The sequence below is a fragment of the Cervus elaphus genome, chromosome 7, assembly GCF_910594005.1.
Source record: "Cervus elaphus chromosome 7, mCerEla1.1, whole genome shotgun sequence".
NCBI classification, from domain to species: Eukaryota; Metazoa; Chordata; class Mammalia; order Artiodactyla; family Cervidae; genus Cervus; species Cervus elaphus.
The window spans coordinates 15,396,843-15,684,310 of record NC_057821.1 but is presented as its reverse complement, the minus strand read 5'-3'; the positions used below and the strand labels follow the sequence as shown (position 1 = coordinate 15,684,310).

Below are 287,468 nucleotides of genomic sequence, written 5' to 3'. Positions count from 1 at the left end.
GGACCCCTCAAACGAGCACTTGTTCTAACTGCCTCTAACAGTTCCTCTGCCTCCCTCCCTATCCCCAGCATTAGCTGCTGCAATGTTGGATGTAACACTTGGGGGCCACCCACTAAGTCTACACCCTTCTCCTGCCATCACAGACATGCGCTTCCTGTCTCCTCCACCAGGGGGAGCTCTTTGAGGGCAGGCGCAGCCACTTGCCTCGTTTGTATTAATATCACTGAGTACCTAGCCCTTTGCAACTGACACTCGACTACAGGCTCTGGATGGAGTAGAAGTATGCCCAGACTCCAGGGAGAAGGACTAGAAGCATCCCACTGGCGGTGATGCTTACCTCGGTGTGGATGATTGGCTGTTATTTTCAGCCTAACTCATGACCCTAACACCACCAAGCATTTCAGTTTACTAAACTAGGAAATGCAGAGACGGAGCAGTCTAGAAGCTAAGAGGACCATAATCTGCTATTCAGGTATTTCCAGCCTGTACCTGGAGAAGAGGCATGCGGGGCACTTACAGGTGAGCATTTCCACTGGCCTGGACTTGGGTGAAGGTCCCAGTTCATCCTCCTCCACTTATTCCAGCCCCACCCCCCACCCTAGTCCAGATGAGGATCTTGGATGAGAGAATGTAAGGAGGAGTGTGACTACTGCGTGTGACTCACGAGTGATTTCCCTAAATGAGAGAGAAGGGTGCTGAGAGCAGGGGGCCTTGGTCTTAGGAGTCACAAGTTGGAGGCTATGGGACCCCCTCCCCTCCTCTTTCCTAGGTTTGATAAAGCCCCTGAGGAGGTGGATACACAAAGCAAGTCTTCAGTAAATGGCATTTGGAGCTGGTGAGGTCCTGCAACCTTTCAGGACCAACAAGGAAAGACCCACAGCTATTCCACCCAAGCAGAGTGGCAGAGACTGCCGCCCACCCCGCCCCCTGCCTCCCTCCCCAGATCAGCAGGTCTGGATGGTGGTTCCGGGTTGGCGCCCAGTTTGCTGAGCCCTGCAGTTTTGACAGGCAGCCCCAGGAGCCCAGAGGCTCTGCGTGGAAGGCACCTAATTAATCAAGGCGGCAATGGTCCCGGCAGCAGCAGCCCCACCGTGCCAGCTCTGTGTGGATCGCCCTGCAGCTGTTCACTCTCGGGACAGCCCAACAAGCCCCTGCACGCTTACCCTGCCGCCTGCACCCGGGCTGCCTGCCTGACACGGGCAAGAGCAGACCTGGGAAGACCCAGGACCAGTTCTTCTGACTTCCAGAGACAGGACACAGGCAATCCCTGAGGGACCTCTCCCCTGGGTCTTCCTCCTGGGGCATCTTTGTTTCTGAGCTCTTCTTCAGCTGAGAACCCGATGCAGGGAAGAATCTCACACAGGACAGCGAGCCCCAAGGAAGAGCTAGGAGACCATGGCGGTAGGGTCTTAGCTGCCTCTATGAGCTGTATGCCCAGGGTAAGCCTCTTCACTGTTGGAAGCCTCAGTTTCCTTATCTGTGTAATGGGGACAGTAGAGCCCATCCTGACTAGTGCATAGGACTGAAGAATTTTGCTGAATGAACATAAATCATGTTAGGTGCTGCAGCAACAAAACTTGCCTGGAGGTATCAACTCACCTCACAGGAGGTCCCTCCCTGCACAATGCAGAGAGCCCAGGCGCCCTCTGGCTCGTCCTTGTGGACCTCGCTGAGCAGCACAGCACCCCAGCTGTGCCCAGGTTATCTTGGGGCTGGATCTGGGGTAGGGGGACGCTGTAGATGCAGAGATGGAAACCCAGTCTGTGTTAGCCGCTTGTCAGGAAGGACAGGATGCTCTGAGCCTTGGACCTGTTCTCAAGACTCAGCATCTGACTTCCCCACCCCTCCCCCAAGCTGACCTGAGCCCTGGGGGCGGAGCTCGTTTTGAGGACAGAGAGGAGACGACATGATCCAGGAGACCTTGTGCTAGGCTTTGGGCCCTTCCAGTTTGGCTGGGGGATGTGGCCCACCCTCTGAACCTGCCAGGCCAGGTGGACAGGCTTGCAGAAAGTCCAGTGAAAAAGCAGGACTAGAGGCACCTACCGCCTGGAAAGTGAAATTGCTCAGTCGTGTCTGGCTCCTTACCACCCTAGGGACTATACGGTCCATACAGTTCTCCAGGCCAGAACACTCTAGTGGGTAGCCTTTTCCTTCTCCAGGGGATCTTCCCAACCCAGGGATCAAACCCAGGTCTCCCGCATTGCAGGGGGATTCTTTACCACTTGAGCTGCAAGGGAAGCCCAAGAATACTGGAGCGGGTAGCCTGTCCCTTCTCCAGGAGATCTTCCCAATCCAGGAATCGAACTGGGGTCTCCTGCATTCCAGGCGGATTCTTTACCAACTGAGCTATCAGGGAAGCCCGGGGTTGAGGGCAATGACCCTTTAGGAGAAAGGAACGTGGGAAGACCTGTAATCTTACCCCATGAGTCCCTCTTGAGGGAACCTGCTCCTACACTCACTTCCTGCGTGGACATAAACAGGGCATGCTCCCTGGATGTGAGTAGATGGGGGTCAAGGGACACCCATTACCCTGCTCACTCCCTTCCCTACCTCTTCAACTCAGTTCATCCCTTTGGGACACTCTGTTTCCCCTGAAATGGTCTTTTCAATCTCTCCAGTTCTTGGTTCTTCTTATTGAGAAATGGAAGGGGCCTCTTTGGTCTTCCTTTATCCCAAGAACAGAAAGCTTGAATATCTGCAATGGTGATCGATATAATAAGATCTCTTTCTACAATGGTACCAGGAAACAGAGTCAATTCCATCTTTTAGCAGGGATAACTAACATTTATATAGCATTGATATCTGTCAGGTTCTGTCCTAACAGCTTTATATATGTATATACACACACATATATATAATTTTATTTGTTTATTATGACTGTGCTAGGTTTTCCTTGCTGCGTGGGCTTGCTCTAGTTGTGGAGAGCAGGGGCTACTCTCTAGTGGTGGCACATGGGCTTCTGATTGAAGTGGCTTCTCTTGATGCGGAGCACAAGGCCTTGAGCACAGCCTCAACATGGGCTTAGTTGCTCCATGGCATGTGGGATCTTCCTGGGCCAGGAATCGATCCCGTGTCTCCTGCATTAGCAGGTAGATTCTTTACATTAAGCCACCAGGGAAGCCCCAGCTCTTCATATATCAACTCATATTAATCCTATGAGGTAAATATTATTATAGATGGGGAAATTGTGGCCCAGAAAAGTTGAGTCATGCCCAAAGTCCCACTATGAACAGAGTAGCAGCTGGCGTTCAAACCCAGACAGTCTGACTCCAGGATCCGAGCGCCGAGCCTCCATCCACCCCGTTTCTTGCACCACCCCTTCTGTGTCCTGCTCACACACCTGGCTGTGAGCCCAGGAGGCCGGAACCGGGCTCACTCCCTCTTTGTCCCCCTCACTCCACCCAGGCCCCTTGGGCACATGCCAGATGCCCAGGAACTATTTGTTAGCTAAATGAATAAATAAATGAGTGAGTGAGAGGCATGGTGTCAGATGACATTGCATGGTATTTGGAGTCTAGAGCAAATACCTGGCGGTCTGGCAGCAATAGGACAGCAGGAAAGCCCTGTGAAGACTCACTCTTAACACCATGTTTGGACACAAGCTCCTTGTAGCTGGGAGAAGTCTGCAGAGTGAACCTCAGCTGATGGCATTTTTGTGCGTTTAGAACTTTCACCACCCCACCCCACCCCCGAACACCACCACTGCGGAAAGTGAAGTGAGTGAAATTTGCTCAGCAGTGTCCAACTCTTTGAGACCCCATGGGCTGTACAGTCCATGGAATTCTCTAGGCCAGAATGTTGGAGTGGGTAGCCTTTCCCTTCTCCAGGGGATCTTCCCAACCCAGGGATCGAACCCAGGTCTTCTGCATTGCAAGCGGATTCTTTACCAGTTGAGCCACAAGGGAAGCCCTTGTGGAAGTACATCGCAGCAATGTCTTTAGAATCAAGGAGGGCTCAATGCGGGCTTCCCTGGTGGCTCAGATGGTGAAGAATCCTCCTGCAATGCAGAAGACCTCGGTTCAGTTCCTGGGTCAGAAAGATCCCCTGGAGGAGGGCATGGTAACCCACTCCACTATTCTTGCCTGGAGAATCCCCATGGGCAGAGGAGCCTGGTGGGCTACAGTCCATGGGGTCGTAAAGAGTCAGACATGACTGAGCGACTAAGCGCGCATGCACAGGGCTCAAGGCACTGCTCGGTCCCCACCACATCCCCACCCCAGTAGCAGCCGGTATTCTGAAACCCACTCTAGCTTGTACTGATCACTAGCATGATTCCCCAACTGAATTCCTTCCCCAGGAGGAAGTCGGCTTCACGTGCTGAGGCTGGAACGCTAAGTGTTCTGGAAGGAACTAGAAATAATCCTGAGACCAGGCAGTGGGGGGTGTATGTGGCTCACGGCAGATGGGGGAGAAGGAGACTCCTGCTCCCTGAGAAATTCTCCTTTTCACAAAGTCCTAGGCTGAGCGTGAGGCTTGGAGATGGGGGTTGTCCATCTGGGGTAGCAGTGTTGGGGGGGCAGACGGGGAGGGTGCAGGTGGGAGGAGGGGGGCCCTGGCTTGGCCTGCCTGCCTCTCTGCAGGTTGTGAGAGGAAGGGGATAAATATCCAAGGTGGTGTGTGGGGGGTGGGGAGATGGGCAGGCCTGTGGTGTAAGAAAGAGCGAGTTAAAAGAATCATTCAGTGAGTACAGAGAAATATCAGAAATCAAATTGCAGGGAAGATTTCAAGTAATCATAAAGGGTTTTTCAAATATATTCACTGCTAAGAGCTACAGATGTCAGGAGAGAAAATTGGTTCACTTACCAATAATAGTCGTGGAGGCTGGGGGAGCAGGATGCAGACAGGAAAGTACTTAACCAGGCATCCCCACCTCCTTCTCTCCTGGGATGCGTCGGGGCTGGGGAGGAGAGGCTGGAGCCCCTCGAAAGTGGGCAAATGGCCAGGCCAGAGCAGGCTGGGTGGGAGGACAGCTCGGAGGGGAGAGAGGAGGACCAGGTGGCCCCAGTGGCCCCCCCACTTTCCCTCCAGACCCTTGCACAGGTTATGTGGTGAAAGGACTGCATTTGGCACTGAGCAGGAGGCTTGTCGCTCTTGTCACCGAGAATTTATTGATGGTTTATGATGAGCAGAGCCAGCTGTGTGACAGATCGGAGACACTCAGACATGTGGTACCTGCCCTGGGCTCACAACCTGGTTAGGGAGACAAAAGACACACCCTGGGGAGAATGAGAGAGACCTTGGCCCCTCTCTGGGAGCCAGGGACTAACTGTGATTGGGGGTGAGAGGAGTCACGGTCCTCAGGGCAGAGCAGTCAGGGAGGGCTTCAGGGTGCTCAGACAGTGGTCCGGTCCCCTGCTTTTGACCACAATGCTTGCTGTTTAGTTACTAAGTCGTGTCTGGCTCTTTTGCAACCCCTTTGACTGTAGCCCACCAGGCTTTCTGTCCATGGGATTTCCCAGGCAAGAATACTGGAGTGAGTTGCCATTTCTTTCTCCATTCCTGACCCAGGGATGGAACTCGTGTCTGCTGCTTCCTTCTTTTAGAAGCCCTCCTGATGTGCTAACTACAGGTGACTCGACCTGGACCTGCCGGGAGGAAGTCAGGACAACTCTATCAACAACAATGACGGTCCTGGGCTGTGCCTTGAAGCTGACTTATGTGTCTCTGAGGGCAGAGGTGGTGTTATTGATAATTTTCACTAGCATGGGGGTGAAGGGCAAGTCTCATCCTACCTCATCTAGTATAATTCTCACACCAGTTTCGGGAGCCCCGGTTCTCACAGGGTGATGTAAAGAGGACTGGATGAGATCTGCCCACGTGATGGGTAATGTTATAGGAGGGGAATGTGAGCTCAGGAAGTCGAATCGTTCATAATGGACAGGATGCCTGTCCTTTGCTCCAGAGGAGATAATAATTTTACTAAACTGGACAGAAAATATGCCTCCCTCCAGGGCAGCAGGGACACAACCTCTAGCTTCCAAGGCTGTTTGCTGCACAAACATCCTTGAAAGAAAAATCCAGAACAAGAAACAATTAGTTTCTTACTTACAAGATGTGTAGAAACATAAGACCCAGGACTATTTATTTTCCTACACGAACAAACTGTGTAATGGACTTCTTTATTGAGCTTATAGTTATATCTGTTTCCTGCTGGAGTGGTCACTCCTTGAGGACCAGAATCGGGGATTCTTTTGTTCACTGATGTATCATCATAACCTGAGACAGTGCCAGGCACACAACAGGTGCTCAAAAAGTGTTGGCCAATTGAATACATGATTGCCTGAGGAAGACGAAAGTCCTTGCTTGGCATCTCCTATTCAGAAGTTTCCTTGTCAAATTGCCAGCCTTCTGTGGGGAGAAGGAAACTCACATTCTAAAAAAAAGGGAGCTTTTTCTGTGTACCTTGAATCGCCATAGGTCACACGTCACCCGACATGTTCCCAGTACCTCTCTGTTGCTAGAAGCCACCAGCATCCTGAGACAGGGAAGGTGTTCAGAGAAGAGCCAGCTGGTTTTGACTTTATCCCTGCAGCAGGCAACGAGTGTGCATCGTCAGGCCCCAGGCGTCTCTCCTGGGCCTCCTCGCCTCTTCCCTGTCTTTCTCAGGCTGGTAATTAAAAGTATCAAAGCAAAGTAGGGCTGTCTCATTACATGTCCTGTTTATGTGACTCTAATGTGCTTTGAGAAGATTTGAAGGACTGGGGAATCAGCAGCAGAGCTTGCTTCACGTCCAGCCCGGAGCTGGCAACCCTGAGATAAGGGAATCAAGACCGGGCTGTGAATTAGTTTTAAAGCAAACCAATAATGCATTAATGTGGGCGAGGAATTAAAAATAACAGAGATGCTGCACATTTCTCTGATTAATTAGCTGTTCTAGTTAATTTTTCTGCTTGTAGAGACAAAGCATGGGTCTTAATAGTGGAGCAATTTCCCATCGGTCACTGTGGTGCTGAAATGGGGCAGCGCCGCATCTTAGCCCCTTCCCGGGCCAGCAGGGACCACAAACAGCGGGGTGCCATTGAGGAGGCTACCATGGCCCTTGGGAACTTTACTTCTAGGCTCTCCCCTCCACTCAGGAGGGGTCTACAGAGTCAAGGAAAGGGGGAGGGGGATTGGAACCAGCAGGCCCAGAACCCCCGTTCAGGAATCTTTGGTAATTCCTAAGAACAGGAACCTATGAGTGGAAGGGGAGCTTTTGTGACTGTGCCATCCTTCTGAGGGCTTCCCAGGTGGCGCAGTGGTAAAGAACCCACCTGCCAATGCAGGAGATGCAGGAGACGTGAGTTTGATCCCTGGATCAGGAAGATTCCCCTGGAGTAGGAAATGGCAACCCACTCCAGTATTCTTGTCTGGAAAATTCCAGGGAGAGAGGAGCCTGGTGGGCTACAGTCCAGGGGGTCGCAAAGAGTCAAACACGACTGAGCTCATCTGCAGGCAATGCCTGCATCCATCTGAGGCTTATTGCACAGGCCCTGAACTCACGTTGTTTCTTTCATTCATTTACTCGTTAGCTCATCCACTCATCAATTCATCAATGTTCATTTGACCTCTTCCACATACTAGGCTCTTCAGGAGCTGGGGATGACAGACTGAAAGAATTACAACTTTGTAGCTCTTCGAGAAGGGACTCCTCGCCTGGGACTGAAATACAGCAGCTCTCACTGTGAGCTGGCCTCTGTCCTTGTCACAGCTTAGGGTTCAGAGAGCGAGCAGGTGGCCAGTCTTTACAGGGATGCCACCCATGCAACTTTCTGTCCACATTCTCCTACCACTGCCTGGATTTGGACACAGTGGGTGGGGCTGGTTTTGTTTCTGTTTTCATTTTTTTGTTTCAGGAGAAAAGAAAAACTCTGTCTCTTCTGAGGAAAGTTTTTCTACCAAAACCTTCTCTTCCAAAGACTCAGGAGCTTGGGTCACCAGGCTGGGGCTCAGGACTCCAGACTCCAGGTCTGTTCTGCCACAGACTTGCTGGTGGCCCAGAAGCCCCTGCTCCAGTCCCAGACCTGTTCCCCACCTCGCTTTTGCTTCTAGATATAATTCCCTGTCTGAAAAAGTTCCCACCCCATGGCTTAGCCAGAGAGTAGGACTCTGATTGGTTCTAGATGGTGTGTAAGGGGCTCATATGGAGAAGGCAGGGTGAGGAGGATTCCTCCGGATTTGAGTGTGGACAGTGAGAACCTGCCCCAGGAACTCAAGCCCAGAGTCACTGGTACCAGGGAGGAATATAGAGTGAAAGGGGCTCAGTGGAGACTGTGATGAACAGAAGGAGCTGGGTTCTAGCAGAAAAGGGCAGCTGTTACTCAGCTTCTTCCAATGTCACCAGGCTGAACTGCAGTTTCAGAAGAAATCACCATTCAAATTTTTATGTGAAAAAAAATCTTGGTTTTAACATGTGGGACTCAAATTTAAAACATATGAACATTGGTGTGTAGGCAAAGGAAATATGCCTGGGGACTAGTTTCAGTCCACGGATGTGTCAATTAGAATTAGGTTTAGTCTGTAGTAACAGAAAATGAACAAATGAACAAAATATCAGTGGCTTAAATAAGAGAGATTTATTTCTCTCTCACGGCTACAAAAGCCAGCGATAGTCACTCCTAAACTCAAAGTGTGACATGGTATCCAGGCTCCTTCTACCTTGTTTCCCCACCATTCATGGCCTCTAGACCCACATTACCTCATGGTCTATGATGGCTGCTGGAGCCACATCTGTTACGTCTACATTCCAGCCAGCAAGGCAAAAGAAGGGAAGAAGTGCATACTCCCTTCCTTTTAATGACATTCTCCAGAAGTTGCACTCTTTATTTTTTTCTCACATCCCATTCGTCAAAAGTTGGTCATATTAAAAAAAAAAAAAAAGTTGGTCATATAGTCCATGAAAGTGAAAGTGTTAGTTGCTCAGTTGTGTCTGACTCTTTGTGACTCCACGGACTGTAGCCTGCCAGGCTCTTCTGTCTATGGGAGTCTCCAGGCAAGAAGTGCGTGCTGGAGTGCATAGCCTTTCCCTTCTCCAGGGCATCTTCCCGACCCAGGGATGGAACCCTGGTGTCCTGAATTGCAGGCAGATTCTTTACCGTCTGAGCCACCAGGGAAGCCCAATACTGAGTTGCGATTAAGGTCAAGAAAGATTGTCTTTATGCTAAACTTATGATAATCCTGTCCCCAACTAAACAGCAGACATCCTAATAGAAAGGGAAGAGGAGAGAGAATGGATTTTAAATAACAGCCAGCAGTCTTGGCCCCAGTTTGCCTTTGGTCTGAGACCTGGCTGGCCCATTCTGTTCTTTATGGTGGGAGACGGAGAAGGGGGCATGGCATCTGGCCACTTGGAGACTGCTCACCAAAAGGGCGGGGCTGCTTGGAGAAGGATCTGCTTTCAGGTGGGGGACCCGGGCAGGTCAGGCTCTACATGAATGATTTGACCTCTCAGGAAGTGTGGCTCCAGTACCTTTAAGGGTTATTCGGTCCTTGATATCTTGCAGAAGCAGGAGGTCTCCTTTCCCCACAAGCATCTCTTGGTTACTGACAATCAACACCGAGCAATGCCACAAGCACCCCCAGCCACATCTTGCAGGGCAGGGGTGATACCTCCCCTCAGTCCCTGCATCAGCAGAAAAAGGTGAGGTGTCACTAGTTTGTTCCCGTGGACAGAGCAGGAGGGGTGAAGAAACTTCATTGCAGTGAGAGTGGTTTGGGTAAAGAAACCAAGATCTCTTAACTAAGTCATGAAAGAGAAAACAGTTACTATAAGAAAGGGTGGAATTTCTTTTCTTGTGATGATGAGGTTCTGGGAGAGATCTGTCTGGGATGGGGTCTGACATCCATCCAGCAAACGTGCTTTGTGTACCCATTGTGTGCTGGTTACCAGGTTCAGCTGAGGTTGGGGCTGGGAGGAACCAAGAGGAAGGAGACATACAGCATGTCCTCGGGAGTCCCATCAAAACAACTGGGCCTGGGATGAAAGCATAGACCCCTCAAAGCTGCCATGGCTGGGCGTCACTGATCCCCACAAAGGGTCTTCATCATTGCTATGTCATCCTCACCACCAGCACCACCACCATCACTGTGAAAACTGGCCGTCATCGTCACTGAAGCCACTCCTTATGTCATCATCACAGTCCTCACCATTGTTGTTACTGTTTAGTCACTCAGTCCTGTCTGACTCTTTGCAACCCCATGGACTGCAGCCCATCAGGCTGCTCTGTCCATGGGATTCCCCAGGCAAGAATACTGGAGTGAGTTGCCATTTCCTTCTCCAGGGGATCTTCCCAACCCAGGGATCAAAGCCAGGTCTCCTGCACTGCAAGTAGATTCATTACCACTGGGAAAGCCTGTTATCACCATTACCACCCAAAATTACACACATGCTTTTGAAAGGGGTTAAACAGGAAGAGTGACCCAGCTGCTATCTATGGGATGACTATCATAACATGTAAATAACATTTGTTGAGCGTTTACCATATGCTGGGGACGGTTCTAATCACTTTACTTATATTAGCTTTTATAGTCTTTGAGCAATCCATGATATGGGTGCTCTTATAAGATCTATTTTAGAGATAAGGAAATGGAGGCACAGATCAGGAGACCCAAAAAGAATGGCATGGAATGAATGAACCCAGAGGAAAGGCAGAAGTAAATTTGGAGATAAGGTCCAGGTTTCTGGTGGGCGCACCAGCCTGCTCTGTGATGGGGAAGGTGGGGGAACATGTGAGGGGCATCTTCTTTCACCCAAAATAGGAGCTGGGGGCTAACAACATGTCCCTAGTGACTGGTCCAGAGTGACTTGGAGAGCTTTGCTGTCCTGACCCACCTTCAGGGCCCAGAATCTGCACAGGGGACCTAAGCTCCTCTCTCTCCCATGATGGAGAGTCCAGCTCCCCAGGTCTCCCAGCCCAGCATCCTTCTCAGGGCCCACAGGGAGAAGGTGGTCCTTGTCCCTGGTCTTGGTGACACAGGGGACCACCTAATGCTTCCTCCAGTTGGTGAGGCAGTTTCTTCTAGTTCCTCCTGGAAATGCCAGCTTACACATCACTTCCTCAGGACCCCCTCCCCCATCTCCATCCCAGGTGTCTCCCCTCATGGCTGTCCTGCAGCGCCCTGAAGTTCTCCACGTGTGGAACACTCAATGTCCTTGTGGTCACCTGTCTATAAACCTGTCTGTCACTCCAAACTGTTGCTTTGGGAGGGCAAGACCCAGGGCCTTGGGTCAGTGCTTTCTGCCTGGGGTCTGGCACAGTACCTGGAATGACAAGGTGTATTTGCCGAGTGAATGAGTAGATGCTAAAAGTCTGTGCTGACTCTGACACTGCTACCTACAAGTCTTAGCTCTTCCGGGTGAACCTCTTCAGTTTCCCCTCTGCAAAATGGGAACAAGATTCCAGACGCTGCTGTGAAAATTTAAAACAAACATAACCTCAGCAGAATGTCCTCTCACCAGGTAGGTGCACACCAGTGCAAGGTGATTCACCCTGCAACCAGGGTGGGGTGGACATGGGATGTGGATTTGTCTCCAGCGTGCAGATGAGGAGAGAGGACTCTGAGAGGAGATGTGCCTTACCAAGGAGTCCGGTCTCTTTCCAGCTCCTTACAAATTCCAGCCTCAGAGTCCTGTCCAAATGGACATATGACCCCTCCCCACACCTGCTTCAGGAGGGCAGAGGCCCTGGGAGCTCCGGGGACCAAGTCAGAAGAGGAGGCATGTGGAGGAAAGGGTGGAACCCGACACCTCCCCGGGGATGAGCGGGAATTCTGCTTTTCCTCACCAGCTCCACTGTGACTCTCACCATTCTCCAGAAATCCACGAGGACCTTCTACCCACTTGACTGGCCCTCCCATGGAAATGTCCCTCAGACAGCCTTGGGCTGTGCAGCTCGTAGGGTCTGGGTTCTAACCCTGGCTCAGCTGTGCGTTCCATGCACAGGATCTGTCGTTGCCATATCACTGATTCTAATGATGCCAGGGGGTTGCCATGGTGTGGGTGGAGGTCTGGAGGAGGAAAGTGGTCTCCGAGGTTATTTCCAGGGCTGGGAGTAAAACCCCATTCCCAGTCCAGTGTCTTTCCAGTCCATGAGGATTGAAACCCTGATCTGTAGACATAGAAAAGTTTTAATTCATTTTATTTATGGGACTTTCCTCATAGCCCAGTGGTCCAACACAAGGGGCCTGAGTTCCATCCCTGGCCAAGGAACTAGATCTCACATGCCTCAACTAAGACCTGGTGCAGCCAAATTAATTAATTAATTAATTAATTAAAAGACATTGGTAGAGATGCCCTCCATATTCCAAAGCAAGCTATGAAGCCAAGTATCATCCAATGTAATGAAGAGATCAAGAAGCTATGATCAATGAATGCAGAAAGAACCAGAAAAATCCCTGAAGTTAAGTGACTCTGAGCTTTTCATCAAACTGAGAGATCTCGGAGAGCAAGGCTATGTCTCCCCTCAGACTGGGGCTCCCTGAAGGCAGGACTGGGGCTCCCTGAAGGCAGAGTTGTGTCTCCCCTCAGACTGGGGCTCCCTGAAGGCAGGATTGGGGCTCCCTGAAGGCAGAGTTGTGTCTCCCCTCAGACTGGGGCTCCCTGAAGGCAGGATTGGGGCTCCCTGAAGGCAGAGTTGTGTCTCCCCTCAGACTGGGGCTCCCTGAAGGCAGGATTGGGGCTCCCTGAAGGCAGGGTTGTGTCTCCCCTCAGACTGGGGCTCCCTGAAGGCAGGGTTGGGGCTCCCTGAAGGCAGGGTTGTGTCTCCCCTCAGACTGGGGCTCCCTGAAGGCAGGTTTGGGGTTCCCTGAAGGCAGGGTTGTGTCTCCCCTCAGACTGGGGCTCCCTGAAGGCAGGGTTGGGGCTCCCTGAAGGCAGGGTTGTGTCTCCCCTCAGACTGGGGCTCCCTGAAGGCAGGTTTGGGGTTCCCTGAAGGCAGGGTTGTGTCTCCCCTCAGACTGGGGCTCCCTGAAGGCAGGGTTGGGGCTCCCTGAAGGCAGAGTTGGGGCTCCCCTCAGACTGGGGCTCCCCTGATAGAGGGGCTCCCTGATGGCCTCCCTCTGCTTGAGATGCCCACTGGGGTAGGTCTCCTCTTTTATAGAAGTTGCCTGAAGCAGAACTCTTTGTGCACTTGAAAGTGAAACTGTTTCTTCTGCAAATTACAAACCTGCCCTGAACTTCAACTTCCTTTTCTATATATTGAGACAACAATGGATAAGTTGCTGGATTTTTATGAATGACTGTGATTTTAAAGCACATCTGAAACCCTTGGCACTTCTCCCTTCAAGACTTTCACGTCCCCCTCTTGACTGAGGACTGAACTCAATGACCTGCTTCTAGTGGAAAGAATATGCTGGAAATGAAGCTGCTTGATTCTCAAGGCTGGGTCATAAAAAGCAACAGGACTTCCACCAAACTCTCTCTGTCTGTGTGTCAGTCTCTTTGCTGTGAGGAAGCCACGTGTGGGCATTTTTTCCTCCCCCAGCTGAGGTTAGGTGACAGCCAGCATCCACTGTCTGGTGAGTGAGATGCCTTTACTCCATCTGACCAGCACTTATCGGGGGCAAACCCTGAGTGAGAATGACTCAGCTGAGCCCGGTCAACCCCTAGATTCATGAGAAAAATAAGTAACTGGTATTATTTTATGTCACAGTTTCAGGGTATTTGTAGGCAGCAACAGAAAACCAGAACAGTATTACATGAAACAGCTCCTTATCTAACGCCTGGTACCATGCCGGACACACGGTTAGTTTTCCATAAAACATAGCTGTCCTGTGTTTTACGCCAAGTTCAGGGCTGTGCACAGCGGGCTGGGGATGTGTACACTCTCAGGGATCCCCGACTGTCTTAAAGATGCTGTGGGAGAAGATGGCTCGAGAAGGCTGGAGAATAAACCTGGGAAGGATATCAAAGAAAAGAAAATCAAACAAAAGCTCACTTTGGCGGAGAACCTGCAAAGGTGGTACTGGGCATCCTACAATGTCATTCTCACCACCAAGCTTGAGGATAGGTTTCACCCCATTTTGCAGGTGAGAAAACTGAGGCGCAGAGTGGTGCTTTGGTGTCTTGCCCACAGTCTCCCGAGCCAATAAGGGCAGGTGCTGAGCAGTGAGCTATCTGCCTGTGCCCTCCCCCTGCCACACCTCATTTTTCATCCATCCTGTGATGCTTCCCTTTTGCTCTTGGCCAATCAATAAACAAGTAATTATCTCCAGCCCCCATGGTGCTTATCAGCTCTGGGGTGCCCGGAAGTGCTTCCTGACGCCTGCGTCTGTCTCCACTGTTGCAGTTTCCTTATTTTCTTTGGAGACCAGGAAGGTCAGCTCCTTTTCCTTCCTGTAAGAGATCTCCAGAGGCCTAATCATTCTGGCTGGACCCCTTTTCCTGCTCCCTTTGCCTCTTGTTCTCTGGGTCCTAACTTCCCTGGTGAGAGAACAGGCCCGCCTCTGACCTCCCCTTAAAAGGGCTGAAGGCTTTCTCTCCTGGGGCCCGCTGAAACAGAGCAGCAACATTTCAATCAGGGAAAGATTGGCCCCCGGAATCACAGGCTGGTTCTGTCCAGGGAGGAAGAGGAATCATCTCAGTTATTACAATGGCTCGTGGCCCCCAGGGATATAGGGTAAATCTGTAGCATTAATTACTGTTTGTCTATGGTAGGTCCCCAGGGTGATAATAGAGAAAAGTTTGTAAAACACTGATCTAGATTTCTTACCCTATAAGGTTTGAAGGCCATTAGTTCTTTCTTGGGTAAAGGAGGAAGACGTCAGGAGCCAGGGGCTCTCCTGGAGTGGGGTGAGGGTCCCATGCCTCCAATTCCCTGCTCCCACCCTGGTCTCTGGGGAGGGACCAGGTGGCACTCAAAGGCCAGCTAGAGGCAGGGACTCAAGCGGTTTCCTTCTCCAGAACTCCAGCCCCCAGCACTTGCTTCTTGTGCCAGAGCGCACAAAGCAGTGTTTTATTTAGAAAATCAATACTGATTGATTATTTATTCTGCTGGAAATAAATAGATCTCGTCACCAGGGTCAGCAATTAACCGAAGGTCTGGGAGGTTGCTGGGAGGTGGGACATCTGTGTTTTAGACTCTCCGCCTCTCTCACGGTTCCACCCCATCTTGGGCACCAGAGCCGGCGTGGGTCAGGGGGTGACGGGTCCTCCTAGACTGGAGAGAAGGCCACCACTCAACTCTCAACCACAGCCTGTACCCCAACAGGCAGAGACGACAGTAGGGGACCTCTCCTGGCCTCTGCACGTGCAGTGAGTGTGGTGTGTAAGGGCCGAGTGTGTGCTACGAGCCAGCCTTCCCTGTGCTGTGTTTGTGAGTCCGTGCTGTGTCAGATGGCACGGGCTGGTCTCTGCGTGCATTTTCTCACGTGTCTGTCTGTCTGTCTGTGTGAGCTCCTTCTCTGGTCACTACGCCAATCTGACTGTGGCAAAGTACCAAGCGAGGCAGTCTGCATGCCAGGTATGGGCTACCCTGTTACCTTACAAGAGTGAGACTTAGGTTTTATGGGAGCAAATTATCTCATTTTTAAAGGTGTTTAAAAATGCTTACACTCTTAGCTTCTTCAAACTAAAATTTCGGGCTGTGAGAAGGTGCTGCTGCCAGGTCTGTCTCTAGCGTGGGGGTGGGGGGCAGGGTGGGTGGAGTTGGAGGCAGATACAACTTGAAGTCGAGGTATCAGTAAAGTGGGCAGAGAAGATGGAAGGGGGTACGTGGGGCCAGGGAGAGAGCCGAGGGTTGAAGGAGGGAGACGGTTGGGGTTGGAAATGGAAACGCAGCTCTACCACCGAGCCCTCTGGGCCGGCGGCATCATTCCCAGAGCGAGGAAATCACAGCTGCCTGGGAAAGAGCAGGAAAAGGCACATAGCGAGTGGGGGACAGGGCTTAGTCCACAGGAGGCCTTTGGTGGGAGGGCGCTGGGGAAATAAACAGACAGGCTAGGGTCTCAAAAGTAGGTCCTGCCTAGGTTCTGAGACCTGGCACCTGCCCTTCTCGATCCCCAGGTGAGACGGGTGGCCTGACCCTTTCCTGTGCTGCGGCTCTGTCCAGGCACCTGGCCTGGTGCCCCGGCCCCACCACAGAGCCACAGTCGTAGCACAGACAGCCATGAGACATTCTGCACATGTTGTGCATTTGAGATCCTCACAACAGTTCCAGGAGGCATATCTCTGAGCCCTGCTTTCCTCTTCTACGAAGTAGGTTGTGCTAGGAAACCTGCCTATGTGATGTGTAAACAGCTCGGAGGGCAACACCTGGCTTGTGGTAGGCACCAAATCAACATCACCTATTAATGTCATTCCCGTTTCACAGATAACAAAATTTAGGCCTGGAGAGAGTGAGTAACTTGCCAAGGGTGCACGTGTAGTAGGTGGCAGCCCCAGGATTTGACCCTGGCCCTCTGGCTCCAGGAACTTCCCTGGTAGCTCAGATGGTAAAGAATCTGCCTGCAACGCAGGAGACTGGGTTCGATCCCTGGGTCAGGAAGATCTCCTGGAGAAGGGAATGGCAATTCCACTCCAGTATTCTTGCCTGGAGAATCCCATGGAGAGAGGAGCTTGGTGGGCTACAGTCCATGGGGTTGCAAAGAGTTGGACACGACTGAGCGACTAACACTTTCACTTTCTCCAGCTCCTGAGCCTGAAGCCTCCCTCCAACTAATGCTTGCCTTGCCTTTTCTTGCCAGTAACTGACCCAGAGGCCAGAAATCTACTGTTTTACTCCGACCAATGGGTTGCACCTTCCCCCTGCTGAGCTGAACCATCAGCCTGCCTGCTCACCTATATTCCCCAGTTGCTTACGTATCCTGGTCCCCCACATGGTTCTCTTCCTGCCTATTGACCTCATCATCTATCCTAGAGGAATCCCTGCTGCCTGGCATATTCCTATCACAGAGACACAAAGTCAGAAGCAGCTGAGACGATTAGCTCTTCCTCATTGTCCCCCAAACTGCTGTGGCCTGGGAAGGCAAGGGTGACAACCTACGGTCAAGGGCAACCAAAGTCCAGAGAACCGAGCCTCCCTCCAATTCAGTGGTTACTCAAGACCTGACTTTTGCTTATCACTTGCCATCACTGGTTTTTCTGTCTTGCCTGTTTAATTGTTTCATTTCTTTTTGCTTCTATGTGTTATTCTTTGGCTTCCATTGTGCTGGTTCTTCAAACTTGCTGAGGAGGAGTTTTATTATTGTGGGGAAGATGACCAAGCTCCGTCCTCTGGGTTTTCTTTTGGATTTGTCCTTTGTTTAATTACCAAGAACCATCCTCTTAGATCCTTTCCCAGAAATGCAGACGGGGTGCACCCTCTGTTTCAAGCTTCAGAACTTTTGGCTTTTCTTCATGACTTGATGGTGTGTTTTCCATTTGCACTGAAGGGTGGAGGGTGCAGGCCATGTCCCTGCTCCCAGCCACAGCATCCCAGCCCTCAGACCCCCTGACTTGGGAGGCACACTTGTGCCAGCACACTACAGGGCATACACACACGTATCCACGCATGGTGGATTTTCAGCCAATAAATGCTTACTGAATGATCTAGGCAGTTTTCTAGGTGCCAGGATGTGCTCATCAAAAAGGCAGCACTTTTTGGACACCGCTCCCATGGATATTATACACACGTACATACACACACATACATGAGTGTGGGGACACCTACATGTGCATATGCATATACATACCACACACAGACACACACACACACACAAAACCACTCACACATATAGCCACCCCCCTTCACCAAAACCACCCCTCTCTGTATGTCCTTCTCTTGGGGTAACATTTCTGGATACTTTGATCATGGTCTGATCTTGGATGCCCCTGCCACTGGGCAAAGTGTCTCCTGTCATGTAGAGTTTCGAGGTTCTCAACTAGTAGGTCTCTGTGGCATCACCTCACTTGTTCCACTTAACCGGCTTGCAGAAGTGGCTGGGCACACACCTGACCCAACCACTCCCCTCCTGGGCGTGTACCCGGGATCTCGCTCATGTGCGCACAAGGAGATATGAACTCAGATGCTCATTAAGCTTTGTTTGCAATAGCGGCAATTGGAGAAAACCAAAACGGCCATCTACATGACAGAGAAATGATTGGATCAGAGCTGCTGATTCAGCATGGATAAACCTCAAATGTCACATTTTGTAAAGAAAAAGCACATACAATTAACAATATGCGTGCATGTGTGCTGAGTCACTTCAGTCGTGTCTGACTCTGCACAACCCTATGGACTGTAGCCCACCAGGCTCTTCTGTCCATGGGATTTTCCATGCAAGAATACTGGAGTGGGTTGCCATATAATATGATTTGTATAAAGCTGAAAAACATATAAACCAGCGCTATGTGTTGTTTACGGATACATATATCGTGGTAACAGCACAGAAGCCCGTTCAGGAATGGACATGACAGACACACACCAGATCGGGGGTGTGGGAGCCCTGGGCACACGAACACAGATCAGTACTGGGCAGAGTTTAATAAGAGCTTCAATTGAAACTGTAATGTTTATTTCATAAAGCGGTGCTGGATACATGATGTTCATTGTGTTATTCATTATATATTTTATGTCTAAAATATCTTATTTTAGAAGATATAATATCAAAAGAGAAACCTAAGATGTGTGTTTATCTAGAATTCCTCTGGGGCCAGAGTTAGAATTATATTAGGGCCTTTATTTCATTTGATTTGCCTTCAAGTTGCATGTAAAGCTTTTTTCAGATAAGAATCTTCCATTTAAAGAAAATGACTAGAGTTTCTCGTGAAAGATGGCAATGACTGTCTGCAAGGCGGCTGGATGATTTTTACTCCCGTTTGGTTTTTCGTTTGCTTTATGTTGCTCACCCAGCACTGAAGGCAACTGCAGCCCCCGTTTTCTTGTCCTGTTGAAGTGTGTGGGATGGGTGGAGTATGAGGCTGAGTGATGTGGGAGAAAACTTGCCTTGTGGTTTCTTGGCTGGTGAGAAGGGTGGAGTCAGCCCTCTTGGAAACCAAAGCTACAAAGATCTTTTCCAAGTCCGAGAGCCCCTCTCCATCATATAGAGTTGCAAAAGCCTGCAACATGATCTGGGTCCCAACCGGCTCCACTGTGTGAACCCCTCTTTCCCATGCCCCTCCTTTATCAAAGCTAACCAGTTCAGCGTCCTGCTCCATCAGTGTCCTGCTTGTTGCCAGGTAACCTGGTAAACTGACCCTAGGTCTTACGATGATTCCTTCCAAAGACCCAATGTGGCCTCAAAGGAAGTTCAGCAGCCAGACCCAAAGGAGTCACCTCCCTTCCTCTTCCAAGGTGATCCCCCAGGTTGAAGATTATATTTACCTGTCAGCTGGGCATACCCTGGCAGGATGGGTGAAAGCCAGGGCTGGTGAAGGAGAAACACATCAAAATGGGGACTCCCATCAGAACAAAGTCTGTTCTGCTCTGCCCCAGGCCCAGTGGTTCACCGACACCATCTCGTCCCACTGCCAACAGCAGTAATCTATCTCAAGCGGCTGCCCGTGTTTGTGTTATCAGCGAGAATCAAATCTGGCAAAATGGCAGGAAAAGTGCTTGCATGGGGCTTTTCAGCAAAACTCATTAAAGTGGGGAATTGGACTTGAAAATGAGCCACTTTGCTCACTCCTCAACTCAGAACATTTTCTCCCTTCCCCCACACACTGGGCTCTTCCAGAGGGTAGCCCAGGCCTGGGATGCCCGCAGACGTCAGGAAGAAGGGCCCTGGCACCAGTCACTAAGAGCTGGCATCTCTATCAAATCCCACCTACTCCTGTGATGGAGGGGCTATGAGTTCCATCTTCCAAATGGGACACCTGAGGCGTGTACCAGTTAAGCACACTTGCCCAGGTAGCACAGCCAGCCAAGGGCAGAGCTGAAATAAAGCCTCCAGTGCCTCTGGCTATAAAACACAACCTACTACTCCATGCTCCCTTGAGGAATGTCCATCCTGATCCTCGAGGATCTCACCCCATGGAGCCCTAAGCTTACTCCTGCTGGTCCAAGGATCCAAGCAAGGCAGCTGCAGACTCAGGTCCATGGCAAGGTCTGCCCCCCAAAAGCACAGAGGGGTTTCCCTGGATGGCTAGTGCTGCCCAGAGCCCCCAGCGCTCAGCCTGGATGCCTCAGCGGGTGGATATAGCTAGTCCCCTCCCTTTTGGTGACCGCTGCCTGCTCCCCCGTGGGGATTTGTAGTTCTGCTGGAGATCACCTTAACCAAAGCCTCAGTGGCATCTGAGTACTAACAGTAGCTGCAATTTCCCTAACCTCTTCCAAGCACCTTTCATTCTCACAACAAATCTAGGTGATATCACCATCCTCTTGAGTATATGAAGCTCAGAAAAGTGAAGTTAAATGTCCAGGGTCACACAAATAATGTACATCAGGAGTTGAAAACCCACCTCTATCAGTCTTGGAGCCCCTGATCAGTCTCCTGCCTTCTATTCCTACCACCAGGCTTTTGGGGGGCTGCCCACTTCCCGGGGAGTCAGCTCATGGTCTGTGCATCCTTTATAAGGCAGCCTCCCAGGTATAAAATGCCATTCCTTCCACATACCCCAACATCACAGACTCGAGGGCCCTGCAGGGGAGGTTTCTTAAAGTTCCATCTGTTATTATCTCCATTTGGAACGAAAGAAAAGAAAGCAAGTGTCAATCTGCGTATGGGGGAGTTTTCTATAGGATATTATTGGAATTTCATCTCCCTGGAAAAAGTCATATGACGGTATTTCAGGTTAGATAGTGAATATATTTTGACTTGACATATGCGGTGAGTCACAGTTAATTGTGTGTTGGTCATTGAGACCTGGCCTGAAAAACGCTTTCGTTCCTCAGGTGTCCCCAAGGGTGGCCGTTCTGAGCGTGGGAATATGGTTGCCTCAGTGCTGGTTGGATTCCCTGCCTCATGGGGTTTAGGAAGAAATAAAGCAGTGAGAGTTGTTTTGGGTAAATCGCTCAGGCAGCAAGTAATCAAATATCTGGCCAAGGGTTTCAGCTGTAGGGGTCTATTCAGGTCACATAACCAGAGGCCCACAGGAGGTTTCCAGGTTTGGGGCAGTGCAGAGACGTCACCAGACCCCAGGATTTTTTTGCCCGTCCACTCTGCCTGGGGCCACGCTGTCCCTTAAGGTTGTAAGATGTCTGCCCAGCTCCCAAGCAGCGGAGAGGGTAGGGCATCCCTCCTTGTGGGTGGGGGGGGGACGGAAATATTTCCCAGGTCCCGCCCCCTCCAGGCTTCTTTGTCATCTCATTGGCCAGAGCAGGATTACATGTCGAGTCCTAAACCAATCACTGGCGAGAGGGAATGGGATTCTCAGGACTGAGACTAAACAGGATTCATCCCCTGGGGCTTGGGACTTGTTGCTTAGTCACTAAGTCCTGTCTGACTCTTTTGTGACCCCCTGGACTGCAACCAACCAGGCTTCTCTGTCCATGGGGTTTCCCAGGCAAGAATACTGGGATGGGTTGCCATTCCGCCATCCAAAATAGGTGTGTCAGAAGGGAGAAGGAAGCGGCAGCAGCGCGGTGACGCTCCAGATTTAAGTGTCCACTTCTGCAGCAAGGAGATCAAACCAGTCAGTCCTAAAGGAGATCAGTTCTGGCTATTCATTGGAAAGACTGATGCTGAAGCTCCAATACTTTGGCCACCTGATGTGAAGAACTGACTCACTGGAAAAGGCCCTGATGCTGGGGAAGATTGAGGGCAGGAGGAGAAGGGGATGACAGAGAATGAGATGGTTAGATGGCATCATCGACTCGATGGACATGAGTCTGAGCAAGCTCCGGGAGTTGGTGATGGACAGGGAAGCCTAGCATGCTGCAGTCCATGGGGTCTCAAAGAGTCCCACAGGACTGAGCTACAGAACTGAACTGAACTTCTACAGTAACCAGTAAAGAGGTGGTCTTAAATGATAGACAGGTGCTGGGGGTGGGGCTGGGGAAGCAGAGGTGGGGGTGGAAGAGAGCTGGTTACAGCAGGGGCTGATGTCTTTAACAGGGAGAGCCACTGCAGGAGGCAGGAGCCAGGCTATAAAAGAAGCCAAAGCCTAAAGAATTTAAGTCTCTGGCTCAAGGGCTGGACTTGGAATCAGGTAGAAATCCAATTCAAGTTCTCTGAGTCCAATAATAACTATAAAAATAATAGCAAGTCATAGTTACATACTATTCACTATATATCAGACACTGTTCTATTATCTCATTTTATCCCCTCAGCAAACCTAGGAGGTAGGTTGCTATTATTAGCCCCATTTTATAGTCGAGGAAACTGAGGCACAGAGAGGTTAAATGGATGCCCAGGGTTGCAGAGCTTGTTGGTTCTGTAGCCAGGACTCAAATATAGGCCATCTGATGTCAGAGATGGAGTGCTTAACTGCCATGATCCCATCCAAGCCTGGAATCCCTGTTTCTCCAACTCACAGGGGGTCCAATTCTTTGTTACCAGCCTCTTAATCACTAACTCCAGGAACAAAGGTGCCCTTCCCCCTAGGCTACTGTGAGTGGCCAGTTATTCACAAGTCTGTCCACTCCCATTCCGATCTTTGATGAGTGATGTCTTCTATGAAAGAGGTGACCAGAGATATGGTCAATCTGACCCAGGCCAGTGTGCTACTAAGAAATCATTTCCTGAAGCCCCAGCCTTGCCTCAGCTCAGACTGAGGCCTCAGAACAACCACCATCGTTAGAAATGTTTAGGAAATCCCCATCACCTTTGGTTTGGCCCCAGGGGATCCCCACAGCCCCACCCTTGACCTCAGCCAGAAGGGTGTCCAGAGTGCTTTGGCCTCATCCCAGTGGCTTGACTGCTGATCTCTGCTCACTAAACCCTGGGAATGGGATGTGTTGACACTGTGTCCAGTCTGTCTGCAGGGCAGGGATCTGCTTCTCCCCCTGGCAGTCCAGGAGGGAGACACTATGAGGTGTCTGATCTTAGCAGGGTCTGATGTCTCTAACATGTTATTGACACTCTGTTCAGATGACGCTCAGGTCGAATCCTATTCCCTGAGATAGGAGAGGTAGGGACCTTGCAGAGAAGGTCCAGGGAAGGGAGGTGGTTAGACACCAGATGAGACCTCCCTTCTGCCTCTGCCCAGACGCTGGACACGCTCTCGGTCACCCCTGCCAGCAAGCCCTGTGTGCCTTCCCTCGTTCTGGAACACACAGCCCTCAGCTCAGGGGATGAACACATCGCAGGAAATCCGAGCCAGCCTCTACTCTTCAAGGTCAGCCTGAAAGGCGAGCTGAGTGAGCAGGGGAGGATGAAGGGGGTCTCTCCCAGCCCCCAAGGCACTCCATCTTCCCCCGAGCAGCCTGGTTTGGACTGACGCCTACCCTCTCCAGCCTTACAGCTTGTTGAGAAGAATGGGCTGCTTGAAGGACACTTTACCTGTCCATAAATAATCACAATGTGGAACACACAAGGTGGGAGTCTAGCCCTTCGAGTGGTTGGAGGGGGCTGGGCGTTGGCTGGGCTTCTCATCCCAGGGCCCATTGTCCTGGCTCCGTTTCCTCCGAGGAGCTGCTTTTAGCTGGGCCTCAGTGATGTCAGCACCTCCTCCCGCCCCTGGGTAATTTTTTTCTCCTGGGGGGCGGAAGCAAACAAACCGCAGAGCTGTTGCTGCCCAATGAGAGCCGAGGTCCGGGCGGAGTGGGGAAGCAGCCGCTTTAGAGAGTTTTTCTGCAGACGCAGAGATGGACGCCCAGGAATCGATCCTTTCTGAAGATGAATCATGGCAAGATGCACAAAGAAAACCCCTTCGGTCTGAACAGGCAGATAATGTTCTGACAGGCCCTCCGCTCCAAGTCAATTTGTTGTGATTGGTGGGAGAGGCAGGGGAGGGGAGGAGGGAGAGAGATGGAGTGGGGAGAGAAGGAGAGAATCGTGTAGCGTTTGATGGCTAGGCAGATTAAGTTTGGATTTATCTTTTCCTTTAGAGTTAGCAATGCTTGCCTGTATCCGTTCAGGTAATTAAGAGGTAACCTGGGGGAATTAATAGCGTGCTCTGCACATCCTCAATGCACCACACGATCAGACTTTTTCCTGATCATGATCTTAGGGAATCTTAGAACTTGGTTCATCAGAGTTGGGCAGAAACGAAGGATGTTCTCCAGTTTTGCTCTTTTCATTGTGTAGATGGAAGGACAGAGGCAGGGAGGGACCTGATCAAGGTCAAGGGTGCCCATGTAGACACAGCCTCCCAGGTGCCTTCTGCTTTTACCTGCACAAGGGATCTGATGGAAGTACCCGCGTCTCCAGGGGTGGACGGTCCCCATGCCTGGATGCAGAGATGGATTGTCTGCTTTGCCTGGTCAGCATCCTTCTCTCTGACTCTGCCTCTCATTGACCAACACTATAGCTTCTTAATCTCTAGTCTCTACCAGCCTTTGTAGGACTGTCTGGAGAGTGGGCCCAGCGGTAGAATAAAAATATCCGTCTTTGATGTTTACACCAACTGTCTCCTCCTTGGTGCTTCTGGAAATGCACCGTCAGATATGGGACAGGGTAGGGGTTACCCATGGAGGCCAACTTGTGAGGCGTGTCCCCCAGACACCCAAGAAGGTAGAGTGACCATTGCTGAAAACTCATTCCAGGAAGCAGATGGCCCCGACAGCAGCAGTTCTCCATGAAGGGGGAGCAATTTTGGTAATATCTGGAGACCTTTCTGGTTGTCCCCCGTGGGGGTTCTCCTGGCGTCCAGTGGGAAGGGGCAAAGGATGAGACTAGACATCCTATAATACAGGGTCAGCCCCCTAGTAAGACGATCATCCTGCCCAAAATGTCAATAGCATTGAGGTTGAGAAACCTTCCCCTAGAGAGAGTGACTTTGTTCACCTTCCGTCTACACAACTTATACCAAGTGTGGAAATGTTCATTGTTTTGCTGTGTAGACATAGGTTGTGCTCCTACCGGGCCAGAGGGTAATGTCCCTGGGGGTGAGGTGAGAGACATCCGGATGAGCTGGATCGTGCAGCTGATTGTGGAAAGGGATCGTGTCTGGTTGGATGTCCCCTCCCTCCCTCTCTGCTCATCTGACCGGATGACATTTCCAAAAGAGGACTAATCTTTCAAGGGCATTGACGGTGCCAGCATGCCTGCCGGAACCTCACACTTGCTCTCCAAGGTGATTTGTGGAGACATGTCCACAATATTGGTGGTTCTCAGTAAGGACTCTCCGTTTTTACTGGAGCTGGGGAAGGAGGAGAGAAAGACAACCTAGACCTGCTGTCCTCTTTACTCTTTCCTTTCCACCCTTATCTTTTAGTCTTACCCTTTTTCCTCTCCTTTATCCATCTTCTGTTCCAACACCTTCTGGCCTAGGCCCTTGCCAAGTGTCCTCTGGTTTTTTGATGCCTCTTTCCTGCCCCAGACTGAATATTGTACAGACCAAAGTAAAGATGTCATTCTTTCTCCTTGGAACCTAGACACCACATAGACAATTACCACCAGCCTGACTCCCAGCATGTTGGTGTATCATGTCAAGGTGCTAAGATCCTACTGACATTTGCTGATGGCCCAGGGTTCCGAGTATAGGCCCAGGGTGGCTACATGGTGCCAACCCTTCTCCTGGTCACTCCACCTGTTGACAAAGAAACGGATCCAAGGAACTGCCTAAGGAGTCTGGTAGAACAGCAGCTCTAAACGTGAGATGTGTGGATCAATGTTTGTACTATTTACTGGCGTGTGTGTGACTCAGGCAGTGAGAACATGAGCATTTGTCACATGGAGTGCCAAAGGGCCAGCTGGAGGGGGCATTTTCCTTCCATCTTTGTGAATTACCAAGCCCTCTTCCCCCAAAAGTAAGCTTGGGTGGAGAAGCTGGAAGAATTGGGATTCACATAGCTGCCAGCCTAGACACTCAGTCTTGCTCATGGTTCATTCTGATGGGGGCAATGATTCCACAGAGGAAGTAAAGAATATCCAAAAAAGGAAATGGGAAGGGGATACTTCCAGGAGTCCTTTTACACAATCCAGGCAGTAATGAATCTCTTCTAACCCAGTAATGGATATTCAAGTGAGAGAACCTAGGGGCAGGAACAGAAGAATCCCCCTTGTCCCTTCCTCTCCTGTCTCCTCCACCCCGTCCTTCCTGCCTCCCTGTGAGGTGTACCACTCTTTCTTCTTCACCTGTTCCACTTTTGGAGCTTCAATTGTGTGTGTGTAAAAACAAAGGGTCCCCTGGAAGAGAAACCGGCTTTTTCCCCAAGACATGCCTGCGAGTGCAAACCTCACCATATCCATGAGGGCTGTGAGGGAGATAATGACATTTAACTAAATGGAACACAATGTTGCTAAATTATAGCATGTAGATGCCATATTGGCTGACAAAATACCTTCTTGTGTAATCACCAAAACATTCTGTCAAGTATCCTTGTTAGCCTTGAATTACACCTAAAAAAACTGAGGATCAAGTAAGATAAGCCACTTGCTTGAGGGTCCACCACTGGTGATAGAGGTTTTTTGTTTTTGTTTTTTCTGACTACAAAGCAGAATTTCTTTCTGCTACACACAGAGTGGGCAAGAGTAGAGAACGTTTGTCCGAACATCTGGGACCAGAAAGTTACTGCAAGTGAGGCAGGAATGTAGCTCTGGGGTTCCCGAGAGACCAGACCAATAGCTTGAGAAGACGGGGAGGGATGGGGACAGATAAAGAGGGTGGAGGAGCAGGGGTAGCTGTGGGGAGGTGGGTGTGAGGAGTGCAGGGTCTTCAGGAGCAAAGGTTTGCTGGCCCAAGGGAGCTGATGGGCAAGAGTGTCACGGATGGACAAGGGCCAGAGCGATGCTTTCCTACACCCTTCTTGGGCCTCTCTCTCCCTCTGTCTCTGCCTCCATTTCTTGGCATCTGTGCCTCCCAGAGCTTTTTCTGAGGACTTCCCACTCCTAATACACACACTTTAGGAGGTTTTCTAGGGAGCCAGGGAGCTGCCAAGGAACCTGAAAATACCTGGTCAAAGGCTCTGGCTCCAGAGTTCACTCTTCCTCCCATCACTCACCCCTACTCCTCTGGACACCAGCCCCACTGTGATGTGACCACTGAAGACCTCATTGGCAAGGAGTGCAGAATCCTATGGGTCATCTGGTCAACCCTTAGGACCCAGCAGAGGAAACTGAGACCCAGCGAGGGGATGTGGTTTGCCCAAAGAGTTGGGGAGAGGTGCTGGCATACTAGTCTCTTGACCTAGGCCAGACTCTTCCCTCAGTGCAAATGCAGGGCCAGGAGGCCACTGCTACTGCCAAGATGTGTCCAGCTGGCCTGCAGCCTGAGACACGGCTTTCCTCTTCCAGAGTCAGTCCCGGGCACTCAGTCTCCAGGGGCTTGCCTTCCCTCCCTGGTTTACCGTTTAGAGTTGTTAGAGCACATGTCAGTTCAGTGCTTTTGCTACAGTAAGTATCTAATCATCATTTCAGACTCTACTACTTGCCTCACAAAATAGTGCCTGGGAATGGTGCTTATTTAGCTTTGTGCTGAGAAAGATTCGAAGAGGTCTACAAGTGACTGTCATATTTCAAGTGCTGTTGACTGTGGTCTGGAGAGGAGGGTGGCCCACTGACCAGCACTGGGGACTAATCCTTATTCTAGCTGTGGGGATACTGGTGTTTTTTTTAAACCTGGTTCAGTGAGCCTGTCCTTCACATAAGCTACCAAGATAATGTATGTGCATGTATGTGTGTGCATGTGTGAGAGAGAGAGAGGAAATTAAATATTTACAGATTAAAGCACACCTTTGAGGATTAATATAAAAAGGTATATGTCATCTGACACCTTGCCAGTGAGCATGTATGTGCATATACATACATGTGTTCAATCATGAGAGTGGGTCCGTGGTTTTAATAGTCCCCAGAATGGTCCCCACAAAGGAGAGCACAGCTGAAATGACAGATCGTAATGATCCCATTAGGTTTACCATTTACAAATTGCTCTCATATCATTACCTCTGCTGATCCTTACTACCGAGCTATTTTCATGCCCGTTTTCCAAACGAGCGTACTGGGTCCCAGAGAGCCCAGAGCTTGAACTGAAGTTCAAATACTGCAAAGTGTCTGGCTTGAGTTCCTAACTCTATAAAGCATAGAGGCTAAAGACACCAGATTCAGAAACATGAGTGGTGGTGGCAGATTTGAATCCGGCTCCCGCACTTACTGGCTGCGAGGTTTTTGGTAGAGAATTATTTTGCTGAATTCATGATTTTCTCCCTAGGAATTGTCTCCCTGCCTATCTCATATGGAGGTGGTAAAGGATAAGTGGTTGATGTGAGAATGATACAGGTAACCAGTGTGAACTTTCCACACCATGCCTGGCCAACTGCAGGCACCTGTAAATGTTTCATTATCACCGGCTGATCCAGTTTCTATCACCTTGTTTGCTGATCCAACAATAAGAGAGCCCCTCTCTTCTCCTTGGGTCAACCATGGTGTCTCTCAATCAGCATTGCTACAACATTTTGCTCACAGGACCCCTTTATACTGTTAAGTATTACTGAGGACTCCAAAGGACTTTCATGTATATGAGTTATATCTATTTTTATCTACTGAGAAATTTTTAAAAAATACTGTTATAAAATAATAACAAACCCATGACAAATTAACATAAATAATGCTTTTAGGTAAAATAACTATTTCACCAAACAAATTTTGAATGATTGGCCTTCTTTCACATGTTTTAAAATCTAAAAGTCTGCTTTATTTGAAGACAGCTGGATTCTCTTACCTGTTTCTGCACTCAATCTGCTGCGATATCACACATCAGGCAGCCTCTGGAAAACTCCACTGCACATTCATGAGAAAGGAAAAGTGAAAATGGCAGTTAACATTCTAGTATTATTATAAAAATAATTCTGGCCTCTTGTCCCCAGACTATGCTTTGAGAGCCTCTGCACGAAAGGAACATTGAGCTCCCTCCCCGCATGGGCAGGACGTGATTCTCTTTATCTCTGTGACTATGTCTGAAAAATGAAGATTGACTAAGACAAAGCAACCAATTACTGCCTCAGATTTCTCTCTAGGGACATATGCTCATAGACTTAATATTGATAAAATAAGGTTTGGCTACTTCTAAACTGAGCCATCAATAGTTACCAGCCTCTTCAATGACATCTACCATTGGTCTTAGACTGAGAGCCTGTTGATTGATTTATACCATATGTTGTGTCACTGAGAATGCATTTTGATGTAAGAAACAAAAAACCAAGATCAAAAATGATTCCAACCATCAGTGAATTTATTATTTAACATAACAAGAAGCCCTAAGATTGAGAAGATACAGCATTGGTTGTTTCAGAGACTCAACAATAATCATCAATGGCCCACATTCTTTCGATTTCTTTACTCTAAAGCTGACAATATCAGCCTTGTTTCTCTTGTTCACAAGATGGCTGCAGCAGTTCCCACCATCACATGCAGGAAAAAAACCAATGTCATTATCAGATAAATCATTATTTCTTTTGGGTCTCTTTGTATTAGTGGGAAACATCTCTCTCAGACAACTTTCCTTTGAATGTTATTGGCCAGAAGGAGGTCACATGGTGTATTAGCTCCTAAGGCTGCTGCAACAAAGTGCCACAAACAGGGTGATTCAGAACAATAGAAATCTACTCTCTCATGGTTCCAGAGGCTGAAAGTCAGGAATCAAGGTTTCAGCAGAGTTAAGCTCCCCCTGAAACCTACTGGGGAAGGATCCTTCCTTGCTCTTCTAGCTTCTGGTTGCCCCAGAAGAATCCTTCTTGGCTTGTGGAGCATCACTCCACTTTTCACATGGTGTTCACCCCAGATGTCTTTACACTGTCTTCCTCTGAGCATATGTGTGCCTGCTCTGAGTGCTTCACATACATTAACTTGGTTCCCCTCATAACCTTCTTGTGAGGAGCATCAAGTGTTACAACCCATTTTACAGATGAGGAAGCTGAGGAACAGGGAAATTAAGTAACTTGCCCAAGATCATATCATCAGCGGCAGAGGTGGCCTGAACCCAGGCTGTCTGCTCCCAGTAGTGAGCAGCTTCTAGAATTTGGGGACTCAGAAGTGACTCCTACCACCTGTCCAGCACCCTGACTGTGATCCCTTTCCCTTGTTCCAAGCAGTTAGCATCTTTGCTCACAGTATAATCTTCCTTTGTTTGTAATAAACTGTGGAAAATTCTGAAAGAGATGGGAATACCAGACCACCTGACCTGCCTCTTGAGATACCTATATGCAGGTCAGGAAGCAACAGTTAGAACTGGACATGGAACAACAGACTGGTTCCAAATAGGAAAAGGAGTACATCAAGGCTGTATTCTGTCACCCTGCTTATTTAACTTACATGCAGAGTACATCATGAGAAATGCTGGGCTGGAAGAAGTACAAGCTGGAATCAAGATTACCGGGAGAAATATCAATAACCTCAGATATGCAGATGACACCACCCTTATGGCAGAAAGTGAAGAGGAACTAAAAAGCCTCTTGATGAAAGTGAAAGAGGAGAGTGAAAAAGTTGGCTTAAAGCTCAACATTTAGAAAACTAAGATCATGGCATCTGGTCCCATCACTTCATGGGAAATAGATGGGGAAACAGTGGAAACAGTGTCAGACTTTATTTTTTGGGGCTCCAAAATCACTGCAGATGGTGATTGCAGCCATGAAATTAAAAGATGCTTACTCCTTGGATGGAAAGTTATGACCAACCTAGATAGCATATTAAAAAGCAGAGACATTACTTTTCCAACAAAGGTCCGTCTGGTCAAGGCTATGGTTTTTTCAGCAGTCATGTATGGCTGTGAGAATTGGACTGTGAAGAAAGCTGAGTGCTGAAGAATTGATGCTTTTGAACTGTGGTGTTGGAGAAGACTCTTGAGAGTCCCTTGGACTGCAAGGAGATCCAACCAGTTCATCCTAAAGGAGATCAGTCCTGGGTGTTCATTGGAAGGACGGATGCTGAAGCTGAAACTCCAGTACTTTGGCCACTTCATGCGAAGAGTTAACTCATTGGAAAAGACCCTGATGCTGGGAGGGATTGGGGGCAGGAGGAGAAGGGGACGACAGAAGATGAGATGGTTGGATGGCATTACTGACTCAATGGACATGAGTTTGAGTAAATTCTGGGAGTTGGTAATGGACAGGGAGGCCTGGCATGCTGTGATTCATGGGGTCGCAAAGAGTCGGACACGACTGAGCGACAGAACTGAACTGAACTGAGTCACAGTGGACTAGGTTCCACCCTAAGAACTCATCTGAGTTTGAGCATTTGCAAAGACTCTTTCTGGGTGTCACATTCACAGGTACTGGGAGTTAAGACTTTAACATATCTTTTGGGGGGTGTAGAAAGTGTTAGTCATTCAGTCGTGTCTGACCCTTTGTGACTCCATGGACTGTGACCTGTCAGGCTCCTCTGTCCTTGGAATTCTCCAGGCAAGAATACTGGAGTGGGCAGCCATTCCCTTCTCCAGGGTATCTTCCCAACCCAGGAATCGAACTTGGGTTTCCTGCATTGCAGGCAGATTCTTTACCATCTGAGCCACCAGGGAAGCCCTTTAAGGGGGTAGAGGGGGGATACAGTTCAACCCGTTGCACCTGCTTTTCTTGAGTCACTGGCAAGAGAAATGAAGTCATTGCTGTTGGCTGCCCGTGGTCCTCAACCAGAGTGTAATGGTTTCACTGGGGGGCATTTGGACACGTGGGGAAGAGTTTATAGAAGTCCTAACATATGGGGGTCCGTCTGAGCACATTGTTCCTGAGGGTGGTGGAGAAATGCAATATCCATCGTATAATTGAATGCCAATAATGCCCCATTGAGAAACACTGGGGACTGATCCAGGGTATGAGACACCTGCTCTGCACATGTGGCCTCTGAGAGGAGGGTGAACAGAACCAAACCAGAGTTCTGGCAGAGACACAAAGAGGCGAACAGATTTGAGAAGGCCATTAGCAAATCTGCTCACTGTTGCTCTGATGGTATTGTGTGTGTTATTCCAGGGGCCTCTGATCCATACCCAGAGCAACAATTATCTTCCTCTCTTCCCCTCGATGGCAGTGAAAAGGAATGACTGGAATGGTTTCCTTATTTGTTTGAAATACTGTTCTCTTTCCCCCTAGGCCCATGCCCACCCTGCACCCTCAGTTTTAGTAATGCAAATGCTTTAGGAAGATGAAAAGAGGAGAAAAGTAAAAGAAATCACTCACAGCCTAAAAAACACAGACATTATTACTTTCTTTTTTTTTTATTTTATTTTTCAGACGTTTTGCCATGTGTGTTTTATTTACCGAATTGGGATCCTTTTTGTATTCAAAACCAGGCATACTGCTGTTCAGAGAGCAATGCCTATTGTAATGATAAAATTGAAGGGATGCAGAAAATTGTATATAAAAGTTACCCAGATCTAATTCCCCAGTAACAACCACTGTTATCCCTCTGTTGGATCTGTCCAGTTTCATTTTCCTCCCTAACCATTCTAAAATAAAATATTTTAGGTTAAACTCCTATATGTACAGTTTTGTTTTAACTTTGAGTCACCAGTAACATTTACAAGTTCTACACAAAGATACTATAAAGAGTGACTTGGTGACACATAATATCTGCCACTAGATTGTCCTAATTTAAAAAGTATAATGATTCAGAACATTAGTGCTCCGGTTGCTAGAAGCAACGGGGCCACTTTATCCGGGCAGAGTGGACTGAGTGAAAATGCGGGCATCTCTTTTGCACCCTGTGACTCTGATGGGATTGTGGGAAAGACCTCGGGCCTAGGTGGAGTAAGGTGCTTCCTTCTCCAGGGTCGGCTCTGTTATCATGGTCTCTTCCAGTCCCCTCCTGTGAGGCCTCTAGGACAGAAGGAACAGATCCAGGAAGACCCTCACCAATGGTCCTCAGAGCCCACCTCATCCATCGTCCACCTCCTTGCCAGGTTCCCCTGGCTCAGCCCCCAGCAGGCAGTAGATCCCACCCATAGTGGGAGAGAAACTGACCTGGGAGGGTTCCTTCCCTGCACTGGACTGCTTCCCCCTCCATAGAGGGAGGAGGGCAGACGGCTGCTTTGTTTTCCAAGGTCCTCTGCAGCCTTGTCAACTGACACTCTTCTCTGCCCCCAGCTGAAGGTAAAGGACCCTCAGCATCGCCCTTGCTGTGGGCCCAGCTCAGCTCTGAAGGCCCCTGACCGCATGCCTTCACAACCCTCCTGAGCATGTGCAGAGCCAGGCTTTAGGGTCTCCAGACCCCCTGCAGGATCACCCCTCTCATCTATCCCTCAGGGCAAGAGAGGGCAAGGCTTAGATCCAAGGGGGACATCCATGGCCCTGGGGCTCCTTGGATCATGTCATGGAGACAAGCCCCGGCCTTGCCACACCAGCTGGATGTCCGCCTCCCTTATCTTCCAACCTCAGTCCACCATTCTTCTCCTCCTGTTCCTTCCACGCTCCCTCCCTGCCCCTGGGCTTGCTCCCCCTCCCGCTGACTCTCCTCAGTCCTGCTCACCCCCCCCCACACCCGCCAGGCCCCTCCTCCCCACCCCAGTCTGCACCCCCTCCATCCCTGTGTGAAGGGAAAGGTTAAGTGCAGCCACGCTCCCCCTGTCTGTTGCGATAGAGACGCAGCAACTTTCTCCTCTAATCAATCTGTCAGGCATGATTAGACTGCTCCCAGGCCAGCCAGCCCGACAGTCTGACAGCTTCCAGCATGCCGGGACAGGTGCACGGCACACAGACACTGAAGCACAGACGGACACTCAGGCACTTGTACACATGCACACACATGCACACACATTTGCAGACATGTACACAGATGTGCACACACACACTCATGTACACACAATCTTCTGAGTCTGGGTCTGGGACCTCCCTGGGTGACTGGATCCCCTCCTTGGGTGACCATCTCCACCTCCAATGCCAATCATTTCTTCATTCATTCCACAGGCTTCTACAGTGGCTCCTATGTGACAAATCCAGTTCCAGGATCCCGGAAGTGCCTGCCCTCAGGGAGATTTGTGGGCTGGCAGGGAACACGGAAGGTCAGGGGTAAATAATAAACAAAGGAAAATTATATCATGAACAAAGATGCCACTTGTTTGGAAGAAGTAAAAGGGAACACAGTTGGGGGGTTGGGCAGGTTGCAGGAACTGCTTTGAGCCCCCAAGTTCTGGGAGGTGCTCGCCACCAGGAGCAGACAGCCTGGGATTAAACCACCTTTGCCGCTGATGCTGTGACCTTGGGCAAGTCATTGGATTTCCCCGCTCCTCAGTTTCCCCATCTGTAAAATGGGTTATAACATTAGCTGCTCCTCATAAGGAGCTTATGAGGGGAACCAAGTTAATGTATGTGACCCTCTCAGAGCAGACCCTGGTGGAAGGGAAGTGCCAGTGCCTCCGGGATTGATCAGGGGCTGTCCTCACAAGGGGGTTGTCATCTGGAGGACCCAGGATTAGCATAAAGTGGCAGAGGTGAAGAGAGTAGGGTCCTGAGGTCAGGGACACAAGGCAAGCAGGTTGAGAAGCAGGACATGAAAGAGCTCAGCCAGGTGGAAACCTGCGAGACGGAAGGCTTAGCGAGGTAAGGTCTGCAGCCGCAAACTTGTCTTACCTGGTTCTGATTTGGGCCAGGCCAGGCCTCCAGGCAGAAATGAATTTCATCCTCCAGGAATATATCCTGAACCAAAATCTCTGAAAAAATAGTATGTGAAATAGCACAGGTTGGCCCATATAATTTCTTGTGGGAGTCTGGGAGCTCGGGGTCCAGGGCCTGTCCCCCTTACTGACTCTGCCCTGAAATGCCCTCTTATTTCCACCTGTCACCCCTCACTCCTCTTGCTTCCCCACCCTGTGCCCCCACCTCATCCAGCACAGAGATCCCTAAAGCTGGCAGGCCTACTGCCAGTAAACTCACTCAGTGGGGACACCTATAAATAAGTCAAGTGGAAAGTTACACAAACAAAATTAGGACAACCTCCGTTAACGCGAGCTCTATGCTCCATGGCAGTCCAGGTCAGGATCCCTACTGCTAGTTCCCATACCTGCTCAAAGAGCCCTGGACCTGATCTGGGAATTCCCAACTTAAGGGTTTTTGCAACACTTTTTCCACATTTAGGACCACTGTTGAAACTGGTGGGAATAAGAGACCCACACGGTCCTGCCTCAAGGAGCCCCAGTCTGAAGCAGAGAATTTAGACAAATAAACAAACACAGGACTAAGACCTTGGAGAAGAGGATAAGGATTCCTGGAATAGAAGAATTTCCTGTGGCTGGGACTCCAAAGTTGCTTCTTGAAGGATCTCGCTCGTCCTGGATGGACTCATAAGTGCTGAGAACAGCTGCCCGGGAGAACTCCGTCCGCTCATCCTTCAACCTTCACTTTGACTCTGAGCTTCATACTCTCTAAAAGCTTTCTGTGCCTTTTATGTTGTTGGAGCCTAAAACCCCTCATTTTACAGTAGCTTTCCAAGCCCTGTGAGGCAGGCAGACAGGGAGTGTCATCCTCACCATGAAAGGAGGGGAAATAGGCTTAGGAGTCACACAGGTATCCCAGTATCCTGAGCTGCTTTCCCAGACCTGGAACTGGGACCCTAGATTTTTATCAAAGGTCTCCCCTTGTGCCAGAGTCCTGCTCTAGTGCCTGTTTTCTCCTTCTCAGTTCAGTTCAGTCGCTCAGTCGTGTCCGACTCTTCGCAACCCCATGGACTGCAGCACACCAGGCCTCCCTGACCATCACCAACTCCCGAAGTTTACTCAAACTCATGTCCATTGAGTCAGTGATGCCATCCAACCATCTCATCCTCTGTTGTCCCCTTCTCCTCCTGCCTTCAATCTTTCCCAGCATCAGGGTCTTTTCAAATGAGTCAGTTCTTCACATCAGGTGGCCAAAGTACTGGAGTTTCAGCTTCATCATCGTCCTTCCAATTCACAGTGGAGGTAAGCTTCCCAGGTGGTGCTAGTGGTAAAGAACCTGCCTACCAATGCAAGAGACAGGGGAGATGAGGATTCAGTCCCTGGGTCAGGAAGATCCCCTGGAGAAGAACATGGCGACCCACTCCAGTACTCTTGCCTGGAGAATCCCATGGACAGAGGAGCTTGGTGGACTACAGTCCATGGGGTTGCAGAGAGTCGGACCCAACTGAAGCGACTTAGCATGCATGCACACACACATTGAGGCACTGCAGTTTAAGAGGGGCCAGGCACACCATGAGGCCTCAATCTTCTGCTACTACTCTACTACTAATGATAATAATTACCATTCTTATTATGTTTATTGGGGGCTGCCTCCAAAGCAGACCCTGAGATGTGGATTTGTATGCAAGTAGTTTATTTGGTCTTTAAGTCATGTCTGACTCTTTTTGCATTCCCACGGAGTTTAGCCCACCAGGCTCCTCTGTCCACGGCAGTGTCCAGGCAAAAATACTGAAATGGGCTTCCATTTCCTTCTCCAAGGGATCTTCCCGATCCAGGGATTGAACCTGAGTCTGCTCCATTGGCAGGCAAGTAGTTTGTTTGGGATGTGAGCCCTGGAAGCACCCACAGGGATGTGGGGAAGTAAGGTGGGGAGGGAAAGGGAGCCACCCTTGGTTGTGTTACTGAGCAGCTCCCACTGTGGAGAAGTGGTCCCCATCCCACTGGGGACCTCCTGGTTGCTGCGTTAGAGCAGCATCTTGGTTGTGCCACCCGAAGGCGAGGCTGCCAGGACGTTCATCTTCCAGGTTCAGCACATCCCTGGACACTGCTGGGCCCATTAGCCCCCCTGGAAGTTGGGGTCCTTCTGTGCATGGGGAGGAGAAAGCCCTGAGCCGGGTCACAGGTGCTTGAATGGGGCCCCACAGGCATGAGCTGGGACAGTGCCTGGGGGGAACACTGACCACACCTGCCCTCACGGAGATGCACTCCTGCTTACTGGATACCTCCGTACTCAGGACAGAATCCTATAAGAACTTCAGCCGGAAGCTCTGAAAGAGAGGATTCCATCCATTTGGGCCACTGTGGCCTTTCAAGTGCCCAGCACCTTGCTCTGCACACAGGAGGTGCTCAAGAAGCATCTTTTGAATCGTGAAGGCCCTGTAATAACTTTTAATGGCATATCTGTGCTTCTCATCTGTGCCCCCCTGTGCACGTTCACACGATCTAGAGCAGGCCCAGGATGGTGCAGCCCTCGTTTCGGGCACCGTGCCAGGGCGTTCTCGGAATTCAGGGCATAATAGAGCTCTACAATCAGTAAGGAGTAGAAACCAGAAGCTGGACCACTCCATGAGCACAGAGGCTGGAGTGGGGAGCAGGCAAGCTGTGGAAGGCTGTCCAGAGAAGGCTGATGGATAAAGATTAAAAGTGTCGAAGGCACGCGGGGAAAAGGCAGGAGATAATGTCTCATTGCCTCAGCAAATTGGCTGGCCGGCGGGATTTCCAAGGAGCTGGCCTCTAGCTTAAGAAAGCTTCTTTGGAACCATGTGACACAAGGAGATGAATTTTTAAGGAAAATAGGTCCAGAGAGAAGGCTTTGTGAGCCACAGAGGAGGCAGTCCCACCAGGGACTGTGCAGCCTTGGCTGTAATAAGGAGTCTGCAAAGAGCAGATGCAGCAGAGGGACTGAACGACATGAGAGGAGTCAGAGGTGAAGGGCGGAGGGGCTCCTGCAGCCTCCGTCAGCCTAGTGGGTGATCGAGGAGGGGCAAAGAAGATGGGAGGAGAGCGACCACAGGGGCAGGGAGGCCCCCGTGGAAGCCCTTTCTCTAGTTCCATTTCCTCCAGACTAGGCCAACCTCACAAGAGTGGCTAACTCCTAGCAAGATATGATTTTAGAAGTCTATCAGTCAGTCACGGTTACAAGAATACTGTGTAACAAGTCACCCCAAAAGTTAGTTGTCTGGAGCAACATTATTTTCAAATTTATTTTTTGACAACTCCCCATCAAGATGTGGATAGACTCTGAAATGGTCTATCTCTAGATTTTTGTTCAGTCAGTTCAGTTCAGTCGCTCAGTGTCCAACTCTTTGCAACCCCATGAATCACAGCATGCCTGTCGGGCCTCCCTGTCCATGACCAACTCCCAGAGTTTACTCAAACTCATGCCCATCAAATTGGTGATGCCATCCAGCCATCTCATCCTCTGTTGTCCCCTTCTCCTCCTGCCCCCAATCACTCCCAGCATCAGAGTCTTTTCCAGTGAGTCAACTCTTGGCATGAGGTGGCCAAAGTATTGGAGTTTCAGCTTCAGCATCAGTCCTTCCAATGAACACACAGGGCTGATCTCCTTTAGGATGGACTGGTTGGATCTCCTTGCAGTCCAAGGGACTCTCAAGAGTCTTCACCAACACCACAGTTCAAAAGCATCAATTCTTCAGCTCTCGGCTTTCTTCACAGTCCAACTCTCACATTCATACATGACCACTTGAAAAACCATAGCCTTGACCAGACGGACCTTTTTTGGCAAAGTAATGTCTCTGCTTTTTAATATGCTATCTAGGTTGGTCATAACTTTCCTTCCAAGGAGTAAGCGTTTTTTAATTTCATGGCTGCAATCACCATTTGCAGTGATTTTGGAGCCCCCCAAAATACAGTCTAACACTGCTTCCACTGTTTCCCCATCTATTTCCCATGAAGTGATGGGACCAGATGCCATGATCTTAGTTTTCTGAATGTTGAGATTTTTGTTAGATAGATAATAAATATTGTTTTCATTAGATACTCTGTTACTGACAGCTCAAAGCATCTTAACGGATGCAAAGGTCCTTCAAGTCACTCCCAACACCAGTGAGAGATTTTTAGCCACTAGTGGTCTCTTTCGCTCAGGGCCCCACGTGCCTTCACAGGCTAAACTGTGATCTAGTAGAAATAGTTCTCTTCTGTCACTATCAGTCCTTAAGTGACTCCCCTCTCCGTGACTCCATTTCCATCTCCAACCAACTTGAATAGCCTCAGGTCCTCTCTCACTTTGGCTTGCATGTCTGTCCCCACCCTGGAGACCTGCAGTTCCACCAGTGTCCCCTCTCCCAAATCCTACAGGGCTGTGTGATTCAGACACTCCGGGAGGACCATGATTCTGCTCACTAGCCCTCAGGAAACCCACCAACCAGTTGGCCCTGATGATCTGCTTCCCTTCCACAGGTGAGCTTACAGCCATGTACGTCAGGTCCTACAGTAAGAAGCCTCAATTTCAGCCAAATGGGTTTACATGAAGAATACACAGGGGTTTGGGGGATTACTCATCACAGTGTAGTTATGGACACAGGGGCCTGGAGCAAGGAGAAGGAGAGGTTAAAGTGTCTGGATCATTGGATTCTGCAAGGGAGGCAGCCAGGGGACCTCTAGTGCTGGAGGGGAAGAGGTGACAAAAACAAGACTCGTCCGCTTACCTGTGGTGTCAATGGATCTTCTATCCTTCTCCGTGGATTTACATCTTACTCTGTGGTCCTGAGTATTCATTGGAAGGACTAATGCTGAAGCTGCAACTCCAATATTTTGGTCACCTGATGTGAAGAACTGACTCATTTGATAAGACCCTGATGCTGGGAATGATTGAAGGTGGGAGGAGAAGGGGATGACAGAGGATGAGATGGTTGGATGGCATCACCGACTCGATGGACATGAGTTTGAGTGAGCTACGGGAGTTGGTGATGGACAGGGAGGCCTGGCATGCTATAGTCATTGGGGTTGCAAAGAGTCGGACACGACTGAGCGCCGAACTGAACTGAACTGTGGGCATGGAAGACCATCCCTCTCTCTCTGCTTCTAGGTGCCTGTCTCTCTCTGTGTTCACCTCTGTGTGTATCTGTCTGTCTGTCCATCTTTCCCTCAGTGGTTGTCACTGTGCGTGTCTGTCTCTGTTCCCCGTGTCCTTCTTAGTCTTTCTTCTTCCCCACGTGCGTAGAAAGCCCAGCAAATATGCACGAGTCTTTGCTGATGTTCTAGGAGTACACACTGGTCTTTACCAGGTCTTCCTAAAGTCCTCCTTCAGTTTTTAACTGCAAACATTTTAGGTCCGGGGGTGATAAACAACTGCAAATGGCATTTGAAGCAGATGGAATTTTCGCCTCACATCTGATAAGTACTTCAGCTCCACTGGCCGTGGCAAAACACACATCCCCTTCTCTCTCAGAGGAACGCTTCAGTTGTGGCAGAGGCTGACTTGTGTGATGTCGCCTTGCTTAACTTCCACTAAATATATATTTGCTTGTGTGGGCTGTGTGAGGACTTTTGGTTAACTATGCATTTCTTGGTCACTAAAGGGCATACTCAACCTCCACTCCACGACCCTCCCCAGCCCTGGGGCCGCTAAGCTTGGGGCAAGTGCTGAGGTGAAGGCCCCCGCCTACGCTTCCTGAGAAGAGGCAAATGAGGAAGGGCTCACCTCCTCAGACAGCCGCCCCATCGCCTGATTGGCAGTCGTCCCCCACATCCTTTTTGCCTCCACTTCCCCATCTGGGAGCCCAGCTGTCATCTTCTTAAACATTCAGATGACTAATGTGGGAACAGAATTCTCAGTGAACTCAGAGGAGGAGCAGGAAACTTTGGAGCTTGGCCCCTTCCCCGTACCCTGCTCAGGGGATGACATTTTCTCGAGGTGGCAGAGCTTGCCAACATCTGCATCCTGGCTTTCCTTGGCTCCCTGCTGCTTGCTTTATCAAACTGGAGTATTTCAGCCGAACTGGTGGGGTTCTAGACTCTGTACCCGGGGACAGTCCTCAACCCCCAGATATGGGTGGGAAGTGAAGAAAGCACACTTCTCCCTGGCTGGCAGAGCAAATCCAGAATTAAAGGTCTTTGGGATTCGGCTGGAGATGCTAAAGAGTTAGGAATATCGAACGTTGAGAAAGCTCCCTGGACAAATGGGAAAGCTGACAACTCCTCCCTTATTTTTCTTTACCCCCACCCCCACCCCCTTTTCTCATGAAAGCAAGTTGGAAACGGACAAGTGGGGAAGTTGTGATTATAAAACCAGTGGAAGCTCACTTCTCTCTCAGTGGTGGAAGTGGGGGGCACTATTTGGCCTTCATGTAGCAGAGTCCTTCAGAGTCAAGGGACCCACTGTGCTTCCACCCGTCAAAATGGTCTGTGTTGATGTACAAGACGTACAGGGCTCCCAGCCACAGGGAGGGGGCAAGGGGACAAGCCAAAGGAGGTGAGTCCCCATAGCTGTCATTGTTTCTCCCCGGTGGCATCTTCTCAGTGTAATTGGGTCCTTTGTCCAGCCCTCTCATGTCACCTCAGGGGAAACAGACCTGAAGATAAAAGAAGAACTAGATCCAGAGAGACTCAGTAACTTACACAAGCAAGTTCATGGGAGAACTAGTCTTCTAGGCTTCTTGCCTCTGACTCCAAACACCCACTCTCTAAACCCAGGTTCTCAGCTCTGGCTACACTTCAGAATGTGTTAGTCGCTCAGTCGTGTCCCACTCTTTGGGACTCCATGGACTGTAGCCCACCAGACTCCTCTTTCCATGGAACTCTCCAGGCAAGAATACTGGAGTGGGTTGCCATTCCCTTCTCCAAGGGATCTTCCCGACCCAAGGATCGAACCTGGGTCTCCTGCACTGTAGGCAGATTCTTTACCATCTGAGCCACCAGGGAAGACCAAGGCTACACTTCGGTAGAACTTAAAAATACCCATGCCAGGGCTGAGTCCCAGACTAATCAAGTCAGAATCTCTGAAGGTAGAGTCTGGGTATTAGTAAGTTTTTAAGTCTATTAATTGAAACATAACATTCTTCTAGAAGAGTGAGCAAATCCTAAATGCACATATTTGATGAATGTTCCCAAACTGAATACACACATGTTCAAGTCAAGAAACAGACCTCTGCTGGCCACTGGCAATCCCCCTTGCACCCCTCCCAGTCTCTCCCTAAAGTAAACCAACATCCCCACTTTTGACATTTTGGGTTAGTTTTGCCTGTCTGCGAACTTCATACAAATGGAATTTTGATATTATCTACTTTTGTGATTCTGGCTTCATTTATGCATATTCTATTTGTGGGAGCCATTCCAGTTGTGGCTTGTAATGCTATCTGTTCATTCTCAATGTGCTCTGGAATCTCATTGTATAAATATGCCACCCTTTATTTCTCAGTTCTCTGGTTGATGAGCATATGAAACCCTTATGGTTTGGTTTACTATGAGGAACGCTACTAGGGGTGGGTTTAGATAACTATGTGTATGCCTTTCTGTGTATACACACCTAGGAAAGTGTTGGACCAAAGTGGGGCGGGGTATGTGTTTATTTAGTTTCAGTTCAGTTCAGTTCAGTTGCTCAGTCGTGTCCGACTGTTTGTGACCTTATGAATCACAGCACACCTGTCAGGCCTCCCTGTCCATCACCAACTCCCAGAATTTACTCAAACTCATGTCCATTGAGTCGGTGATGCCATCCAGCCATCTCATCCTCTGTCGTCCCCTTCTCCTCCTGCCCCCAATCCCTCCCAGCATCAGGGTCTTTTCCAATGAATCAACTCTTCGCATGAGGTGGCCAAAGTACTGGAGTTTCAGCTTCAGCATCCGTCCTTCCAATGAACACCCAGGACTGATCTCCTGAGGATGGACTGGTTGCATCTCCTTGCAGTCCAAGGGACTCTCAAGAGTCTTCTCCAACACCACAGTTCAAAAGCATCAGTTCTTCAGCACTCAGCTTTCTTCACAGTCCAACTCTCACATCCATACATGCCTACTGGAAAAACCATAGCCTTGACTAGATGGACCTTTGTTGGCAAAGTAATGTCTCTGCTTTTTAATATGCTATCTAGGTTGGTCATAACTTTCCTTCCAAGGAGTATACGTCTTTTAATTTCATGGCTGCAGTCACCATCTGCAGTGATTTTGGAGCCCAAAAAAATAAAGTCTGACACTGTTTCCACTGTCTCCCCATCTATTTCCCATGAGGTGATGGGACCAGATGCCATGATCTCAGTTTTCTGAATGTTAAGCTTTAAGCCAACTTTGTCACTCTCCTCTTTCACTTTCATCAAGAGGCTTTTTAGTTCCTCTTCACTTTCTGCCATAAGGGTGGTGTCATCTGCATATCTGAGGTTATTGCTATTTCTCCCGGCAATCTTGATTCCAGCTTGTGCTTCTTCCAGCCCAGCGTTTCTCATGATGTACTCTGCATGTAAGTTAAATAAGCAGGGTGACAATATACAGCCTTGACGTACTCCTTTTCCTATTTGGAACCAGTCTGTTGTTATTCAGTTCAGATGCTTCCAAACACTCTTCTGCTGTGTAACTGTGCATGTTAAACGCACACCGGTGGTGTATGGGCACTCTGGTTGCTCCACAGCCCAGGCAGAACTTGGTATCATCTGTTTCATTTTAGCCAACCTGCGGGGTGTGCAGTAGGGTCTCACTGTGCCTGGCTCTGCATCTCCCGGATGACCAGTGAAGCTGAGCATCTGGATGTGTTTATTGGCCACTTAGGTAGCCTCTTTTGTGAAGTGCCTAGGATACTTTCTCCAGGCATCTGTGTTTTTTAAAGCTCCCTGGGTGATACTAGTACATGACATGGGTTGAGAACTTCTGTGGCTTAGCCCTGACAGCAGGCAGCTTCTGGCTTTGGGATACAGATATGGGGAAGCCAGGATGGACTATGTGTATGTGCTTGCATGTGTGCATGTGCCAAGTGGCAACAAGGGCACCTACAACGGCCCTCATAACCCTGGAGCCCAGGGTGCCCCCTGGGAGCAGCCAAACCAGAACCTTCTGAAAGGCACACCTACTAAGAGAAAGTGAGAAACTCCCGTGAAGGAAGCACCACATCACAGCCACAGGAACATGCTGCAGCAGTGGCCAGAGACCCGCGGCGCTGACCCCAGGAGCTGCCTGCTGTCTGAAAGGGCTCCCTCTGATTTAATGCTCCTTGAATTTCATAGGGCTCACCACAGGCCCAGCCCCCCGGAGCTGTCTTTATTAGGAACAAAATAAGGGAAGGTCACGAAGCCACATAAACCAGAAAAAGTGACATCAGATATCGACTGTAAGAGAGGGGGATTAATGATGGTTCGTTGACAGAAAGGCAGAAGCTGGCCCCAACCACCACCACCCCCCTACCCCCAGTGGAGATCTGGGAGCAGACATTTCATTTTGACACCTGCCAGGAGAGCCCAGATAATCAGATTTCTCTGGGAGGATGAGGCAGAGGCATCAATAAAAGAGGGCAGATTTATCCTCCCTGCCTCCTGAGCTCAGCATGGGTGGGGCTGGTCCTCCAATCACAGCAAGACCCAGAGATTGTCACCGTCACCTTCCCTGTCCGTAGTGCTCCCTGGGGTTGTTCAGCACAGTGGGCTGAGTGGCACCTCCCCAGTCCCCTGACCTCCTTGGCTCACCCGGGCACTTGAGGTGGGAAGCATCATCACCAGAGTGATGGCTTCTCAAGGCCATCTGTCTCTACTCATGCACCCTAGGGACCCTCATGCTAAGACTCTCATGAGTAAGCAACCATTAAAGGACAAACTCCAGGCCTGGTGGCAGTTGCCAGTTGAGAGACAGATCCTTAACCCATTGTCAAAGGCACCTAAGGGCTCCCTAGACAGCCTTCTCTTTCTGGACCTCATAGAAAGTCTGCCTTTTCTCTCTAGTCTCTCACTGTAGCCAAACTACAGGAAAAGAAGAGGATGTCTTTACCTTGGCCATTTTAAAGGCAGTTGTAGTATCTGGTTTTTTTAGCTGCTGCTGCTCAGTTCCTCAGTTGTGTCTGACTCTTTGTGACCTCTTGGACTGTAGCCCACCAGGCTCCTCTATCCATGGAATTTCCCAAGCTAAAATACTGGAGCGAGTTGCCATTTCCTTCTCCAGTGGATCATCCTGACCCAGGGATCAAACCTGTGTCTCTTGCACCACCTGCCTTGGCAGGCGAGTTCTTTACCACTATCACAACCTGGGAGAAATGACCATCTTGTTCTTCCTTCTCATTTTATATCGTTGTCATCATCATCATCCCATTTATTGAGAACTTACTATGTGCCAGTTGCTGTTGTGAGTGTGCTCCACATTTGAGCTGATTTTATTCTCACAACAACCAATGAAATAGGTGGTGTCATCACTACCCTTATGTAGGTAAGGAAACTAAGGCAGAGAGAGAGATTATGGAATTTTCCCATGGTCACACTTTATTTATTATTAAAAAATTAAGACTCAGAAAAGTAAAGCAATATTCCCAGCATAATTTATTCAGTAGTCATGTATGGATGAGACAGTTGGACTATAAAGAAAGCTGAGTGCCAAAGAATTGATGATTTTGAACTGTGGTGTTGGAGAAGACTCTAGAGAGTCCTTTGGACTGCAAAGAGATCCAACCAGTCCATCCTAAAGGAAATCAGTCCTGAATATTCATTGGAAGGACTGATGTTGAAGCTGACACTCCAATACTTTGGCCACCTGAAGCGAAGAGCTGACTCATTTGAAAAGACCCTGATGCTGGGAAAGATTGAAGGCAGGAGGAGAAGGGGATGACAGAGGATGAGATGGCTGGAAGGCATCACTGACTCAATGGAGATGAGTTTGAGTAAACTCTGGGAGTTGGTGATGGATGGAGGCCTGGCGTGCTGTGGTCCATGGGGTCGTGAAGAGTTGGACACGACTGAGGGACTGAACTGATCTGAACCGAATTTATTCAGTGTACATGTTGTGTCAGCAACTTTACGTATTTTACTCTTTGTTGTTCGGTCACTAAGTTGTGTCTAACTCTTTGGGAGCCCATGGACTGCAGCACGCCAGGCTTCCCTGTCCTTCACTATCTCCTGGAATTTGCTCAAACTCATGCCCATTGAGTCAGTGATGCTGTCTAACCACCTCATCCTCTGCTGCCCCCTTCTCCTCTTGCTTTCAATCTTCCCCAGCACAGGGTCTTTTCCAATGAGTTGGCTCTTCACATCTCCTCACATCAGGTGGCCGAAGTCTTAGAACATAACCCCTGTCAAGTGGTGTATCACTCTGCTAGGGCTGTTGTATCAAAGTACCACAAACTGGATGGCTTGGAAAAAGCAACAAAAGTGGCTAGTCTCACAGCTCTGGAGGCCAGAAGTCTGAGATCAAGATGTTGGCAGGGCCATGCTCCCTCTGAAGGGGCTAGAAGGAACTGGTCCAGGCCTCTCTCCTAGCATCCGGTGCTTCCTTAGCTGATGGAAGGATAACTTCTGTCTTCACATGACGTCCTCCCTGTGTGCAGTTCTCTGTGTCCAGATTTCCTCTTTTTACAAGGACACCCATGATCCTGGATTAGGGCTCACCTTAATGACCTCATCTTAATTTGATCACATCTACAAAGACCTCATCAAAATAACAGTCACATTCCAACCTAGAGAGGTGGGATGGGGAGGGAGGTAGGAGGGGGTTCAGGAGCAATGAGACATATATATACACCTATGGCTGATTCATGTTGATATAGAGTGAAAACCATCACAATATTGTAAAGTAATTATCCTTTAACTTAAAAAAAAGAAGAGAAAAATAATGGTCACATTCACAGGTACTCAGGTCAAAAGCTTCAGCATCTTCCTGGGCACCCAGGTGGGTGTTCTCTTTTCCCAATGAGGAAAGCAAGACTCGGAGAAGTTAAGTGACTTGGCATTATGTCTGGGAAGTAGAACCAGTCTGGATAGTAGAGCCAGAGGAAGGCAGTTTTTCTTATTCCAGGGAAGGTGGTACGGCCAATGATACATCTTGTGAAGAATAAGCTTTATTCACCCATATATTTGTCAGCATATTTATTAACCCCTGCTGAGAGATAGGCATTGAGTCAGATGCCAGACATTTGATAGTGCATGCATGCGTGCACACTCGGTGGCTAAGTCATGTCCAACTCTTTGTGATCCCATAGACTATAGCCTGCCAGGCTCCTCTGTCCATGGTATTCTCCAGGCGAGAATACTAGAGTGTGTTGCCATTTCCTTCTCCAGGGAATCTTCCCAGACCAAGGATTGAACCCAAGTCTCCTGCACTGGCAAGCAGATTCTTTACCATTGAGCCATCAGTTCAGTTCAGTTCAGTTCAGTCGCTCAGTCATGTCCGACTCTTTGAAACCCCATGGGCTGCAGCATGCCAGGCCTCCCTGTCCATCACCAACTCCCAGAATTTACTCAAACTCATGTCCATCGAATTGATGATGCCATCCAACTATCTCATCCTCTGTTGTCTTCTTCTCCTCCTGCCTTCAATCTTTTCCCGCATCAGGGTCTTTTCAAATGAGTCAGGTCTTTGCATCAGGTGGCCAAAGTATTGGAGTTTCAGCTTCAGCCTCAGTCTTTCCAATGAATATTCAGGACTGATTTCCTCTAGGATGGACTGGTTGGATCTCCTTGCAGTCCAAGGATCTCTCAAAGAGTCTTTTCCAACACCACAGTTCAAAAGCATCAATTCCTCGACAATCGGCTTTCTTTATAGTCCAACTCTCACATCCATACATGCCTACTGGAAAAACCATAGCCTTGACTAGATGGACCTTTGTTGGCAAAGTAATGTCTCTGCTTTTTAATATGCTATCTAGGTTGGTCATAACTTTCCTTCTAAGGAGTAAGCCTCTTTTAATTTCATGGCTGCAATCACCATCTGCAGTGATTTTGGAGCCCCCCAAAATAAAGTCTCTCACTGTTTCCCCATCTATTTCCCATGAAGTGATGGGACCAGATGCCATGATCTTAGTTTTCTGAATGTTGAGCTTTAAGCCAACTTTTTCATTCTCATCTTTCACTTTCACCAAGAGGCTCTTTAGTTCTTCAGTTTCTGCCATAAGGGATGTGTCATCTGCATATCTGAGGTTATTGCTGTTTCTCCCGGCAATCTTGATTCCAGCTTGTGCTTCCTCCAGCCCAGTGTTTCTCATGATGTACTCTGCATAGAAGTTAAATAAGCAGGGTGACAATATACAGCCTTGACGTACTCCTTTTCCTATTTGGAACCAGTCTGTTGGTCCACGTCCAGTTCTAATTGTTGCTTCCTGACCTGCATACAAATATTTCAAGAGGCAGGTCAGGTGGCCTGGTATTCCCATCTCTTACAGAATCTTCCACATTTTGTTGTTCATTCATGTTTAGAATCAAACCCCATTCCCGCCAGAGATGGGACGAGTTCAGAGGGCTCGAACAAACCTTGTGTACACTGGGACCCAGGGACCCCACAGAAGCTGAGACAGAACTGTGTTTGAGCAGCTCCTGTGGAAGTACAGGTCAGCCACTGCTGACAGGGCTCTGGATGCAGCAGACTTGGGCATGGCATAAGCCTTCTTGGAGGAAGTTGCCATTAATCCCATCAGAGAGCTGCCAGAACTTACCCAGGACTGGGAAATAGACTCTTGGAGGGCACAAACAGCCTTGTGAGCACCAGAACCCAGGAGAAAGGAGCAGTGACCCCACAAGAGACTGACCCAGACTTGCCTGTGAGTGTCCAGGAGTCTCCAGCAGAGGCGTGGGTCGGTGGTGGCCTGCCGCAGGGTTGGGGGCTCTGAGTGTAGCAGTACATGCATGGGATCTTCTGAAGGAGGTCACCATTGTCTTCATTGTCTCCACCATAGTTTGGCCCCAGGTAAATAGCAGGGAGGGAACACAGCTCCACCCATCAACAGAAAATTGGATTAAAGATTTACTGAGCATGGCCTTGCCCATCAGAACAAGACCCAGTTTCCCCTTAATCTCTCCCATCAAGAAGCTTCCATAAACCTCTGATCCTTCTCCCTCAGAGGGCAGACAGACTGAAAATCACAATCACAGAAAACTAACCAATCTAATCATGTGGACCTCAGCCTTGTCTCATTCAATGAAACTGTGAGCCATGCTGTGCAGGGCCACCCAAGACGCTCAGATCATGGTGGAGAGTTCTGACAAAATGTGGCCCATGGGAGAAGGGAATGGCAAACCACTGCAGTATTCTTGCCTTGAGAACCCCATGAGCCACCGGGGAAGCCCATAAAATAAATACTTAGGACATTTGATAGTAAACAAGGCAAATATTGCTCCTGGTCATATAAAGATGAGAGTCTGCCCAACTGGGATCTAAAGGCAAAATCAGTATGGCAAACAAGTTTCAAGTGAAACACTGATCCATTGGCCGAGGTTCCCTGGACATCTGAGTTGGGAAAGCTTCAGTACTGGTCAGAATTTAGGTTAGACTATTGTAATAAAGAGACCCCAAAATATAGTGGCTTAAATAAGATTGGACTTTACTCTTACTTAAAAATCTTATTGTAACTCATCCAGTGTAGGCAGAACTGTCTTGGGTTCCATGCTCCCAAGGTTCCCAGGGATTCAAATTTCTTCTGTCTTGATACTTCAAGATGTCAGATCAGCAGTACCCTCTCTGCATTCCAGCTGGTGACAGTGTAAGGGGAGGACATGCACACTCACTATAAGAGCATAACAAGAAAGTTGTGCACACACCACTTTTCTTCACTTCCCATTGGGCAGACCTGAGTTCCACGGCCACACCTTCTTGCAAAAGGTGTTGGGAAGTGATGCCATTGTCTGAGTGGCCTTGTGTCCAGTTAAAATGTGGGGGATTCATTTTAACAATGGGTCAAACAGTGGATTCATATAGGAAGGAGGGGAGAATGGCTATGGGGGACCACCAGCAGCCTTACCCATAGATTCTGAGAGGAATGAAGTGCTGTGACCATTTGTGTGAGGTCTGTCATGGAAAGAAGATATGAAAATGAAGGAAACCGTGGCACCTCTGAGGCTGTCTGGCCCAGGTTTCTAACAGATCCTCTACCAAAGTACTTTCTAAAGCAGCCAAGAGATAACATAGAATCACTTATCAAAGAACTGCGGGGTCAGATTCTGACGACTGGGGTGAAGGCGCAGGGACCAGTAAGAGCGCACCTGTCTTGAATCTCTGTTGGCTCATTAAATTCACCCTGGACGATCATCAGACCCCAGGGAGAGGCTGACATAGAGGAAGAGAGAAGTAACTGGCATTTTCAGCATTGCCTATACCAAGTGTTTTACATATATTTGCATACTTATTTAATGCTTGCAGAGGCTCAAATTCTTGTTTTGGTTTTCAATTCCTTAATTCTAAGGCAAGTAAACCAGAAGCAAAAATTGGAATCAGGATTTGAACAACAGTACCAGTTACCTTGACCCAATTTGTATTTATAGAATGCTATATCCAACAGCTGTAGAATATGTCTGTATGTTCTACAAGATAGACCATGTGCTGGGCCATAAAACAAATCTTGTACATTTAAAAGTGTGGAAAATACATATATTTTCTTTCCAATCACTATGAAATCTAATTAGAAACCAATAACAATAAAATATCTGCAGAACTACAAAGATTTGGAAATGGAACACTTTTCTAAAGAACCATGAATTAAAGAAGAAATCATAAAAGGAATTCAAACATACTCCTAAGTGAAAGATAATGAAAAATACACCACATAAAAATCTGTGGGAGGTAGCTAAAGCAGTGCTGAGAGGGGAATTTATAGCTTTAAATGTTTATGTTTGAAAGGAGAAATGTCTGAAGTCAATTTTTTAAGTTTTCACCTTATTAAGTTTAAGAAACACAGTGACACAAACTCAAAGTAAGAGAAAGGAAGGAAAGAATAAAGCTAAGTGCAGAAAGCAATGGAGCTGAAAACAGATAAACAATAAAAAAAAAAAATTACCCATCAAAAGCAACACGAGGTCTCCGGATCTCTTTAAGAAAAAAAGGAGAAAATACAGAAATGACTAATGTCAGGAATGAAGACAGGACATCACTATAGAACTTAAAGACACTCAAAAAGATGATAAGGAAATATAAATAACTTTATTCCAGTAAACTTGACAACTTAGATTAAATGGAAAAATTCCTTGAAAGAAGCAAATTACCACAACTGACTCAAGAAGAAATAGAAAAGTATTAATAGCTTTCAAGCTATTAAAGAAATTGAATTCATAATTAAACATTTCCACAAAGAAAACTCCAAGCTCAGGTGGCTTCACGAATGAATATTATCGAAGATTTAAGAAAGAAATAATACCAGTTCTACTCAAACTCCGCTTTGGACTGACTTTGGTCCTCCTCCCACCAAATTCATATGCTGAAGCCCTGACCCCCAATGTGATGGTATTTGGTGTTGGGGTCTTTAGGAGATAGTTAGGTTGGATGAGGTCATGGGAATCAGGTCATCGTGATGGGATTAGAATCCTTATAAAAAGAAACATTATGGAGCTCTAGGACCCTTTTTGTCTTTATCTCTCTGTCCCCCTCTCTCTACGATGTAAGGACACAGGGAGAAGGCAGCTATCTGCAAGCCAGGAAGATATAGCTCTTACCAGAAGCTGACCTTGCTGGCACCTTGGTCTTGGACTTCCTGCCTCTAAAAGTGTAAGAAAATAAATTTCTGTTCTTTGACCCACCCAGTTCATGGTATTTTGTTACAGCAGCCTAAACTGATGAACACAAACTCTTCCATAATATAAAGGAGATGAAAAAAGCTCTCTAACCCATTTTATGAGGTCAGCATTACCCTAATACCCAAACCAGACAAAGACAGTACAAAAAAATAAAAGCTGCAGACCAATATCCCTCATGAACATAGATTCTTTAACAAAAAAAGAACAAGATTCATAATGAAATGTTAGTGAAATGAATACAGCAATGCATATATATTTACATAGCATCATGACTAAGGAAGCTTTATTCTAGTAATGCCAAATTGATTTAACACTCAAAAATCAGTCTATGCAATTCACTATATTAATAGAATAAAGGAGAAAAAATGATCATATTGGCAAATGCAGATAAAGCATTTGACAAAAAGCAATGGCCAATTACATTAAAAACTCTTAGTGAATTAACGATAGAGTGAAACTTGCTCAACTTGACTAAAATTGTCTACAAAAATCCTATAGCAAACATAATACTTAATGATTGAAGATTTAATGTTCTTTCTTATTAAGAAATATGAAGAATCTGAATTTTACCCTACTTGCAAGCTAACAAGTTAGCCTGCCACAGCTTCATGGATATTATATTTGTAGACTCAGGCTGCCATAGAAAAATACAGATTGGTATTTTATTCATAAATAAACAGAAAGTTATTTTCTTATACTGCTGAAGGCTGGAAAGTTCAAGCTGAAGTTTCCAGCAGGATTCAGTTTCTGGGGAAAGTTGTCTTCCTGGATTATAGACAACGCTTTGTCCTTACATGGCCTTTCTTCTGAGCATGGCAGAGAAATAGAGATAGAGAGACAGGGAGAAAAGGAGGGAGATACTCAGAGAGAGAGAGACAGAGAAAAAGGGAGAGACGGAGAAAGAGAGCGGGCTCTCTGGTGTCTCTTCGTATAAAGACACCAATTCTACTGGATCAGATCCCTATCCTTACGATCTCACTTACTCTTGATTATCTCCTTATGGGCTCTATCTCTAAATATAGTCATATCGGTGGGTTAGTGCTTCAGCAGATGAATCTGGCGGCGGCGGGGCGGGGGAGGCGGGGGGATGACACTATTCAGTACATAGTAGATGCTGACAGGGGACATGAGACTCCTGGGTCGGAGACAGAAGACTCACTTACTCAAAGCCCAGCAGGTAGCACAAGCTTCATGTTCTCATCTTTCCTCCCCAGGTCCCATTGGGCTTAAATGGATGCTCACAACAAGTGAGTTTGTGTCACAGAGGAGGAACCCCAAGCCTAGGGTACCTCGATCTTTCATCATAAGGGACTGTAAGAAATCATGCTCAGCCTTTGCCCTGGGATGACTAACAAGCAAATTGGACAGCAAATAAATTAGCCTTCTTCTCCAGAGTGATACATTATCTCTGACTTCCTAGACTGTTTGTTGTACCAACACTCTGGAAAAGATGATCCAGAGGCTAGTGCCACTGCCATAAGCATCTCTCTTACTGAAGAGAAGTCTCTTGCACATATATGAGAGATTCATGCAGAATTACTCCCTAACACTTCTCAGATGGAGAACAAGGCACAGATGTCCACCCTTACCACTTTAATTCAACAATGTGCTAGACATGACAGCCAATACAGTGGGGCAATAAATGCAAAGATTGGTAAAGAAGTAAAATGTTGTAGATGAGCTGATTGTTTACACAGAACATGCTAAGGAATTAGGGCTTTTGTAACAAAACAACTATAAGAATTAATGTGTGAATTTAGAAAGATCATAAGATACAAGGTCAAATACTAAAAACAATTGGATGTCTACATACCAGTAACAAACTATCCTTAAAATTCTACTTACAGTAGAAACACATCATAAAATACTTATGAATAAATTTAAGAAAATAAATGCAAGACTAAAAATACAAAATAAAGATCTAAATAACTGGAATGATAGCCCATGTTCATAAATTAGAAGACTCCAAACTGGTATGGTGACAAGTCGCCCTAAATTAGATTCTCCTCTTCGATTCATTGAATCCGATCATAATCCCAACAGATTTTTTTAAAAGAAATTGTCATGCTAATTTTGAATTTTATATGGAAATAAAAAAGACTTAGAATAGTCAAAGAAACTCTATTAAAAAGAATAAAGTTGAGGGCTTATACTACTTGTCTCCAACATTTATTATAAAAGTTACATTAATCCAAACTGCGTGGACTGATGTAAGGATCCCTCAATAGATCAGTGGGGCAGAATAGAGTCTGTTATAGACTCATATGTCAACAAACATTTGATTTTAACCAAAGGCACCAAGTTATTGTAATGGAGAAAAGTCTTTCCAGCAAACGGCACTGGAAGAACTGGATACTAATATGGAAAACTGAATTTAGGCCCTTGCCTAACACATATTAAAAAAATTAATTTGATATGGATCATATGTTCTAGAAGCCTCTAGAAGAAACTGGGAAAATATCTATGTGACTCAAGGTTAGCCAGGGTTTCCTAGACTGAATTGAGGCAAATAATAACCATAAAAGAAAACATGGTTAAATCAGATTCCATAAAAGTTAAAAACTTCTGCTCATCAAAAGGCACTACTGGGAGAACAAACAGGCAAAAAGTCACAGATTAAGGGAAGCGTTCACAAGACATGCATCTGACGAAGGACGAGTGTCCAGAGTATGCATATCACTCCTGCCACTCAATAATGAAAAGACAAACAATTCAATAAATATGGGCCAAGATCTGCACAGACATTTCACAAAGAAAGATTAATGAATGGCCAATAATGTTATGAAAAAAGATGCTCAACATCATCAGTCATCAGGGAAACGTAAATCAAAACTGGATGATATACTACGGCACACCCATTTGGATGGCTAAAATTAAAATGCCTGACTGCACCGCTCTTGATGAGGATGCGGAACTGGGATTCTCAGATGTTGTTGATAGGACTGTGACAAGGTACAATTGGTTTGGAAAGTTCTGGCAGCTTTTCTATAAAACTAAATATACACCTGGGCTTTCCTGGTGGCTCAGCGGTTAAGAATCTGCCTGCAATGCAGGAGACCCGGGCTCGATCCCTGGGTCGGGAAGATCCCCTGGAGGAGGGCATGGCAACTCAGCCCAGTATTCTTGCCTGGAGAATCCCCATGGACTGAAGAGCCTAGTAGGCTACAGTCTATAGAGTTGCAAAGAGTCGGACACTACTGAAGCGACTGAGCACGCACGCAGAAACATACATCTAACCCACAACTCAGTAATTTCATCCCTAGATATTTACCCAAATGAAAGCATATGTTCACAAGAAGTATTGTATAGAATGTTCATACCATCTTTGTTAATAAGTTTCCAAAACTGAAAACAATCTAGGTGTCCATTAGCAGGACAATGGAATATAAAACCCTGAGCTCTCCATTCAATGAATTCAGCCGTAAAAAGGAATAATTTACTGACCTACATGGCATGGACTAAGCTTTAAAACAAGCTATGGGAAAGAAGTCTTAAGCAAAAGAGTATGTACTGTTTATATCAAAGAGTATGTACATTTATATAAAATTCTAGAACTGGCAAGCTATTCTATGCATTTTCTGTGGGGTGTTTTTTTTTTTTTTTTTTTTTGCCAGGCAGAATCTTATTTCCCGGGCCAACGATCTAAAATCAGACCCTTGGCAGTGAAAGTTCTGAATTCTAACCACTGGACCACCAGGGAATTCCCTATTCTATGGTTAAAAAAAAAAATCAAAGATAAGCACAACACAGTGCTTATCTTTGCAAAGAATGAGGGTGATGCAGAGATTGACTGGAAGAGATATGAGGGGACTTTCTGGAGGGATGATTTGGGTTTACAGACAGGTGCATCTGCCAATAACTCCTCAAATGGTATATTTAAGATCGATGTATTCACTATACGCAAATTTCACAGAAAAAGAACTGTAAACTAATATTAAATTCTAGTTAATGTTATGAATACTGAAGTATTTAAAAGTGAATTTTACTGACATCTATAATACATTTTGAAATGTATCAGAAGTAAGACTTATTAATGGATGATAGATATATGATAAAGCAAATATTCTAAAATACTGATTGTAGAATATAGGTGTAAGTATATGGTCCATCCATGCTAAGACTCTCAGTCATGTCTGACTCTTTGAGACACTATGAACTGTACCCCACCATGCTCTTCTGTCCAGGAGACTTTCCAGATAAGAATACTGGAGAGGGTCCCCATTCCCTTCTCCAGGGGAGCTTCCCGACTCAGGGAAAGAACCCAGGTCTCCCACATTGCAGGCGGATTCTTTACCGTCTGAGCCACCAGAGACGCCCATCTGGGAAACCCCAAGTATATCATAGTCATGGACAAGCTACTTTCTCGTTTCAGTCTGCTTGAAATTTTTCCTTAAGAATGCTTGGAAAATATGAGGGAAATATTGTTGGAAAGTATTTGTATACACCCCCAAGTTTATGGGAAATAAGAGTTTCCCTTATCCTGATAGATACCAGCATGCTTAGCTTTTAAGTGACAGATTTGCAGCAAAAGGCTACCCCAAAGAACAGAGGTGCCATGCATTAATTAAAGAATTTTCCTATGAACATATAACCCCAAGGCTAAGCTTTTTAGTGTTTAGTATGATGTTCTGCCTTCATCAGAGTCATTAGTGGGATTGAGAATATGATTATGCCCTGACACGTCTGTTTGCATTTCAAGCTGCTAGGCAGGCTCAGTCAACACTTCCATGTGCTGATAATCATAATCAACCCATTTGTTCATTTAAGACAAACAAATGATTACTCTTTGGGGAAGAAAGACCTTGAGTCCTAATTGGCAATTTATTCCTTCTTATGAACGTTAGCCAGTTATTCTGTGTTTCTCCCCAAACATATAGAACCTCAGAGCTACTTTTTCCCTTCCCTGGAAGATTGGTCTGGGAACTTTCTTCTATTCCTCTTCTGGCTTGTAAATGCCCAATTAAAAGAAATACGTAATGGGCATTTCACACACAAACACCACACACACATATGCACACATGGTAATGGGAAGCAAGGAGGCATTTTACTTTAGTGCAAACATTACTGTTTAAATTGCAGTGCAAGGCCTTTAAATGTACATTAAAAATCACAATATGCAGGCTACGGCCATGCCAACTGGCGAAAGTGATGCCCAATTACACTTGAGGATTTGACGCATCCATTCAGCTGCGCCTAGGCCCCATCCTGAGGAACTCTGTCCTTCCAAGTTCAGATTAGAAGACACAAACCTTTCATCAATTTTGGTGGAATGCGGCCCCTTAATCAAAGATCTTGCCAGATCTTTGCATCTTTGCATCCTGAGAAACTCTGTCCTTCCAAGTTCAGATTAGAAGACACAAACCTTTCACCAATTTTGGAACTGGAACGCGGCCCCTTAATCAAAGATCTTTTCAGATCTTTGCATCTTACCAGATGTGGAATCAAGACTAGTGGAAACTCACAGCAGTCCCTTCACTCGGCAGACTTCCTGGAAGAAGTAAGCTCTGAGATTAGCTGAGAACCACAGGAGAACCAACAAAGCAAGACGGCGAGTGTTCCAGGGGCTTTGGTGAACAAGAGTGGAGGGAGAGGGCACAGCTTGCTGGGTTCCATGCCCATGGGGGCGATGGCTCACCTGGCCATACCAGCCCCTGAAAGCCCTCAATTCTGGGGCACCACTCCCCATTCCCACCCAGGCCTTCATGTTGAGGTCCTCTGAGACGAGCAGTGCACAACCTTTGCAAAGCTGTGTGGTCAAGGCCACAGGGGCCAGCCCCATGCTCAGAGCACCTGCTTCTCTGGAAGACAGCCAGCTTCCTCTCTTTTGCATTATACCTCTCTCACGGGTGCTCTGCAAGCCAGCATTTCTGTTTCAATGTTCACGGGCTATGGCTTTGGGGATAGTATCTACTTGCCCATTTCTCTAATGTGCTCACTTTGTCCTCAAAGCCGGGATAAATGCTGAACAAGGAACTTTTAATCCAGAGGGATTCAATCCAGAACAAGAAGGAAGAAGGGGACCAGGAGCCTGGGGCCCATAGTGGGCAGGAAAAGACAGTCTTTTAGGGTTACCCGCTCATCCTGGTTTGCCTAGGTCTTGTCAGTGTTAGCCCTGAAAGTGCCACACCCCAGGAACTTGCCTCCCACACCTCAGGCCCAGGCAAATTGGGGTAATTGGTTACCTTACAGCTTTCCTGGTCCTTCAGGGGCCTAGGGCATTACTGACCCCCTACTTCTGGGGAAGGCAGATGGGCCCCCAAACTGGGGGATCCCAGGGGAAGCAGAGGTGGTAAAGCTGATGTTCTCAAACTCAGGGTGGGCAGGAGCCTGTCTGAAGGAGTTAGAAGTCTCTAGCTAAGAGTGGCTTCTCTCCCTACTCCCTCCCCACCCCATGGGCTGTTCTGGAGACTGAGGAAGAGATGTGATGGGCACAGGCCTCTCTCTGCTAGCCCTTCAGCAGAGAGATCTGAAAAGCCACAGTGTCATCCAAGGCCAGGTTGTTCATTTTTTCTGGGCAACTGTTTAGAGAAAGGAGGCTGCCAACCCTGTCATCCTAACACCCGCCCTAACTGCATGGCAGCCAGCCTCAGAGCTCCTCAGGGTCCCTGGCAGAAGGGTGACTCTCTTGTTAGCTCCATGTCAGGCCTGCCTCTCTGACTTCCACCCTGACCACTGCAGTGGCCTGGATCAGAGCAGCAAGGCACAGCCCACCTGGTGGGGGGCCTGCGGGGGGCGGGTGGGGGGAGGGTGGAGTGGGCTGCACACTCATGGGGGCAGCCTGGCAGGAGGGAGGGGACCCCAGTCCTTTCCATCACAGCTTCCATCACCTCCAGATACCTACAATGTTTCTGTTTTCTTTCTTCCTTTTTTTTTTTTCTTTTCGATCGTGCCATGATGCTTGTGGATCTTAGTTCCCCAACCAGGGATCAAACCCATGGAAGCTCAGAGTCCTAACCACTGGACTGCCAGGGAATTCCCTCACTGTGTTTCTCAGTGTAGATCAGTGGATGATCTGAGCCAGTGTCCTAGGCTTTCCTTGTGCCAGTGACACCATCTGGAAAATGGATCTGTAACCTCATAATAAAAAGTTCGAGAAATGAGCTCATTGAGGGGAAATTTGGGCTGTGGGAGTTGGCTGTTAAGCTGTTTAAGAAGCCCAGGAAGACTGTGTTGGCTGATTGTTCTGGGTAGGTTTACAAATTGTAACGTCTTGGTTACAGATTTGGTTACAGGTGTCTGCTCAACTGACATCCCAGTAATGGAGTCCCTAGAACATGCAGCCAATCTGGGTTAGGTGTGAGAATGTCAAGAAGTGGAATTTACCTTTGGCAATCAACACAGAAATTCCCAGGAAGGGGAAGGGATCTAAAATCAAGGGGTTGAGATTGAGATTTTATTAAGCAACCAGTCCAGTGCCTGGCATGGAGTGGGCCTACTACAGAAGGATGCTACTACTGTGACTCTAGAGAGAGTCTGAGAGTCAGAGATTGAACTGAGAGTCACAGGGGTGAGGAAGAAAGAGAGGCTGGCAGGAATGGCCACAAAGGCAGAGATCATGAGGAGTCATCGTCCTGCCCACAGGCATGTTCGAGGGTGTGACAATTAAATGTTTCCATGGACTTTCTCTGGGATGCAAGTTGCTAGGAAAAGAAGAGAGGCCCCAGTTTACAGATGAAGAATCAGCTGTGCTTGCAGTTGGGATTTATGATATTTTACTATCAGCATCACCCCATGCCTCAAAGACCATGTGCTTGCTTTCTCTTTCTATTGCATCACCCTTATAGTATTTTTCAAGTAGTGGGGGGAGTCAACTGAATTCCTTGAGGAGGGGGTTGTGTTGATACCATAAGATTGGAAGCTCTGAGATTATGGACTTAAGTGGCTTCATCAAACTGGGAATCCCTGAGGCCAGGAATGGGGTTTATCTATCCCTCAGACGGGGAGGCCTCAGAACATGGCAGCTTGTTACATTTTGGGTGAAAAGCAGGGCTGGCTGGCCCTGCCATGAGAATCACCCTTGAGCTGGGCTCAGGCTCTTTGAAGCCTCTTTGTATAACAATGGTGGAGATTGTCCTAGGGCCCTAGCGAAGCAATGGGACCCAGCCACATCCCAAGAGGAGGGCCCAAGAGTGATGGGCAGAGGACAGGTGCCAGGTCACAGTCCTGTCAAGCCTGCTGTTTGCATGCCCCTTGGGCCATTTCCTGCATCTTGTACCCCATGCTCTCACTGCTCTGGGAGCAGACATTGATGTGGGAGAAGCCCCAAAGAGCTCCACGAAGACTATAAATAAGTGTGTTGTGCTCCTTGCTAATGCCTGAATTATTGCTTTCCCTTCTCCTCAAATGAAAGGAGCACTTTATTGGCTTGGGTTTAGGAACAACACATAAAAAGTGACTTGTTTTTTTGTTCTAACATCGCGAAGTAAGGCCGGAGAGAGAAGTGCTGGGGGAGAATGAGGAGGGATGGAGGTGAGAAGTGGGAGGCAGGATGGGGGTGTGAGTGGGGAGGGTTCAGACAGAAGGAGGAGGAAACAGTGGAACAAGGGGGTGAGTAAAGGTCTGAGGAGCAGGGTAGAGGAAGACGGTGTCTGAAGAGGGAGGCAGGAGTGAATGCTGCTTAGTGAGACATTACAGTCATCTCCCAAGAGCTACCTGCCCATGGGAAGGTGCTAAGAGCCAAAGGCAGCAGTCAATTTCAACTAGAAAAGCGTCGACTCTCTGGAGACGCTGTCCAGTCTCAGATGCCAGGGGTGCAGAGTGCGGTTTGAAGGCCAAACAAACGGCCGGGGTTTCCTTGAGTTTTTCTGGCCCCAGGCTGCCACCATCCAGATTCCCACATGTTACTTTTTTTAACCCCTGAATCTGAAGGTTGAGGTTTTCAAGGGAAAGAACTTGATGCTTCTCTCATGTGGGGAAGGAGCAGCGAGAGGCCTTAATTTAGGGTGCCTTGATCTGGTTCTTCTCCTTCAGGGTGAAGGGTTCTTCACCCTTCAGGAGCCATTTCCCATTGGGAGTGGAGATGGAGTGATACAGAAGGGACAGGACTCCATCGTACACCAGGAGCCACCCCCCCACCTCAGCGAGCCTTTCCTTTGTCTCTACACTCCTTCTGCTGAGGGCCATCTACTGCTTGATGCTCTGTCAGCTATGGGTCACCCTTTATGTTTTGACTCAAATTTACTTGCTTTCTGGAGTATATCCTGACACTCCCAGTCTATGTTCCCACATCACCCTGTATTTATCTTTATTATTGTTTGTGTCATGCTGAATTTTGATGGTCAAAGTTATCCATGGAGCATTAACTGGGGGGTTCTTGAGGGCAAGAATAGAGTCTTACCTTTGTATGTTTAGACAAGGTCAGAAATATGGTTAAGCAGAATTTCCCTGGTGGTCCAGTGCTTAAGACTTTGCACTCCCAATGCAGGGGGCCCAGGTTTGATTCCTGGTCAGGGAACTAGATCCCACATGCTGCAACTAAGAGTTCACATGCTGCAACTAAAAATCCTGCATGTCTCAACTAAGACCTGGTGCAGCCAGATAAATATATATTAAAAGAAAGAAGGGCTTCCCTGGTGGCTCAGTGGTAAAGAATCTGCCTGCCAATGCACCAGATGTGGGTTCTATCTTGGGTTGGAAAGATCTCCTGGAGGAGGAACCCACTCCAGTATTCTTGCCTGGAGAATCCCATGGACAGAGGAGCCTGGAGGGATACAGTCTATGGGGTTGCAAAAGAGTCAGACATGATTTAGCAACTAACCAACAACAAAAGAAAGAAAGGTGGTTAAATATCCAATGGTGCTCAAGGAAGGAGGAGAGGAAGGAACTGCAGAGAGGTGTCCAATGCAGTGGAAGATGCATGGACCTTGAGACAGCCAAAGTTACATATCTCTTCTCTGTTACTTCCAAGCTATGTGGCCTTGAGAGATTACTTTTCAAGGTTACCATAAGGACTGAAGTAGCATATACAAACTGCTTATCACACACCCTGGCATGTAGTAGGTATTCAGTAGATTGTAGTGATTATACACCAGGCCTCTGGAGTGATAGGGTCAATCCTTACCTATGGGTCCCCTTTACTCTGCTGTCAGTTTTATCCACAGAATCTCTGGACCATTTTTTTCAGGAGGCAGACATAGATTTTTTTCATGGGCGGAAACAGTCTTCTTGCTTCTTTGCCAGAGTTGTCAGCATGTCTGCCACAGGACTGTTGATAGGAGGTGCAAATGTATTTCCTAATTTGAGACGATGATGTTTGGAATGCCTGGCACTGGGCTATATTTAGCTCTGAATTCCCCAAATAGCAACAGGGAGGAAGAGCCTCCCAGCCAAATATCTCCCATCCAGCTGGAAAATATAGCGGTCATAATGATTATTTTTATTATTGCTATTATTATTTGTTGGCTAAATGAATTAATGGAACTTGAGTATCCATTGGCACCTAGAATGTCTTAGAATATCCCATCAGAGCCCTTTGAATGCTAGGCAGTCAAATATAACCTATCCTGCAAACAAGGAAACTGATACTGAAAGAGGAGCTGTGACTTATACACCCAACATCAAAGCCTGGACGGGAACCCAGTTCTTTGGACTCTAGATTTGATACTCTTTGTTCTTAAGTTCTAAGGGACTTCACACAAGGGTGCCGAGCTGGCTTTAACCAAGAAGCTGGTCATTCTCTGGTTCATTCCTATGTCTGCCTCTGCCTTTCAAGGTCTTCACTCAGGGGGCCATGTGGAGCATGGGATCAGGAGTTAGAAGCCCTGCCTTTTAGTCTCAGCTCTGCCCAACACCAACTGTGTGAGCTTGGGTAGGTTGTTTCACTTTCTGGGGTTCTTTTTCTTCATTCAATGCCCATTATTTATCTATCCATAAATAGATATGGATAGATAAATATCTATATAGATAGATATCCATAATAGATATCTATCCATAAATGGATATTTATCTATCCATTTATTCATCCACCCATCCATCCAACAAGTGTAGATAGAAAATCCACTTCCAGAGGGGAAGTACTATCATTCCTGCCCTTTAGGGTTTATATAACAACCACTGGGAGGTAGTGGAGATCTACTTGACATGTCCATGGAGGAGAGTTATGAAGAGCTGGCCACATATAGGAAGGGTACAGAGGCATGGAGAACCCAAAGTCATAAACATTCTATGACTCTTTCTCTCTGGTATTAAGAGGGAATGAGAGTTGGCCAGTGGGCTCCTGCTTGCCCAAGACACTCATGTGAAAACACACACACACACACACACACACACACACACACTCCTGACTGTACTCAGTTCCCCTCAAGGAGCTCTCCAAAAATGATCCTGAGAAAATCTGGGGAAGAAAGGGCCAAGGTCACAGCTAACCAGGAGCAGGTGTGCTGCGGGTCACAGAAAGTTGAGGGTGCAGGCTGTTGGGAGAGATGTATTCATTGTTATTCAGGTATAATATCCCAGGAAGGCAGACACTGTATCTAAGGACACCTTGTAAGTTCCCAGACCAGCAGGCACAGTCTAGGACCTGTTACTATGTGTCAGTAATTGATTGGATGTGACTGGGTTTCCTTGAGTAAGTTCATTTCCTTCCTGAGCCTCCATTTCCGCATCAGTAAGATAATGAAGGGATGTGAGAATAGATGCCACTTAAGTTCATTTTCAATCTTAAAATCTGTTGTTTTATGAAAGAATGATCCTCAAAGACCTTCCCTCTGACCCTTAATCTCATTTTCCTTCTTATATTCCATCCTCATATTCTAAAATTTGATGTTCCAGCCATCTGATTCTTCCTTGTTCTTTCACTGTCCCTCCATCATTGTCCCTATCCTAATTTTCTAACCCCCCAATTCTGCTACATCTAGTCCTCTTCTAATATCCTGGAATCTGTTAGTCAAACTAGAAGTCCTCAACTTATGGTTAGGGGGGCTGCTGTGGCCCTTCCCTCTGTGCTATGTGTATATAAACATCTAGTCCCGTCGCTCCTCTGTGCAATGTGCACACATACACCTAGACCTTTCTGCAAAATGCAATGAGCCAAGAGTCCCAAGAGGAATTCCAGCTCTTGTCCAAGTTAATAGGAGAGAGGATGAGAAGAGAAGGCCTGAATTTCAATCACAATGTGATTATTGGCCTTTTTGAAGTTTTGCTGATGTTTTTTTAACCTGGTTGGCTTGATATTACTAACCAAATGCTTGTCTCACAAATCGGCTTTGGCTGCAATTCAAATTTAATTACATTCTAGCTAAGTAAAAGCAAGAAAGAGAGCAAGAGAGAAAGAGAGAGAGAGGAGGAAAAATATAGCTATGTTTATAGACCAGACAACTCTGTCCTAAATCTTTAAATCTCCCCAGGTGCAAAAGCCAATGGGATCCAGACACAGATGGGTCAGGCTTGAGATAGATGTGAAGCAATAACAAGCTTCTTATAAATTGAAGCTAGTGAACACTGCACGCTGAGGCTGAGAGAAAATTGAGAAGTTGGCAGAGTTGACTCACGTGCTCCAGCCACCTTGGGTTGTTTCCATTTGGTACTTTCTAAGGCCCTCAGGCTTTCTTCCTGTGTTCCTTTCATATTCTCCTATCAGAAAACTTAATGACACTAAAGTATAGATGACGAATGATAATTTGCATTTTTCATGTCTAGAATTGTTCTTACTAAAAATAAAGCAAGGACAGATACATACACAGACAAGCACCTAAAAATCAAATGAAAATGTTTAACTGGCAAATAAACAAGTGTGTGTTGAATGCCCTTAAGACTAGGTATGGGTAACTACAGATGTGTAATGTATGGAATACTAGTATAGGAAGATGAGGAAGGTGGGGAATGGAGTTGGTGACTCAAGGTCTTTGCTATAGAAAATAAGAGAAAAAACTACTTGTGGGGAAAGGGTGATAATTTCTGCAGAGCATAGGATGAGTTTGATGTGCTTGTGAGCACCCAGTGAAGGTGGATATTCGTGCCTGGTTTAGAGGACAGGGCTAGGCTGGGCCATGCATTTGGGAGAAATGAACTCATGGGAGAGAAGCCCAGGAGCGTGGTTGGGCTTCCTCAGGGAGAATAAATAAAGTGAGAAGAGGAGAGGATCAAGTGCAGGATCCTGGCGAATACCAAAATCTTTAAGGAGTGCTCAAGAAACTGAGGAGTGATCTAAGAGGGGAAAAACCACCATGGTCACAAATACCAAGGAGGAAGAATGATTTTTAAGGTGCTCAAAACTGTGAAGTGGTAGGGAAAATGAACTAAGAAGTGGATTGCAGGTGAGGAGTCTAAGTGGACTTCGCAATTAGGAGGTCACTGGTGTCCTAAACAAATGTGGTATCAGTGAAGTGATTTAACTAATACCATTGTGCAGTGGACTGAGGGATGAATGGGGGTGAGAGAAATGTATGCTGCTTTTTAAAGAAAATCTGGTTTTTCAAGGAAGGTGAAAAAGGAGATGATTAGTTAGAAAGAGACTTTATAAAATGACAAAGACTTGAAACTGCTTCTGTGCTGAGAGGTAAGAGTCAGTGGAAGGGAGAGGTAGATGGGAAGAGAGTGCCTTATTGATGGAAAGATTTCCTTGGCGAGATAGGAGAAAGGCTCTACATCACAGATAGAGGGGTTTTCCTTGGGCAGAAGAACATTTCCTTCTTTATGAAAGAACAAAAGAAGGAATGGATAATTGTGAGAGCAGATGGACTTTTAATGGAGTTGAGGGAATCCATGCCTAATAGCCCAATTGTTCATTGTTAACAGGGAACGGTTGTCATCTACGGAGAGGAAATGGGAAGTTAAAGATCTTCAGAAAAGTTGAAGGAGCTTCCCTGGTGGCCCACTGGTTAAGAATCTACTTTGCAATGTAGGGGATGCCAGTTCTATCCCCGGTCCGGGAGGATCCCACATGTCGCAGGGCAGCTAAGGCCATGCATCACAACTAGACTTATGCTCTGGAGCCTGTTAGCTGTCACTGCTGAGACCACAGCAGCAACTGCTGAAACCTGAGCATCCTACAGCCTATGTTGCTCAAGAGAAGCTGACACAATGAGAAGCTTGTGCACTGCAAGTAGAGAGAAGCCGCTACTCTCTGCAACTGGAGAAAGCCTGCATGCAGCAACCGAGACCTAGGGCAGCCAAAAATAAATAAATATTTCAAAAAAGGAAAAGCAAAGTTGAGGAAGGTTAGGACTGCCATAGCAGACAGCGAGAAAGGTAGATCATACATGCTTGGTTGCTTCAGTTATGTCTGACTCTTTGTGACCCCACGAACTGTAGCCCACCAGGCTTCTCTGTCCATGGAAGTTTCAAGGCAAGAATACTGGAGTGAGTTGCCATTTCCTTCTCCAGAAAAAGGTAGATCATCTAAGCCCAAGTCCCAAGGAGGATAGGGTCTAGATTGAGGCACGAGATTCAAACTCTGGTCACAGTTCATAAGTGCTAAGTTGCTTCAGTTATGTCCGACTCTTTGTGACTCTATGGACTGTAGCCCACCAGGCTCCTCTGTCCATGGGATTCTTCAGGCAAGAATACTGGATGGAGTGGCTTGCCATGCTCTCTTCCAGGGGATCTTCCCCACTCAGGGATCGAACCTTCAGTATGCATCTTTTCTTCCAAGGGCTCAGCAGCAGAGGTATAGGGGAAGATGTTTGGATGGACCAAAGATGAAAGACTTCAGAATGCATGTGGTAGACTGACAAGGTGAGGAGTATGCTGGAGATTCTGGAAAGAGGTGGCAGATAAGATGCTCTTAAAACCATGTTGTGTGTGTATGTGTGTGTGTGTGCATGTGTATGTGGGGCAATGTTGTAAGGCCTGGTGAAGGATATATGTTTGTACTTGTGGAATGGCTTGTAGTTACCCTCTTGTAGCCCGTCCACAGGGCACCCTTAATCATAGGCTGGCTACTCCTGTCTTTTCCCTACCATCTCCATCTTTCTGTCTCTTGCCTCATTCAGTAAGGCTCAACGTGATTACAAAAGTACACCTGCAACCCCTGCTCCCCCAAATGGCTTTGAGTCTATACTCAAAATAGAAATTATTTTGTATTACATGCTATTTAGAATTCTATGAGCTTCCTCTTCCCCTCCATTGACAGAGGTAATCAAAGCCAAGTTATATTTGATCTTCCTAAATAGCAGGTATAATCATGCCATTGGAGAACTCCCATCTTTCCTCTGGGTCTCACATCTCCTCCTGTACAAGGGAGGTAATATATGTGATTACAAAGCTCCTGTTCAGCTGTGAAGATGTTCTGAATCTCTAACCTCCAGCAGCCCAGTCCAGCTCAACCCAGGCCAACCCAGCTTCCAGCACCAAGGCCAGCGTTCAGCAGTACCAGTGGCTGCTTGAGACAGCATACAGCAGCTTGCCAGGACACAAGCACAGAGTTTGTTTTAATCTCTCTGTTTCTAAAGTCTCAGAAGAACTGTGCAATTAACCCGGGTCGAGGCTGCAGATTCCTGCAGCCCATAGCTGGCCAGAGAGGCAGAATGGTATGACTTGTTGACAGACAAAGTACAGGGGTGAATCATAATGAGATTTATGGACTGCAGGTTTTTCTACTCTCATTCCCTCTTTCTCTACCATCTTCATTCCACTTTCCAACCAGTTCCACCTGTTCCTGGTGGTGCATTCCCAGTGATATATGACTTCTGGGGATGTGGTTGCCAGGGGTTATAGGAGGGCACCCCCAAATGGAGTGGGAGCTGGACTAAATGTTGGAGACATCTGTGGCTCCGGTCCATCTCTGCCTGGCATGTGGCTGCCAGGTATGCAGGTCTCCTCTCTCTCTGGGACTTAATTCAGTTATGAGATGGCTAAACCAGAGGACCTCTAAGATTCCAAGTCTTATCCTGGCTTCTCCGAGAAGCAGACACTGAACCTAGGATTCAAGCACAAGTAGTTTATGTAAGACATGAGTCCAGGAAGTACCAGCAGCAGAATCAGGAAGTTGGATGGGGAAAGAAGCCAATACAAGGTCTGTACGAACAATGACTGTGAATGACTGGGATTCAGTCCCACTGGGAACTTATGGGAGATGGTCTAGGACACATGCTCCAGAGGTGTCCTCATGAGGGGGTGACAAGGTAATTCATCACAAAATTCCAATTTGTCATTGATTGGATGCTTCTCTCGGGGTGTTAACTCCCTAGCATTTGCAGTGTTCTCTGTGGGCTGAGGGAGGGGGTGCACGTTCTTACTGCTAGAGAAAGCCCTCAGGCAGGGAGATGCAGGTGCTTGCAATAAGAGACTTTCAGCAGGCACAGAACCAGTGACTGCTAACGGGATGTGGGCAGGACACCGATGGCATTTGCCATGCATATTTCATGTCCTTAAAATTCTATGACTTCCTATGGCCAAACTAAGAATGAGAAGAGCCATCCATCTTGGAGGCACTCATAGGAAAAGAGTTCTTCTTTTCACCCTAAAGCTAAAAGCTCATGTAGTCTGAGACTCTTTCCTGGATGAAGAAGGCTGATAGCCTGGGTTACAGTCACAGGCTTACTGTTTTCTACGGGCAAATAGCAGGGAAGACACCCTGGAGGAGGGCATGGCTAACCCACTCCAGTATTCTTGCCTGGAGAAACTCATGGACAGAAGAGCCTGGAAGGCTATAGTCTATGGGGTCACAAAGAATCAAACATGACTGAAGCAACATAGCAGCAGCAGCATGGGCAGATTATTCAACCCCTGTGAGCTTCAGCTTCTACCCATAAAGAAAGAACACTAATAAGTTGATGAGTTGTCATGATAATTAAATATAGGGGCCAGGGGGCAAGAGAAGGGCTGGGTTGGGCTGGAGCTGAGGGAACTGATGGGAACATGTCCAGTTCCCTCTGTTGAGTGTCCATTCATTAGTCCATGTTACAGCAGAAGGAGGAGCTAGGAAACTGCAGTCAGATCTGAACTGGCTTCCACATCCAAGGAGGCCAATGTGATGGTGGGTTGCCACAGTGGGTGTTTGTGGTCATGGGAGTACGCTGAGTTCTGTGGGGGTGGGGCATACCCTTGGCTTTAGATGAGATTTCTGCTCTGCGGCATCAGCCATTAGCCTGATAGGCTGACACAAGAAACAAGGCTTAGATTCAGGGAGAAAGAACCACTCAAGTTGGGAAGCATGTTCCAGGACAGTCTCAGCAAGAAAGCCAAACATAAGAAATGGTCTAGGGGGAAAAATTGGGGAATCCTGATGCTATGTGTGTATGGCACACATCAGAAACTTTGCTTAGAGCTGAAGCAGACAACAGAAATATCATTCCAAACCTTACCTGTTGCAAACAGGAATGTGGCATTAAAAATATGGCCATCATTGGTGAAAACTGGCATGGCTTAGAAATCAGGTTCATTCAAGGGAGTATTACTATGACTTTGAAAAAAAAAACTGTCAGAATAGGGATAAGGGGTTCTGGCACTTTCTAATCATATGTGTGGACTTGTATGAAGTTTGAGAAACTTGTGGTTTACATGGAAGGACCTAGAAGAGAGTCTCCATCAGAATGATGTCCTGGATGAAAGGGAAAGGTTTGGATATTCAGAAATGGATATGTCTATAGAGTACACAGTAACGATAATGATCTCCAAAGCATCAGGTCCATGAGAAGAGAGAAGAGATGAGCAGTAATGGGATACCAAGTAGTAGGTTAGCAAAAGACAGCATGCAAGACAAGCAATAGGGTGAACGATTCTCTCTGCCAAGGAGAAAGGTGCTGCTGAGCACCGAAGAATTGATGCTTTTGAACTATGATGTTGGAGAAGACTCTTGAGAGCCCCTTGGGTTGTAAGGAGATCCAACCAGTCCATCCTAAAGGAAATAAGTCCTGAATATTCATTGGAAAGACTGATGTTGAAGCTGAAACTACAATACTTTGGCCACCTGATGTGAAGAACTGACTCATGTGAAAAGACTCTGATGCTGGGAAAGATTGAAGGCAGGAGGAGAAAGGGATGACAGAGAATGAGATGGTTGGATGGCATCATTGACTCAATGGACATGAGTTTGAGTAAGCTCCGGGAGTTGGTGATGGACAAGGAGGCCTGGTGTGCTGCAGTCCATGGGGTCTCAAAGAGTCAGATATGACTGAGCGACTGAACTGAGCTGAACTGAAGGAGAAAGGAGTCTTGTGCATAGACCTCTGGGCAAGAGGGAAATATGATCAATGCTGAGCCAGTTTGGTTGCAGTTACTTCTAAGGTCTTTGATTGCTACCTGGATCCTGCTTTGCTAATTCTATCTCCTTAGCACCAAGCTAGCCAAAGTGTCACTGTGCTGAAGCTAAACCTCGTTCCATTCTCACCATAATGTTGTGATGAACAATCCAACTTCCTCTCTTCAAGGACCTCTCTCATTAGCAGCAACTACAAAACCACCCTCAGCACAGATGGTATCTGGCAGCTTGGGACAAGGAATGGAGTTAGGGGGGGAAAAGACACTCATTGTTGGGAGTTGAGGATGTCAAAGTAGAGACATGTAAATAAGAAGGGAGAGAATGAGAAGCTTGGAAAAAGAGGAAGACAAAAGGATACATGGGAAGACAAAAGGATACATGGGAAGACAGTGATGCAGAAGACTAGATGGAGGAAGCTCTTTCAGCAAGTCAGGTGTCCCCTGAGATGCCATGATGAATGAGCAAAGCAATTATCACTCTACTTGGTGGGGTGCTATGCACCACACAGATGGAGAGCTATCCACGACACGGAGGAAACTGTATGAAAGAGTCATGCAGCAGGCCTGGGAGAGTGACACCCTGCCCAAGGGCGACAGCCACCCGCCCCACTGAGCACACAGCAGAAGCCTGCACATCTGGGCTATGCCGCACTCAGCTACACACACTGTTGAGGGTGCCTTTGTTGCTCTGTATCACAGTTAGCTGTCTGCCTGTCTTCCCTGTGATACTAGGACATCTTGAGGGAAAATGCTTTGTCTTGTAGATGGTTTATCTTCTTTGAGAAAACTAAGGTTTCACTGGAACATAATGAGTACGTTCAAAGTTTGGGGACTAAATATGTTATTTGTGCATGGGGAAGCCTGAGTGTGTGTGTGTGTGTGTGTGTGTGTGTGTGTGTGTGTGTGTGTGCGCTGCACAGAGGGTAGGGGATATGAGGGCAGAGAAGTCATGGTGGAGAGATCAGAAAATCAAAACATCAGAAAGATATGCCAAATGCAATATTTCTCAGACTTCTCTGAACTGGTGCCTGGGAAAAGGCAATCAAGATGCATGTTAAAAATGCACATTGCTAGTCCTATCCTAAGCCTACAGAATCGGAACTCCACACTTAGGCCTGAAAATAGGGATTTTATCTCCCACCACAGGTAGTACTGATGGCTAGCCAGATCTGAGAGCCACTGTCCTACGGGCATCTATTGAGTTTACAGGCAACTGATTCATGGCCGACCAGGACACTGAAGGTCCTGTCACAGCATCTGGAACAAATTCTCGTTTTGCGAATGAAAAAAGTTGAGGCCCGGCAAGGAGGCGGGCCTTACTCAGTTCCACGCTGCGACCTGGTACTTGTGCTGGGGAGACGTCTATCACCCGGGCTTTCCCCATTGCACGTACCCGCTTCATGGTCCAGGTGATGCTCTTCTTTCTATTCCTCAGAGACTTCCTTAGGCCGAGGGCGCAGTGCGCTGTCCAGCACCGCGTGCTCCTGAAGCACGCCGGCCCGCAGCTGGGCAAACTCCCGCGTCCCGCACTGCGGCGAATTAAGCGACGGTGGGCGGCCCGCAGTGCAGTCTGCAGCGCTGCCCGCCTGCCGTGCCCCCCGCCCCGCCCTCTGCACCCGGCAGCGCGCCGATCCTGCTGCAGCCGCAGCGCGGGGCTTTCTCCCGCGCGGCGCTTCATCCAATTCAGGCTAGTTATAAATTGTTTTTGCGCAGAGATGGTGACCCGGTCCCTGGTATGTTAGTCCGCAGATCGCCAATCTATTCCCATGTTAAAGGACCGCACAAGCAGAGGAAGTAGATTAAAATATAATGTATTGCATTGAAATTTAACACAATGCTATACTTAATAGTCAGCCGGATTTGCATATTCATGTTTCCCTCCCTCAATTTCTCTTGTAGAGTCCCATCAGGCCTTCCTTGTTAAGCTTCTATCACTGCCGGACAAAGAAATTTAATGACTTGAGGGGCTGGAAGGGACTTCCAAATGTCATCTAACTCAGTTCCTTGTTTCTGGCGCAGGTAATATTGGAATCCTGAATTCTGACCTTAAACTCGGTAAAGAGGGACGAATGGTGGCTGATATAGACCTGTTGGGTGGTTTCCGTTTCACCTTCGGCCCGCTCCATTGTGTCTTCTGCGCAGCCTCTCATTCTCAAATCTTCTTCTCTGAGCTAGGAGAAACGGTCTTTCACTGCTGCCCCTCAGATCTCCAACGGAGCACCTGATCTCAGAAACAAGGCCCACTCTTCTGTTTCTATTAGCATCCCTCTCACTTGATCGGGAGCCAAGCTTATAGGGGATAATGTTAGATAAATGCCGAGTCTCTAGAGGCTTCAGATGGTGGTAGGGCAGGTACTGGAGAAAAGTACTCAGCGTGTTGAAAAGAATGACAGCCAAAGAATCCCATTTAATTTGACGGCGCAATGAATATTTAAAGTTTTATAAAGAAATACAGGAAAGCAATCAGGCTTATTCAGGCGTGTGCTCCGGGGAACAGAGTACACTCCCCATGTGTTGGCAATATGGGAACGGGAGATGAGGATGAGGTTGGGGGTGGGGGACACACACATAAATAGTTCCTATTCTTCCTATTCTTTGTATTAAGGTGAAAAAGAGCTTACAAGTGCAGTTCAAGGAGAAGCAGTGTCGGGGGTGGGGGGGGCGATCCTCCCAGATAATTATCATAACGTGCTGACACCCTAAACAGTTCCTTTTAAAAACTGAATTTCTAATATCATCGCTTTGGAGATTAAAATATTGAGACCTGAATCCCTCGGCAAATGATTCAGGAACCATACAGGCTGTGATAAAGGCACCTGCCACAGAAACAGGAGGGGTCATAAATCTCCTACTGCATGAGTGGAATGTCTGATGGTGTCGCCCCTCTGGCAGAGTGAGGTTCTCAGAAACCTCCAGACAGCCACTCTGAGGGCAGTTCATTCATTACAAACATGTACCAGATATTTCCACTTTGTATCAGTCATTATGTCAGGTTCCAGTATCACAGAATTAGGGTGAGATACAACCCCTGCCTTCAAAGAGCTTCGAGTTCTCCTGAAGAGACAGACATGCGTGCACAAGATACTTTAGTGCTAGTCCAGTACAGAGCCCAGAGGACAAGCTAAGGGCCCGTGGGGCAAGGACTGGGGATTTTATCAATGATGACTGTGGGAATAGGGGAAAGGCTTCGTATTAGTCACTGGGGCAGTTGCTGTCATTGCTCTGCTGTTATCTCTTGAGCATTCATCTTTATACAACTAACTTGATACTATAAACACCTAAGACTTCATGCCAGAGGGTTTTTCCTGGCCAAGGGAGCCAGTTGTGCTGGAGAGTTAATGTCCCTGGAAGCCCTCAGTCAATGATAGATGGCAACCAGGTAGATAAATCCTCCACTCCTTCATCCCTGGAGGGGACAATTCAGAGTGCCTCACACTGTATCTCAGAGACCCCCAGTAGAATGAGCTCCAGCTGAAAATACTTGCTTTATTGGATAATCCCCCTTTCTTTCTTCACTTCTCACCTACCTTACCCCACTCCCCAATGACATTTCCAGGTCACCTCCCAAACTTGTTCTGAAATTCCTTCTAATGGTCTGTTTCTGGAGGAACCCAAACTAGCTCAGTTCCAATTCCTGGACTATTAGCCCACCAGCCTCCTCTGTCCATGGAATTCTCCAAGCAAGAGAGGCAAGAAAGGCAAGGCAGGGAGTGGGTGTCAATCCCTTCTTCAGGGGATCTTCCCAACCTTAAGGAACAAACCCAGGTCTCCTCCATTGCAGCCAAATTCTTTACCATCTGAGCCACCAGGGAAGCCCCAATTCCAATAGCTGACTTTTATTAAAAGTCACCCATGCCCAGCACTGTGCTGACTTTTTTTTTTTAACTGTGCTGACTTTTATACTATTTCTAATCCTTATAATAATCCTGAAGGGTAGGAATTATTGCTTCCATTTTACAGATGAAAAAACTGAATCCTAGAAAATGAAAATGGATTTTTTAAGATCACAGGAAAAAGTTAGAGATCTTGAGCAAATTAAGTTCTGGACATTCATCAGTGATTGTTCTTTTTCTTCCTAGAACCACACCCAATGTGAAGGGAACAAGGATCCCTTTGAAACTGTGATAAATATTATATCCTCTCTCTCAGTTAAAGAAAAAAAAAAGCACATGCACATACATGTGAAATTACCTGTGCAAATTCTAACCCTTAGAATCTCCATGGGCTCCAGATTAAGAAATTATTTTGAGGAAGAATACTGTCAAAAACAGGAGACAAAATATATTCCTAGAGATTTGGGGAGGTGGGAAAACTATAAAGTGGACATAGTTTAGGAGGGAGTAACAGGGATAATGGATAATACACATATCACTGTTTGATCAGTCAGTGGGACCCATGAGGTACAGAAGATAACATTAACTTGGGGAGGTGGGGTAAGAACAGTGCTCTGGCTGGGTGAAAGCTGGGAAGGAATGTTTGAGGGGAGAGCCCTTGATCCCAATAGAATTCAGAGCCCCGAGGAGGGGGTGAGAGTCTCTAGCTTCAGCTATGAATTGTGCAGAGCTGTTCACTCCCTGATCTCTCAATTATTTGACCTCAGAAATCCCCATCCCAAGCCCTTCATCTCCTCTTTATTTCAGCCATCCATATCATATGCCCAGTCACAACCTGGGCTTTCTAACAGGTAAAACTGTCTCATCGGGAAAGAAGAAACCATCCTAGGTATTTCAAACAGAGGGGATTTAATATAGGGAATACGTAGCAAAGGGGTTGGTTGGATTTTAAAAGCAAAGAAGAGAAGATGCAACTCCCCAGAGACTGATACTTCACATAGCCATTACTGCTCATAGAGCTGAAAGAGTGAAAAGGGGCAAGGGTCCAGATCCCAGGATCCTGCCCTCTGAGACACGAGTGGAACCGCTGCTGACACCAGCCAGAGACCCAGGAGCCCACATCCCTGCTAATGCTGCTGCCTCACGCAGAAAACAGTTTCAACCTTCTGCATGCCTTCTAGTCTTACTGGAGTGCCTCCTCCGAGTGGGTCTTATGCAGAATCTAGCTGTCAAGGGAGTCTTGGAAATGAATTTTTCACATCTCGGTGGTACAGGCGGTGGTGCAATGCTCAGTCGTGTCTGACTCTTTGTGACCCCATGAACTGTAGCCCACCAGGCTCCCCTGTTCATGGAATTTTTCAGGCATGCATACTGGAGTGAGTGGCCATTTCCTATTCCAGGGGATCTTCCTAACCCAGGGATCGAACCTGCATCTCTTGCATCTCCTGTATTGGCAGGCAGATTCTTTACCACTGCACCCCCTGGGAAGCCCTGTGGTACTGGGGAGAGTATGAAGGAGCAAGTGTGGGTCTCCTACCAACAGGCAACACTCAGCACCAGACTCCAAACCTGGAACTTTATCTTCGTATTTGCTCTTGGCCACATGTTCTTATCCATCTCCCACTATACATCTCCCACTATACAGCCCCGCTTCAGAGAAAGTCCACTCCCCATCAGTAACCCTTGCCCATCCTCACTAGCCTGCGTACCTCAGATCCCACAGTCCATCTTTCACAAGGACTCCAAGTTCACTGCACACTCAGTATGTCCCCACTTGCTCCAGACTACCCGAAATCCTAGAGCACATACATACTGGTTCTTTCTGTCATTCTCAGGGTGACAAATGGCAGGACAAAGTCCCAGGACCTCTCTGAGTTTCCACCACCATATACTGAAAACAGTGGGCCTCATTTCTGCCTGAAACACACACATATATTTCCTGGAAAACCGCCCGTCTCATCCTCAGGAAGTGGTTCCAACCTTCCTCTCCCCTCAAATCCCACTTCCTCTTTCTGTACCACTCAACTTGCAAGATCCAGACCACAGAGCACTTCCCTCCACCTCGAAATGCCTGTCATCTCCTTTTTCTTTGTTCATTTCCTCTGGTGTCTGTAGAAGGACCCCACCTTCCAGGGTCCCTGTCTGAACACTTCCTGCCCCTCCCTTACCCTCCCTTGGAAGATCTCTTCTTGTTTTCTTTCTATGCTGGATGCTTCGCTCTGGCTCACACCCAAGTGCTTCCCACTCCCAAGAAAGCCTTTCCTCCACTCTGATTTCTCCTGAGCTCCCATCCCACCTTCCACCCTCCTTTCACAGCTAAACTTCTCGAAAAAGTATTATACGTTCACCGCCTCTACTTCCTCACCTCCCACTCAGTTCCAACCACTAGCAATCTGGTTTCCACATCCATATCACTGCAGAAATTGCTCTCTTGAAGGCCATCAATGACCTCCGAATCACCAAGCCTGATAGTTCTGCTTTACAACCACCATCCCTCCAGCCTACTCCTCTGCCGGGTCAAATACACTGTGTAACCAACTTCTGAGCCAGCAGTCCCAGCTGGTGTGCCAGGGCACACGGATGTGCTAAAAGTTGGCCACAGGCAGGCCTGGGATGCAGCATTCAGCCATATGGGTGATGAAAATAGAGAAATATTTTCAATCCAGTGCCAGAGTCCCCCATGTGTCCCTTTTTACCACCTGGTTCCCTAAGCCCCTGCTCTAGGACCCCAAGATGGACCTCTTCATTGTGTAACAAAATGATGTTTGGTGTTGTAGGGGGTTTCTGCTCTTATTGGTGGGTACCTGGGTATACCAGTTGTTATATCGTCTCAGTGTCAGTGTGTGTGTGTGTTAATTGTTCAGTTATGTCCAACTCTTTGCGATCCCATGGACTGTAGCCTGCTAGGCTCCTCTGTCCATGGAATTCTCCAGGCAAGAATACTAGAGTGGGTAGCTGTTCCCTTCTCCAGGGGATCTTCCTGACTCAAGGATCGAACCCAGGTCTCCTACACTGCAGGCAGATTCTTTACCATCTGAGCCACCAGGGAAGCTTAATGCTGTGGTGAGATATTGATTATTTCAGGACTGTGACTAGCCACATAGAGTCAGGGGAATCTGGAGGGCAAATCACCCCTTGAAGATCAGCCTCTTTACTGACCCGCCACGTGCCACACAAATATTTTCTATGTGTGTCCTGGTATGGAGACATTGGATAGCAAAACTCTAAGTCCTCTTCCCTTCTTTGAATCCCTTGATAAAGGGCCTGTTTTTCTACTCTTCTGTGGGATGTTTCTCTGTCTCCTTGTCTGGCTTCTCTAACAAAGTGATCTTGGAGAAGCTACTTAGTCTTGTTGAGTCTCAGCCTCCTTATCCATAAAATGGGACCAACCAATTTCTGCTTTGCAGGGAGGCTCATGCATAACGTGTAAAGTGGCCAGTGCAAGACCACTGGTGGAGTAAATTCCTTTAAGCGGAGGTTTCTAACCTCTACCTCCTGCTCTCTCACTCTGGGTTTTCTCCCTTGGGGATTTTCCTTCATTCCCTTGAGCTTCCACCTTCCCTATATTCCTGACTATTTCTTCATGACCCACTTATTAAATTACATCCTGAACAAGAAGATCTGGGTGTCCCCGCATTCTCAAACTCCAGACATTTAATGTGGAACTCATCATTCCCCATTTTTCCCTCCCACTTTCTGTCATCTTTCCAGCATCTCTCAGGGACACCAACCATCCTTCCCACCAAGTAGACTCCCTAACGTAAAGTGGGCATTGGCCACAATCATCTTTGCCCTCAGACCTCACACCTAGGCACCTCTGAGGTCTGGTCCACTCTGCTTCTCACATCCACCCTCTTTTATGGTCACTATTATACCCTTCAATGTGATAGTCCCCACCCTCCCCACTCCCAACTCCTCAACCTGGATGATTTCAATACACTTGTGCTTATCTTTTCAGATACTTCTCCTAGCAATCTGACCACCAAACCCCTACATAGGTCTGCTCAAAGCACTTCAGTGCTGCCTGCTGATCTGCATAAAGGGATCTGGTCCTTACCTTCCAGGTGTGGGCATGCTCCATTGTGCCACCTTCAGGCTGCTGCTGCTGCTGCCGCTAAGTCACTTCAGTCGTGTCTGACTCTTAGCGACCCCATGGACCGCAGCCTACCAGGCTCCTCCATCCATGGGATTTTCCAGGCAAGAGTACTGGAGTGGGGTGTCATTGCCTTCTCCGACCTTCAGGCTAGTGCCAACCTATTCAGCTCTCTCATTTCCCACTCTGCTCTTGAATAATAACAACAGTAATAACATCTAACATTTCTTGAAAATTTACTATATGCCACTTTATCTAATATTCTAAAGTTATTTATGTCACTTAATCCTCTCATGCAGGCTATATTATGTCATTATTATTATTCTCACTTTATTGGTGAAGAGAAGAAAGTGCAGAGAGACTCAGCAACTAGCTTAAGGTAACTTCCCTTGGAGGTGGGGACTTGAATTTAAACAGAGTCTGTATCCAAAGCCCATTTCTAGCCTCCACGCCTTCTTCTGCACTTGCTTTGGTGGCACCCATCTGCACCCACCACCCCCCCTGCACACGTCCCGCCTCTGCGCCCTCACCCATACTCTTACCCCCACCTGGCCTGCCAGGTTCTCTCATCTCTTCACCCTCTTCCAAATGCTATTCATTCTTCAAGTGTCATTCACATTTTAATGCCTCCTTGAAGTCTTGTCTGATTTCCTTTCTTGGAAGCGATTCTATCCTGTAAATACATTTTCCCAAAGTTTTTATTTTTACCTCGTTTCCTTATATTGCAATCATTTGCTCGACCAGCATGTGAGATGGGACCACAGCTGATTTTCCCCTTAATCCTTCTCTGTATTTTTTCACATGAAGCTTACAAAAGCAGTTTTATGAGAGGAAGTTGAATTATTGTCCTGCTTGGGATCGAGAATGGGTTCTGCTCCGCTCTCTAAGTCCCTCTGAAAGAAAAGCCAAGGGCTTGATTAAGGAATGGAAAGAATTTTGTAGTCAGTCAATTCCTGCTGTGATAAATCTCTGGGGTGAAGGATGGTAAGGCAGGGACATAAATGACGATAGCTGTGCTCCCCGAGTCGGTTGGATTATAAAACAAACCGCATACTTATGACTGTATGTTCCAAACAATACATAACAGAAGGCAGGGAGAGGTGAAGGGAGGCGCTGAGAGCCGGTGTGAGAGAGGGGGAACTGGCCGGTCCATTCTGAGAGTGGCAAAATGAATGAATGACAAAATGAATCCTTACCTTGATTCAGAGAGAGGGGGAACTGGCCGGTCCATTCTGAGAGTGACAAAATGAATGAATGATAAAATGAATCCTTACCTTGATTCTCCTTAAACAAGGTGATTTCACAACCAGTCACTGTGAGCACTCCAGCTTCGGAGTTAAGAGTGCCAGGGTGAGAATCCTAGTTCTGCTACTCACCAACTCTCTGACCTAGGAAGCCACTCAGCCTCTGCTTGCACCAGTTTCCACATCTGTAAAGTAAAGACAGTAATAGTACATGCCTCAGAGGGTTTTGTGGGGATTAAATAAAATGACTTTTGATCAGCATGCAAAGGAGTGGCTGGCATATCTATGCCCTGAATGTAGCCTAGCACCCTTACTGGGATGTATCTGGTGGCAAGAGAAGAGCCTGGGACTGGCCGGGAGATCTGGTGAAGCACTGGGAGTGCTGGGCCAGAGCTTGGAGCTGTAGTCCTTCCCAGATCTTCCTCCTGGACATCGGCCCCAGCCCACAGTGTTTTCTGTTTCAATACCATCCTGAAGGTTTGGAGATTCCGCAGTGGTGGTGGTAGTGGTTTAGTTGCTATGTCATGTCTATCTCTTGCGACCCCATGGACTGTAGCCCACCAGGCTCCTCTGTCCATGGGATTCTCCAAGCAAGAATACTGGAGTGAGTTGCCATTTCCTTCTCCAGGGGATCTTCCTGACCCAGGGATTGAACCCAGGTCTCCTGCATTGCAGGCAGATTCTTTACTGACTGAGCCACCCTGGCAGGAGGCGAAAGCCAGGGAAGTCAACAACATCTGTTGCCTCAAGTCCTGCTCCAGATGACTGTTTCCTTTATTGCTCTTCTCTGGATCTTAGAGACCATTTTGCTCCAACACTTCTGTTTTAGAGATGGAGACGCAAAGGTCCAGAAAGAGGAAGAGTTGCCCAAGGTCACGTTAAAGAACCAGAATCCAGATCGTCTGTCTTCCCCTCTGGTGTTCTTTCAACCACACTACCTCAAATCCCAGGGTCTCCTAACACTGTGCATTTGTCAGGGTGGTTCTCTTGGGCTGCAAAACACCCACCAAGTTGGCCCTAGTTGCTTCGGCCTTCTCTTTGCTGGATGGCTACTGCACTTCAGGTGCACTTGGTAATTTACCACTTACTGGCACCCTGGCTAGTATTAGAGAGGTTGCCTTGTACACAGGAAGGAGTCTTGGGCTGTGGAGTCAGAAGATTGAAATCCAGTGCCATCCAAGAGCTCCAAACTCTTGGAGCTACCATGTTACCTTTATAAACAAAGGACTTAGTCTCTTTGTTTATAAAATGGGGTAATGATCGATTGCCTGGGACTGGAATGGCGAACTAGTGAGACAGCATTTACGAATGCTCTTCACAGACAGCAGGACGCTGCGCCAGTGTCAGTTTGTGTCCTTTCTCTCCAGAAAGAGACTGCCTTCTTCCTCCCCGTCTTCTCCCCTGTGGTATGGAGCAGAGCGCCAGGCAGTGTATAAAAGGCACACAGTCAAGACTTCCGTGTTGATTGAATGTGATCTTTCAGGATTGTCTGACCCTTTGATGAATTAGGAACCCAACCCCAGACCTGGTATTAGGGCAAGAGAGTGAGGCTGTGGAGGGAGCCCCTGAGGCCTGGGGGAGGGGGAGAGATAAACAGAGGGCTTGATGATGAAAAGTAAACTGGATTTAGAAAACAAACTCCAGCTAATGGCTGTAGGTGGTGTTAGTCATTCTGTTAAGGAATTTGGGAATACATATGCATACTAATAGGAATTTATTTTGGCTGCTTCTTACTCCAGCATTTGGGAAGGGAGGAGGGGTAGAGGGCACCGCAGGATTAAAAGACATGGCACCTGAATCTCTATCAGGTGCGCTCCAGGGCTAGGCCTCGGCTCCAGAGGAAACATGGCAAGATCTACAAGGCCTGTGGGATAAACTAGGATCAGGCTGGCTGTTGGTCCTGGTGGAAGCAGAGAGAATGGGCCTGAGGATTTAGGAATGGCTCCTAAGTTCTAGCCATGCAATCTACTGAGTGGAGGGAGGTCCCAAGGCCTCACGAGACTGTGTCCCAGGATCTCTCTGATTCCTCTGGCCCACAAAATTTGTCTTCAGTCCACGATGTGCCAAGGGGCACTCTAAGAAGCATCTAGCAAATTCCTGGGATTACAGACTGCTCTTCTTTATGGAGCAGACTCAACAGTCCTCACTCTGTGATTCCATATGTTCAGGCACCTGGCTGTGTCCTGTCATCTACCCGAATCCCTCACTGCTTTTTTTTAATAATTTTTATTGATTGATTATTTGTTTATTTTTGGCTGCGCTGGGCCTTGGTTGCTGGGTAAGGGCTTTCTCTAGTTGCAGCAGTCAGGGGCTACTCTCCAGTTGCTGTGTGCTGGCTTCTCATTGCTACCGAGCGTGGGCTTTAGGGCTTGCAGGCTTCAGTAGTTCTGGCTCACAGGCTTAGTTTCATGTGGGATCTTTCCAGAGCAGGAATCAAACTGATGTCCCCTGCATTGGCAGGCAGATTCTTAACCAGCGAACCACCAGGGAAGTCCCCCTCACTGCTTTTTATGCCATTTCCCTCTCTTCTCCATACTGGGTAGATATAGAGAGGCTTCTCCTTGTCTTTTGCACAGGAGTCCTTCTGCCAGTTATGAAGGCCCAGGCCAACTTGACCTTCTCCTCCTCAGACTGACGGCCTCTCAACCTCCAGCCCCTCCCAAGAACTCCTCTCATTACGCACTGAGATCCCATTAAGCAAGCAGGATTGGGAGTCACCACCTGCCCAGAAGTGCATAGTGGGGATCAGTACCTATAGCCAACCGGAAAGCCAGGGGATGCAGACAACAGGGTGAAGCTGGTCAGGAGTGCTCAGGAACATGTAAATTATCATATGTGAAATGAATCGCCAGTCCAGGTTCGATGCATGATACAGGATGCTTGGGGCTGGTGCACTGGGATGACCCAGAGGGATGGGATGGGGAGGGAGGCGGGAGGGGGGTTCAGGATGGGGAACACATGCACACCCATGGCGGATTCAAGTCAACGTATGGCAAAACCAATACAATGGTGTAAAGTAAAATAAATAAATTAATTAATTAAAAAAATAAATAAAAAATAAAAACTGAAAGGAGTGCTCAGGAGCGCAGGGGAGGATGGTTCATGACAGGGGCCAGGGGAGCTTGAGCTTTCTCCGTGTTGGGACATAGAGTTATCTTAGGGGAGACGGCACTGCTCTGATGTGCGGTGGGAAGCACAAGGCCCCCTCACTCTCTACCACATAGAGACATGAAAAGGTGGATGAAAACATTCTTAAACACCTGCTGGGAGCTCTCTGGGAAATCATTTATCTGCCCTGCACTTCAGTGCCTTGGCTGTAAAACTGAAACAAAGAAGTATGTATTACACAGAGAGCCCTGCAAATGTTTGTACCCTTCTGCCCAGTGATCCTACTTCAGGGACTCTAACCCAAGCAGAGAAGCGAGAAGGTGGGCAAAGACTTAGGTACAAAGATGTTCACTGTAGGGTTATTTAGAAAAGTGAAAAGTGTAGAAGAATTGCACTGCCCAGCCTTAGACTGGATGGTATGCGAGCTTTCATCTCCTCCCTGGACCTCTCTCTCCCTCTGCCCCCACTCCCACCTCTCTTTCACAGGATGACCATAGCACCCCTTTTGGGAAGCCTTGGTCCAGCTCTGCGGTCAGCAATCAGTAAAAGCAGCCAGGTAGCTTGCACAACAGTGCCCCTACCCAAGCCCTCTGGGCTTGCTCAGGGAAACAAGAAACCCACCATCCCTATCTCTCCATTACTGAAGTGTAGATTATCTTCTGGGGACTTTCAACCATGAATGGTGACAGCAGACTGGCTTTCTCTTGGCCTCCTGAGAAGCATCTGGGTCCCCAGCCTGCTCCATCTGCCAAGGTTGCCCATGGGTTCCTAGAGCTGGGCAGGCCCTTAGCCAGCACACAGGTCAGCCCTTTTGAGGGGATGGAGATTGTCAACATTGCTTGTTAGTGCAGAGGCATATTGAACATCCAGGCCACCTGACTCCTAGCCCAGAGCTGAGGGCTCAGGTGAGGCGAATATTATTGAAAAAATAAGCCAGTTGTCCTCAGAATTATCCAAAGTACAAGAAATGACCCAGGTCCTGGCTCTTTATGGGATAGTCATCCCCTTCTCTGAGCTGGGACAACTTTTTTCTTTCTTTCTTTTTGGTTGCACTGGTATTCGTAGCTGTGCACAGGCTTTCTCTAGCTGCTGTGAGCAGGGGCTCCTCTTCATTGCGGTGGCTTCTCTTGTGACAGAGCATAGGCAAGAGCTTGGGCTTCAGTAGTTGCAGCACATGGGCTCAGTAGCTGCAGGCTTAGTTGCTCCGAAGCGTGTGGGATTTTCTTGGCCCAGGGGTCGAGCCCGTGTCCCCTGCATTGGCAGGCAGATTCTTATCCACTGTGTGTGTGTGGCTCAGTCGTGTCCGACCCTTTGCGATCCCATGGATTGTAGCCCACCAGGCTCCTCGGTCCATGGAAATCTCCAGGCAAGAATACTGGAGTGGGTAGCCATTCCCTTCTCCAGGGGATCTTCTTGACCCAGGGATCAAGCCCAGGTCTTCCTTATTGCAGGTGGATTCTTTACCGTCTGAGCAGCCAGGGAAGTCCTTCTTATCCACTGAACCATCAGGGAAGTCCTGGGACAACTTCCTGATGGCATATTGGGTTCCCTTTGGAGCAAGAATTGGGCTACCCCCAGCATCCCTGGCCTTCATGCCATCCTAATGTCTTATTGGTTTCTGAGTGCAGCTTCATTTCTGCTCTGGTCCCAGTCTCATCTTATCCCTGCCACTAGATTCCAGTCCTCTCCTGGGTGACCTTGGTGTAAGGAGATAATCTAGCCTGATGCCCTTGACCCTTGGAGGGGAATTCAGAGACTGGAATCTAAGCTAAAGCTCCTCCTTCCACTCTTAACTCCTCCTCTTGGAATTCCCACCTATGGAATGCAAAACCAAAGGTAAACAAGGAAGAAAACCTCCCTGCTGATTCCCGCCTTCATTCCTTCCCCCACCACTTCCCCGGGGGAGTCCCCCTGTTTCTGCCCCCACTTCTTCTACTCAACCTCTCCTTCCTCCTTGCTTCCCTCATTTATCTTCCCTTCCCTGGTGGCCCAGATGGTAAAGAATCTGCCTGCAAGGTGGGAGACCTGGGTTCGATTCCTGGGTTGGGAAGACCCCCTTGAAGAGGGCACAGCAACCCACTCCACTATTCTTCCCTGGAGAAACTCCACAGACAGAGGATCCTGGCGGGCTACAGTCCATGGGGTCACAAAGAGTCAGATACGACAGAGCCGCTAAGCAGAGCGCACACCTCTATCCCCACCCCGTTTCTACCTCTCTTTTCTTGCCCACTCTGATGTATCTTGAGTTTCATCCTGGCCATGCCCTTTTCCCCTTAGGCTTTCTAGAATCCCCCCAAGGAAGAGCCTGTCTTCCAGGGTCCGCAGAACTCTGATTTGGCAGTTTCCCTGAGTGCCCATGGGAGTACAGCACAGGGGAGTCTAGGTGCCTGGGCTTGGGCAGATTTTCATCCAGCTCACAGTGCACAGTCAGAGAGGAGGCAGGGTTTCAGATTACAGATTTAAGCAGCTGAGCCAATCCTGAGCTGCAGAGCCACATCCACATGCCACATGTGCCTCCCTGTGGGTATCTGGGACAGGTGCACGGGAGGTGTTTAGGAGAGCAGAGAGGGATTGAGACATTCTCCCTGGATTTAGCAGCTGGAGTACAAGCAGGCATCTCAAATTTTCAGTTCTTTCTGTGAGAAAGGTACCTGAACCTCTTGGAAAGACCAGTAAGGCAGAGCCTGGTCCTACCTTTCTGGAAACTGGTTGCTGATCCCAGCGGACAGAGAGGATAAATAACCAAAGTTAGATGAGACCCCAGCCAGACCCAGACCTTCTGATGTTAAGCCCACGGGGATTTCATGACACGCCACGGGCCTCGGACAGGTCGCTTTACTGTTCCGGGCCTCATTTTCCTCCAATGTCAAATGAGGGTTGGTGGGAGGATCAAACAAGGGAAGGCGCTGTGCAAACAGTTGGCGCCACTGCACACTTTACAGATTCTGACAGTATTCCGAGGTCTAAAGGTGCGTGTCCGACTCTTTGCGACCCTATGGACTGCATAGTCCTGGCCTGAATTCTCCAGGCCCGCCTGCACCGGGCTCTCATCTGTCCTGGGTCGCCCCGCTAGGGTGTGGGGATCAGAACCCCGCCAGAGCTGGGTGGGCGCGATCGTCCCAGCCCCCACCCTCTGCCCAGGGCCGGCGCGGCGGGGTTCTCCTCCGGCAGGCGGCGGGCTGAAGGCTGCACGGCGCTCTCCGCACGTGAGGCGGCAGCACCGGCTCCGGCCGCAGCGCGCAACCCAGGCCGCCCGGCACGCTTGGCGCAGGGTCTGCCCGTGCCGCCGGGCCGCCCATCCCGTCCTGCCGGCTCCTGGGCGCGAGGCCCGCCCGCCGCCCTCCCCGGACCCCCGCCGCCCTTCCGGGCGAGCACCGCTAGCCAGCAGCTGCCCTCGCGCCACCCCGGCGGGGACCGCGAGCCCTCCAGTTCCGGCGGCCGTGTGGGAAGGAAAGGGGTGCGCCGCGCGGCGGGCCCGAGGCCGGCTCCCGGCTCCTGCAGCTCCGCCGGCCGCCGCTGGGGGCGGCCTCGCTTGGGGGCTCGGCGGGGACGGCGCGCACGGGCCCGGGTTCCGGGCGCCTCCGGCCGCTGGGCTCTCTCCGCCGCCGCCTCTCGGCGGCCGCCGCAGCCCGCCGGCTCCCTCCTTGCTCCATGCGTGCGATCGCCGTGCGTGTGTGTGTATGTGTGACGGGGGCGCGCGTGTGTGAGCGCGCGCGTGGGGGGGCAGTGTGCATGCGGGGCGTGCGGGGGAGTGTGTTTGTGTGCGTGTGGGTGTGAGTGCCTGGCTCGTTCTCTCTGAGACACACACACACACACACACACACACTCTCACACGCACAACCGGCTGGCTCGTCTGAACTTGAAGACGCCCCGCATTCCAAGATGCCCGAGGTTCCTGGGGATGCCCGGGGTTCTTCGATTTGGAAAATCCTGCCGCCGTCCTCCTAGGGAGAGATTATGTTATTATTATTTTTTTAATCTGGAAGAGAACAAGTTGTGCTTTTTCTTTCTTTCTTCGTGCTAAATGCCGTGGATATAACTGAATAAGCCTCTCAGGGCTCTCCCCGCGTGGACATCCGAGGCCACCATCTGCCTGTGTTCGCCGGAGCCGGAGGGCTTAGCTCGAGCCTGTCTCGGGCGGGGAAGGATGCGTGGCCGAGCCGGGGAGCCCGGGCGCCCCGCGGAACCGGCCTCGGTGCCTCCCAGCCGGAGGTAGATGCTGCCTCGCCCAGGTGAGTGGTCGCCACGGCCTCCCGCGTCTCAGCGATCGGGTGTCTGCGGGAGCTTGGCGCGGGGCTGAACGCGCCCGGGGGAGCTGGGAACTTTGCATCCCTTTCTCTTTTCACTTGAGGGCTCTCTCACCCGAGCAGCCCTGCGGATACTCCCTTCTCTTTTCGCCCGTCGTTATCGCGGGAGGTTTCCTTTTCATTTCTTTCTTTCTTTTTGATCGTGGAGGTGAAACTCTGGCGAGGAGCGGGGAGAGCGAGTTCCGTTTGAGGCCAGAGAGCAGGAGGGAGAGACAGGAGCTGCAGGTAGACAGAAACGTTGAAACAGCAGGAGAACTTTGCCGCCAGACCACTCTGTTGCATCTCCCCACAGGCGAAGCCTGGCTGGAGCGGTTGCTGGGGGCTGGGTCGGACGCCAGGGCTCCCTGCGCTCTGGGGGCTGGGTGGGGTGGGTAAAGCCGGGTGTGGAGGAGTTGACTCAGTGCTGATGGAGGGAAGGAAGGCTTCATTGCAGTTCAGGGAGGCAGGCATGTAGGGCAACCCCAGGGACCCTCTCCTGTCTTCAGGTAGAAGGCAGGGAGATTGGGGAGATGGTGTGTGTGCAGCTTGGGGCATCAGAATGGCATGATGAAGCAATATGGAAAGTGGTATTAGCTGTGCCTGGTTGATAGGTCTGTCTCCCGCCAGCCCTGCCCTGGTTCTAGGATTCTAAGGTTGGCCTGGGCAGGGAGGAGGGAGAGTAGTGGGCAGTCAGTGCCAGCAGTGCCTCGCTCTGCACAGACCCGAGGGGACGGCAGGGAGGTGTCCTACCCATCTTTGCATCACCCCAGTACAAAGGACATAGGCAGTGAGTTCCAGGGAGACAGAGCTCCTGAAAGCCAGAACCTGAAAGGGAAACAGGAGGGAGCCTGAGCGGGGATCGCAGGGGGACTGATCCAGGCCAGCACCAAGTGCCTGCTGAGATGCCACAGACAGGCAGATACCTGCGGGTAGCGGGAGCTTGGCGGAGCCTGCACCGTGAGCTGGTGTTACAGGCATGGCTGTAGATGCTGACCCTCTGCCTTCACGACAGTGAAGTGTGTGTGTGTGTGTGTGTGTGTATGTGTGTGCATGCGTGTGTCAGGGAGGGGGTCCTCTGTGGCTGCAAAGGGCTGATTGGCCTTGAGGGGCCGTGGGAGCAGGGCGGCTTCAAGAAATTGACCCCCCCCCCGCACCAGCCCCATGGCTGGGGAGGAGCAGAGCTAGGCAGGAGACTGCCTGTCTCTGAGCTGTGAAGTTCCCTGGGACCAGGCTGAGAGGTTCTTGTTGGGCTGTTGTATGAGGGTGGGGGCCGTCTTGGAACTCAGGGCTTGTGGGGAGACTGGGAGCACAGATGGGGGGATTGTGGGGAGACTGGGAGCTCAGATCCCGGGTCTTAGGGTTGTGTCCTGGGCTGATCGCTCTCCTCTGCGAAGAGCTTTACTCAGCCACGTACAGCAGAGCCCAGCCAGCTGTGGCCTCGCTTGTGCAGTACTTTGGAGGCTGAAGGGGGTCAGGGTCCTGCAGAGAGGATGGGGAAGCTCGAGAGGGCCTGCCGGCAGCCTCCGCAGACCACACCAGCTGCCTGGGCCCATCTGCTGACGCTGGGATGTCGTCTCTCCCTTCTGACTCGGGCTAGGGGTGCCGAGTTCCGTCTCTGTCCTCCAGCTCCTCCCCTGCTTCTGCTCAAGCCCTCTGCCCAGTCCTCAATTTAGAGTTTCTGGTCTAATTCCTGTTCAGGAATGTAATTACGTATCTTCCTACCCTGGCCCTGGGGGATACAAACAGCTAACTTGGCATTTCGGTTTCAGCCTCTGGCGATGCTTCTCTGGGAGGTCGGCTCCCAGCTTCATCCCCTGTCGGGTTGGACTGGGTGCCCGCCGCCGCCTTCTCTGAGGTGCCACTTTCTTTCCCAGGCCCTGAAATCTGAGACGCTGGGGAGTCCTGGCCTGAGAGAGGGTGAGCAGGAAGCTTTCGGGAGGTGAGACAGAGGAGGAGAGACCTAGGAGGAGAGGGAGGGTGGAAAGGGTGGGAAATGCAGATAAGGTGGGTGGGGCCACTGGGAGAAGCCAGCAGCCTTTTGGCCACCCAGGCCCTGGGTTGGCTACAGTGAAAATCGCCTTTGTGTCTTGGCTGCCGTTCTGAAATAAAATCAAGGATCCAGGGGGTTCTGGCCTCTGGTGTCAGGTACGTCAAGTCAAGTCTGTCCAGCCTGTGAGATGGAGCAGTTCTCCTTCAGAAAGTCCCCTGTCCCAGGCTGGAGATGAGCACAGTACTGGCATCTGGGGCCTGGTTCCCCATTCTGATGGGGAAGGCTTCTAGACTGACAGCAGAGACACAGAGCAGAAACCAAGCAGAGACAGCCAAATGTAACAGGACCCTGGACAGAAGCAAGAAGTATTGGGGTGTCTTGCAATTTTATTTTGAGCATAGTTGGAACCTTAGCACAGTTTCTGAGCAGTTTATTTGAAGTTCAGTTGTAGTTTTTGAGCACAGTTTATTTGAAGGGATAGAGTTGTCATACGCAGGCATACCTTGGAGATATTGCAATCCTGTTCCAAACCACTACAATAAAGCAAATATCGTAATAAAGTGAGTCATGAATTTTTGGCTTCCCAGTGCATATCAAAGTTATATTTACATGATACAGTAGTCTATGAAGTGCATAAGAGCATTATATCTAAAAAAAAGCAGACCAATGTAATACCTTAATTTAAAAGGACTTTATTGCTAAAAACTCTAACCATTTTGTAAGCTTTCAGAAAGTCATAGTAGTAACATCAAAGAACTGATTACAGATCACTGATCACAGATCACCAGTCACCATAGCAAACACAATAAAAATGAAAATGTTTGAAATACTGCAAGAATTACCAAAGTATGACACAGAGACATGAAGTGGGCAAATGCTGTCGGTAAAATGGCCCCAATATACTTGCTCGATGCAAGGTTGTTGCCGCAAACCTTCAATTTGTAAAGAAACACAATATCTATGAAGGACAATCAAATGAAGCACAGTAAAGCAAGATGTGCCTGGAGTGGAATGGAACCTGCGCTTGGAAGGCCTGGGTTGGAATTCTAGCTCTGCCACATCTGTGTTAACCGCTGGAGCCTCTGTGCTCTCGTCTGCTGACTGGAAATAACAGCATGTGCCTTGCCGTTGTGTATGGCCCCATGTTTGTCCCAATGCTCCCCAACCCCCTTACAGATCTGGGGGAGTGTTTGGTTGGAGGGGGAAGTTTCAGAGAGGGGGAGGGGCCCTCAAAGACCTGGAGGAGCGTGTCCCCAGCCTCCCCTGCATACAACTGCCAGGAGGGTTTGATGCCATCGTACATAAGCGGGTCATTAAAAGACTCCAGGAAACCCTCCAAGAAAACTTGGAGAATTGATACTCGAGGAGCAGATTTCACCTCTGGGGCTGTGGCACCTGCTTCTCTCCCTGCCTCTTGTTTGCTGTGGGTTTTTACAGCCATGCACATTTGCTCAGGATGCTCCAACTCTGTGTTTTACAAGTATCATCTGTCACGCCTTCCTATCTCAAGCTGGAGTGTGAAATCTCTCCCAGAATTCGGCCTCTGCCCTTCCTTCCCTGGCTCCAACTCTTGCTGCCCCAAGAGTGGCCTCACAGGGCTGGTGTCTAAGTGAATGGACATAGCTCTGCTGGGGCCTCTACAGGGCCTGTGATTGGACCTGGGTCCCATTTGTGGAGTTGGGTGGTCCACCCAGTCAGGAAGAGGGGCTCGGGCCCAGACATGTATTTAGTAGGATCTGACTAATGAGTTACCAGAACAGGGTTGGAGGACTAGTCTAACCATCATGGCTGGGCCTAAGGAAAGGTATATTCAGGGAGCAGGAAGTCAGGTCTGGAGATGAGGACCAAGGGAAAGAGCCGTGTTGGGTATGCTCAGGGCGAGGGCAATCAAGAGGGCTTCTTGGAGGAGATGAAGATTTATGGGCAAAAGCCCATTAAACTTCATAGAAGTTAGATTTTGTCTTATAAATTCTCAGAGGTCACTGGGAATTTGGGAGTTTCAGGTGTGGAAAGTAGAATGGATATTCTGAGAATTTCTTAGGCTATCAAGACCAGCTCCTTCGAACAATTTCCTGTTTGTTTATTATGTACCAGGCACAGTGCTAAGAGCTTCACATTTTTTCTCATTGAATTCTCCCAATCCTGTGAAATGATCACTGTTGGTACCTCCACTTTATAGACGGGGAAACAGAGGTTCAGAGAAGCTGGGTGCCTGCCAATTAGTTGGTCAGTGGCAGAGCTGTCACTGAGTTCTCACGTCTGTCTGGATCAACACCCACACCCTTAACCCCTCTGTACTGCCTCTGTCCCCAGGGGAGGATCAGTAGGCTCAGCATGGATCGGTCCCTGTGTGTGCTCTGCTGGCCTCCTGGCCTGGCTGGTGAGGTGACTTCAGAGCCTTCATCACAGAGCCCTCGGGGGCTCAGTCTTCTTGGGGGCTTCCCTGCCTGCCATTCTGACTCATACACATCTGTTCAAAAATTCCCATCAGATAGTCTGCATTGTCCTTCTGGACCGGATGGAAGATGGTAGGCTGAACACTGGACTGTGAGTTAGGGGTCCAGACCCTACCTTGTGTGTGACTTGGGTGGGGCCCCCCTGAGGCCTGGTTCCTTTACTGATCCCGTCAGGATGCTGGTGTTGACTTCCTAAGGAGGATGTAAGGTCAGGCCCGTGTGAATGTGCTTCAGCCTTGAGCAAGCCCTTTAGCACTCAGGATTATATTTGTGACCCCTTCCTGATTTTAGATCAAGTAACTAAACTCTCAAAGGCAGTACTGCCCAGGTATGAGGGCACTGGGGCTTCCCAGGTGGTGCTAGTGGTAAAGAGCCCACCTGCCAATGCAGGTGACTTAAGAGATGTGGGTTCGATCCCTGGGTTGGGAAGATCCCCTGGAGGAGGGCATGGCAACCCACTCCAGTATTCTTGCCTGGAGAATCCTCATGGACAGAGGAGCCTGGTGGGCTACAGTCCACGGGGTCTCAAAGAGTCAGACACGACTGAAGAGACTTAGCACACACACACGCGTGAGGGCATTACAGGTAGGCTTTAATGTATCTGTTTCGTGTGGGACTGGAGTTCCCCAATAATATAATAGGTGAGGCAGGCGGACACTGTTCCTTCTGGGAAAAGGGATGCAGAACCTGCAGAAGAAGAGCCTTTGGTCCAGACAGCTCGGGGGGATCGGGGCAGGCAGCAGGGAAGGGACACACTGATGTCATTTCATATCATGTCATATCATTTACTTTTGCAACTAGGTGCCATTATTGGAGCTTTGGCACCAGAGAGGGTGAAGGGAGTTAGCCTTCAGCCCGTGTGTCTCAACTTTTCTTTAATTATTGCCCTCTTGATGAAAACTTTTAAGACACTATTTCTTATAATTTCACTCCCATAAAATTTTAATATATACTATATATCTGTTTATGTACTGTATTAGGTATCGCTGTGCTTTGTATACAAAAAGAGTAAGCTGCTCCCAATAACAAATTTTTGCCCCCTTGGGGGCGCTGTTGCCACCACTGAGAATGCATGTTTTAGGACTAACCGGCTAGGATTAGAAAAGGAGGTAGATTTGAGGCAAGGAGAATCCAGGAGATGGTGAGGACAGATCCACACTGGCAAGTCACTGCCTGGAGTGTGGTCCATGGACCAGGAGCATCAGCATCACCCAGAAGCAGGCTGGGTGGATGCAAAATCCCAAACCTCCTGAACAGGAATCTCCATTTTATTGAAATGGGGGGTAAGGGCAGGCTTGATCCTGGAAAACAAGGCAAGTCTGTGAACAGAAGGTCAAAGGAAAAGGAGTGAGAAGCCAGAGGCAACTATGTGCTGGGTCAAATGGCTTGTTAAGCTGAGTCCTAATGCACCAAGCACGTTTAAACAATGACACTGTTTGCCTGTGTTGTAACCCATCACTCCTGGTTTTTTTCTCCGCGATTCCTTGCACTGTGGTTGCACGGTGTGTAGAAGGTGTGGGGGTCCCGTGGAGGAGATGCAAGGCTGTGTGTGGCTTTGCTCCTGAGCAACAGAAGGCCATGCGCCTGATTTGGACAGATCTAGGTCTGCTTTCTTGAATATCCCCAAGGGCCAAGGTTAATGGGCACCAGACCAACCCAAGAGGCAGACTGGAACTGTAGGCACAAGGCTTAGGTGTTAAACAGGGTCAAACTGGGTTAAAGAGCAAAACTGAGCTCTTGTAATTATCAGTATGCTTGGAGTTGTCTGCATAGAGCCTGGGACTCCTTGTCACAGTCCTATGTATACAGGGTAATCCTGAAACATGAGAGACTGCAAAATCCCAAAGTTGGACTCTTTAGTACTCAATGCATTTACAATCGACCCTCCTTATCTGTGGGTTCTTTATCTGTGGATGCAATCAAAAGTTTTCAGAAAAAGACAAATCCCAGAAAGTTCTAAAAAGCAACACTTGAATTTGCCATGTACTGGCAACTATTTATGTAGCATTTACATTGATTTACATAGCATTTACATTGTAGTCAGTATTATAAGTAATCTAGGGAAGATTTTGAAGTATGTGGGAGGCACAGATTTAGAGAATGAATTTATGGTTGTGGGGGGGAACAGGGGGAAGGATGGGGGAGAAGGGTAGTTATGGAGTTTGGGATGGACATGTACACACAACTATATTTAAAATGGATAACCAACAAGGACCTACTGCATAGCATATGGAATTCTGCTCAGTGTTATGTGGCAGCCTGGATGAGCGGGGAGTTTGGAGGAGAATGGATAAGTGAATATGTATGGCTGAGTCTCTTCCCTATTCACCTGAAACTATCACAACATTGTTAATCGGCTCTCAGTTCAATTCAGTTCAGTTGCTCAGTCGTGTCCGACTCTTTGTGACCCCATGAATCACAGCACGCCAGGCCTCCCTGTCCATCACCAACTCCCAGAGTTTACTCAAACTCATGTGCATCGAATTGGTGATGCCATCCAGCCATCTCATCCTCTGTCATCCCCTTCTCCTCCTGCCCCCAATCCTTCCCAGCATCAGGGTCTTTTCCAGTGAGTCAGCTCTTCGCATGAGGTGGCCAAAGTATTGGAGTTTCAGCTTCAGCATCAGTCCTTCCAATGAACACCCAGGACTGATCTCCTGAGGATGGACTGGTTGGATCTCCTTGCAGTCCAAGGGACTCTCAAGAGTCTTCTCCAACACCACAGTTCAAAAGCATCAATTCTTCAGCACTCAGCTTTCTTCACAGTCCAACTCTCACATCCATACATGCCTACTGGAAAAACCATAGCCTTGACTAGATGGACCTTTGTTGGCAAAGTAATGTCTCTGCTTTTTAATATGCTATCTAGGTTGGTCATAACTTTCCTTCCAAGGAGTAAATGTCTTTTAATTTCATGGCTGCAATCACCATCTGCAGTGATTTTGGAGCCCCCCAAAATAAAGTGTCTCACTGTTTCCACTGTTTCCCCATCTATTTGCCACGAAGTGATGGGACCAGATGCCATGATCTTAGTTTTCTGAATGTTGAGCTTTAAGCCAACTTTTTCACTCTCCTCTTTAACTTTCATCAAGAGGCTATACTCCAGTACAAAATAAAAAAAGTTAAAAAAGTAAAGTATATGGGAAGATGTGTACAGGTTATGTGCAAGTACTATGCCATTTTATAAAGAGATTAGAGCCTCTGGATTTTAGCATCTGTGGGAGTCCTGGATACTAGAACAACTGTATTATGGGCAAACCCTGCATTAACTCATTCACAGTAGACACAACAAGAAAAGTGAGATGCTATGTCTGTCTTAACCCCTTTTCCCTCTGTATTTCCCTCCTGGGTCATCTCCCCTAAACACCCTCTTCTTCTGTCTAAGGCCAACACGGGAAGGTCTTCCCTTTCGTCTTAACTTAGGTCTCTGATACACTTCACAGAAATGCAAAAATCTGTTTGGTTCTTCCACCTTCCCTCCCTAAGACTCACTTTCTACTCCTTTTCCCTAAAGCTAGCCCCATCTTTCCTAGTTACCCTTCCTGATCTGTTCCGCTATCAAGGCAGCTTTAGTCAAAATAGCTGGGGGTGGGGATTTACTATGATCCCCAACTAATATTGGGAGTCTGTGCAGACTCCTACTTCAGACTAGTTGTAAACTAGGTCTTGCTGTTACATGACTCCCTCTGGTCCCCCAAATGACTGACATAGGGTCACTCAGCCTGCAGGACTTGGAGGAGATTGGGTGCGAAGCAAGGTTTAGGCTCCAGCTTGCATCTCAGTAGCTGATGAGGCAATAGCAACCCACTCCAGTACTCTTGCCTGGTAAATCACATGGACGGAGCAGCCTGGTAGGCTGCGGTCCATGGGGTCGCTGAGTCGGACATGACTAAGAGACTTCACTTTCACTTTTCACTTTCATGCATTGGAGAAGGAAATGGCAACCCACTCCAGTGTTCTTGCCTGGAGAATCCCAGGGACGGCGGAGCCTGGTGGGCTGCCGTCTATGGGGTCGCACAGAGTCGGACACGACTGAAGCGATTTAGTAGCAGCAGCAGTAGCTGATGAGAAAGAGATGTGGGGGCCCCCTGGAGGACAACAATGGAGGTGTAGGCATGCTTGACCTGAGCTCCTGGAAAGCCCTGGAAATGCCCAATAAGGGCCATAAGATGAGGCCTAGTCAATCTAAAAAGGTATTGAGGATTCCTGGGTGGGCAAGTTGATCCTTCCCTTCAGTTTCCCTTCCCCTGCCCCATTGAAGCCTCTGTAATACCCAGATAAGTCCTCTTGGGGCAGAAGGGAGGAAAGATGGATGACCCGGAGACACGGAAATCAAAGGTTAGAGGTTAGAGGTCCTCATACAGCGCCAGACACCAAGTTGCAGGGGACTCTCTGGGGTGCTGGGGGACCTGGTCAGGAACTTACCGATGGGTCACCCTGGGTGAGGGAGCCACACTGGAGCCCTGTCTCTGCCAGGGCACATGTGCAACCTGCATGTGCTCTTGTGTGGCTGTTTGGTGATCTGTCAGTCTGCTCTCCGGAGCTTTGATTCATATCACACCTCCCACAACTGAGAAATCCCATGCTAGGTCAGTCCCCTGCACGTTCCCCTGCGCGTTCTAGCCCCGCTTCTGCCTCATTTCCACCGAGATAGAGTGTGGGAGAGGATTGGGCGGTGTCTGTCCTCATGCTGTAGAGGAAGCCTTCTCGCAGCCGTTTCTCATGACGCTTCTTAAGGGTCAAGGTATGGGAGTCATGATTTGCTGGAACCACTTTCATGGTCTCAGTGCACCCCACCTCTTGAGCAAAGTTCTGTACTTTGCTGCCAGTGTGACAGTGAGGTTTCCTTTGACTTGTTCTAAAGTGCCCCCTCCATCCCATGCATGCTAAGTCGTCTCAGTAGCGTCCGACTCTTTGTGACCCCATGGAGTCCTCCAGGCTCCTCTGTCCATGGGATTCTCCAGGCAAGTATACTGGAGTGGGTTGCCATGCCCTCCTCCGGGGGATCTTCCGAACTCAGGGATCGAACTCACGTCTCTTGCATCTCCTGCATTGCAGATGGGTTCTTACGAGCACCACCTGGAAAGCCCTCAAGCCCATCGAGCTTTAAAGTCAGGAGAGCCTGAGTGTTCAGGATGCTCCCTAGACCTTCCCTTTCATGACTGATTGGTCAGCGGCCCTCATTGATTCAGTTTAATTTAACGTGCAGTTATTGAGCACCTACTGTGCACCGCCCCCAGCCAGACACCACATGCAGCCCTCCACCACCCCCATTGTTTGATTTCCCCTTCTGTACTTTTTCCAGCCCTGCCTGTGGACTCTAGGACTTGGAGGGGGTTGGGGCTGGGATGGCGGTGGGGGTGCCCAGCTCTGACTTGTGCCTACTGCCTTCCCTCACCTGTGATCCCGTGCATGCGTGTGTCTGTGCGTGTGCATGTGCTCAGGACTCAGCTGAAGGTCATGCACGATTAACCACATGATGTAAAGCTGACAACAGCAGTGGCCATGCTGGAGGTGGAGGGGTGATGTGGACCACTTGAGAAATGCACTCTCAAGCTGCTTTCCCAGATCCCTCCCTGCCCCACTGCTTAACTGGCATCTCACCCTCTCACCCAAATGTGAACTGACTGGATGAAGAGATTTGGGGGCTGTGGTCCCTGTTTAGGGGCAGCTGACCCTAAAGGAACCACTTAATCTTCCTCCCAGCCCGGGCATGTGCGTCACAGAGGCTGAGCTGGGAGAAGGGGAACTGAGGGGAGACCCTAGAATAGACATAAATCCCGGGCCCGCTGTCTGGTCACAGCTTCTAAGCACATGAGAAATGAGGGCCATCGCACTGGGGGCAGGATGATTTCCCAGTCCTTAAATGGGCAAGAGTCTGGGCAGAGAGCTGCTGGCAGGGGGAGGGGGAACACAGGGAGGTTGCAAGTGGGCAAGGCGGGCTCCTTACTGTTGAGAAGCCGTCCTCGGGTGGGGAAAGGCCCATTTTTCGTCCTTGGGAAGTTTAGGTCTAAGAGGAGGGTGGAGCAGAGAAACATACACATTATCCCAGAATGCTTAGGTACTAAAATATGTGGACACAGTTCTTATGTAGGGAGCCTGGGTGCACTGGGGCCCCCATTCCTAGGGCTTACACTGTGTTCTCTTTTCCTGATCATGTGGACTCAGGCAGATTACTCTCTCTGGGCCTCAGTTTCCTCATCTGCAAAATGGAGACAATAAGAGTACCCACGGCATAGGGCTGTTAGGAGAACCTGATGAATTGCTGTATGTGAGGGGCTGGAGCAATGCCCGGCATGTGCTGAATGCTGTGGGGTGTGTGTGTGTGTGTGTGTGTGCACGCACGCCAAGTTGCTTAGTCACGTCCAGCTCTCTGCCACCCCATGGACTATAGCTCGCCAGGCTCCTCTGTCCATGGGCTTCTCCAGGCAAGAATATTGGAGTGGGTTGCCATCCCTTCTCCAGGGGATCTTCCTGATCCAGGGATGGAACCCAGATCCTGCAGGTGGATTCCTTACTGTCTGGGCTACCAGGGAAGCCCCCTGTGTGGTATACACTACTATTATTCATGGTAGATAGACTAGGGGCATTTTTCCTAAGCGAGGAGGGGAGCAACTGTGGATCAGTTTAATGGATGCTCCTCTCCAACAACCACCCACTAAATCATCCAGCACCTTAGGGAATTTCATAATACTCTCTATGTGATCTCGTTTGACCCTACAGAAGTTCCTACCAGGCAAGCAAGAAGGACAGATGCTATGATTACACCCATTATACGTGAGAGGACACTGAGGCAGAGGTCACTGAGTGGTTCCTGATGCAGTTGGGTTTCTTATTATACCTTGTAACCACACTGCGTTTGGCTTAGGGGCTGGGGAAGTTTGTGGAGGAGGGATTTGTCTGAAGGTGGCTAGTGGATTCAGAACTGGACTTCACACCTGGACCGCCTTCGTTTTGGGGTCAGATTATGGGGCAATCAAGCCACATTGTGGGAGGAAGTTACAGGTCTACAGGCTCAGGCAGTGTCTACAGGACACGCCACGTGGGCGAGCACAACACAGGATCTCAGGGGATGGGAGTCGGTGGCAGGGCCGCAGAACATGCTGCTTTGGGACCTTTCAGAACCACTGTGCATTCACTGGATGGGGGTGGGAAGGCACTGGGGCTTCTAATGGGGATGTGGAACCTGGATTGAGGAACTTTTTATCAAGGAAGGAGGCATCTGATTCAGCCTGGTCTCTTTCATGGAGAGAAGGCCAGAGAGCAACATCTCCCTGGGCCATGATTCCTGCCCCCACCCCCACCCCCGTACCCGTTCCCCGGGGCTGAGCCAGGTGGGGGGAAGATATTTTGGTCTGAAGAAGCTGGAAAAGCCTATGGGGGTCAAGAAAATAGGCCTTGGAGCAGGGCACAGAAGAAGGCATGAGCCCCCCAGCAGGAGAAGCCAGATTTAGAGGCATGCTTGTGGGGGCGGGGTTTCAGGAACTGGGAGGGTCAGGTGTAGGATGGATTACGGGATCTGTGTCTCAGGTGTGACGTGGGGTGATGATGGGGGGATGGGTGTGTCACTGTGGGGAGGGGACAGAATTCTGGCAGTGAAGCCACAAGAGAAGAGCTGTGATGGGAGCCCCCAGTTCACCCCCAGCACAAAGCCAGGCTGCTGGGAACCCAAGCCCCCTCCCAAGTCCCTTTCTCTCGAGGGGAGAAGTCCAGGCCCCAGGCTCATTTCCAGGACTTCATGGTCAGCCGGTTCCATAGATCTCGGGCCGTGTGACTATGGCACATAACCAGGAGGCCCCGCAGGTGCCTGCGGCCCTAGGGTAGCACGTAGGTGCAGGGACACAGCAGTGGCCCATGAGTTAGAGGGGAGGCCGGCGGGGAGCCGGGGGGCTGGCCCAGCTGGGGCTGTGAGTTATCTCTGGCAGGGCCACCCTGCCGTGCCGCTGCTCTGCGGCGCCGGGCCGATATTTACTGTATATCGGTTTTTAAATTACAGTACGGCATTGATTCCCTGCTCTCCAAGTTCAGCCCTCACCCGCCGTCCCTGTCTCACTTGGCCTTTCTCTGCCTCTCCTCCTCTTTCTCCATCTGTCTTCTCTCTCTCACGGTTCAGTTTTTAACGCAGAGTATTATCTTACATTGGCTCATGTTACCCCGTAGTCCTATGTTTCTATTACCTTATGTTTATTAGAGGACGCGTTCTTTTCATCCCTTTCACATATACGGCTCTTGATGGTTTTTAAAGCGTAACTCACAACCACGTTTATCTACTTTGGATCCCGTGACAGTGAGGAAGTAGGGGTGAGCGGAGTAGTCTCCATTTAAAGGTAAGGAAATGGGCTCAAAGAGGCTAATGGAATGACCAGGTCATGCTTGGATTGAATTACATTATATTAAATCATCAGAATAACGGCTCCTGGGTATTGCCTGCTTCGAGTGGGCCCGGCGCTGTTCTAATGTAAGCTTTATATACTGATTTTATCCCCACATTAGCTCTGTGGCGTGGGTGCTGATTAGTTCATTTTTACAGGTGAGGAAACAGGCCCAGAGAAGTTAAGTCACTTGCCTGAGGTCACACAGCTAGTCAGAGGGCAGAGCTTGGATGTGAACCCCGGGCAGCCCGGCTCCTGAGTCCACACTCTTATCTGCAATGCAAGTTGTCACATGTTGTGATATGTGTAAGGGTGAGAGATGGGAATCGAGGTGGAGCTTCCCGGTGTATGAGAGGCTTTCTTTTTTTTTCTGTCTGGAAGGTAATTGCTTTACAATGTTGTGCTGGTTTCTGACGTATAACATCATGAATCAGTCATAACTATATATGTATGTATATATATGTATACATGCATATATCTCCTCTTCCTCAAAGAGACTTTCTTATTCTTGCACACCTTCAACGTCTGTAATAGTTTCCTGGCACCCAAGGGGAAGGCCTGGGGAACCTCATGACAGCTAGATGTGCCCCCAGAGTGGGATTTCAACTCAGATCACAGGCAGAGCTGCTTAGGGCTGGACCTGGCTCCCAGGGGCCCGGCAGGCCAGTGTTGCCATCAAATGAGGAGCTGGAAGAGCCTGGGGTCCCATAGGCTGTGCTGGGTGCAGCCCCTTCCCTCCCTGGGGAACCCCTGCTGAGCACTGCCTCCCCGCCTCCGGGTCGTGGTGAGGATGAAGTGAGTGAACATCTATGAAAGAGCCGCCATGGCTGGCGTAATTGACACATGTTCTCTCATTTCGTTCCCCTACAACCTTCACAAAGTAGGTGTTACCTCCCTTTGTGCTGAGGTGTAAGCTGTAGCTCAGAATAGCAGTGGGATTTTCTTTGGGTCTAAGGTGACCAACTGACCCTGTTTGGGACCCAGGGGACTCTGGAATGCAAGACTTTCTGTTATGAAACCGGAGAAGTCCCAGGCCAACTGGGAGGCGTCCCAGGTCACATGGACACTGTGCGCCGAGCCAGGACTTGACCCTAGTTGTGTCTGATTCCTGCTCCGTGCCCTCACCCACTGCTCTCGATTCCCTCGGGGTGGTGCCTCTTCTGTAGCTGCCCGCGTTTGCTGAGCCCTGGCTGGCTTTAGGGATGCTAAGCTATTTCATCCTGTTCAACCTTGGGAACTAGACATTAAGAGTTTCCTGGAGAGGAAGCAGAGAGGTGAAGGTACCTCGCTCAGGTCCCCCAGTCAGGAGGTGGGGATCCGGCACTTGCACTCCTGGCCACTCTGTGACAGCTCCCGTTGTAGCTCCTCCCAGTCCTCTCCACCCTCATGGTCATCCTTCCTCATCCTGGTAGCTTGTGGAGTAGACAGGGCAAGGCACATTTAGCCAGTGTTCAGGTCAGAACGTGGGAGCGCAGAGAGGCCAAGTTACTGAGCCGGTGACACGGCCGGTAAGTGATACAAGCAGGAGAGCTTCCTCAGGAGCTTCCAGCTGGTGCTTCCCTCTGTGCTTTCCTTGTTCTGTAACTCGGAGGGGGTCCCGAGCCCAACCCAGCCCGGCCCAGTCCTGTTCAAATTCCTGGAGGTCTGAGGCCCGAGGTCTCGGTCATCACGGGGTCCTTTATGCAGAAGCCTGGTTCCTATACTTGGCTCCAGGTTGTCTTCCTCTGCCCTGACCTCGGCAGGTAGAGGGGGCACCTGGCTGCCGTGGACAGGCCTGCTGGCCTCTCAGCTCCTCTCTTCCCACCAGCTGGGGACTGAAGGCAGGGTGGGCTGCATTTCCCTGGGAGGGCAGCAGAGGCTGTGTTAACACCAGGCTTCCTTCTAAGGCAAAAAAAAAAAAAAGAGTTGGGAAGGACAGTGACAAGTGTCTATAAATTCTGAATGATGTTCAGGAAAGTAGCCTAGCCCCCAGGGCTCATAAAACCCAGGCAGCCTGCTGGGTCGAGGGTGAATTATGGGGCCCTGCGTTTGCCACAGGGTCACCTGCCCATCAGGCCTCCCACTTGTTAGGTTCTTTCTATTTAACCTCTGAACTCTTTTCAGGATTCTTGGCATTTCGTGGTTGTCCTCCAGCCACTCATAGAGATGAATGACTCCCTATTTAAAAGGTGGAGAAACCGAGGCATACAGTGGGTTGGTAAATAGCTCAGGCTCACCTAAGGGCCTGAGTCTCTCGAGTCTGTCCTGGGAAATTCTCACTCACATTTATTGGACACATTTTACTGATCAAGCACTTACTACCTGCCAGGAACCATTCTAAGCATTTTACACCTGTTAACTCATTTAATCTTACCACAACCCTAGGACATAGGATTACTATGGTCACTCATCTCCATTCTGTAGTGAAGAGACTTTGCAGAGAGAGTTGAAGTCACTGGCCCAGGACCACAGAGTTGGGAAGTTGCAGGACTGTGCTATGAAACTTACATGCTTAACCATCATGCTGTTAGCATGACCTCAAAGCAGAATGGCCCGTGATAGTGAGCAGGGGCCCCTGCCATCCCTGGGGCACCCGGCTGGCTGCTTCTTCCCAGGAGACAGGCAGACTCCTCTGTTCTGGGTGCTCTCTGCCCTGCGTGGCTTCAGCACACAGATCGAGACATTGCTAAAGGAGTGTTGAGCGGAGGCAGGGGCGAGAAGGCCAGTGGAAAAGTGGCCAGTGGAGAAACCTCTGGGCTGGGGTCTGGAAACCTGAGTCCTGGCCAGCTTTGCCACCAACGGGTCATGCGACCTGGGTGATCCCTCTGATCTTCCTGCCTCTTGGCCTCTGCCCTCCTCTGATTTGAGAGAGATGGGGCATCCCTTGGTTTGGGGGGCCCAGCTGGTGACGGCAGTGGCAGCAGAAGGACCACAGAGGCTCCAGCATCAGGCCTGGCCCTGCCTTCACCATCAGGAATCCAGAGCTGCTGTAGATATTCGCCAAGCACCTAATATTGGTCAGCGGCTGGGCTACAGAGGCCAGTTAGATTGGTTCCTGCCCTCAAGGTGCTCCCAGTCTAGGAGGGGAGGCTGGGAGGTAAATAGGCAATTACAACACACTGCGTGCTAAGTTGCTTCGTTTGTGTCCGACTCTCTGACCCCGCCAGGCTCCTCTGTCCATGGGGTCCTCCAGGCAAGAATACTGGAGTGGATTGCCATTCCCTTCTCCAGGGATCTTCCTGACCCAAGGATCGAACTGGAGTCTCTTATGTTTCTTGCGCTGGCAGGCAGGTGGTTTATCACTCACGCCACCTGGGAAGCCCATAACACACTGTGATGGTGCAGTGATGGAGGTGAGGAACCGAGAGAGCTTCCTGGAGGAGGCAGGTCTGTCTAGCTCCCGGAAGTGCCTCTGGCTAAGTGGCTGCATTGGGCACCTCCGGCCCACCCTGAGGTGGACACCGTGTGCCCTGCTGATTGCTCTCATTAGGTGGCCTCCAGAGGCATTGCCCTGTCGCCGTCTTTACTTGTCTCTGCCCTATCGCCAGCCCCCACTGGACCTCCACAGTTCCTAGCACATGTCATGTTCACTGGCACCCCGCCTGGAACCCCGTTTCCCACACTCTGCTTGGCTGGGTCCTTCTCATCCTTCAGGACTCAGATTAAATACCGCTCCTGGGGATGGCCTGGCCACCCAAAGTCAGCCCCTTGCTGCTCACTCAGGCAGCTTCCCCCTGCCCATATCCCTCTTTCTACTCTATTCATTCGTTGTTTATGGCTTCACTCTTACAACCTGTGAATGGCAGGGGGGCAGGAATTTAAAGCCCAGATGGATGCTCAGACTGCCTGCTTGCAAGCCCTGCAACAATGCTCACCAGCTCTGTTACCCTGGGCAGGTCACTTCCCCTCTCTGTATCCCAGATTTCCCATATATAAAATGGGGGAAATAATAGTACCTACCCCATCAAGGTGTTGTTCCAGTTTAATGAGTTAACATATGTAAAGCACTTGGGACACGGTCTGGCATGTGACAGATGCTTAATAAATATTAGTAATCATTATTATTTTTATACCTCATGCTTAGAATAGTGCTGCCCAACGAAGAAATAGTTGACGATTAAATAAGACACATGGGCTGAATCTTGAAGGGACTAGGTTGGGGTTGATTAAAGAAAACAGTGGTTCTCGGGCCTAGATGCACATTGAAATCACCTGAGGGGTTTTAAAAACCAGTGATGCTTGGACCCCTATTCCAAGAGAGTCTGATTTAATTGTTCTGGGTGTGGCTGGGGCGCTGGAGTTTTTTTCTTTTTTTAAAGCTCTCCTGGGATTCTGATTCTAGGGTTGAGAACCATGGAGATGGGGAAAGGCAGGTGCTCACAACATCAAGAACATTCTGCAGCTGGAAGGCCTTGCTGGAGGACCTCCTGGAGGAGGGAGCAGAGAGAAAGAGTCTAAGGCAGGGAAATTGAAGGGTGGCACAGGAAGGCAGGGCCAAGCTGGAAGGGTCCCTATGTGCCACGCTAAGGAGCTTAGGCTTGGTGGGGAAGCTGGTGGGGAGCCTGGAAGCCTTTTAAGGCAGAAATGATATGGTCTGATTTGCCTTTGAGGAAATTGGCCTGGGTAGATGCGTAGAGGATGGTTTACTGTGAGTGAAATCGAAGGCTCGGAAGTCAGAGGACAGAAGCCCTTCTGCCATCACAAGAGCCGTTCAGGGCCTGGTTCATACAGAGAAGGGGAATTGTTTGCTCTCTGTTTAATTACTTAATCCTCCTTGGCATGTCTGATCAGTGAAACTTGGACAGAGCAGCATCCTTCCTTCCACGCTGCCCGACAGCTACATTAGAAACTTCTGTCATGCTTGTTGCTCAGTCTTTCAAGTCATATCAATAAAATGGTCAAGTTGCCCCCCTTGGACTCTTTAAAGTCTGTGGTCAAGGGATTTCTTCTTTCTTCTTTTAACCAAGATGGCATCCACCAAAACTCCTTTCTCGTTCACCGTAATTCCATTCTGCTGGAGGGGAGCCAGTTGTGGCCACTGTTTTGTTTTCTTCTTTCAGCTGTGAAGGATCAGTAGAGCCCAGAGAAAGCACATCTTGTTCTGTCCTTGTTGGGGCCCAAGGATGATCATCCCGGCAGCAGGAGGCTGATCCCTCCCTAAGGGGCTCGCTCCCCTCTGTACTTCCTTTTCTCAAGGAAGCCAGATGGGCTAAAGGGACAGAGTCTCAGTCTGACTGGGATCCTGGCTGTCCCAGGGACTTGCAGTATGACTAGGGGGGTCTCCTCTCCAGCTGTCTTCTGTTGTTATTTTTGTTCAGTTGTTAAGTTGTGTTAGATACTTTGAGACCCCATGGACTGTAGCACGCCAGGCTTCCCTGTCCTTCACCATCTCCCTGAGTTTGCTCAAACTCATATCCATTGAGTCAGTGACGCTATCTAACCGTCTCACCCTCTGCCTACCCCTTCTCCTCCTGCCCTCAATCTTTCCCAGAATCAGAGTCTTTTCCAATGAGTTGGCTCTTTGCATCAGGTGGTCAAAGTATTGGAGCTTCAGCATCAGTCCTTCCAATCAATATTCAGGGTTGATTTCCTTTAGGATTGACTGGTTTGATCAAGGGGCTCTCAATAGTCTTCTCCAACACCACAGTTCGAAAGCATCAATTCTTTGGCACTCAGCCTTCTTTATGGTCCAACTTTCACATCTGTTTATGACTACAGGAAAAAAGCCTTAGCTTTGATTATATGGACCTTTGTCATCAAAGTGATGTCTCTGCTTTTTAATATGTTGTCTAGGCTTGTCATAACTTTTCTTCCAAGGAGCAAGCGTCTTTTAACTTAGCTGCAGTCACTGTCTGCAGTGATTTTGGAGCCCAAGAAAATAAAAGCTGTCACTATTGCCATTTTCTCCCTCTATTTGCCATGAAGTAATGGGAAATCTGTTTCCTCATCTTTAACATTGGGAGACAGAAGAGTTACAGACATAATATCCTAAGGACTCTAAGGAAACGAGCCCGCCTCTTTCTGCTTTAAATCCACTCTTTGTGTTTCTCTTTAAGGCTGCTCTCAAAGGTCATTGTCCCAAGATTTGGCTGGAATATAAATGTTAGGGGTCCTATAGTGATTGATCTTCAGGTCCCAGTCCTCTTACAGATGATCCTGGCTATTATACACCCTGCCTCAAGGCAGGAAGAGCAGAGTGCCTTCTACTATGGGCTGAGAACTTTTCTTAGAGATATGGGACGGCTAGGAATTCCACATCAGTCTTCAGGCTTTTATTTGAACAGACAGGTGCCATGATGATGTGTTTCTGAGTCTTTGTCTCAAGTCATCAGAGCTTTGATGGCAGAGCTGTTTGCCTCCAACATTGCACATAGCTCAGGCATACATGTGGAAAGGATGCTTTATGAAGATTCAGGCTTCTGGGATGTTGAGGACTGCAGTGGTGGAGGGCTTGTGGTGGGGGAGGTTGGAGTGATTGTGCAGATGAAGGGCATGACTACTGAGATGTTGGAGATGGTTGTTGAGGTCATGGTGTAGGGAAAGGCTGGAGAGATAGGGCATCACAAGTAGTTAAGAAGTATTTTTGCTAGGGACAATGGAAAGGCATTGAACGACTACTATTATTTTTATCAAAGCATAGTTGATTTACAATGTTGTGTTAATTTCTGCTATACAGCAAAGTGATTCAATTATATATATATATACATATACATACACACATATATATACACACATTCTTTTTAAATATTCTTTCCCATTATGGTTTATCATTGGATTTTGAATATAGTTCTCTATGCTGTACAGTAGGACCTTGTTTATCAGTTCTATATGTAATAGGAAGGATATATATTGAAGGATTATAATTTAAAGGAAGGGGAGCCAGATTTACTTTTAGAAAAGCTTATTTTAATTGCATGGTGGGAAACTCCTTGGCAGATGGCAAGAGTGAATGAATGTAGACCAGTTAAGAGGCCACTGGAGTGGTCCAGGAGAGGGACAATGGTGGCTTGGATGGGGTGATGGAGGTGGGATGGAGAGAAGTGGGCAGGTGCTGGAGCTAGTTAGGTGGGTAAATCAATGGGACTTGGTGATGATTGAATAATACCTTGATCAGAGAAGACTGAGAAGAGTTCACCTTATTAAAGATGAATGAACCTTGTGTTTCTGGCTTGGGAAACTGGACGGATCATTAGACTGTAAGCTGCAGGGCAGAGGCTTTGTTGTGTCCGCCTGTACTCCTAGGCCCTCAAGCAGCAGCTGGCACATGTTGACCCTCAGTGTACGTTGGTTGGATGACTATTGCTGTTGGCCCATGGTTCTGATCATAACAGGCCCTGTATATTACAGTGTATATTTTTGGTCTCCCACAGGACAGCAAACACTCTGGGAGCTGGCCCACAAACGGTTAATATTTGAATGGTTAAGAGCTGAACTTCAGACTCAGATGAACCTGAATTTAAATCCCAAAACCTTCCTTTACTGGCTGAGTGATTTGGGGAAAGTTACTTGACTTCCCTGAGCCTCAGTGTATTCATCTCTAGCATGTTAGTCACTCAGTCATGTCTGACTCTTTGCGACCCCATGGACTGTAGCCCACCAGGCTCCTTTGTCCATGGGATTCTCCAGGCAAGAATACCGGAGTGGGTTGTGGGTTGCCATTCCTTTCACCAGAGGATCATCCCAACTGAGGGATCGAATCTGGGCCTCCAGTATTGCAGGCAGATTCTTTACCATCTGAGCCACCAGGGAAGCCATAACATTCACCTCTAAGATGGGGATGAAAAAGGGTGCTCATTTGACAGGCTTGTTGCACCAGTGACAGGAGGTAATATAATGGGATAATGTTGTAGAGTACTAAGCCCAGTTCCTGGACCGCAGTTGTTAGCGGTAGTCATTTAACAAAAATTAATCATCCGTGTCTTGCATCCAGCACTGTGTCAGCATGCAGAGGGTGTGTCTGTGGGATGACGGGGAGGAAATAAGTGGAGGCGGCGGAGCTGTTGAAGACTTTGGTGACAGGGCTGGACGTACCGGGAGACTGGTGCGCCTTCCACATTCTTCGCGTCGCTTCGCTTCCGCTCTGATCTCTATTCTCGCTGCTCAGCAGTCCAGGAGGTGAGACTGTGACACCGCCCCCGAGGCTCATGGTAGGCCCTGAGCGCCGACGGGGAGGGCACAACGTCTGGGGACTCCGCTGTTCCCGTCCCTACCTTTGCTTCTGCTGAATTCCAGCCGAGTCACAAAGAAGTCCGTTTTAAAAATAGCAACAGGTGATGTTCATCCAGACAGAAGCCCCTCAAACCCACCGCTCCCTGATGGTCTTGGCTCCGTGACGAGTGGTGTGGGTTGACACGGAGCCCTGGCAGCCTCTCCTCTCTGTGCCTCTCCTCCCTTTGATGGGAAAGTGAGGACTCTGTGAGGCTGAGGACCCCCGAGGGCCTCCCAGAGGAGAAGGCAAGGGAGCTCCCTGTCCCAGCCGCTGCCCCTGCCCTCTCACGTCCACACTGGAGAGAAGGGGAGATGAACGTCCCAGACATTGAGGTATTGATTGGATGCAGGGAGGCAGTTAGAGCAGGGCAGAGAGAGGTGCCATCCACACCTGAGTCATCTGTGGGTACCACATGGGGTGCAGGGAGGGGTCTCTGCACGTGGTGCCCCTTGAGCCCTCCATCAGCTTCGAGTCAACGCTCAGGAAGACATGGGTGGGGCCAGAAGCCAAGCTGGGTCACAATCTGGACTTGGGCCTTGGGGAGACCCCCACGTGATGCACACTCCTACACAGACAGAGGCCTGGTCCTGACCCTCACGTCCTCCGTGGCCAGCCCCGCCCTCAGGCTCACCGGTGGTCCCTTGAGGGGCACAGCCATGGGCAAGCCCCACATCGGACCTCTCGGGAATAATTGTGTGTGTGTGTGTGTGTGTGTGTGTGTACACCCACGCACGCAAGTGCCTTTACACGTACAATGGAACCTCAACAGTCAGTTTCTAGGGAAGTCTTCATTTCCAAGTGGTGACAGAAATAGACCGAGTTTCTTTTGAATGCTTTCTCTTTCTGGTTGATATGCGTGTGATGGCAGAACCAGGAGGCCGCTTTCCTGCTGCTCCTCCAGGGACTAAGGCCCTTCAGCTTGGGGGCTGTAGGGGGAGACTCTAACAAGCTCTGCCTCTGGCTGGAGCCACAGGGTCCTGGCAAAGTGGCCCCCTCCCCAGGTGGACCCTGTTTCCCCTTGGGGATGTGAAATTGGAAATCTTGTCCTTTTCAGGCCCTTTCCTCCTCCTCGCTTTGTGCCTTTTCCTTGGCATCCCCTGGGCCAGTTCCTAGTCGTTTCTGCTCATCCAAGCCCAGGAGGCTCCCCAGCACCTTCCAGGTCTGAACATGAGATCGACACCCCTCCTCTGTCCCCTTGGGTGCCCTATACTTCTCCTCATGCTCTCTTCTGCTGGCCTGTAACCCCCACCTCCAGGAAGTCTCCTGTGGTTGCTCCAGCCCAGCCTTGCCCATAACACCCACCTCATTCCTCCTCTGCACCCACCTCCACCTCTCCTCATATGTTGATTTTTAAATGCTCTTTCTCTTTTTCACTGTCCTCATGCCCTAGCTGGACTTCATCTTCATTCATTCATTCATTCCTCAAAACTCATTGAATTTCCTGTCTGCTATGAGCTAGATCCTGGACTGGGCCCTGGGGCTATGGATGTGAAGGAGACTAATGCTTTTCGGCTTTGGGGTTTCTTGACTCCAGGTCAGCAGATGGAGGGGGGATGCCCCAGGATTCCCTGAAGCCTGAGGTTGGAGAGTAGGGTGGGGGACCTAAATGGGGGGAGTCTTCATGGAGCCCAGGAAAGTGAGCAGCCTGGGTGAACCTCCCAGGCCTGCTGCAGCCCATCCCCTGCCTCCAGCCACTCTGGAACTTATCGTCATTGGCATTCTCTCCTCATCCCAACTTTCCCATCAGAGCTAAGTGTGGGAAAGCTAGGGCTCTTGTTTTTCTAGTATCTGAAATGGCTGTGCCTCCCTTTGCTTCATTTCTGAGCAATTTCCTGTCAAATCCTTGAGCAAAGGTGCCTTCCTGTGGACAGTGGATCCAGCTGCTCCCGGAAGCCCCCTGAGCTGGCAGGGTCTATAGCAGCCAGCTCCCCGCTCCCAGCACGGGAGAGGGCACCATCACTGTGGCCTGCCTATGGCACAGTATGCCAGTCCCCGGGGCAGGCCTGGGCAGCAGTGGAGTTGTGCTCATGGGAAGTTGTAGGAGACGTGGGTTCTACTCCAGGCAGCCCCAGCCACTGGCCTCCCTCTTCAGGGGCCTCAGGTTCCCCAACTACAAAATGAGGGTCGCCGCAAAAGCTGCCTGGGGTCTCCTGCAGCCACACAAAGCCTGTCCTTTACTTTCTGTTTCTCTGGATGCAGGGAAGCGGCAAAGAGCTTCAAGCGGGTTGTCCCAGTTGCCTTTCCCCTGGGGCCCCAGCTCACGGCGCTGCCTCATGGCCTGGTAACTGTATGTGGAACACACATCCATGCTGAACATGCCCAGTTAGGACCCCAGGGAGAGGACAGCTCCAGGCAGTCAGTCAGTCAGTTCAGTCACTCAGTCGTGTCCGACTCTTTGTGACCCCATGGACTGCAGCACGCCAGGCCTCCCTGTTCATCACCAACTCCCAGAGTTTACTCAAACTCATGTCCATTGAGTCAGCAATGCCATCCAACCATCTCATCCTCTGTCGTCCCCTTCTCTTCCCGCCTTCAATCTTTCCCAGCATCAGGGTCTTTTCCAGTGAGTTGCTTATTTGCATCAGGTGGCCAAAGTATTGGAGTTTCGGCTTCAGCATCAGTCCTTCCAATGAATATTCAGGGCTGATTTCCTTTAGGATGGACTGGTTGGAGCTCCACAAAGTCAAATCAGGTATACCGCGATAAAATTTTTAAAAAAAAAAATGTTATTTGTAAAAATTAGAATGGAAATACCCAAGAATAGGGGGAATAGTGTATTATAGATGGAAACAAGATAGAAGGCTATTAAAATATTTTAAAAAAAAAGAGTCTGTTCAAAATATCACTAACGCAGATGGACATGCTACTTCATGGCTGAATCAAATCATAAGGAGGGGGCACAATTCAGGTAGATTTGGTAGATTTGTGGGCAATCTAGGTCACCATGGGCTTTCATACTTTTTTTTTGACTGGAACCCCAGAGTAAGAAATATATTTTACATCACAACCTAGTAGGTACATTTGACACATACAAAACCCGTGTGTATAGTAGAAATTATAATGGAAACAAAGATTTTGTGAACTCATATTCTTACTAAGTACAATGCCCTATGCTATTCTATTCTGTTCTATTCCATCTAATCCTACCTTACTCTGTTTTGTTTTGTTATATTAAGCACATTGGTCATGATCTATTGCATTGATTCCATCACCAATCAGTGGGTCCTGAACTGCAATTTGATGAACACTGACCTGGAGTGATTGGGCAGATCTGCTGGGATGGTCTGTCTGTTCCAATGTGTGTTAGTGAGGACAGCTTTCCTCCTGGACCATCCTGACCAATCCCGACAGAGAACTTCCACTCAGCAGTGTGCCAGCAACCGCAGACCCTTTCTCTGCGGGAGGAAGGCATGCCCTCCACCCGCCATCCCCACCCCTGTATTTCTGTGGTGCTGCCCAGGTATTTCTGAACACGTGAGGGTTCCTGGCCTCACAAGGGCTCCCCCACCCAGGGACACATCACAGCCTCCTGGCCTGGTCACAGGAAGAGCCCCAAGAGCCTGGAGTATGTGATTTCTGAAAGGTGCCAGGTGGCGGCAACTGGAGCCTTGTCCCAGACTCAGTGGGAGGGGGCTCCTGGCCTGGATTCAGCCCACAGACACTCATCTCACATTTCCTGTGGCCCCCACACTGTGGTTCCCTCGTGGCTCAGCTGATAAATAATCTGCCTGCAATGTGGGAGATCTGGGTTCAACCTCTGAGTTGGGAAGATCCCCTGAAGAAGGGAAAGGCAACCCACTCCAGTATTCTGGCTTGGAGAATTCTCTGGACTGTATAGACCATGGGGTTGCAAAGAGTCGGACACAACTGAGCGACTTTCCCACACTGTGATACATTAAGGCCACAGGAATGAAGAGATCTCTCAATGAATGTTCACTGAGCTTCCTCTGAGCGCTCGGCCCAGGGCTAATCAAGACAAGGCAGAGATGAAGGAGACGTCGTCCTGCTCTCCAGGAGCTGGTGTCCGGGGAGGCTGGGGTGTGTGTGTGGACAGCTGCTTAAAGCTGTCCTTGGCTTTGGGATGGCCGAGTCAGGACAGAGTCTGCAAAATGGAAGAGGGAGAAAGACCGGCCCGTGTGCACTGGCTGCTCTCGCATGAGTGGGATTGGGGAGAGCGGCAGAGGAGTGAGGACTGTGAACAGCCTGGGGGAGACTGACCAGGATGGGGAGGAGGGGGTCTGCAGGGTGGGAGAGGGGGTCAGTGCAGCCCAGTTTGCAAGGATGCTAGGCCGGGGAGGATGGGCAGGCTTGAGTCACATCCCTCCACAGGCCGGGCTTCACCCTGACCCTGAACTGTGTGGGGCACAGAGGGTGCCAGCCGCACGTGCCCAGGGGAGTGCCAGCATCAGAGAAGGAGCCTGCAGGAGTGATTTCTGAGGACAATGAGGATGAATGGGGGGACTTGGCAAGGAGCTATGTTGGGGTGCAGATCCCAGAAGGGAAGTGTGTTGGATCTCTGATCCCTCACTAATCTCAAGTCTCACTTCTCAGGGTCAAAAAAGTGGGTAATTAACAGAAGGGACTAAGTAACCCCTCGGGTTCTCTCCTCTCCCCGCTCTCCCCCAGAGAGTGCCAGGCTCCCCTGACAGTCCCAGACAGCCTCCCCGACTCGGGCCTGGGACAATCTCAGCTGGACCAGGGATGCCCAGGGTGCAGGGGCATTGCATTCGCTGCCTGTTGTGTTCTGGCAGGCCTTACAGAGGCCAGAGTCATAAACTAAACTCCAGTTGCGACTCAAACAGTGGCATCGGGCAATAGACTGAGCACTTTGCTTAGGCAGCCCCTGCTCTTTGCTGGGGGAGCATTTAGAGGCTGACCCCTCCCCACCACCCCCCTCCCAACCCCATTCTGCACAGGACACCCCCTCGAGAACAGGGCAGCCCTGCCTCACCCACCCCCACCCCATCACAGTCAGCAGCTTCATCTCACCATCCCGACACGCTTCGCTGCTGGGACCCGCACCCCAACACAGCTCCTTGCCGAGCCCCCCCATTCATCCTCATTGTCCTCAGAAAGCAGCCCAGTGGCCGGCTTCCCCAAAGCTGGCCCTCCCCTGGGTGCGGACAGCTCACAGCCTCTGTCTATGGCACAGTCCAGGGTCACGGTGAAGCCCGGCCTGTGGACCCTGAGCTGCCTCTGGCCGCTGTGGACCTTGGACGGGTTCCGTAGCTTCCCACTGCCTCCTTCTACTCACCTGTATGATGACATCGCCCACCTCCCAGTGCGCTTTGTAGGGATTAAATGACAGGATGCAAGGAAAGTGCTTGGAGGAGCAGAGGAGGAGCTCTGGGTAATATGAGTAGGAGCTGATAATACAAATAATAATACTTATTATTGAATGATTCTAATGTAAGTATAGCCGTCACCTTTCCCCACTAGATCCCAAACTCCAGAAGTCAGGAACCATCTTCCCTATCAGATGGAGGGCGTCTCCTCCCACGGTGCCCCCATTGCTCGCCTTCTTGTGACCCACCGATCTCTCATGCTTGGCTCACTGACCGTCTAAGCCCCGTGGGAGCCACGTGGCCACAGCCTTTTCCCACCCCCGCTGCAGAGCCGTCCGTGCTGACCCTGGCCGTGGGGCTGGAGAGCAGAACGGCAGGTCCTTCTCAGAGAGCGCTGGCCCAGGCCTTCAGCCATCCAGGGAAAGGAAGTCCTGGCTGCTTCTCTAGTGGCCATGAGCCAGTGGCCAGGAGAGAAGCCACGCGTTGTCCACTTGGAAGCACTGAGGGTGTAGGATGTGAGTTTCCTCCTGTTCTCAGGCCCCGGATGGGCTGCTCCTGCCTAGATCCGTGGGCGAGCTGGGCCAAAGGAGCCGTGGTGTTGGAGGATCGATCCCCTGGGGTGATCAAGACGGCTTCCCTGCAGACTTCGGCTTACTGAGGCCCCGGAGCCCCAGAAAGCACCATCAACCAGCAGGCACCTTTTCTACCCCCCTCTCCCCTTCTCGAGGGGAGCCAGCAGGAACGGGGCACCCCTGCAGGGAGCTCCACCGCTCAGTCCTGGAATCTGTGACTTAGCACGTAAATGGGCAAACAAATCCTTACCCAAGTCTAGAAACCAGGTAACAGCAAACCGGCTGGGGATTCAGTTAGAAAAGGCTTCCATGCAATGAAATAACATCATTGTCATCCACACCAATAATAATTATCACTTGTGGAGCACTTTGTACATGCCAGGTACTGTCATAACACTGTAAATACTCATTTACATCTCTCAGGGATCTAATGAAGTAGGTGCTGCTCTAATTCCAGTTTTATAGATGGGGCACAGAAAGGGTGAGGAACTAGCCCGAGGTCACACAGCAGAGCCAGGATCTGCATCCTTAGTCACAGGTGTGCAGGGGCATCTCTGATGCAATGGTCTGTAGCACCTCTGCCACCCCAGTTTCTTTCCCCTGTGAGCACACCTCACTCTCATCTTTACTTGTCGATGTCCTGCTGGGCCTTCAAAGCCGAGTCTGGCCCTTGAACCCAAGGCCTCCATGGACCCTTGCCTGGGGATCTTGTCTCTTTGTGGCTCTCTGGGCTGGAGGCCAGGAGTGGCAGCCTTGGCCCCACGATCATCTCCACCATTCTTGTCCCTTCTCTGAACCCCTGCACCTCTGCTTTCTGACCTTTTCCTCCCTTTCTGTATCAGTTCTGTGAGACAGTCAGGACGTCACTTCTGCTGGCCACCTGTCAGTGCTTTGAGGGCAGGCTTATATCTTCTGAAGGTCAGACACGTGCTGCACCTGTGAGGGCCTTGCCCCTGAGTGAAGGAGGCACTGATGCACCATGGGGCATCCTCTGTTGTGAGCTCAAAGCCACCCCATCCCAAACCCTTCCGGGATGTTAGGCTGGGGTGGGGGGCTGCAGAGCATGAAGTGAGCCCCTGATGGAGAAAGGCTGGGAGGCATGCCAATGGGGAAGGAGTGCCCAGGGGCACACGGGGCAGTTGGGTGTGGACTGTGATCCTGGGTATTATCACGCCTCCTGTCTTTGGAGCTCTCCATCAATAGTGACATAGATCACGGCAAACTGAAGAGTTCCTTGAGCTGGATTTGTATCTTAGATGCTCTGAGTGCTGGTGGCCATGGCCTCAGGAATTCTGGACTGGGCCAGACTTGGGATGACTTAGACAGGGAGACAGGAGTCCAAGAAATCAGCCATTCAGAAGAGGGCCTAGGACATTAGTATGGGAGTGTGTGTGTGTGTGTGTGTGTGTAAGAGAGCGACTGAGTCTTAGCTACCCATCACTGACCAGCTGGGTGACCTTGTGCCCACCACCTGCATGCCGTCCTGAGGATAAGTGGCTTTCTGAGGCTGTAGTGGTGGGATGTCCTGCAGGGCCAGGGCGTCCTAGGAGAATGATCACACTCCAGGTGTCTCTCTCCTCCCCTCCCCTTGCCCTTTTAGGACAGCATAGCACGTGGCCTCTCTCCTCCCTACTGCTCTGTCCCTTCAGAGCAGCTTCAGGTTACATTCATCCTTTTGGGCAGAGGGGCTCTTGTCCTGGGGTCAGAGGGGCCTGCACAGCAACCCACTCCAGTTTTCTTGCCTGGTGAATCCCATGGACAGCGGAACCTGGCAGGCTGCAGTCCATGGGATCACACAGAGTCAGATACAACTGAAGTGACTTAGCACGCACACACGCCAGGGTGTCAGGGTTCAGACTAGGACCAGAAGAGCTGGTTTCCTGTAGGCTGCAGAATCGTGAGACTGGAGAGCTGGCCCCGAAGCCTGGGCCGACGCCTGGGAGGGGGCCTCAGAGGACACTCTGATGGCCATGGCTCCTCCCAGGCTCTCCAGACCCCAAGACAGTTTTAGACCCACCAGCTGGTGGGGCCCTTCCCAGGGGGCTCAGGTGGGTGGGGTGGGTGGAGCTTGAGGAGGGCAGGTCTGCTAACAGTGAGGGTCATGGTGCCTGGAACATGCTTAGTGCAGAGCCAGGAACAGAGTACATTCTCAAGGTATTATTATTATTGCTAAGGTTATCTATTTTTAATACATATCTTGTTGTTAGGGAGCTCCCAGTCTGAGATGACACAGATGTAGGCATAAAAAGAAAGACATGGCACAATGAAACCACCCGTAGTTTTTAGTAGGAAACTCTCTGGGCAGGATGCATGTCAGGGACATGTGTAGGTGGGGTGGTGGGGTGGGTGCTCCGTGGTGGGGTTCCCGGTCAGGGTAGAGAGGGCTGGACCAGAACCCACACCACCTCTCATCTGTTCCAGGCGAGAAGATTTCCTGATTGGGAAGCCTGGTTCTGTAGCTCTTTCGGAGGATGGGAGGGAAACAGGCTGGGAAAAAAGAGGGAGTACAGGGTATGGGGCTAACAATAAGGGATGTGTCTCAGAAGGCCAGGAGCTGCAGACTCCACCCCTGCCCCCTGGAGCAGGGCCTGTGAGGAGGGCGTTCTGCACGCAGTTCTCACCTCCCGGATGGGGCCCCGACAGACCGCGCAGCATCCCGTTGGCAGCCACCCGTACCTCTGTGATCAATACTCTGAAAAAGGTTTCCTGCATCCTGCCGGCTCAGCTTCATGTGCACGCGGAGGGGAAAGAAAGAGCCAGGAGGGTCTCCTCTCCTAACCAGCGCTGAGCTCATCTCCGCCTGCCTCCCCTCACCCACCACCCCCGTGGAGGAGCCAGCAGGAGGGGCCCCCAGCAGAGTGCCTTCATTGTCCTGGTCTTTCCAAGGCTGGCAAAGACAATGCCTTACATTTTCAGGGAAAAGAGAAGGGGGGTAGGTTATTTAATCAACCGTAAAGAGAAGGACGGAGCTGTGTTAGATGTCAGGAAGAACTTTGCACCAGCCTGCAAGGAAAAGGCCTTTCTTACACGTTATAATTAATTATACATTATTGAAAATGGCTTTGTTAGAAGTAGAATGTCGGTCTCACCTCCTGCTTCTGCTGTGGAAACCACTGTGCTGGTAGGTTGATTTACTGTGGGGTGACTTTGAACCGGGAAACTGGCTGGGGGCAGAGATAAAAGATAGATGGAAGATATGCAGGTGAAAGGATAAGAGTGATTTTTTTTCAGAGACAAGTGGGGAGGGAGGGAGAAGAAGGAAGAGAGGGTGAGTCGGGGGAGAAAGAGAGATTGAGAGATTGGAAGATGAAAGCATGAAAAATAAATAGTGTTTGAGACTTCAGGCCAATCATTGGACCTCCTTGGACGTCAGTTTGCTCATTTGTAAAAGGGAGCCCCATTTTAGCTTAGCCTGTGGTTCTATGGAGCTGTGATTATGATTTGACATCCAATTTTTGGGTCCTCTTTACCTTGAATTAATCATTGCTCTTGGAAAACAGACAACGAAAAGAGTACAGATAACTACCTATTTCTTTGGGACCTTCCTGCTTTCTGTCAGTTTGTCCATCCAAGCTACCTTCTATCAACTTGTCTCTCCACCCATCCACCTCTGTATCGCTCCATCCATTCACACCCTCCCTCTGTCCCATTCATCCACCCACCTATCCATCTATCTCATTCATCTCTCTATCAGTCTTGAATTCTAGCTTACTCTTTGGTGGAACCAAGGTAGGGAAGACAGCATTTTGGAAGGCCCAAGAAGAAAGACCCTGAGGAGGCTCTGAGGTTAGTGCATTTAGGCAGAAGCCTCCAGAAGTGAGGTGGATCTCATAAACTGAATCCCAGCTTCACTCACATGTTCCTACAACCCAGACCTGTGGGCAGCCTCTGGGCAGCTTGCTCTTCCACAAACTGTCCCCTTTGCTTTCATGTATCACACAGACCATTCTTCTCCCTCCTAGGAGAGGATAGGGATACAGGGAAGGAATCTGTACACAGTAAGGAGACCGTTATTCTCAGATGATGGAGATGAAGGGACCAGTCAGTGCAGGGACCCAAGTGAGTAGGTAGGAGGGAAGAAGAGGGAAGTTGAGGGCAGTTCCTTCTCTGAAGACTTTGAAAGATCAGCTGAGGGAGGGGAGGTCTCCCATGCTTGAAGCCATGGGAGACACAAAGGACCCCTGTATCCTTGAAAAACACTATCCAGGAGGATGGACCTCCATGGCCCAGAGAATTAACTAACTTGTTGAATAACTGAGTATATTAACAGACTGATTAAGGGGTTTTACTGATTAAGATAAATGAGAATTGGATAAGAGCACTCCAATACAGAATTATTCTAGTTGAGAAGACTCCATAGTACATGATCAGAGCTGGTTTTTATTTTTTTTATGGATATGTATGAACAAAGATTGGAAGGATTATGCAAATATAAAAAAATAGTTGCTTGGGTGATTAGAGTATGAGTGTTTTTCTTCCTTTCCTTTCTAAAAGCCTTTTACTGATATTGCTTCTATAATGAAAGTTTTTTTTTTAAGTGAGAAAGACAAGAAAAATAGGTTTTGGGACTTTAGTGGCCTACGTTTTATATTTGAATTATCTAATGTCTTTAGCTATAAATAGATCTTCTTTTACATGGTGTAGTACTTCTCTGGGATTTTACTTTTCTTTTAAGTCCCCGTGATTGTGTCTGCTCAGCTACGTTGGTGAGAAGTTCTAATTTGCACAAGTGATGGGGAGCAGATGCAAGATAATGCTTTAATACAGAGAGTTTTGCTATTTAAACTGTGGTTGGTTCACAGAGCATTGGTATCAGCTGGGAGCTAGTTAGAAATGACAGTTCTTGGGTCCTACCCCAGACCTGCTAAATTTGAACTGGCATTTTAACAAGATCCTCAGGTAATTTGTATGCCCCTTCAGGTTTGAGAACCACTGTTCTAGAAGAGTGGTTCTCAGGCTTGAGCATACACCTGGAGAGCTGGGCAAGACTAGGATTGTGGGGCTCACTTCAGAGCTTCTGATTCAGTATGTCTGGGGTGGAACCCAAGAGAACCTGCCTTTCTTCTGAGTTCCCTGGTGAGGCTGCTGCTGCACTTAGAGATCAGACTTTGAGAACCACTCTTCTCTGGATGGAGTGAAATGCCCTGGTCCCCAAGGAGGGAGCTGTGTGGCACTGGATGTGCCCTTCACATGTGTAAATGGATTGTCATATCTGTGGGACTCGGGTGGGTCTTGTCTTCTCATTTGGCTTCAACTTCCTCTTCAGTTAAGTGGGTGAATTGGACGGGAGAGATTAAAATCTTCCATCTGCCTCTGATCTTTCTTAATATTTGATTCTGTCACATTTGCATGTCAAAGCTGATCAGAGTAATTGTTTTTCTAAGATGTCCTGGGGCTTCCCTGGTGGCTTGGATGGAAAAGAATACGCATGCCTTTCAGGAGGCCCAGGTCCAATCCCTGGGTTGGGAAGATGCCATGGAGAAGGAAATGGCAATCCACTCCAGTATTTTTGCCTGAAGAACCCCATGGACAGATGAACCTGACAGGCTACAGTCCATGGGGTTGCAAACAGTCAGACACGACTGAACAACTAAGCATGCTGTCTGTATGGAGAATGCCCTGTTCATTCTTCAGCCACCCTCCTGAATTGCTAGGTTGACTGCTCACTAAGACAGCATCATAGCTTTTATAGGCCTCTACAGTTCTGCCTTGGGGTAAGCCCTCAATAGCCATGCCTCCTCCCATGTTTAATGGTTGTCATATTTATTGACTCATTCAGCATATATTTATCAATCATGATCTAGGCTCCTGCCAGTGGGTCAGGTGCTCTGATGAAATCCAGAGAAGTGGATTAAGCTTGAGAGATTCATACACAGCATATCTTTGAATGTAAGTAATGGAAAACCCAACTCAAAGCTAGAGCCGTCAGGAGTAATTTCGGTTCACGTGCTTGAAAATTTGGGCAATAACATGGGCTTCAGGAGCAGCCTGGGCAGCCGCAGGCTCCTTTTCTCACTGACTCTTTATGTCTTGTCCTCTGTGCGCTGGCCTTGTCTTCCTCCGCTGACTTCCTTCCTGGTCTCACATCTGTATCCCGTGGTTTCTTGCAGAATGTGAGTTTCCGGAGGGCAAAGACCACGCCTCTGTTGTTCACTGTAGGATCCGCCATTGCCTCGAACAGTGCCTGGGATGCAGATGGCCTCTGTAATCACTTATTGCTGAGTACTGTGTCCCTGAGAGTCACTCTAAAGGGACAAATTTGGCCCACAGTTTCCTCAGGAAATAGTCATGAGCAGTCACTATCTGTCCTTGTGTCATGAACATGCTCCATGTACATGGAGCTAGAGGTTGAAGCAGTTTCCCCAGCCTGACCCGTGGGAGGTCCTATAGAATTTGTGTGCTTCAGTGATGGATCTTTGGAAGGCAACCACAGATGTCCATTGCAGTCCACCTCTTTGGTTGCAACACATACTCTTGTACTACCTGTACATGTTACGGAACACTCACTTGCATACAATGGACTCACCTCATGTCGAGAGCAAGGTATGAGATTTCACCCAGCTGCTTCTTACGGCTCCTAGTCCAGCATCTTTCAGTGCTCCAAATTCTCTTCATCCAACCCAGATGAAACTGCTGATGTTTTAGGCCTTGATTTGTTAAATGATAAGCTATCTATGTCTCTACGCACATATGGAGAAAGAATATGAGAATTGCAAAAAACAAATCAAGCAAACAAAAACATACTCCTTCTGTTGGGAAAACAATAAAACTGGAAAGTCACATGGCTGTCACTGCTGTGTGGTCCGCTGCGTCTTCTCGTGGCAGTGTGCACATTCCTCGGTTAGCCAGTCATGGTGGGAGGCCATTGTCCCCTTAAGACCCGTCTAGGGTGGATGTGGCAGAGAGCTTCTCTTTTCTACTATGTTAGCAGTTAGAACTTGGGCATTGCCTTAGGTTGGAGTAATCAAAGGTCGTTGTCAGCCAGACTTGACAATGTAACTCTCTCTAAAGACCTTAGATTTCCAGTCTGTTTACTTCCCAGTCAATACCATGTGCCAATAACAGCAGCCAAGAGATATTGCTGAGTAAGTCTTAAGTCTGAGGATTGTCTCCTAGCAACAGACCTCCTTGCTCTGCTTATTCCCTAGCCCTTAATTTCATAGCTTCTGCCTCCACACTCTACCTCCTGGGGTCTGTTCTTTGGGCAAGATAGACCCCACTGATCTGCCCTTTGCTCACTGCCTACACCTCGGCTGCATCCTTACAACAGAAGAGATTGTCCTCCTTTACAGGAAGGGAGTTTATTTCAAGAGATGTTTGTGTGTGGTCCAAGGATTCAGACCGCCTATGGATCTCAATCTTATATGCCACTATGGTACCTACACTTACCTTTGCTCACACACCACAGCATCACTTGTCCATCCCTGCCAGGCTCCAGATTACCATAATCTCAAGGAATTTTGGATTATAAACCACAGGTGGCAATGACAGCTTCTCATAGCAGAGCCATATTTTCTTTTTTCTTCTGCTCTCAAAGGGCCGCCTTGAACCATAGGCTGTCTGTGTACTGTGGGACCCCACTTCTTATTGAAGGCCACAAGAAGCAGTCCGTATATTCCAGAATCCTAAATTTTTCTTACCTGCCATACCCTTATTGGGCACACAGGTCTGTGACCCCAGGAGACTGGGGAAACACTTTAACCACCCTCCTTGCTGTTATATACAAGTGCTGACACTTTGCCAGATTGGGTAATGATAGCCCGCTGCTTCCCCAGTTGACATCACTGTGCCAATTTTTAAAAAGCCTCCCCTTCTTCAAGTCATTCTACTGCCATTTGCAAGAAAGATGTCTTATGAAGCTACAGGTCTCTGATGGCTATGAAGGTTCGATGAACATGCCCTGGGATTGTGTAGGGCATTGTCCACGGTGGCCCTAGATGGCAGCATCTTTGTTTTCTGCCAGCACATCTCTTTGGCATGTTGTAAACACTTTGCCTGATGTTTAGGGTCAATTATGTCAACATTCCATTTCTGGTAACAAAGTCTCCATCCACTAGATGCAATTTAAGACAAGTAGACAAAAACCCAATTTAACCTGACTTCTAAAAATGAACATTATTGGTTTGTGTATCAAGAAAGCAGTGTGAACTTCAGGCTGGATTCACCAGAGTCTGGCTCCATTTCCCCAACCTCTGTGAGTTGGTTCTATCCTCAGGATGCTTTCCTTGGGGATAGTGAGATGGCTGTAGCAGGTGTGAGCTGCATGTCCACAGATCAGGTCATCTAGAAGGAGAGAGAATACATTTTACCAACAGTCTTGGGAAGAGTTCTGAGTCCCACTCTGATTGGACCTGCTGGAGCCATATTTTCCTCTCATAACCAATCACCTTGGCCTCTGGAATTAAATGTACCAATTGCTGCTGGGAGTGGGTGGAATCTACTTCATAGAACCACATAACTCCCTAAGCTAAAGTCAAGGACCTGGCGGAAGATAGCCATATTATACTCCTGATATATCAAACACTAATAATGCTGATAGCTGTTATTTATTGTCCTTCTGTGCTCATTGGCTCAAAATAACCTATGAAGTAGGCACTATTTTTTACCCTCAATTTTATTCCCATGTGAAAAGAGATGAGAAAACTGAAGTTCTCACATGACTGGTGAGTATTAAAACAAGATTTGACCCAAAGCCTGCCAAACTTCAGTGAAAAAGATGTTTTCAGGCTTCATCTAGTTGATGCTGTCCATGGGTCAGGCCCTATTGGGAGACAGATGACGCACTCAAATGAGTTATTTGAAAGGGTCAAAGGAACTGTTTCCAAAGGTGTAGGTATGGCATTGGGAAGAAGCTACAGGGATGGTGAAACATCATAGGGCTAGGTAGAGTAACTAAAGCAGATCAGTCCTGGGTGTTCATTGGAAGGACTGATGCTGAAGCTGAAACTCCAATACTTTGGTCACCTCATGTGAAGAGTTGACTCACTGGAAAAGACCCTGATGCTGGGAGGGACTGGGGGCAGGAGGAGAAGGGGACGACAGAGGATGAGATGGCTGGATGGCATCACTGACTCGATGGACATAAGTTTGAGTAAACTCCGGGAGTTAGTGATGGACAGGGAGGCCTGGCATGCTGCGATTCATGGGGTCACAAAGAGTCAGACATGACTGAGCGACTGAACTGAACTGAACTGAGGTAGAGTGAGGGGTTGTTAGTACTCCTAAACGTGAAGGGATGAAAGGAGGGGGAAGTTCCTAAAACCCAGAGACTGTGACCTTTGCTTGACGGTCACAGCGAGACTCACAGGGAGGCATTGGGGCAGGGATGAATAACCCCATCCACTCTCCTTTCCCTCTTCCCTCTCTTGCTCCTCCCTGTCTGTCCTGTCGCAAGCAGAAACAGAGAGCATGATGGCCATTGATTTTGGACACACGGACTAGCCTCCTGGGCAGTGACGTGGGTGGAGAAGGCTGGACGGTGGATCTGGAGGGGAAACAGAAGATTCTCCGCAAGGGGTGGCACTAAGACATAATCATCTGAATAATGTACTAGAGAGAAGAGGTTTTATGGGGCAGAAGAGCAACCATGGTTTGGGGTCATTTACTGACATGAATCAAGATATACTTTATTGCCATTTTTACAACAGAAATACACTCTTAAATCAGTAAAATATAACAGGTGCTGTTTCTTGAACACATACTTTCCCAAGTACTTTATATAATGTTATTTCAAATCTTCTCAGTAACTCTAAAAAGAAGATATTGTGATGAGCCTTGTTTGACAAAAAAGGAAACAAAGTCTCGGAGAGGTTACACAGCTGTCATGGAAGGTGAGAGCCAGGGCTGGGGACGCTGACTGCTTGAGTTCAGATCCTAACTTTACCACTCATTCTTGTGACTCTGCCTCAGTTTTCTCATCCGAAAAATGGGATAGCAGTAGTATCTGCCACACAGGGTGGTGAACATACATGCAAAACACCTGGAACAGTGCCTGGAACAGAGTAAATTCTCCAGAAACACGAGTTTATACTATTTGCCAAGTGCCTTGAGTCGTATGGCTTGGAAGCTGCAGAGCTGCAGTTTGAATTCAGATTCCAAAGCCAGTGAGTGGTCCCATATCACAGAGTTGGCCAAGCCAGTGAGGGAGGGCCTGTCATCATGTTGCAGGAAGGGGGACCCCTTCCAGGGCCTGAAACTGGGCTCTTGTCTAACACTCGGAAATGAATTGTCCGAGGAGACACATGCTGACAAAGCAAGAGATTTTATCGGAAAGGGCACCCGGGTGGAGAGCAGTAGGTAAGGGAACCCAGGAGAACTGCTCTGCTGCGTGGCTCGCAGTCTTGGGTTTTATGGTGATGGGATTAGTTTCCGGGTGGTCTTTGGCCAAGCATTCTAATTCAGAGTCTTTCCTGGTGGCGCACGCATCGCTCAGCCAAGATGGATGCTAGTGAGAGGGATTCTGGGAAGTGGACGGACAGGCAGGGTCTCCTCTCGACCTTTCCCGAACTCTTCCGGCTGGTGGTGGCTTACTAGTTTCCTATTCCTTATCAGGATCTCCTGTCATAAAACAACTCATGCAAATGGTTACTATGGTGCCTGGCCAGGGTGGGCGGTTTCAATCAGTGTGCTTCCCCTAACAATCAGGGGCTCTCCTGGGCTTCCCACCAGCACAGCCAGGAGGTGGTTAGTGTCCTTGGACCTGGCTACTCACTTCTGTTCCTATTGAATCGTGGTCTAGCAGTTGGGGGGTTTACAGAGGCTGCAAGGAGACTCGGGGTCAGTATCAGCAGGTCATTGGAGTTGATGACGCCACCTTCTTTCCAGAAAGGAAGAGTTGCAGTGCACAGGATTTGGCATCAAAACCTTTGGGACACGTTCTCACTTCAATACCTGATCCGCATTTTCCGCTGTGTTCCAGGTCGTCTCCGCGCTCTCTCCTGCGCCGCCCACCAGCAAAACCGCTTGTCCACCGTCCGGGGGCTGCTGTGCTGAGCTCTCTTTACCACAGCCCCCTGACTCAGCCAAGCTTAGAGCCTCAAAATCAGCCACTGGGGTTCTCTGAGGCCCCCACCCATCTCTCCCTGAGCTCGGGGCAGAAGCTGGGGGGCTGCAGACTGTTGGTTGATAGCCTGCATGGATATATTCTCATTCCACAAGTCGTGATTGTATGTTTCCCTGGACAGGCATGAGCCTAGGGCCTGAAGATACCACACTCAGCAAAGAGTTAAAAAAGAAACAGTTAAAAATAGTCCCTGCCCTCATGGAGCTTCCTTTTCAAATTCCTTTCTACTCACAGGCCAAGGGATGTCTGCAGCCTTTGGAATTGTGCCGTAGTTACCACTTCAGCTCGATGTCCTTTCAGCTCACGACATCCACATCCAATCCTGAGCCTCACTGCAGCCCCCTTGCCCTCTGCTCCTTCCGGCATCCTTCCCTTCCCCACCCCCGCCTCTTCCCCTCCCCCTTCTTCTTTTCCACCTCCTCCCTTTCCTCCCCCTCCCTTCTCTCCCACCCCTTCCTCCTCTCCTCACCTCCGGCCTCCTGTGCCTCCCTCTCTCCTCCCCCTACCTCCTGCCTCCACCAGGAGGTGCAGTCACCCACTTAACACGCTCCAGGGGTGGCCCCAGTGCCTGAGTGTGGGAGCTGGGGGAATGCAAATCATTCGGTCAATTTGTGTTCAACACGGGCGGCTCCTGCTCTCCCCCTTGTTGACCAGCAGCGCGCGGTCACAGCCGGTGAGCCCGGCTCTGCAGCAGGAGTGAGTGAGCGGTCCTGCAGGGGCCGCAGCCCTCCGGTGTCCCCTGCTGCCCAGTGACCTCGCCTTCATCCGTGTTCCCACACCTCCAGGGCTCCGTCGTGCATTGTTCTCCAGAACTGGAGGACTGGGTCTCTTGTTATCTGGTTCATTTTCCAAGAGGAGAAAATAATAATACCATGTGTTAAGCACCCGCAGTGTACCTTGCTCTGTGCTGAGCATTTTGCATGAACCAGCTCATTGGATCCCACAGTTCCATCAGGTGGGCTTTCGTGACCCCCGATTTCAGTGTAGAAACCCTGGCTCAGTGAAGAGGAGTGACTGATCCTGGCTCATCCGCTCCCTCACTGGGAGAACTGGATTTGAGTTCGGGACAATGTGCTTCCAATGTGGGGTAGCACTTGTTCCGTTAACGTGTCCTAACTCATCACAGCTGCAAAGGATGTTGCCACCTACTTGCTCTATCCTCCTCCTTAGAAAGATGTGGGTTTAGGGTCAAAGGAGAGGAAACACTTTGCTTGAGGTCACGCATGGGGCCAGTACTGAGCAAGGACTTGCTGTTTCTGGCCAGGACTGTAAACATGCAGGCTACCCTTGGTTCTGTAGGAACTGGGGTGCTGGGCCATCCCTGGAGCTGCTGGGCTGTTTTGTGAAGGGTAGGGAGGGCTGGTGGTTGTTGCTCATCCTCCTTTGGGCTTGGGTGGTTTTCTTCCTGCTCCTCCATCACTGGAGGGCATTGGAGCCAGCGACTCCATGGCGCTCTCCAGCTCACACGTTCTGAGTCAGGGGTTTGAGACAGGGAGGTCTGGGCTCCCAGATCCTTGGGCGGGGGGCAGGGGGGTGGGCAGGGCATGTGGCCCTGCAGGAAACCCTGGATTATTCATGGCTGCTTACTTAAATCCAGGTGGAAATGCTCAGCTGCAGGACCGCCAGGCCTGGGGTTTTTAACAGCAGCTTCAAGTTGATGCTGAAAGTTTGTGTTAAAAAAAAAACCAAGAGATTTGAAAACCTGAGCCTCAGGTGGGACTTTCAAGTCTGGCATTAGTGGAGGCGGATGAGACACTCTGAAGACTTTGTGGGTTGGACAGGTCGCTGCGCTTGCAAGGAAGGAAGGAGAATTTGAGCTCAGAGCGAGGGCTGCTGTTCCCTCTCTCTCTCTTTTTCTCTTTCCTTCTCCCAGCTGGCCAGGTTGGAAAAGCAGTTCTGAGACTTGGGTAGGACTGGTGAATAGCGCCCCACTGTGAGAGTCTCTGGATAGCCCAGAATCTCGGGGTGGGGATGATGGTGGTGGGTGGGGATGGTCCATGCCAGTCCCGTAAGGAAGTTGGGGGCCACTGGGGCTAGAACATGGTGAGCGTGCCAGGCCCAGGGTCCTCTGCGGCTGATGAGCTGGGTATTTCATACCTGGCTGTAGGCATTTGCTTCACCAAGAACAAGTTCAGGAGATGACGGCATTTGACGAGGGCAAGAAATGGGAGAGAATGGGAAGAGGCAAGAACCCTGGTCACGTCCCTTTCAGCCTGCCTCTAGGATGCCTGGCTCTTTGCTAATACAAAAGATGCCCGAGCAAGGGGAGCCCCCAGCGCCTGCAGCTGCTCCCTGCTCAGGACTTGACCCGTAATTATAATCCCTTTCCTTTGATTTTTCTCTGCGAAAACAGCAACATTCCAGCTAGGCTTTGAGCTGCTAAAAAAAAGAAAAAAAGAAAGCTCCGTGCAGAGCTTAAGAGATTTATAAACACGGTGAAAAATCAGTCTTGTTTTCTCACAGCTGGTTTCCCTAGGTGCATGGAGGAAGGAGGGGAGAGGGGACACAGACAGGGATGAAGGGAGTCACAAGTAGGAGTAGGCAGGATACAGATATGCAAGACACCTGGGTGTGCATGGACCAGAGCTGAACGGAAGCCAAGAATATGACTCAGCTGCCAAAAGCCTAGCTCACTGTCTCTGGCAGCAATGAGAAAGGTACATACGTACACACAGAGGTGTCACATGCAGGTGCCCCAGGCTCGCGTCTAAAGGCTCTATGGGACTGGTAGAAACAGAGAAGCCAGAAGGAGAGGGATGAGCCTCCTCTGGGCTTCACGCCAAAGGAGGGACCGAATAAGCCAGGCAGACGTCCGTCAGTGTGCCTGGAGGTGTCAAAGTTCCACCGGTCAAGGTCAATTCAGAGTCCCCCAGCTTTGGGGGCTGGCAGGGCCTCCCGAAGTCATCAGGCCCAACCCCTTACTCTGGAAAAATGGTTTGTGGCCCGTTTTGCAGAGAAGTCGTTTGGGTGGCAGGATGGGGGAGCAGGAGTTAGCACTCTGATCCGTTGCCCCTGTTCACCTTGGAACACTGCCTTTGTCTATGGAGTGCTTTGATGTTAGATATCTTGGGGGAAATGTAGATGGGTGGCTTTGGGGACTCAGAGCTCCTGCTGCATCCAGAGGCCTGGAGGACTCCTCCCAGGAGGAGAGGGCAGCTGGGGGTGCCCAGCCCTCTGGGTGCAGGCTCAAGGTAGGTGCCTGAGGGACTTGCGTTCTGGCTGGAGCTAGGAGGTCCAGGGGGACCAAGGTGAGTATTGCCTCTGGGAAGAGGCAAGGTGTGGTCACTGCTGGGGGCAGGGCTGGATACCGAGCAAATGAGGAAGAGGGTTATTTTAGCATCTTACTTCTCTGAGCTCAGCCAGGCTCAGAGGCCAGGTGGTGCAGGTGTCCTGGGCAGAGATGCAGAAGGCTGTGGCTGAGGCTGGGGTGTGGGGGGGCAGGGGCTCAACTCTCTGTACCTGTGGGCAGAGCCTCTGAAGGTCTCTCTGGGGCTGCTGGGCTGTGCTGCAGGGCCTCCCACCCACCCACCCATCCACCTCCCGCTCCGGTTCCTTCCTCCTCCCACCAGCACTGCCTGAGCTGCATCCTTAATGACACCCCGCTGCCCCTGAGCCTCTCAGGGCTCAGGTTTCCTAATTGGAAAACTCACAGCCTGCAACCCTGGAAAAGGCAATCATCCAGGGGCCTAGGAGGCTCAAGGTGGAGTATGTGGGCTTCCTCCGGCCACGGTGTTCTCGCTCTTTCTGTTAGAACTGATGGGAGCACGCCTTGCAGCAAGCATCCAGGCCAAAGTAGCAGCCCACATGGAAACAGAGTGTGTGTGTGTGTGTGTGTGTGTGTGTGTGGTGTGTGTGTGTGTGTGTGTGTACATGCATGCATGCGGGTGTTTGAATGACCACGTCTCTCTTGAATGACTGAGTGTGTGTGTGGCGAAGTCCCTGCAGGTGTCTGGGTGGACAGGCATGGTGGCGTGTACCTGCATGTGGTACTGCGTTGTGTGTGCACGCGTCTGGGCACGCGGGCATCCTCAGCTGTGTGTGTGTGTGTCTATAGATGTATGTGCATGTGTTCCATGTACAGGAGGGGGTGAACTTCTGGGTGCCCATGTGACAACGCATACCGCTATGGTGTCTGATGGGTGCGCACGTTTGAGGAACATGATGAGCATCTCTCAATGGGCTGGAAGTCCACTGTCAGTTGTGTATCTATGGGGGAAGTGAGGCTGGGGGGCTGGGGGGCTGTGGTTGCCCCGGCCGTGGTCCCTGTCCAGCCGAGCCGTGCCTTACAGCATCCTCTGCATGTGAGACCTGTCACCGACACCTGTGGTCAGCGTGTCGGGGATTTGTCAGGGAGCTCAGGGTCTCCCTGGGCTCTGCTGCCCACCCACCGCCACCCTGAGCTTTCTCTATGTCAGCTTCACTCTCTGGTTGGGCAGAGAAGGCTCCCGCGGGCACCCCTATGCCATCAGCACCGCGATTTCTGCCTCTGTCACTGCCCTGCCCCCACCACATTCCATCCTGGATCTCAGGGACCCTATCCATTCTTGACACCTCAGTGAAAGCGGGGGGGGGGGTGGGTTATGGTGAACAAAGACCTCGGGGGTCCCCATCTGTCCCCAAGGGACACGTTCTGCCTCCAGGCTCAGTTACGTGTTCCTTGGGGGCTGGGCCTGGCTCAGACAGGTCCTTTGGGGGAACGTGAGGTTAAATGAATGAATGGACAGGTGTGCCAGACACATGCACTTCCCCTGTGGCTCAGTTGTTGAGAAGCTGCCTGCAATGCAAGAGTTTCAGGAGGCGTAGCGTCGATGCCTAGGTTGGGAAGAGCCCCTGGAGGAGGGCATAGCAACCCACTTCAGTATTCTTATCTGGAGAGTCCCACGGAAAAGCCTCATTCCCATAGAATAGCCTCAGTTCAGTTTAGTTCAGTCGCTCAGTTGTGTCCGACTCTGCGACTTCCATGGGCTGCAGAGTCTGGTGGGCTACAATCCATAAAGTAGCAAAGAGTCAGACATGACCGAAGTGACTAAGCACGCATGCATGCCAGACACATACACATGTGCAGAGAGGTGCCATCTGGCACGGTTTGAGCGGGGAGGTTACTGGGGGTGCAGCAGCATTAATGGGGAGAGTCCAGGCCAGGCAGAAACATCCCAGGCTGAAGTGGCCACTCATCACAGGAAGCTTGATACTTGCTGCTGGCCACCCAGGCAAGGGTCAGGAGCTGATGATACCTCTTCCAGCGGGGTGCCCATGGCAGAGTTAGGGCACATGTACCTTATGTCTACTGGCTCTGGGTACTCACAGTCCTGCTGCTGCAAGATGAGGGGGTGAAGTGAGCCTAGAGGACACATCTTGGGTACAAGGCTCTAAAGTATCCCCCCTCCTTTCCCAGGGAGAAATCTCTTTCTCTCTTTCCCAGGGGCCTCCTGCACCCTTCAGGCAGGCTCCTTCCAGCCCCAAGAAGCAGCTGGAGAAGGACTTCACTTGCCAGCTGCCCTCTACCATCAAGGAGAGCTTTGCCTCTCCGGGTAATGCAGGCCCCTACTCCACCCCTCGGGCCTCTGTGGGTCCAGTTGTCTCTGGGTCCCCAGGCCTGCAGGCTGTCTCCACCACCGGGCCAAGCTGCCCTCCAGGAAGGGAGGAAAGAAACACATGTCTCTGCAGAAGGCTCAACCCCGCTCCGAGCTTCCCTTTCATAATGAAAATACCATTTTGTTTTCTGCTCTCAGTAATATCTCAGCAGAGGCAGCCAGCCGCCCCTTGGGCGACATCTTCCTTCCCCATGCTGCCAGTCACAGCAGATCCACAAAGACAACTGCAGCATCCCTGACCGCTCTGGCTGTCTCCTCCTCCCTGGCCACGGCACCTAGAGAGGCTCCAGGCCTCTGTGCCATCAGAGATGGGGTGTAGGCAGACCCCAACTAAGAGTCTAGGGCTGGCGATTCAGAGGGAAGATGCTTTACCAAAGTTTGGAGTCCAGAGGGGAGCTTAGGTCCAACCTGCTCATTCACCAGGTGGAACATCTGCATACCAGAAGAGGCATGGGCTGGCCCAAGGTCTCCCAGCAAGCTCATGATCATCCACTTGTCCACAGCACTTGCTAAGTGCCAGAGACTATTCTGAATATTTTATTTATAGTAACACTATCAGGCGTGGGGGTAGTGTTTTTTCCCATGCACTCAATGAGGAAACTGAGGCACAGAGCCCTTCCCAAGCTCTGGGACTTGGTGGGCTGGAGCTGCTATTGAACCAAGTCAAATTCAGCATCTGTTCACTCATTTGCCAGTGCTCCATGATCTGTGCCCAGGCCTCTCCAGTGGTACTGGTGGTAAAGAACCCACTTGCCAATGCAGGTAGACATAAGAGATGCGGTTTCGATCCCTGGGTTGGGAGGATCTCCTGGAGGAGGGCCTGGCAACCCACTCCAGTGTTCTTGCCTGGAGAATCCCCATGGACAGAGGAGCCTGGCAGGCTACACTCCATGGGGTCACAAGGCGACTTAGCATGCATGCATGGTCTGTGGCCACACCAGGAACATGCTCCTGACTCTGGGTCTAGCACTCTTTCTGCACCGGGGGAGATTTGCAAGATTTCAAACATCACAGTGCCTGTCCTCTCCTGGTATCTCACAGCATCCCAGAGAGGTGATGGAGAAGGGAGAGGGGGAGTGAGGATTAGCCTGTTCTGGTCACAGGTGGTGAAACTGAGTCAGGAATTGCCATACCTACAGTGGGTAAGGCAGGTGCCATGATCGAAAACTAAGACCCCAGCTTCCTACCTGTGTAAGCTTTTCTACCCTACATAGGGGCTTAGAGCTGTCTTTATTCTTTGCTCAAGACACAGAGACACTCCATGGATCCTCCTAGGCGCCTCAGCATCACAGGGCCCGTGAATCCAGTCCTGGTGCAGGCAGGTGTGGTCTGTGAGTGGGGCGTCTGTGCCGGTGGGGCTATGCCTCCCCCTGGGAACCCAGAACGGAAGCTCTGAGGGCAGCGGGTCTGTTTCATTCCCTGCTGTATCCGCGGCTCCTCAAACTGCACCTGCCACATAATGGGTGTGCCCACGATGTGCTGATTGAACAAATGAACGAATGGAACTGGAAGCCGCTCAGAGCTGCCCAGAGTGGCTGCCGCCTCCATCGGTGAGAACTCCTTGGCTTTATTTATTCCTCGGTTCACCAAACTGTTAGTGTTGGTTTCCACCGAACCCTTGTCAGTGGCTGTCGGGGAAGAAACATCGAAATGATTGAAGTTGGGGAAGTAGTACCTCTGGGGCAGTGTGGACAGGATGGGGGGTGGTCAGTGACCCCCAAAAGGGAAGGCAGCCCCAGCTCTGTTGAAGAAGGTTTGAGATACATGTGCTAGCAGGTGCCTCCAGCTTCTGCCCTCTGTTCCTCAGGCGTGGCCCTGGGACGGGGGAAGATGGAGGGAAAGATGGAAGGGAAGGGGTCTCATTCGACAGGAAGGGTGATGGGCTTGAGGCTGGGGAGGGGGAAAGGGTAGGGTGAGTATCAGGCTGCTGATAGTAGTGTCAGCTGCCCTGTGTCATTAGAGATGGAGGAGACTGGAGAGGGTCCCAGACTCCCCCCAGCCGCAGGGAACACGTGTCGGGCAGGAACAGGGCGAGGTGCCCGGCTTGGCTGCAAAATTTAAGTGGATGCTACAGGCAGTTGAGTTGAAGAACTGTTTAATGCGATATTTCTTTAAAAAAAAAACAACATGCAGACAACTGTGACAAAAACAAAAAGACAGGATGTGATACTGTGCTTACAGGACAGACCCCACCTGCCCCACTAACCCCTTGTCCTGGGCCTGGTGAAGAATGGGTGTCAGAGGATGGGGGGGCCAGGATGGAGGTGGAGCTGTCGTGAGGAGATGCCCTGGGTCAGAGAGGATGAGTGTGGATGGGGGTGATTGGGGATGGGGCAGGATGTGTCTTGGGAGGTGTCAGTAGAGAGCTGTGATTTGGGCAAGAGGTGATTGGGTGTGCTCAGGAGAGGCTGTGAGCTGTGAGGAGAGTACAGTGGCCAATTTTCCTGGCGCTGGAAGGGAGGGAAGAGGGCTGTGGGTGTGAATGTCTCCCTTAAACCAGCCAATCTCTAATTGGGCCCATTGTGTTTATGGTAACTCACACTGGCGTTGGGGTGCCGGAATCTGGAGCTGGGCCTTCTCTGGAATGAGCTGTCAGCAGGGAAGGTGTGGGCGGTGGGCGGCTGGGGGCCCTGCAGAGGGGAGAGTGCAAGGCGGAGCAGAGACCTGGCTGCTGGGGTGTCGTTGGACCTGTGGCTTCCCATCACCCCACTCAGCCCCAGACCCTTCCCTTCTTTCCATGGGGCAGCCCCTCACTTTCAGCCCCTCCCAAGAGCACTGAATGCCCAGGACTCAAGTAATTGTTTCTCCTGCAACCCTTTCTCATAACAGCAAAGAGGGAAGCCAAGAGGCAGCTCCTCCCCTTAGCACCCAGAGAGACAGGTGGTGGGAGGAGGCTCCAGGGCTTCCCTCTCTTTCAGATCCTCAAGCCCGAGCACGGTGAAGTTGAAGCCCCAGGGGAAATGGCGAGGCACAAGAGAGGGGGCTCCCTGGGTCATCCAGGGCCCCATCAGGTTCTGGGAGGTCCTAGGGTCTCATATTTGCAGCTGGAGCACTGAAGGAGTTGGGGAGGGTAACGTGCCCCAGCTGCTACCTGTGACCTCGATGGCCGTCCATCTTTTTTTTTTTTTTTAATTTTTATTTAGTTATTTGGCTGTGCCAGGTCTTAGGTGTGGCATACGGGATTGTCAATCTTCACTGAGGCACCTGGGAGCTTTAGTTGCAGCATGTGGAATCGAGTTCCCTGACTAAAGATAGAATGCGAGCCCCCTGCACTGGGAGCTCCGAGTCAGCCAGTGGACCACCAGGAAAGTCCCAGCCCTCCATCTTTAACACCAAGGGGGGCCCCCTGTTCCTAACTCTATGCCAAGGCACTGAGGGCCCGGATGGCACATGATGCCAAGTCTCTGCCCCCTGCTTTGGAGCTTGTGGGTCAGTGGGAAAGTGTGGTCCCCCACACAGACAGGAACCAACCCCATCAGGCGTGGCTCAGAACCAGGGGAGAGGTGAAGACAGTGGGAGTCTGAAGGAGGGGGTCAGTGGGAGCAGTCAGGGATGCTTCCTGGAGGAGGGGGCACTTGAGATGGGCCTTGCTTTCAGCTCAGCCTTTCAGTTCCTATGGTGCTTGCTCCTTGGGAGTTTCCTTGTTTGGGTGTCCGTTCCTGGGGCTCTTTCTGGCCACACTGAGTGTGGGGCTCTGCTGGAACCTGTGGCTGCGCCCTGGGTGTGGCCCGGGAGTGATGGGATGTAGCCCTAGAGGATGTTTCTACTGGAAGAGATTCACTTCACAACTATTCCTGAGGACACGTACCAGACATTCTTCTCAGTGCTTAGGTCACTGTCCTATTGGACCTTCTATGTTTAGGGTGATAAGCCTCTGCTCTCTGCTTCAGATTATTCTAGAAGGTACCCTAACAAAAGCAGCAGTCTTCCAGGTAGTTAGCTCCTAGTTCCTGGAAGCAAGCAAGCAAGAAATGGATAGCCACATTGTAGATCCCCTGGGTCCAAATTCCTGCTATGTTATGTTCTAGCTGCTAAACCCTCGGTGCTAACTTACATTCTTTGTGCCCCAGTTTCCTCACCTGAAGAACAGGGATAATACCTACCTCGTAATGTTGTTTAAGAAAGCTTATACACGGAAGGTCATGAAAATGGTGCCGGATATAGGTTAAGTACTCAATAAATGGTGCTTTATGCTAATAGTGGTAATTACTGGTGTGATTATCCTCTGGGGTTTTCTCTTTGCCTGGGGACAGGAGATGAGATTCAAGGCCTCAGCGGCTCCACCAGATCTGAGTTTCTGGCTCCTTAGCTGCCCTCTATCTGTCCTCCATCCAGGAACCTGCCCTCTGAGAAGATGGGCTTCCAGTTCTGTTGTGGAGGCTGTATCCTGCACAGAGCCCCTCCAGGCCAGCCCTCCTTCTGCTCTGCCAGACGGGGCTGGGTTTCCCCGGCTATTTCCTACCTCCTAGTGGCTCCCAGCTGGGAAAAGGCTCCTCTTCAATGTTCCCCGTACCCCCGTTTATCTAAACAGACACAGACCCTTCAGTTTCATCACTCTGGTTCTTTTCATTTGCATAATTCAGTGAAGCTGAGGAAAAAATCCAGGTACCAATCTCATCATTCTATTTAGTTCTGAATACACCGTGAGTCACATCCTGACCTCGGGGTGTTGTTAATACTATGTAAATTCCCTGAGCATCACTTTGGGAAAGGCAAGACTTTTAACTTTTTCACACCAGAAGCTTTATGCAAGTAGAGGTTATTTCTTCTCCTACAAACGACATCTCCCTGAGAGCAGGGCTCTGTCTCCCATCACTGTGAGAGCTCTCCTAGGTTCTGACTGCCTTCTAGGCTATTTTTCATCCTTCTCCCCTCCCCCTATGATCCTTCCCCATCTCTTTTCTCTGCTGCGTCTGCCTGAAGAGTTGTCTGGTGACTGGTCACACGCAGCTGGCACCTGACCTCAGCCTCTTTTTATTTCCATCTCTCACCTGACTCCCCGATTCTGGGCCTGTACAGAATCTTTCTAACATCCCAACTCGGGTCAGACCATCTGCCTGTACATCGCTGAGCCAGCTGCAAAACCAGGTCACCCTCCCTCTCCTTGTCTTTCTTGTCCCCTTTCCCTAATCGAATTATTTTTCCTCTGCATTGTGCACGTCAGACGAAGCATCAACAGACGCAGGTTCTCTGCACTCTCTGGAAACCCTGAGCGCAGCGATGAGATGGGTATAATGAGAGCCTTGATGTATAATCAGCAAAGCACCGGCCCTTCGCACCTTCCTGTCCCCCCTCCCCCCTGCACCACCGCCACTGCTTGTGGGGCTGCAGGCAAGCTGCGGTGGGGTGCTGGCTCCCAGTCCTGCCACTGGCTGGTGGGGTGAGCGGATTGGGGAGGACAGATCCAGGTGGTTAGGAGATGCCCGTCAAAGCTGGTGTCTCAGTGGCCAGAGCGGGGATGTCTCCCAACCCCAAGCGGTTCCTGTCCATCCCCGGGATACCAAGGCAGTAGCAGGGATGGTCCAAGCCCTGCTCCTCCCTCCTCTTTGGAGCTCTGGTTCAGGTCACAGCCTGGCTTTCTGGCTGCCCTAAGCTCTCCCGAGCATCCAGGACCCAGCTGTCCATCTGCTTACTCAGGGTGAACCATCGTAATCATCCTGATAATGACACTAATCATGCAGCCTTGTTGTAAATGCTCCGATGCCCGCCAAAGGGCACTCCCTGCCATTATCGCGTCTGACAGGCAGGGTGGCTGAGACGCAGTGATATCGAGAGGATTTTTTTTTGATCACACAGCATGGCGGAACCAAGGCCCCTCTCCCTTCGGCCCCTTTCTGCTTTCTGGAGTGACAGAGACCTGAGGCCTGACCCTTGGCTGCCCCAGGGAGGTGATTCGAAGCCTGGGCTTTGGAGTCAGACATATGTGCTAAGTCGCTTCAGTCATATCTGACTCTTTGCGACCCTATAGACTGTAACCTGTCAAGTTCCTCTGTCCAGGCAAGAATACTGGAGTGGGTTGCCATTTCCTTCTCCAGGGAATCTTCCTGACCCAGGAATTGAACCCTCCTCTCTTATGCCTCCTGCATTGCCAGTCAAGTTCTTTATCACTAGTGCCATCTGGGAATACTGGAGTCAGACAGGCCTCAGTCCAAATCCCAGCCCTGCTGTTCTCCATGTGGGCCTTGGGCAAGTTGCTGCATCATGCTGAGCCTCTGGTACCTCATCTGTGAAATGGAGTAGTGGCCTCTTGCCCAGGGCGCCTGGCACTTGGTAGTGCTCAGTAAGTGGCATCCTTCTTGGTCTGGTCTTGTCTGACAGCCCACTGCCCCTTCCTCTTCCTCCCAGCAAGGTGGCCCATAGCCTGCGTCCAGGGTCCCAAGGAGGGTGACCAGAGAGGGGAGGCAGAGAATGACTTCAGACGATATTAATAGCAATTCCCAGCGCATATCAGCCTCTTATTCCATGCCAGGCAACGCCCTAAGTTCTTTACAGGCAGATTCTCAGTAAATTCTCAGAAAGTCTTTTTGAAGTATCTATTATTGTGAAGCTCACTTCCAGGTGGGGAAACTGAGGCACAGGGAAGCTACACAGTCGGCTTCAAAGCCTGCCCATCTCGCAGTGCCTTATCCAGGGTCCACACGACAAAGTGACAAAGCTAATACTGGGCCTTGGGGCTCCCAGTCCCCTCAAATGTTTAGAAAGTGGTTCAGACTCTGCAGCTCAGACTGCCTGGCCTGTGCTGTTTACCAGCTGTGTGACCATAGGCAAGCTCCTTCGTCCCTGTGTGCCTCAGTTTTCTCATCTGGAAAATGGGGATGATAGTTATAAGACTACTTGTGACATAAGAATTAAATGAGCTAGTGCTTGGAAATAAGTTAAAACAGTGCCTGATGGAGTCTAAGTGCTCAGTGAACTTGGCTATTCATCATATTAGTGTAATAACATTAGCACATTGGTGCTGTTCGATTCTGCATCTACCTTGCCTTCTCACTTTTTCTTCAGTTCAGGTTATGCTGAGGTCTACACCCTTGGCTTCCAAATCCTCTTTCCTCCACAACATGCTTCTTATGATTTAGCAACCCCGCTTTCCATAGGGACTTCCCATGTGGCTCAACTGGTAAAGAATCTGCCTGCAATGCGGGAGACCTGGGTTCAATCCCTGGGTTGGGAAGATCCCCTGGAGATGGGAAAGGCTACCCACCCAAGTATTCTGGCCTGGAGAATTCCATGAACTGTATAGTCCATGGGGTCGCAAAGAGCTGGACACGACTGAGCGACTTTCACTTTCCACAGGTGCAGTGCTCGTCTCCTTCATCAGGACATCGGGTCCGTACACCCAGGGCATGCATCCATCTTTTATTTTTTGTTCAAAGAAGGGATGTTCTGTCCTCTGCTCCTGGGGCATTTGGTGCTGGCTGGATGACCTGATGCCATCTAGGAAGCTGTACCTTAGTTTGGTTGGGGTGATGGACAGAGTGCTTTTTTTTCCCCTGTCAGTTGTCAGTAATTGACAGAGAAGATGACTTGAGCATCCCTTAAAGGAAGTCTTGGGGGTGTGTGTGTGTGTGTGTGTGTGTGTGTGTGTGTGTGTGTTGAGCAAGAGAGCAGTAAAGTAGAAAACAGCCCACTCAGATACTTTTTTAGAGCAGGGAACAGAAAAAAATTCAGTTGGTACAACAAGTAACAGAAAATGTATTTTGATTCTGTTTTTCGTCCAGTTAAGGGAAGGAGAAAGAAAAGACAAGGAGACAGAGAAAGGGAGAAAGAGGAAGGAGGAGAGAGAGAGCAAAGCAAAATAGAGACCCATGAGTGAACCAAGAGGATCTAAAAATCCCTGAGAAACATCCTCCTCCTGTGGGAGATTAAGACCCTGCCACTAAGACCTTTAATAGTTCTGTTGCATTTTTACAACATAGGCAACCTGTCACCTTTCAGTACTTGACCTGTGGTCCAGGTGAATTAATCTGAGAACTTGATTAAGCCTGAAGGCTGGAGGCCTTCCTAACTGTCTTGCTGATATTATTCTTGTGTTGTGCTCAATACCCACCTGCTGGGCTCAAGGTACAAAATTGACAGGGTTCTGCCCTTAATGAGCTCCCAGCCCCAGTTGGGGAGGCAGACACGTAAATAATGATTATCATAAAAGTCAGGCTACTGTAATTACTATAATAAAAGTTCAGATAAAGTGCACAGAGGAGAGATGAGTTAATTCTGACTGGGAAATCCGGAACTGCTTTGTAGGGAATATGTGATGAGGCCTCTGGGACGAAGATCAGGGTTTCTGTAGGCCAGGCAGAGGTGCTGGGGGTGGGCTGGATTTTGTATCCAACAACTTGGATTTAATCTCTGTGCCACTTTGGGGCCGGTGACTTAACCTCTCTGCGCCTGTCTCTTCATTTAGGAAGTGAGAGTAACGGAGTCTCCTAAGGCTATTGTTTTTGTTTTGTTGTTGTTCAATAACTAAGTCATGTCCAACTCTTTGTGACCTCGTGGACTGCAGCACACCAGGCTCCTCTTTCCTCTACTATCTCCCGGAGTTTGCTCAAGTTCAAGTCCATTGAGTCGGTGATGCTGTCTAACCAGTTCTTCCTCTGCTGCCCCCTTCTCTTTTTGCCTTCAGTCTTTCCCAGCATCCAAGGTCTTTTCCAATGAGTCAGCTCTGCGCGTCAGGTGGCCAAAGTATTGGAGTTCCAGTTTCAGCATCAAGCCTTCCAATGAATATTCAGGGTTGATTTCCCTTAGGATGGACTGGTTTGATCTCCTGGCTGTCCAAGGAACTCTCAAGAGTCTTCTCCAGCACCATAATTTGAGAGGATCAATGCTTCAGGCTATTACATGAATTCACAGGGCCATTACATGAAGAGAGAAAATCTGTGATGCTCTCTTATGAAATATCCACTGTGGGACAAAAGTGAAAAATGACACTGGGGGACCTGGTTGTCATAGGATGAGTGTAACCACCGGGTACGTTACCCTCACGTGAGACTACACACTTGGTGGCCGCCTGGAGGTGGAGGCTGGGCAGCGTTTGCCCATAGCCGTCTGTTTCCTGACCAGTGGGTACAATAAGGAGTACAGCTGGCTAGGAGACCATCTGAGCAGAACAGGGATTCTCTTTGGCCTTTGAAAAGCCAAAAATGGCCCTTTTATGGAATATAGGGAGCTTCATGTACCTGTGGCGTCTCAGATGGCTGGGAAGTGTGTCAGCTTCTGTCCTTCTGCAGCTGGGCACAGACTACAATTTAGTCATGTTAGGATGAATGTGTCTTGCCCTGGCAGTGGCCCCACCCACCCCTCCCAGCCCACTTGGGCGTGAACAAGGCAGCCTTAGTTCACTCTTGAGTGGGTGAGGTGAGCTACCATAGAGGTCCATCCCCACCAGCTCTGGGACTGATGACCCCCAAGTAGGACTAGATTGCTGTCTGTGCTGTCTGCCTAACACAAGCCCTGAAGTGGGGGAAGTATTTCAGGCCAAGGGAAGGGCACCTACCTGGCACATGGTGGGCGTGCAGTAATAATCCTTGAGTGACTCCATGGGTGCGCAGGGGGCAGCCGTCTTTGGTGCGGGGTCAATAGGGGAACTTCGGGGGATGAGATTGGAAGGGTCTGTGGGGGCAGAATGAGAAGTGGATCATCTCCTGTGTCTCGAGCACGGAGATGCTCCAGGAGCTGTGAGGATGCCGTGAGGAGACCCAGCATCTGCCCACAGGTGTTCCCAGGTTCCATCATGGCCATTTTGCTTTGGACGCTGGGCACGGTTGCTTCTTGGCCTTTTGGCAAAAATCAAGTGTAGATCCTGGGGACTGTTAGGTTCTTGAGCAGAAAGTGGCGATCCTGGAGGACATCCTGCTGAGAGGTAGAGGATGGAGTGGGGGAAGGGGCAGTTCAGACTCCTAAGGAAGAACTGGAATTGGTGACAACCCAGCCAGGAGATAACGAGGGCAGAAAAGGGGATGGCAGTGGGACCAGAGAGGACGGCAGGGATTAAAAACCTATTGTGTAAATAGAACCAGCAGGACTCAGGGCCCAGGGGAAGCACCCTCAGAAACAAAAAACTAGCACACAGATAAGACAGCTGTAAATGCTCCTTGGAGACAAGGGAGAATGAGGGAGGAGTCAACACAGCTCTAAGCGCAATTGAAATTCTCCTGGGCTGCTGGAGGGAGGCGATGTCAGGACAGACACTCAGAAATCCACGGGCAGGACTGACTACAGCTGTCTCTGTGCAGGGCCTGGGAACCGGAAACTCTCTCCTAGTTATATAGGTGGCAGAAATGCACACATATGCCCCCCAAAAGATGTGTTCTCGGGCGTTCACAGCAGCGCCTGATATCCACAATAGCTCCCACAATATCCAAAATAGCCACAATAGCGGCCCAGATGCTCCCCAGCAGAGGAGAGGAGATGTGACTTAAAGAACACTGCCCGGTAAAGCAAGAAAGGCAAAAATCACAGCACAGTCTGTGACAGTCTTATGAACAAAGTCTCCTGAACATCTGAAAAAAGCCAGACATAAAAGAATACAGACAGCAGGAGCCCGTTGATATAAATTACAGAAACAGATGATGTATGTGCAGTGATACAAATCCAGACAATAGTCACCCATGTAGGGGAGGGGCTTCTAGGGGGCTGGGTCTGTTTCTTGATCTGAGTGGTGTTTTCAACGCTTCTGTGTGTGTTTATTTTGTGCAAATTCACTGAACTTATAATATGAAACTTTTCTGTATGCATCTTATATTCCTACAAATAACTTTTTTTTGGGTTGCACTATCAAAGCTTATGAGATCTTAGTTCCCAAACCAGGGGTTGGACCAGGGTCCCACAGTGAAAGCTCCAAGTCCTAATCACTGAACCACCAGGGAATTCTCTCCACAGACAGCTTTTAAAAAAATATTCCCTTTCTGCATCTCCCCAGAAAGGATCAGGTTTGGAGCAACCAGGCAAACAGTGATGAGAGTAACCAAGGAACACAACAGCAACAGCAGGGCTGAAGCAGGAGAGATTTGGTTTGGATTCCTTGGAAGGAAAGTTATGACCAACCTAGACAGCATATTAAAAAGCAGAGACATTACTTTGTCAACAAAGGTCCGTCTAGTCAAGGCTACGGTTTTTCCAGTGGTCGCATATGGAAGTGAGAGTTGGACTTTAAAGAAAGCTGAGCGCAGAAGAATTGATGCTTTTGAACTGTGGTGTTGGAGAATACTCTTGAGAGTCCCTTGGACTGCAAGGAGATCCAACCAGTCCATCCTAAAGGAGATCAGTCCTGGGTGTTCATTGGAAGGACTGATGCTGAAGCTGAAACTCCAATACTCTGGCCACCTGATGTGAAGAGCTGACTCATTGGAAAAGACCCTGATGCTGGGAAAGACTGAGGGCAGGAGGAGAAGGGGACGACAGAGGATGAGATGATTGGATGGCATCACCGACTCGATGGACATGAATTTGGGTGGACTCCGGGAGTTGGTGGTGGACTGCAGTTCATGGGGTTGCAAAGAGTCAGACACAACTGAGCAACTGAACTCAACTGAGGTTGACTTTAGGGTGCCTGAGGGGCCAGTCAAGGGAAACTGGGAACTGGGCCCCGGGGCTGGGGGAGGAGGTGGACAGCTGGCCACCTGGGGCTCTGGAAGCAGGGACAGGTCACCCGGGAGGAGTGCAGACAGTGAGAGAGAGAAGCCTGCACAGAGTCGGGTGCTGGGAATACCAGGGTTCAGGGGCAGGGAGAGGGGGAGATTCTCACAGGCAGCCAGGAGGGGGAGGGCAGAGGTTCCAACCCAGGAGGGGGTGGGATTCAGGGAGAAAATGGCCACTAGGGTCACGTGTTAGCGGAGAGGTCAAGCCTGGTCATTCTGACCATTGCCACCACTATCACTGCCTCCTGCATCCTCCACTCCCACCACCTGCCTCCAAACCTTTTCTCTCGAAATGATCTACTTAGTCCGGTTACCCTCCCCTGTTCTGCACATCACTGCCTACCTCTACTAACTTAACTCAGGCCCTTTTGGATTCCTAGAACTGCTTCCGAGCCAGAGCTCCCCTATCTTATGCCTGTGCAATCGATTGTTCCAACCCAAATGTGGAACTTTCCATTTATCTCTGTTAGACTTCACCTTTCTGTCTCAGCCACAGAGGAGATTGGAGGAGAGTGAGGCTTGGGTGTTGGCTGAGTCAGAGTCCAGGGTCTGGGTGGAGCAGGCAGCTGGCATCCCAAGGAGAGTGTCTGTCTCTGATTCAATTCCTTGAGGATCACTGTCCCCAGGCCTGCCGTTTTCCCAGGTCACAGCAGGCATGCTGCCTAATTCATTTCCCCGTAGGGACCACAGTTATTTCTAACCACCAGAAGTGAAAATCTATACTTCTGTTTGGGTGTCTGCGATATGAAATTAGGAAGCTCAAAACCCCTACAAAACCACAAGAATCCCTCACATTCAAATAACAACAACAATGACAATACTACCTACCATTTACAGAACCTTACTTACTGTGTGACATCATGCACATATGTAACCTGATTGAATTGTCACATGGACCGTGTGGGGTGTATGCAATGATCGCTCCCATTTTACAGCTGGGGAAACTGAGGCACAGAGAGGTTCGCAACCTTGCCCAGAGTCACTCAGCTAGTAAGTGACAAAGCTGGGGCTTGAACCCAGACAGCTCAGACTCTCTACTGCCTTTCATGAAATATTGCCAGTGATGTGAACACAGGAAGCTGTGACAAACTGCGCACAATCTACTCATCAGACAATTCTTGGACCCTCTATTTTGGGCTTAAAATGCATTGCTTGATGACTTAACAAATTTATTTCCTTTCTGTATTCTATTTGGTTTAAGCAAATTTTTTTTTTACTGACTTTTTTTTTTTTTAATTTTTAAAATTAGTTGATTATTTATTTTGTTACCATGAGAGAACTTCCTCTCATCGAGGGAGGACGGAGAGGACCTCTCACTGCCGTGGCTTCTCTTGTTGAGGAGCGCGGGCACCCAGGCTTCAGTAGTTGTGGCTCACAGTCTTAGCTGCTCCTCGGCATGTGGAATCTTCTCTCCTGCATTGGCAGGCAAATTCTTATCCACTGGACCACCAGGGAAGTCCTAAGCAAATATTAAGATAAGTTATATTTCCCTTAAGGCCACTTTGACCAACTGCAGGAAACAATGTGGATAGTTAGGTACACAGCTTGGTCTACAAACTTAGGTGGGGATTAAATTTCACACTTTCTTGATTTTATTTCGACTGCTGTAAAACTGACCCTGAATCCTCACCTCGCACCTTTGATTGATACAGAATTTCAGTTTCTGTCATGATTGGGACTTTTCATTTCTACTCAGTTGAGGGTTGTGCAAAGGTCCTGGGGTCCTCTGAGGTGCTGGCTGGCCTCCCACATCTTATCAGTGCCTTCAGAGCTCCTCTTTAGAACACCTCAAGTAGTTTCCTAACCAAATTTATACTTTTATTTCCTAAAAAAAGACAAAAGGAGCCATGACCTCAAGCATCTTTTACTTTCCATCCTGAGAACATTCCTGAAGCCTGTAGGGGGAAAAAGAAAGAGAGAGAGTCAAGACAAATTAGAACATGTATGTCCGTGGGGAGGTCCCTGTCTACTAGAGGAGTGGGAGCTGCCCACGCAGTGCCTTCCCCAGACATGCATATGAACTGAGCCCAGGTGATGTCCTGGGCGGTGAGAACAGGGGAACTGGCATTCCTGGTTGGACTGGCCATTCTAGGGGGCCTCCTAGAGAATCTGAGGGGACCCGGGGTGAGGATCAGACAGCCCAGAAGACTCTGCCTCGTGGAAGAGTGAAGGAAGGAGGGCCCCCAGCCTCCGGAATGAGCCACGCCTCCTGGCTTTGATGGAACCCCCAGGAGAGCAGCAGCAGGGCAGATAGGAGGCACTTAATACCCCAAAGAGGGAACCCCCGAGAAAACAATGGAAGACAGAAACAAGGGCTCCCAACTTCTGAGTGCTGGGCTGGAATTCTCTAGGGTCAGCTAGGTGAGCTTCCTCCTTGTGTTGAAGAACAGATCTGTATTTAAGAGCTGGGAAAGCTGTGCCCTCCCACTGGGTTCCTTTGTTGGGCCCACACGCCCCCAAGGGTACCTGGAGCGCCTGGACATCCAGGAATCCCTGCTTTCAACCTGCTCTCCCTAGCACAGTTTTGCAGCCCCACCTCAGCAAGCTGCCAGGGGAAGATGGGTTTGAGGGTTGGCAACAAGAAATTAACTGCTTCCCTTATTATACTTAAAGGCAAAACAAAACAAAAACTAGGATGTGCTATAGGGGCTAGCTGAGCTCTGGCACCAAAGAAAAATGGATTTGAATTCCAGCTCTGGCCCCAACCAGCTGTGTGACTTTGGGCGAGTTTCTCAACCTCTCTGAGACTCCATGTTCTGCTCTATTGTTGGGAATAACTGCAGCCACTTCATAGGAGTGTGTGATTTTGTGTGTTTAAAGCACATGCAGTTAGTAACTGCATATTATAGCTATTAGAAGTTACAATTATTATTATTATCTGGTGACAGGATGTCCCTCCATCTCCTTTCCATGACCCAAACTACAAACTGAACTTGGCTCCAAATCTAGGATCTGACCATGGAGTTTCAAATACCTTAGCATGTTTTGTTTTAATTAATGTAAAAACAGCATCATTAAGCAATCATGAATGGATAGAATAATTTACGTTAGATCATTTTCAAACTCTTCTCAAGTTCAATTTGGTAGCTTTCTACTTAATCATTTATACACTCAGTTTATCTCTGGCCAGGCACATATTCATTCTTTCTAAATGATCTGGAGTCCAGTTTCCTAATTTTCTTTTCAATTGGCATATCATCTGTAGTGGCTCATAACTAGAGCCTCTGGGTGCTGGAAAGAGTCCAGGTTTTGTGGTTAGACAGACCTGCTTTCCAATTCTGGCCCTGCCACTTGCTAGCTGTGTGGGTTTAGATGAATCTCTCTGAGCCTCACTACCTCCTTGGGTGTAATAAATAGTATGTTACCTCATATAGGATGGGGACCAATTGAATAAAATAAAATCTGCAACGTCTGGTTTAGGATAAACATCAGGGGATGTCAGTCTCCTTCTTGCCTGTTTCCATCCTTTCTTCTTCGTGCCTTGGGCTGTCCTGGTGTACTGCATTGTTGGATAGGAGGCCAGAAGTTGAGGCTTAATCTGACCGCAGCTCTAGGCTTTTCCTTTTAGAAAGTTTCTGGAGAACTGCTCTCCAGGGCAGAGAAGGTCAATTTCCATTTCACTTCTAAGAGCGAGTGAAATACCCATCTCCCAGAGGAATTTCTAGAAGCATTGCATGTGAGCCGTAACTGGTCCCACATTCAGGGTCACTTCCCTCAGCCACCAAAGCTGGTACAGCCACGAATGAACTTCCACTTGCAAACCCAGTTTCTGCCCTCAGTGACACTTTTTAATACAAAACGTTTGTCTTTTCCTCTTGATGGAGATATAATGGGCTTCATCAAAAACCTGCCTGCCCTCCCTTTCTGCAGCCCCTTCTCACCAGGAACATATCACTTAATGCTGACCTTGAGGAGAAAGGGATCTGGTAGAGCCACAGACCACTCGGGCTGGATTCTTGCCTTTGGTTCCTGCAGTGAGGATCCGCGGGCTCTCAAAGGTGATTCCTATAGGAGGTGCGTGTTCAGTCATGTCCAGCTCTTCGTGAGTTCATGAACTGTAGCCCGCCAGGCTCCTCTGCCCATGGGAGTCTCCAGGCAAGAATACTGGAGCGGGTTGTCATTTCCTACTCCAGGGGATCTTCCTGATCTAGGGATAAAACCCACATCTCCTGCATCTGCTGCATTGGCAGGCAGACTCTTTACCATTGAGCCACTTGGGAAGCCCTCCTATGAGAGGAGAGCCCCTGAATCTTTAATAGTAGGATAAGAGTCAGTGAGGATGACAGAGAGGGAAGATATATAAGGGTGTCCTTCTCAGCGCTTTGACCTTGACCGACCCTGCCTAAGGATGGACTTGACTGTGTACAGACCTAGCTTTGAGCCTGGCTATGCCCTCACCTGGGTATGTGATGCTGTGAGCACTGCTTCACCTCCTGGGTCTCAATCTGCCAAGTCCTCCGTGCAGAATAAATATCAGTAGACATTCACTCTTTCTTGTCCCTCTCTATCAAATTTTATAGACTTCATCTATGAAGCGTGGGCTGAGAGGGTTCCTAAAGCTTGGGATTAAGGAGGTGGTGAATGATCAGAGAGAAGAGGAGCAGGAGGCAGGTGAACGGGCGGGGGCAAGGGGTTCTTTCGGCACCTCCAGTAGCTCCACAGCTTTGTCTTCCGAGTGCCAGGTGTCCTGGGGGCACCAATGGGATAGGAAGAGCTGGCCTTGCCCTCACAGTAATTAGTTCAGTTCAGTTCAGTTCAGTCGCTCAGTCATGTCCGACTCTTTGCGACCCCGTGAATCGCAGCACGCCAGGCCTCCCTGTCCATCACCAACTCCCGGAGTTTACTCAAACTCATGTCCATCGAGTCGGCGATGTCATCCAGCCATCTCACAGTAATAGGCAGGGGAAAAAATAAATGGAGAGAGGCCTTCCAGCCAATGTGAAGAACTGATGTGCTAAAAATGAACGATCATGCAATCCAGGCATGACGCCTTCCTGGTGGGACAGGCTGGAGAAAGGTGTCATTTTCGGGCCTTGCTAAGGTTTGTTTTGCAGCCCCTTAGAAGAAAACTGTAAAGGAAGTTTAATTTGGCTTCCACGGCTCAGAATGACCTTTTCTGCTCACTGGGAAAAGGGCATAATATGGCTTTGAGACTGTCTCGATGGTGCTGCCTGGAATCGGTGCTGCCTGGAATCAATCCTGCCAGTTTGTGCCTGTCTAGTAGGTAAGCTCTCTGAAGAAGCACCGTTTTCATCATCTGGACAGCAGGACAACAGCAGCCCCCATGCAGAGGATGCTCCACAAGCTGTGCCCAGAGCAGCGCCCAGCAAACAGAGGATGGAATTAAACCAGGAGAATCTTGGAGACTGGGACTTTTGATCCCTTCCTCTTCCCAGAATAGGTTCCTGTCTGCATGCTCAGTGTCCACTTTGGCAAAAGGTGGTGACTTTTAGCTGGTTCCTGAGGGGATAGATTTTAATATAGAGAGATGGAGAGAGTAGAGATATGTGGGTGGGTAGATCATGTAAGGTGGGGTCTCGGGGGCAGAGTTCCAGGACAAGGTTGTGTAGGAGGTAACAGTGACAGCCCCCTGGTGGAGGCCTGGCAGAGTTGGAAGGCCAGAGGAATGGGTGGGCTTCCTGGAGGAGGTGAGAGGGGTGAGCTGGCATAAGGAAAAAGTGAGAGGAAGGTGTGGCAAGGGGAAGAGCCAAGGGGCAGAGGGTGGGTAGGAGCTGGTGTAAATCTCAGTTCCCTCAGCTCATAAAGTTCTGCAGATGCATATTTCTGTCAGTTTTATATTAACATTTACATAACAAGTAGATTGAGAGATTGCATTATTTACATATATATGGAGGCCGGCTGGAACTGGGGAATCCTTGTGCCTGTACATGACGTTTTATTGATTAATAAATTAGACACTTACAGATCAAGCACAAATCAAATTCATCCATTTCAGACACCCATCAGGTGCAAATGAATGTAAATTGGCGGCTTCATTTGCATAGGGAAAGCAAACCATTTAGTCGTCATTTGTCACAGGCACCCTCGAGAGGCTGTAATTTGCCTTGTGGCGCCAGCCTGCAGCAGGGCCGCCCCGGCGCTGCGTGATTTCTAGACTGGCAAGGCAGCTCGGCTGCAGGCGGGTGGGCACTGGTGGCCCGGGGACTGCGCCTGCCTTCAGCTCCCTGTCCCGTCACCCGCCTGCCCACTGGGGTCAGTGGAGTTGAGCGGAGGCCACTGCCTGGCACAGAGTCAGAGTCCAGTGACCAGAATGACAGGATATCATTTTTTTTTTTTTAAATTGGAGTATAGTTGCTTTACGATGTTGTGTTAGTTTTGCTTTACAGTGACGTGAATCAGCTATACATATACATATGTGCTGTGCCCAATCACTTCAGTTGTGCCCGACTCTTTGTGACCCTGTGGACTGTAGCCCGCCAGGCTCCTCTATCCATGAACTTTTGCAGGCAAGAATGCTGGAGTGGGTTGCCATTTCCTCCTCCAGGAGATCTCCCAACCCAGGGAGCGAACCTGCGTCTCTTGCATTTCCTGCATTGGCAGGTGGGTTCTTTACCACTGGAAAGTCCATGTATACGTATATCCCTCTTTTTTGGATTTCCACTTAGGTGACCACAGAGCATGGAACGGAGTTCTCTGTGCTGTGCAATGGGTTCTCATTAGTTACCTATTTTATACACAGTAGTGTGTACACGTCAATCCCAGTTCCCAATTCATCCCACCCGCTTTCCCCTCCTTAGTGCCCATACATTTTTAGAACTGGAGGACACCTTGAAGTCCATCTATACCAGCCCTGTATTTTATAGATAATGAAGTCCAGAGAAGAGTGGTGACGTTTCCTAAGGTCACACAGCCAGGTGAGTGCAATACCAGCACTAGACCCCAGTTCCTACCCCAAGTGCAGTGCTTTACCTGTGATGCCACGCTGGTTCTTTCTAATAGGAAAGAACCTATTTCTCCAGAGTCTGGAGCTTCTGGAACCATTGAGCCCCGAGTCCCTTTTCCTGGAGCAGGGCTTAGGCGTGAAGATTCAGGATGAAGACAGGCTGGAACTGCTACTGTTAGGATCTGTTTGTTCACAAGCCCCTGTCACAGCCTGAGTTCAGGGCACCTGGTGGCTTCTCGCCCCTGGGAATATCTCCTCCGCCATCCCTCTGATTCTTCAAATTTAAGGACAGAAAGCGCTTTTCATGACATAAGAAAAAGACATTGTCTAAGGGCTGGCTGGGGTGGGAATAGATAATGAGCAGGAGAGCCTCTGTCCTCTGCCTGGGTGAGCCAGGCCCCAAGAAGGATGGAAAAGGTGCAAGAAGGGGAAATACCAGAGACCAAGCTCCACCTATTTCACAATGGAAGGGAGAAGAGGTCTGCAGGTGTGTGTGGACGATGTAGGGTCCAGAATGTGGTTCAGGGCAGAGGGAGGTGGCTGACCCTCTTGTCACTGACTGCCTGCGACCCCGGGTGTCTCACCTGGCCTCTCCAGCCAGTATCCTATGTTCGTGGGGGAACAGGGCTGACACCCAAGCTTAGCTCTCACGGCCATGCACGCCAGCACCTGGTCCTGGAATGGCACACAGTAGGTGCCTGGTGGACTGAACTAATATTCACAGGGTCTCGTAAAAGAAGGTCTAGTTATGCCAACTTACAAGAGCTTTTGGTGATAAAACACCTGAAGCTGCTTTAGCACTAAAAGCAATGGGAGTGCTTTGGTTTAATGACTCAGTGTAATTAACTTTCTCCGCTGAGCAGTGGGACTGAGCTTGTAAAACCCACTCCTGGTGAGTTCAGTGGTGATGCCGTCAAGCAGCTGTCCAAAGGGGCAGAACTGGAGAGTCCTCAGTGGACATTTAGAGGGAGGAAAAGGGGGGGTTCAAATTCACCAATCCTGAGCATATATTGAGCGCCTACTGCATGCCAGGCACTTAGGTATTATCACGTTTGTCACCCTGACCTTCAAACAGTCCCTTGAGCCTCTGAGCCACTGTAGCAAAAATGGTAACAGGCGTGTAAAGGCTCACACCTGTGGAGACTTGCTATATCCTCATGCACTTTGACGCTCTTGGTCCCTCTAACATCGCTGGGACAGCAGCTTCATAAATCCAGTCCTGGGCACTCACCCCCCTTGCACACATCCGGCGGGACCCCCACCCCTGACACGCAGCCCAGCTCCTAGCCCATCACACGGAGCACAGAAGCCAACCAACAGGAAGGAGCTGAAGCATCAGAGGCGTTGGTCCTCTACTCTCGTTTCCCTTTAAACACTCGGGGTTCATATGGGGATGCTGCTGCCTTTCCAAGCCAATGATTTGCAAACTGTAGTGCTCACAGGATTCCAGGGCCTCGCCCCCAGGGGCTCTGAGGCAGTGAAGGCCAGGGGCCCAGGAAGTCCCATGCAGATTGACAATGACGTTCACACAGTCCCCTTGCTGACCTCGCTTGCTTGGGTTCCACCCCAGTACCAGCAGTGAGGTGGGTCACCGGTAGCTTTAGCCAGAGAGCAAGGGAGGCGGGGAGGGCAGTTGTCTTCTTAGGAACGCGTGCAGCCAGAAAACTCTGTTTCACCCTCCCTTCTCCCCGCACATTGCTCCTCCAGCTTCTCGTGAGTTTTGGGGCAAGGTTGCAGGTGCCTTGGGTGGTGGGCTCTGCCCTGGGTCTTCTCTCCCAGCAAAACAGGCTGGACTGTCAGCTTTCCGGCTCCATCACATCATCTCTGAGTGCCATATTCCCTTGGTTGTGGCCCACGTGCCCTATGACTCCACGCTTGTGGGCGCCCTCTAGACTCAGCCTGACTTGTACCTGGGTGCACCCCTCCACCCAGAGCGGGCAGTCAGGCCTTGGCTGCCGATTAGTATTTCCTCATTTTCCCCTGCACCGGGGCGGCCTGCCCTAGCTCCCTGCCACTCTCCCCCCAGGGTCTCCCAGTATGCCTTGCAGCTAGCAGCAGCCACCACCTACTACATCTTGCTCTGCCATAAGGACCCATCCACCCCGGAGGCTGTCTGATTTTCCTGCACCTCCATTGGCTGGGCAGCACCTAGGACCCCATATAAAGACTCTCTCCCTTACTTCCGGCCTTGGAGGTGTGGCCTCCTTCCCTGACTCACTCCCCAGGCCGCCCATCTCACGCATGAAAACCTGGACTGTGAAACGCGCCTTGTCTCAAACCCCCCATCGAGCACCGTCTCACGGTGGAACCATGCCTTGGAAGGGGTGGAACTTTGCTAGCAGCCCTTCTGGAAGCTGTTTCCGGCTTCCCCAGCCCAAGAGGCCCCTCCCCTTCTTATCGGTGGCTTTGTTCCTTCCCGTGGGGGAAGTAAGAGATGGATAGAAAGAGGTGGCTCAAGGTATGATTCGGCACAAAGAAGCTCCCTGCCCACCTCCCCCCACACCCTCAAGGCAGCCCTCAGCCACAGTCCCTCAAGGGCAGAGCCCTAGAGCGTCTTGTTGCTGTTTTGCGAATCTTGAGTGATAATTATATGTATAGAATTCGACTGCTTAAACTGCTCAGGATTAATCGGCACCAACACACAGAAACGCGCCTTGCCTGTAATTAGCCATTCCCTGGCAAATGCATTTTGTAAAATAGCACTTGATTTTAATAACAGGCTGTTAGTATTAGAACACTGTGCCCATTTTGTTTCAAACTGTCAGAGAAGCCCCCTTGCTCTGGTGCCCCTGCCTCTGCTCCCAGGTGCTTTGGGCTCTGAGATCCTGGTTGGGGGCCCCGGTGCCCCCAAGAGAGGGTTTCTTAGTGCTGTCTTCCATCCAGACCCTTCTGAGCCTCTCCCACCCCACCCTCCATCCTCTCAGGGTGCACCAAGATCTCAGCTGTTGGCAGAACAGAAGTGAGAATCGCAGCCCTTCTCATCAGAGTTCCCTCCCATCCTCCTCTGTCTCCCTCCCCTCCACGCACCCCCTCCTTGTACTTGCCTGCCTCCCCCTCTCTCCTTTCCCTCTGGCTCCAGGGTTCTCTGCGCCCCAAGTTCTGTCCCTCCAGCTGGACAGCTGGGGCCACAGCAGGTCTGCATCTTTGAAGGCCTCAGTGGGTCTGTCTGTCCCCGGCTCCCTCCACTCGCCTCCCTCCACCCCTCTCTGGCTTTCTCATTGCTTCTCCGTGTCCAGGTCACTATTGTTTCCAAGCTGGGGGCGGGCAGAAGGGATCCGGGGCTCAGGTGAGGTGGTTGCCTGCTCCTCTATCCCCACCCCTGCTTCCAAAGGCCCCTCTCCAGACAGGAGCTGTCTGGACACTCCATGTCAGCATGTCAGCATGTCCTCAGGATGCGTGGACCACATGGCCATTTGAGGGACCTTCTTGACTGGGGGCCCGGGGAAGACAGCAAGTTCAAGCTGCCTCTGGTTGGGTCAGACAGACGAGCTGGTGGTGGGGTAGGATCCCAGGCTGCAAGCAAGGGCCCCCCTCCTGCAATGGCAGCGCACCCCAGCTGTGTCTCCTTCCCCCTCACCCCACCCCCAGAATTGGCCCTTCTCCCATTTCCCCAAAGCCCCCCAGCCCCGTTCCCCAAGCTGGAGACCAGAGCCTCATCCTTGGCTCCTCCATCCTGCCCCTCCCTTTCAGTCCGTATCCAAAAGCTGCCCCTCGTCCACCCCCTCCGTCACTGCTCTGAGTCAGAAATGCTGCAGCGTCTCTCCTCTTGGCTGGCCTTCCTGCCTTCTGCTCAGCAGTTCTCATGGCTGCCAGAGGGTTCTGTCTAAAATTAGAGCCAGGTCTCATCATCACACTACTTAACATCCTTCAAGAGGTCTCTGTCACCTCAGCACGAGACCCATCTCATCCACCTGGCCCACCTGCCTTTGCAGCCGTATCTCCCACATGCCCAGACATGCCAGGTTGTTGCCAGGACCACCATACCTTCGCGTATGCCCTTCCCTCTGCCTGGAATGCCCTTCCCTGTCCCTTCTCATCTGAAAAATTCCAGTGCCTAGAACAGTGCTTGGCACGTAGCATGTGCTCATTTGGTGTTTGTCAAATGAGTGGTGGACCTTACTCATCATCTAGCCTCAGTTCAAATGTCTCCTCCTCTACCATTTCTACCTGCCCTGGACTTCCCTGCATCTCCTGTGTGTTATTAGGACAGCTTTTATGTGTCACTTTTCCTACCTGAAATGAAGGCAGACCTGTTGTATCTGTCAGCTGCTGCTGAGTAACAAGCCGCACTCAAAGCCAGTGGCTGGAAGCAGCAATGTTAAGCTGGGCTGGGGCAGTTCTGCTTTCATGTCTCTTGTTCATTTCCGGGGACAGCAGGCTAGTCCAGGCGTATCAGCGTGGCCGTGGCAGACGCACAAGAAAGCCAGAGGAACTGGAAGGTGTCTTGAAGCCTCAGCTTGGAACTGGCACAGTATCATGTCACCCTGTTCTACTGGCCAAACCAAGTCAAATAGACAGGTTAAAGTCAAGAGTGAGGCTATATACTTGCCTCCTTGTCTCCTTCCCCCTCACGTGTCTCCTTCCCCCTTTATGGGAAGCATTTCCAAGTCTTATAGCAAAGAACATGAATATGGAGGGGGTTGGGTGGGCAGATTTGTACCCCCATCTCTGTTTGAATCTCTGACTCCCTGCTTATCAATATAGACAAGTCACTTCAGCTGTCTGAACCTCAGTTTCCTTATTTTTCATGGGGTTGTTAGGAGAACTACAAATATTCATTCATTCATGTACTCAGTGCATGTTTATTGAGCACCTACTCTGTGTCAGATGCTGTTAGTACTGTGGAGTTATCAAGGAAAGACGATAGAAAATGATGCCCACTGCCTCCCATCTAGCCTCTCGTTTACCAAGCACTTACCCTACATGGGATTCGGGGTGTATTGGACCAAGTCCCTGCCCCTGTTTGACATCTGTAGTCAGCAGATCACCTGAGTGCAGCGGAACAGGAAGTGATCTTAGCAATTTACTTAATTGCTGTGCATCAGTTTCTCCCTCTGAAAAGTGGGATTAAAATAATTCTGGCTTCATAGAGGAGTTGGACGCACTTATCAAACAAACCAATATTTATTGGTCATCAACTATGTGAGACCAGGGAACAAAATAAAATCAGCACAGGATCAAATAAGATGCTACATGAAACTACTTAGCTCAAGACTGAGTTCACAGCATACACTAAATGTTCACAACTGTTCCTGTTGCCCTCGAGTCCAAATCCTGTTGTTTGACCAATGAAATATCTGAGGCTCAGAGAGGGCGAGAATTCACCCAAGATCACACAGCGAGTTAGGGACAGGGTTGGGACTAGAAACCAGGTTGCCCGATGCCCAAGCAGGGCTCCGTGTACTTCACCACCCACTTCTACTTGGAAAGAGGTCAGCTGGGAGATGAGGGGTCGGCACAGAGAGGGTGGGAGGTGGGGGAAGACCAGCCTGACCCACCCTTGCTCTCCTCTTGGCACTTGAGTGATGCCATTTCTGTTGTCAACGCCCAATTGTTCGCACTAATGGAGCAGAGATAATCCTCAAGTGCAGCTAATCGCATAAACTGTTCTCCTCAGCCCCGTGACACTCTGCCATCGTGTGAGTACTGCTGCTGGGTGTGTGTGTGTGTGAGGGGAGGTCAGTCACTGACACCCCTAATCAGGCTTTGCACAGAGCGATATTGAGATGCGCCTCCTTCTTTCAAGTGCCTCTGCACAGGTGGTGGGAAGCATCCTTGGTGGGAGATCCTGGCTGGGATGACGGTGCTCAAGATGAGCAGGGAGATCCACGGGAGAGCTGGCTCTGCAGGTAGAAGGGAGCTTAAGTCCTTTCTCTGCCCTTGTCCAGGGTCTGTAGCAGAGACCAGGGCCTGACGCTCTGCCCTGATTGAAACTCAACTCACATGGTGCAGGGTGCATTTTGTCTTAAGAATCTGAGATTGGGGTCAGTGGGAAGGTGTGTCCTGTAGGAGGGATTTCCCTCCCCATCCTGAGCTTTCTGTGTCTTGAAGGACTTAGATCTTCTACCTGAGAACTGAATCTTCATTCCCCCTGTGTCACAGATAGAACAAACCTGCTACAAGGTGATGGAGACAACCTGTCAATTCAATCTAGTAGGTTTAGGTTGGGACCTTGAGCCTGACCCTGGGGGTATGGAGGAAGGCAGCCAAGAGGAATGGGGCCAGTTTTCTTATCAAAACACCTGGGAGACCAAATCTTTTTGTCACTGGCAGGGCAGTTGCATCCCAGCAAGAGCTGGAATATAAACCCTGTGCAAAAAGGCACTGTGTTTTTTTATAAGCAGGCTTATTCATAGTATACATCCTGAGCGCCCAGAAGAGGGCTTGGTGCATAGTGGCTGCTCAATAACAACAAGAAAAAAAGTGGTGGAAGGAACCCATCACAGTTGAGGGTGAAATGGCTCCTTCCCTGCCCTTTCCTCCAAGAGGAGATCCAGAGAGATGGAGTCTGAGCTTTGAGGTATCTTCCTAAGGCTCAGACTGAGGACTCATCCATCCCTGGCCCCTTGGGGGTGACTGTTTCTCTCCTGGCCACCCCTTAATCTTTCAGGAAGCTGGAGACTTGAGTGGGAGCAGTCCATGACCAGCATAGGAGGTGTGCGAGAGAGGACTGTGGGTGAGAGAGGTGGGGAGGCCTGCACCATCACGCGTCTGCAAGACAGTGGGCCGATGCTAGGGGAGAAGCCCTTGGGTGGGTAACTTTCTAATCAGAAAAACAGGTGGTCGCCCAGTGATTTCTACAAATTACATCAGGTGACCCCTTCCTGCCATCCCACAGTGTGTTACAAGCTTCCTCTGCTGCCCCCAGATGAGACAAGGTTGAATCCTTCTTTGACCAAGCATCCTTGTTCCTGTTTGTTTGTGAATATTTTGGTCCTGGGAAGCCTTCTTGATGACCTTCCCAGGCCTGACTTGGTAGAAATGATTTTGGTGGAGATACTAACAGTTCAGTTTGATTGCTCACTCACGTCTGACTCTTTGCAACCTCATGGACCACAGCACTCCTGGCTTCCCTGTCTATCATCAACTCCTGGAACTTGCTCAAACTCATGTCTATCGAGTCAGTGATGCCATCCAATCATCTCATCTTCTGTCATCCCCTTCTCCTCCTGCCTTCAATCTTTCCCCGCATCAGGGTCTTTTCCAGTGAGTCAGTTCTTCACTTCAGGTGGCCAAAGTATTGGAGTTTCAGCTTCAGCATCAGTCCTTCCAATGAATATTCAGGACCAATTTCCTTTAGGATGGACTGATTTGATCTCCTTGCAGTCCAAGGAACTCTCAAAGAGTTTTTTCCAACACCACAGTTCAAAAACATCAATTCTTCAGTGCTCAGCTTTCTTTATAGTCCAACTTTCACATCCATACATGACTACTAGAAAAACCATAGCTTGACTAGATGGACCTTTGTTGGCAAAGTAATGTCTCTGCTTTTTTAATATGCTGTCTAGGTTGGTCATAGCTTTTCTTCCAAGGAGCAAATGTCTTTTAATTTCATGGTTGCAGTCATCATCTGCGCTGATTTTGGAGCCCAAGAAAATAAAGTCTGTCACTGTTTCCATTGTTTCCCCATCTATTTGCCATGAAGTGATGGGATTAGATGCCATGATCGTAGTTTTCTGAATGTTGAGCTTTAAGCCAACTTTTTCACTCTCCTCTTTCACTTTCATCAAGAGGCTCTTTATTCTTTGCTTTCTGCCATTAGGGTGGTGTCATCTGCATATTTGAGGTTATTGATACTTCTCCCGGCAATTTTGATTCCAGCTTGTGTTTCATTCTGCCCGGCATTTTGTATGATGTACTCTTCATATAAGTTAAATAAGTAGGGTGACAATATACAACCTTGATGTACTCCTTTCTCTACTTGGAACCATTCTGTTGTTCCATGACCAGTTCTAACTGTAGCTTCTTGACCTGCATACGGATTTCTCAGGAGGCAGGTCAGGTGGTCTGGTATTCCCAGCTCTTTAAGAATTTTCCACAGTTTGTTGTGATCTACACAATCAAAGGCTTTGGCATAGTCAATAAAGCAGAAGTAGATTTTTTTTTCTGGAACTCTCTTACTTTTATGATCATCCAACGGATGTTGGCAATTTGATCTCTGATTCCTCTGCCTTTTCTAAATCCAGCTTGAGCATCTGGAAGTTCACAGTTCATGTACTGTTGAAGCCTGGCTTGGAGAATTTTGAGCATTACTTTGCTAGCATGTGAGATGAGTGCAATTGTGTGGTAGTTTGAGCATTCTTTGGCATTGCCTTTCTTTGGGATTGGAATGAAAACTGACTTTTTCCAGTCCCATGGCCACTGCTGAGTTTTCCAAATTTGCTGGCATATTGAGTGCAGCACTTTCACAGCATCATCTTTTAGGATTTGAAATAGCTTCACTGGAATTCCATCACCTCTACTATCTTTGTTGGTAGTGATGCTTCCTAAGGCCCACTTGATTTCACATTCCAGGATGGTTCTAGGTGAGTGTGAATGATCACACTATCGTGATTATCTGGGTCATGATGATCTTTTTTGTATAGTTCTTCTGTGTATTCTTGTCACCTCTTCTTAATATGTTCTGCTTATGTTAGTTCCATACCTTTTCTATCCTTTATTGAGCCCATCTTGGCATGAAATGTTCCCTTAGTATCACTAATTTTCTTGAGATCTCTAGTCTTTCCCATTCTATTGTTTTCCACTATCTCTTTGCATTGGTCACTGATGAAGGCTTTCTTTTCTCTCCTAGCTATTCTTTGGAACTCTGCATTCAAATAGGTATATCTTTCCTTTTCTCCTTTGCCTTTTGCTTCTCTTCTTTTTTCAGCTATTTGTAAGGCCTCCTCAGACAACCATTTTGCCTTTTTGCATTTCTGTTTCTTGGGGATGGTCTTGATCACTGCCTCCTGTACAATGTCACGAACCTCTGTCCATAGTTCTTCAGGCATTCTGCCTATCAGATCTAATCCCTTGAATCTATTTGTCACTTCCACTGTATAATCATAAGGGATTTGATTTAGGTCATACCTGAATGGTCTAGTGTTTTTCCCTACTTTCTTCAATTTAGATCTGAATTTGGAAATAAGGAGTTCATGATCTGAGCCACAGTCAGCTCCTGGTCTTTTTTTTGCTGACTCTATAGAGCTTTTCCCTCTTTGGTTGCAAAGAATATAATCAATCTGATTTTGGTGTTGACCATCTGGTGATGTCCATGTGTAGAGTCTTCTCTTGTGTTGTTGCAAGAGGGTGTTTGCTATGACCAGTGCGTTCTCTTGGCAAAATTCTGTTAGCCTTTGCCCTGCTTCATTCTATACTCCAAGGCCAAATTTGCCCGTTACTCCAGGTGTTTCTTGACGTCCTACTTTTGCATTCCAGTCCTCTATTATGAAAAGGACATCTTTTTTGGATGTTAGTTCTAGAAGGTCTTATAGGTCTTCATAGAAACATTCAACTTCAGATTCTTCGGCATTAGTGGTTGGGGCATAGACTTGGATTACTGTGATATTGAATGGTTTGCCTTGGAAACGAACAGTAGTCATTCTGTTGTTTTTTGTATTGCACCCAAGAACTGCATTTCAGACTCTTGTTGACTATGAGGGCTACTCCATTTCTTCTAAGGGATTCTTGCCTACAATAGTAGATATAATGGTCATCTGAGTTAAATTCACCCATTCCAGTCCATTTTAGTTCACTGATTCCTAAAATGTCAATGTTCACTCTTGCCATCTCCTGTTTGACCACTTCTAGTTTACCTTAATTCATGGACCTAACATTCCAGGTTCCTATGCAGTACTGCTGTTTACAGCATTGGAATTTACTTCCATCACCAGTCACATCCACAACTGGGTGTTGTTTTCTCTTTGGCTCTGTCTCTTCATTCTTTCTGGTGTTATTTCTCCACTCTTCTTCAGTAGCATACTGGGCACCTACTGACCTGGAAAGCCACAATCACAGAAAACTAATCAAACTGATCACATGGATCACAGCCTTGTCTAACTCAATAAAACTATGAACCATGCCGTGTAGGGCCACCCAAGACGGACGGGTCATGGTAGAGAGTTCTGACAAAATGTAGTCCACTGGAGAAGGTAATGGCAAATCACTTCAGTCTTCTTGCCTTGAGAACTCCATGAACAATACAAAAAGGGGAAAAGATATGACACTGAAAGATGAACTCCCCAGGTTGGAGATACTAACAAGGGCTCAGAATCATCCAGCATCTGTAGGCAACTCCAGAACCCTCTGAAGAAGTGTATGGAGCCAGGTCATGCGCCTTCTCCAAGGCTGGAGAAAACCAGACTCACATCAGGCTGTGTCCAGTTCCCCCAGCCAGGAAGAGCTGGGTTTCATAGTGTGTGTTCCCTAGAAGTCAACCCTGAGACAAGATCTGAATGTAAGCAGTTTATTTTGTAGCTTGGCTCAAGAAACACTGATGGGTGGTGTGGATGGAGGATGGTGAGACAGGGCAGGGAATGTAGCCCAGAAGGGGTGGGTTTTCAAGTCAGTTACCCCGGTGCCAACTCCAGCTTAATCCTACTGGGGAATCCAGCAATCCAGCAAAGACACGAGCGTCAGAATTGCACCTCCTTTGTGGTGAGTGAGCTGGGGTATTTATACCCTTCTCCAGCAAGCATTGGTTGGGGACCTCTTCCACTGGGGGTGGGGAAAGTGTTAATTTCCTGGCACTTTGGACCTAACATGTGGGCAGACAGAGCGGCTTTAGTACAAGAGAACCCCTCAGGGAGAAAGATGCAGGTGCTGGCAGCTGGGAGTCGGGCACTGTTGTGGAAAGGGCAAGCTTCAGAGAGCTTCGGATCTCAGTGAGTGAAACTCTCCCAACGCTTCGCCCAGCTCATTTATGCTTTTTGCAACAAATCTCTCTGAACCACATGTTCCACTCTCTCTTTTTTTTTTCTCTTCTGGCGCTTCTGATTGGAGCACACAGTTTCAGCACCAGAGCAGCACACAGTTTCCAATCGGGAGGGTTTTTCAACAGGAGAGTGAGGAAGGAGACATGAGCCACAGTGTGTATGAAATTCCCCAGCGGCTTCCCCAAGCACCTCCCTGGGCCCCCTTCCCCCCTTCTCTCAGCGTTTGTTCCAAAAAAGCAGGCTCTTTTTAGCATGTGTCTGAGTGAGGCCAAATCAGGAAGGTAAGGCTGAAGTAAAAATAAACTCACTTAAGCATGCCAAAAATAAATGGCTTTTGGATTATCTGCTGTTTTGGATTATGCTATCTCTGTGGAGAGTGACCGGTGACTGCTGGGCTCACCTGCTGCAGGTTGACTGGGTTGGAGGCTGCCCAGATGGCCAGCTGGGTGGGGCATTGAGGAGTTCTCGAATCGGGACCTCGAGCCGGGGTGGGATGGGGGCGGACTGCATGAAGAGCACACACACTACAGGAAATGGGAACTGCTTGGTATCATGTCCTTCAATCTGCTCTTTCTCCAGGAGGGTTCAGAGGTGTGAGGGTGTGGGGAGAGAGAAATGAAAGGAGCTGTGTGGTCAGGTTAGTTTGACCACGCTAGAACTGACGAAGTTGAAAGTGTCTTTACTGCAGACATCCTCAGATCCTTTACAATGCAAATCAGTGTTGTGTTTTTCCAAAAAAAGGAATGTGGCATACATAAATATGGGCTTCCCAGGTGGTACTAGTGGTAAAGAACCCACCTGCCAATGCAGGAGACATAAGAGACCCAGGTTTAATCCCTGGGTCAGGAAGATCCCCTGGAGTAGGAAATGGCAACCCACACCAGTATTCTTACCTGGAGAATCCCATGGACAGAATAGCCTGGCGGGCTACAGTCTATGAGTTGGACAGAACTGGAGTGACTTAACATGCATGCACGCATACATAAATGTAAACACTTATATATATTTTGTTTGTTTTTGCCAAAAGTCTATAGATCATGAAAACCTTTGTTTCATGCAGAGTTCTTAGGGCTTGGGTGAGTACCCTGTGGAACATTCTCTGGGAATGCCATTTGGCATTTTTCCAGAGCTTTTCATACCCCGTTTGCATCAAATCCTATTAAAAACAGAACACAGGACTTCATCACTTCTCAGCTTCAGATCCTCACATTTCCCCAAGCATGTTGGGTGGTGCTCAGATAATTTTAGCCTGGTTTAACTGGACCTTCATGACCTAGCTAGTTGTCTCATATCTTTTCTTGGTGGGCCCCCTATTCTTGGTAGCTCTTTGGGGTGACCCTGAGCTTGCAGACCCCTGGACCTTTGCACATACTGCTCCATGTGTTGGGAGGGTCTTCCCTCTAACCCCCTTTGGCTTAGTGAGCTCCTGTTCATGTCTCAAGACTCAGTCCAGCCATCACTTTGGAAACATTTTCCTTGATCTTGTCACCATCTTAAGGAGGCCTTCCTGACCGTTCTTAAAATCACAGCCCATGACCCCAGAGTGAACTCTTCCCCTCCCCTTCCTTGACTCTTATCTGTACTGTTAACTTATTTATTTTACGTATTATTTGTGATCCATCCCTCATCTCCTGAATGTTGGCTCCAGGAGGGCAGGGACCACCATCCATGTTGTTCTCCATTCACAAGGCCTAGCATGGAGCAGATGCTCAAAAATATTTGTTAAGAGACAGGATATAGTAAGCTCTTCTTCAACTGTTCTGCCTTAATCACCTCAATGCACAATTGTTATATCCATACAATACTCAGGCCTGCAAACAAATAATTGCCCCAGCTCCCTGGCTTCTCAGGGGCAACTGTTCTAGGTCCCGCCTCTGGATCCCAGCAGCTGGTAAGTCTCTGCCACTATAGACTTGCTGAATGAACCACTGTTATGAGCATTATCTGGATTTTTATAAATAGAGAAGCCAGCTCTCCTCCTGGCTAAGCTGAGAGACAGGGGACTGGATCTTGTGACCCCCTGATCCTGTTCAGCCCAGGGCACTCTGTCTTCATTGCCCACTCCTCTCCCTGGCTTACTGTTGTCCCACAACTCGGGGATACTGACTGTAGTTGATTTTTTTCCAGGGCAGAAACCTTCAGGGATTGTTTCTCCTTAGAGGCTCTGTGTAAAGGGTGCGATCCTGGTGTCCTCCAGGGGGGCCTTTCTTATCCCAGAGTGGCTCAGACAGTAGGTCCAGGAAGCTTTGGGGGCTGGTTGAGGTCTCAGGAGGGATCCAGGGTCTGTTCTATGCATTTTCAATGCACCGAGCGGGGAGAATCCAACAGGGTTGAACTAGGGCTCTGGCCCCCGGGGTGTTGATAATCTCTGCCACCAAGGTGTGTCCAGGATTTTGAAGGATATACAATATTGCACAGAACCTAAGACTCCTTTAATTAGAAGATGAACTGTTATTTTTTTTTCCAATTATTTTTATTAGTTGGAGGCTAATTACTTTACAATATTGTAGTGGTTTTTGCCATACATTGACATGAATCAGTCATGGATTTACATGTGTTCCCCATCCTGAAACCCCCTCCCACCTCCCTCCCCATCCCATCCCTCTGGGTCATCCCAGTGCACCAGCCCCGAGCACTTGTCTCATGCATCCAACCTGGACTGGCGATCTGTTTCATACTTGATAATATACATGTTTCGATGTTGTTCTCTCAGATCATCCCACCCTCGCCTTCTCCCATAGAACAGACTTTTGAACTCTATGGGAGAAGATGAACTGTTATTTTTTGAATGCCTAAGAAAGTCACGCTGCTAATGATTAAACTTTGACATGGCATTGACTAAGACACATTCCAGTCTCAGAAATGTTAAGAAACATCTGAGGATTGTTGAAACGTGGCATCCTTACCCACAAGAAATTGGGGCGGTAGAAGGTTAAGTAGACGCCTGGGCAAAAGAGGAGGATGACCCGAGGTCTTGGGTTTTGCGAGAGGCACAGAGGTCAGTTCTAATCTCGCCAACCTCCCCTTAGGAACGTGTGCAGGAGAGTCTCTTCATGGGGGCTTGGGGTGATGGTTAATGCATGGGAAGCTGGCAGGGGTGGGTGTCCCTGCCTTGATGATCTCTGGCTCCTAAGGGTCCAGAAGTCTGACATCAGCCCCAGTTTGCCTCTCTCTAGGGTTCAGTTGACTCAGGGGTTCCAAAGTGACTCTTAAAAGGCCCTCAACCACCCACTCTGCCATCTCCTGTATAGCCGCCCTCTGGGTCCCTCCCTCACCTGTTTTTTCCCTTCATTCCTCCTCCTTTCTCTCTGTCTCCTCTTGTCCATCCTTCTTGTCAGTGATGGATGTAATTCTTTGAAACTTATACCCTTGTATTATTTCTGCTTTATAGAAAACCCTGCCTCTGGCTGGGAAGGATCATCATATTAAAACCTTGGATCACGATACTACACCTCCTTTCTTCCCCTCATCTCCCTTCTCCTCTGCTGGGAGCTGGCCGCATCTCTACCGCCCCATGCCTGGTTCACACAGTCACCTTCTCAATGGTCTCTTCCTCTCCTCTCTGTCCCATGGGCTTCCTGGACCACACTTTATGCCTCTTCTCGAAATCCCCACAGCACCTCCCTGTTACCCTGACCTCTCACAGACAGGAAGGAGATGTTCTCGGGGCAGAAAACAAGCTCCAGAGCCAGACAGGCCCGCATTGAAGTCCCCTTGCCCCTTGTGAGCTGTATGAACGTGGATCAAGTTCTGCCTCCCACCGCCCCTACTTCCTGTGGATCACAAAGCCACATTCCCAATGCTAAGATCTTTATTTTATAACATCTTTTATAACATGTTATTTTATAACGTCTCTGATGTTAACGCTTCGGACAGTCCATGACATGTCAAAGTTTAAAGAGCCGCAACATTTCTTTCTCGGGGCTGCCAAAATTAACAGTCCCTTTAATTTGCTAATCTAAAGAGCCTTGCTATGTGCTTAGTCGCTCAGTCGTGTCCGACTCTTTGCGACCCCATGGACCGTAGCCCACCAGGCTCCTCTGTCCATGGGGATTCTCCAGGCAAGAATACTGGAGTGGGTTGCCATTTCCTTCTCCAGGGGATCTTCCTGACCCAGGGATTGAACCTAGGTCTCCAGCATTGGCAGGCGGATTCTTTACTATCTGAGCCTCCAGGGAAGCCAAAGAGCTTTAGATGTGAAGCAATGTTATAACGTCTACTTCCAGGGTTGTGAGGATTCAGTTAGATAGCACGTGAAAAATTCTTATCACAGGCCTGGCACGTGATAGGTGCCCCCCAAATGTTGCTATAAATGTTGCCACAAGAGTAAACTCCATCTGACCTTCTGGTTTTCCTCGAGGTCTCCCCTCATTGTCCCCATCAGTGGGCATGATGACTGCTGTTTGTGCCCTCCTGTACTAGACCCCATTTGCCCATTTTCTCCCCCACCCCCTGGGATGCCTACTCATCTCCTGTTCACCTATATTAATCAGCTCCGCTGTTCCTTGTTGCAAAAAGGGAATCCTGGCTACACCTAGGCTTGCCCTTGCTAATCTGTAGTTTGCCCCACCCCATCTAGTTTTAACCCAGGTGCCTGGACAAGTCTCCTCTATTTCTGCTGTAAATCTCATCTTCCTGCTGCTCCTCGGAGCTGAGAGCCCTGTCATTGTCACACACTCCTGAAGTCTGCCTGCTGATGGCCCAGGCATGAATAGACCATCAGGGTGGCCACCCGATCTGAAAGAGCATCTCTGTCTGCCCTTGACCCTGCTTTTAGTTCCTTCAGCGCATTGCCCAGCCTGCCATCTTGGGCATATGCCTGTGGGTTTTTTTTTTTTTTATTGGCTTCTCACGCTGGATTGTGAACTCCCTGGGGCAGTGGCCTGTCTATTCATCTCTGCACCCCGGCACCTAGCCTGAGGCCTGGAGTGATGCAGGTGCTTGATAAATGTTCATGGGATTTATATGCATTTTCTTACTGACCAGGGATTGCAAATGTTTGCAGAATGGGTATGAATTTTTTTCCTATAACTGGTTTGTTGATCACCCGAGGGCAGAGGGTTTGGGGGCAGGGATGGGACTGGTGACTCAGCTTCCCGCAGACTGAAGTTCATGTGTCAAGACAGAGGCAGGGGCTCCAGACAACCAGGGAAGAACTCACTGGGGTCTCCAGCCTTGCCTGGCTTGATGCTAGTCTCATCTCAAAATACCTTCCTGGTAGAGGAGGAGACTGAGGCCTGGGAGGTCAAATTATGTGCTCTAGGTATGTGGCTTCCAAACTTCTCTGAGCACGTCCTATGGTAATACATGCAACTCACATCTCATGTCTATACTCGGCTCCTACTCTGTACAACACTCTATTTTCTGTGCCATTTTATTCCACTTTCTGCTCTTTCATTATGTTTTTTGTTTAATGTTTATTTATGGCTGCGCTGGGTCCTCATTGCTGCATGCAGGCTTTCTCTAGTTGTAGACAATGGGGGCTACTCTCTAGTTGCAGTGTACGGGCTTCTCATTGCAGTGGCTTCTCTAGGCTCTTGGACTGTTGTGGTGCACTGGCTTTGTTGCCCAGGGAATGTGGGATCTTCCTGGTGCATCTGCTAAGTTGCTTCAGCCGTGTCTGACTCTTTGCAATGCAATGGACTGTAGCCCACCAGCGTCCTCTGTCCATGGGATTCTCCATGGCAAGAATACTGGAGTGGATTGCCATGCCTTCCTCCAGGAGATCTTCCCAACCCAGGGATGGAACTTGCATCTTTTGTGTCTCCTATGTTGGCAGACAGGTTCTTTACCACTAGCGCCACCTGGGAAGCCCAGGGATCCCACCAGGGATCAAACCGTTATCTCCCGCATTGCAAGGCAGAGACAACCACTGGACCACCAGGGAAGCCCTCATTATGTTTTAATGCCAGACACGACCCACTACACTAAGTTTATGACCCACAAATGAATCATGACCCACACTCTGGGACACGTGGCCCAGTGTCCCCAAGCTCCCTGGTGTGGAGGGTGACCGTCCACTCAGGCTTGCTGGACACAAAGCCTGTGTTCTGTTCAGTGGGCAGTCCCACCTGGGAGACCAGGGACAGAAACTCACGATTATGAAGAGAGAAAGATTATTCTTAGAAAGGAGGTGGGTGGTTCCATCAGAGCTGGGGAAGGAAGAGGTGCAGGTGCGCTCTGGGTCATTCCAGAAGAGAGAGCCCGCTTTGTCGGTGGGAGGCTCTCTGAAAAGTGTGCTGACCAAATGAGTGAGTGAATCCCCCCCCCCCCCACATCCCCACACACCTCCAGCACAGATCCTGCCGGTGGAGAGAGGATCTGGCATGCTGGTTGCTGTGGTCCTTAGAAGGAGGGGATTTCAAAGTCCGGAAATTGAAGGAGACTCGGAAATCATCTTGTCCACACATCACTGCATGGTGGCAGGAACTGAGGTCCAGAAAGGAACCATGGCCTGTCCAAGATTGCGCCCGGGTCACTGGCAGAGCCGGAGCTGGGAGCAGCCATGCGCTGTCTCCCAGGCTGGTGCTGAGACCGTAAGGTGAATGGGGAGAGTCTAGATTTTGGGGACTAGAACACAGTGCTTCTGATATGACTCTTCCTATTAGTTATGATGGTATCTTTGAGCATTTATGGGGTGCTAACTGCCTGCTAAGCACAGCTTTTAATGTCTTACATGTATTAAGCCCTTTGCTCCACATGCCAACCCTAGAAATAGGTGCCCGTATCAGTCCAGGTCTCCTTCCATTTCAGGACTTCCCAGGGAGGAAACTGAGGCACAGAGGAGTAAAGCGGCTTGCTCTCAGGGGCCCACTAGTTGGTGGTGGGGCAGGGATTTAAGCTCCTGCTGGAGGCATGGTAGGGGAAGCAGAGCCTCTCTGAGTGCAGGCAAAATACCCAGGTCCCCTTGGGTGGATCCCCCTCCCCCTCTGCAGGTCAGACCCCTCCAGAGACCTCCATCCCTCCTGCCTATGATGGCTGCAGAGGGAGAGGGAGTGGGCTGAGGGGGCATCTCAACGCAGGAGGCTGTGGGGTCTCAGAGGGCGCCCTGGAGTGGGGCAGGGCAGGAAACCTGAGCCCGGCTCCACCCCTTCCCCATGGTGTGTCCTTGGGTGGGAAACACCATAGCTGTTACATTGATCCAGTGGTACTAGGCACCAACACTGTGCTTGGATCATCAGATCCAAGACTAGGAGGCAGTGGTGGGAACTCAGAGGACGGGAAACTAGCCCCAAGTGACAGCTGGGTCAGGACAGAGCCAGGTGTGGGCACCAACTGGACCCAGCTCTCGAACCTCTGCTCTCCCTGCACGGGTGCTGAACGGCAGGCTAGCGACCAGCTCTACACCCCGGCTTCCCCACCTTTCCAGTGCTGAGGAGTCTCCCACCTTGAGAACAGTTATGATCACCATCAGGTATCTGGCCTCTAAAAGACTGTTATTCATCTTCCTGTCATCACGGCGTCAGAATCAGAATGCCTGACTCTGAGTAGTGGCTCAAGGTTTAATCAGATTCAGATAGAATCTGAAACTTTTCAGAGCCTTCACATTTCATGAGTAGATCATTAAGAATCCGCTAGTGGCAAAACCAAAAAGACAAGTCAAAACAAGATGGCCCAGCATCTTCTTGGCTGGTGCAGTGCGCCAGCGCTTTCTCCTTATTTCCTCGTCAGAGCAACAAGTGAGAAGTATCATTCTGCCCAATTTTCAGATAAGAAAACCAAGGTTCAGAGGGTCTGAAGAATTTGCTCACCTCTAAGAGAGGTGTTGAGGCCAACAGCAGGGACTCTTTGAGGACCCCTCTTCCAGCTGGCTGTGTCTTTTACCTTCTCTGAGATGGAGCCTGTCTCAGCAAGCCATCGTGAACGTGAAAGGAGATGCTGTGTGTTCAGGGTGTAGTGCGTGTCTGACACAGAGCAAGCACTCAATAAATTATAGTAATCAAAATTCCATCTGTGTTTCATTAGGGTACAGAAGACAGGGGGAAGATATCCCTCTTTAGATCATGAACTAAACCAAGCTACGTGAGTCTGACACAGGGAATAGCTGGAGGAATCGGGGAGTAGTAATCAAGAGCCAGCCAGGTGTGAGACGAGTCCAAGGCTCTTCGGGTCTAGCAGAGATGCTGAGTGGAGCCTTGCAGGCATCAAATCCTGGCTCCTGACTCCAAACCCAGGGCTCATGGGACCCCCACAGCACAGGGAGTCAACTTGAATCATTACCATTAGATACCATCAGTTGGCTTATCAGTGTCATTTTTGTTTTTCCTTTCAGCTGTATCATGCGGCATGCAGGATCTTAATTTCCCAACCAGGAAGTGAACCTGCGTGCCTTGCAGTGGAAATGTGGAGTCTTAACTACTGGACCACCAGGGAAGACCCATTATTAAAACTAATAGTGGTACCTTATCTGTTGTGGGCTTCCCTGATGGCTCAGATGGTAAAGAATCTGCCTGCAGTGTGGGAGACCCTGGTTCAATCCCTGGGTCGGGAAGATCCCTTGGAGAAGAAAATGGCAACCCACTCCAAGATTCTTGCCTAGAGAATTCCATGGACAGAGGAGCCTGGAGAGCTCCAGTCCATGGGGTCGCAAGGAGTCAGACGCGACTGAGCGACTAATACTTTCACTTTAATGTCTGGGTCAGTTGGGCCCCCTCACATATCTAGACGTCTTGGGGCTCTCTGGAGAGTCACAGCTGGGACCCCCAATGCCGGTTAGGAGGGATGAAGTTAAGATGGAGGTGGGGCTTGAGAAGATGAATGATCTCTGTGAGAAGTGAAATCCCACAGCCAGCCCCACTGAGAGCCACCCTAGAGGCCCGGCGGAGGCCACGTGCCTGGTGATTCCACGATGGCGCCCAGTCACTCAGGGCCCCGGGGGGCGCTGTGGTCTCTTCCCCCATCCCACCTGGGCAAGGGGAGGCTTTTGTGTGGCAACTTCCCAATTTCACATTTTAATTTTCAAAAAGGAAATAAATTCTCTCCAGCCAAAGCTGTAATTCATTCTGGAGTTGTGACTTTATCATGCAAATGGTTATTTGTGGACTTTTAGGAAACTGCGTCATGGAGCGAAATTACATACTTACAGACTTCTGAAGCCATGGATTAAGGTCCCAACAGATCCTAATGATTCTCTGGGTGCCATTAGGGTATAACGTGAAAATGCATATTTAGAGGATGATTAAAAAGCAAATGAGCACGCACGGTGAAATTCCTTGTGGGAAGTGGTGATTAGACGCACTGTGAGGCCATTTTCTCATGTTAGGGAGCTCAGTGGCCAACATTTCCGCCTTGCCCCCTGCCCCCGCAGAGCCCAGCGAGGCCCTGCTGATAGGTTATAAACAATCACAGACACAAACCTGAAGGAGGAGAGATGCCCACCGCACCCCCCCCCCCCTCCTTGCAGAAGGAGCCTGCTGCCCGCTCTGCTGCAGCAGAGGTCTGGGACTGTCTTGTGCATGATCCAGGTGAATTTTCTGCACAGACATCCTCCCCCTCCACCCTGGGCCCCATCACTTCACATATTCCGAAAACAGTCCAGCATAAAACCCCTTTGACAGTAGGTGAGAGGGCTCCCCAACCCAGGTTGGGCAGGCAGTTTGTAAGGACAGGAGCTTTAGTTCTGAGCAAGGTTTGAGACCTTGGTTTAATGTCTAATCTGTGTGTGTGCACGTGTACATGAAGAAATTTTGCTTTTTTCACTGAACATTTTATGATGTTTATTTTCCTGTGACTCTAAGCATTTTTAAAAAAAGATTTTTTGATGTGGACCATTTTTAAAGTCTTTATTGGATTTGTTACAATATTGCTTCTATATTATGTTTTAGTTTTTTTAGCCTTGAGGCAGGTGGAATCTTAGCTATCCAACCAGGGATTGAGCCTGTACCTTCTACATTGGAAGGCAAAGTCTTAAGACCACTAGGGAAGTCCCCTAAATATTTTTTAAAATACAATTTTTAATAGCTGCACCTATATTGTTAATAACTTCTAGTCAGTAGAGTAATTTTTGCTCAATGAAGAAAATGCATCCCCCCACCCAGAAATGTACTGAGGAATAAAACAACCACTGCCCATAATTTACATATTCAACGGTGACGCAGTTGACATATTTTTGTATATATCCTTCACATACATTCTCTTTCCAAACCTGTGGATATTGTTTTTGATGGTGTCAGACTGCCCATAGACTTGGCAGCCTATTGTTTATCTGAGAGGTGTAGTGACTGTTCCCCAGTATTGATGAATATGTTTGCACACATTGTTCTCAGTAGCTGCAGTCCAATGCACTGTCTGGATTACTCACTCAATGCCTGGTGGTTGGACCTCTAGGTTCCTTCCATTTTTTTTTTTTTTTGATCATTATAAATAACACTGTGATGAACATCCTTATGTGAAAACCCTCATGTGCTGCCTTGACTGTCTCCTTGTACGTTGCTGCTTTCACTGTCCTCCAAAGTATTTAAGAAAGGGATTTTTTCACAAAGGTGTGGGCAGAGTTGACAGATCCACAAGGATGCCAGGCACCCAAAGACTAGCAGTATAGGAGCCGTTAGCTACCTACCCCGGCCGGAAGTGATCAGGAGATGAAACGAAAGTGAGGTGCTGAAGCCAGAGGGAGTGTGAGCAGAGGTATGCAGCCTCATCTCCTCCTGTCCTCTGACCTCTCATTGGCCAGCCCGAGTGGGAAGAGAGGGAATAGGGTCTGGGGGATGCAGTCCATATGGGCCATGCTCCCGGAGCACAGAGCTGGGCGAGGAAGGCTGCAGAGAGGATGCAGGGACAACCAGAATAGTCCTCTCAGCGGTGACACATCCATCCATGGATCCACGGCTTCGCCTTCCATCCATCCCGCAGTCTGGGAGCTGGATGCCACAGTCTGGGGAGGAGGACTAAGGATGGGAGGCTGACAGGAGCCAACATCCTCTGAGGGCTTACAGGACTTCCTCCAAATGACTTGTATACAGTTCTTTATAATATATAGACTTGCTTAACCCTCACAGTAGCCCTATGAAATAGGTGCTGTTCTTTTTCCTATATTATAGATGAGGAAACTGAGGCACAGAGAGATTTTTTTTTTTTAAAAAGTGCTTCTCCCGCAGCTAAGAGAAGGCAGAGCTGGGGGCCCAAACCTGGCTCAGGGGCTCCAAATCCACTGCCCTGGACCCACTATGGGGCCAGCAGGTCCCTGGTTTCAGGCAGGGACCAGCCACAGACCCAGCCTTCTGACATCCTCCTCTCTGCCTGCTCTTTCTGTTGCCACTCTATCCAGCAGGGGAATAAAGAGAAACCACACATGCACACACACCACAACCTGAAGAGGAGCCCCGGAAAGCCCTAAATCCACTCCAATTGTGTTTTCTCTCTATCCCTTGGAAAATAAGAAATGCTGAGCACCTGCTATTTTCTCCGAAACTCTGTAGCAGAAATCTTCTCCTGGGCTCTGACCCTGGGAGTCAGCTTCCAGCCCAAAGCACATTTTTACTGCCAAGGTATTTCTGATTCTTTAGAAGCCAAAGCAGAAGCAAAAAAAAAAAAAAAGAAAAATGTCTGGAAGGAGCAGTCTCTGTTGTAATGCAATGTCTCAGCAAAAACTGTTGGCCACTGGGCCCACTGCTTTTGGCTCCTGTCCTGACGGTGAGGCTGGGAGGCATCCTGAATAGCAAGGGGGGAGCTCAAGGCTGCAGAAAGCCCCTGGCGCTGTCATTATTTGAGGGACATGAGAGGGTGGAGTGGAGAAGATGACATGAGGTTGGAAGAGAGGTGCACACAGCTGGGAGAGGAATGGGCCACTTACGGATCTGACTTTGGACTTGCTCCTCATTCTAAATGAACTGCTTCCTGGGGCCTTGTATAATAAAAATGCCTTGACTCTGGGTTTGTATTTAAAGTCAGCAAGAGCCGTGCATGTGTGTGCACACAAGTGTGTGCATGCAGGTTGCGTGTAATGTTGTTAGGCTTAGTTTTCTGAGTGTGCCTTTATGGGGGATTCCCTAGTAGCTCAGATAGTAAAGAATTTCCTTGCAATGCAAGAGATCCCGGTTCAATCCCTGGGTCAGGAAGATCCCCTGGAGAAGGGAACAGCAACCCACTCCAGTATTCTTGCCTGGAGAATCCCCATGGACAGACCATGGGGTCCCAGAGTAGACACAACTGAGCGACTAACACACATGAGGTCAGGAACTGTATTGGTTTTGCCCACCTGTATCTCCTCCACACCAAGCTTGCTTCCTGGAATGAAGCAGGTGCTCAATACATGTTTGTTTGGAGTCAGTTTGAGCCCCTACATGTACGTAAATAATCTATGTGCAAGAGTCTGAGGGGATGTGTCTGTGCATCTCCGTGGATGGTGCCCCAGAATGTCACCTCCCTGAGGGCAGGGATCTTGGCCAGCTTCATCACTGACAGCCAAGCTCCTACCGCAGGGCTGTTTGTGTCTCCATGTCCGTGTGGGGTCTTGGCTGGCCTGAGCATGGGCATAGTGAATGAAAGAGATGGGTGAGAAGAGGTGTCTTTGTATATCGAGGTGCTTCGGAGTATCCGGGCTGGATGTGTCTGCATTTGGGAGCAAGTGTCTGTGCTTATTTGTTGAGATGTGTGCATGCGTGCTCAGGTCTGTCCAAGTCTTTGCGACCCCATGGACTATAGACCGCCAGGCTTTTCTGTCCATGGGATTTTCCAGGCAAGAATACTGGAGTGGGTTGCCATTTCCTACTCCAGGGGATCTTCCTGATCTAGGACTCATACCTGCATCTCTTGCATCTCCTGCATTGGCCGGTGGATTCTTTATCAACTGCTCCACCTGGGAAGCCGTTTTTAAGATGAGGAAAAGACATATGTGTAGATAATAACATTAGAAGCAAAAACATCAGAGAAATATCTAGACGTGTTTGTTGCATAGTCGTGTCCAACTCTTTGTGACCCCATGGACTGCAGCCCGCCAGGCTTCTCTGTCCATGGAGTTCTCCAGGCAAGGATACTGGAGTGGGTTGCCATTCCCTTCTCCAGGGGATCTTTCTGACCCAGGGATCAAACCTGGGTCTCCCTCATTGCAGGCAGATTCTTAATCAGCTGAGCCACCAGGGAAGCCTAAAATATCTAGGAATATCTTTACAAATATGTCAGACTCCTCTCCCACAGGCTCTGGCCTCTCTGCCTAAAGCCCTTGGCATGTCTGGATTCAGGTCTTAATTGCAGACCCTTCAGTCACAAACACAGCTTAGATTCAATTACTAGGAGGTTCTTACCTCTTACTGGAGGTAAGAACCTGGACTGCTGGGCACAGACACTCATTACTTACCTCTCTGGCTGTGACAGCCCTTCCAGCCATCTTTCAGCTTCCCCATTCAATCTCTCCAGGCTTCACTGACCTTCTGGAAGAGACATTGGTGTGGACACAGGTCTGGACACCACTGTCACTTGGCCCGTGTTCCCTCTGGACAGTCTGGGCTTCATCCGCCTCTCCTTGCTCCCCCATCTCTACCTGGCCCTCCCAGGCCCCTCGTCTCTGGGCACCCCAGCGGGCACCCCTGTAACTGATTCTCTCCTTCCTCAAGGTCAGCTCCATCTCAGGACTGCACCCAACCCCCCAATAGCAAGGATGATAAATGGCTGTTGTGGTTCCAGACTGGGGAGGTGACATTTCTCTAGCCTTCCAAGAATTCCCTGTATGCAGCTGGTTGCTGTCCCGATTTTCTTTATTTCTTTTTTTTTTTCATCATCCTAGCATCCTGGGGAGCCCAAGGCCTTCTCTGCAAAGGCCATGAATCAATTCTTAGGAAGACAGGAAGGCAGGGTGGGGGTGGGGGTGGGGGTGTGTTTTGGAAAATCTAGGGCATCTACATTGCACAGCCTCCTCTGTGCATACACGGAAACTGAGGCATTGTCAGACACACAGCTGCTTCCCCTCTGCCCATCCTTGTACTATTCTAAGTGCATTCTTTTCTTTTACACCCTGCATTCTGTGAAGCACGAGGGACTTCTTAGATGCTAATGTGGTAACGGGTGATTCCCAGAAAAGGAGAAGATAAAGCCACAAGACAGGTTTGGAAGCAGGTATCTGGGTGGGCAGGGATGCAGCAGGAAAGACCAGGGGAGTCCTGGCTCTCAGGGATTGACATGGATAGCAGGCAGAGTTCGGGGGCTTGGAGAAGATGCTGGAAGAGAGGGGTGCTGGGGTCCTCAGCCTGTGAGAACTGGGGAACAGCCTGCTCCACAAGGACAGAGAATCCAGAGGAATCACCGAGGGGGAATCTCAGGCTGGGACAAGGAGCAGAAGCCAAGGTGAAAACAAAAGAACAGACTTCTGAGCTAGACAGGCAGGTAACAGAGGGCTCAGAGGGGTCTCACTTTGGGATGCTCACCTTTCCGAGGCAAGCCCCTTTCTGCTGAGTCAGGTAGGGGACCGAAGCCTGTGCAGGGTGCTTTACAGATCGTAAAGCTCTGTCACATCCAATAACCTTACACCAGCCCCTAGAGGCACATCAGGGTTAGAACACTTACCTTAAAAACCAAGAAGGCACAGAGTGATTAACTGGCATTTTAGGGGCAGTCAGCAAGGAACCCAAGATCTAGGACTAGTAGTTCAACTTAATAAGCACCTATTCTGTGCCAGATGATTTTCAGGTACTAGGATTAGAGTCAGGAACCGCATAGATGGAAGCCCTGCCCTCAGGGTCTAGCATTTCAGAGGGAGGAAGCAGAGAATCACACACAAGTCCATCGGGAAGATGCTTTAAAAAAAAAAAAAAAACACTTAAAAGTAATTTTATTTATGCATTTATTTTTGGCTATACTAAGTCTTCATTGTTACATGGACTCTTCTGTAGTTGCAGTGAGCAGGGCCTACTCTCTAGTTGCGGTTTCGGGCTTCTCAATGCGGTGGCTTCTCTTGTTGCAGAGCACAGCCTCTAGGGGGTGTGGGCTTAAGCAGCTGCGGTTCCCAGGCTCAATAGTTGTGGCGAACGGGAGCAATTGCTCCAAGGCATGTCGGATCCTCCCGGACAAGGGATCAAACCCATGTCTCCTACATTGGTGGGCAGATTCTTTACCACTGAGCCACCAGGGGAGGCCAGTAAAGACGCTTTTCAGTACCTTTGAACAAGATAAAATAGGTTAGTATAAGGGACAGTGGCAGTACAGTGGGCTTAGGGTTGCAGCCCTGTGACCAGGGTGGTCAGGGGTGGCTTCTCAGAGGAGGTGACACATGAAATGAGATCTGAATGATGAGGAGTGGGTGTGTGAAGACTGAGGGGTGGGGAGAAGAGGCATCTGAGCAGAAGGGATAAGTGCAAAGATCCCAAGACTGGGAAGAGCTGCAGCTTCTAGTCTGAGAGCCGGGCTGAAGAAAGATGAGACTGGAGGGGTGGGCAGGGGCTGGACCACACAGGGCCTGTAGGCTGCAGTGAGGACCGTGGTGTTTATCTCCTGTGTAACAGGAGCCTCTGAAAGGTTTTGAAACAGTGGGCTGACTTGACCTGATTCTGGTTCACATAGTTTCCTCCACCTGCTCTGTGGAGGGCAGATTGAAGGCGGGCCAGAACTACAGGATAGAGAAAATCAGAGGATAAACAGAGTGGTCCAGCTGAGAGGTGATGGTGCTTGGACCAGGCGGTAGCAGTGGAGGTGGTGAGAAGGGGTCAGATTCAGGACACATTGTGGAGGTTCGACCAACAAGGTTCAGTGGTGGATGGGGTGTTAGATGTGAGAGAAATAGGAATCAAGAGCAACGGAGTGAGTGGTTGGTGGGGCATTGGAGATGGAGAAGGCTCCAAGGGGAGCAGGTGTGGAATGGGAAGAGGGGGTGTGTTGTTCTGTTTTGGTTTGAGAAGCCAAATAGACATCAAGTGGAGATGGAATGTTGGTAGCAGTTCTAGTAGAGTCAAGAGGAAAGGTCCAGGCTGGAGGTAAAATTTTGAGTGTGATGTGCTAAGTCCCTTCAGTTGCAACCCCATGGACTGTAACCCACCAGGTCCTCTGTCCATGGGATTCTCCAGGCAAGAATACTGGAGTGGGTTGCCATTTTCTCCTTCTGGGGATCCTCCCAACCTAGGGATTGAACCCTCTTCTCCTGCGTCTTCTGCATTGCAGGTGGATTCTTTACCACTGAGCCACCAGGGAAGCCCAGTAGAAGCAGTGAAAGTGAAAGTCTCTCAGTCATGTCCAACTCTTTGCGACCCCATGTCCTATACATTCCATGGAATTCTCCAGGCCAGAAAACTGGAGTGGGTAGCCATTCCCTTTTCCAGGGGATCTTCCCAACCCAGGATCAAACTCAGGTCTCCCGCATTGCAGGCAGATTCTTTACCAACTGAGCTATGAGGGAAGCCCCAGTAGAGAAGTACTAACCAGTAAACATTTGGCTGGAGGTGAAGTGGGACAGGACAAGAAAATAGAGGGGCTAAAAAGCAATGTGGAGTCAAGGGAAAGATTTATTTCTTCTAAGATGTGAACTAGTAAGACATATTTGTCAGTTGGGTTGATCCAAAGAGAGAGAAAGAGATAGAAAGAGATAGTGGTGATGCAGGGATGGAGGGAATCATTGCAGGAGAACCTTGGAGAAGATGAACCCAGATAGGATTCCTGTTCACAGGGGAAGAGCTTGAAATCAATGGTATATATATATATGTGTGTGTGTGTGTATGTGTGTATATGTATATATATATTTTTCTTTTTAAGAAAAAGGGAGGCCGGGAAGGTGAGGACAGATGTAGGTAAGTGGGTGAGGTATGGGTAGGAAGAAGAGACAGGTTTTTGATGTCATCAATTTCTCTATGAAGTGCACATCAAACCCATCATCTGGTGAGAGGGGCCAAGCAGAGAAGATGATCATTTGAGAGATGAGGGGGATTTTTCAAAATAATGTTTTTGGAGAGCCGGAAAGTAGATTTATGAGGAAAGTACAGAAACATTACCTGGCAGAGTTCAAAGGTGTGTCCAGTCATAAATGTGAACTAGTCAACAAGGTGGTGTGATATTCTCTAGAGACAATTCCTATAGAGCAACTGGCTGGTGGGCTAGAGGTGCTGAGGCAGTGGATGGTAGGGTTTAACCAGGGTTAAATGATGAATATGAAGGAGGGGGAGGGGCCAAGGACATCAAGCAAATTGGGGAAGGGGATGGTTGGGGGGTTGAAATCTGTGAAATCTGGGCTGAGTGAGGAACGGATTGGGAGGTCTCAGTCCGTGGGAGTTCTGTTAACACAGCATAACTGGAGTACTAAAGGGGATGAAGTTATACTGGGGGTCCTTGAAGTTAAGCATTCTGAGTGAGGCTGTCGCTGGAGTAGTCATGTGTGTGGAAGGTGGAGAAGAAGGACAGGAGATGTTTGGTGCTAAGGCAGGGGTGGTTGTCCATGAACTGAGAGGCCAGGGTGTGGAACAGACCATCAGAGGGATGCTAAAGATGTTGCAGATGATGGCAGGAACATGGTGGAGAGGAAAAGAGAGAGGCAGTGAGCCAAGTGCTGAGGTTATCAATGGGTGGCTAAAATTTAATTCTTGGAATTTCCAAGTCATCTAGTGAAGTGGTTTTAAAACGATTTGTCAAACTCTCAACTCTTATTTACAGGAAGCATTTTGAGGCAGCTTGAAACAAACAGTGAAAGTGAAAGCCATCTACTGTTGGAAATAGGATGGAGGTCTGAGGCCCGAATTCTCACCTCTGCTCTGGGGGGCTTTTAGAAGGGCTCCACAGAAACTTCCATGGCTCATGGTTAGAAAACCACTGATTTAATCCATTGCACCTTATTTTTCATTTGAGGAACAAGAGTGCTCCTTCTCCAAGGTCACCCTGGTAGTTAGGAACAGAAGAAAGGATGGAGCCCAGGCTTCCTGTCTCCCACGGGACCTGGCTTCCATAACTACTCAGAACCTGTTTTCCTATTCTGTGCTGTTTGCCCTGAGGCTCCTAACAGTCTATGTTGTAAACATAAGACTGACCACAGCGCTAGCAGGAAGCTTCTCTCCAGCATGTCCTTGTGAGTGAAGTTGCTCAGTCGTGTCCGACTCTTTGCGACCCCGTGGACTGTAGCCCACCAGGCTCCTCCATCCATGGGATTCTCCAGGCAAGAATACTGGAGTGGGTTGCCATTTCCTTCTCCAGGGGATCTTCCCGACCCAGGGGTCGAACCCAGGTCTTCCGCTTTGCAGGCAGATGCTTTAACCTCTGAGCCACCAGGGAAGCCTGTCCTTAGAGAGGTCCATTTCATCCTGCCTACTCTTTTCCAGAACAACACTGTCCTACCATGGGAGGAGGTTAGGCTTAGGTGAAAACTTAGCTGGGATGGCTGAGGGACTCACTCAGCTGCAGGGTCTGCCCTTGGTCCAGAACTCAGGGTCCAGGGTTAACTTCAACTTGAGACTTTCCCATTTCTGGGTTCTTAGAGCTTTGGCTGGACATGGGTGAAGCAGGATTGACTTACAGGCTAGGAATCAGTGCCTGGAGGTAAGGCCGGCACCCAGCTAAGCGGACTGACCAAGTCAAACATCAGCCTGGTTGCGAGGTAGAAGCCAGCTGCAAGGCAATGGGGCAGAAACCAGACTTTAAGAGATGGAGGATGGTTGGGAGGAGGGGAGGAGACAGAAGTGGAGGGCTTTCAGAGATCTTGGAGAGCACAGGGGCTTTTCATAGTTTCCATGGGGCTCACTGGTAAGCGAGGTGCTGGACAGGACTGTACAAAGGGGGCATGTCCAGCCCAAAGATGTCATGAGCGACATGAAGGCAGAGGGCAGTACCCAAGGCCAGTTGGGCATCCCGTCTTGATTTTGAGCTGTCTGCCCATGCACAGAGGACCCACCTAGCCTGGGATGTAGGAAACAGTGTCAGGGTACAAGTCAAGACACCAAGTGCACCAGAGTGCCCCCCAGAGAAACACGCAGAAGCCCCAGCGGGTGGACAGGAGCAGGGGTGCCTCTTCCATCCCTGACCCCAGCCTTCATTCAGGCCCCCACGCACAGGGGACTCGAGGGTGTCCCCTCTGCCCTGAAGCTCTTCCCCAGATGTCAGCAAGGCCCAGCTCCCTCACACGTCCCCTCCTAGAAGAGGTCTTTCCTGACCACCCCCAGGCTTCATACCTCCTTCCTCTCCCAGCCTTGAACCTACTCTCTGTTCTCAGAAGCCCATATTACACCTGACATCTCAGAATGCATGTGAATACTGTTATTGTCCGCCTTGCACGCTTGCACGCTGAGAAGCCCCCAAGGTCAGAACTGGGTGTCCTTGTCATTAAGATCCCAGGACGAGGGGCCAACTCAGCAGTGAGTTGGGAGGGGTGCCCTGTGGCCTCTCCTGCTTTCCCAGCACCCAGGGCACAGTTTTGAGTTGCAGCCATCCCCACTCTCAATGCTTCACTGCTCTGTAGAGCTGGGTCTGAGTCTCCATCTGCAGGGATGCCGACCTCCCTGTCCAGCCCCATCTGGCCCCTCCTGCATGGGAGACCTGTTTCTCCCAGCAGAGGTGGGGCCCTGGCTTCCATGCTGTGATGCTCACCCGCTTCCTGGGAGCAGGGCCTCACCTGAGGGCAGGTGAGCAGCACTGGACCCCTGGAAACACCTGGCCGGTTGTATCAAGGCTGATAAGCCTTAGTAAGTGGCTCTAAAGAAAATCAATTGTTTTCATTCTGAGTGAAATAACCGGCTCCTTAGGAACCTCTGTTTAAAAACCGCACACATACGTCAGATCCATCTGTTGTTAAATTGTTGCACGTGAGGATCTGATTTGACCTGGCAGCTTCAATGTGCTTCCTGCTCAGAGCCAGAGATGAGGCCAGCAGGCAAGTTGGGGCCGGATAGATGTAGCTGAGGGGAGCTGCAGAGTAAGGGGGGGATAGCTGAGCAGGAAGAAGAGAGTCTAGGACAGAAAAGGGGCAGAACCTCACCTCCCGGCTTCCCCCACCTCTGGGACTCAGGTGAGGGCTCCTGTGGGAAACCCTGCCCTAACTGTCCTCCTTCTCCTGCTCAGATCCAGCAGAATTAGTGGCTTGGCTGGAAGGCACCTCAGATCACAGGGTCTGAACCTTTGATCTTCCAGAGAGGAAATCAGGGGTTCAGAGAGGATACACTGCTTACCCAAAATCACACAGCATAATAGTGGCAGAGTAAAGTCAGGGCCTGGGACACCAGAGTCCCACTCAGTATTCTTTGTAGGTACTGCTGGGGAGGGTATCTTCTCTCTTCCATGGGTGGTAGCCTTGACAAGGACAGGGTACATCTTGCCCCTTGCCTGCCTGCCAGGTACACCCTGAGATAGGCACCCAGTGAACATTGTTAAAAGAGTGACGAGGGGTCCATGGGGTCCCATGGAGGGAGAAGAGACATTGTGGGGAGAAATGAGCCAGCTTGAATAGATGAGGCTCCGGAGAATGGGTAAGCAACAATCTTTGACCGCACAAGGCAGATCATGCCCCCTCCCTTGCTTCAGATCCTGCTGTGGCTCCCCAGTTCAGTCAGAGTAAAAGCCCAAGTCCTTCCAGGGTCACGTAGGCACAAGAGACCCCATGTGATCCCGCCCTGACCTCGGGGCTAACTCATCTCCCCTCTCACCACCCTATGGGCACACTGGTCTCCTTGCTGGCCCTCCTGCCTGCTGAGCATGGTCCCCCTTTTACATGCGGGAGCCATAGACTCTGAAGGAGTTGGGGCCGAGAGGCATAACTGAAGGTGGCAGCCTGGGAGGGTGGACAGGCAGGTGGGCGGCAGACGGGGCCTAACAGCCATTCTCGGAGCCGGGGAGAAGGTCTCCAGCAGAGGGCTCCTCAGGGTCCATGTCCTGGTGGGCCTCACATGCGGGGTGGCTGCTGAAGGACCCCCAGCACCAGCCAGGAGAGCTCCAGAAGGGCCGGGACCAGGCAGCGTGAGTGAGGTGGGCAGGCCCAGAAAGGCCGCAGCGGCCATGTTTCCACCTGACAGTCGAGAGTGAGGTGGGACTCAGTCCCAGGGAGGCGCTTCTACAGAGGGGCTGCCAGTGACCCGTGAGGGGTGTGGGGACTCCGGTGGTGTCTGCGACTGAACCCCGAGCCTGGGTTTGGGGTCCAGGCAGCCCCACCCTGTCCACGGGGCAGCTGGGGCCCCTCCTCGTCTCTCCAGGCCGGTGGTGGCCTGAGGCGCGGACACGGCCATCAATAACAGTAATAACGAGAGTCTGTTCCAAGCGAGATGATTTTGTGAAATTACATTTTTGAAAAGGTTAATTCTTCCATCTCTCCGCTTGTACTCCAATCTGGGAAGGCAAATGTGGATTAATTGGTCCCATTTCCTCCCAGGCCAGCGTGGAACCCTGACAAGATGTTGGCTTCCGCTGGGGTCTGTCTTCTCCCGCCGGCTGGCCGGAAGCAGCAGACGCTGGGCCCCTGTTCCTTCTGGCGCCGGCCGACCTCCCAGTCCCCGCTCCGGGCGAGCGGCGGCCCGGCCTCCGCTGCCCACGCCATCCGGGAGCGAGGGGGCCGGCGTGCTGGCAGGTGGGACGGAGCGGGGACCCGGAGCGGCCGTGGGGAAGTGGGCTTGGCGGGCACCGTGCAGGAGAAGCAGATGGGGGTGACGTGGGCCAAGTGGGGGACTGGAGCGGCGGGCCCCCAGGCATATGTGTGGAGTGGGCCCGATGCCGTGAGTCAGAGAGGGGCAGTGACTGGGGACAGATGTCAGACGGATGAGGAGGAGCTCGTGGGCAGGCCCTCTCTCTCGTCTCTCCTCTGCACCTTTTCATTGTTCTTTTCCCCTGAATCAGGCAGAAGACTGACCCCCCTGGAGGGAAGGCCCCTCAGCAGGAGGCATGGAGAAGGGGAAGGAGTATTTCTTTCCTCAGAGTTCTAAGCCTCACTGGAGTCCTTCCCACCACATCTGCTCATCACCTCCCCAAGGCAGCCCTGGTCCATCTCCCCACTGTCTCCCCAGCAGTAAGGAGAAGGGGAATTAGAACAGACCAGGGGCAGAACCTCACCTCCCGGCTTCCCCCACCTCTGGGACTCAGGTGAGGGCTCCTGTGGGAAACCCTGCCCTAACTGTCCTCTTCCTCCTGCTTGGATCCAGGAGAATTAGTGGCTTGGCTGGAAGGCACCTCAGACCCCAGAACCCTTCATTTTTCCAGAGAGGAATTTAGAGACTCAGAGAGGGTAAGCTGCTTACCCAAAGTCACACAGCATAATAGTGGCAGAGTAGAGTCAGGGCCTGGGACACCAGAATCCCACATGGCGTTCTCTGTAGGCACTGCTGGGGAGGGAATCTTCTCTCTTCCCCGAGGTGGTGGCCTTGACAAGGGCAGGGGCACATCCTGACCCTTGCCTGCCCTCCAGGCACACCCTGAGATGGGCACCCATGAACATTGTTAAATGAGTGATGAGGGGCCCACGGGGTCCCAGGCAGTGCCTGTCTGAGATGGCGCAGCTAAGGAGTGGCAGAGCTGGGGACACAATGCAGGCTTGCTGATGCCACCCGTGTGCCCTCTCAGACAGGCACTGCCTCACTCTGGGCCTCAGATACCCAGTCCATGGAGTTAAGAGGTCAGGCAAGCTTATTCCAAACCCCCTTCCAGCTCTGCAGGGTGGAGATGGTTTGAGTGGAGTTCAGGGGAAAGGGGGTTTGCTCCGCTGTTTTGTTGTAGTAAGGCTTCATTTTGGTAAGAGATCATCGGTTTTTAAGTGCAACAAAGTGGACCAGCAGGGATCAGAGAGGGCAGTGGGGTGGAGGCAGTCTGTGTGGGGGTGTCTGTCCCTGCTCATGCTGTGAGGCACGTGCCTACATGTATGTAGGGGAAGAGGTTAGGGTTGTACTTGTCTCTGTACAAAGGACGAAGTTTATACCAGGCTGTGTGCTTCATGCTGCGTGAAATGGTTACTCCAACACCTTGAGAACAAAATAAAATTGACCACAATCAATCCAATGCTCCTCCAGCAGGTGCTTTTTGTGTGGCTGAGTCAATTCTCCCTCCTTGGGTTTGCTCCAAACATTTCACACTTTGTAGGTGATCCCTAATCCTAGTCATTCCCTAACCCATCACCCTGAAGCCTTGTGGGATACAGAGTGGACCTGCTCTCAAGGAGGCACAGAAGGCTAGGCTCCTTCATACAGGAGTGATTCACCTTCAGACCAGACCAGGGGGCTTATGCTGTAACTGGAATTACTCCAACTCTCTGTGGGTACAGGGAAGAGGCATTAAATCTGCCAGTGAGCTGTAGAGATCAGGGAGGACTTCCTGGAGGAGGAGACATAAACAGAGTCATTATACTCTAAGGGCCATGGGAGGTTGAGCAAATGGTCAGACAAGGGATTGAGTGGTGGGGGCGGTGCCCAGAATGTGTGACTGTGACTCAGCGGGTCTGAGAAGCGAAAGGTGAGGAAGCTTCCACAGGAAATGAGGCTTCAACAGAAGGTGGGTTTGCTTCAGTGAAGGAGAGGACACCCTGGCAGAGGGGTGCTGGGGTCAGGGAGGACTGAAGTGGAGGGAATGGAGGACAGGTGTGGATGGGGAAGGGACAGGCAGGTGACCAACACAGCATATCCCTGCTGCCTGGTGGTCCAGGAGAAGGAAAGTCTGGACTGGAGAGAAGATTCAGGCTCACAGGCATCCTCCCCTCGGGGACTCCTCACAGGGCCAAGCCACCTATCTCCTGGTGTAAGTCCCCTCCTGACAGGCGCTCTCCCTGTTTATTCCTGTTCAAAGAGCAGGGAAGACCTATTTCTCTCCCAGGAGCCTATTTATTCTGCTTTCTCATTTTCCAATTCAGTGACTTAACGGCTTTTTATTGTTCGGCTCCATCCTCCCAACAACAAGAGAAGTCATTCTGTCTCCTGCTCGACCAACCCCCGGATGGGGAGGAACTGGGGGCTGTGGCTGTGACTGGGGGGCCCCGGGCCCTGCTATGCAAAGCCCTTACCTATGCACCTGCCAGATGGGTCTGGGGTCCCCGCTCTCCACTCCAGGCCATTTCAGGCTGGGATTGGTGCTCACATCAGAGCTGCTGCTCTGGGGCCATGGGGTGCAGAGAGTGGGCGGTTCCCACTGCCTTGAAGCCTGGTGGGTGGAGAGAATTAGTGCAGGTCAGACGAAAGCGCAGAGGAGCAGACTGGGTCCAGAGATCAGGTTGGGAGCGCAGGGTAGGGCTCCCGGGGTGGCAGTGGATGGTGGGCCTGGGAGCTTCCTTTGGTTTGCTCCTATCATGTATCTGTCCACACTTGCGGGGTCGGGGGTGGTCTGTAATCCTAGCCATTCCCTTACCTACCACCCTTGGTGTTGCTGGTAAAACACACTGACTTCTCACCATCTATGTCTTGGTTCTTCGGGCTCCCAGCCATTGTTTTATCTCCATCTTTCCAAAAGTAAGAGGCCCTGCCCCTTCCACAGCCGTCTGCCTACCTCCCTGCCTTTCGGTTGACTTTCCTGGGACACATTCAATGTACAAAGGTGGAAGGATGGGTTGCACAGGGTTGCCCTTTCCTGAGATGAGGAAGGCTGCAGGAACAGCAGGCTCTGGGGAAGCAGCGGGAGCTTGATGTGGCCCTGTTAGGTCTGAGATGTCCATCGGTCACCCCAGGGGAGAGTTCCTGATGGTGGAATTGTGGGTCTAAGAGCTCAGGGTGCAGTCAGGGCTGGAGACTGGAGGGGATTCGTCAGCATACAGTGATATTACCCCAAGGGAAAGGAAGGAAGAGAAGAAAGGGCTAGGAAGGACCTGGGGCACTTTGGTGTTTTGCTGAAAGAACCAGCAAAAGAGGTGAGCCCGAGAGACCAGGAGTGACCTCTGATTCCCGTGTCTTCCTATTACCGCTGCTCCCTGGTGGTCTTCCGACCATTTCACATAGTGAGCTCACATCTTCAGCGAACAGACCAGAAAGAACAAAGATTGAATCAGAAGCCCAGTCTCAGCCCCCACCCCCCAGCTGTGTGGCCTTGGACAACTTACTTTGCCCCTCTGAAGCACATTCCTCCACTCTGTAAGCAGAGAACTCAATAAAACCGACGTGTCTTATTTACCTGGCACCTAGTAGCCACTCCGTAAATGTCAGTTCTCCTGCCCGTCCTTACTCTTCCCAAAATAAAACCACCACAGCGTGCATCATCTCAGAAGGAAGTCCTGTAGAAGTTGAGATATTGGTCTTTAAATACACTATCTTACACTTGCCCACACCGTGTCTCATCTGTTGCTTTTCTGCCCACTCACACACACCCTTGTGGGATTCTGTCGTGTATCCCCATTGGCTTGACATTTCGCTTCCCCCAAAAAACTTAGTGCCATTTGCACATCTCCAGCTCTCGCTGCTGCATACTCTCTTCCAGATGATAAATTAAAATTTCAAATAAGACTCCCTGCCCTAACACAGGATGCCTCTGTTAGCCGTTCTCCATCCATAGAAGTGGTCCAGAGCATCTTCCAAACTCCTCTCCATTTCTAACCCAGAAAGGGTGCTGCTGAGAGGCCCTCCCACCATCCTGAGGGCCCCTCTGTAAGCCTGAATCAATCCACAGCAAGGGCTCGCTACCTGCCATCCCCCAAGGAGTCCTTGTGCTTTGGGGCTCTGGGGTCCTGCCGTTTTTAGAGATGAGTGCAGTTCTTCTTATTGGGTCAGAAAGTGGAACTACTTAGTCCATGCATCCCAAGTCTCTTCTAAGATGACTCCTGTGGGGGTTGTAGTCCTACTGGGCTCCGCTTGCTCTCTCTGGAGCAGGAATGGCCCTCACCCTCGACCCCATGATGGTCACGTCAGCTCTCACCACTTCCACCTGCATCTTCAGCTTATGGGCTTTCCCTGGCCTCTAGAGCACTCTACACAGGCAAGTCTCTAGGCCAGAAGTGCTGGGGGGCCTTAACTGCTGGAACTGCCCTCAAACAGTGACCTTTGGGCACTTCCATCCTAACACCCTCACCCTGCAGCAGAGAGAACTCTGATGTGGGTCCTAAAGTTGCCCAGAGGTCCCAGTGGGGCTGCGCTCCATTGCTCATCATTGCAACTTGCTCGATAACACACATTTTTGGGGTTGCCTTCTGTTTTCCTTCTCACTTCCCCTACACCCAGTGTTTTCAGGGATGACTCCCCAAGTAAACTACGTGTCCTTGAATCTGTGTCTCAGGATCTCCTGGGGAAATGTAATATCACTCGGGCTCATTGGGCTGTGATAACCCAGAGTCCCTGGGCTGGAACTGACCTAATTTTGGGGGGTGCTAGAAGTCCAGTCTCTGTGTGTGCTCCTCATTGAGCTCTCCCCAGCTCTGGCCAGCAAGCAGCCTGACCTGGTCCAAGACCTCGTGGGGTGCTGGGCCAGAGACCTCTCCTCTTGGTCAGGGTATTTCTGAGCACAGACGTCGATGCTGGAAGAGTTTATCTTGTCACTATCTGCATTGTCTGCTGATTTATCTCTGTCCAGCGGAGTGGGGCCCAGCTGCAGACAGCAAACATATTGAATAAATTCCTAATGAACTGATTACTCAGCTTAGCATTTTAACTGCAGCATTAAGCACCCTCTCACCCTCATAAACATGTTGAACTGCTGAAAGGATTATGGCTTCCAGGCTGGTCACTCTGTCACTGGGAAAAATTAATCTTGAGATTTAATCAAAGCCAAAACCACACACTGCTGTAGGGAAGGGACTTTTTCTCTCCACGATGCCCAGTTGATGGTAGGGAATTCATAGATTTTCTCTGACTTGTGAGTGACCTTCATATGTCGCCTGGCCCATCCTCTTGTGTCTGAATGCATACAGAGCCTCTTGGACTGATGAATGAGATCTTTTCTAGAAATGACCTGGCTGAGCAATACACCTTTTACAGATAGAAGTGTAAACCCAAGGGGAGGTAGGTTGATGGTGCCCTTTCCTGCATAAGGTTGGAGTGCCATTCACAAAGCAGATATGGGATTCTTACCATTCTTAGGCTCTCTGGGGAGTGGTTCACTGTGCCCCTCAGATCCTCATCAGTGGGATTTTCTAGTAGCCAAAACTACATCCCTGCTGGCTCAGATAGTAAAGAATCTGCCTGCAATGTGGGAGTCCTGCATTCGATCCCTGGGAAGATGCCCTGAAGAAGGAAATGGCAACCCTCTTCAGTAATCTTGCCTGGAGAATTCCATGGACAGAGGAACCTGGCTGCAGTCCATGGGGTCGCAAAGAGTCAGACATGGCTGAGCTACTGACATACAAGCTGACATCTGGAGTCTCACTGTGTCTCCCCTGAGCTTTCTCATCTCTCCTGAACCCTGCCAGCATCTGTGGGATCAGACTGTGGGTGAGTGCGGACGACAGGGCCCTTCTGTGCAGCTCTCACCCGGCCAAGCTTGTTGGTGTGTGAGGTCTGGAGGGATCTAAGGACTGCATTCCTCCATGAAGGGACCAGGTGCTACGTTTTGTGGCTCAGAGGTATTGCACTCCGTGGCTCAGAACTCACGGTCTTAGTCTGAGGTTGCTCGTGGGCAGGCCTGTATGACTGGTAGGCAGCAGCTGAGAGCAATTGTGTGATGTCTAGTTCCGAACGAGGTGTCCAGAAGAAGGCCTTGGGGGCCCATATGAGGCTTTGGGGACCCCTAGACCCTTGGCTCTCAAAGGTCTTGCTCTTAGGATGCCATCCCGAGTCATTGCAGTTCAGTTCCAGTTCAGTCTTGTCTGACTCCTTGTGACCCCATGGACTGCAGCACGCCAGGCTTCCCTGTCCATCACCAACTCCTGGAGTTTACTCACACTCATGTCCATTGAATTGGTGATGCCATCCAACATCTCATCCTCTGTCATCCCTTTCTCCCCCTGGCTTCAATCTTTCCCAGCATCAGGGTCTTTTCAAATGAGTCAGTTCTTCACATCAGGTGGCCAAAGTATTGGAGTTTCAGCTTCAGCATCAGTCCTTCCAATGAATATTCGGGACTGATTTCCTTTAGGATGGACTGGTTGCATCTCCTTGAGTCATCTAGGCTCTCACTCATCCTGACTCCCAAATATTGTCCAGACAGCTAGAAATGTAGCATCTCAGGTCCCACCTGGATCTTCCAAATCAGGATCTGCTCTTTCCCGGAGTCCCAGGTGGTTGGTGTGTGCGTTTGAGTGTGTGCAGCTCTGGGTCACACTAGAGAGGCAGCTGGGAGAAACCACTCTGGGACTCAGAAGGTGGCGGCAGGGTCCAGAGGGGGGAGCCCTCCCTCCCAAGTTTGGACCTGCAGTGGAGCAGGTGAGATTTAGAAGTGGCTAATAGGCAGGGGGCTGAGAAAACTAAAAAAGCAAAAAACTGCTGAGCAGTAAGTGGGCAGAGGCCTCTGAAAATGAGAGCTCTCAGCCAGCCCTGTCCCTCGACCTGTCACCACACTCTGTCCCTGGCAGGGCCCGCTGTCCTTGTCTGCCTGCTACTAAATCCTTGCTCCCAGAATGAGACGGTTTCCTTGACAGTGGGGTGGCAGCTGGCACAGCCTCACCACTGAGGAAAGGTGGTAAGAGGTGAGTAACAGGACCCAGCCCTACAGAGCTGGCATGGGCCGGCAGGATGGTGAAGGTTTTGCCAAAGGAGACTGAGAATTCTGCTGCCTGCAGGGGCGGGCCCGTTCCTAGCAGGAAAGTCGGCAGGGATGGCCACGTACTCTGCGTTGGGCACGTGGACAGACTCTGGAGGCTGGTGGGTGACCTTGAACTTGAATCAGGGATGCTTTCAGGGATTCAGAGTAGTCGGGATGTGATGGCAGGACCTGTCTCAAAGCCAACTGCGACCTGGCAAAAGGAAGGGCAAGAAGACGCTGCTTGTCCCCTGAGCTGCCAGGTCCCCTCTTCCTCCTCCCCTCTTGTGTCCCAGGCTGTAGAATCGCAGCTCCTTCCCCGTTTCCTGCCACTGCATGTCTTCTCCAGGCACGAAGTGGGGATGGCGGTAGTTAAGTGCCACACAGGGGCGGTGGGATGATTCCGTGAGCTGCTTCGTGGAAAACTCCTCGAATAGAATCTGGCATGTTCTAAGTGCTCGATAGATGGTGTCCGTCACTGTTGTTCTTGGGCTCTCGCTGGCTTCCCATCAGAGGTCAAGGCTGTCCCTTCTGGACACCAAACACCCCCTACCCCCACCTTCCCCGAGAAGTCCTATGACCTCAGGGAAGAACCGGTGACTCTAGGCTGGAAGCAATAAAGCCTGGGGAGGAAGGAGTGGGGAGCAGACAGAGCAAGGATGATGCTGGAGAAGAGGGGAAAGCAAAGTGGCTTCATGGAGACAGAAGACGACAGGGCAGGATGGGTGGGGAGGAGGGCTGGAAACGGTGGGAAGCAGAGCGGGAAGAGTGTTGCTCTAGCAGCTGTTGTGTCTCTGATATTTGCACACACTTCCCATTTATGCCCCACAGCAACGCTTAAGGTACGTCCCAGTCTCCCTTTGTGGGTGGAAAAGGTGAGGCTCTGAATGGTAAAATTCCTCAGCCAGGATCAAGCCAATCCGTTTTCACAGAATCTTTCTTCTCGACTACACGGGAGCCTTCTGGGCTGTGGTGGAAGAATAGAGAGGCCACAGGACAGAGGGGAGGCCAGGGGAACAGAGGGGATGGAGGCTGCCGCAGGGCCAGTGAGCTGGCAGTGCAGAGGGCCTGGCCCCTTGGGCAGCTCAGTCATGTCCTGGCGTCCCTGGCAGAGGTCCCTGCCACCCGGGAGCTCATTACTGCCACTTACCCGCCTGTGTGCCCGCTTCTTCTGAAGTCCTCTCCACCCCAGCCTGAGCCATCTCCCCGCTCCGCCCCTGGCATCAGAACCAGCCTGGTCTGGAGGAACAGGAGGCTGGGGCCAGGGACCTTCGAGGGCGGAGACGGCTGGGGGTGGGGGGGTGGGGTGCAGAAAGAGGGTGCAGGGGGGAAGCTGCCAAGGCCATTGGAGGGAGCTGAGGCCTGACTTCAGAGGAGCTGGCAGGTGTCACCATAGCAACCACAGATGGCGACATCTTTGAAAAAGAAGAAAGACCACAAGTTTGGAGATTTTATTGGCTCTCCTCGCATCCTTTGCAGGAGGAGGAGTGGGGAGCTTGGGGAATGCTGAGCAGGTGGGTGGGTGGGTGTCAGAGATAAGATTCCCTCTGAAGAGAGGATGTGAGTCGCCCCCTATGGAAGCCTTCTCCATGTGGGCCTCAGGAGCCCAGAGCTTGGCATCCTCTCCTCTTGGCATGCTGGTCCAGCTACACTCTGCCTCCCAGATTCTGTTTTAAGAACTGGGGACTCTGTGGGGCTTGTCACCTGGGTCTGGTCAAGGGACCCACAGAGAAAGCCTTTTCAGACTTGGGCCCACCAGGAAGAGGGGATTTCAGAAACTAACATTTTCCCTGGCCTACTCTCCCCACTCCTGCCTAGAGGTACCTCCTCCATCCGCACAGCGCTTGACATGCATCCTAGAGGCCCAGGGGAGAAAAATGCAGACCCCAGAGTCACACTGCCTGGCTCCACAGCCCCAGTGTCCCTTCTAGGTGCTTGGGCTGGTTAACTACGGTGCCTCAGTTTCCCCCCTGCAAAGCAGAGATGATAATATCTATCTCACTGGGTTGTTGGAAGGACTTCATGTGTTAGTGTAAGTAAAACACTTAGAACAGCGTCATGGGTCTGGACTGGGGCTGCAGGGTTTCTGTATTCTTCAGCCTCCGGGAACTGAGGCTTTGAATGGCTGGGCTGTGGGACTGGGCTCCTGGAGACCCCATCTCCTGTCCCCGGGCATAGGGACCTCTCAGACCTGGGCCCAGGGAGCCCCCAGCCATGTGGAGGCAGAGGAGGAGAGCCCCCTCCCCTCAGGCCAGCCTCTGCAGGCACCCTTGGGCCTAGCTGTGCACCCAGATTCCCTGGAACTCAGTTTCTCCAAGCTGCTTTCCATTTCTGCCATTTCTAGAATTCTGAGCAAGAAAAATAAACAAACCTCAAACAAGCTGATTTCGATCCTCAGGGAGGACCTGTCTGCATTGATGACAGTCTGAACCTGACACTGCTTTTCAATAAATAGTTTCTTTCCTTCCAGGCCCAAGCCCAAACAGACCCAGACGCTTGTCAGGGGCCTGTCAGCCATTGGTGACTCACTCAAATTAGCATGGCATTTGCAAATAACATGTAAGTGCTCTAGAAAGGTTCTTATGGATGTTTTCCTGTGAACATTTTTTTAAACATGCTCTCCACATGTATAGCTGATAGTATTTTAGGCTCCATCTCAGTTACTATGAAGTTCAGCATAATTAGGTTTTGCATTAAGCACCCTCAGCCATCTGATATTTTTTAAACCACAAATAATAGTACCTGTTAAGTGTTTATGTCCCACTAAGTCACTTCTGAGACTTGATGATATATTAATACATTATTGATAACCCCCAATCGCAGCTCTGCAGTCTTATCCTTATTTCGGAGGTGGTGGACTCATTCAAGGCCAGACAGTGACCTGGTCAATGAGTCAGGCTTCAGACCTAAGAACACTCAGCTCTAAGATGTTCAGGCCCTAAGACATGACCCCTGCTGGTGATTAGAGTCTGAACTTCCCACCAAACAAGAGGGACTGAATTCCAGTTTTCCCAGTATCCAGCTATGTGAAACCAGCTTTCAGGCCTCCATTTCCTCATCTGAAAAACAGAGATCATACTGCTAATCTGGTGCTGTTAAAAAAAAGAAAAAGTAAGTTAATATATGCAAAGCTCTTAGAACAAAGCTTGGAACACAGTAAGTGCTAAATTTGTGTTTACTTTTATCATTTCTACTAGCCCCTGAGGCTTCCATATATGGACCTGGGAAAGGGGAGTAGGTGTGAGTCTCTACCCAAACACTGATATTCAAGAGTCCTTGAGATTTTCCTAGAAGCAGGCCTTAAAAAAAATCTCAGGTTTTATGCTCAAACTATTTTGCCAAACTAATGGACATGACTGAGCACACACACACACACACACACACACACACACACATGCACACGCACACACAGAGTTTCATAGCAGCACAGATTCCTCGGGCTGGCAGGGCCTCACCTAGAGGAGGAAGAAAGGAATATGGAGACAGATGGACTTGATTTAGAATTCAAGTTCTGCCCTTCATTAAAGGGGGACCCTGGCACATTCTTCACCCTCCTTGGTGCCCTAGGACTTTCTAGGGAGAAGCTATGGTGAGGACAGTCCTTCCACTTGGCTGGGTTACTGCTCTGGGTCTCAGCTTCCTCACCTGTGAATCAAGGACCTTGCTCCTGGGTTTTAGCGACACAGACTCAGATTGATGTCCCCCCAGCTCAGAGTGCCCCTCAGAATCCCGGGTGAGAGCACCAGATGTTCATAGCAGGAAGAAGCCAGGAGAGATCCTAGAAATTCCAGAAAGTGAGAGCTGGAGGGGATCTTTAAAACTTACTTAGTACACTTCCCATTTTACAGATGAGAAAAGTGAGGCCCCAGTGCAGGGGAAGTGCCTTGTGTGATGTCAGAGCCAGGACGAGGAAACACACGTGTCCTGTCTCGCAGGCCCAGGGACCTTGACACTGTAGCAGCTGTTAGCTCAGGAGTGTGAAATCTGACCACCCATGCCCCGCTCCCCAACCTCTGCCTTTTACTACTTGTCAGCTTGAGGAAAGTGAATCTTCTCAAGCGCTGAGGCACAAAGATGGAGAGAGACACATGTGCTATTAATTGTAATGATGCTGAGGATGTGACGATAGCTGTAATTTACTAAGTGCTCATGCCAGGCTTTGTTCTAAGTGCATAATATTCTAATCTTGTGAGGTGGGAACCATCTTCATCTCCCTTTACAAGGAGAAGTTGAGGCATAGAGAAAATAAGCAGTTTGCCTGAGGTTTCCCGTCTGGTACTTGTAGGAACTTGGTCTTTTTTTAAAAAAAAATAATTCTATTTATTTTTGTCTGTGCTGGGTCTTCATTGCTGTTTGGGCTTGTCTCTATTGTGGCTAGTGGGGCTACTCTGGCTGCATGTGTGAGCGTCTCGTTGCGGTGGTTTCTCTTGTTGCAGAGCAGAGCTCTAGGGTGTTTGGGCTCCAGTAGTTGTGGTACATGGGCTCAGGAGCTGTGGTTCCCAGACTCTGGAGCACAGGCTCAATAGTTGTGGTGCTCGGGCTTAGCTGCTCTGCAGCATGTGGGATCTTCCCGGATCAGGGATCGAGCCCGTTCGTGTCTCCTGTATTGACAGGTGATTCTTTATCACTGAACCACCAGGGAAGCCCCAGGAACTTGGTCTTGAGCTAAACAAAATTCTAAAGCCTGCCTTTCAACTATTTGTCTATACTGACTCCTTGGAAGGCAATGTTTCTGCATCTCCAGTCTATAGATGCACAGGGAATGGAATGATGCTGGATTTGATGCAGTTTAACTCCATCAGTATATTTGTTGAGACCTACCCTATGATCGGGGCTTCCAGGTGGTTCAGTGGTAAAGAATCCACCTGCCATGCAGGAGATACAAGAGACATGGATTCGAACCCTGGGTTGGGAAGATCCCCTGGAGTAAGCAATGGCAACCCACTCCAGTATTCTTGCCTGGAAGATTCCATGGACAGAGGAACCTCGCAAGCAACAGTTCTGCTGCTGCTGCTAAGTCGCTTCAGTCGTGTCTGACTCTGTGCGACCCCATAGACGGCAGTCCACCAGGCTCCCTGTCCCTGGGATTCTCCAGGCAAGAATACTGGAGTGGGTTGCCATTTCCTTCTCCAATGCACTAAAGTGAAAAGTGAAAGTGAAGTTGCTCAGTCGTGTCCGACTCTTAGCGACCCCTTGGACTGCAGCCTACCAGGCTCCTCCATCCATGGGATTTTCCAGGCAAGAGTACTGGAGTGGGGTGCCATTGCCTTCTCCAAGCTACAGTCCATGGGGTCACAAAACATCAGACACAATGGAGTGACTTAACACACACATACCCAGCACACACACACACACCCAGCACACACACACTATATGATCAGCAGGATATCCCAAAACAGTGACTGGTTCTTAAGTGTATCAATATAAGATGAATTTCAGATCTAGCCTTTCATATACTACACAGGTGGATGTGCGCACACACACAGACACACATACACACACTTATCACACCTACACATACCCACTCATTAGAAAAGGCTGAGAGCTTGGTCAAGCAGAAAGTATACTGGATTCAGAGACCCAGAGCTCCTAATCAAGTCCTGACCCCACTGCTGTCCAGAGAAGGGAAGCTTGGCAACTTAATTTGCCTGCCCTGTGAGAGATGTGGCTGTGTCTATTTCATCTGCCCCTGAATTTTCAGTTGTTCTTATTCAACAAATGACTAGATTATTTCCTCACTTTTGCTTTCGAGCTGTGTGACCATTGGTAAGTTACTCAACCCCTCTGTTCCCCATTTCTCCCATCAGTAAAATAAGGATAATAACCATACTACTCATAGGACTATTGCAAGAATTAAACAAATTGATATGTGGAAAAGACTCAGAGCTTGGCAGATAATAAATATGCACAGGTATTAAGCATGATTGTGGGATAATGGTGACAATATGATTTATTGCTTTTTGCCTATAAAGCGATCTAGTAAGATCATTTACCTCTTGGGGTTATTCTGAGGACCAAGCAAAAGTGTGAGGACCCACAGAGTATGGGTTCAGCCCCCCACTCGTGTCTCGAATCAGAAACAGAAGAAGGAAGGGTGTGCAGGGAGCCGAAACACCTTGTTCCCCTGCCCAGGAGGTAGAAGAGGGCGGCAGGGTAGGCCCTGGCCTGGAGCCTGACCTGGCAGCAGATGGGACACAGGCAGCATACGCCTGTGGCTTCCTGCCCCGGGCCTGCCACTTTCCATGTGTGACCCAAGCTGTCTCTTTAATTATCACGCGAGGGAGGAGAAGCTGCAAACAGGTTTACGATATTCATGGTTTGCTGCATCTGTATTACATCCTGTGTGCATGTAAACAGCTTCTTGTGGCATTGTCTGAGAAATGAAACATCTCTGGGCTTGGAGAGGAGTGTCAGGTCCCCAGAGAGAGTGCGGGTGACTCATCGCCTGGGCCACTGCAGAGCTTCGCATGGAGCTCTTAGAGCAAGTGCTCAGGAGGGGATAGGAGGTGGGGAGTGTGCAGCCACAGTTTGAGGGTCTGTTTACTGACAGAGGACACGTGGGAGGACACGGCAGGATGTGCCCAGAGCTGGCCACTGAGAGGCTGAGGAGGTGATACCCAGGGAGACAGAGCGGGGACACCTTTACAGTCCCGGGTGCTGGGAAGAGGCATGTTGCACACGATCCCTAAGACTTGTCCATCTCCCTTGTCCCCTAGTGAGAGTCCCTCTGCCCTGCTTGCCACTGAATCACGGTTTGAAAGAACCTACTTATCAACTCAGTTCTGCCATCTGCCTAGCTGGGTGACCTTGTGAAAGACACTCAATGTCTCTGGGCCCAGAGACAACGGAGAAAACCATGTTAAAGGCAGGCAGCTGAATCACACCATCCAGGGGAAACTCTTCCCAGCCAACCTTCCCCTTGGCTTAGGAAATGAGCCTAGAAATAGAACATCGTGAGAAAAGAAGGGGACCCCTTTGATGAGAAAACTCATTCAACCCCAGGCTGAATGCTCGTCACCCCGATAATTAGAATCACCTGGAGAGTCTTTTAAAAACACCAAAAATACTAATGTGGGGGCGGGTGGGGTCCCCCTTCCCAGAATTTCTGATGTAATTGATCTGCCCAGAGCCCAGGCGTGGGAATTTTATAAACGCTTCACACAGGTCTGACATGCAGCCAGGGCTGAGAGCCGTAGATATGACCTAGATAATCCACTCCCTAGCGATCAAGAGTTGAAGGTGATTTTAATTAATGAAGAAGATGGGAAGAGATTTGGGGGAACCAGACGTCTAGGTCTTTTGGCATCTAGACCTGAGACATTCCCTGGGGTCCAGCCCAGGAGGCTGGAAATAGGATACTGCTCCTGACTCTGCTTCCCAGTGAGCCTGGGCTGAGGCTGGGGCAGAAAACATCCATCAGGTCACTATTGACTCCTGAGGCCTGGGCTGAGCCCTGTTATTAAGGGAGCCCCGGCGCGCTGGGAAAACAGCCCCAGAAAGCATGATGAGGGGGTTGTGTGATCTGTGCTCCAGTGGGGTGTGTGCTGGGAACTGTGGAGAGTGGGAAAGAGGAGAGATGGCTTCTCTCTGGGAAGGAAAAGGAGGGCTTCTGCAAGCAGGAGACTTGAGCTGGGGCTTTGAAGGATGTATATGAGTTTGCCTGGTGGAAAGCAGGAGAGGTAGCAGCATTCCTAAGCAGGAAACAGGAAACAGCAAGTACTTCTGTGTGTCTGGCCCAGGGGCTGTTCCTGGGCAGGGGGCTCCCTGGGTGCCCAGCACTGTACCAGGCTTTTCTGGGATACCTGGGAAGTGGTGCCCACAGGACAGCCAGGGCTCACCCTTATACTTGCAGTGAGGCTGGGAGACACACAGTTCAAAGGGGATTTCAAGATGGCTCCATACAAAGGGAATTCCAAGTAGGGTCCCTAATAGGCTTGTTAGTTATCTGGGAAGGCTGCTTGGAGGTGGTGCATCTGCAGAAATGGACAACACACAGGAAGCAGGTGACATTTCAGGGGACTGCAGTAGCTATGGGCTGGGGAGAGCAGGAAGTCTGCATATTTGATGATCCAGCCCCTGACATGGTCTGGGGTGTGGGTGGGGCAGGGAGGCCCCTGTGATTGAGGTCCAGGGAGGTGCCTGGGCCAAGCTGCAGCAGACCGGGCTGGGGCAGGAGAGTACGTGACCCTAGGAGACACACTGGGCTGAGTAGGACCATTCTCAAGTCTTTAAAGTTGAAGAAAATATTTTAATGTTTAATCAGGCCTGGATTGTATTCCTCTTTATACCAATGCAATCATAAAATACAATTTTTAATATCTTTTTGTGGCAGAAGAAGCCCAGCAAGGCAAACATGTCTAGAGCCCAGGAAAGTCATGATGCCACCCTGGGGCAGAGAGCTCAGCTGGAGATTCTACATCCCTAGATCATCTTCCCAGCCCTACCTTTGATTAACTGTGTGTCTGGGGGCAAATCACCAATCTTCTTTGAACCTCAGTTTTCCCTTCTATGCATGCCCAGTTGCTTTAGTCGTGTCCAGCTCTTTGCAAACCTATGGACTGTAGCCCACCAGGGTCCTCTGTCCATGGGATTCTCCAGGCAAGAATACTGGAGTGGGTTGCCATGCCCACCTCCAGGGGATCTTCCCGACCCAGGGATTGAATGTCTCTTGGGTCTCCTGCATTGACAGGTGGGTTGTTTACAACTAGTGTCACCTGGGAAGCCCTTCCCTTATGAAACCAGGGGCAGTTGACTCAGCTCATAAGCAGTGCTCTCTGCGGGGTGCCACCAACCTGGGGTCCATAGAGAAAGATGCTCTGGAATGTGCAACAGGATGGAAGGGGCTGCAAGAGTGAGGACTCCGCAAAATAGGAGGCATGAAACCACTTTTTAAAAAGGCAGCTCGGATGAGAACCTTAGTCTTACCACTTGGTTAAGTGATTGAGGGCCATCTCTCAGCTTCAAAATCCCCATTCCTTATACATCCCATCAAGTCTTCTCACTGAAACAAAGAGAGCCGCTCAGTTTGGAGTGCTGATAATACCCTTTTCCTGCACAATCTATACAGCCCGGTTTGCACACTCCTTGACACCCCGCCAGCCCCAAGGCCCAGGGTCCAACTCTGCCCATTCCCACCCTGCACGCCCTGCACTCAGCTGTCTAATGCTGTGGCCAGCACTGGTGGGAGGCCAGCCGGTGCTTATCTGTGATGCTGAGTGGAATCCCAAATCCTTCTCTACTTTCCCCCCAGTGCCCCTGCTGGGCTCATCCTGATCTCTTCCCTGTGATGCTCCTTTGTCCCAGCTGCCCTCTCAGAGCAGTATGGCCACAGTCAAATGCACGGTCACAGTCTCAGCAGGTGCTGGGGTCCCCAGCCCAGCCCAGCCCCTGTCCACTGGCAATCTCTGCAGGATATGCCCCTCCTCCATGTGTTGGGTACACATGGCAACCCCAGTTTCCAGCAATCATGAGACTGGGTGCAGCCAGGGCCATCCCCACTAGTGGCCTTCCAGCCTCATTGGTTGATATAGTACAATACTCCCCTTCCTTCAAGACCCAGAAGATCACGTGATCTTCTAGCACCATCATCTCTGTGTAAGGAGCATGAAGAATGTGTCGTGGGTTGAATCATGGTTCTAAAAGATAGGTGCACTCAGGACCTCAGAGGTAATAAGGATCTTGAGATGAGATCATCCTGGATTAAGCTGGGCCCTAATCACCAGGTGTGTGTCCTCATAAGCAACAAAGAAAAGGCATCATCTCCCCACACCTCCTAAGACACAGAGGGGCACAGGGAAGACCTCCATGTGAAAACAGAGGCAGAGATTGGAGCGATGTGGCCATGAGCTAAGGAAGACCAGGGATTTCAAGGAGCACCCAGATGCTGGCAGAGCCAAGGTGGAATTCCTCCCAAGAGCCTTCAGAGGGTGCACGGCATTGCCGACACCTTGATTTCAGACTTCTGGCTTCCAGAGCTGTGAGAGAATCAATTTCTGCTTAAAGCCACGGAGTTTGTGGCAATTTGTTAAGGCCACCCCAGGAAACTACTGCAAAAGAGTCATGATTTACCTGCCTGTGTTCTGCACTCCCTGTTCTTTTTTTCTCTCCTTATTTTTAAAAAAATCTTTTGGCCGCTCCACCTGGCACATGGGATCTTAGTTCCCCAAGGGAAGGAACCCATGCCTCCTTCAGTGGAAGCAAAAGTCCGAACCACCAGACAACCAGGGAAGTCCCTGCTCTCCCTTTTCCAGTCTCCCTTACTACAGCGATCCCATCCCACTGGCCTGCTTGAAGACCCCATGTCTAGATTCAGTCAGTTCAGTTCAGTTACTCAGTCATGTCTGACTCTGCAACCCCATAGACTATAGCAGGCCAGACTTCCCTGTCCATCACCAATTCCTAGAGCTTGCTCAGACTCATGTCCATTGAGTCAGCGATGCCATCCAACTATCTCATCCTCTGTCATCCCCTTCTCCTCCTGCCTTCAATCTTTCCCAGCATCAGGGTCTTTTCCAATGAGTAGTTCCTCGCATCAGGTGGCCAAAGTATTGGAGCTTCAGTTTCAGCATCAGTCCTTCCAATGTATATTCAGGACTGATTTCCTTTAGGACTGACTGGTCTGATCTCCTTGCAGTCCAAGGGACTCTCAAGAGTCTTCTCCAACACCACAGCTCAAAAGCATCAATTCTTCAGCACTCAGTTTTCTTTATGGTCCAACACTCACATCCATACATGACTACTGGAAAAACCATAGCTTTGACTACATGGACTTTTGCTGGCAAAGTAATGTCTCTGCTTTTTAATATGCTCTCTAAGTTGGTCATAATTTTTTTTCCAAGGAGTAAGCTATTTCATGGCTGTAGTCACCATCTGCAGTGATTTTGGAGCCCCCCAAAATAAAGCCCATCACTGTTTCCATTGTTTCCCCATCTATTTGCCATGAAGTGATGGGACCAGATGCCATGATCTTAGTTTTTTTTGAATATTGAATTTTAAGCCAGCTTTTTCACTCTCCTCTTTCACTTTCATCAAGAGACTCTTTAGTTCCTGTTCACTTTCTGCCATAAGGGTGTTGTCATCTGCATATCTGAGGTTATTGATATTTCTCCCAGCAATCTTGATTCCAGCTTGTGCTTCATCCAGTCCAGCATTTCGCATAATGTACTCTGCACATAGGTTAAATAAACAAAGTAACAATATACAGCCTTGACGTACTGTTTTCCCAATTTGAAAACAGTCTGTTGTTCCATGTCCAGTTCTAACTGTTGCTTCTTGACCTGCATACAGATTTCTCAGGAGGCAGGTAAGGTGGTCTGGTATTTCCATCTCTTGAAGAATTTTCTAGTTTGTTGTGATCCACACAGTCAAGGGCTTTAGCATAGTCAATGAAGCAGAGGTAGATGTTTTTCTGGAATTCTCTTGCTTTTTCTATGATCCAATGGATGTTGGCAATTTGATCTCTGGTTCCTCTGCCTTACCTAAATCCAGCTTGAACACTGGGAGGTTCTTGGTTCATGTACGATTGAAGCCTAGCCTGGAGAGGTAGAAACCTAGCTTTACTTTCTAGTGTGTGAGATGTGTGAGATGAGTACAACTGTGCAGTAGTTTGAACGTTCTTTGGCATTGCCTTTCTTTGGGATTGGAATGAAAGCAGACCTTTTCCAGTCCTGTGGCTGCTGCTGAGTTTTCCATATTTGCTGGTGTATTGAGTGTCTACATCACCAACAACCATAAGACCATCTTACCTTTATTGAGTGCCTGCTGTGAGCCAGGGAACATCTGGATGTTTGCATCCTAACAGGTGAGAAAGACACGTGTGAGAAGTCGTGTGTGATCATGAGTAAGGTCACAGTAGAGCTAGGACCCACTTTCTAGTCATGTGTCCCCGGGCAGGTGACTTAACCACTTGGTGCCTCAGTTTCCTCATCAATGAAATGGAGGTGGGAACAGCCATGCCCACCTTCGGGGTTGTCGGGAGGATTACCTGAATCAGCCACAAATGACGCTTGGGGCACCATGCCGGGACTCAGCCAGCCTCAGTCATTATCTATCACTTCCCCACAGCTCAGGGGAGGAAGCGGAGGCCCAGGCGGGTTATGTCACTTTCCTAACCCCAGCTAGCAGATGGCCTGGCTGGAGTTTACTCTAGGTTTTTCTGGCTTTGAAGCAGAGGCACTTTCTAGTCTGACACAGTGTCTCCTTTTCAGGAACTTCCTGGAGACTTGACATTTAAGCTAAGGGGAGGCATGACGTGACCTGAGCTGCTTAGCAGGGCTTCTTGTCAAGGGGCGGCAGCTGGGGGCTGTTCTGCTTGTCAGTCTAGAACCATCACTCCTGGCCACCACCTGGCAGAGAGCAGAGCCTCGGAGCTGGGCTGGGGCCCAGGAGGTCTCAAATTATGAGGAAGAAGAAGGTAGAGGCAGGGACTGGAGGCAGGGAAATGGGAAGATGAGTGTGAGTGGCCGTGGAGGATGGGGGAGCCGGACGCAGAGGAGCAGGAATGGGCCAGGTGTGCACTGTGGTCCTCTGATGACACAAGGTGGCCCAGCATCTCAGCCAGTGAGACCCGTTCCCATAGCAACCTGAGAAACAGGTGTTTAAGGAGCTGCTGGAGGATGCAGCCTAGAGCGAACGAAGGGTGTGAACACCAGGATGGAAAGACACAGGAGATTCCAGGCCAAGGAGAATCACAGTCGTGGAAAGTTGAGAGCCAATGAAAATGAGATGTGGGGACTGAATGACGTGGTTCCTGCCTGTCAGCCCACCAAGGTAGCTGAAGGTGGGGATGACAGCCCCGGGCAGAGCAGAGGCCGAGGGGGAGAATATGACATCACTGTCTCCACTGATGCTCAAAGTCATGAGATGTCTAGGGCTCCCCATAGGGCCTCCTTGGAACCTCAGGATGCAGTTTCTTGAATGATCCGTACCAACGTCAGCATCAGGAGGAGGGACATGCACTGCGCCACCAGGCTTCCCAAGGACCGAGGCTGCGGGTTCACAGCAGGGAGAGCTGGAGCTCCGTGGGGGCCAAGGGGGTAGTCAGCAGACTGTTCCCCAAGGTCATTGGGCTGGACCCCTGGGAGTCCTCATTGAGCTAAAAATGACTAGAGGCCCCCCCCCTGCTCCTCGTGCCCTCAAGTTCTCCCCCTCACAGATCGGGTCTTCAGATGCCAGCTCAGCTGGTGAACAAGTGAGTTCAGGCAGGCAGTGGCGGTTATTGTGAGAATAAGTCCTTGGATTCCAGGCTTTCACAAAGCCCTGTCTGCTAGGTCCCTGAACTGGTGGAATCGACCAGTTGTTTTGACCTGGAAATACCTATTCCAGCTCTGGGAGAAGAGGAAACAAGAGAAGCTGAAGGGGAAGGAGGGAGGGGTGGGAGGAAGATGGGAAGCATCGCTGGGGAGGGGAGGGTAAGGGGGAGATAGGGGAGAGTTGAGTTTTTTTTTTTTATATATAACCACCTTGTCTCTATCCTTTGTGCACACACAAGGGAGCTTATCATCAAGTCCACTGTGTGGTGTGGAGCATGCGTTCGGACAGGTTATTGGGCCCCTGAAACTGTGTCACCAGCACATAGGATGCTTGGGGACATAAAGTTTGCTAAATAAGTGTGAATGGTGGGCCTCACTGATTCTGGGCACTTGCACCCTCTCACCAGCCTTGCCTGCAGACATGGGGTCCCCTGTTCAACGTCTTCCCATGGGAAAATCTGCCCTGGCTGTGGGTGTGAGACAGGTCACCTCACAGAGGGCGTCTCTTGATGTGATACAAAACTAAACAGCAGTCTTTCGAAGGGAGAACTGTCATTTTCATCCCCACTGTAGAGCAGGGAGCTTCAGCCAGCTGCCCTGGGCCACGCTGCTGTTGATAACATAGAGGGGATTTGAATCCAGGCCAGCTGCCTCCAGTCTATGCTCTGGACTCCACGCCATGTCACCTCTACAGGGCAGCTTTAGTGTATCAGGAAGAGATTTTATCCGTCAGAGTAACATCCTTTTCAGAGATCCCCATGACAGCACCCGTGAATCCCACAGCCCAGTTGGAACACATCCAGTGATGGGCTGCTTGTTACTTTTCCAGGAGGCCGAACCCATCTTCCCAGAGTTTGGAGTTTTGGAAAAAAATGTTTGGATGCTGAGCCCCAAACTTGCCTCCCTGTCCCCTCCTGCCCTGGCTGAAATTCTAGAACCACCGAGAAGTCTGTCCCTTTGGCCTGCGATCCCTCAGATATTTGCAGGCCAGCTTCCTCCCTGCACTGCAGACTCAGATAGTACAAGTAGGGTCCCCTGGTCCTTCAGCCCTTCCTCTTTCTTGGCCGTCGGCTCTCATGCCCTCACTTGTCAGGCCTGGGCGTGCTGGACAAGCTCAGTTTTGCCAGCATTGTTCTCAGTCCTCTGTCCGCTGGCTTAGGGACTCTCTGGGTGTGAGCTGCCACTCCTGGTCCTCGGCCTCATCTGTAGAGATAGAGATTAGCTCAGGCAACTCTGATGTCATGTCCAGCTCTGACATTGCAGCCGGTACCCGCATGCATCCTCCACCCCATCCCGTCTCCTGCCTGTCACGTTCCACCCCCATCCAGATGCTCCCTGAAGTGGGCCCGGGCCTGGCGGTTGCATATGTCAGAACTGAACAGTCAGAGCAACAGGAGGTGATGTGGGGGCCAGAGCAGGAGGAGGGTGCAGGCGCTGAGGTCAGGGCAGATGGGGGGTGGGGGTCATCACAAGCTGCTCGACCTTCCAAATGTCTCTCTCTCTCCTCTCTCAGGGAATTCCAATGAGAGCAGGCAGAAAGCAGCCTCTTCAATCATTGGCTAAGGTGGCATAAACACTTGGCATAATTCCACTGTTGGTTTCTATTGCATGAAGAGGGGCGCTGTGTTTCTTAGAGGCGGGCCCCAAGCCAGCATGCCCCAGGGGACCGAGCTGGCCGGGGCAGGGAAGTCCTGGGTGGGATTCCCCAGGGATGCTGGGGATGTGTGACAGGTGAAGACATGGGGGCCCGGGCACCTGCTTCAGGTGCCAAGGGGCCCATTGTCACCGCACATGATAGTTTCAGGAGAAAACCTTGCCAGTGAGAATTCAAACGGAAGGGGCTGGCCCTGAGGTGAGAAGTCTGTCCCTCTTCCCGAGGCCAGTGGGCACTGGCTAGCAGGAACCTGGCTACAAGGACGACCAGCTCCCAGCGTTACCAGAGGGATGAGTGAGCAGATGGTTTGCGGAGGTGTGGGCAGGGCAACGGGACCCACTGGGGTGGGTGCACTCCCAGCACAAGGCCGGGGACAGTCACCATCCCTGGGGACTGCAGAGCAAGAGGAAGGGGCAGAGGTACCACGGAGAGCCGCAGCCAGGGAGAAGGGCCGTCCCGCAGGAGCTGTGGCCGCTGGGCACAGCTGCTGCCAGATGGCCACAGAGCTGATGCCATGGCAGGGTGGTGGGGAAAATGCCTTGCTTCACTCTCCAGGCTCCTGTCGGTGCCCCTGGAGACCAAACCCAAGAAAGCCAGAGCAAAGGGGAGTCTGTGAAATGCAGTTGGTGGGGCCCAGACTGCAGGGGTCTGAGCGGGAAAGCGAATGGATTGGAGAGGGGGTGGATCCACGGAGAATAGACAGCGTGAGCCAGTGATGAGAACTGTTTTCGTTTCCTCCACAAATTGGATGGCTTAAAACAACAGGAAGGTGTCCTCTCTGAGTTCTGGAGGCCACGAGTCTAAAGTGAAGTCTTTGGTGCTGTGCCCCCTCCAGTGCTCTGGGGGACAATTTTTCCTCCCCCTTTTGACTTCTGGAGGCTCCAGGTGTCCCTTGGGTGGTGGCAGGAACATTCTGATTTCTGCCTCTGTCCTCAGTGACCTTCTCCATTATGTCCTTGTATCTCCTTTTCTGTCCTTTAGAAGGACACTTGTCATTGGAGTTTGGGTCGAGGATGACCTCATCACCTTAACTGAATTACATCTTCAAAGCCCCCCTTTCCAAAATCAGGCAGCGTTCACAGGTTCCGGAAGTTAGGAGGTGGACTTGTCTTTTGGGGGAGTGGACCACTCAACCCACTTTAACGGTCATCTCGGGTGAGCGCCTATCCCTTCTCGATGTCCCCTGCATTTCAGAACTGGCCAGAAGGGAAGGAAGGGCTGATGCTATTTCCAGTTTACAGATGAAGCCAGAGGAGAAGAGATGTGCCCGAGAGGATGGGAGTAAATAGCAGAGGTGGGAGGGGAGCCTGGGGGTGTGGCTTTTCTGTGCCACGTACCCCTCACCCCCTCCGCAATCCAACCGACGTAGATCAGCCGACTCTCAGCTCCTCAGCACTCCGTCCACTCATGTCGTCATATCGTTTCCACTCTGGTTTTTCCTCTTTGGACTTCAGGTGCCTAGACATGGTTGAGTCGCATGCCTCACTGGTTTTCTATGAGCCACTTTTATGTGGCTGTTTCATTACTGTCTTTAGTAACGGAGGGTATGCGCTAACTCCCAGGAAACAGCTTGAACATAACCTACATCTGCGCTCAGTTCCCCCATCCCACACCCCTGATCCCCCAAATGTGAACCCCCGCCCTGTCACTCTAAATCCTGGTCATTTCCCTTAGCTTTCCTTTCTGTGTGGTTTTACTGCATGTCTTTCTCATCGTGTTTCTTTTTCTCTTAAATTATGAAAATTTCAAGCATCCAGAAAAGTGTAGAAAGTAGTGTATTGATAGCTGCCTCGCTGTGTGTTAAATGCAGCCAGTCATGGTTGAGCACCAACTTTGGGACTGAACCCCACGCTGGGCACAGGTCAGGGAGGTGGCAAGCCTGCCAGCTGGCGCGGTTAGAACATGTCAACAGGGCATTACGGGACCTCTCAATAAGGCACTGGGGTGACACATGTAGGGGACATCAAGAAGGGACAAGAGCTCACCTGAGATGACCGTTAAAGAGGGTTGAATGGTCCACCGCCCCCCCCCAAAGATAAGTCCACCTCCTAACTTCTGGAACGTGTGAATGCTGCCTGATTTGGGAAAGCGGGTCTTTGAAGATGTAATTCAGTTAAGGTGATGAGGTCATCCTTGACCCAGACTCCAAGTGCTTGGGGTAGGGAAGAAGAGCAGTGGGAGGAGGACTTGTTCACTTCTCTTTTTCTGACACTGGGTGGGAATTTCTGGAAGGCAGAGGCCAGATTCAAAGAGGTTTGTCTCTGAAGCCCCACTGCCTGGCTGACAGCAGGGGCTCAGTAAGTAGAATTGATAGAATTAATAACAGAGGGTTTCTGGAGTAGATGCTAAACTTCCATTGCAGGTCAGCAGAGCCTGTGGTTCACTCAGGAAAGTCATGAGCAAGGTTTGGGGTTGGATGGGTGGAAGGGTTCGCAAGGCAGCCCATTCCATATCTGATTCAGGGGAATCATTCCCAGATGAACCCATTATATCCCTTTCCATGTGGTGATATTTGCACTGGCCTGAGACAGATGCTCTCTATGTGTGTTCTAATCCTCTCACTAGGAGATACTTCAGGCCAGGCTCTGGGGATCTGAGGTCAGATCCTGAATCAGATTTGGAGATTTCTGAAGCAGAAGCTGTCCATCCCCTTTAGATCAGGTCCACCTGTGACAGCCACAGGGTCTCTTCCACCATGACGGGAGATACCATAAGTCAGGTCTGTCTCCCCTATCAGCTTGGGGCATCCTAAGGTATCTTTCACCTGAGAGATTTTCCTGAAATCGGAGGTAGGAAGTTGACTGGGAGTCCCCTGAAGACAGGAGCTGTATCTCTCCAACAGACTGGACCATCTGTGAGGCTGGGGTGGCTTTTTTTTTTTTTTTTTTCATGAGAAGCTCCTGCAGTGAGAGCTGTCTTCTTGCCATTGTGCAAGGGAGAAGGTGCAGTTTTCCTTCATGCTTCTAGAAAGCAGAGCTGGCCCCCTGCCTCCTGACCCTGAGATGTCCTTGAACAGTGCAGACCTCTCTGAGGCATCCTTGTTTTCTCTTCTTACCTCTCAGCCTGGAGATCACTCACTTGAAAAAAAAAAAATCCTTGTTGCATCTCACTGGACTTTGCCAAGAGTCACTTACTGTGTCCCCCAGACACTGTGTCTCCAGCTCTGAGCTTCTGAGATGTGAGCATGACTGGACTGCAGGGGTGGGTGGGCACGGGCACAGGAAGGGATGTCATGTCCTATAATCCAGGCCTTGGCTCCAGCTCAGAGCCTGCTACAGTGTCTGCAGGCTGAGTGTGGTCTCTGTGAACATGAGCAGCTGGGCCTGCTCCCCGAGATGGGATCTGAAGGAAGCTCTTCCCCTCTGGCCACAAACTGATGTCAAAGAAAGGGCACCAGGGACCTGGGGGCACAGAGGGGAAGGGGAGAGGGCCTCACGTTTGGGCCATACACACTATCATCATCACCATCATCATCATTGTCATCTCATTCAAATTTCCAGCTACTGAGATGGGCAAAACCTATGTTGTCCTCATTTGCCAATGAGAAAGTTAAGGTGGAGAGAGGAGTGGCTTGTCTGGGGTGATCTGAGTGGCAGAGGGCTTCCCAGGTGGCACTAGGGGTAAAGAACCCACCTGCCAATGCAGGAGATATAAAGAGATGTGGGTTTGATCCCTGGGTTGGGAAGATCCCCTGGAATAGGGAATGGCAACTCACTCCAGTATTCTTGCCTGGAGAATCCCATGGACAGAGGAGCCTGGCGGGCTACAGTCCATGGGGTTGGATATGGCAGCACAGCCCACGGAGAAGCGGAAGTAGGTCAGAGCATGTTCTACCTGTAAACCTCATGCTGTGCTCAGCCCAAGACCCTGTGGCTTAGCCTCTAGAAGGAGTGATCCTGGTAGATGCTTGAGTGGGATCCTCTCCTTTCTGTCCACATCACATCATAGTGAAGACATCCACTCTTCTAAGGCTTTGGATGTGTGGCCAATGGATGTCTTCCAGGTGGGTGTCCTGATCCCACACGCCCTGATTACATCAGGGTCTCCTTAAAGATGGGGCTGGGTCTCTGTCCTCAGACTGGGAGCTCTCCAGGCCAGAGCTCTGCTTCTGCCTTCTGGCCCTTCCCCTAGAGCAGGGGTCCCCAACTTCTGGGATCTAATGCTTGATGATCTGAAGTGGAGCTGATGTAATAATAATAATAATAATAAAGTGAACAATAAATGTGCTGTGCTTGAATTGTCTGGAAACCATCCCCTACCCCACCACTGCAGTCCATGGAAAATTGTCTTCCATGAAACCAGTCCCTGGTGTCAAAAATGTTGGGGACTGCTGCCTTAGAGGAGGCGGTAGTTGTACCAGGAAGACCTTTGCTTAGTGCATTGATGGTTCTCCTGGTTTTCCCTCTCTTTGGCCATGCTGTCTGTTCCCTGGGGTGGTTTTAAGGTCATAAAAGCTCCAAACTCAGATTTGAATGGGTCTGCAAAGGTCATCCCATTTATTCTAGTTCCTGGATCCTTTCAGAGAAATTCCACACTCAAAAGATGTGCTTTGTGGCTAGAGAGACAGTGTCCAGCTCACAGCTGGAATCTGACTTCTTCTGTGACACCACTCTCTCCTTTCCATAAACTGGGTTTTTTAGAGCGCCGCACTTCACCACCACCACCCTATTCTCCAGCTACTGTACCTCCCCAGCCTTTTCTTCTCCAGGCTAAAGCCTCTTATTTCCTACAGGCACCTTTCTGAAGGAAGCAGGGGGTGAGTGGGAAGTCACTACCTCTCTTCTCTGGGTGGCCCTTCTGAGCCCCCTGCTGCTCCACCTGCCCTTCCTCCTCTCTGTTCCACCCCCTCCAGCCTACCTCTCCCTTTGAGCCCTTACTGGGCTTCCCCTCACCCCTGGTCACTGCGGGATATCTCTTAGGTCTCAAAGTTCCCATAAATGTGATCATCCTGGGAATTTAATCCCCCCCAAAGTTCCTGAAGCTATTGGCTTTCAGACCTGATTCAAATTCTGCATCAGGAGAGCCCAGGCCTTTTTGTTCAAGTAATACTCTAGTTATTTCAATTAACTAATGCCTTATGTTGGGTCCCCCAGATGCAAACCAAGGTGAGGATTTGAGGGTAAATAGATTACGTGGGGATGAACTCAGGAAGCATTAATAGAGAAATGGGGACATGAGAACAGGAAGGGCAGAAAGCCAATGTGATATATGTTAATGAGCAAATTACTGGTTTGAACAACTGGGACTCAGTCCCACTGGGCAGCTCTAGGAGTGTATTAGTTTCCTGTAGCTGCTGTAACAAATACCATAAATGTAGTGGCTTAAAAGGACAAATGTATTACCTTATAGTTCTATAGTGCAGAACTCCACACTTGTTCACATGGGGCTGAAATCAAGGTCTTGGCAATGCTGCCTTTCTGAAGGCTCACGGGCAGAATCCTCTTCTTGGCCCTTTCCAGATTCTAGAGGCTGCCCACATTCATTGGCTCGTGGCCTCATCCTTCAGATGCAGCCACAGAGGTTTTAACACTGTACCACTCTGACCTCCTCTTCTGCCTCCCTCTTCCGCATTTAAGGATCTTTTTTATTGCATTGGACCGACCAAGATATTCCAGGGTTATCTCTATTTTAAGGTCAGCTGATTAGCAACCTTAATTGCATCTGCAATCTTACTTCCCCTTTGCCAGATAGCCTAACATATTCGCAGGGTTAGGATGTGGACATCTTTGAGGAGCCCACCAAAGGAATTTATATAGATCACGTCTCAGAGTTGTTACACACAAGGAGAAAGTGAGAGCATTTATCCACCCCCATCCAAGACTGGTTACAGGGGAAAGTAATTTCTCAGCATTTCTTGTCTGTCTGCCCTAGCCCAGGGAACTTCTGTGGCCAGAGAAAGCCTTTAGACAGAGTCCCAGATGCTTGGAGTATGAAGGCATCAACAAGCATGGGAATGGTCCTGAGGTGCTATGGGCCACTCATCAACAGTATCTGCTACAATTAGTTCATCTATTTATTCATCAAAAATATGAATGTCTGATTTGGCCAGGTCGTTACCAAGTCCCAGTGAGAGAATGATGAAATTGATGCCAGTCCCTACTCTGTGAAGGGGAGACACATAGAATATGGTTTTAATGTAGTGTGGTCTGTTTAGCATAGGCCTGAACCAGAGTTATGTGGTCTGGAGTGTGGATCAGGGGTAGATCAGAGAAGGTATCCTGCAGTGCTAAAGCCTGAGTTCACATTAAGGGACATTTAGGAGCTGGCCAGATCACAGGGGCCGGTTACTGTTCCTGAAGGAGGAGATGGCATGAACAAACACACGAGGGAAAGCAATGGCATGATGCATGCAGAGAAGATGGAGTGGAGTAAGCAGCCTGGCTTACAACACTTGGTGGGGACTGTGGGAACTCCTCTGCAGAGCTAGGCAGGGAGTGGTCATGGGGCATTATCTCCCACCGGGAGAGGATGAGTACTATCTTATAGCAAAGGGGAAACCATTGAAGGTTTTGAGATAGGAAGAGATATATCCAGATGGGCATACTTGGTAGGTGCCTCTGTCCCTCCCTGGTATATGAAATAGCAGGACTGGAAGCAGGGAGCTATTGCAGTGGTCCAGGGGAGAGAAGAAGAGCCTTCAGATTAGGATTCTGGTTGCAGAGGTAGAAAGATTATGTCTGTGTTCTAAAGCCAGCTGTGTTTGTAGATGAAACATTATTTAGGATGAAGTGTGACTTTGACTTACAGAAAATCCAAATTGGACAATAGAAGTTTATTCCATTTTACATAAAAAGCCCAGCTAGGCTACTGGGCCTCCTTCTACCTTGTTGCCCTGGTAACTATGGCCTCCATTTCCAAGCTCACCTCTTGGCCCAAAATGGCCAGTGCAGCTCCAGCCATCACATCTACATTCCATGTACCAGGAAGGACCCACCCAAAGTTTCTATGATTCTGACACTAATTCCAATGTGTGTGTGTTTTTTTTCCACCCCAAATTTCTCCAAAGTCAGCTGTGTGTTCTACAACTCAATTCTGACACAATCTACTTGGAGATATTACTAGTATCAGATCCCACAGCTTAAGGGCTCAGTCCTACAAGACTGTCCCCCACTTCAGACACCAGTTGTAAGTCCAGTTTGCTTCCTACGCTTCTGAGCAACTGACAATTGATTAGAGGTTCCTCACAGTCCTCTCCTTGGGGTTCATTAATTTGCTAGAGCAGCTCACAGAACTCAGAGGGACTTTTTACTTACTAGTTCACCAGTTTCCTATAGAAATATATACACAACTCAGAAGCGGCCGTTTGTAAGAGGTGCACGGGGCAAGATGTGTGGGAAGGAGCGGGGAACGTCCCTGTCCCGTACCAGGCGTTCGCCAGCCTGGAAGTTCTCCAGACCCTTCTCACTGAGGATTCGTCATACATGCATGGTTGATTCATCTTTGGCTACCAGCGATTGATCCAGTATCACTCCCTTCCCAAGAGATCAGGGGGGTATGACTGAAAGTTCAAGCTCTAACCAAATGGTTGACTCCCCTCACAACCAGCCCCCATTCTTAGGTGTTTTCCAAAAGTACCATTAACAGAGCAAAAGATACCGTTATGACTCTCATCACAGGAAATTATAAAGGATTTTAGGACCTCTGGGCCAGGACCAGGATGAAGACCAAATTATAGTCTAATAAGAGTGTATCACACCTTCCTGTAAGGACTCTTCTTTTTTTTAACCTTTTTATTTTGTATTGGAGTATAGCTGATTAACCATGCTGCGAGAGTTTCAGGTGGATAGCAGAGGGACTCAGCCATACATGTGTATGTATCTATTCTCCCCAAACTCCCCTCCCGTTCAGGCTGCCACAAAAGATTGAGCAGAATTCCCTGTGCTATACAGTAGGACCTCATTGGTCCTACATGTCAGTCCCAAGCTCCCTAATTGTCCCTTTTCTGCATCCTTCCCCACTGGCAATCATAAATTCATTGTCTAAGTCTGTGAGTCTGTGTCTGTTTGTAAATAAGTTCATTTGTATCATTAGGACACTTCTTATAAGTTGCATTTATGCCTACCACTTACACCTCTGCGGCCAGAACTCAGTCATGTGGCCACACCTAGTTGCACAAAGGGCTGGTAGATGCCATATGCCCAGCCACAAAGAAGGGCACCGTGGACTCTGGAAGCAACTGGTCATGATGAGGTAATAGTGGCCACGTGCATTGTGACCAGACTGGCCTGGCTTCCATTCTTTGTTACTTAGACTCTTCCTCTGGACCTGGGTGCCCTTCTCCATAAACAGTGATGTAGGATTTTTGTGAGGACTTGAAATCATGGACACAAAACGTTATAAACTGTCAAGTGCTGTCATCTGTGAGATATCCCTGAGCTTGTATGCACTGTGGCCCCATTGATGAGTTGGAACCACTTTACCAGGATGTCAGCAAAAAAGTTTGGGATGGAAGAGGGAAGCGAAGAATGTGGTGTTGGGGCTTTTTCCAAACTGAGAGGGCTTAGGGCAGGGAGGCTGTGAATCGGGTACTGAGGGCACCTGGGGGGTGTCCTGGAAGGGGGTCCATGTATGTCTGAAGGAGACATCTTCAACCAAAGCCCCATGGTTGTACCTGGAATTGGGCAAGAGAGTATGAAAGCAGTTAGATAGCTTCCCTCATAATCCGATCATCTTTGGAGCCTCCTCCATCATCTGACCCCACAAAGCTTCCGTCCTTGGACCCAACCAAGGTGAAGATTCCTTGCTGAGGTCCTGTTTTCCTCTCCGTGGGCAAATGAAATCATTGCTTGGTTTAGCTGAGGTGCCCTTAGCTCCTTGTAGTAATTATTGCTCTATCAGTGAATGGAAAGGTTTTAATTTCACAAGGGTGCGTGCAAATCGTGCGTTTTGCATTTACTCTGCCTTAATCAATACTGTAAGAGAATTAAGAGGTCCCAGCAAGCCTTGTGATCTTACCTAAGCTAATAAAAAATGAGCGTACATAACTACACACACGACCTTAGCTAATGTACTTGTCGATAACTGGGGACCACATGTTTCTGTCTTGTACCACATTTTCTCTAGTTTATTCAGTTATTGACTAAAAGCATGTGTGTTTTTAGTGGCAGGGCCAGTCTATCATTTCTGCTACAGTTTCAGGTTTTATGTCATCTTCTTTCATGTCAACCTGATTACTTTGCATTTCAATCTCAAGTCCGGTCATCAAGAATCTCCATCCTCTCCCCTGCTTGTTTTTTCTCAACACTTACTGCCTTCTACTAATCTCTTTATTTTGTTTAACTCGTTTATTCTCTGTCTCTCCTCTGTTTTGTCTCATTTATTCACTGCTGTGTCTGTCCTCGGTGCCTAGAACAGTGCCTGGCACATGATAGAAACTCAAGAAATGATTTGCTACTGGAAGGAATGAAATCACCTGGTATGATGGTTGTGTACACAGTGGGCATAGTTTCTAACGTCACTTTTGGCTCTAAAATTCTGTGTTTCCAGATGCTGGGTATATAGTGTATGCTTGCCCCAGCTGGTTGATTAAATAAATGGATGAATCAAATGTTACATTACAATGATGGAAAATAATGTCATGTTCCATCCGATAGCCTCCCTTCCCCCCTAGCTGTTCTGCAGACCCAGCTGGCCAGAAGGAAGGAGGCATGGAGAACAAGCATATATTCTCTGCCCTTCTCTCTCCAGCACACGGCCAATTTTTAAAATAGCATTTAATGACCATTGCATAAAGATGTCACTGCATCAGTGCTGTCCCTAAGCAGCTGGAAGACTGTGAAGCCCCCATGTCTTTCTGCGACATCGCTCCCAGGGACCGCAGAGGGGGCTTCCTGGCCCAGCTCACCTACTTCATTTGTAACCCAACTCCCAGGATAGGGTGTTCTGCTAAATACACCGGCTCCCTTATCGGTCTCTCCTATGGTAATGCTCTTGCTACACAAGCCAGACAATTAGAGGTAATTGGGATAATCGGCATTTATTATGGCAATTTGCATTTCTACAGCAGGCAATACAGAATTTACCACCCGGCTTGGGAATGTGCTTTTTGGATCTGCGGTGAATGCAGTTCTCCATTCTGATGCGATTTTTAGAGCCCACAGGATTTGTCCCTCCTTTGCTCTCCTGCTCTCCTTAGGGCCGCATTAGGTGTGAATCTCCCCAGCCAATCAGAGGAGAGCATGCAAATTAGGGTCTGGGAACTAGGGAAGCCTCACTTCCATCACCTGGGACCTGGGGAAGAATCTACTGCCTGGAAGGAGCCCTGGGTCTATGGCCAGACCCCCTTGTGACTGATTTTTCACTACATTGACCAGATGTTTGACTTAATTGGCAGAATTGTTTTGCTGTCTCAGCTGAGTAGCTCAAAACTCAAGCCTGCTGTTATGTGATGGCTCTCCACACACAAGCCCAAGGGGCTTCTGAACACAGGGGCGCCTGTTCCTGTCTGCAGCCACCTCCTCCATCATGAACACTTCCCTTGTGCCCAGCTTCTTGGGTATCCGCTTGTCCCTCTCATGAATGAGGGCAGCGGTGTGCAGTGACCATAACTGTCAGCTCTCTACTGGGTTGGAATCTCTTCTCCACCAGTTGTTAGCTGGGTGACCATGGCTTCCTTAACCTCTTGGTGTCACAGTTTCCTTATCCTTAAAGTGGAGATAACAATAGTACCTGGCTCTAGGATTGAAATAAAAATCAAGTGAGAAGGACTTCCCTGGTGGTCCCGTGGTTAAGATGCCATGCCTCCAATGCAGGGGGCATGGGTTTGGTCCCTAGTCAGGGAATTAAGATCTTACATGTTGCGCAGTGCAGCCAAAAAAATAAAAATGTTAATTTTAAAAAATCAAGTGAGCATATATTTGAGTCCTTTAGCAGAAAGCCAGAGACAGATGTTAGATGCTCTCATTAAAAGGTCCTCTCTCCGGCCACTCTACAAGCTTTCATTATGTATTTTCACCAACTCATCTACAAGGTACACAGTTCCAAGGGTCCCCAAGGAAGCACAGATAAGTGCTTTACCAGTTTGGAGAAGGGAGAAATTGATCTGGGTGTGGACAACATGCAGCTTTTTCAAGGGAAAGAGGTAGCATTTGTTCTGGGCCCTAAAAGACTGATAAGATAGGAATGACAGGAGATGGAGGCTGTTAGGAAGCAAGAAATGGTGAGCTGTGCATCAAGACAAAGGGCACATGTTTGTATCTGTACCTAAAATATCTCTATTTACATAAAAAATGTTTTCAATTTCACTGCAATTTACAAACAAGTTATACATTACTCACACCCTCCCAAGTCTCTTACCCTATCCCATCTATCACCCCTGAGCAGGGATACCAGGGGGCCTGTGTCATTCTTTTCCATGGCAGCTCCTCTGGTCTAAGACTTTACTCCTTTGACAGTTCCATCATAAACTCTGTCCACTTTGTTGAGAATGTGGCAGCCAAGCTGGAGATATAGTTTCCTTGGATTAATAGGGAAAGAGGAGTGTTAGTTGATGCGGGCAACAGATCACTAGACTCTTCAGAGCCCCCAGCCTGCCTGCCTAGGAACCTGGCTTTCCTTTTTAGGGAAGAAGCAATCTTTAGCCAGTTTCCATAAACAGGAAAGATTGCTTCTGTTGCAATTGACCCTATGGGTTCTTAGAAAGCATGTGTGAAATAAACTAAAGCATTCACTGCAGCCTCTTTTCACCCAGCATTTCAGTTAGGTAAAGGTGAAGTTGCTGTTACAGAGTCCTGAGAGAGTGGCTTAAACAAGAGGAAAGTGTGTTTTACTCTCATATAATAGTCTAGTTGGTTCAGGCTGGTGGGACCACTGTGACTGACAGAGTATTCAGACCCAGGTTCCTTCCATCTTGTGGCTCAACTCTCCCCTGGGCATTGTGCTCATTTGCATGGTTGGAGCTGTGTGGCTGGCACATTTGCTTTCTAACACGTGGGGACTGGAAAGAGAAGCTGAGCTTAAAGGCTCTTCCTTAGAGCAAGCGATGCAGAAGTTGCACTCATCATTTCTGCACACTTTCCTTTCAAAATACAAGATCACATTGTCACACCTCACCCTACAAGGGGCTGGGAAATAGTCTCTGGCTGGTACTTTGTGCCCAGTGGAGTCCTGGGGAAGGGATGGGTTCTGTTAGCATAAATAATCTGAGTGTGAGTGTTTCTGCTCTGACTGTTGAGGAAATAGAGGCAGCTGAGAGTTATTTTCCATTGCTCTGGACCATCACCTCCCAGTGAAGCCAGAACTTAGAGCCCAATGAATGCAAATTAACAGTGGACAGCTGTGGTGTGTGCTCAGTCGTGTCCGACTCTCTGTGACCTCGTGGACTATAGCCTGCCAGGCTCTTCTATCCATGGAATTTTCCAGGCAAGAATATTGGAATGGGTTGCCATTTCCTAGTGGATCTTCCCAACCAGGGATTGAACCTGTATCTCTTACTTGTCCCGCATTGGCAGCTGGATTCTTTACCACTGCACTGCCTGGAAAACCCAGGACAGCTGTAGAGCTGAGCACTAAAAGGAAGATGTGTTGCTGTTTTCTGAGATGGCTGGGCTTTTGCTGCTCTTAAGCAGGACCTCATTTCATGAGAATGTCCACCGCCCAGCCCTCCCTGACTCCTGCACCAGGGCCATCTCTGCTCACATGGAGGAACAGAACCAAGTGTCCGCAAAACCTCCCTTCTGGTGAACCACCCATTCTCTGATCTAACCTGATACTGGTTCATGTTTGCAAAGCGGTTTCTGTGGTTTTATCTGTTCCTTGTGGCTACCCTAGGATGAAGGCTGGCAGATTTTCTCCATATCATCAAGGAGAAGACAGGCTCAGTGAAATTAGATGTATTAATTAGGATAAGCTAGTTATGCTTTAATAACAAGCAGCCCCCAATCTTGGTGCCCGAACACAACAGAAGTTTACTTCTTACCCACACAAAGTAAAAGGGGCCTGAGAGACTCTTCAGGGCAACTGTCTTCCATGTGGTCCTCAGAGATCCAGGATGATGATGGCTCCATCTTCTTGTAGATTCATCATCTGGAACATGAAGCCAGCTCTTTGGTCCTCAAAGCAGAGCAAGAGAGAGACTAGGTAATCATGTCTGATGATGATGCACAGCCTGCTCACATTCCATTGTGACGTAGTCACAGAGATCACAGACCCGCAAGGGAGCTGAGAAGTGTTGTCTGGAACTGGGAAGAGATGGGTATGGGTGAACGTTAGACATATTGAACAAAAATGTTTTGCTTAAGATCTCACAGGGAATAATGGCACAAAGCTTTTTTTTTTTTTTTTTTTAATGATTTCAAATTGTGGTGCTGGAGAAGACTCTTGAGAGTCCCTTGGACTGCAAGGAGTACAAGTCAGTCAAGCCTAAAGGAAATCAACCCTGAATATTCATTGGAAGGACTGATGCTGAAGCTGAAGCTCCAATACATTGGCCACCTGATGAGAAGAGCTGATTCATTGGGGAAAACCCTGATGCTGGGAAAGATTGAAGGCAGCAGGAGAAGGGGGCAGCAGAGGGTGAGATGGTTGGATGGCATCACCAGCTCAATGGACATAAGTTTGAGCAAACTCCGGGAGACAATGAAGGACAGGGAAGAGTACTGCAGTCCATGGGGCTGCAAAGAATCAGACACAGTTTTAAGACTGAACAGCAACAGCAAGATTTTTAAATAGTTTTCTCATTTCAGGTGTAACCCTAGTCTGATAATAAGGCAAGCTCCACCTATTTTTTTTCCCTAGGAATAACAACAAATAATTACCTTTGTGACTGATAAGATAATCATTTGGGGGAGAAAAAGGCTAATCCCATACCCAGAACCTTCTTGTGAGATGCTAGGCTTTCTTGCAGAGCAGGCAGCTTACTCATATTTCAAGGCCCCAAATACACATAATTACAATCTCTTTTTTTGGATTAGAGCCGTGGGAAAGCCCTCTTAAAATGCACACTTTCTCTTGGCTTGGAGACAGGCATGTACAACCGTCATTATTCATTCACACCTCCATATGGCGATGGTATTCTTAGTGGGCAGAGACTGGGAATCAGAACAGGTATGTTTCAATAGGGGAAGAGGGGGAGGAAAAAGAGGAAAGGGAGGGGAGGTGCAGAAGGGAGAGTGTGGGATGGCCAGAGGGGAGAGACGCTGACCAGTCTAAGCCTTCACTGAGTGAAAAACAGAAGGGGCTGTATGGCTGACCTGTAACTGGCTAGAGAAAAGCAGGTACGGGGTGAGGGGAACTCTGGAATGCCATTTTTCCCCAGGTGCCAAAATTCCTCTTAGTAAGCATTAAGTAGGGCTGCCTTTCAGACTTGTTCTCATGGCCTTGACCCAAGGAACAGAGCTGCTCCTTCTTCATTCTTCTCTTTTGTCTTCCTTCTTGGAGGCACTCATGAGCCTTGAGCTCTGGACAACCATTTAATAATGATGTAACCACAGAGAGGCTTTAACTCTCTGTTTTCATTTTCTTCACTTGTAAAATGAAGATGAAAATATTCTCTCTGGAGTTCTTGGAGAATCAAACGTGCAAACAAATGTACCAGTTTTTTTTTTTTTTTAACTATAAAGAGCTGTGCAAACTAAGGGGTTACCATTGTACTATCATCATCGTCATCATCATCCTCACCATTATTTTACTCCTGTATATAAGAGCGGAAGACACAAAGATAGCAGCAATTACTAGTATCCAGAGTAGTTATCGAGTCTGGCTATTTCCGGCTTAGGAAACAAATTTGTCAGCATGCCTGGGTCTGGTTTCCCTCAGCCTCTCTTTCCTCGATCCAGTTCCCCTGGTATGATTTCATTTTCTTCTGACTCTCTGTGCCTTCTCTTTTTAGTCTGAAAAGAATTCACACTTCTGGATATCTGGGTTAGATTTAATCACTGTACAACAAATAACCAGGGCTTCCCAGGTGGTGCTAGTGGTATAGAACCCGCCTACCAATGCAGGAGATGAGGATTCGATTCCTGGGCTGGGAAGATCCTCTGGAGGAGGAAATAGCAACCCACTCCAGTATTCTTGCCTGGAAAATCCCATGGACAGAGGAGTCTGGCAGGCTACAGTCTATGAGGCCACAAAAAGTAGGACAAGACTGAGTGCCTGAGCATGCACACACACACACACACACACACACACACACCAAGTACTGTGACTTAAATAACACAGATGTGTTGCCTCACTGTGTCTTGTAGATCCTCTGCTCAGAATCTCATGTGGCTGAAATCAAGGAATTCTTACCTGGAGGCTCAGTTAGGAAGACATCCACTCCCAAGCTCTCTCAGATTGTTGGCAGAATGCAGTTACCTGTGTCTGTAGGACTGAGGCCCCTACTCTCTTGTTGGCTGAATCCCGTAGCTCCTAGAGCCTGCCTGCCATCCCCTGCCACGTGGCCCTTCCACAGCATGGCAGTTTGCACCTTCAAGGCCAGCAGGAGAAATCTCTTTGATCTTAGAAAGGGCTGAGTCCCTTTTAAGGGCTCACCTGTTTAAATCAGGCCCATACAGTATAATCTCCCCTTTGATTAACTCAAAGTCAGTTGATTAGGGACCTTCTACAGTAACATCCACAAAACTCGTATGTCTTATAATGTAACATAATCATGCAAGTAATATGCCAGCATGTTCAAAGTCCCCATATTCCACTTCCTCACTCTGAGGGGGAGGGAATTCTACAGGAGCTGAGCCTCTTGGAGGCCATCTGAGCATTCTTCCTACCACAGTATCCAAGAGGTTTCAGTTCAAGCTGAACTCTATTCCACAAAGATTGGGTCTTCTCTGGTACCCTAAATATGAAAGATGCAAAGAGGCCTAGAAGCAAGTAATTGTTGGGGTGGTTATCTTTGCCTTTGGTTCCTAGAAATGAGAGCCTGGGGCAGGGATGGAGTGCTTATGCTTATTTAGGAGGTACAGTCCCAGGGCAATGAAAGTGAGGGCAAAGGGGAGCAAGGCAGGGAAGGATGGGAGGCACGCATGGTGATGGGGCACCATCATTGTGATGGCCATGGCTTCACAGCAGCCCACAAGGGGGCATCAGATAAACCTGCTCAGCCAGGCAAAACTTCCCTGGACAGGTTGTGTGGGAAATCCATCCTTTGAAGGGAAGAGGCTATAGAGAAAGCTGGCTGGCTAGCTTTCTCCTATCTTCTGCTTTCCACTGGCCCCTTCCTGGAGCTGCTCTAGAAGCCAGGTCCCATGCCTTGGGGTGTGATTCCAGGCCATGCTTGTCTGCATGGAAGTGTTCTGCCAGGGTGGCGACTGAGATGCAACTAGTGAGGCCAGGAGACCACGGTGTGTTCGGTAGAGTGATACACGCTAATCCCGTGGTGATGCAAAGGCAGCCATTCACAGAGGAGGGAGGGCAAGGGCAAGGGAGAGCACCTGCTGTGGTCCATGTGGAGGAAATGGCTCAAAGGCTGGAGCAATGATAACATGGTGTATGAGGGGAATCAAGATATTTATAACTACTTTTTTTTTTTATTATAGAGGTAGTACCTTTAAATAAAGACTGGATGCAGTAAAAAAAAAAGTATGAATGATAAAATGAAAGTCTTTTTTATGCCCTAGATTTCCAAGTATAGTTCCCAGAGAAACCACAATTTTTTTGTGACCTTCCAAAAACTGTCTGGTTTATAAATCAAAGATAGGTAGGCAGGTAGATAGACAAATAGATAAAGTGTGTGTTCTTTTCTGGGTACATATAGGATCTCATGATACATTAGGTTTTGGCAACTCAGCATTTCATATATAGATGTGCTATAGGTGAACATTTAAATCATATAAAGTCTTCGTTGCAAACAATGCTGTAATGAAATCCTTGTATCTACTTCTTTGTGCAGATGTACAAGTATCTATGTAAAATTAACTTCTTAGATGTGGACTAGTGGATGTCGTTTGAATTTCTGTAGGTATTGCCAAAGTGTCTTCCAGGAAATCTATCCTAATTTGCACCCCCTCTCCCCACCACCCCAACAGTGGTTGTGCTTATTTGCCTATAGCCTCACAGCACTGGATATTAACAGTCTTTATCACCCTCTCAATGGAAGATGATATTCAGATGTTTTCGTTTGCATTTTCTTAATTATGTATAAGGTTGAGAACGTTAGATATTGAGGGAGTTTTAAAGTAATGAAGTTCTGACTTTTTACCTGCCCACTGGATCTGGAAGTCCGTCCTCTTGGTCTGGAGCATCCCAGCTGAACAGGGTCACTCCTAACAAGATGAGATGGAGCAGAGAGTTAGTCAAACACAAAAGCTCATGGGGACTGAGGGTTAACCCGAATCAGGGGGAGGCTGGTAGATGTTTGAACCTGATGAATGATGGATGGGGCTTACATACCTATTGACTTTGAGCTCTGGCATGTCTGTGACAACCTTGACATTAGTTTTCTGTAGAGGATAGTCAGTAAGTGACTTTCTGATCCTGGACATGAAACTTGCCCCCAGCAAATCAGAGACCCTGTAAAGGATCAGTGAGTTATAACTTCAAGCCCTTCTGCAAAACACCCAGTCCTGACCACACTTCCCTTGGGGAAATGCCTTTGGGGGGAAAAAAAAGAGGGCGTTTTGAACCTAAAGGAAAGAAGCATCTGGACAACAAAGCCAGACTCAAAGAGAGTTGTGTGTGTCTGTGACTGTCTGGGTAAGGGAATGAGGGGGGACTTCCACTACTGGGGAGTTACGATGGGGGAGTGGCTTTGCTAAAGGTGGTGGCCATGGGTGTGGTGGGGCGGTGCTGTTTATAAGGATGCTTCGCTCTTAGATCCCTAAAGCTAGAGAGAGCTGAGACTTCATCCATCCTCCGTGGTGGGATATCACTGAGACTATCGGGGCTGGCCAGTCACATCTTGCTTTCGCCACAACAATGTTGCCACAGCCTCACTCTCCACCTCTCCTTTTCCCGTCTTCCTTCTCCTTCCAAGCTCCAGACACAACCAGTGACTTCCCAGGGTGACAGGAGCTTATAGGACACACATAGGGAAGCACGGCTGATTGTTCACTGGATCCACCTGCAGTGGTGAATCACAGTGAGGCAGGGCCTGGAACATCCCCCATGGGAAAGAAATCACCTACGGCTTCATTGCCTGTACTTGACAACAGGACCCTGTTTCTGCGTTGGTAGCTTAAGCTACAACCAGCCTCCTGCCCTTGGGAGCCAATGTGCCTGTTTCCAAAGCTCCATGTATTCATTTCTAATTCTCTCCCTCTCTCTTCCTCTCTCTCCTTGCTTCCCCCTCAACTTCCTTCCTCCCTTTTTTCTCTTTCTCATATTATCCTTCTCTCTAAATCCCTCCCTCCCTCTCTCTATATCTGTTCCACTTCCCATGCTATAGGGAGGTGTGGGGAAGTAGGAAGCTTCCCTGGTGGCTCAGTAGTAAAGAATCTGCCTGCCAATGCAAGAGATGTGGATTCAGTCTCTGGGTCAGGAAGATTCCTTGGAGTACGAAATGGCAGCCCACTCCAATATTCTTGCCTGGAGAATCCCATGGACAGAGGAGCCTGGTGGGCTACAGTCCATGGGGTCGCAAAGGGTCGGACATGACTGAGTAAACAGCAGCAACAGCCAGGAGGAAGGATTATTCCCTTTGTTCATGGTTGACTGCAGGGAGCCTTGCTAATGTCGTCAGTCATTTCTCTTCTGTTGGTGGCCTGTGTGGCTCCATTCAGAGCCCCTGTCACCCAACTGTAAGTTCTTCTGGACCTGATGGAACGATCAGGTGTGTCTAATCCCTCAGTTCTCACTTGTGATGTAGAGAATTTGGGGCAGGCTCCCTGCACACACTACAGACCCAAAGACCGAAGTGCACCTCTCTTTACCACACCCAGGATGCCCTGAGATGAGAGTCCAGCTGGGCCCAGAGCTCACCAGTGTGGACAGGGACATTATAATCCTGGCTGGTGTCACCACTGGCTGCTGTGGCTTTGACAGCTCATGTGATTCCTTATGGAACATGCTAATGGTCTTGCGGGAGCAGACTAATGGCATGGTGGACTCAGGATTAGGTGGCCTTGGGCTTATGATGTTGAACAGCCATGACTGTGGCCTTGAGGCCAGCTGATACCATGGACGGTAAGTGGATTGGCCTAGAAGGACTCCCAACTGCACTGCCAAGTATGTGCATGCATGCTAAGACAGTTCAGTCATCTCTGACTCTTGGTAAACCTCTGGACCATAGCCCACCAGGCTCCTCTGTCCATGGGATTCTCCAGGCAAGAATACTGGAGTGGGTTGCTATGCCTTCCTCCAGGGGATCTTCCTGACCCAGGGGTAAAATCTACATCTCCTGTGTCTCCTGCCTTGGCAGGTGGGTTCTTTACCACTAGCGCCACCTTGGAAACCCATGCACTGTCACATTACACAAGTCTGGTGTGTGTCTCACCCTTTGTTTCCAGAAGACCTTCACGGAGGAGGTAAGATTGACCACTTTAAACGTCCTTCCAGGGTTTTCCGTCAATGCCCCTGGCCTCTTTCTTGTGTCTCTGCTTCTCCTTGTGTAGCAAGGAAGATAATGGTGATCCCAATGGTGACCTGGAATGTCCATAATGTCATTTTCATCGAGAGAGGTACCCTTGGAAGTGACGAGATGAAGGAGTGATGGTTCCTAGAAGACTATCCACCAGCCACCTATGCAGTTCTTGCTCATTCCTAGTCTGGAAGGGAGAACTGACCTGCCTCCTCATCCTCTCTCAGCAGCCAGAGTGGTCCAGGCCCAAAACCACAGCCCCACTAGGCCTTCATGTACTTTGAGTCCCCTACAAGGGCCTTCTTGCCTCCCCTGGTCACACAGAGCTACACGTGAGACTAGGGGGTGGATGAGAGCTTGCATGTTTTGAATGAGGCAAGGCTTACAAAAGGATGGTGCTTAGGACTCTGGCTCCTTCTTGTAATTGTCAGGAAACCAGGATCAACACAGCACCACTGAATTCTGCTAATGAAATGTCTGCTCTCCTGAACACAGGTCTCATGGCCAGTCCAGAGAGATGCTCATTAAATGAAAGGGTGGATAATTCAATCACTGCAGGGCTGGACCTAAGCAGAGGATGCTGCTTCCTTGGAGAAGAGCTGGCCCTACCTGGACTCCCCCCCTCACCTTGTTCTCTGCCTCCTGCCCCCCTCCCCAAGCTGGGGCTAGGGCTAGAACTGGTTTAGTCTCTCCAAATCAAATCTCAGGAATAGAGTCTGTGAAGGAAGGGCTGCATTTAGAAATCTCCAACCTGCTTTTCATGGAGTAGATCCATTTAGACAAGCCATAGTTTGAGATCCAGCAAGGCCTTATTTCTTGCCAGCTTCTAGGATAGGGGTTCAACTTAGGGGGAGATCATCTCTACTTTGCAGAATTTGGTGGAGGCTATGCATATTCCTCCCAGAAAAGTGCTTGACTACACAAAATTCAGCACACAATTCCAATAAGTTCAAGGACCCCAGAAACCCTTCCTTACTGGGTTACATCATGTGCGTTCAGCTCCATGAGTGTATTTCCATCCAGTTTGGGGATAACAATGATAGTAAAGCTAATAGCAATGTGGGTAGACGTGGCTCGTGTTATCTTTGAATTGATTGTCCCCTTAAACCCTCTTCCGTGCAAGTCTAAATGTTGATCCTTCAAGCCTCGTGGCAAAGCCTTTGAAATTCATCCCTGATTTCTCCTTCCCTCTTTGTCTAAGAACCCAAAGAGCATTGTACCCCTGACGAGGATGACCATTTTCTTCTTACATTGTATGTTTAGATGCCTTCTGTTCTCTCTAAGGGAGGCCTGTTCCTAGGAGGCAGGGACCAGCCATATTTGTCTCATCATCAGTTGCCCCTCAGCCCCTCTTGTAGAGTCTTTTGCATGTAGTGAGTGCTCGCTCAGTAAATATTCTCTGGATGAAGCAATGGATAACGAATGCATGTCCTCCCTGGGGGACTGCCCATGTCTAACCAGACAGCCCATGGTGGGATGAAGGTGGACTTTGACAAACACAGTCCACTCTCAGCCTTCCTGGTAGACTTCCAACACAGCTGCATCGCCCACACACACCCCCTCAGGGACACAGAGAAGCCTGTCCCCCCGTGGAGATGGTCCTCCCTCCCTCCCAGGCAGCACGCTCAGGAGCCTTTGACATTTAACTCCAGTTCAATTTGTTTGTTTTCACCCGAGTTGAAAATACCAACAAATGTCACCCGCCTTCGCTTCCCTGTCCTGACATGTGACTCTGATGGGCCAGGAACCAGCAACACTAATGAGCATCTCAGGTCTCCCTGAATTAGCAGGGAATGTAGAGCTCTGCATAGGTAAGAGGTGGGGGTGGAGGTGGATCCAGCAAGAGAAAGATAAGCATAGATTTAAGCATGGGGACAGGGATGCCTGCCAAGGGCAGTGGTGAAGCAAGGAGGTGGGAGAGGACAGTCCGTTCACCAGCACCATCAAAGGAAGATGGCCTGATAGTCCTATGCCTTCCACTGTTTGAAAGGACTTCTCCACATTTCCCTGAAGGTTGTCTGGTTGTTCCCTGTATCTGGACCAGCTCTTTCTGCCTATCATGTGCCTTTCTCAGGGGTGGAGTTTGGATGCCATCTATACCTTTTGGAAATTATATCAGTTAGAAATTGATTTCATTGTGAGTGATAAAAAAAAACAAAACCAAGTAGCCTAAATGAAAAAGACGTTTATTTCTCTCTCATGCATAAAGTGCAAGGAATAAGGTCTATATTCAAGTGAACTACACTGTAATAAGGTCAAGTTCCTGCTTTAAAAATGTATTGATACTATGGGTATGTGAGATATTATCATGGGAAGAAGTGGGGTGAAGTGTCTATGGGAACTCTTACTATTTTTGAAACTTCTTATGTCTTAAACATTTTTTAAAGTTATAATTAAAACAAAAGCCAAAACCTTCAGAGAGTCCAGGACTGATTAGTGGTGCCATGATCACCAGCTGCCCAGGTTCCTTCTGGTTTGTAATTTTGTATGCTCAACACCTGGCTGCCTGTTTATGGACCAAGACAGCTGCTCAAGTTCTGTCCATGCATCAGGATTCCAGTTCTTAGGAAAGTGGGAGGGGCAAAGAAAGGTGTATCCTTTTCTAAAGTATACCAATAGGGTATCACATAGGGCTTCCCTGGTGGCTCAGTTGGTAAAGAATCCACCTGCAATGCAGGAGACCCTGGTTCAATTCCTGGGTTGGGAAGATCCACTGGAGAAGGGATAGGCTACCCACTCCAGTATTCTTGGACTTTCCTTGTGGCTCAGCTGGTAAAGAATCCTCCTGCAATGTGGGAGACCTGGGTTTAATTCCTGGGTCGGGAAGATCCCCTGGAGAAGGGAAAGGCTACCCACTCCAGTATCCTGGCCTGGAGAATTCCATGGACCATATAGTCCATGGGGTCACAAAGAGTCGGACATGACTTTCACTTTCAGGGTATCACATAATAGTGTTTTGTCAATAGATCATTGGATGAAATTTGATCATATGACCACACCTAGATACAAGGGAGGCTGGGAAATGTAGTCTTTATTCTGCATGGTCTTGTGGCCAAATAACACTTGGAAATTTTTACTAGGGAGGAGGGGAGAATGGATATTAGAAGACAACTAATAATAACTATAGAGCTAGGAGGCTCCATACTGTCGCTGCATGGAGGAAATGCACAATGCTGGGTATCAAGAAAGAGCTGACTGATTTGATCGCCCTGTCAACTCTCCAACCTGACTTCCCCACTACTCCTCCACTCAACTACAGAAGGAAGTTGCCCTGCTTCCTTCCTTTAGCAAAGTAGGCTGAGTCCTCCTTTACTTATCTAAGCAGCCTCCATCCAATCTCCTTAGCTCTTCATGAGAACGTAAGCCACAGGCATTTGTCCTTTCTGGTTCTGTTTTCTGTCAAAAGATGGGAGGCACTTATGTGACGTGAATTAGGAGAAATGATTAGACTCTCTCCAGCCTTGCAGTCTCACCAAATACCACTCCCCCAAGTCAGGGGATAATGCCTGATATTTCATTAGGGACTCAGTCCCTTGGTTAAGGCAGTGCAGAATTATCAGTTAACCTAATCAGCCATTAATAGTTTAACCGTTGATTTATTTGCTCTTTTAAAGTCTTGCAGCAAGAATAGGCTTAGGAAAGGTTAGGTGTGGAAGAGGACTCAGAGATCGCCTTGCTCCCAAACTCCTCTCCCATGTACATTTGAGGCAACAGAGGTTGGTAGGCTAGCCATGGTTGACTGTGGTCACACGGCAACAAGGATGGCTCCCCCTTAGCTTCAAGTTCACTCTGATCCCCTAATTTATCAGAATAATGATTTTTTTAACCTTACCTGAATTGGGATCTCAAAAGGAGCACTGGCTTGCTGAACACTGAACCTCCAAGGTTTACAGGAAAACGTAAAACTTACTGCTTCACCTGAGTACTGATCCACTTCTCCAATTCATAGCAGGAAGGTGTGAATCCTTTCCCTGTGTTGGCAGCCCCCCTGAAGCCTGAGGCCAAGTGATGGTGTGATTCGAACTCTCCCACTAAGACCAGTAGGAAGGATACCACTCAGGAACAACCAGCCCCTGGAGCTCTCATATACTTGAGCTCAAATTCTGGGAGCACTCTGACCTTTGACATGTTGGGGCAGGGAACCCCCACCCTGAAATTCTGAGATGAGCTCCCCATTCTCCTTCAGTTAAGTGTTTGATAATAAAGTGATTGTGCTGAGTGTTGGGCTACAGCCCATCTGCATTTTGTTGGTTGGCTCTCCTGGAGAATGAGTGAGTCCTAGGGTCCCGAGACTGACAATATTGACAAAACTCTCGTTTTGTCAACCCAGAGGGACCAGCGGCCACTGACTAAGAGGAGGACTTGGCAAGTCACCTAGACACCTCTCTGAGCCTCACTTGCTTCATCTGTAAAAGAGTAATGATTACTCTAAAGTGTTCACCATTAGATCATGATACATGATATTGATGATGGTGATGGTGTCATGTACATTTCAAGTACTGAAGATTAAGAATTACTGAAGCCACATTCAAGTCATTGGCCTTCTGAGAAACATACCAATTTAAGGACAAACTTTTTCAAGATTCTCTAAGCACAGGTCCCCAATTAGTTCAGGTGGGAGAAGGCATCAACAGACAGTGTAGCTGTGCCTAAGATGATGCTACAGGGAGCCAAGTTTGGGGAAAGAAGAGACACTGAAGGTGAGGCTCACTTCTGAATCTGAAGTTAACATCATAACATCACAGTAACTTTAAATCTAACGAATGCCCACATTTACATGGGGGAGACAGATGCACAAACTGGGAGAATGCTGAGCTTGAGATTAATGAAAAGGTCAATTGGGTATTCAGTTCTTTTTCTTTTATTTATTTGGCTGTGTCGGGTCTTAGTGGTGGCACTTGGGATCTTCGATGCGTCTTGTGAAACCTTTCACTGTGTCTCACAGACCCTCTAGTTGTGGCATCAGGACTCAGTAGTTGTGGCTTGTGGACTAGTTACTTCACAGCAAGTGGGATCTTAGTTCTCCGACCAGGGATAAAACCTGCACCCCCTGCGTTGCAAGGCAGATTCTTAACCACTGGACCACCAGGGAAGTCCCAGGTGGTCATTTATTGCACGAAAGAAGCATTAACAGAGTGTTTATGAAGAGTTATTATCATGATAATGAAGTATAGGATTTGAGTACAAGGGAGCCCCATTTGCTGAGAGGAGACACAGCCCCGTCCTCAGGGAGCCCCAGTCTGAGGGGAGACACAGCCCTGTCCTCAGGGAGCCCTGGTCTGAGGCAAGACACAGCCCCTGTTTCTGGGTGAGTTGCAGGGTGAGGAGGAGACAGGGCAGATTTTGCTTCTGTCATTTGTCCTCTGCCAGGCACACCTCTCTCTCTTCCCTCAGGGCTGGCTCTTTCTGTCTTGCCTTTAGTAGATTGCAGTTTCCCAGAGGACAGGAGGGAACTGTTTATTGAGAAATCTGTATGGTGCCCAGCACAGCAGGTGCTCAATAAATTTATAGCTGCTTAATGATTTAGGACAATAAATATGTGCACAACACCTAAATGATGGAAGCCTAATGAACAGAGCATGGGGCTGCTGTTCTGGTGGGGTCACTGCTATCAAGAAACAGGCTGGGGATGGAATTACTAAGAAGCCTGGAGTGAAAAGAGAGGAGAGGCGGGGACACTTTCTCTATGGCCCCGTAGTGAGTGGCCATAAAATACTCTGAGCAGAGCTTCATTATGGCTTTCATAGGTTCTAAGCACTTTTGCCTTTGAAGACTCTTTCCTTCACTTAAAAAAAAAAAATTACTCTCTCTTCATTTTTGGCTACATTTTCCCTGGGCTGGAGGCATGCTCCATCCAAAGCAACCCTCAAGCCTAACCCTGGAATCTGAGCAGCTGGGTTGGAGGAAGATTCAGTTATTGCTCCTAGACCCCAGCTTTCCTGGCCTTAACTCCTCCCATGGAGCCTACAATGACTAGATTTCTTAAGCTAGTGGCTGAGGTCCCCTGGGGGTGCTGAGTTCTATGAATTTGTTTTACCTTTTAGTTTTTGATTTTAGTAGCAACCTAAGAAAACATCCAGTTGTGACTTAAAGACAATCCCCAGAAGAAGAATTATAGCGGGCGACACAGGAGATTTCACTCTGCGTGGCCCTGCTGAGGTGTTTGACACGGGGGAACCCAGTCAGCGTTCACAACTCTGTGAGATCATCCAGGTTTACAGATGTGCACACCCAGGTAGTGGGAGGGGAAGCAACTTGCCCAAGGTCACGCGGCTTGTGAACGGTAGCCCTTGGCCCTTCATGGGGCCGGGCTGGACTCCGGAATCCACGTGCCTCCAAGTCCAGCTTCTAACCACAGTGCTTCTCAAACTGGGGCCTTCAGAAGTGCCTTCCTTTTAAAAGGTTTCTGTAATTACCCAGTTTCATTAAATCCTCCTCAGTCTATTGAGTACTGTGATTCTTTGTTCTTCTAGGATAGTCTCCCTAAGAGAATCAGCCTTAGTTGTTGATATCCTATCACCCATCCTTCAAGACCACAGTTTATGCCCCTTCCTCCAAGGGGGATTCCATCACTCTAGTTAGGAGAGATGTCTTCTGAAGAATTCTGTGAGGACGGTGCGATCCGTGGTAGGGTAGGGCGTATCTGGACTGAAGTTACAGCTCTGCCTTTTGTCTTCAGTCATTGTGCAAGTTATAGAAGCTTCCCAAGCCTCTGTTTCTCCCCCTGTAAAATGGGTAAATAGTATTGCAGCGGGAAATGGTTTAACTGAGATGCCATGTGTAAAGTACCAGTTGTGCTCTACACACTCCCCTCTTCTGGTGGCTCCCAGTTATCCAAGTATGTGTGTGTAAGCTCCTTTTGAAGAAAGGGGAGATATCCTATCTGACTCTGTCCACTCTCATCCCCATGCCCTGCTTGCCACATAGAGCAGGTGCTCCACGGAAGCCTGATGGAACGACTGAGCCCTTACTGCGGGATCAGGCTCGTCCCCCTGTCTGTAGGGGTGGGTGGAAGATCATAGTGGGGAGGGATTGACTGTACCATTCCAGATCTCGATTCCAATATCTCCAGAGAGGAGGCCAAGGGAGAAAGGAAGGAGAGGATGAAGCATACAGGCAGAGGGAGCTTGGGAAGGATGGAGGATTATGCGAGAAAGAGGAGCAGGAAGAAAAGGAAGGAGGTAAAGGGGAGGGAGAGATGAGTCTGCAAACAGAAAAAAATAAAGGAAAAAGAGAAGTTCTTTGAGATCTTCAGACATTAGGATGGAGAGGGAGGCAGCCAGGTCTCTCATTTCCCACATGTAAGGAAGGGACCAGGTTAGGAATGGGCTAGGGTGTTTAGCTGGTCTGAGTCTCCTTTGCTCCCCACTCAGATCTCGCCAGGCTGGGGCAGGAAACGGATTTGAATAGACGACCCCTCACACCCCCTGCCCCCTACACCATCCAGCCAAATTGCCCAGATGAGGAAACCAAAGCCTGCAGAGGAGAGGCAGCTTGCTAAAGCCCCGGGCAGGGCCAGGATGGGACCCAGGTCTCAGAACTCCTGCACCAAACTCTTCCTGCCGAATTAGTCTGCCCCTGGGAGCCAGAGTGCTCCTATTCCAACATGAAGAAAGACACATTAGGAATGCAGAGAGCAAATCCCAGGGTAATGGAGCCTGGTGTTTGCAATAAAAATTTAAATGTGCCGTCCTGGTGGCAATAGCGACTTTTATCTGATCAGCCTGTCAGCGTTTAAGAAGGCTGGGCTGTGTAAATGGCAAAAGCAAATTGAATTCATATTTACTGCCCTTGAGTCTGTGGGGTTTATTGTTTCCAATGGATTCATGTCTCTCTCCTCTTTCTCCCCTTCCTCCTTTTCCTCCCGGTTCTCCTTACACTTACAAGTACTTTTATTATCCGACAGCTCACTGGGAAAGTTGACAAGAGAGAAGGCTCTCTCTGTGCGTGCAGATTTTTTTTCCATCTGCTGCTCCAAGTGAACTTTCCCCGTTTATCTGCCCTGCCCTGTGCCCCGGGAGGCCGGCCTATATGAACTGCCTCCTCCAGTATCTTTTGTCCTCTGGCTTCCTGCATTTGGTTGCTGGGTCAGTGGGTTGTATCCATCCCTGTCTCTCTCCCGTGGCTGTAACCCTGCATGGGTTCTGGGAACTGCCCTCTGCCTTCACCCCTTCAGGCCAGGGGTGAAAGCGTTTGACAAGCCCTCCCTCAGTTGCCAGCCCCTGGGGGCCTCATCACCCTTCTTGGGTTTCCTTAACTCTGCCCATATGTGCATGCTCAGTCGCTTCAGTTGTGTCCAACTCTTTGCAACCTCACGGACTATAGCCCGCCAGGCTCCTCTGTCCATGGGATTTTTCCAGGCAAGAATGCTGGAGTGGGTTGCCATTCCCTTCTCCAGGGGATCTCCCCAACCAAGGGATCGAACCCACATCTAACCCTGCCCACACCTCTGTAAATAGTCGCTTCATGAAACATCCCTTAAGTACATCTTCGATTCTATCATCTGTTCTCCCTAACTGATGTCTCTTTGTCCCTTCTTTTCAGAAATGGGAGGGCACAGAGGGTGCTTTTCATAAAGTGGGAAGAAGCCTCAGGGGCTGGAGCTAGACCTGGACTGTGAGGAGGAGTTTGCAGAGAGGTGGAGAGGGCATACAGGCCTGGCACCCCAGAGGACCACCCACCCCGAAGGGCTGGACAGCCCTGCCTCACCACCCCTCCTGCCCCTGTAGGGCGGCTCGCCTGGGGCATGTGACACAGGACAGTCTAGCAGGCCTTTTCTCTAGCGAGACTTTTTCTCAAGACTTATGTCTGCTGAGGGAATTTGCGGCGTTAGGGTTAGCAAAGGTAGCCCCCACTGAAAAGTCCTCTTGCTTTCATGTGTCACCTTGTGAGTCTAGGTTGGCCAACAGGTGATGAGGATTCTGTCCCAAGGCCAGTTAAAGAGCGGACACTGGAGGTGGCAGCATGGGAATCCTTGTCTGTAACTGTGTCCCCCGTTGCAGCAGCCCCCTCCCTACTACCCACAAATAACCAAATAAACTCCCATCAAGCCAATTTGATTGCCTAAATTCTTTTTATTTGAATAATCAGAGGTGTTATTAGGAGTCCAAGATTAAACATGCTATGCTCGATGTTGTACCAAATGCACAAAAGCAAGGAAGGGTCGTAACCACAGGCCTGCCCAATGAGACAGCAACCTGCTCAGAGCAGCCTGTGAGCTTCCATGATATAATGCCGGCGGGCAGCCCCTGTGAGGCCCAGCCGTGGACCTGTGGGGAAGGGCTGCTGCAGGGAGGCTGGACCCTCACCTCGGCTTCCCAGGGTGGGGAGAGGAGAGGGGGCTGTGAGGAGGAGGAGGACACTGCTAATAATCCTCATCCTGAAGGAAGAACTGTGGGCAGATGCTAGACACAGCCCTGCCCTCAGGGAGCCCCAGTCTGAGGGGAGACACAGTCCTGCCCTCAGAGAGCCCCAGTCTGAGGGGAGACACAGTCCTGCCCCTCAGAGAGCCCCAATCTGAGGGGAGATAGAGCCCTACCCCTCAGGGAGCCCCAATCTGAGGGGAGATAGAGCCCTGCCCCTCAGGAAGCCCCAGTCTGAGAGGAGACTCACCCCTGCCCCAAGAAGCCCAGTCTGCTGAGTGAAATCCAACCCCTACTTCTACTGACCTTCAAGGCTGATATCCTAGTCAGATGTTAGTCTATAATTAAGTTCCCTAGTTGGACTAAACTTCAGTGCTATTCCACCGTTGCCTACATTGTAGCCTGGGTGGCTTGAAGAAGAAAAGCCAATTTTAATTTTAGCCAGAGCCAAACATAATGAGGAGAGTAAATCATAGAGTGAACATTCCCCAGCCAAATGGAAATGAGTTTTGGATTATCTGCCGCTTTGAATTATCCACCCCACTGCTCCCTTCATCACCAAGGTCCTAGAGGGGACCACACACTCCGTTTGCTCCCCTGAGTGTGGGGACTAGGAAGAGGCTAGGGGTACTTGAGGGTGGTGCTGGTGAGTCAGTGAACCTGGGGATGCTCTGTGATTTAGAGCAGAGACAAATGAAAGGGCTAAAATGGCAGACTGGGTCATTGGATGTGAATCTGCTGAAGAAGTCCTTGGGAGAGAGAGCTGGGACTGAAAGGCTGGATTGATTAGAAGTGCATCCCTGTGTATCCATATTCTCCACACTCCACCTCTGAGGTACAAAGGAAGCAGGCCCCCAGGTTCTGAAAGCTGAAGCCTTGCTTGAGGCTTCAGGTGACAGAATCAAAAAGATGCTTGAAATGGGGGAAGGGGTTATCGCAGAGGGAGAGTCTTGAAAGTCATGACTGAACCAAAGCTCAAAATCTCTGTGTGAAACCAGAGCCCCCACACACTCACACCTGAGGGCTGCAGTGGACGCTGACAGGAGGATTATGGGGAGGAAGGCCGAGGCCTAAACTGCTGTTGTGAGCTGCCAGCCCTGCGGGCTGTCTGTGTCCCCTAAGCCGGGCCAGATCACAGGCAACCATGGAGATTAATGTATTCATAGTTGACAACACGCCCACAAAACAGTATTTGTCCCTATCAAAGCCGAACGAATAAGCTCGCCTCCTGTCCCTCACACACCCTCTCCTCGCAGACAGCCTCATTCACTTCCAGGCCCTCATTCGTAAAACCAGGCCCTCCTTCACCCACACAGCCCTCCATTCACGAAGCACACAAGTTCTCTCAGTCATCACCTCCATTCATGCGACGCCCCCTCTCTCACACACAAAGGCACATTCAGTCAGACACGCCCGCTTCTTCACACGTACACACACCTCTCCACTCACAATCCACACCCCTCCGTTCACAGGTCTTCTTCATTCACACATAAACACTCACCACGCACACACACTCATCCGCATATTGGCTCACACAGGTCTCAAGACAAAAGAGGACTAGTGTTCCACAACCCCGGTTGTGACTACATTGGGGAGAAGACATTTTTCCATTCAACTCTCAATACCAACCATTTGCGTGGCAACTAAAAGTCCCTTTCCTTGAGTGAGTGGCCTGTTTGTGTCAGTCTTTGACAAGAATGTACATGGCTTTTGGATCAACTTTTTTTTTTATTCCCAATGGTCCAGGCTCAGTGGGTATCTTAAATCCTGAGAGTTATAATTAAGAAGTGTCCCCTGGGCTGGATTCCCCAGAAATGGACTTGAAACAAAGATTTGAGTATAAGTGGTTTATGCAGCCCGTGATGACAGGGCACCCGGAAAAAAGGAAGATGGGTAGGAGGTGAGATAAAGAGGGGGACACAGCCAGGACAGGATGTGTAAGAAGCAAGTTACTGCGAAGGGCCCCCAGGGCTCATTCTCACTGGGGACCTGGAGGAGACTGTGCAGAACATGCTTTGAAGTGGTCCCGCCCAACCAGTGAAGAAGCTGACGGGTTTATCCTTCATCCCCCTTGCTGGCCTTGGTTGGGGGTCTGCTCTCCAGGGCATGAATTTGCCCCAGCCTGCCTGGCCTGCCCCAGATGGGAGTGAGCACGCTCCTGCAGTAAGAGGGCGTGAATAGAGCATCGAAGGTGCCCAGGTATATGCTGGAGCACTCATCCATCCATTCATTTGGTCATTCATTCATTCCTTCTCTCCTCGATCGTCCCTGGTGCCTGCTCTGTACTAGGTACTGGCTTTGCTACTGGGGATTCAGAACTGAACAAAATACAGTTTCTGCCAAGAAGAGGTTCCCAGGTGAATGGGGTAGAAGACAGGGAAACACATAATTACACTGCAATACAATAAAAGCTACCGAGGATGCTTTAACGCGGAGGCAGAGGGCTGTCACCCAGAACAGAGAGGAAGCAGTTCTGAGCTTAATAACTTACTTACCGTAACAACTGCTTACCTTGCACAATAGAAGTTTACACAGAATCTAAATGGGCTCAATCTGCCCTCGGATGTTTTAGATTCCATTTCCCCCTTTTCTTTCCTGTTACCTCTGCTATCTAAGACTGCTCTTTCCAGCTAGTTTATGAAGCAGTCCCGGGAGTCAGGATGTGGTTTCTGTCTCTGTGGCTTTGCCTGGGGACAGCACAGGGAAAGTTTTTGCCCATCCTGTGTGGGTGTCTTTCTGCAGCAGCGGAACTTGGACCTTCCAAGGGCAGAGGAATCCCTTGGGGATTTCACTTTTTCTGTCTCTCTCTCTCTCTCCCCTTCTCTCTCTTTAGACTAGAAGCTGTGATTCCAATATCAAAATTGAAGCTGCCTGAGGTCAAAGACTGGACTTCCCAGGTGGAGCCAGTGGTAAAGAACCTGCCTGCCATTGCAAGAGACATAAAAGACGCAGGTTCGATCTCTGGGTCAGGAAGATACCCTGGAGGAGGGCATGGCAACCCACTTCAGTATTCTTGCCTGGAGAATCCCAAGGACAGAGGAGCCTTGTAGGTTATAGTCCATGAGTTTGCAGAGTCAGACATGACTGAAGCAACTTAGCATGAGGTCAAATACTATGCCTCCCCCATCAGATAAAGAGATCTCTGAAGTCAGGAGCTATCTTCTTCTCCAACACATTCATTGAACTTGCCCCCTCCCTTCTTTCTAGAAGGATTCCTATACAAGGCAGCATCAGAGAGGGGAATGGGAAATATCAGTTCTCTGATAATAACTCATTTTTCTTACCCTTAGAAGAAGCCCCAAACTGTTACTTCTGGATGGCCTGGAAGGTGGCGGTGCTGGCGATGGGGCAAGGGCAGGGCTGGAAGCTTCAAACTGGAACCACCCACCAGGCTGGGGGCAGGGTCACCACCTGGCAACTCCTAGACCAGAGAAGCAGCGTCTTCTGGAAGTCCATGTCTGGAAATCAAGTTTCCTTTTCCAGTCCCCTGGCTCCAGAGTCGGTCCCTTCAGGGCTGTCTTGAGTGGTGTGATTTATGGGGAGCAGCCAGCTCTCTGCGAGGGTGAGATGCAGGCCTCTCCTAGTAGATTCAAACCCCTCCCACTCTTATTAATTCACACTTTCCCATCAGCCTGGAGCACCCTGGAGGGGCCATTTCTTTTTACCTGAAGCAGAGACAGGCATCTTACTTGATTTACAGGCTCCAGGGGCGGGTGGTTCCTCGGCTGGTTGCTAAGGTATCTTTTAAACGGAAATCGGGGTGGAGAGATATCACATATATCGTGCCAGCCATCTGCTAAATGTTGCCTCTTCTGTCTGGAACAGCTTGAGGTGGTTCTGATGGGGAAGCAAGGCCCAGGGGCTGAGGGAAGTGGGGGAGGGAAGTCTGTGGTCTCCATATCAAGTGAAGGAAGGGGAACTTTCATTTTATGCCACCATGTCTACCATGTCCCTTAGCTTTCCCCTTTCTGTCCTCATCTTTCTTTTTTCCCTTTTGTTTTAAATGTAAAATCCCATCTGGAGATTCTGACTACAAACCACCAGCCTCGTTCCATAACTGTAAATCCATTGCCAGTATATTTAATTGTGTGTGTGCATCGCATGTGTGTGTGTGTGTGTGTGACTCACTACCGCTGGGCCTGACAGGTGGGTCTTCCTGAGCCAATGAGACCTCGGCTTCTGAGAACACCAACCTTCCTTCCAGGCCCCTCCCCAAGCAGGAAACTCAAGTGCCCAAATTTAGTTGAACAGCTGGGCCGTCCCAGGTTACTAAGCAATCTCGTAGTAGAGGCAGCCAGTTTCTATGTACACCAGGCACGTGGAAGCCTCTCGAGTGTCTCTTCTCCATCAGGTTCTTCTCTCTCCTCTTCTACTATTATGACGGCCCGGAGCTAGACTCTCCTGAGTTCAAACTGTGATTCTTCTTGGGGGAGCTGGGAGAGTTTGGGCAGGTCCAAACCTCTTTGAACCTCAGTTCCTGGTGGTTAAAATAGGGGTAGCTATACTCAGGTCGTCAGGTATGGAAGGGCAGGTTGCTCAATGGACAAGCCTGCTCAGCTAAGGAGCTCTCCAAACACCCAGTGGGGACACCTTTTTCTAATTACACGAGAGCACCGTTGGACCAGGCTTAGCACTCACCTTGCAGAGTTGTGAAAACCAAGTGCAGAACCTAGGGAAGGAGAGAGGAGACACTGTTCCTATCCTGGGTAAACTCCTAGAGCCGTGCTGATTTTCTCAGGCACTGTAGGTCCAGAGGAGACTGTTTCTTTTCCTCTCCAGCTCATTGCCTCTGTTTCTCTGGCAACTTCCCCGACTCACCCCTCCCCTCCGCAAGTCCTGGCTCATAGACATTCTGAGCAGACAAGGTCTGGCTCCCTTGCAGATGGATTCTTCCCATGAAGGCTGATTCTGACATTTGATACCAGCATCCATTTCACAGCCTCCTTCGGATCCCCACGCACCTTTCTCAGTTTTGCCCACAAATAATCCTATGGCCCCTCCTGCCTGCTTTCATCAGCTTCTTTGTTCCTGATCCCAGCCTTCTACTCCTAATCTCCACCTCTCCGTGGTCCCCTCCACCACCTACACCATTCCGAGATGCTAAGAGGGACCTGGGTTGCTCCTTCTAGCATTTGCTAAAATCCCTTCTCAAAAGAGAGAGCCCTCTGCCCCCTAGGGTGTGCACTAATTGCCTGTTATTCACCCTGTTCCTCTCACCTCCCTCCCAACTTGGGGTTTAAGCTGCTTTTTGTTGGCTATATGAGAGTAATATATTAAGTGACAGTTCTCAGAATACAATTTTAATTAAGATTCAATAGTCACGTTCTGTCAGTAATCTTCCATGCTGATTACTTAAAATATATTTACCCAGCTCTATTATGTCACTGATTTGAATTCATTAGACGTTTGTTAATCCTCAACAAACTTTTTTTTAAAATGTGGTTTGTTTAGCATAATTTACAAGGACAAAACTGTTTGAAACCATGGGCCCCATGCATCCCAAAGTGTCCAGGGATGCCTCGTCACTCTCTCCCAGAGGGCAGCCAATGGAGGCAGGTGGGAAAGGGACAAGGATGCCCTGGGACAGGGTGGTCGGTCCATGTGACACTGATGTTGCTTGCCCATACTGGTCAGCCTTCCAGGACACAGGGCAGGGCTGGAGAGGGTGGAGAGAAGATCTGGAGGGGCAGTGGTGGATACCCCCCACAGGCACCAACGGCCTCGGCCCTGAACTCACACATACCTGACAATGATTATTACCGATTCTTATGTGTGCTATGATGGGAAGACGTTGGGAAGTGCTGCTGAGCCTTCAAAAATGCAGGGTTGATGGTTGCCAGAGGGGAAGGATGGGAGGAAGGGAAAGTTCGGGAGTTTGGGATGGACATGTACACACTGCTGTATTTAAAATGAATAACCAACAGGGTCCTACCATATAACACAGGGAATTCTGCTCAATGTTATGTTGTAGCCTGGATGGGAGGGGAGTTTGGGGGAGAATGGATACATGCATATGTATGACTGAGTCCCTTTGCCATCCACCTGAAACTATCACAACACTGTTAACCAGCTACACTCCCAATACAAAATAAAAAATTTAAAAGAACAAGAAAATGCAGTGTGACAAGAGCTCATAAGGAGGATGCCTTTCTCAAACCCTGTCCCCTTCCTCCATAAACATACACATGCACATACATACATGCACACAGGCACACAGCCACCTCCAACTTAACTAGCAAGGGATATCCTGGGTGTGACTGTCACTGTCCCTGTGTCCCCAGTCGGCACAGGGGATACCTCTCACCTCTCCTTGAGCAGATGCAGTGGCCAGAGACATATTCTATGACCACAGTGAGCCAACCTGGAGAGCATAGCAAATGACTGGCAGAAGATGCTTCTGAAGCTTCTGTGTGACCAGGCCACCCCACAAAGATGGTTTTCTCAGCTGATTAGCCAAGTGAGTGTTGGCTCTGCCCAGGGTTGATACAGAACTCAGTGACAGTACCAGAAATTCACTGGGCTCAGCACCACAATTCAATCATTCATTCATTCATTCCATACTCATTGGGCAACTTACTATTAGGTAGGTGTGGTATTGGTGCTAAGATACAGTGATGGGTGGACATGATAGATACATTCCCTGCCTCATGGAGTTTCTGGTCTAGGAAGGCAGACATGTAAGTGATTAAGGAACTATGTCAGTGTGGTGAGCGATACATAGGACAAGTATAGGGCTGTTGTCATTCAGTCACTCAGTCATGTCTGACTTTTTGTGACCCCAAGGACTGCAGCATGCCAGGCTTCCCTGTCCTTCACCATCTCCCAGAGCTTGCTCAAACTCAAGTCCATCGAGTTGGTGATGCCATCCAACCAGCTCATCCTCTGTTGTCCCCTTCTCCTCCTGCCTTCAATCTTTCCCAACATCAGGGTCTGTTCTAATGAGTCGGCTCTTCGGTGAGTTGGTGGCCAAAGTACTGGAGCTTCAGCTTCAGCATCAGTCCTTCCAAAGAATATTCAGGGTTGATTTCCGTTAGGATTGACAGGTTTGGTTTCTTTGCAGTCCAAGGGATTCTCAAGAGTCTTCTCCAACACCATAGTTCAAAAGCATCAATTCTTGGTGCTCAGCCTTCCTTATGGTCCAACTCTCACATCCATACATTACTGCTGGGCAAACCATAGTTTTGACTAGATGGACCTTTCTTGGCAAGGTAATATCTCTGCTTTTTAATATGCTGTCTAGTTTTATTGAGTATAGGTTACTAAGGGGAAAATAGCAGGAGCATCTGTTTCAGTCTAGAGAGGCTTCCTGGAGCAGGTGATATTTAAGCTGAGCCTGGAGGTAGACTAGGAGTTTGGTTAGGCAGGACTGGAGGTGGGAGAGAAACCAGGAAGAGACCAGAACAAGGAGGAAGTCCCAGAGCAAGAGCAGCCTGGCATTTATAAGTGAAAAATGTTGAGTGTTGTTGGAGCAAGAAGAACAAAGGGAGAGAGAGTTGGGAGAAATAAGGTGAAAAAATAGGCAGAACCAGCTCTTGCAAAGACTTCTTCTTATGCCAAAAAGATAAGAAGGTCAATGTAGATGGAGGAGATTCCTGTTTGTGTTATTAGGACTCAGCTAAGTGTGAACCTAGAAGGTCAGACATATTTGCTTGTTGAGAAAGTGGCAGGCGGACACCTCTGGGGCAGATGTGCCTGGTGGGACCAGGGTCAGGGCAGGCTGGTACCCTTCATGGAAGAGGTCAGTAAGAGCAGGGACTGGCAAGGTGGGCAGTTGCTCATGGGACTTCAGAGCAGAGTTGCATGGAATTAGGCATGCTGACAAAGACTTTTAATGAGGGTGACCATAATGAAGATGAAAAGGAGAGAAATCCTGTGGAACAGAGGTAAGCAAACTTTTTCTGTAGAGGGCAAGACAATAAATATTTTAGGCTTTGCTGGCCCCATTCTATCTGTTGCAACTACTTACTCCCACCATTGTAACATAAAAAAAGAGCCATAGACAATTTGCAGATGTGTGCAAGGCTGTGTTCTAATAAAACTTTATTTACAACTACAGGTGGCAGGCTATATTTGGCCCCTGGAATACACTTAGCTAACCCCTGCTCCAATGGTGCTGTCCAGTGTTGAAGCCCATAGCCACGTAAGACTATTGAGCACCTGAAATGTTCTCTAAGTGTTAAATACTCTTAGATTTTGAAGACTTAGTACAAATAAAAAAGAATGCTACACACCTCATTCATAATTGTTTGTATTGATTACACATTGAAATAATATTTTAGATACAGTAGGCTAAATTAAATACCTGACCAAAATTGATTTCACTTGTTTCTTTTCACTTTTTTAATATGGCTGTGTAATTTAAATGTAATTTAATATGTATGTAATTTAAAATTACATTTATGGCTCATGGTACATTTCTATTAGACAGTGTTATTCAGGAATAATCCTATAGATGAAATGTAGAGTAAATTTCTAGCCCTAAAGGATCTCAGGTGGGAGATTTACCTTTAAAGAGATACAATGATGGAATTCAAATCTTCACAATAAATTAATATTCAATTGGAATAGGTTTTTTTATTTACAAGGCATTTTTTTAGAAAACCATAAATATTTACTGAGATGTAAAAAAAAGTCTTGCTATATAAAGAGATGTCTCATATTTCATAGAAGATAGACTGACAAATATGTTAATTATTCTAAATTAATTTAGAATGGGTTTTAAAATTTACTATGTATCTGGGTTTTTTGTATCAGCTAGTTGTCTGCATCTGTGCTCCTCAAACAGAGCAATGGAGCTCTGCTTTCTCAAGATATTAATACTTGTTATGCAAAAAAGGAGTATATTTAACTAAAAAAAGAAGCCACACAGAATTAAACATTAATCCAAATTTCTTTACTGCCACAGAATTTCTCAACCCTTCTGAACTTGCTAGTGTGTAGAGAGCTTTCGCAAGAGAGGGTATGCTTCCCAATTCACTGGCCTTAGGCATTTTCCTTGTAGAACTCAATTCACACTCCTAGAAGGCAAATTGAGACGTGCTGGTCTGTGTGATGCAACAAAACCAGCGTGCATGATTTTCCAAAAGTCCAGCTCAGTGGATGTTTTTAGCACCACATAAATAGAGCCACACTGGGTGCAACATGGAATCGTGAGAAAACTAGAAGATTTGAAGGTTCAAAGACATGAACCAAAGCCCCACCCTTCCTTCCCTGGATAGCCATTCTTGCAAAAGCACATTCTATGTGAAAGGCGGTGCTTTAGGCCTTTTATTCGGGGGTGAATTATAAACAAGTCCCAACTGTTTGGAGCTTTGTTGCCATTGAAGAAGACAAACAGTAACAAGACACATAGATGAAATCTACAGTAAGGTAGATAGTGATAGATTCCAAGGAGAAAGCAGAGCAAGGAAGAGGGATATGCACAGAGGGTAGGGCCTCGGTGAAAGTGACTTTTTCATAAGGACCTGAAGGAGGTTCTCAGGCTGCGGACAAGTCCTCATTCATATACACTGATAAGTCCTTCTCTGTGAAGGGTGTTCCTGAAGCTCAGATGAGGTAATTTATATGAAGATCTGGGCAGGGGATCAGTACATACTGAGTGCTCAGAAGAAGTCTATGCCTTGGTTTACCATCCCACCCCCTTCTTCACTCCCCTAAACTCCCAGAGACTTACCCACTCTGTGGATTCTCCATGATGAAGAATTTATCCAAAGCCAGTTCCCCACTTACCCTGGCAGCTCCCAGGGACAGCTCTCTCCTTGTCCACCTTCTTGTTCTTAGGGGATGCTGGTCCAATCTGATTTCACAATGAGCCTAATCCAGTTAAGAAGGCAAAACCGCTTCAAAAGTCTACTATAATGTACGTTTCAAATCCAAAGATTACTAGACAAACCACCGCTATGGAATTATCCATCCATCCATCCATCCAACAAGTATTGAGCACCTACTGTGTTCCAAGCACTGTGCTAGATGCACTGTTGTTGTTAGTCACCAAGTTGTGTCCGACTCTTTGTGACCCCCAAGGGCTGCAGCCCGCCAGGCTCCACTGTCCATGGGATTTCCCAGGCAAGAATACTGGAGTGGGCTGTCATTTCCTTCTCAAGGGGATCTTCCCGACCCAGGGATTGAACCCGTGTCTCCTGCATTGGCAGGCAGATTCTTGACCACTGAGCCACCTGGGAAGTGATTAGAGCGATGAACAGAACAGACAAAAGTGCCCGCCCTCCTGGAACTGACATTCTAGTTGGGGAGATAGAAAGTATTCCATAAACATAATTAACAAGTAAATCAAGTAGGCTGTTCCAAGGCGATAAGAGCTAAGGAAAAAGGAAACAGAATCGTTATCAGCGGGATTGCCAGAAGAGATCACTCCTGCATGAGCAGCTGCCGGTCTCTCCTGCTCCCTAGGGCAGCCGGTAGGTGTAAGGGAGGGCGCTGGGGTTGTGAGCGCGTTAGGAAATCACCTCCTGACCCTGACCTTGTGTCCCTCCCTTCCAGGCACCACGGCCTGAGTGACCAGACCATGGAGACCCTGCTTGGCGGCCTGCTGGCGTTTGGCATGGCGTTTGCTGTGGTCGATGCCTGTCCCAAGTACTGCGTCTGTCAGAACCTGTCTGAGTCACTGGGGACCCTGTGCCCCTCCAAGGGGCTGCTCTTCGTGCCGCCGGACATCGACCGGCGGACAGTGGAGCTGCGTCTGGGCGGCAATTTCATCATCCACATTGGCCGCCAGGACTTCGCCAACATGACGGGGCTGGTGGACCTGACCCTGTCCAGGAACACCATCAGTCACATCCAGCCCTTCTCCTTCCTGGACCTGGAGAGCCTGCGCTCCCTGCACCTCGACAGCAACCGGCTGCCCAGCCTGGGGGAGGACACGCTGCGGGGCCTGGTCAACCTGCAGCATCTCATCGTGAACAACAACCAGCTGGGCGGGATCGCCGACGAGGCCTTCGAGGACTTCCTGCTGACGCTGGAGGACTTGGACCTCTCCTACAACAACCTCCACGGGCTGCCCTGGGGCTCCGTGCGGCGCATGATCAACCTGCACCAGCTGAGCCTCGACCACAACCTGCTGGACCACATCGCGGAGGGCACCTTCGCCGACCTGCAGAAACTGGCCCGCCTGGACCTCACCTCCAACCGGCTGCAGAAGCTGCCCCCGGACCCCATCTTCGCCCGCTCCCAGGCCTCGGCTCTGACCGCCACGCCCTTCGCCCCACCCCTGTCCTTTAGTTTCGGGGGCAATCCGCTGCACTGTAACTGCGAGCTTCTCTGGCTCCGCAGGCTGGAGCGGGATGATGACCTGGAGACGTGCGGCTCCCCGGGGGGCCTCAAGGGCCGCTACTTCTGGCACGTGCGCGAGGAGGAGTTTGTGTGCGAACCGCCGCTCATCACCCAGCACACGCACAAGCTGCTTGTCCTGGAGGGCCAGGCGGCCACACTCAAGTGCAAGGCCATCGGGGACCCCAGCCCCCTCATCCACTGGGTGGCCCCCGATGACCGCCTGGTGGGGAACTCCTCCAGGACCGCCGTGTATGACAACGGCACCCTGGACATCCTCATCACCACGTCTCAGGACAGCGGCGCCTTCACCTGCATTGCCGCCAACGCCGCCGGGGAGGCCACGGCCACGGTGGAGGTCTCCATCGTCCAGCTGCCGCACCTCAGCAACAGCACCAGCCGGGCGGCGCCCCCCAAGTCCCGCCTCTCGGACATCACCGGCTCCAGCAAGACCAGCCGCGGAGGCGGAGGCAGTGGGGGCGGGGAGCCTCCCAAAAGCCCCCCGGAGCGGGCTGTGCTAGTGTCCGACGTGACCACCACCTCGGCCCTGGTCAAGTGGTCGGTCAGCAAGTCTGCCCCGCGGGTGAAAATGTACCAGCTGCAGTACAACTGCTCCGACGATGAGGTACTGATTTACAGGTGAGCCGGGGCTGCCGCAATGCAGGGAGGTGTCCAGATGGGCCTGGAGGAAGTGATGGGGAGGGTTTAGAGCTGTTCCTAACTATGCCACGCTCCCACCCCCCACCCCCGCCCCCCAGAGGTGTTTGTGCGATTCCAGGGACAAACTGTGCCATTTGTGCAGGTGAGAGGAAATAGAATGAACATTATGTACAAGTTTAAGGAGAGGGTACCCTACATGTGCAACCTGAAGAGATGTGTGTGTGGGCAGATGGTGCCTCCCAGAGGTCTGACGGTGGTAGGTGGTCTCAACGACTGAGCTCCGAGTTTTCTTCTTATTTTTTAAAATTAATTAATTTATTTTAATTGGAGAATAATTATTTTACAATATTGTGATGGTTTTTGTCATATATCTACCAACATGAATCAGTCACATTTGCGCCTTAAATGGAAGGTACGCAATAACCATAAGCAGACCTCTTGGCCAGAGGATCTGACTCCGTCAATGAAGGATGAATTTGGCTTTCACCTAGATTCGTAGGCAGTCATGGCTAAGGTCAGGAAGTGTAGAATTCAGATCATCACTCTGCCATTTGCTAATCATTTAATTCTCTTGCCCTGCCTCAGTTTTCCTCATCTGTAAAATGGGGATAATCCATGCCTGACTTAGTCTGCGAGTGAAAGTGAAACTGTTAGTTGCTCAGTTGTGTCCAGGTCTTTGCAACCCCATGGACTGTAGCCACCAGAGGCCTCTGTCCTTGGAATTCTCCAAGAATACTGGAGTGGATAGCCATTCCCTTCTCCAGGGGATCTTTGCAACCAAGGGATCAAACCTGAGTCTTCTGCACTGCAGGCAGATTGTGTACTGTCTGACGCACCAGGGAAGCCCAAACTGGCTGAAAGAAGAAAAAGGGAGAGCTGATGTTCACGTAACTGCAAACTCAGCAACCTGCCTCAGACCCAGCTAGATCAAAGGGCCCACAAGCATTCTGCACTCAGTTTCTTTGCTTCCCTAAGTTTCGTTTTCTTCTGGGTTTGCCTTCATTGTCAGACACCTTTTTCTTCTGGGCAGCCCTAGAAGCAGAGCCTCCCTCTCCCGGTTGTTCCGCCAAAGTCCTGGATGAACTCTGATTAACCAGAGCAGGTCATGTGAGCCAGTGGATATTAGGTCATCCTGCCCAGCTGTCCTGACCTCTCTGGGTGTCAGTCTTTTCATCTGTAAAATGGAGATAGTAGTGTTGACTTTGTCGATCTGCTGTGAGGATCAAAGGGTCATTTCTTAGGCTGGTAGAAGGGAGGTAAAGACTCAAAAGCTGCAACAGAACTGTTTAAGTTGTTCAGAAGGAAGTTGAAGTTCAGAAGAAGTTGATCCATCAGATGATGGATCCAAGCTAAAGGGTCAGGGTCTGACCACAGGTGTGTTTCCTTTGCAGCCAGATTCCCACTTGTGTTAAACATGACAGATGTGGCTTAGAGTCTTACAGCTCAAGGAATGTATGGTTTCTTTTGAAATCCTGTGTGTTTTATCTTATGCATTCAAAATAATTATTCTGAGAAGGGATCCCATAGACTTTACCAGACAGCTGAAGGGTCCATAGTGCTAAAGAGCTCAAGAACCTTGATCCATTGATGAGGTTTCTTCCAGCTCTGACTTTCTCACTTGATGAATAGGTCTCTGGATGGAAAGGTGTGGACAAAGAAAGGCATTTATTCACCAAATGAAGTTGGTGAGATGAGCACCATGGACTCTGGTGGAGCCAAGGAACTTCCCTTACCTTGTGTCATATATGTGGCTTGTCTGGAGGGTGGTTTCTTTCTCAGGATGTAAAGAAAACAGCAGTAGAACTTAACTGAAGTATATGCATTCATATATATATATATATGAAATTAAATGATACACATTTTTATATATGTGACATACCTGTGAAATTAAACAATATACATATGTATTTTTCTGCTTACAAAAGTAATAGTCTTTATAGAAAACTTGGAACGTTGACAAAATGATAAAGAGATAGATAAAAATTGCCTGTAATCCCACCACTCATAGTTAACCAGAGCATTTGGTCTCTAAGTTTTATTTCAGTTTAAAACAAAACTAATGATCAATCTAATGAGTCCTTTTGTTTCTTAATTCTTTCCACTCAACATTGTACCTTGCTTAGATCTCATGATATTAAAATATTTTTCATTTGGCTATAACATAATTTATTTAATCAACCTTTTATTTTTGGACATTTAGGTTGTTTCCATTTTTCAGTATTAAAAGCAAAAAAACAGTAAAGCAGCAATGGATATATCTTTTTACATAAATATATTTATGCAAAACTTCAGTGATTTCCTTAGCCTATTTTCCTAGGGGTTGAGTCACTGGTTTCATAGGTAAATAATGATCTTTATATAAAAAAAAAAAAATAACGATCTTTATACTTTGCATATAAACACTTAGTTATCCTCTCATCAGTGAGAGGTACCTATTTTGACCACACCCTTGCCAATTATAGCTATATAATTACTTTCATTTTTGTCAATCTCATAGGTGAAAAATGGAACTTGTTTTAATTTGCATTTCTTTGATAGCATGTGAGGTTGACCTTTTGAAAATAAGCATATTTCTTCACTTGTGAATTTATTATATGGTTTTGACTTTGATATAAAGTGTAAAGGCGAAAAGCTACCAGCTCTGAGGCCTACACAGGCATAGGATGAAAGGAAATGCAGTTTGAGAGGGAAGAGATGCTGGCATCAAGGTGGCAAAAAGCCAAGATTGCCAAGATGGAGTCCCTCCCTGGGACATCTCAGGAATCCTGGGAGGACCCCCAGAGGGGTCAGAGTTATGCTTCTGAAGTCACTCAAAGCTGAATTCAAACCACTTTTATTTGGTGATTGAGATCTTGGAGACACTAGCTTTATAAATAGAAATATAGGCAGACCTTGGATATGTTTTGGATTGGGTTCCAGACCATGGCAATAAAGCCAATATTGCAATAAAGCAAGCCACATCAATTTTTTGGCTTCCCAGTGCATATAAAAGTTGTGCTGACACTATGCTGTAGCCTATTAAATGTGCAATAACATTATGTCTAAAAAAACAATGTACATACTTTAATTAAAAAATACCTTAATGCTAAAAAATGCCAACAATCATCTGAGCCTTCAGAGAATCATAGTAGTAACACCAAAGATCACTGATCACAGACATCATAACAAATATAATAATAATGAAAAAATTTTGAAATTGTGAGAGAATTACCGCAGTGTGACACAGAAACATGAAGTGAGAAAATGCTGTTAGAAAAACATCACCTATAGATTTCTTCAATGCAGCATTGCCCCAAATCTTCAACTTGTAAAAAAATACAGCCTTTGCCAAGTGTAATAAGCAAAGCGTAATAAAGAAAAGTAAATGGAAACATCAGAAAGCTTAGGGGAAAAAATGCAGATAGCAATGCTGACTTCCCCTTATTGAGGTCTTGAAGATTAGAAGAGAAACATCATGGAAAGCTTTCTGAATCGTGCGGGCACGTAGTAAGTGTTCAGGCAATACAAATGGTTATTGTTCTTGTTATTAGCAATAGGGGTAGGAGTAACAGTAACGGTGAGAGTGAGACCATTATCTTGTCTGCCATGCTGGGGGGCAAAGGGAAGAGAAAGGTTAGATACACAGCTCAATCTTGAAGAAGCCGGATATCCAAAATTTAAAGGAAAAGGACAGTGTGAATCTGTAGCCAGTTAATAGTAACGGCAATCACTAGACAGCATTTTTGCCAGCTTACTGTGGGTTTTACACGTAGCTTTCCAAGAAGCAAGTATCTCATTTCATTCTCCTGGACATACCAGGAAGTATAAAAGACCGAGAGAATTAAACTCTCCCAAGGTCGCGCCCCTGACTTCAGTTCCGAAATTCAGCCACCGTGGCCATTCTACCTTCATCCTTACAATACAACTGGCTGTTAGGACAAATAGGAGACTCCGAGGAAGAAGCAGTAGGTTTTTAGAAAGCGAATTGTCCCCACAGGAAAGACGAGGCCCCAGCCGGGCTGCACAGTGGCTCTGCGATATGCTAAGCCTTCAACAGGGAGTGTTCACAAGAGGGGCAGAGAGGTTTCTACCCGAAGATGAACGTGACAGCACTCAAAAGACTATGATCACGGCATCCGGTCCCATCACTTCATGGCAAATAGATGGGGAAAAAGTGGAAACAGTGACAGATTTTATTTTCTTAGACTCCAAAATCACTATGGATGGTGACTGCAGCCATGAATTTAAAAGACACTTGCTCCTTGGAAGAAAAGCTATGACAAACCTAGACAGCGTGTTAAAAAGCAGAGACATCATTTTGCTGACAAAGGTCCGTGTAGTCAAAGCTATGGTTTTTCCAGTAATCATGTATGGATGTGAGAGTTGGACCATAAAGAAGGCTGAGCGCCAAAGAATTGAAGCTTTCAAACTGTGGTGCTGAAGAAGACTCCTGAGAGTCCCTTGGACAGCAAGGAGATCAAATTAGTCAATCCTAAAGGAAATCAACCCTGAATGTTCATTGGCAGGACTGATGCTGAAGCTGAAACTCTAATACTTTGGCCACCCGATGTGAAAAGCCGACTCATTGGAAAAGACCCTGATGCTAGGAAAGATTGAAGGCAAGAGGAGAAGGGGACGACAGAGGATGATATAGTTTAACGAAATCACTGATTCAATGGACATGAGTCTGAGCAAACTTTGGGAGATGGTGAAGGACAGGGAAGCCTGGCATTCGACAGTCCATGGGGTCGCAAAGAGATGGACAGGACGGAGCAACTAAACAACAACAATACATGGTACAGAGATGCTCACGGCAGGGCTTTTAATCCATGCTTGTCGCAGGAAGGACAAAGCTGCTGGCTGAGAAGGAGGCTGCAGGAAGACTAGACAAGAGCAGCAGGCAAAGCCACAGTTTCCAAATTGCCTCCCTTTCCCCGGTAAGAACAGCCACAGCAATAATGGTACAAATTTGCATTGAGAGCTTGTTTGAACCAGGCACTATTCTGACGACTTTGTACATATGAACTCAACAGTTTTCTCAAAACCCTGTGGGGTGAGAACTACTGTTATTCTACTTTCCATATAAGAAACTGGCTCAAGGTTTCAGAGACAGAACTTGAATCCAGACCATGTGGAAAGGGCAAGATCAATACTCAGGGAGGGAACCGAGGCCAACAGAGACACGTCATATCGCCCTGCATTTGTTCTGGTCCCCAGGCCCCAAGGGTCATGTCCCAGGACTAGAGGACACAAGCCAAGGTTTCAAGCCCATGGGAGTGAGCTTGAGACAGCAGGGACAGAAAGAGAAGTGCCCAAGATGGGAAAAGTGCAGATATTCTGCTTTTGAAGACTAGACTCTATAAAGCATAGGATGCTAGGCTGGATGTGGACATTCCAAATTCCAGAAAGGATTGCTCAACAGAGGGCTGTAATCCCTTGGCAAAGAATGATGACTGCCAGAACCCCACAAGGAATCCCAAGGGGCAAATCATGCCCACGTATTGAGTTGTCTTCAGGGGACACTATGACCCAGTTCTTTTTCTTTTTCATGTTTTAATTGAAGTATAGTCGATGTACATAATTTACAGATGTACAACATAGTGATTCACAATTTTTAAAGGTTATATTCCATTTATAGCTCCTGCAAAATACTGGCCACATTCCCTGTGTTGTACAATGCATCGTTGTAGCTTATTTATTTTAAACATCATAGTTTAAATTATTCTTAATCTTTGAATCTTTAATCTTCTTAATCCCCTATCCCAGTCTTGCCCCTCCACCCAACTGGTATAACCGCCAGTTTGTTCTCTGTATCTGTGAGTCTTTCTTTTTGTTATGTTCACTATTTTGTGACCCAGTAGTTCTTTTCATCTGCCTCCCTCATCATTCACAAGGACAGTCTTCTCAGTGACATCCCTCCTGACAAGAGATCCTCTCCGTGAGACCCCGTCCCCATGCGTCTCCACAGGGCAGGTGGACCAGAGTCTCTGGGGTGGTAGGTAGATGCTGCTGGAAAATGTCCTAGTGGGTTTCCAGTGGCTGTGACTCAGTGCCATAGACAGAGTGCATCACGACTGTAAAGGACAGTTGACAAAAATCCCACCTGGGCCAAAACAGAGATGCGTAAACTGTGAAATGAACCTGTAACTGGTCAACCAGATTATTTTTTAGTTCCATTTTTTCAAAAATTTAGTTTTAATTGGAGAATAATCGCTTTGCAATGTTGTGTCAGTTTCTGCCACGCGACACTGTGAGTCGCCTGTAAGTATACATAGGTTCCCTCCCTCGTGAGCCTCACCACCCCCCCCCCCACACACTGACACAATATACACCACCATGCGTAAATAGACAGCTAGTGGGAAGCTGGTGTACATCACAGAGAGCTCAGCCCGGTGCTCTGCGGCCAGATTGCTTAACAAATTGATGCGCACGTGTGAGAAAGCCTCTGGCTTGTACCTCCACAGCTGCCCCATTCTGGCTGCTCAGAATATTTTCTCATTGGCATGGATAATGACACAGAAAATATGTTTTCTTTTTGGTTCAAAAACTCAGCCGCCGTAGTTCAAGATGAAGAAAATCTGGCTTGATGGGAGTTTTGTGTGGCATCGGCTCAGAGTCTTAGCTGATCTCAAGGATGTTGTGGCTGAAAAGTGATGGAGCTGCCAAAAGACTCCTGTAATTGGGGGCTGTGCTAACAGAAGTCAAGTGCTGAGATCATGGGAGGTCGCGATTTTAATCACTGAGTCATTTTGAGCTGGTCAGAGCAGAGCTGTAACACATTTACTACAGGAAGACACAGTCTTCAGAGATTCTCTTCACCAGTGGCAATATATCCAGAGATTCACTGATGAGAATGGGATTCTAGAATCTTGTGAGATGGGCAGAGGTTGGAGATGACAGGATTTGGGAAAGAAGTCATATATCCTTTAATTTATTCACAGAACGTATGAGTAGAAGAGAACACACACACACACACTTGAAAGCAGGCATTGGCCCATTACGACAAAAACATTCCAATAGCAGCGCCTGTACATACCTTTCTCATTGCTCTCCATCTGCAAAATGACTTGGCTTGCATCTTTCTTCCTTTCTAACATGTGCCACTCAGGCATACTTATCTCCATATCCCCACCTCCTGGCAAGACCTGGCCCACAACAGCTAGTGGGTCAATATCTGGTTAACTGAAAAGAATGGAAGTGAACATCAGGGCTGCCCAACAGCAGACAAAACAAGGGCTGCCATAAGGTACCAGGATGCTGGGTACCAAGAGCTGCCCGTACCAGGATGATTCAAGTGGAACCCAGCTGATTCCATACCAGGGATGCCCAGTGGGCAGCCTGACTGCAACATTTGACTTAAATGATCCCACCCTGACGGTCTGTGACTCTGTTTAAAGCTTATTATCCCGTGATCAAGACAATATGGTTACCATAGTTGCTAAATCCACCTGCTTTTGCCAGTTGGGCCCACATGGCATCTTGCCTCTCAGGGTTAGGGTGCCCTGTCTCATAGGGATTTGAACCCAGGGCCTGAGGTCGCAGACAGGAACCTTAGTGAAGACTTAATTGTCCAGCCAGATTGGACATGTCATTGACAGATCACCATTGACTGATACCATGGGCCTGCAGAAACCATGGGAGCTGGCAGCTGTGTGTGAACCATCAGGTTCTAGTCAATATACCTAGGCTTCCCTGGTAGCTCAGCAGTAAAGAATCTGCTTGCAACTCAGGAGATGCGGGTTTGATCCCTGGGTCAGGAAGATCCCCTGAAAAAGGAAATAGCAACCTACTACAGTTGAAAAGACCCTGATGCTGGGAGGGATTGGGGGCAGGAGGAGAAAGGGATGACAGAGGATGAGATGGCTGGATGGCATCACCGACTCAATGGGCATGAGTTTGAGTAAACTCCGGGAGTTGGTAATGGACAGGGAGGCCTGGCGTGCTGCGATTCTTGGGGTCACAAAGAGTCGGACACGACTAAGCGACTGAACTGAATTGAACTGAACAGTTGATTTGCCTGGGAAATTCAATGGACAGAGAATCCTAGTGGGTTATCGTCCATGGGGTTGAAAAAGAGTCAGATACAATTAGTGACTGAACAACGACAAAAAACAACAATCTACATACCAGGAAGGGGAAGCAGAGGCCTGGTTAATCCCACACCATGGATAACTCAGGATTTGAATTTGGCTATGAAATAGTGTCTTGCTTTTTTTATTATCAGATGATTAGCTCCCTCATTATCTAAGGGTTTTTGCTGACCTCCCAAGGCATTTGCCTTCCCTGAGTACCCATGACTGAGCCCTGCAGGCAGCTCTGGGTCATACTAGACATAGACAGTCCACAAGTGGGACCATGTGACTGGGGAAGGCTGGCTCCCGCATCTGTCAGCCCCAGGGCCTGCCCTTTCAGGAAGTGACTAACATTCATGGGGACAGTGTCAGAGGCGGGGGAGTCAAGGTGGGAAAGAAGCCTGGGAGAGGGGAGTCAGAAAGAAGCGGGCCTCCCCTCCTCAAGGAGAGAGCAACAGTCCATCCCAGCTGTGCCCCATCCCCGGTATGACATGGTAAGTAAAGTGCCCCGCATGTCATTATCAGCCCAAGTGACACTTATTAACACTCATCTCTAAGAGTCATCAAGAACATCTGTCACCAGGCGTGATGTTGGAACAGTCCCTGGGAGGGCCAGGGGAATAGCCAGCGTACTTCTGAAGCATAGCGTGGAATTAGCCAGGATGCAGCCTTGTCTTCATGAGGCTTATTCTGCTTTCATCATCTTCACGTAGCAAAAGTGAGGGCTTATGAGGCAAGAGACCCTGAAGGTAGTGGAAGATAGTAGCCATTCTATGACCCGCTGCAACTTTATATTTAACCCCCTTCCCGTACCATATTCCTCCATGACATAATCCCCACCTTGAAGGAGACTGGACCACCTTATTGAGTTTTACATGGCTGGAGTGGGGCATTTTTATTATTATTATTATTATTACTGTTGGCCTGTCTCCCATCTAGGGAAAAAATAAGAAGGCAGATTCAACCAGTTTCTACTCCATCATTGTGAACCAATACCCCAGTGGAGATTGCCCTTGCCCCCCACCCCATGAAAATGCGCTAATTGGAACACCACAATAGGGTAGAGGGAAATTTACTAATGAACCTATGATCCTGTGGGTTTGGGGAGAAACTTCTGGGGAGGGTGCTCCCTAAAGTGTTCGTCACTTAGTTGTGTCCAGCTTTTTGTGACCCCATGGTCTGTAGCCCACCAGGCTTCCCTGTCCATGGAATTCTCCGGGTAAGAATACTGGAGTGGATAGTCATTCCCTTCTCTAGGGAATCTTCCCAGCTCAGGGATCGAACCCGGTCTCCTGCATCGCAGGCAGATTCTTTACCATCTGAGCCACCAAGGAAGCCAGGGAGGGCCATACCGGATATAAGAGCTCACATCTATTCAGGGGAAGATTCAGTTGCTTCCACAGACATCTCAGCTTCTACTGAAAGGTTGGATTGGACCCCACTGTCAGGTAAAAAATGTGTAAAGGAGAAAGTTAGGGTGACTGGGGTAGAAAGATTCCCGGGAACTCCCTGGTTAGAGCCAAAATCAGCCTGCCTTGGATTTTATATTTTTTTACATTGTTTGACTATTGAAATCTAACATCAACAAGCAGGGATGGACAAATATACCCATTTTATAGCTGGTGAAACTGAGTCTTTAATGAATTCAGTAGATTTCCCAAGGTTCCACAAAGCAAAGACTAGAAATACTGTGCCCACATCCAATGCCAGGTACATGCTGTGTGAAACTCCTCATTAATATCCCAAGGAGTTTTCCTTAAGGCTGGAGACTTGGGCTGAGGGATACCAACTGTGACTTCTTTTTCTCAGAAGGATGGGGTAATTCACTGGGAGGCTGCTGAGATTTTCTCTTCCAGTTTTAGTTGCTTTCCTCACATTTCTAAGGCCTAGCCATAGCGATTAGGATGAACAGAAAACTCAACCAAAAGAGATTTAAATTCTTAAGGGTTTATGTCTCTTGTGTAAAAGAAGGCAGTGGAAGGGAGTTTAGCCTGGGTTTCTGGGCAGCCTGGCCACCAACGACCCAGCTCCTACCTTTCCGCTCAGCCATCCTCAGCACAGGTTCTGTCTTTAAGGTTTCCTCGTGGTGAGAAATGGCTGCTGGCACGCTAGCTATCACATCTCCTTCCTATAGAGTGGTAAAGATGAAAAACAGAAGGATAAGAGGGCGAAGGAAGTTCTCCCTCCAGTAACTTCTACTTATATCTCTTTTGGCCATATCTGTCTGCAAGGGAGGCTGGGAAATGTAGTCCACTACCAGTAATATAGCACTTCTAGAACCTGAGTTTGCACCCCAACTCTACCATTTACTAGTCCTGGGACCATGGGCAAATCACTAAGCCACTCTCATAATTTATACCAATAGTGGCATGAACTGGATGAGATGACATATTTGGAAGCTCATGTACACGCGGTCAACTATGAAGTATCAGAAACATGTCAGTACTTACTGTTATTTGGAGCCTAACAACTTTCCCTACTTGGCCCCCTTTTCTTGTCTTTGTTCTCCAAGCTGCTTCTTGCGGCTCCGTTCTTCAAAACTTACTCCAAGAGAGCTGTTAACTGGGAAAACAATCTGATAAAGTTTTAAGAGAGCAAGGTATAGGCATAATCCCTTTCAGAAATCTTCATAGTTCAATTGGAAATTCTGGAAAACCCAAAGGAGTGAATCTCTAAGGATGTAATTTCAAAGCCCACAGCAGGTTTGAGCATAGGAGAGACATTTTTCAGGGGTGCCTTCCAGGAGCATCTCAAATCACATCACTACTTTCTCATCCTGCCCCTCTTGCTCCACACAAGATGAACACCACTCAGGTGCAAAAACCTTCAGGGCATCAGTTCAGAGGTGACTAAATTCTCTATGTGTCATTCCCTCTATTCTCAAAGAATTCTGTCTGAGGACATCTCTGAAGAGAGAAAAATTAGCAGGAGTAAAATTATTACAGGGTGTATCCAGCCTGCTTTTCTTTTGGAATGTGGCTTTTCCCGCTTGTAGTGAAGGGAGAACCAGAGAGCCAGCTCCTTTCAGCCTCATAACAGCTCCAGGAGAGCTGGGAGTCAGGCAGGTCTGAAACCCAGGCATTCTGACGCCGAACCCGAGGTTTCCCATCATCTAGTATTCCCCGAGCCTGGCTGCGTGCTGGAATCCATGGGGAGCTGCATGCTGTCTCCAGGACATCCCAAGCCAGCTTCAGGTGGGGCCCAAGCATATGTGTTTTTAAAACTCCCCCAGCGACTCTCATGTATGTTCTGCATGGGGCCGTTGTGCCTGGGGAATGGGCATTGCTAGGAGGTGAGCTGCTATAAATCCCACAGCTGGGGCTTTGGTATCTGAACTTCTGGTGAGAGAAGTCAGCAGACTGAGGTTCTCACCTCTGCTCTCCCATGCCCTTGTCATCTCATCTCTCTTAGACTTTGTTTCATCTATAACTTTAAAATACAAACTCTTTCAAACGCGGTCATCTTCAAAGAGATAAAGTATGTGAAACATTTAGGAAACAAAAGCACCATGTGCATTTTAGTTGCTGGAGTCATTTTTCTTATCCCTTCTGCTGAGGCTGAGTGATGAATACCAGGAGGCTAGAATCAGGGACTCCAGACGTGGGCTCTCATCTCCCTGCCCCCCTTTCCTTCTCTGAGCCTCAGGCTTCTCATCTGCAGAATAGGGATGCTAGTGACTCCCAAAGATGTTGTGAAATGTGAAGAGATGTAAGGCGTGAAGAAGAGCATCTTCAGATAGTGTAAAGTGCTTCTCATTGCAAAGATCTGACTATGGTGGTTTGACCAAACTGGGGATTTATTTCTGTCATGTAATGGAATCCCAGAGGGCTGGCGCTCAGGACTGGCATGGGAGTTCCATGGACCTCAGGGACTGAGGCTCCTTCTCATGTTGCACAACCATTAACATGTGGCTCTCCACCTCTGTGCTCACTGACCCTTCCCCCCAGGACTTCCTCCTGCGTGCCTAGCCCACAGAGAGGGCAGCTGAAGTGGAGGGGAGCTGATGTCTCCAAAAGCAGCCCCAGTCTATGCCAGAGAGAATTGGAGGATTAACACTCCAGCTTCCTCCCCAGCGGGGGAAGAAGGACAGCTGAGGCGTATTCTATGCAGTCCCCCAGAGGGTCCCTATACAACTGAGCCCAGGGTGCTCACGATGGTAACTTGCTTAGCAGCACACCCTGTATGGACCTTCCCTAAAAGAAGAGAGTCCTGGACCCAAATAAACTGTTGGCTCTCAACTCTTTGTCTTAGGGTCTGCTCCCAGGAAAGCCAGATGAAGGAAGACAGGCACCAACCTTTCAGATGAGTCAGCCCCTTTATCTATTTAGTTTTTGAAAGTCTTTATTGAATTTGTTACAATACTGCTGCTTCTGTTTTATGTTGGGTTTTTTTTGTTTGTTTGTTTGTTTTGGCTGGGAGGCACGTGGGATCTTAGCTCTGCAACCAGGGATTGAACCCACAACCCCTGCATTGGAAGGTGAAGTCTTAACCATCGAACTACCAGAGAAGTCCCTGAGTCAGCCCGCTGAAAGAGTCCCCCAGGAATCCCACCCCACAGCTCCTGCTTCTGTCCCATTGTATTTCCTCAGTCTGCATCAGAGGCTGAGAAAGTTGGTCGTTTGTTCAGGCGTGTTGCTTTCCCAAATAAAGTCAGGGCTCTGCTGGAGGAGTCAGGGGAGGAGGGTGGGTGTCCGGCCGGTGTGCAGCCCCAGAGAGCTCTGTGGATGAAAGCATCAGTGTCGTTCATGTCTCTTGGCACCTATCTGCCCACACCATCCCAAGAGCCAGCCGCCTGCACGTGTAGCTGAAGCCAGCCTGGGGAAGGGAGATGATCTGGGCTGCTTTTCTGCTCTGTGTGAGTGCTCTTTTCTCATCTCTAGAGACGCTGAGCCAGAGAGAGAAGCCGAGGGGGATGTCTGAGTCTTTGCCAATTAGACCTATGGTCTGGCAAGTGAGTGTGTGATGAGAGTGGGCACCCTGTGGGTAACAGAAGGGCTCCAGACGTGAAGTCAGATTGACGCCCATCATCTTCAGAGCCTCAGAGGTGGTGGGAGGTGGGGGGGGGGGGGGGGGGGGGGGGCAGGGTCACACAGAACCACAGACTGTGATGTGCCAGCCCAGGGTGAGAGCAGGGCCATGGAGACGTGCAACGCGGATGAAGAAGCTCATTAACTATTTACAAAGGAGAGCTATTTCTAGCCGGGGTGGGCTCCAGAGACGGCCTCCCACTTCTGCTGTGGCTGCAGTGCTGATGCTGTGGGGTGGGGGGGAGTGAGGGTCCAGATGTGGGAACTCACTTCTACTGCCTTGTCAAGAAGATACCTGTTCAGAAATTAAACGTCACACGGAACTATTAAACACTTAACCTTCTAACCAGGTAATTCATTAGTGATGATACTAAGTTAAGGGGGCTGTTCAGTTTAGTAATTGACCACCTAAAAGGTGAAAGTGTAAATGAATTGCTTGGTGAAGTTGATCCATTTGAGCTTTTTCATGAGCTAATGGAAGTGCATTCACAAGCCTGGGTGGGGAGGGGTATATTCTGTGACTGGGTGGGCAGAGCTTCTGGAAGTAGGTGGAGTGGGCTATAAGCTGTGTCCTGGGGAGTAGGTGGGATTTGGAAGGAAGAGGGGAGGGGTTAGCTGTTTTAGGTGGAAGCAATAAGAAAGAGGCCAAGGCAGGAATGATCAGGCCTGGTCAAGGACCCCTGAAATCCCTGGTGTATTTGTCAGTGCTGTCACAGTAATAATGCTGCATGACAAACAAGTCCAACATCTCAGTAGCTTACAGCCTATTGAATCTTCTTCCCTGTGTGTGTGATGGTCGGTTGGAATTCACTGGGTCTCAGCTGGGCTGGGCTCCAGGCTCCAAGTCTGGTTTAAATCTTCTCTATGTATTTTATTCTGGAGCCAGGTAGCGGGCCAGTGGTCATCCAGAGTATGATTTTCTCATGGTGATAGCAGAAATGAAGAGGGCAGGTGAAGAAGTAAACATCAAGCTTCTGTTGGCATTACATCGGCTAAATCCCATGAGGCAAAGCAAGTTACAAGGCCGAGCCCAAAGTCAAGGGGCAAGGCAGGCACATCACCCGCTGTCAGACCATGGCAAGAATGTGGAGATTTCATTTTATTGGCGTTTAGTTGCTCAGTCATATCTGACTCTTTCACGATGCCATGGACTGTAACTCACCAGGCTCCTCTGTCCATGGGATTCTCCAGGCAAGAATACTGGAGTGGGGTGCCATTTCCTTTATCCAGGGGATCTTCCTGACACAGGGATAGGACCCGCACCGCCTGCCTTGCACGTGGATTCTTTACCCCTGAACAACCGAGAAAGCCCTTCCTTTTATTAAAGAGAAGCGAAGGAACGGGTCCCACAGCTCAGTCAACCACACCTAGATTATTTGGTGGAAATGCTGTCTCGTGGGTCTCAGACTTGAGCACACATCAGAATCACCTAACAAGCTTAGCACTGTTGGCACAGCGATGCAGGGCCCTACCCCCCGAGTTTCTGACCCATTCGGTCTGGAGTGGGGTCTGAGAATCTATAATTCTAACATATGCTCCCAGTGACGCCGATGCTGTCCATCCAGGGGCCACTTGCTGATACCCTCTGGTCTATGGAAACAACAGGAGGTTTGTTCAGAGAGAATGCAAGAGTAGACTGTGGGTGGCCCGGAGTGTCACACACAGTAGCTTTACTGAGCCCTAACTACATTCCAGGTATTGTTTTAGAGATGTGTGTTTTGTTCTCTTACGTGTTTCTTTAAGCCTATGACATTGCCATTTGACGGATGAAGACTCTGAAGGATAGGGAGGTATCGTGACTTACAAGATCTCCCAGCTTGGAGGTGGTGGAGCTAGGCTTGTAGCTGTCCTGACTTCAGGCTTTCTCCTGTTGGCTGTGGGGAGCCAGGTCAAGCTCTGAGGGAAGAAATGACCTGTGATGGAAAAACTCCGGATTTGGAACTGGATGGTCTAGGCACAAACTGCACTTTGAGTCTTGGTATCTAGATTTTTTTATTTATTCAACCAGTAAGTACTTGTTGAGTGCCGGCTTTGAGGTAGAATCTACTCAAGACTATAGGGTTAGAACAAAATAGGCCAAGCCTTGGTCTACAAGGAGCTTCCGTTCTTATGGAGGAGAGGGATGAAAAATGTTAAATGTGCACTAGGAGAAGAAATAAGTAGTGTGAGGATGCAGTGGGGGAGCTGTTGTTTTATATGGGTGGTCAGAGATGGCCCTTCTAAAGAGTGATATTGGAACAGAGGCCTGGATAGAGTGAGAGGAAGAGCAGGCAGAGAGGAAACAGCAACGACAGAGGCCCTGGGGTAGGATGTCCTTGTCCTGTTGGGAGACGCAGTCAGACTCCACTGCGTCTGGAGGGAGACTGACTGGAGGTCAGTTCTCTGGAGGTCAGAGAACTGGATGTGGCTGGGTCAGATAGGGCCTCGCAGGCTATGGTGAGGCCTTGGACTTTGTTGGGTGAGATGGGAGCCACTGGGGGGCTGAGCACAGGAGAGTGGCCTGATGTGATTAACAAAGACAACCCTGGCTGACTACAGTCTGGAGACCACAGCAGGCAGGGGCAGAAGCAGGAGGACCAGGTGCATGATGGTGGTTAGAGTCTTAGCTCTGTCTTGAGACCCTCCTGCTCCTTAATGCCCATACCCATAAAATGGGAGAAGGACCCCTTCCACTGAAATTTCCCCTCCTGGGCTTGTTATGATAGTGGGAGGGAGGTCAGGGTGTGGGCATGTGAGTGAGCAGGAAGTACTCATGAAGGAAACAAAGCAGCATCTTGTGACGATTTTTCTGGCAGAATCCTTGGAGCTGCATCTGCCTGGCCCAGGAACCTCCCCGAGGCCCAGCCCACAGCCACAGCGGAGAGAGGAGTTTCCCGTCTCCCCCTCCAGAGCATCACAGCTCACCCATCACTCTCCCAGCTCCTCCCGTCAGCACCCTGCCCTCTCCCCGCAAGTCCTCTCACTCTGATAGGGGAGTAATTATTTATGTTCCTGTTTAATTAGCTCATTAGGCATGTGCTGCAGTATTTCTGAGAATAAATCTACCTCTCTAGTGGTTCTTAAGAGCATTTTTGCTGGTGCCTGGCTGCCCCGATTGGGGCGGTCCTTGTGGGTTTGAGGGTGGTCGGTGGTCAGGGGCTGGGTGACCTGTGTTCTGGCTCCTGGGGTGTGTGTGTGTGTGTGTGTGTGTGTGTGTGTGTGGACAGGTGGGGAGGCTGCTGAGGTCCTGGGCATGGAGACAGGATCTTGGAAACTGCGATGGTGGCGACAGCCGGCACTGAACACCAGAGAGATATTTTTACCACCCGTCAGAATGCCACTGCGTGTGAGCCACTGCCAAGGGCTGCTTCCAAAGGCTGCTTTTCCCTCAAGCTTTGATTGTCGATCAAAGAAAGGTCTGTGTGGAACAGGGAGGCTTTGAAAATTCCCAGGTTGGCTAGGCGGGTGCTCCGCAGTCCTTTCCCTCTGGCAGGGAGGCTGGAAAGAAGCTTTGGTCCTGCAGCAAAAGTGAGTGGGTGGAGCCCGCCCTTCTGAGGTCAGGAAAAGAGTCCCTCCATCATCCCTCATCTTTCCTAGAGGGGGCCCAGGAATAGAATCCCACCCAGAAATACTGCCTTCATGTAAGATCAGGAGGTCTGACATTCCACCATTAGAGGTGTGTTTCTTTCCACCTGTCGTGGGGGATGAGATACTCACTCAGGCAGTTTCCTCTGGGACTGACAAACAGAGGATACAGACGTGACAGAGGCCACCGTGGAGGTTCTAGCAGGAGGTGGGGGGAGTCAGCAAGGGGTCGTTAGGAAACCTCAAAGCCCAGTTGCCTTTTGTGGACATATTGCTAAGGGCTTGAGAGAGTTCAGGCAGAGGGAGGGAAGTCAAGGTCTTGGGACCAATTCAGTTGTTCATTCTTTAAAACTCTTTTGTGACTCTGTTCTTCTGTCTTTAAAATGGGCATAGTTCTTGCTACTTCCATGGACTGGAAAAAATCCAGAGTGATAAGGGGACAGTTCAAGGTCATCCAGGCCCACCTTCCCCTTTCTTCACCAATCCTTACAATGCCCACCACCCTTCCTACCCATCACCCCCACCCCTACCACCTTCTTGGAATGCTGACCGGCCCCACATGGGAAATAACTTCCAGACATAAGAACTTGCCCCCGCCTTTTTTTATTCAAGAGCCCAGACCACCAGTGGGTGCCTTTAAGTTGAGAGGTCTTTCTTTCAGGCCCCAAACTCCACCTCTCTCTACTGCCTGGCCTTAGATTCTGTCTTCATCCTCATCAGGCATAAAACTCATTCTTCTTCCACCCTATTTAATTTTGCAGATAATTCTCCTGGTTTGCCTAGTACTATTTGTATTTTCAGATTCAAGACCCTTCCTCCCTGCTGACTTCCACTTTTGCCTTTCACTTTTAGTCATTCTAGAGGTTTTTATTTGCTGCTTATGATGCCAGGTCCGGGCCACTCGTGGGGAAGACAGTCGGGAACAGGACATCCTCGCCCTTCTGCAGCTCATATTTCCCAGAGAGAGAGGCATTAAAGGACTATGTACTCGTGTAGTCACTGGTTCAGATACCACAGCTGTGATAAGCTGTGTGAGGCTTGGCAAGAGCAGATCCTGGGGAGGTCAGAGAAGGCTTCCTGGAGGAGGTGACCCAGAAGGTCAAGTAGGAGCTCAATGAGTGAAGAAATGTGGGAGGCATTGCAGTAAAGGTCTGCCATGTTTGTCCCTGGGGCAATAAGGGGTCTGGGGTGTGTCCCGTGGCACGTCTCCTGGTCCCTGCTTCACATGTGTGTCAGGCTGTGGCCTCCTGCATGGGTGGGATCTGGCAGCTGGATGTGGCCTGGCCAGAGCAAAGTGGACCGGGGCAGCTCCTCATGGGCCAGGGTCCCCTGCATCTGAAGGCAGCCTCAGGCCCGCTGATCTCCTCTGATCTAAGTCCCACACAGACAAGGTGGCCCTACAGAGCCACTGCCCTCACATGTTCTGAAGCCCTCACGCCCCCTCCTCCCTGGGCTCTTCCCAGGATGAAGTGGCCCCAGGGATGTGTGGCCACCTGGTTGGTATGTGGGCATTATACGTGAGGTCAGTGTTTGGATATCACAGCAAACATCCTGGGGTCCTCTAGTTCAAGCCTCTTTAATGACTTTTGATCAGCCATAAAGCATTTAAAAAAATTTATTCATCTGGTTTTATATGTGTTTTTATGTTACAAGTCCTTGTATGTGCTTGGTTGAAGGTCATGCATGTGTGCTTGGTCACTCAATCATGTTGGACTCTGCAACCCCATGGACTGTAGCCCACCAGGCTCCTCTGTCCATGGGATTCTCCAGGCAAGAATACTGGAGTGGTTTGACATTCCCTTCTCCAGGGGATCTTCCTGACCCAGGGATTGAACCTGTGTCTCCTGTATTGCAGGTGGATTCTTTACCATCTGAGCCAGCAGGAAGCCCTGGGTGGAGGTCAGTGGATTATAAGTCACAAAGTTAGTTGATGGGGGTTAGGTCAAAAGTACCAGTGATTGTGGACGATCTCTTCTCAAGCCATGACAATGAGAGTGAGAACCGATCTTTCTGAGAAATGGTTACATGCCAGGTACTCAAGTGTTCATTCATTAACTCATTTAATTCTTGCAACATCCCAATGAAGAAGGTGCTGTTGTTGTCCCGATGAGAAAACTGAAGCCCGAAGAGGTTAAGAAGCTTACCCAAGGCGTCCCACCTGTGATTTGACTCCGGAGCCTACACCTTGAGGCCTTGATAATACGTAGTTAGCATCTGAGTGCTTGCTGTGTGCGTCTCAGGCCCTGAGCATGCGCACCACCCCTGGGAGGCAGCTGTTACTCCTAAGCCCGCTTAACAGGGTAGGAATCTCTGGGATCAGAGGGTAAGTAAGCTGCCTAAGGTCTCCCAGCTTGAAAAGTGGCAGAGCCAGAATTCAGAGTCTAGGTTGGCTGTGCTCTAGAGAGCTCCTGTCCCTTTCTTTCCTTCCCAAGATGTGAGTTAGAATGAAGAGGAGCAAGGCAAGTATCTCGGGGTCACAGGTGGTGTGTTCAAAATAGAGGTCAATGGCCACATTTCCTTTCCAGACAGTCTAGCCACCCCTTCCCAGCCACCTGGTCTATTAGCAAACCCAGGTCACTGCCCGTTGTCACTCAGAAGCACCAGGAGGAAACAGGGGGAGTCTGAACCAGACCAGATCATTCCCCCACCCCCATGCACACATAAGGAGGAACCTAGAGGAGAGGCAGGAGAGGGGGTGCTTCGGGGAGGGGTCTCAGTTAAGACAGGTGGAAGAACTTCCAAGCAGTCCTGGTGGTGTCTGATGAGCAAAGCCAGGCTTCTTTGAGAGCAAGAGGCCTCGGCTGCGTGAAGGGCCTGGAGGTTTCCATCTGAGGCAGGCAGGCTTTTTACTTCTTTATACTAAAAAAAAAACTTATGGCCATACCCTGGACATTCTAATGTATGACTTGCCCTTTGAACCATGGCTGCCACCTCCCAGGACTGAAATGAAACCCGGGTCATGAGTTCAGCCCTGGTGAGGGGGGTGCTCCGGGGAGAGGAGGGAGATTTATGGCTCGGTCTCTGCCTTCCATGAGCCGTCATTCCCTGGAGCCACCGTGGCTGCTGTCTCCTCGGCCAAGCAAGGCCCAGGCCCAGCGCCGAGGGGCACGGGGTTGTGGGGCGGAGAGGGGGCGCCATGAGTCTCTGACAGCCCTGGGCTCCCTGGCTCACAGAAGGCCGGTGGGGGGAGCAGCCGATAGATCACTGCTGAGCTGTTGACCTTGAGTCTTAAGCAAAGTGAAGAATAAAAGGTCATATTTATTCCGTCAGAGCCACAGGAGCCGTGAAATATCGGAGTGTGAATAAAGACGGTGCTAAATCACTCATCACCGCTGGGGACTTGGCTGATCTGTCTTTTGGCCCCGTCATCACCCACTGGGTGATCTGGGGCTCAGTACACTCAGAGAAGGAGGGAAAAGAAGAGATGGGGACTCCAGGGGACCCCTAATGGAATAGAGCGGTGCCAAGACCCCTGCAATTCATAGGCTTCTGGAGTGTAAGATGTCCCTTGCCTCAAATGTCACCTCTAAATACCCCTGACCAGCCCACATGGAGCTGAGTCTGCCCTCCCTACCCGCCCCCCACCCTTTCACTTTCTTTTAACCTGCTATGCTTTTTCTTTTCCCTATAGCACACTCCACTTTCTCACATATTATGTGATTTACCAGTTGTGTTCATCACTTACTGTCTGCCTTCTCCCTGCTGGGAGTGTCAGCTCCACAGGGTGGGGACTTGCGTCTCATGCTCATGGCTGTACCCCCAGCAGTAGCCCTGGCACACGATAGATAGATGCCCCGTGAAAGTCAGATGAACAGATGAGTCTGGGAAGACTTTCAGTTCAGTTCAGTCGCTCAGTCGTGTCTGACTCTTTGCAACCCCATGAACTGCAGCATGCCAGGCCTCCCTGTCCATCACCAACTCCCAGAGTTGACTCAAACTCATGCCCATCAAGTCGGTAATGCCATCCAGCCATCTCATCCTCTGTCGTCCCCTCCTCCTCCTGCCCCCAATCCCTCCCAGCATCAGGGTCTTTTCCAATGAGTCAATTCTTCGCATGAGGTAGCCAAAGTACTGGAGTTCCAGCTTCAGCATAAGTCCTTCCAATGAACAGCCAGGACTGATCTCCTTCAGGATGGACTGGTTGGATCTCCTTGAAGTCCAAGGAACTCTCAAGAGTCTTCTCCAACACCACAGTTCAAAAGCATCAATTCTTTGGTGCTCAGCTTTCTTCACAGTCCAACTCTCACATCCATACATGACCACTGGAAAAACCATAGCCTTGACTAGATGGACCTTTGTTGGCAGAGTAATGTCTCTGCTTTTTAATATGCTTCTAGGTTGGTCATAACTTTCCTTCCAAGGAGTAAGCGTCTTTTAATTTCATGGCTGCAATCACCATCTGCAGTGATTTTGGAGCCCAAAAAAATAACACTGTTTATAATAACACTGACACTGTTTCCACTGTTTCTCCATATATTTCCCATGAGGTGATGGGACCAGATGCCATGATCTTAGTTTTCTGAATGTTAAGCTTTAAGTCAACTTTTTCACTCTCCTCTTTCACTTTCATCAAGAGGCTTTTTATTTCTTCTTCACTCTCTGCCATAAGGGTGGTGTCCTCTGCATATCTGAGGTTATTGATATTTCTCCCAGCAATCTTGATTCCAGCTTGTGCTTCTTCCAGCCCAGCATTTCTCATGATGTACTCTGCATATAAGTTAAATAAGCAGGGTGACAATATACAGCCTTGATATACTCCTTTTCCTATTTGGAACCAGTCTGTTGTTCCATGTCCAGTTCTAACTGTTGCTTCCTGACCTGCATATAGGCTTCTCAAGAGGCAGGTCAGGTGGTCTGGTATTCCCATAGCAAAAGTCTAATCGCCACCTCTCACCAGGGAAGAGTGGTGACTCAGATTGGGGATGGGGCTTGCCCCAGGCCATCCAGCCTAGTGGGGGCTGCAGAGCTGGGAGATGAATCTGGGCTCAGGTGCTGTATGGTCCAGGCTGCTCTCACCCATCAGAGGACGCGCTTGCTGATCACATGCTATTAAATACCAGTAGGACCCCAGAGCCGTGCAGCCTGGGGTGGGGCGGGCTGGGGTCTGGCTCGTTTCTTCCCTTGATTAAAACAAACAAACAAACAATGACAACCAAAAAACCCCAAACAGATAGTAAATTTACTGATAGTTAGGTTCCTAACCCGAAAGGGGTCCAAAACTGTGGGTTCCATGACTGGAGGACATCAGGGAATTTTCCTTCCTGGGAATTTTCAAGGCGTAGAGGGGGAGTGAGGCGATAAGTGTGCATTAAGCACCTTCACCCTCGTGTAACCACTGGTGTGCTCGATCCCTCATGGGGATCATTCACTCGATTCCATCTCCCAGGCTGTGACAGAGTGTGGTAATAATAGCCAGCCCAAGCTCTGTGCCAAGCACTGTTCTCGGTGCTTGTAGGTGATTCATTCATTTCCCTTGCCCAACAGCTCTTCGAAGTGGATAGCTTCTGTTATGGTCCTCATGTTACAGATGAGAAACTAGACGCAAATACGCCGTAAAATAAATGTTACTGTTCTGGGTGCTCTGGATGCAGTCAGCGAACAGAACACCCGGAGATCCTCAGCCTCACGGGGAAACCGGCAACAAGCAGGATAAATGGGCAGATTATAGACGTGCGGGGAGCAGTCAGTGCTCTGCCCAGAAGAATCCATCCGCAGAGGAGGGTAAGGGGCACGGGGCTGGGGAGAGGGGTGGGCAGATGGCAATATTAAACAGGGCGGCTGGCAGGCTTCCCTGAGAAGGTGAGATGTGGCAAAGACTTGAAGGAGGTGAGGCAAGCAGGGGTCTGCAGGAAGGGCATTTCAGGCAGAGGGAACAGCCGGGGTGAGGCCTCAAGGGTGGAGCATGTCTGGGGAGCAGCGGGAGCCAGGGTGGCTGCCACAGAGGAAGCCGGGGAGGGGCAGGGTCCCGGAGACTGGGCAGGGAGGTCGTGGGGCCAGACCACGTGGAGCCTTGCAGGCCCTTGGAGCATGTTTTCTCCACGTTCTGGCTTGTTCAAATGCTCACGTTCACTGACAGCCTCAAGCCAGCACTCTCTTCTCATCTCCTCACACACTAATGAGGCTTCAACCCTAGTCAGTAGACACGCACACACAGCACACCCACACACCTGCACACCAGTCAGTGGACACACATGCAGCTCCCCCGCCGGGCTTCGCCCTCCATCCCACCTGTGTGGCTGGGAGAGTGGCAGGCCCCCCACCAACCTTGCCCCCGCTGCAGCCGCAGCAGGGCCCCTCCCCGGCCAGACCAGGAGAGGGAGAAAGTGAGTCTGGGGCCTCGGATCTGTGCACCCCCAATAAACAGCGCTGGAGAGACTCCCAGGAAGCTCTAGACCTGTCTGTGCTGTGCTCACAGGATTACTTCCCTGCTGAGATCAGAGACTGTTGGGGCGGGGGGAGGGGGGGCTGTCCTCCTGGGATCCTGAAGCACATTTGGAGGCTCATTGTCCCCACAGGAGCTGCTGCCCCCAGGCTGGGGGAGGGGGTGAGGGAGGGGAAGATTGAATAGTGCTTTTAGTTTTTCCCATTTAAAACCATGAGGATGCATGGCTAGGTCCAGGCCAGCCTCACTTGAAAACTCCCAACTCGTGAGGAGGTCCCACAGCGAAGTTGATCTTCCCACTCAGTACAGGGGCGCCAACCCCCAGACACCCCACCAGTGACCCCAGGCCGTTCACCTTCGCCACTGCAAGAGATCCTACTGGGAGATGGGTGGGTTGGATGGTGTTCATGTTCTCTACAGAAACTATGATGATAGACAGATAGGTGATAGGTAGAAGACAAATAGATATGATAAACAGATGATAGATGGATAGATGATAAAGTAAGCGTTCACTAGATACATGCATGGTCTATTGAGTATATATCGCATGTCAGCGCCTACCTTACTTTATTTCTAATTCTCATGCAACTCTGCAGATTAGCTTTGCTGACTGCTTTTACAAGCAAGACAACTAAGCTCTGGGAAGTTAAGCACTGGGGTAAAGATTATACAGCCAGTAAGATGTGAGTCAGGACTGATGCCCAGAGCACAGGTCACTCTGGTGTCAAATCCCATTCAGAATTGGGGACCTGGTGTCCGAACTCCCACAGCCCTTTGATGACTGTGCCTGGCCTTTCCTCCTCCTGCCTCTCCCTCATTCCCGTCACCCCTCTTCCAGTGATATTCTTGTGGAGTTCTAGATGTTAGAATTGGACACTGGAGCACAGAGAAGGGAAGTGACTTGCCCAAGGTCACACAGCAAGCCCATGAGAGAGCCAGGGTTAGAGTCTTATCCCTCCAGCTGGAGTGGAGAATATTTGGTGGGTGTGGACAGTTCTGCTTCTCCGTCCACTGGACAGAGTGGCCTCCCCATTGCCCACAGAGCTTTTCTCCCTACCCTGAGTCATCCCTTCATGGTCAGCCTGCTTGTTAGAGGCAGAGATGTCCAGGGCAGGATCAACAGGAGTGCAGGCCGGAGAAGTGCTGAGCGGGCTCCAGCAGACCACCAGCTGGAAAGGACATCTCTTCGTGGCGTAAGGCGGCAAGCACGATGGCCCTGCAGTTCAGTGAGCCAGAAGTCAAGCAGTCCCCTTGGTCACGGGCTCCAGCCTCAGGCATGTAACTTGGAGCACCTGTCAGTTTCTCAGCCCCTCATTCATGCAGAGCTGTTGAGGGTCCTCATTAAAAAAAATGACACCTCACCTTTGCAAGTACTTTACCACGTGCAGGCAGGAGCTTGCTAGGTTTTCCCAACAACCTCCTAGTCTCATTCAGCTAGTAGCTGCCAGGGCCAGGGTTTGAACTCGATCTTCAGGCACCAAATCCAAGTATCATCATGACTGCTTTTTCTTCCCCAGTAAGCTCTGAGACCTCTAAGAAATGGCACAGAGAAATATTTATTGCTAAGTTTCTAAAGGTAATACTGATTACTTCTATTTAAAAATAAGTTTTCTTGAAGCATTAATTTAAAATGTGTTAATTTCTACTGCTGGCTGCTTTTTATTGCACATATCTTGAGTACTGTACTCCGTACTTAACAGATACTATTGTGTTTAAGTTTCACAAAATACTGTAGGATCCATGCTATTAACCCATTTTGCAGGCAAGAAAACTGAGGGATACTTAGAGATGAGAAGTGACTTACCTACATTGCATGGTTAATAAGCTTTTTTCACCCTAGCACAGCCTTACCTGGAGAGTGATATAGTTCCCTTCTTCAAGAAGCTTCTGATCTGATGGAGGGGATTACAATGGGTGTAAAAGGCAACAAGCATCTTTTTGGCCACTTTGTTACTGTGCTAAAATATACACAACATTAAATGTACCATTGTAACCATTTTTAAGTCTGTAGTGCAAGAACCTTAAGTATATTTGCATTGCTGTAGAACCATCACCATCATCCATCTTTACTTTTCCATCATCCTAAACTGAAACTCTGTACCCATCTGATGCTAACTCCCCATTTCCTCCTCCCCCATCCCCTAGCAAACATTCTTCTACTGTCAGTCTATGAATTTGACCACCCTAGGTACTTCCTATAAGGGGAGACACGCAGTACTTGTCTTTTGTGTCTGGCTTATTTTATTCAGCATTATGTCCTCAAGATTCACCCAAGTTGTAACATGTGTCAACATTTCATAGAAATGTGGAATGCTTCATGAATCTGTGTGTCATCCTTGTACAAGGATCATCCTAATCTCTTCTACATCGTTCCAATTCAAGTATATGTGAGGCTGAAGCAAGTGCCAGCATGACATTTTTAAGGAGTTGGTGGCACAGGTGACTTAGCTCCTGTGCAGTACCCCTGGGAAATCACAGATCTGCTGACTGGGCAGGGTTGTCTGATCAGGTACATCACCGGGTGGCACTGACTTGGCATCTGCCGGCTGTTCTAGTGCGTTTGGAGGTGGCTGGTGGGGAATCTTCATTTTGTTCACTCCTGTGTTTACAATGAGGTATAATTGGTCTGACACCTTCTGTGTTTCTTCTGTAAGTGATGAATTGTTATTGAGCAAGTTTTTCTCAGCTCCTTGAGGAGATAAATGGCAATGATCATCGCCGTCGTCATCGTCGTTGGGGTACCAAATGGCCCTGGGAAGGGAGAGGAGGGGCAGTGGTATTTTCCCCACACACATCATGCCTCACACTCACTGCAGGAGGTTGGTGCTGCTCTCCCCACTTCTCATGTGAGCAAACTGAGGTTCAGAGAGAGGAAAAAGTGAGTCCACACGGGGGCAGAACCAGCTTTCAAAGAGAGATTTCTGCCAGGTTCCAAAGCCCACAGTTTTTTTCCCCTGAGATGTGCTGACCTGGTGGCTCAGACGATAAAGAATCTACCTGCGAAGCAGGAGACCCAGGTTCAATTCCTAGGTCACGGAAGATCCCCTGGAGAAGGGAATGGCTACTCACTCCAGTATTCGTGCCTGGAGAATTCCGTGGACAGAGGAGCCTGGTGGGCTACAGTCCATGAGGTCGCAAAGAATCAGATACGACAGAGTGACTAGCGCTTTGTATTTTGTATTGTGCTGACCCAGTCCTTGGGGGTTGGAAGCTAAGAACAATTAAATGCAGAGAAAATTTCCACATCCATAGAAACTCGGATGAGGAGAGACAGAGGGAGAGAAGGATATACAGAAAGAGAGAGGCCTGATGTGGGCAGGGGGCCTTGCCTGGGTTGGCTCAGCCTACAGTGATAGAAACGTGACTTCAGGGAACAGGATGGGAGTAATATGGCTTAAACGTGGGAAATCACAGGGCATTTCCATTAACCACCTGCTCAGGGTGAGCTGTGGGTGCGATGTGACTTCCCGAAAGGAGTGTTGTCTTGGATGGGGGGCCTCAGGAAAAGTAGAATGTCTAGTTGGGGGAAAGGGACACTTTTCTCAGAGTTCAAACCCACCCCCGACACTCATACATGCAGAGAGGAGGGCCAAAGACAGATGGGCGTGTGATCAGAGGGGAGCATCTGGGGTGCAAGATGGAGAGCGAGTCCCGAGGAGATGGTGGGGAGGGAGGGAAATGTTCACTCCGGAGAAGTGGAAACGCAGGGCGGGGTGAGAGAGCTGCCGCACAACTTGGGAAGCGCCAACATATGTTCAAGAAAGAAACGCCTTGTCCCGTGGGTGTCCCCATGGGGTTGAGCCGGGACCGGTGGGACCAAGCAGCAACTGTCAGACCTCAGCAGCGAGAGCAGGAATTCTGAGCTGCGGGAAACTGGAGGCGGGGCTGCCTGCTGTGTCCATGGACATGTGTGAATGGAGGGCCAACAGCCAGAGGGGTCGATGGTCCCCTCGGCCCGGCCTTCCTGTGACCTGTGAGTGGAAGTAGCAGAGGGAGGACTAGAAGGAGCTACAGCCTCGTGGGGCCAACCGGAGACGGGCTGGGCTGGAGGGCTGGCTGGGCCAGTGCAGAGGCTGGCCGTCAGAGCTCGGCCAGCGGGCCTGGAGTGGGGCTGTGCCCCTGCCTCCCCAGCTAGTATTTAATCTAACCTCATGCTGCAGATTCATCTCTGATGTCGTTGGGACCAGATGACCCCCCTCAGTCAGAATCCTTAGCATCCTCTAAGCTCGTGATGGACCAGGGACAGTTTCAATTGCAGGCACTGGCTCATTTCACCCTCCTAGCAATCCAGTGAGGGATGCTCTATTGTCTGTCCCCTTTTACAGAGAGGTTAAGTGGCTTGCCCAAGGTCACAGAGCTGGCAAGTGATGGACTGGGCTTGGAACTCTGGGGGTCCAGCCCCAGGCTCACATGCTGACCTCTCGGCTTTACCCTCTCGATGAAGGGGTGCAGCGGAACAGGGAGGAATTCCTGCCCTGATCCTGTGGTCTCCACCGAACGTGGGGGCTGGTGGTTGCCCAAACCCTTGCCAGGTAGCTGGGTCTGTCACACGTGCCGGGTCAGTGAGCAAAGGCAGGGCCTCCCCAGGTCAGATCCTCATCTGTCACCAGGGGAGCCCTTACTCTGGAGAGGTGGGTGAAGAGGCAGCTTGCTGGGCCGTGGCTCCCTTTGGTTTGTCTTCCAGTGATCTCTGCAATCACTCAGCTAGGGCCTAACGAACGTCACCATGTGCCATCTGAAAAAGACTTTTGGAGTCACATGCGGTGGGAGCAGGGGGAACGAGATGAAAGGAGATGTGCTGTTGAAGCCACGAGGTCTGCTGTCGGCCCAGCCAGGATCCAGGCACTCCCGCTTCTCCCATGAGATGCTTGCAAGGGATTTGCCAGCCATGAACCCTTGAGGCCTGGATTTCCACTGTCAGAGATAAACATTCCTTTTAGCTCAGCATCACCCAGTCCTTTATATAACAAACCCTCCAGTGGCTCTTACTGTGTCCCAAACACTGATCCAGGTTCCTCATGAATCATGACTCATTTAAACTTTATAACATCCCCATAGAGCGGAGCTTATAAATGCTCCGTTTTGCAGACATAGGATATTTCTAGGAAAATAGGCCCAGACAGGTAAAGGATTTGCCTCCTCCCACCACCACCACCAGTAAGCAATTTCAGCTATGAAGGGGCAGAAGCAGTGTTTGAACCCAGCATCCAGCTCCAGGGTCACCACTGCCTGTTACCACCTCTCTTTCTAAAGGTGTCTATTCCTGAGAAGGGTGACAGGCATAATGGTGACTGGATTCATCAGGGACTTTTCTTAATAGAGACACAGCAGAAGTCTAAGGATAGCTAGTAGATGAAAAGTGGGAAAGCAGGAACGTGCTATAGCAATGGGGGACCAGAGGGGCCAAAGCCTCTCTGGTTTGGCCTGGGGCTGGCCCAGCCTGTGGACCGTGGGTAGAGGGATGCTGCTTGGAAAGGGGCTGACCACAGGCTGAGTGAGAGGCAGAGAGTCAGAGCACTGTGGGGGAGGGGCGACAGGCTTGAGTCAGGCCTGGGGGAGCCCCAGAGAGACCCCAGTGAACCCAGAAGTCCCAGGAGCCAAGGGAAGCTGGAAGAGCTGGAAAGAAGGGCTGCAACTCTCCAGAGTCATGGAGAGAACGCCTAGGAAGACAGAGAACTCAGAGGCCCGGATTGATGCCTACAAAATCAATTGTCCTTGCTTGGAGGGTGTCTGTGAGCCTGACAACACTCCCCGGCCCGGCCCACCTTTTTGGGGCACCAGGGCTCACATGGGAAATGACAGGATTCTTACCACCTGCTGGAGAGGGGCGTAGCAAGAGCCTCAGTGAGCAGAACTCTGAGACGGTGGGCTGCTTCCCAGCTGCACTGTCCCATGTGGTAGCCGCTGGCCACATGTGACCATTGAGCCCTTGAAATACGCCTAGTGTGACGGAGGAAGTGAGATTTTAATTTCATTTAAATTAGTTTGAAGTTAAATTTAAAAGGCCACGTATAGCTACTGCATTTTATCTATTTTATTTGTTAGTCACTCAGTCGTGTCTGACTCTTTGTGACTCCGTGGACTGTAGCCCTCCAGACTCCTCTGTCCACAGGATTTTCCAGGCAAGAATACTAGAGTGGGTTGCTGTTTCCTTCTCCAGGGGGTCTTCCCCACCCTCCTACGTTACAGGTGTATTCTTTATCAACTGAGTTACCTGGGAAGCCCGGCCACTGGATTGGGCAGTGCTAATACAGAACATTCACTCATTCAAAATGTTTTTGAGGGCCTACTATGTGCCAAGTATTGTTCTAGAGGCTGAGGAAATATCAGTGAACAAAGGAGACAAAAAACCCTGATCTTAACCCTGAACTGAGATTCTAGTGGAAGGAGAGAGAGAGAATTAACAGGAAGCCTAGTAAATAAGCAAATGATAGTGTCCGTCAGGCAGTGAAAGGGCAGTGGGAAAAGATAGAGCTGAATAAGGGGCTTGGAGGGGGCAAGGTAGAGATAGGGGAAGGTGGCAATGTTAAATAGGGCAGCTAGAGGAGGTGACACTGTAGCAGAGTTGGAGGAGATGAGGCAGGGAGTGTATGACATCTGGAGGAAGGGCATCCAGGTAAGGGCAACAGGCAGTGCAAAGGCCCTGTGGCAGCAGCACCCTTGGCAAGTCATGAGTAGCAGGGAGGCTGGGTGACTAGTGCAGAATGGGCGGGGTGAGTGGGAGGAGGGGACCTGGGAGGGGTGAGAGGAGATCATAGAGGGCCCGTGGGGCACGTGAGACTCTGACTACGCGAGATGGGCCTCACTGGGGGCATTGGGCAGAGGAAGGACTTGACCTGACCTGAGCTTTAATGGGATGCACTGGCTGTTTGTAGAGGAGAGGTGGGGGTGGGGAGCCAGAGAGTTCATCCAAGGCCAGTGCAACTGGGGGTTTAGATCCCCAGCCCCGCCTGCTGTTCTCAGGGCTGTGAGAATGGATATTGGGGTACTCTGCCTCAGAATCTCACTCCTGTTGAATGTGGCTCCTTTACTTTCTGATGAGCAAAATCATTGCCAATTAGACAGAGTGCCTCAGGCACCCAGGTGGGCCCCCGTGTCCTCAGGAGGGGCAGGGGCTATAGGGCAGTGACCGAGCCTGGCCCTTGGCCCTTCTCAGAAGTTAATGAGAGGCTCTTGATTCTTGGAGCCCTCACTGAGTCGAACTGGCTCTGTGGGAATCCTGTTCTGAGGAGGAGCCACGGGCCTGCCCCTGTTATCACTCAGGGCCCAGCATTCAGGGGAGGCCAGCATCTGGCACAAGACCAGAAGAGGGGATTCTGCGATACATATTGTAATTACAGTCATTCTCTCTAATTGCTCTCTGATCCTGAGACCAGAAACAACAAATACAAAAGACAGGTCCTTCCAGACCCATAGCAGTCTGTCCTGCTGAGTTTGAACACAGCCTCAGAATTCTTCTCAACACTAGTACTTGTCTAATCCTCGGAGCTGGCACACGAGCGAAACACAGTGTATTTGCAAGGCCTCTGGAACCCCGCTCCTGGCTCCTAATTTGGTGACTTCATTTCCCACCACTCTCCATTTCCATCACTCTGTTTTGGCCAAACCGGTCTTCTCACTGTCCTTGCCTCAGGGCCTTTACACTGGTGGCGGCTCCCTCTATGGGAAAACCACCCACAGAGAACCAGGTAGCTCCCTCATTTCCTTCAGACCTCCCAGAAGCTTTCAGAAGTAGTAGGACAACACTTAACCAGTCATGGAACTCTCATCTCTAGTTAGCTCTGTGGTTTCAGGTCCATTCGGTTAATTCCCATCTCTAAAATGGGGAGCATTATTACAAAAGGTACTTCAGGGTTATCAAGAGCGTTGATTGAGAGTGCTGGGTTCAAATCTTGGCCAGGCACAAATGTTTTCTCTGTGAGACCTTGAGCAGATCACTTAACGCCCCTAAGCCTTGATTTCTTCTTCTGTAAAATGAGGTTAATAATAGTACCTCCCTCATGGAGCTGCCGTGGGGATTAAATCAGTTAATACAGGTAGAGTGCTCAGAATACTGGTTGGCATATAGTAAGTGTTCAATAAATGTCAGCTGCCATTGTAGTCATATACATTTGTGTTTTTGTGTTTTACTTAGCTAGACACTAAGATGTGCTTCTGCTGTGATCTGATTCTGCTCAGTTCAGCTCAATACAGTAGAGGGAAGATCACGCTGGGTGGCCCAGCAGTCCTGGGTTACGAAACTGGTTCAGCCGCCTTCCGGCTGTGTGAACGTGAGCAGGTGACTGATCCGCCCGAGCCTCAGTTTCTTCATTGGTAGTGTGGGGATAATTACTCCTACTCACAGAGTCAGGGTACAGAATCAGAGAGACCCTGCCTGTCAAGAGCTGGGTGCATAGTATGTACTCAATAAATCCTATGCCAGACAGACCCAGCCGCATGGGCTCTGCTGCCTTGCAGGGAAGCCAGCCGGCCCCTCTGGGACTGGCAGGCAGAGGGAGAGGCTGGGGAGCCAGGCTGCTTGCCTCGGTTTAATGAGGCCCTTTCATGTGCCCTGAGATGTCATGGCCGGCCAGGGAGCTTGGCAGGCTGGTGATTCTGTGAAGAGCCAGTAATGAGGGTGCAGAACCAGCAAAGTGGAGTGGGGGCAGCTTGACGTGGTCTTCAAATTAGCGCTGGGGCTCGGCAGGAGGCCGGTGCATCACTGATGGAGGGTTAGCGGGGGAGAAGGGAGAGCACCTCAAAATGCTAGGAGCTGAGGGGGATGGAGGCTGGGGTGGAAGACGTGGTGTCTATTCCCAACTCCAGGAAGGCAAGAATTGCATTTCTTGTGTGGACACCAGCACCGACTGCTTCCTCTTACACAAACACACTCATTCCCCTTCAGTCACCCCCCCCACACACACTCACCCTGTCTTTTTCTCTGTCACAAACCTACACATAATGGATTCCTCAGGGTCACCTCATTGTGTCTTCAGGGGGCTGGATTAGTCAGGAGAGGCCCGCTACTGGGGTGAATGGAGGCAAACGCATAAAGGCTCAAGCATGGGAGAGTTTGATGTTTTGCTCTCCCGAGGGTCCAGGGCGGTCTCCTGGGTCTGTCAGGAGGCCTTCCTCACATGCAGACTTGGGCACCAGATTTGCGGTGCCCCTCAGGTGGGCCGAGGCTGGTCACCGCACCCAGGGTCCAGGGAGAAGGGAGCAGGGACTCCCGCTCTTTCTGGGCCTGGCCCAGAGGTACACATGCTGCTGCCGTGTTCCCCTCGCCAGAACTCACCACCTGGACCCCGCCCAGTGTGCAGGAGGCTGGGGAGTGCGGTCTGGAGTGAGCCCATGAGAGGGGGACCGTCGTCCTCGGGGGTTCGCTCACAGGCTTTGCCCCGAGGCTCAGGTGGCCTCTAAGAACCTCTCCCATTCCCATTCCCAGATGTTCCAGGAATAGTATAGCTTTAATGGTAGCAGTTAGGGAAAAGTAGACTCGGCCTGCAAGTGTCTCTGGGAGAGGTCATGTGGGGAGTCCCCTCAGAAGTATTGGGGGACATGTGGAGTCTCTGGGGCACTGGGGAAGCTGGGTAGAAGAGGGACATAGCAGTGACCAGAACACTGTACGTAACCAGAACCTTTCTGTACCATTTGTATGTGAACACCTACACACACACACACACACACACACACACACACTCACACTCACAAATACTCAGGCAGTCAACTCTCAAATGACAGACACACAGACATGTCTCCCACACATCTTTTCACACACACACATTCACTTGCACTCACACAGTCCAACACGTATCTACATGCAAGTTCATAAAGATTGTCAGGGGTGCCCTTCAAAGATGTAGAAAAATGCCTTTCCAGGAAGATTTCCTTAGGACCAGCCAGTGTCTGAGAGTCACCAGCCATTGTATTATATTTAACTAAGAATCCCTCAAATTTGTACAGGCCTTAACATTTAGCAAAGCACTCTTTCATTCACTGCTCAACCATGGGGTAAATATTTACTCAGCAGTGACTCAAGGCCAGATACTATGATTGGCAGAGGAGATGCAAAGATGAAGACACAGCCCATGTCCTCCAGGGAGACATAGGCATCCGTGGAGCAGGGCTCTATTGGAGGAAGGCAGGAGGGGCTGTGGGAGCAGAGAGCAGAGATGGGGTCAGAGGTGATGCTGAGTCAGGCCTCGAAAGATGGGGTCACCAGGTGGAAAAACACAAGTGATTTCCAGGAAGAGGAGCTGCTCTGTGCAAAAGTGCCACGTGTTAGATTTGGGGAGTGATGAGTGATTCCGAGAAGGTGGCAAAGTGCTTCCTTCAGCTGGAGTTCTACTAGATAAAATGTGATGCTACTGACATGAAGTAATGACAGTTTTCTCCAGAAATGCAATGAAAAAATACATTTTTCCTTCTTGTCGTGTGAAGTATATGTTCTTGTGTCACCTAGGATTCACTCAGGGGAAAAAGGGAACACTCTAGATCTAAGAAGGAATCTGGTACTGGGGTTGGGTTACAGGTAATGGAATTGCTGAGGGGTCAGCATCGCCGAGATTAGCTATAGCCAGAAGCCACTGCCATCACCCACCCCACCCAAGGACTTCAGGTACAAGGAGGAGATGGTTTGATCAGAACCTAAGATCTAGGTCTATCTGGCAGGAGCTAGAACCCCTGAAGGTGGGATCACAGAGGAGGCTCAGGAGCTGACAAGGAGATCCCACTTAGAGCAGAAAAAGAGGAAGAAATACCTGGCTCTCCCCTCCTCCTACCTGCTAGGGCCTCCATTGGACAACTCTACCTGGGAGGCAAAGGAGCTTGGGAACAGGCAAGGGGGTCTGGGAAATGTAGTTCCTCATTGTCCAGGGGAGGGCAGGTGAAGGGAAGACAGATGGCAGAGAATAACCAGTATGAGAATGATAACCATGATGAGAGAGTAACCAATATGCTCCTGTGTGATGTCTTCTAAAACCTCTGCTATCAACTGTAGAAGTCAGCTGTAGATTTGTTTGCTAGTGTTAAACTGAATGAACAAATACCAAAAAGAATATTAATAGGGGGGTGGAAAAAAGGAGGAAAAACAGCTCAGAAGCAGCTACTTAACGCGTGTTTTGTTTTTCCTGGGTAAGCGCTTGGGGTGGCAGTTTTAAATTGTGCTTTAGAGCGTATGAGCTTAATTAAATTTAACACTTTGGAGCAACTTAAAATAGCAATTCATGTTTTCTACTAAAAGAGATGTCGCCAGTTTATGTGACGGAAAGAAATCTATCAGGATTTCAGGATGAGTCTTTCACAAAGAGGGCTGTGACCCAATAGTTGTGCCAGACATTTTTTTTTTTTTTTTTTGCCTCTCCAGATCCATTTGCCCCTCCTGCCCACTGCTGTGTGCCCTGAAAGGTTGACCAATGTGCCCCCATGAACTCTGGCTTTCAGTTGGGTTCGATCATGGGGAGCAGTAGCAGAAGGCTGGGAAGAGGGAAGAGACTTGAGGCTGGGGTACCTATTTGTCTGGTCATCACCCTGTATGGTTGCCCCTGGTTGTCTCTGCCCCTCAACCAAGTTTTTTAGACCGATGTGTCTCCACAGGCGGTGATTTTGTCCCCAGATGGTAATGTCTGGAGGCATCTTTGGTTGTCATAACCAGGGAGGGGGGCTACTGGCATCCAGTGGGTAGAGGCCAGGGATGCTCCTAATAAACACATACAGTCCACAGGACTGCCCTACCACCAAGACTTATCGTCCAAGTGTCAGCGGTGCCAAGGCTGAGGCACCCTGCTCTGCCTAGGGCAGTGCTTCTCAAGGTACTTGTGGTGAAAAACCAGCTTTCTTTTCTGCAGACCAATGCTTTTGTAAGAATATCATAGAAACACTTTATCAGAAAAAAAAGTGACCACTCATTTAGGTGTCCCAACCAGTGCTAAATGGCTGTAAAATGTTCTTAAAGCTTACTGTCAATGTCTGTGCTGTCTGATCATGGACCAGGATCAAACAGCTCATCAACGATCACCCACCTGTGGGCCACACTGAGTAGCGCCAACCTCCGTGAGTCTCCTTCCTGAATCTGGAAACAGCTTGGCTGCGACAAGCCCTGGGTTACTATCTGTGCGCTATGGTCCCCATCCCTGGCCCACTTCTCTGAAAGGAGTCCCTTTACAAGTGGTCCTTTATTATCCCATTGCTCTAGGAGTGTGCCCTCTGCACCATGGGGCCTGACTGATTCTGAGTTGTTTTAAGAAGGTGGGCTAGGATGAGGGTGTATGAGTGGAAGGACAAGAATGGGATGGGAAATCTGGGTTGGGAGCCCAGCTCAGGATCCTGGGTGTCCCTTGTAGGTCATAGCTAGCCCTTGAAGACTGTTTCAGTGGCCAGGGGACACGTCCAGAGTTATGTTTTAGCTGGAGAGTACTCTGGAGATGATGGTGTTGAGCACAGACTTCAAGGAAGCACAACCAGAGGTGGGGAGGCCACTTTGGAGACCAGTGGCAGACCGGAAATGGTGAGCAAGCAAAAGCATGACTGTGGTGATGGAAAGAGGGAGAGGTTCAGAAGGTACAGCCTGCCAGCCAGAGTGCTCCTAGGTTGTGGGTAGGAGTGAAGTTGTTAATAACCTGGGTTCTTGGACTCTTTAATCAATGGAAATTGCTAAGGACCAGATGAGAAATTCAGGCAAGGCTTTTCTGGGGCTCCTGCTGCAGCGCGAGGAAGCGGAAACAAGATGCCCTTATTCACCCCCCAGGGGGGAGGGGTTTGAGCTGGTCCCATAAATGGGACGAGCGTGGGACAGATCGGTGGGTCAGGCTCAAGGGGTGGATTGGGTGGTCTGCCCACCCCTGTGTTGGTGCTGCATGCAGAGATCATGCACAGGACCCTGCTTTTGCTTCCAGCACCTCAGAAGTGGCAGTTGGGTTTTGGCCTTTTTGTATCTTGTTGTTCATCATTTGCCCCCACAGGGCATGCACACAGTTACTTTTAGTGCCTTGGAGCTTCTTTGTAGGGCTTCCCTGGTGGCTCAGATGATAAAGAATCTGCCTGCAACTGGGAGACCCCAGTCTGATCCCTGGGTCAGGAAGATCCCCTGGAGAAGGGAATCTTCTTTGTATTCTGGTGCTCGAGGAGACGTTTGTCCAGGTGCAAGCACTGCAGTGCAGGGCCCCAGGTCCCAGTCTGTCTCGAAGAGGGATCCAGGCTCCCCAGGTCTAGCCCAGGGGCAGTCAGTAGTCAGGAACAAAATGGGGTGGGCATGGCCACGTGGGCAGGAGATGGGGTTGGTTCTGTCACTCGGGTTTGAATAGTGCCTGATTCACATGACTTTCTCTGGCAGGCCATCCTTTCACTGCCTGGAGTGGGGAGCAGTCTTGCTTGTGATTAAGAACCAGGGTCTGAATCTCAGATCCAAATCTGGTCTCAGCTCCATTCCCCCAGGGGAAAGTGAAAACTGCTTAGCTTCCTCCTTTCCTGAGTGGGAATGATAACTTATCATTGTCAGGAGGCTAAATGAGATACTACATGTAAACTTCCCAGCACAAGGTTAGCACTTGGTGAACGTTGGCTATTATTGTCAGCAAAGGAAAGCTTGACTTCCAAGGCGGTTTGAGCCAGCTGGTTCTAGTTCTCCTGTTAGGTCCACACCCCACACCCCCCCCCCCCCCCCCGACCAGAGAAAACAAGAGCTGCTTTTCTGCTCTTAATCCTGGGAAGCAGGCTTTTCTATCTGGCCTTTCTTCTGATGCGCCATTTACAGTGCACGGATTTCCCCCGCCTGACCCTTCATCCCGGGTGCCAGCTGCTTGCTAAGGATCAGACTCACCCTGTAACACCTCCCTTAACAGCAGCCTAGGGGGATGGGGAGAGGCCAGGCAGGGTCCACACAGCGTCGCCCCGGGAGGGCAGGAAGACAGGGAAGTGGCTGAGAGGCAGCAAGGCAGAGCGATCAGGAGTGGAGGCTCTGGGGCCAGACTCTCCGGTTCGGATCCTGGCTCTGCCACTTACTAGCTGGGCGCTCTCAGGCAGGCAGCTTAACCTTTCTGTGCCTCAGGCTCTTACATGTAAAACAGTAATAATAACGACCTCCCAACAATTGTTGGATTAAATGAGTTAGTCCTCTTAACAATCCTGGAAAAGAGTAAGCCCTCAGTGTTGGCTACTCTTAGTAGTAGTAGTAATAACCAGGTCTGCTTCCAGGATAAGACAGCAAAACACTGAGATGATTTCTAGGCTCAGAATCCCTCTCCTGTGTCCTGGGATTGTGGGGAGGTTTAAACACAATATTGAGTATGAAAACCCTTGTCACATACCAGGGGTTCAATAAACCAGCCAACCCATCCCTGCCCTGAAGGGATATGTTCTTTTATTGCTCATGACCCAGAGAGGTGGCCAAGTGAGGTGGGTCAGAGGGGACTGGAGTTGGACTGCCTGGGTTTGAATGCCGGCTCTCCATGTTATGTTTGCCTAACACCTCTGCAGAAAAAAGACCACGACAGTGGCTGCTTCAGAGAGTTGCTGTAGGGCTAAGCAAGTTGATAGACATAGGGTGCCTAAAACAGGGCCTGACGCACACTTGCCATGAAGCATTTGCTCTACTGTCATCGGGTTTCCCAGCGGCACTAGGGGTAAAGCACCTGCCTGCCAGCGCATGAGACTAAGAGACACGGGTTCAATCCCTGGGTCAGGAAGATCCCCTGGAGGAGGGCATGGCAACCCACTCCATTATTCTTGCTGAGAATCCCATGGACAGAGGAGCCTGGCGGGCTACAGTCCACGGGGTCACAAAGAGTCGGACACGACTGAGCACACACGCTACTATGTCACCATTCTGGGTGTGCACAGCTCCTGCCGCCCCAACTCACGTCGCTCACGTCGCTCACACCGCTTCCCTGAGGTGGAAGGAGGTGGACTCTGCACAGCAATTGGCCCAGCAGAACCGAGGTCCTGTTTGTGGAGGAGTGTGAGCCTCAGTGAGCTGAGTTGCTCCATGGCAGGGGCTGGCTGACCTGCAACAGGCCTGGGAGGGGTTTTCACTGAGAAGAGGAAAATCATCCTCATTTGTGGAAAGGAATAAGCCCAGACTGTGGATCTAGAAGCTAGTGTCAAAGCCCAGACTGCCTCATCCTGGCAGTCCCAGCTGTGTGACCTCAGGCCAATCACTTAACCTCTCTGAGCCTTGGCCAGCCCTCCTCTGTGACCTGAGGGCCCAGGACTGCCATGATGCACAGGTGGAACAGATGGACCTAAGGGGCTGGGTGCTGTGCCTGCTGATCCAGGCCTCCGCCTCCTCCACTCACCTCTTCTGCCCCACGAACTGTAGCTATAGGATGGAGGTGGGGACGGGCCAGAGGACTCAACTTCCTTGTGTGGCTTCCCCAGCAGCCAAGAGGGGCCGAGAGTGAGGCGGGAGGCAGGAGCCTCCAGCGCTGCCCACTGACGGGACGTCAATACCTGCCTGTCAGTCCCAGGCTCCATGTGCGGTTCCCAGGTGGAAGTCTTCAGGCTCCAGTATTTCGTGTTTGAGGTCTCAATTAAGCTGCCGGGCCCTGGGTGTGAGCCGTTGACGGGCGCAGACGGCGCTGGAGTAGCAGGGGACTGAAGGATACCCAGTTCTTTGGGAGTTGGGGGTGGGGGGCGGAGGGGTGGGGGAGGCTGCAGAGAGACGAGGCTCCTTCCGGCTGAGGTGAGTATTTCTGCAAGAGTGTATGTGGGATGAGACAGACGTCGTTTCTAGGAACTCTCACCAGAAGGCATGCTGGAGGGGCTGAGGCTAGGGTGGACCAGCCCCAGTGCGGGGAGATTGCTGCCCCCTCTGACCCTCTCTGAAGGTGGAGGGAGCCGTCAAGTCCTCCCCAACCAGTGATACTGCCCCGGGTGTCTTTGGATGCCCCTGGCCTGCTATGGCAGTGATGGAGGACCCCGCTGCTCCCTCTGGGAAGCAGAGCTCCCCGCAGTCTTCACCACTGCACCACGCCCTTCCCCTCCAAGCAACGCCCCTCTTCGCACCTCCAGTTTGCTTCTGCCTAGACCCCCACCCACCCTCAACCCATCTGCAGCAGTGAAGTTCTCCCTCCTGAGACGAGAGAAAGCCATCTGGAGCGGAGGGTGGCCTTGGCCTCTGAGGACAGGACCTTGTCCGTGACTCAGCACAGCTCAGGCTCGGAATGGGGCTCAGTCAGTGCTGGGAATCTCCTAGGACAGACGGGGGGTAGAGGCAGCCCTCCGGGTGGGCGGCCATGGCTGACCTGACTCTCACCCCCACGGCCCAGAGACCAAGGGGCTGTTTGAAGCAGAGAAGGCAGAAGCGGGGAGGTGGGCAGTCCCTCTTGTTTAATTTCTGTGTCTTCACGTCTTTAATCTCTCTGCCTCCCCCTCCGCCCCTCCCCATGTCTCCTCTCTCTTTTTTCCCTTGAATCTCTCCCCTTTGTTCTCCGAACCTCCAACTCCAACCACTCTCTACCGTCAACTACCTCCTGTTCCATTCCCTTCGTGGTCACACTCATCATCGATTTATTTCCACCTCGTGCGGGTTGTCTCCCGCACCTGGTTGCCGATGTCTCTCTCTCTGTGTACCTGGCTCTGACACATGTACCCCCACCCCGGAATCTTTTCCTCTCTTTCCCCCCCATCTCTGTTCTCTTACCTGGGTCCCCCTCCTCTCTGGCTCTCCCTTCTCCTGTCTCTCCACCTCTTACCTCTCCTCTCTGCCTCATTCTCTCTGCATCTGCGGCTCTCTCCCTCTCCATGTCTCCTGTCTCTGTCACCCTCTCTCTTTCTTCTACTTCTGCCCCTGTCCCCCATCACCCTACTGTCCTTCACCATGCCTGCCCCTTTGGACCTATCCCCTCCACCTCCCAGGATGATCCCAGCCTCCAACAAGGCCTTTGTGGTCAACAACCTGGTGTCCGGGACTGGCTACGACCTGTGCGTGCTGGCCATGTGGGACGACACGGCCACCACGCTCACGGCCACCAACATCGTGGGCTGTGCCCAGTTCTTCACCAAGGCCGACTACCCGCAGTGCCAGTCCATGCACAGCCAGATCCTGGGCGGCACCATGATCCTGGTCATCGGCGGCATCATCGTGGCCACACTGCTGGTCTTCATCGTCATCCTCATGGTGCGCTACAAGGTCTGCAACCAGGAGGGCACGGGGAAGCCCGCGGCTGCTGTCAGCAACGTGCACTCTCAGACCAACGGGGCCCAGCCACCTGCTCTGGGCAGCGTGCCCAGTGGGGCCCCCACGCCCGGGCCACCCAAGGTGGTGGTGCGCAACGAACTCATGGACTTCAGTGCCAGCCTGGCCCGAGGCAGCGACTCCTCTTCCTCCAGCTCTCTGGGCATCGGGGAGGGGCTGGGTCGGGGCCCCTGGAGGCTCCCACCCCCCGCTCCCCGCCCCAAGCCCAACCTTGACCGCCTCATGGGGGCCTTTGCCTCCTTGGACCTCAAAAGTCAGAGAAAGGAGGAGCTGCTGGACTCCAGGACTCCAGGCGGGAGAGGGTCTGGGACGTCGGCCAAGGGGCACCCCTCGGACCGAGAGCCACTGCTGGGGCCGCCCGCGGCCAGGGCCAGGAGCCTGCTCCCCTTGCCCCTGGAGGGCAAGGCCAAACGCAGCCACTCCTTCGACATGGGGGACTTTGCGGCCGCAGCTGCGGGAGGGGTCGCCCCTGGTGGCTACAGCCCCCCGCGGAGGGTCTCGAACATCTGGACAAAGCGCAGCCTCTCTGTTAACGGCATGCTCTTGCCCTTCGAGGAGAGTGACCTGGTGGGGGCCCGAGGAACTTTCGGCAGCTCCGAGTGGGTGATGGAGAGCACGGTGTAGGCCTGGGGTGGGCCTCCTCCCTCCCACCCTACCAGGGTGGGAGAAGGGGAAGCATCTTTACCCACAAGTCTTTGTGGAGTTTCCATGGTGATGTTTACATCCAGGGACCATTTTGTCTCCCTGTCAACGGCCTCCCCCCGCCCCACTATGCCACCCACACACACCTTCCCAGGCCTGTCCCCCACCACCCGTTGGGGTGTGCTCAGGGAAAGCAGACTCGATCGCTCACATGTCAGACTGAGCCCTGAGTGTTTGGAAAGGCAGGGCTCCTGCCTTTCTGATCACAAATGTAGCCTATAAGCAAGCGGCTTTGGATTGCGGATGGTTCCAGTGTTGTCTTGTTTCTTAATTTATTTCTCCCACGTCCCAGACTCCTCCTCTTCAGTGACACAGATAATGGAGAGTTTACGCCACGCACAAAAGTGGGTCCCAGAAGCCCTGGTGGTGGGCAATCGCTGCCAGCTGAGCAAAGCAGGGAATGATTTGGGTGGCACGTTTGTTCAGGGGAAGATTGAAGTCCTCTGTCTAGACCCCCTCATTACTGCCAAGTCCCCACACTCAGGAGGGCTGAGTGAATCCCCCATCGCGGGCCCAGCTTCCTTTGCTTCTCAAACACAACGCCCCACACCCAGCACATCAGCTTAAACCAGAAGGGTAATTTGCAGGACTCTACATGTGGGAGAGGGAGAAGGGTTTTATGAGACCAATGGGTACAAAGCACCCTATGGAGGTGCTTTGGGATTTTTGCTTCTTTTAAGGGAAGCTGGAATGGGGGGGCATGGTTGTGAGGGGGTTGCCAAGAGGTTTTCTCTTAAGGGGAGTGGACTCGAAGGAGCAGAAGGAGCACTGGACACAGAGTCCAAAGCTACAAGTCTGGGTTTCAGAGCCACCACCCAATACCCAGTTGAATACAGCAGGCAAGGCCCTTTCTCTCTGGGACCTCAGGCTCCTAATTCATGAAATACTGAGATTGTACCAAATCTCCAACTCCCTTCCAGCTCGAAGGACTAAGGATCCTTCATGACTAAATGAGTTGCAGGATTTTGAAGCTTGAAGAGGTGTTTGCGATCATTTCACCCTTAACCTTCTCTCTCCTTCCCTCCAGAGTCCAAGGGACCTGCCCAAGGTCACATAGTGAGTTAGTGACCAAGTCAGGGCAGGCCCCAAGGCCACGTACCTCTTGGGGGTGGTGTCTGAAATCTGTTACCAAGTCTTCACCGTGGCTAGGGCGTTTCTGTGTCTAGAGCCTGTCCTTCGTTTGTTCTTGAAGAAGGTGGCTCAGGGTGGGACACGGGGACACGGGGGCTGCCTTCCATGATGCCAGTCAGGAGGCGGATCTGTCATGGACATGACAGGATGGTGATGGGAGGGGCACACAGGCTCCTGCCCATCTGGGGACTGAACCCCACATTCACAGACCGTGGTAAGAGGGGACAGACGACTTGTGGCCGGTGTGGGGGAAGGCATCTGGAAGCATCTGGAGGGTCTTCCCCCGCACCTCTGTCTCTCTTGGTCCCTGTCTGTCCCAGGTCTCGCCTCATTGTCAACACACTACCTCTCCCCACCTCATTCCTTCCTTTCCCAAACCTCCACCACAGAGCTCTAGCCTCATTCTCCCTCCTTCTGCCACTTGCCGACCGCACAGACTACAAAGCATACAGGTGAGTCCATCTGGGGCTGAAACGTTCTGATGGGCTCAGACCTGGAGCTGAGCTGGTGGTCCCCCAGCCCCACCCAGAACACACAGGCAGAGGGCGGGGAACCGTCTATGCAGGACTGCCTTCTGGCTCCCACCCAGGAGCCTCCAGACCCCATGCCTTCCTCCTTCCTTGCCCCCCTCCTCTCTCTCCTCACCTTCCCTCCTCTCTCCTGTCTTCATTCCTTTTTTTCTGGTGCCTCTCTGCCTCCCCCCAGTCCCTTTCTGGTCCTGACCAGGTCATCAACAGACCAGGCCGGTCTCTTCCTGAGACCACAAGCTCACTTCCAGCCCCAGTGCTGGAGCACAAGCTTTCTGCAGTCATGGGAGACCTCCAGCCTCGGTGACGTGAAAGAAAATCTCCCCCACCCTCCCTCTTTCTCTGCCCCATTTTCCTCCTCTCCTTTTTCCCTCTGCACTTTCTCACTCAGCCTTTTCTAAATGTAGCCATTGAGGAGGTGACCCCAAATACCACTCTCTTTTTGCCTTTGGCTTCAGGCGCCTAGAGGAAAAGTGGTAGACTTGGGAAGCGAGGGGAACCAGCTGTCCTCGTCAGCGGCTCCAAGCTCTGTCGTGACATGATATGTACTAGCACTTGTGTTTGTCAGGTTTGGAAAGCAACATCCCTGTGGGCAGAATACAAATGCCAACCTTCTCCTTTACTAAAAAAAAAAAAAAAAAGTGTACAGTAAAATGTACAGTTTTAAAATCAACAACTAACCACACTACTTGGGAGAGACAAAAAAAAAAAAAAGAACATTCCTGTGTCTGTGAAGTCTGCTGTTTATTTCTCTGGAAACTCTGTGGTTTTCTGAAGGTGGCTTCGAGATGGCATTTTCTCTCACACCTGTTTGGTTCTGCCTGGTGAGAGCCTGCTTACTGCTAAGTTCACATATAAGGCGGGAGCCTTCTGAACTAAGAGAGAATGGGCCCGCCCTCTTGGAGTAAAGGTCAGTAGAGGGTCTGGAATGAAGCTCCAGGCTAAGAAGGAATAGTTCAGTCTGTCCAGGCTACCTACCACCTTATGGCTCTGTCCTCTCACCTTCAGCCCTGCTTCCTTTTTCCTGGACAGTGGCCACCACCACACGTAGCCACTAGGGGCGCCAGAGTACCTTCCACCCACTTTGGGTGAGCCCAAGATGGCTTTTTTTTCCCGAAAGGGTCTTTCACTGGGGAAGCAGAACAAGGTGGGGCTAGTGGTAAAAAACCCGTCGGCCAATGCAGGAGACATAAGAGACACAGGTTTGATCCCTGGGTCGGGAAGATCCCCTGGAAGAGGGCATGGCAACCCACTCTGGTATTCTTGCCTGGAGAATCCCCATGGACAGAGGAGCCTGGCGGGCTACAGTCCACAGGGCCACAAAAGAGTCTGACACAACTGAGGCGACTAAGCACGCATGCACTCAGGATAACAAACCAAAGCACAGACCCACGGTAGAGAAACAGATGAGCTTCTGGAACACAGCTTCCCAACCCTACCTTCCTCTTAGTGTCTAGGTCAGCACTGTCTAAGAGGTATAAAGTCTGTGCTGCACTGTAATATAAAATTTGCTAGTAGCCCATTAAATCAAGTATAGAGAACCAGGTGAAATTAATATATAGTTTATTTAACCCAATATATCAAAAATATTTTCATTTCAACATATAATCCCTACAGAATTATTAATATTTTACATAGTGTTGGGAATCTGACGTCTGTTTCACACAGCACATCTCAGTTCAGGCTAACTGGCTTTAAGGTGCTTGAGAACCACACGGGGCTGGTATAGTCAGCTCCACATGTGCAGCCACTGACTTGGAAGCACAGCTTCTGGAAGTGGAAGGAAGCTAATAGTTACTGAGCACCTACAGTTCCAGATCCTGTGCTGCTGCTTCATCTGCATGCATCACCAAACCCTCACAGCAGTCTCTCAAGGTAAATACTATTATGCCAGTCTTTCAGATGAAGGGGCTGAGGCTCAGAGAGGTTAAGTA

The 287,468-nt window shown here is 49.6% G+C and overlaps 1 protein-coding gene, 1 long non-coding RNA gene and 2 other non-coding genes across 4 annotated transcripts; 3 read left to right on the top strand and 1 right to left on the bottom strand.

The window, feature by feature from the left end:
* The first annotated feature begins 415 nt into the window (after positions 1 to 415).
* Positions 416 to 6,567, top strand: LOC122697738. The gene is made up of 3 exons (XR_006342163.1): positions 416 to 519; positions 5,509 to 5,676; positions 6,418 to 6,567. It is a non-coding gene; the product is annotated as an uncharacterized LOC122697738 (long non-coding RNA).
* A 54,015-nt stretch (positions 6,568 to 60,582) lies between these two features.
* Positions 60,583 to 60,655, top strand: TRNAG-CCC. Its single transcript has one exon. It is a non-coding gene; the product is annotated as a tRNA-Gly (tRNA).
* A 24,783-nt stretch (positions 60,656 to 85,438) lies between these two features.
* On the top strand, positions 85,439 to 286,255 carry LRFN2 (leucine rich repeat and fibronectin type III domain containing 2). The gene is made up of 3 exons (XM_043907385.1): positions 85,439 to 85,849; positions 241,535 to 242,959; positions 282,835 to 286,255. The coding sequence occupies exons 2-3, from the start codon at positions 241,560 to 241,562 to the stop codon at positions 283,796 to 283,798; spliced, it is 2,364 nt and encodes a 787-aa protein (XP_043763320.1). The 5' UTR covers positions 85,439 to 85,849; positions 241,535 to 241,559; the 3' UTR covers positions 283,799 to 286,255.
* LOC122697900 lies at positions 268,304 to 268,406 on the bottom strand. Its single transcript, XR_006342229.1, has one exon. It is a non-coding gene; the product is annotated as a U6 spliceosomal RNA (small nuclear RNA).
* Positions 286,256 to 287,468: the final 1,213 nt, after the last annotated feature.

Coding starts and splice junctions, on each gene's coding strand:
- LRFN2 (XM_043907385.1), top strand. CDS start 241,560: ATGGAGACCCTGCTTGGCGGCCTGCTGGCGTTTGGCATGGCGTTTGCT. Junction 242,960..282,834: donor GATGAGGTACTGATTTACAG/GTGAGCCGGGGC, acceptor TCCACCTCCCAG/GATGATCCCAGCCTCCAACA.